The 288,358-nt window shown below is 39.8% G+C and overlaps 7 protein-coding genes across 12 annotated transcripts; 3 read left to right on the forward strand and 4 right to left on the reverse strand.

Annotated features, from left to right (window-relative positions):
• Window positions 1-1,058: 1,058 nt before the first annotated feature.
• ddah1 (dimethylarginine dimethylaminohydrolase 1) lies at window positions 1,059-84,200 on the forward strand. Of its 3 annotated transcripts, none has more exons than XM_036140888.1 (7): window positions 1,059-1,145; window positions 2,908-3,254; window positions 59,591-59,690; window positions 62,556-62,629; window positions 68,606-68,725; window positions 72,768-72,911; window positions 83,258-84,200. In XM_036140888.1, the coding sequence occupies exons 2-7, from the start codon at window positions 2,961-2,963 to the stop codon at window positions 83,372-83,374; spliced, it is 849 nt and encodes a 282-aa protein (XP_035996781.1). In that variant the 5' UTR covers window positions 1,059-1,145; window positions 2,908-2,960; the 3' UTR covers window positions 83,375-84,200. The 3 variants fall into 3 exon arrangements, with proteins under 3 accessions (XP_035996781.1, XP_012733512.1, XP_035996780.1); XM_012878058.3 differs by lacking the exon at window positions 1,059-1,145 and adding an exon at window positions 2,650-2,819; XM_036140887.1 differs by lacking the exon at window positions 1,059-1,145 and having other exon boundaries at window positions 2,650-3,254.
• A 2,482-nt stretch (window positions 84,201-86,682) lies between these two features.
• mpl (MPL proto-oncogene, thrombopoietin receptor) lies at window positions 86,683-102,071 on the reverse strand. Of its 2 annotated transcripts, XM_036140884.1 has the most exons (13): window positions 101,762-102,071; window positions 100,170-100,290; window positions 98,949-99,121; window positions 98,226-98,380; window positions 97,150-97,209; window positions 96,875-97,037; window positions 96,652-96,766; window positions 93,107-93,276; window positions 92,568-92,710; window positions 90,141-90,294; window positions 89,864-89,945; window positions 89,542-89,629; window positions 86,683-88,857 (listed from the first exon to the last, which is right to left on the reverse strand). In XM_036140884.1, the coding sequence occupies exons 1-13, from the start codon at window positions 101,874-101,876 to the stop codon at window positions 88,405-88,407; spliced, it is 1,992 nt and encodes a 663-aa protein (XP_035996777.1). In that variant the 5' UTR covers window positions 101,877-102,071; the 3' UTR covers window positions 86,683-88,404. The 2 variants fall into 2 exon arrangements, with proteins under 2 accessions (XP_035996777.1, XP_035996778.1); XM_036140885.1 differs by lacking the exon at window positions 98,949-99,121 and having other exon boundaries at window positions 101,762-101,847.
• Window positions 102,072-107,096: 5,025 nt separating this feature from the next.
• Window positions 107,097-136,930, reverse strand: tie1 (tyrosine kinase with immunoglobulin-like and EGF-like domains 1). Its single transcript, XM_012878031.3, has 24 exons — window positions 136,639-136,930; window positions 134,463-134,756; window positions 133,026-133,136; window positions 132,711-132,866; window positions 127,976-128,107; window positions 127,133-127,279; window positions 126,913-127,041; window positions 126,627-126,772; window positions 124,481-124,625; window positions 124,228-124,386; window positions 123,122-123,262; window positions 120,807-121,109; window positions 120,086-120,376; window positions 119,113-119,306; window positions 118,835-118,981; window positions 118,664-118,727; window positions 117,963-118,073; window positions 114,905-115,095; window positions 114,031-114,144; window positions 111,643-111,713; window positions 110,746-110,786; window positions 110,364-110,460; window positions 110,143-110,242; window positions 107,097-108,994 (listed from the first exon to the last, which is right to left on the reverse strand). Exons 1-24 carry the CDS (start codon window positions 136,697-136,699, stop codon window positions 108,923-108,925), a joined length of 3,417 nt encoding a protein of 1,138 aa, XP_012733485.2. The 5' UTR covers window positions 136,700-136,930; the 3' UTR covers window positions 107,097-108,922.
• Window positions 136,931-145,565: 8,635 nt separating this feature from the next.
• On the reverse strand, window positions 145,566-151,552 carry LOC118564119. Of its 2 annotated transcripts, XM_036140890.1 has the most exons (3): window positions 151,036-151,552; window positions 149,759-149,830; window positions 145,566-149,209 (listed from the first exon to the last, which is right to left on the reverse strand). In XM_036140890.1, exon 3 carries the CDS (start codon window positions 148,595-148,597, stop codon window positions 146,801-146,803), a length of 1,797 nt encoding a protein of 598 aa, XP_035996783.1. In that variant the 5' UTR covers window positions 148,598-149,209; window positions 149,759-149,830; window positions 151,036-151,552; the 3' UTR covers window positions 145,566-146,800. The 2 variants fall into 2 exon arrangements, with proteins under 2 accessions (XP_035996783.1, XP_035996782.1); XM_036140889.1 differs by lacking the exon at window positions 151,036-151,552 and having other exon boundaries at window positions 149,759-150,098.
• A 16,942-nt stretch (window positions 151,553-168,494) lies between these two features.
• c9h1orf210 (chromosome 9 C1orf210 homolog) lies at window positions 168,495-189,338 on the forward strand. The gene is made up of 4 exons (XM_012878024.3): window positions 168,495-168,641; window positions 181,426-181,898; window positions 183,923-184,117; window positions 187,271-189,338. Exons 2-4 carry the CDS (start codon window positions 181,853-181,855, stop codon window positions 187,468-187,470), a joined length of 441 nt encoding a protein of 146 aa, XP_012733478.2. The 5' UTR covers window positions 168,495-168,641; window positions 181,426-181,852; the 3' UTR covers window positions 187,471-189,338.
• Window positions 189,339-193,939: 4,601 nt separating this feature from the next.
• ap1m3 (adaptor related protein complex 1 subunit mu 3) lies at window positions 193,940-242,722 on the forward strand. Its single transcript, XM_012878023.3, has 12 exons — window positions 193,940-194,154; window positions 206,678-206,834; window positions 207,449-207,516; window positions 208,335-208,465; window positions 225,460-225,607; window positions 226,671-226,797; window positions 231,518-231,660; window positions 234,794-234,865; window positions 236,277-236,435; window positions 237,725-237,850; window positions 238,965-239,040; window positions 241,215-242,722. Exons 1-12 carry the CDS (start codon window positions 194,113-194,115, stop codon window positions 241,235-241,237), a joined length of 1,272 nt encoding a protein of 423 aa, XP_012733477.1. The 5' UTR covers window positions 193,940-194,112; the 3' UTR covers window positions 241,238-242,722.
• A 6,621-nt stretch (window positions 242,723-249,343) lies between these two features.
• On the reverse strand, window positions 249,344-271,703 carry LOC105936926 (transmembrane protein 125). Of its 2 annotated transcripts, XM_036140891.1 has the most exons (4): window positions 271,373-271,703; window positions 256,400-257,681; window positions 251,232-251,451; window positions 249,344-251,144 (listed from the first exon to the last, which is right to left on the reverse strand). In XM_036140891.1, the coding sequence occupies exon 4, from the start codon at window positions 251,039-251,041 to the stop codon at window positions 250,343-250,345; it is 699 nt and encodes a 232-aa protein (XP_035996784.1). In that variant the 5' UTR covers window positions 251,042-251,144; window positions 251,232-251,451; window positions 256,400-257,681; window positions 271,373-271,703; the 3' UTR covers window positions 249,344-250,342. The 2 variants fall into 2 exon arrangements, with proteins under 2 accessions (XP_035996784.1, XP_035996785.1); XM_036140892.1 differs by lacking the exon at window positions 256,400-257,681 and having other exon boundaries at window positions 249,344-251,451.
• Window positions 271,704-288,358: the final 16,655 nt, after the last annotated feature.

Here is a 288,358-nt window from a genome sequence, read left to right on the forward strand (position 1 = left end):
TGTAATGATTTTTTTTTTTTATTTTTGTATTTCAGCCGCTCCTGCTCCTGACAATGAGCCTCTTGGTGGTTTCTCTATGTAATTTTCCCCTTGCCTGTCTACTTATGTGGGCAGGCATGTCCTGGTCGGTTCGCAGTTGTCTCATACCCTTTGTGTTTTCATATAATAGGGAGGGTTGCCAGATTTGAGTGACAGTTTCAAGCCCCGACACAGCGTAAAACCAGCCTACCTCAATGAAAGCTGCCCAAATTTCAGCTTCTCTGGAAAGATTATTTTTAAAAGTGTAAAGCGAACACGTCATAAGAGCACAACGTCACTACGACAAGGAAAAAAGGGGGATTACACAGACAGGCGCCCCATAAAGCGTGCAACCAGGCAACCAAGAAACCAACACACAAAGATCACTTTACCAATCAAAAAGGTAGGGGCGCAAGGTGTAGATCAATCTAACATTTCCTTTTCTCACACAGTCATCAAAAACGTTGATCATCTAAAAAATTAATTGGCAACAACAACTAAGTCATTCACACACATTGCACAGAAACAATATAATTATCTAACCTCAGTTTAGGATATTTGTAATTGCCGTTGACCCATGTTTTTACGCAGCGACCCTTTAACCCATTAGCTGATGACTATCACTGAGCGATGATGTCAAGTTCGACATATTCTATACTTTTCAAAACTTAATGAAATCATTATATGACTGCAAGGATGAAACATTATATTCAAATGTGTAAGTTTGAACTCTTCTGCCACACAATGGCAACTATTTTGAAAGACTTTTCAGGTGGAAACTTTCTTAAAAATCGCCAAATGTTGTGAAAAACAGACCAAGTTTTTTTTTTTTTTTTTACAGCCAAACATCTTTAATTTTGCACCACTGATGATGTATGAATGGTGGACTGTGAGGCTTGGAATACTGTTTTATCACCCAACGCGGCTTAATCTTCTCAACATCTTGCCAATATTGATCACTTCTCAGTGATCAATATTGGCAAGATGATCTGCTGGTGCATTTCATTGTTTCCTTACCTGCTAACCTGCTCTCCATTCAGTACTGGTTCGTTTCCAAAGTCAGCAAACGGGCAAGAAACATCTCTGTAGACCCATCTCACCCCTGCTACAACATCTTCTCCCCTCTGGTAGGTGCTACAGAGCACTGTACACCAGAACAAACCCAGGAACGGTTTCTTCCCACAAGTCATCACTCTAATTGAACAGCCGACTCTGACAAAAAAAAGAGCTGTCCATTTTTACTATTCATATTGTCACTATGTTTATACTGTAAGGCAAGGCATGGCAAGTTTATTTATAAAGCAGTTTCAGTGACAAGATTATTCAAATCCATCTGCCTCATGTTCATAACACCATATATAACACTAATTTATTCCCATTTCCTGCTGTCATTACACAGTGGACATGCATGTTTGTATGTGTATGTGCACCTGTACACCACTTCCACCTCAGACATGTACATAATAATAACAATGACGTAAATAATATTTACTCCTGCATCATTTGCACTCTGCTCATTGCACCATTACATTATATTAACATTAAATTCCCAATTTATCTGCTCGTTTACAATGTGTTCATATTTGTTTGCTACACGGCAGACTGTTTGATTGCATTACTGCATTATTATCTTGTTGTATATGTAAGCTCACCGTGAGCATTGTGCAGTCTAGAGTCAAATTCCTCATATGTGTACACATACCCAGCAAATAACGCTGATCCTAGTTTTATGGTGCTCATTCTAAAGTTGAGGTGGGGATGAAAATAGTTTCTGCTGAGAAATGAGACAGGCATCTCTCAGAAGATAAAACAATCTAAAAGGACCATCGGGTATGAAAATATGCCCGTTGGTCAAATATGTTTATCGATCTTTGGCCCTGTCCACAGATTCTCTACCGGTATCAAACCAGGACTCTGGCTGAGCCACTCCGAAACATTACCATTTCCTCAACTCAGGACAAACATGTTGGTACATTTAAAAGATTAGCTACATTTACCTAAAAAGCTAATGTCGTGAATAAATTTGGACTTACCCAGTCATTGTGTTGGTGTGGGCCCCATTGGGGTTACAGATGGGTTTCATGGGTAAGAGGTGGGCATTGGCTCAAACTGGACAAACAGTGTGGGCCCCATAAAAAAAATGTGTAGTACAGGGCCCATATGGGAAGCCCATGAGGGCTGACCATGTGGGAACCATAGAGCCCATGTTTGTGGTGTGGGCACAGGTTGAAACTGGGCATTACATAGTGCCCAATTAGACTTGGTTATATGGGTCCCACATGGGAAGCCCATAATGCAACCTTTTTGGGTAATTTTCACAAGTCCATTGATTTTTTTTTTTTAAAGGTAGGATCAAGGTTTTATTTATATCCTTATTTAATTATTGCAAATAATGAAAAGGGACAATTAATTTTCCAATCCGTTTCATACACCTGTGTGGATTAGACACTGCTGTGGGTAATACCCTACTTCGACACAGGGGCAGTTTGAACAAAAAAAAAAAACAAAAAAAAAACATGGCTTTTTTTACTGCAGCAGTCCTTTGATTTGAAGGCTCTGCTGTGCTGAACCAGCGTGAAACTGATTAGTCCATCAGCTTGGCGCGTCTCTGTCACTTGTTGGGCTGGTCGCCCCTGAGGGCTGACAGCTTCGCAGCGCCACACGTGATGATCGGAGCGCGTCACCCAATCCTGTCGCTCGCCCCGGAGACTGGAGCTCGGCTGACTGACAGAGTGTTGCAGGCTGTTGTAAATAAAGAATAAAAAAAAAATCCCAACAAACTGACAGAGAGAATAAGCAAGGCAGGCAGCGTTGCGTCAACAGGGTGACATTTTTTTTCTTTCATTCATTCGCTGAATTGTCTTTTTTTCTGTCTTTTTTCCCCCTCAGATTTGTGCGTGCCAAGAAAAAAAAAAAAAGAAAGAGGGGGGGGAAGCGAAAACATGGCTGGTTTGATGGCAGGTTTTGGTCACTACACCCATGCCGTCGTCCGGGGAATCCCCGCGTCCCTGGCCAAAGAGGCGCTCCGGACCAGCCAGGCGGAGGTGGACCTGACAGGGGCGCGGACGGAGCACGACGCGTACGTCGAGGTGCTGCGGACCAAGCTCGGGCTGGAGGTGGTGGAGCTCCCGGCGGACGAGTCGCTCCCGGACTGCGTGTTCGTGGAGGACGCGGCGGTGGTGTGCGGCGAGACGGCGCTCATCACCAGACCCGGGGCGGAGAGCAGGAGGAGAGAGGTAAGGGACGTGTCATTACGAACCAACGTGCCCAAAATAGAATAATAATAAAGAAAAGAAAAAAAAGTTTGATGTGAGCCTGAAAGGTAAGGGCTGCCTCCCCCCTCTCTCCTTGTTGTCACTTGGGATGGTGGCTGGGATGCACAGGCGAAACAATCAGGTGATCAAGAATGAATATCAGCCTATTTCACAAATATAAAGTGTGCCTATTGTGTGATGTCATAGTTGGATATCGGGGAAACTTATTAACGCCCCACAGTGTGCAAAATTGTGCATTAGAATGACAATATTTAAGTAACAATTATAAAACAACGATACCTGTGTGTGCAGTCTGTTAACGAGAGGGCGTGTCGATCACCCTGGAAGGCAACGTCCATATCAAACAGTCATGCAGTATATTATAGATTCACATTTTGCACCGAGTGGCAATGCGTTTCTTTCCTTTATATTTTACTAATACAATAAAAAAAATGCAATTTCTGAGCTTTTTGCTTTTGTTGCCGGTACTTAGTATCGTCTTTTACAGGGATACAAAGCATCCAGAGGGGTGTTGCTTCATAACCTACAAGATTGGGTCTGAGTTGGAATACATTAAGACATGATGTATTGAGCAAAGCACAGTGCCTCCACAGATACGACCAAATGTCACATTATTGGAAAACAGACAAAAAAAAAAAACAACAAAAAATTGATTGTGTGACTGTATATGGTTGCCTAGTGAGGGAAGCTGCGGTGTGGGGTATTCATGTGTGAGCGGCTGACAATGAGGGAAACGGTAGGACAGATTCTGTGAAAGCCCCCTGTCATTCCACATCAGAGTCACCACATTCGGCTCGCTGGTGATAATGGTCCCCCAGTCTCACTGACGGCAGCGATATTGATCGAAAAGCTCAGGGCAGCTGCCCTCATCCCCATCACGTTTCACACGATGTGACGTGCATGTTAGCGGTGATGTTTGCATTGGATGTGAGGGCACGCCGTCAGCACTCTGACAATAATATTCCGTGCATGCTTTTTTAAAAAAAAAATAAAAAACTAAACCTCAATGCACTGGTTTGGTTACTTACTCTTACTGCAGTCCAGGTAGGAAACGTAGCAGAGCCTAGAGCCTAAATAATGACTAAATACATGCTTGTTAAAAGAACTATGGAATTTGTGCATTTGAGCAGATTTATTATTTGCCTTAACTCTGGGAGTTAAAGCAAAGTTTGCTGCTTAATGTGCTAGCAAATGCATTTTTGCATTAAAGTGTGCATGGAGACTTTTTATTCTAAGTTGTTATTATGATGGTCACTGATGAGAGATGACACACTGCTCGAACTATTGTTAATCGGAGGATGATATCAAGTTAGCTAAACCCCTGTTTAACTAACTAACTTCATTTTATGTTTTGGTTTCATAAAATGAACAAAAGGTGAACTAAAAACAGGAATGGTTGTGCAGGTGGAGGCCTTAGACATTTTACTCACCTCATTCTTTGGCCTGGTTTTCATAGTTTTCCATTTGACCAGGGTCTGTGTAACTACTGGTAGCATGAGGTGATACCTGGACCCTACAGAGGTTGCACAAGGCAAGGCAACTTTATTAAAAAGCACTTTTCAATAACAAGGCAATTCAAAGTGCTGGACGAGCAATCCGTCTCCACCAGGGTGGCACATTAGTACACGCCATTAACAGAAGGTTCAACTGGAGGTGTTCAACCCATCAGCAGGATTGGCATCTGCTCGTTTGTGACAGGAGGAACAGGATGAGCCCTGCTAGAGCCCCGCAAGGTGACCTTCAGTGGCCCGCTGGCATGAATTTCTCTGACCAAACCGTTAGAAACAGATTTCCTGAGGGTACCCTGAGGGCCCGACGTCCTCTAGTAGATCCTGTGTGAGAGCAGGTTCACTCTGAGCTCACGAGACAGCTGTGAAAGGGACCGGAGAAGCTGCGGTGAACGTTACGCCGCCTGCAGCGTCATTGAGCATGATTGGTTTGGTAACGGTCCAGTGTTGGTCTACGGATGCATATCCATGGAGGGATGCACAGACTTGTAGGATAAACAACGGCACTCTGCCTGCTATTAGGTATTGGGATGAAATTGTTAGACCCTTCGCTGTTGGAGAGGGTCCTTGAGTTCCTCCTGGTGCTTCATGATCCCAGTCTTCATGTGGCGGAGGATGAGAGAGTTGATAACATTGACTGGTTTCTGCGCTCCCCTGACCTAAATCCAATAGAACGCCACCAGGTTGCATCTCAGACTGCCCATTAGCTCAGGCATGCCCTGGTCAGGACACCATCCGTCATCTCATAAGGAGCATGCCCCAACGTTGTCGGACATTTGTCAGATACAAGTTCGTTGAGGCCATGCCAACTACGGAGTGCTGTGTTGAGCTGCTGCAGGGACATTTAAGCAAACTGCGCTAACCTAAAGTTTGTCTTTCTCTGTGATTTTGGATTAAACCCTCTGTGTGTGTGGATCATTCTTCATTTTTCCGTTAAATGATGCAGTGTGCTTTTGTTCTTAAGAGCCATTCCACATCGTCATGCATATCCAGCATAACTTATTTAGCCATTGAACTCTGATGTGTTTTCAACACGTCATTTAATGTTGAGCGGTGTATTCTTAATATGAAACGTTCGTGAACCTTTTTAAAATACCTGCACGCTTGCTTCATAAAGACGCATCCAAACGGTGGAAATCCCTCGACCAAAAGTCGTGGCTTTCGTCCTTTCGGCCGTTCACTGCAGCTTTTTCAGTTGTCTGCAGTTTGTTGCAGCCAGTTCCCTGGTTAGATATGTAGGGCGATGTTCCGAACTGTCTGTACTTGTTCTTCAACATGACATTAGGACACAGCTATGTTTGAACATGTGCAGACATTAATACTGTGTTTCTTGCACTCAGCAGGTTGCAAGGCTTTATTAGAAACAGACTTTTTATTGATTATTGTCATCATCTAAGAAAGCTTTGTGTGCCTCAAGTGAAATTGTAAACTTTATCCAGATCCCGCAGTCTGTCAGTGAAGAGAGTGAGAAAAACAAAAAAAGATCTTGTTGCTTCTTATAGACAGCAGATGTTGCTTTGTGGGGAGAATCGATGCAGGGATAGAGATGTGTGCTTGTTTAAATTAGGAAAAATAAAAAAAAATGCACATTGGGATGCTGGCTTGTTTGTTTCTTTCATTTATCTTCAGTAAGATTTTTTTTTAGTCTCCAAAATCAGTTTAACTTATTTTCATCTAATTATATTCCAAAGTCACTTCAAGGAAAAATTAATGAGTTAGCTGATGCAATAAGATACTTCCTCCCTCTGTTCTTGGAAGTGCAAGACCATCAATTCCCCAATAGAGCTTATGCATTATAGACTTTTATGATGTACGATTAAATAAAGGTGTAAAGCCAGAGGAAGTTCTCAGGAACTGGCATTACCATCATCCTAAATGTTTGTTTAAGCTAAAATCTGCCTTTACTTGTAGCAGACTTGTAGCTTTTTGTGAACCTCTCGTGGTTAAGATTATTTTCCTGATCTTCACATTCTTTATTCTTTGCAAGAAGGTGTCTGGAAAATAATGGAGGTCTTTGGGTGCACTTTCTATTTAACGAGGCCATATCCACCTTTACAAAAGACTTTGAAGCTGGGTTTGACATGCATGTGAATTATGTCAGGGCCAAGGTGTGATGAGAGATAGAAGTTAACTGAGGCAGATGCAGCTCTCAGCATCCCACTGAGGCGTTCTTAAGGCCTTTAGAAGAACAAAGATCAGGGATGAGGCTTCATAACTGAGCTCTTTTTAAAGCCAACATCGCTGTTTATGAGCAAAACAATAGACCTGATGCGTCCAGTGAAGATGTGTGCTTATAACAATGACGCTTGCATTAAGAAACAAGCAATGGGTTAAACAAGGATGCTGCATGAGCCACTTCCCACCTAGCCTCTCCTGTTTGTATCCTTATGTTTTCCTCAGAAGTCTAACAGTATTAACTTAATTTTGATATGCAAGACGTTCTCTCTGGTTCTTCGTAAAAGTATCTAGTGGTAAAGGCCACTGAGCCAATGTTGGAGAATATGTGTGATGTTGTGGAGATGCTTCAAAACACTCAATCCCACCATGTCAGCTTCATTTATGTATGTCCACATCATCTTATATGCTACTACAGTGGTTGATTTGTCAGTAGTCAGAGGGGCTTGTCTTTGTGGCTAAATGGTAGAAACGTTTTGTGAAAAGCCACAAACTGATAATAGTCACAAAATGCTAACAGCTCAGCTGCTATAGGTTAGTCAGACAGAAATATGTGGTGAAAAGAAAGAATGGTTGCTTTTTAACGAACTCAAGTAAATGTGAAGCTTTGCTTGACCCAATGGCTGCATTCTTTGCTGTGGACTGAATACATCGTAATCAGAAATCATTAAAATCTCAATAATCACTCCTATCAATGTGCCATGGAAGATGCCTGAGTGCCTACTTTTGTTTGTTGCTTAAGCTGGACCACAACAGTCAGATCCAACATGACTCCAAGGACAGGAAGTTTATGGTGCTGATCAGCTTATCAGATGGTTAGGGATGCCGAGAAGAGGGAGAGAAGGACGAGGAAAAGGAAACAGCAGTTGTAGTTGAGTGGCAGCCACTCACCGCTATTTTCCCAGAAAGTAGAAAGCGTCTGACATTGATTGACGTTTGCCGTAGGTCTTTGGCCATGAGAGCGCTAAGTAACGCGATCAGTATTTCTGTCACACCGATAACTTCAGCTTAAGCTTATAACCAGAGAATTTCTCTATTTGAATTTTTTTTTTATGCCGCTGATGATTACACAGTGTGAAGCCGGCATTGGTTACAGCTTCTAAACCAACGTTTGACCTTAACCTTTACATTTAAATGACCCTTCTATTTATGAAAAAAAAAAAAAGAATTCCGTATTCTGAAAATGTTATCATAAATGTCTGTTTTCTAATTTATGTAAAAGAAGGTAATGTGTGCTGGGCAGATATCGCTCTTGTGGAGGATTGCTTTGATATATTCCCCTTCACCTCTATTTTCCATTTACTCTGAATGAAACCTCATCCAGGTTAAGGTGATAAGAACATTTTTCTTACAGTAGTGTGACGGTATGTTAGTCATGTTAATGCTTTAATTTAATGGCATAGCGCCACACATATAAACATCTCGCTGCCCCTGACTTTTGATCAGACAGTTGCTGTGCAATAAAGGAGGTGAAATTAGAAACATAGCAACCTTTTTTATTTAATGCTAGCAATCTATGAAAAATAAAAACCCAGAATACATCATTTTTATGAACTTGTTTTCACCACCTCTCTTTGTTCTTACAGTGATCTTCTCTTTGTAAATTTGCATTCTGACAATTTTTAGCCAATGTGGCTTACGAATGAAGAGGAAAATTCAGACTTCAGGGTTAAATCAAACTCTGCCATATTCATGACACACCAAATCTGTTCTGAGGGCAAAATATGAAAAGAAGATGTAAATTGTAGGGAAGGCATGTCAGGGTGTAAGAGGATTTACCAGTAGGGGTTCCCTTTGGAGGTGATGCAGACTGAAGATGTCGTGTGCTCTTATATAAAGGACTAAGACGGCCCTTTGAGCAATGAAAAACACATTCTTGTGACGAGCTGTACTCGCGCAGGAGCATCAACCCGTACAGTAATTTGCAGACCAACACGGCCAGTCAACTCGATTTTGATTCACGGAGCCATCGATAGCTGGTAAAGTTCAACGAGAAACTGAGTGGCGCGTGCCCTTTCGGCTGATAACACACCAGGTTTTTCTTTGCCTGCGCCATCTCTGCGGGTTTCTGGAAGCTACGGTAGAAAAACAGATGCATGAGATAAAATTATCATTTGGAAGCACGCCGAGTTAAATGCAAAAGAGAGAAAAAATATGGAAATATGGATTGCTTTCTAGTTGCAGTTGCACTTCATAAATTGTAACTGCTTTCTCTCGCCTTGAGTCTAATACAGTGGAAAAGCGAAGGTTAAAAACATCAGAACATTATATATTTTGATCCTGTTTCCAAACTGCGGGTAAAGATTTGACACAGAATCTAAATCTTGAATTAGATTTATTCGTTCATCCATTTTTATCTTCATTAGCTGGCGATCTTAGCCTCGGTGTCGTCTTATCTGTCAGAGAGGTGTTGGTGAAAGACGCACGATAAAGAGCCCACCCACAGGATTCCTGGGGTCCTTCTCTGATACTGAGTGGGCACTCGAGAAATTTCCTGTCAGTCTGCTTCTAACAAGATGTTTCCTTGATCTCAGTGGTTCAGTGACATAAGGTATGATAATGATCAAAGTCTGAAAGGGGCTTTCAAAACTGCAGCCCACTGTTTGCGCTTTTTCTTTGTAATAAAAGGTGGAAGAGCAATTTCATGGCCGACCAGTTTGAATGTTGCAGTTCATCAACCAATCTGCTCGAACACAACTTTACTGTTCCCTCTTCGCCCCCACCGGGATGTGAGCTGTTGTCTACAGCTTTGAGGCTCCCAAACACAGTTTCCCTTCTAACACAAAAGATATTTCTGCAACGTTATATGAACCTGGACGCTGGTCATTCCTGTAGGCTGGAGGGGTTTCAGAACCGCCTTGCTGAGATCTGATTTGACAGTCTCTTTAATCAATGTTGGATTTAGTTGTATTTCATTGTTTTGGAATAAAGCAACAATAAAATATATATATATATATTTTTAATGAGTCAAAAGTTCCAAGCCAAAAAAATAAAAAAATAAAAAATTAACTTTAAAGAAATATATATATATTTTTGCATTAAACAGAAGGTTGCAGAAGTGTAAAGAAATGTGCCCTGTTAGACGAACCATTGTCAGCGTGTTATTTTAGCATGTCAGGAGCAGTTTTTTTTCAGGACCTACGCAGGTTTTTCTTCCCCTGCTCAACAGCAGGGTCAAACCGAGCGGACTCGAGAGGAGTTTTGTCTGAACACACTGCTTTTCAGTGATTGGCTGAGGAGAAATGAGAAGGTTTTTGTCCGAAAGTCCAGAAAGACTGAGGAGTGACGACATTAATACTAAGGACTGCTATGAACGAAGTGAGTTCAACCAAAATAGATCCTTACTATTTACAAAGAACCATGCCTGAAGGAAAAAAAAAGAAAAGAAAAAGGACAATCAAGCTTTCTATATGTGGACGAGCTGTTTTAGATCCATGGATTTATCGAGGCTTTCTCTCATTTGACACTAAAAGCTGTACATTTCTGTATCAGAAGAGTGTCCATCCGTCCATCTGCCACAGCTGGGGAGTTCTCTCTCTCTCTTTCAATGTTTTTAATGTGTATTTTGGGGTATTGCATTAGTAGGGGTTGATGGAAAGGGCAAAATTCAAATTAAAGCTAGGGTTGGCGATATTTTCGGAAGTTTCCCCAAGTCCCTTTTTGAACAACTGCGCATGCGAAAGACCGTCTTACCTGCTCTTCCGCTCTTTAGGGGGATCGTGTGAAAAAAATCTCCCAAATCCACTCTTACTTCTTTCTACTAAGGCCTTCTGGTATGCAGCCCACAGAATGGATGTGAGGTGACAGAAATGTACAATAGCCTAACTTACAACAGCTAAAGCAATTTCGCAAATAAATCTTTTAATTCGATTAAATTTTATTTATATAGCGCCAATTCGTAAAACATGTCATATCAAGGCCTACTTTTTTAAATTAAGTAGGCTAAAAACTGTTAATTTTGGAAATGCTCCATTCTTAGTGAACAGCAGTTTTAGCACATTGGCACATTAACCTTAGTGTTGGCAGACCATCAGTTTGACAACATAGTCAAATTTATGACCCACATATCAAATATTTTCCCTTCTTTTTAAATGCATTTTAATTTATTTATTTTTTCAAGAAAAACAATCTTAATGAAGTAAAGGCTTACTCGTTTGTAATTTGGTTTATATTTGTTTCCATTTCTTCAGAAATTTCAAATACCTAAGTCAGTTGCCTTAACCAACCTACAGGGCCTGGAAAATAATTGTCATTAGAAAATGGCAAAATTCTGTCATAAAATAAGTATAAAAGGATTGAGTGACTCCAGGTTTGAAGTCTGGACGGAACCTTCTGCTCAACAGACACAATATTTAGGTCATGTTTTTGTAGACCTAATATTTAAGTCCAGTCCTTCGTTGTTTGTATTCATATGGGCCCCCTTTCCTGTCATGCCTCACGTATCCACCCCCCCCCCCCCCCCTCCCAAAACCATCACCAGGCAGCACAAGGGGCCTTGTTTTGACTAGACAACCAGCAGATGCTGATTCCTCACTGCCCTCTCGGCTCTTATATGACTTCCCATCCGGAACCAACCTTGTTTCCTACAGGGAGACATGACATCCGAGTGTGATCTGAGGGGAGGAAGGTGAATCGACTGCAACCCACCTGCAGCGAGTGGGGGTCGAGGTGGACGTGCCTTCCCTGACCGTCTGTCACATTCCTTCCACAGTTAACCGGCCCTTCCTCTTGCTGTTTTTCTGTCTCGCTGTTCCTCTGCTGCTTCGTCTGTACGATTTCTCCAGCACATTCATTCTCTTACGGTTCTTCTGTAAATTTTCCAGTTCCTACAGCTGGAACAGGTTATATTTGTTAGGGTACTAGCACTGAATGCCCCACCCTGAAACAATTGTAGGCTTAGAAAAACAAAATGTTCAAATTTAATGAAAATGAAAAGGGTAACTGTTTTCGACAAAAGAAAATATTCAATAATAGGATATTGATATGTTACTGCTCTACTAAAAATTAGAAATTAGATAAAAAAAGGGTTTTAGAATAGCAAAAGTAATTTAAATGTGTTTCAAGATAAGCTATTTGAACATTTAAATACCAAAACTGAGTAGTATAAAAAGTAATGGGTTTAAGAAATTGAATGACTTGGTCCTCTTATTCTTTTCCTATAAAGCTACTCTGGCATACTCAGCTGATCCAAAGATTGGTGGAAGGTTTTGTACATTGTCAGAAGTCTCCCTCTGCCCAGAATTAGGGATGAACTACTGCAATGAATGTTGACTGAATTTTCCCGGACTTAAATCCATGATTTTTTGAAAGCACCCATCCATTTATTCATTGTTTAAACTTGCTGATTCATGCATGTGAGTGGAGACATGCACACATATATTCATGAAAAAGACATGGACACATGGTCAATTTTATGGCCTCTTCCATTTAAAGTAATCCTGTTCAGAACCACTTTTTATAAAAAAGTTATACTTTTTTATGCTGGGTAAAATCATCCTTCCATCCTGAAAGTAGTCAATTCATTATGTATTCACAGAAAGGAGGTTCAAAACTAATTCTCTGTGGGAGCTGCAGGCCTGTAAAAAATATAAGCAATCTCTGCCGTTCAGTCCTAAGAGCATGGATTTGTCAGAGTTTTGTTCCTGCTCTCACCCTTAGACATTATACATTCACCCCCTCAGTTCCTCAAGTTCTGGGGGAATCCCCTAATTTATTGGTTGTCTCACCTGCCAATCATTCTGATGCGCTCACGTAACGCCAGCGTCTGTGCTCTTTCCTTCTGAGTTTCTGCTTGCTGGCTGCACATGCGCACTTCTAGTGTTTATGTATCCGGTTAGCTTAGTGGTTAGCTTTGGTGTTAGCCCTTCGTTGTAGCTCCACTGCTCTGACCGTAGACTTTGAACATGGCTGAGATTCGCAAGAAGCTAACCACGTTCATGTTTATGAGAAGAAGAGGAAGGCCTCAGTAGAAAGAAATAAGACCAGTGTTGCTAACATAGTCACTGAGGGGCAGAGATTGACATGAGTATGTTGGGCTCTAGGAATAAATAGTTACCTGCTGCAAAACAATTAAAGGGTACTTTGAAGGGGGTACAGTCTATCATAAGTTAAAAATAAGTGGGTGGGATACACCCAGCTACCTTGTGTTACACAACAGTGTCTTGCAAAAGGATTTCAAGCCCTTTTAAAATTATGATGAATATTAAAACTGAGATTAAATTATACACCGGAATCGATTTAGTAATTAGGTGACCTCTATAGCAAAATACACCCTACCATGGACTAGATTCTCTTTAGGAGTATCAAAGTAAAACAAGTGGTATACAGATACATGCCACACTGTTCAGATTTTTATTTGTAAAGAAAATAATTAATATAAGTACTGTCTTGTATTGTTCTCATTGAAGTTTGTAGTTGTAATGTTTCAAAATATAGAAAGGTTAAAGTAGTATGAATACTTTCACAATACACTTTATGGGTAATTTGTATTAATGTAAATTTTGGCTCATTGGAACGGTGGGAGGGTCCCTACATTAAAATTATATTAATTTATACAGTCTCATACTAGGCATGAAATGACATGTTATTACCCCCAGTCAGTCACGAGCAACTAAAAATCATGTAATTTGTGTTTTATATGTCTATGAACTGGATCCTTTCCAGGTACTTAACAGAGTATTGATTCCTGAGTTCTGCTACAGTTTCAATAGTGTCACTTGATTTGCAGATGAAAGACGAGCACAAGACAATTGATTTTTTTATTTATTTACCGCTGTTGTTATGCTGCGGGGCTTTAATTTTCATATTTGTTGTGTAAAAAACAAAAATGCGTTGACCTAAGCCTTGACCCTTGACCTCTGCTCCAGTTTGGCACACTGTACCCGCCACCTTGCAGTACAGAGGAGGACTCTGTGAGACAGCTGCAGGCGACTCGCAAACAGGAACTGCTCGCAGCCTCCCAGGATGACCCGGTCACGCTCAGCCGTCACTGTGGGTGTGTGAATTTCTGGCTAGGTGTATTAGTCGGAGCAGGGAATACACAGGAAGTGGGCCAGGCAAGGCGGTGCTGAGAGAAGTCTCGCTGAGGCCAGTGAGAGTTCTTCACAAGTCGAGACAAAAGCCCCTTTACTGCTTGAAGCTTTAGGATAAAAAAAAAAGTGACATTCTTTTTGCTTTGCTTTGTAGGTTTAGTCTGCTGTACTGTTATCAACTTTCTTTGGAGACAGAGTGGGAACACATTTTTTGGAAAATGCAGTTTTAATTAACTGTATGAATAAAACATAGGGGCTTTTGCTTTTTTATGTTTTTTTTTTTTTTTTGTACTGCTTCTATTTTTCTCCAAAATGCTCAATGATTTACCGGATGGCTGTTAATCTTTTACTTGTGAAACTAGTTTTTTACAGTCTTAGGCAAATACTGGAACGAAACACACTAAGCTTTGCTGTTTTATGACGTCTGGAGGCAGAATCTGTCCTTTTAATTCCTGCAGCCCCCATTGGTTTAAATTTCTGAATCCCATCTGTTGAACTGGTATGTGAGATGGTAAATCCATTTGTATATTTAGAAACAAAGATGGCCATAGGTTTATTTGCATTCGAAATCTGAGTTCTCTCCACAAACATGGAGTACGTATTGCCGTTTTTTTTTTTTAACTGCAGGTTGTGCCAAACCATACGAGCAATTCAAATGCAATTACTGATGCACTCGACCGGTCAATTTGAATTGGTTGAATTTCTGCTTGCGACCGGCACGTCAGTAACCAAAAATACCAATGTTTCTACAATCAGAGAACAAACCATACGGAGGCACATTGGGAATGGATGCGTTGTTTTGGGCAATTCTAGCTGCGTTAACTATGCTAATGACTAAACTCAGTAATCATTTCATGTTTGCTTTAAAACACAAAATTCCAGTTTCACAGTAACTGTTTTTTGCTCATGTTTTGAATGCTGTTTTGAATGTTTTTCCTAAAGGGGACATACCCTGTAAAATCCCCTTTTGTAGCCCTTAAAAACATTTTGTTGTGTACTTGGAGTCTCTAAGTGTGCAGACAATTCTGCGTAGATATCCATATTGTGTTGGTCTTATTTTTCAATCTGTTCAGTTTTCTCTGTTGTCCATTATGTTTTTTGAACAATAACATCACAGAATATGTTGCAGACCTGCTAAACAAGGTCATGAATTTCCAGCAAATCCAGCATTCTTATTTTTTTCGCCATGATTTTGTAGTCCGAGCTCAAGGATAGTGGATAAGTGAAAACGTTCGGTTTTTGGGTGTATTAACTCACACAATTATTACACCGTCGCCCAGCATAGTACAACAATGGATGAACGGGGTGGAGTGGAACGCTCTGCGACTTGGAGGGGGGCGGTCCTTTAGATTTAAAGAGACAGCACCAAAACGAGTTGCTCACAGACGCACCTCAGAACAGGGGTAAAAGGGTGGGTGTGGCAACAATGAGGAATTCAGACCAAAGCATTACAGTTCCACTTTAAACACTGCAAAAAGGGAACTAAAAGTAAGTAAAATGTTCTTGAAATTAGTGTATATTCTACCCCAAAAATAAGATAATTAGATATTCTGCACTTGAAATAAGATGATGGAGAAGAGTTGTTCCTATATTAAGTGGAAAAATCTAATTCCATTGGCAGGTAGTGTTATTTTCTTCCCTTTTTGCAGTGTATAGACCACAGTTGAATGATTTAAATGTGAAAAACCACTCTAGGAAAGTCAAAGCTTTTCCAAAAACTGGAGAATCAGCCAAGAAAAAAAAAAATCTGTCAATACTAATTGAAATAAATCACTGCATATTTTCTAGCTTTTAACACACAATTTCTACCTTTTTATTCAGGATTGTCGGTGTCACACATCTCGCTCATCTTCAATATCACAGAGCCACACACTTCCCCTCTGTGTCCCAGAGATATAAGCTGTCAACAACGACTTCATTGATCGCAGGAGATGGAGAGCCAGAGGGAATATTTTATACCTCGCAGGCTATTACCGTTCATCTTGCCAGTCATGCCAGCTGTCGGCTGTAGTTAGACGTCTTGTATACTCTGATGCCACAGTCAGTCTGTTGGGCGTTTCCCTCCAGGAGAGGGATTTAACACCCACACCGTTGACATAAAATCCTGTCGGAGCCTTGCAGAACTTTCAATGAAATTTGAGACAATTGCTTATATGATTTTGCTGTCACACTGTACTTAAAAAAAAAAAAAAAAAAAAAAAAAAAAAAAACTTCCAGAATGTGCCAGCAAAGCACCCTTTATGCTTTGCTGTTCATTCACTGTTTGCTGCACTTTACTTGATGCTACTGAGCAGAAATATTCAGTTGGTCCACTGCTTCCCTACTGTCACATATACGGAAAAAAAAGCCTTGTTTCATCTTTAGGTATATATTTTTTCCATTGGAATCTAATATTAGGTTCTCTTATGTGGCTTTATAAAATATTAATATTAATAGTTAATATTAGACACCATTATGCTTTGGGGATTCTTATCTTTAGCAGGGGCAGGGAAGCTGGGAATGATCATTTTATTATTCAATGAACATATACTGTTTTTCTCGTGTCGTTGACTAAAGGTCATTAGTTGATGAAAGCAGAACTGGTTTATTCATTTTTAGGATGATCAATAGGGTCGATGCCACTCTAATGTTTAAAGGTTTTCTGCCTCCGGACTGCAGTTGTGAGCCTGTAAAAACGCTTCTGATGTCTTGTAATTATCTCCAGCGTGTAGGTGTGATTATACCTACCCGAGCAAGTAGTCAAATTAAAAAAAAATATTTTTTCAAATAGTAAAATAATATTTAAAAAAAGCCCACTCCTCTGTTGGGCACAGCACATTCATTAGGGGATTGAATTGTCTTCCTTTCAATTAGCTCATGCTAGCTGCGATAATGGGATTCTGCTCCTGATCGGGCTTTGAATATTTAGACAGGCTGTGGAGGGAGTGTGCTCAGAGATGTTTGGGCTTTGCCGCATATTTCCTCTGTGAAACAGTATACTGCTCCTAGGAAGTTGGAGCTACATCAAGAGTGAAGTAATTGATACAATAATGAGAGCTGATTATATTCTAATGACATAAACAACATAAATGCTGCTCAAGTCTAACATTACCAGAATCATTTCGGATTAATTTGAAAGGAGTTCTTTTTGCCAAAGGCTTTCTTTGATTATGCAATTATATTTTGCCTTCAGTGACAGTGCCCTGGAAAAGTATTCATCCCCCCTTTTGACTTTTTACCTATTTTGTTACATCCCTCCCAGTAATTGAAGTTTTGAGTGTTTTTTAATCTTATTTTAGGTGATGGATCTGCCAAAATATTCTAAGCTGGTGAAGTCAAATGAGAAAGCAGACATAGTCTCTCCTTCGTGTCCTGGGCCGTCCCCTGGGCCTCCTGGTGGGACACGCCTGGAACAACTCCCAAGGGAGGCATCCAGGGTGGCATTTGGAAGAAATGACCGAGTTACCTCAGCTGACGCCTCTCGATGTGAGCTCCTCACCCTAACTCCTACGGTGCGCTCACACCGAACGCGAACGAGGTGGGCCCAGTGGGGGATTTACATATTAGCCCTGTGCAAAAGGCATGGACAGGGGCGACGTGGTGGCTCGCGGTGCAATCTGTGCCGTTAGAGCCTTTTGCCTCAGCTTTCTCGTCACCATGTTGGATCAGTACGTTGTATGCATTACTGCAGCATCCGCACAGTTCCGTCCGTTGATCTCCCGCTCAATTCTCCTTCCACTTTTAATCAAGAGCCTGAGATACCTAAAATCCTCCACTTGCAGAGTTAACAACGTTTCAAACAACGGTGTCGTTTAAAAGGTCCAAATCAGGGGTCACCAACATGGGGACCGTGGGCACCAGGTAGCCCCCGAGGATCATAGGTGTGGCCCTCAAGCATGTTTAAAAAAAAAAAATAGCACAACCCTCCGGTGCGCTGCATTTTTACAGTTGCACTTCCTTTTTTAATCTTGCTTGTATTTACGTATATTTAAAATTGACAAAAGCACTAAAAACATATTTATATTACATAAAGTTTAGGTGAATTTGGACTCTTGTAGTTCAAAAGTAAGTACAGGTATCCCTTCGTATGACACCGTGCCAATGAAGTAGCTCTAAGTTTCAGAAAGGTTGGTGACCCCTGGCCCAAATCTTAGCGTGTTGTTTTATGATCTAGCCCTGCTTTACGCTACTCTACGACTTCATACCTGACCTCTGTGGTGTGTATTCCTTGGTCTTCATCTTGCTGGTTTTTTTTTTTTGTTTTTTTTTTTTTTGTCAACGTTCTCCAACAAACATCCGAGTCCTTCACAGTACAGTTGCACCGAAGGAAAGCGGGCCTAACATAAAAAACACACACCACACTTTTCAGATTTTGCAGTCCTTAAAAAGTGGCAGAGATTCAATGGACTATATGTATGTCAACTTCAAGTCATGACGTGCATCTCAGAACAGAGTGAGCTTTCATCCACAGTGGCAGCACTGAATGTACTGTAGCAAAGGACATGCACATGCCTTCCTTTGCATTTCATTCATGCACAGTACATTTAACCACAGACAGTTAGTCCCTAATGCTTTCCTATCTTTTGAATAGTATCCTTGACGAACAGGCTAATGCAAAGCTCAGTAATGCTCCCAAAATTGTTTTGGCAATGACTGTCAAGCCTATGGAGCCTCAGGAACACTGCCCCCACATTAACACTGTTTTCACATCTGCTCAACTCCCAGAACATACAGTATGTACCTTCAAAATGATGCTTAGGACAGGAACAATAAGCCTTTCTTTTGCTGCGCACTCCAGTGTATGCTTGATTTCTGTCAAACATTTCCACCTAGCTTCCCCCCCCCCCCCCCCCCCTTTTCCTTAATGCATCCATCGTTTACATTTATTTTATCCACTGGACACCCGGGAACTCTTTTTTACAGCAGTCAGTCGATCTTAATCTTAAGTATGACTTCAGCAGTCAGCCATGTGAAAGCCTTTATCTGAAAAGCTTACTTTGACAGAGAACTGATTTTTATCTCATGGAAAATTCGAGAGTTGATGTAAGAAATGATTGCTCGTGTGTGCGGTTTGGGACATATCTGTGATGAACTTGGTATGAGCTTCATGAAGAATGGAAGCTTTGACCTGTGTTGTTACGTAAGCCTCCCCCCCCCCCCCCCCCCCCAACCCCCCTCCTTTCTGGTCAAATATTCATTTTATTTCAATGTGGACCACACTGCTCAGTTTTGTGTTTTTGGCTTTGTTTTTTAAATATTTTTTACTGTTAATATCTTAAAAGAACTGGATTGAACCACTTCTTTGCGAATCTTTAAAGACTACACATTTTGCTCTTTCTGTTACAGCATAGAGCTGAAAACCCTGACTGTATGTTTGGCATTCATCTCTTCCTCGTCGTTAAGCCCCAGCCATCATTCTTCAGTAAAAATGCTAAATCTCAGCTCTACGTTTTGCTCCAGAGCCCCTCATCTCCTTTCTGTTATTCAGCATGTGCAGCTGTTTTGCAGTTCAGCTTTTTAATTAGAGCAAAGTGAAGCACCAAAGCTAAACTTTATAGTCTCGAATTTGCCAAGGTAATGAAAACTTTATGAAAAAAAAAACAGAACGTTCTATTGCATCTAACCCTACTCTAAATGGGACAATTATATAAATTAGCCTTGCTGGTGAACAAATAAATGTAAGTAGCAAAAACAGGTTTGGTTGCTTTGAGCTGGTTTGAGGAAAATCTTGCCCTGACCAGAAAATAACAAAGGATTAAATCAGTCGTTTTAAATTATGATGCAGATTCATTTGTCAAGTGCAATGCGCCAGATCACTGCTCCTCTCCATAAATGGAAGTCAGATTGAAGCAGATTTCTAGTTTCACTGCAGGAAGTCATACAAATACACAATATGCATGTCTTCATTCTCACAATGTGACTAGGATGTGTGCGTCCTCAGTCCCAGGAGGTAAGACTGAGGTGTTTAGTTTCCACGTAAGGTTGAATCAGAGGGAGGCGGTATCTATCAAACGGATGCTAAAATGTTCTCCTAGTGTCAGGAGGAGGCTGGAGGCCCCCGCGGAGAAAGCTTGTCTCTTGCGCCTGTTTCACCTACTTGTAAGTTGAGGATGTGTACAGCGTTGAGTCATACGTCTTTGTGGGGCTAGCATTAAAGACTGTTGGAAATTCTGATATTTGAAATAAAAAGCGGGAATGCTGACGTTCAAAGCAAGCCGGTAGTGGCGAATTAGTTTGACTTAGATAAGGTCTAGTTGTTGATTTTTCTATTTCCAAGCACTCTACCCAGAGGATTAAAATGATTATCCGTTCTAAATTGCACGCATGATTGTCTGTCCTTTGTGCCTCTATTGCCCCCTGTAATGAACTTGCAACCTGTCAAGATTTACCCCGCCACTCGCACGGTGCTGGAAATAGATGCTACCCCTCACAACTCCGGAAAGATTTAGTAGGCTTGAAAAATTGTGAGATAAAAGACTTTCGCTTCATGAATCACAGATTGATTTCATTAGACTGTCTATAGATTGGATGTCGCTAGATTGGCTCCAGCTGAAGTTTGATTTTATATAACTGGACATGAACTGAACTCATCTGCCTTTTAAAATGCCTTCACATCTCTTTTGACGCTATATAAATAAGATGCATTAATTGAATATGAATGATTATGTTCCTGTATTTAGTACCATTTTGTAATAATACCACATTGCCACACACACAAACTTTGAGGATTATCTTGTGGGCAGATATTTGAAATCGTAGCCAAAACCATGTGTGAGACCATGTATATGAACATGCACATAAAAGTGGAGATGCAAATAGCCGAGTTCCAATCTCCGGTGAATGGAAAGCTTTCTCTGTCGACACTAACATTAGCTTAATTTTATTTCTCCTCAAACAAACAAACAAACAAACAAACAAAAGAAAAAAAACTATAGGAAGGTAAAAGAAAAGCATGCAAAATATTTGGTTTGACTTCCTGCTTTAAATGCTTATTAAAGGAGCAGTAAGCAAATTTTCATTATTTTAGCTAGAAAGAACTAAAAGTCATTTTGTGAAGGAATAAAGGTATTTTTTAGATAGACTACGGTTAAACATCACACACCATCTCTCTGTGTTGTTCTCCAAATCTTGTTTACATAGCCGGGCCGGCCGCGATAGATAGAGCCGTGGCTTGATGCACATCTTGTTTTGGTCTACAGACAGTGTGGTGAAAAATCACTTATTGCTCCTTTAATGATTTATGATAGATGGAGAGGCAACATAAAGGAGAGACGTCCACTTAGCACAGAGTTCAAAGACTGAATTAATAGAATCAACATTTTAAACTGTCCATCATAATTAGCCTGAACATTGTTGCTCCAGTCCAGCTAATTTCTTAGTGCATCTTGGAAGATAACTAAAATATATCCGTTCCAACAGCATTGCGCTTTCAGTGGTCTTGTCATTCAGGCAAATCAGAGCTGTGCTTCAGGTTTTAGCTGTTTTTCATGAACAGGTCATCACTCACATTCATATGTGCTGTCGCATGTAGCAATCATGTGTTGTATGACAGGAATGAAATGGCAGGTTAGGCTCAGATGCAGAGTGAGAGTGGGATAGGTGTGTGTGTGTGTGTGTGTGTGTGTGTGTGTGTGTGTGTGTGTGTGTGTGTGTGTGTGTGTGTGTGTGTGTGTGTTCCTTCCTCTGTCTGCCCTGTGCTGTCACAGTCTGGTGTTATATACACTCTCAGTCTGTTCTCACGCCAAGCTACACACTGGAAACACTCTGTCTTCCCCCAGTCACAGAAACAAAAAGAACTTTGTTAATACCTGAATGATTAAAGTTCACAAATAGTCTTCCTAAAAAAACAGCAACATATTAGCAGAATTTAGAAAAGATCAGCCTCATAAAAATCTTAGGTTCTCAGGAATGAATCAACAAAGTTTTTCTGTTAACAGATACCTTTATAATTATAGAGTTGTCAAAAGGAAGAGAAATCGTGGTCCAAACAGCAGATTTTTAACGGCTGTTGCACGACAAAGTGATTTCAGGTTTCCAGCATTAGGCTTAAAGTAGCTCATAGATTATTGATCTTTGGCTGACAATTATGAAAATTTGGTTGGTCTACCCATGCTTTCTCATTTTTCTAAGGATTATGCGCTAATCTCCGCAGATAAGAAAAGAAAACAATACATGCATAGCAAGTTGGTTTTGCATATACGCTGTGTTTGAACATTTGTGCGTCAGTGGAAGGTTATACATGTCTGGAGCCGTGAAAACTGTTACTTTTGGTCCACTGCATGGCTTCTTACATAAGAGCCTCATTCCATTTTGTAACCGTGTTTATTTAGTTTTCCAGGAAATGGTTTGGTGAAGCGGCGAATGCCGTAGACAAGCTACAGAGGATATGCAGGCCTCAGAGGTGGAGCGGATGCAGGGTTTTGTTGGCACTGTGTTTGGAAAAAAGGTATTAACCTTGCTGAAAAATGCCAGGGAACCGCATGGAGAGGTGGCAAAATAGATTTTTTTTTTCTTTTCTGTAAAAAATGGTAAGGAAGTGTTTTAAGCACAGTGTTTTTACTCTACATGTAGAAAAGGTTTAAACACTTACCCTAGTGTCATGCTAAGGCAAAGTATTTTACCCTAGCATGATATTCAAGCATAGTTCAACCATATGTTACCTCTGTTGACAGGGGCGGTGCTAGCCATTTGGATGCCCTAAGCACAAATGCTTTGTGGTGCACCCCAACCCCCTGGAAATAAACAGTAAAAAAAAAGAATTTGTCAGTGCATTTCTCTTTATTTCTAAAATAACTTCTCTATTAATGTTTTGCAAACAGTTGCCATAAGAGGAGAAATTAAATTTTGATAAATAGGAATTTATCAAAGTCTGCTGTCCTCTCAATGTTATTTTAGATTGACTTTAACACTGCTGTTCACTGAGTTAATCATTTTGAATTAGGACAGATGGAACATGGGATCATTCTCATGCCGTTGTTGCGTTTGCATTTATCATTTTCCATGTTTTTCATTTGTTCAAAGACGTTAAATGTTGCTTCTCTAGTGAATAGTTGCATGAGAAAGATACATTGAGATGATTTTTTTTTGTCTACAACAGCAAAAAACTCAAAGCACATGTGATGTCAGTGCCGTGTGATGCGCCGGACCCTAAGACTCCATCTGGTCATGTACACACCCAGGCTCAAAAACTGAGTTTTTAGAAATCTTCACTTTGGATTTCACAATCAGTCATTTTTAGGGATGTAAAACACCGTTTACGTGCGAAAGAAAAGCCTAAACGCATAAAAATGTATCTTTTTTCGCAGATATCCGGCTACGTGTGGACTACGCCTCAGAGAGCACTTTTGCCCCTGAGCGCAGCTGAGGGCATGCTCAGGGGCAAACTACAGTGCAGACGAGGTCCAAAACGTGCCGGAGCATTAAAAGGGAATGGCGTTAATGCATTTACGTGTTAACTTATATTACCCTAACTAGCTGTTTTCCATTCATCAACTCTTTTTTTTTTTGCAGCGACCCTGCACATATAAGTGGGTATAGATACTGAGTGGAGGGATGTTAGGGCTGCCACTAACTGTGGTATGGGTGATTTTCTGAAAGGCAGTTTCTTAATATGATTTTAGTTTTTACTCTGTAAAATAGAGATGCATGGATCACATTGTTTTACAATTTCTTTAACAGTTTTCTTCAACTCTGTGCTCTCTCTCTGACTTACTTTAAATAGCTCACTAACACTAAAAGTAGCAACCCTCCAGAGGAGTGTTGTAGTCAGCCTAGTATGGGGTATGAATCGGGCATTCATCATGGGTGGGGTGTGGTGGGGGTGGTGTACATGCAATTAACCTAACAGTCATGTTTTTGAACTGTGGGACGAATCTGGAGTACCGAGAGAGAACCCACATGTGAACAGAGAGAGCATGCACACTCCGTGTAGAAGAACCACAGGCCCTGATTTTGACCTAAGATCTTCTTGCGACCAGGCAATAGTGCTACAAACTGCTCCAACGCACCCTAAGGTACATTCACTTTTTGGAAAAAGATTGGATTTGAAAGTCTTTGACCAGTGAGACAGTGGTCTGGGACAATCAAGCTGTAAACTGTCCAGTTCTGGTCAGTAGCCCCTTTTTTGGTACATTTTTACCCTAAATAGATGCAGGTATTGCAAATTAGTATCAATAATAATTATATCCTTACAGTAATAGATAGTAAGCATGTTGTTGTATTGCTCAAACTATTTAACCCCTTTACTGGCAACGGGTCTCCGGTGACCCGCCGGAACATATTTTTGACTTGAGAGCCATGTGGTTTCTACCTTAGACTTCTATTTTAAAAACTCTTGTTTCAAGACGGTTCATCTAAACCCTCCTCCTTTGATTGCCCCCCCTCTGACCGACTGTGTTGATCCACAGTTTCTCCAGAACCAATGTTATTCGCCACAGCTCATTTCGCAAAACCCTCCCTCCTCCTGTTTTGACGTACATTGCTCGGACCGGTCAGTTTAGACGCTCGTTGCCACATGTGGAGATTGTAGCCAGTGAAATTAACGTCACATGGATGTATCGTTTGCGGGGCAGGACATTTGAAACTCTGTAGCAATAGGATGCGTAAAGCTGATCCGGTGGCTGTGCTCTCGATGCATCCCTGTGTGTAAAAGTCAGCTTTCGGTGTTAGACGTACATTTTCACCAGGAAATATGTGTAAAGGTTCTGGGAATACCTGAATAGCAACAGAAGAATCAGTGGAGTTTGTCACAGGAGTGACAATGTTTTTTTTCTGATTACTTAGCGCCTAGACATACCTATAGAAAAACAGGTCTAAAATAGTCATTTTTTTTTAAAATGATATTGCATTCAAATTTGAACCTGTCACACAAAAGACTTGTCTCTTTTGACACCCTTATGTTTCAGCTAGAATCTCCTTGCGACAGCCTGCAGCTGCATGTCGAAGAAAGAAACAAGAAAACAATCAATGGACAATTTGTGTGTGTTCTGAAAAATGTGTCACCAGAACATAATGTTCTTCTTAGTTTACAAGTTTAAAGTGTTACCTTCATAGAGACACCAAGCTTTTGCCTGTACTCCAAAGTGTTCAAGAGCAGCATCTAATTTAATTTGGGTATTTACTTTTTTTTTTAGGTGTTTTTGGAATTTTGGGGTTGCCTGTGAAGAAAATGCATTCAAACAAAGCGGGAGCTGTAGGGTTAAAAAGGAAGTCCACCTGAGAAAGTCAAGCTGTCCTGTATTTGTCCACACTTTGCAGACCAGTGAAGTAGATGCTTGAAGTGAAAGGGGAAATCAGCTCTGACAGACTGACAAGGTTCTCCAACTCGTGAGTGCTTACCATAAACTCATCTAATTGCTCCGAGGCTCCAAAACCCACAATAAAAAGTCATCTGCTGGGGCCCCGGAGCTGTGGGAGCCTCCAGGAGACTTCCGGGAAAATTGGAAAGGGAGGAAAACGCACAAGTATGTGCACACACATGCACTGACACACATGAAATGTGCTTAGTTAAAATGCTACATTTTCCTCCTCCAAGCCGCCGCTCGTACACAAACACACCCTCACTCTTAACACGCTCATTTAGTACATGTTTCACCATTAGAGGACATTTGATAGCGGGGGGAAAAAAGGGAGCGAGAGCTTCTGCAAGTGCCTGTTTGTTCATGTACGGTTGCCTCTGTGTCGTCACGAGATCGGGTTAATGATACAAAAACAGCAGGAGAACGTTAAGCCGTCCTGCTGCTTACTGAGTTCAGTGTGAGAGGAAACGGTCTTGGCATGTGATCACAGGTCAGGGGCTGCAGGGTTATGGAGACAGACCGATGAACTGGAGCCTGCTGCCCGGCAAAGGATGTGGCCTATCACCTTGTTAGAGGACAGGATTAGCACATCATCACCCCAGGAAGCCCGATTGCCTGTATCAACTTTAAAGGTCGCATAGTTCCACGAGCACCCATAATTGAATGCCAGTGTGCTCGCTTTAACGAGCTTGATAGCCTGTATCGTGTACAGCGTGCTTATCGTGACTGGTAAAACAATTATTTCTGACTTCTGAGGAGTCCCTGAACTCTAACTGACCTCTTACTTGTTTGAACCACCCGGACGGATCGATTGCCATCTGGCTCTGTTGCTACTTTTTATCCAGATTTTTGAATCCTGATTCATTTGTGAAGTGCTCCGTTTAGTTTTTTTTACAGGCACACCAGCTTTTGTCCTCGTTTTTAAAATGAACAAATCTAAAATTATTTAGAATTGGCACTTTGCTCTGTGAGCATTACTAAAATAGCAGTCTCTGTGTGTATTCCCTAAATAATGTTTACCTCAACTCAAATTTCAAGAAGGCTGCAATTATTTCCAAATCCTGCATGTTCCATGATAAGGTTTGAAACCTTTTAAAGAATAAAACACAGAAGTTTTACTGCTATTTATTCAGCCATCCCGCTGTACGGTGAAAGTCTTTTTTTGTTGTGCCTCATTGCAACCTGTGTGAACTGCAGACATGTCTCCATACTTTTTTAGAAATATGGTTTCCTTTAAAAATTTTACCTTTTAGCTTCTTACATGTCTGTGCTGCCTCCTGAGCTCCTCTGACTCTTAAAAAAAGCAAACTTTTTAAGTTTTCTTCCATCAGTAACAGACACACTGAAGAGCGTTGGTAACCTGGTATCATTTAGGTATGATGTGTTCCCTGATCGGAAAAGATCATAACCTGTCAGGGTCGATCAGGATGACAATCATTTAAAACCTTTTACTATTGGATTTCTCTGTGCATCTTTTAAAAAGAAAACACACAGAACCACATCAAAAGTGAAGAAATATTAAAACCTCCTTAGGAATTGTGTTTCATTTCACTTTATGCCCGTTTAGGAGTCCAAGTGATTAAGCAAGCCTCTTTAATTATCCACAGCCTCAGGATTGTCTTCCAGAAATGATGTTCAGCTGTTTAATACTTCTCCTAATATTCACAATACCCTGGTTTATCTTTTTCAAGTTAAACACAAGGTGATTTCACCCTTGATGTTCAATAAGACAGTCCCCCTGGTCCTTCCTGCTCATTCTGTCCGCTACTGACACAAACTGCATTTCACTGAACTTCTTAGATACAGATGCAGGATAAACTGCGTTAAGCACGTTGGAAAAAATCAAAGCCCATGACATGCATTGGGCTTTCTGTCGGAGCAAGTATATGATGCCCCAGGACATTAAGGAAAGTACAAAGGATATTAGTAACAGTCTTGATGATTGATTTTGAAGGATTAATGAAGCTGTTGGCTAATCTCTTTGGCACTGTTTACAACACAAATATGAATTAAAATTTGCTGAAACACGCTTTATAATTATCCTGGAATGTACTGTATTAGGTACAGTCTGTCCAAACATCCACACACAAATTGTCAGCCCCATCAGTGGTAGAGAACAATGAAACGTACAGAGTAGTCTTGAGAATATGACTTCTCATGGATTAAAAATGTCACATTTTAGCATAACATAAGAACGCATACATTTTGCATCTCAGTCATAATCATGGAATAATATCATCTTTGCTAACTTTTAGAACCAAAAATGTGATTATTTTTAGGCCTGGAGCCAAGTAAGCTGAGATTATTCAGGCCTGTAGTATTGCATGCATTATGCAGAAGCCTATTGAGACTGAGAAATGGTCAAGCAGCCAAATCAACGTGTCGGGGGTGGCACAATGGCGCATAAATGCCAGGGTCATTGCAATAAATCTATTCGGAGGAATGTACCATCTGTTCTTCTGTTCTAATATGCAAATTTCCTGGTTGCACCTGTTGAAGCAGATGGGAACGACTGTCACATAAGTGATGAATAATGTGGATGCTAAAGCAGAGTCAAACGGACTCTGCCAAGACAAATGTCTCACGCTGACAGACACACGATAATACTTGTGCACCAATGGATATGTCGCGCTTTGTTAAAGACATTTTTGGCGTCTTCTGTAGCACTCTTAAGTGCTGCAAAATTGAATCATTGGGGATGGATGGATACTAAAACATATCTGCAGAAGGTTTTCTGCAGTCCTCCATCACATTATGCAACAAGATGTGCCTAGTAAGAGATCAGCCTGTGATGGAGATGAGAGTGCAGGGTTGTTTTGAGTCTTGTGTGCTATAAATTATATAGAGAACCACAATAAGCAATTCATTCAGCAGACTATTTTATGCAGAGGCTGCAAAATATAGCACCATAATCTAATAATGGAAGAGCAGATGTTTTTTTAACAGTAGTTGGGATATTTGTCCCTGTGTATGGGCTTGGGGGCTAAAGATGATCAATACAATTGTACAGATATGGTCAGATAGCTGACAAACAAGATTAATGGTTAAACCCTTGGGAGTCCTGTTCTGTGGAAGGCATTCTCTTGCTAAAATGTGGGTGTACATGCCTCAAATGAGTGTCCCTACAAAACAAAACAGTTTAACCACATATATTGTAATAAAACATTGCTTTTTTATGCACTAAAGGGGGAAGTGGTGGCCTAGTGGTTAAATGTTTGAATCCCACAGCCATCAGCATTATAGGAGCTTGTTTTCCTGACCTGCAGGCCAATTTCTGAGAGAGAAAAGCAATAAATAATTTTCAAAATTGATTGATATGAACTGATGTTATGTTGCATTATCAGTATTGTTCATGAAAAACTAATGCTCTAGTCCAAACACATAATTCTACACTGCACTCATGTTATTCTTTGCGCTTCATTAGTCACGTGACCAAGTTTACACAGCCTTGGCTGTATAACAGAAACAGTTTTGACTATAGAAGTTTGTGGCGGGTGCAGTTGTATCAGTTAGACTGAGGATAGGCCTCAGTGTCAGACGTGGAAAATCTCGGCCAGACTACACAAACAGTTCTAAGTAGTCGGGAAGGAAGCACCGAAAAGAATGTGCCGAGCTGGAGTCCATGACTTGTTCTCGCCATTAGTAGTCCTAGTTCTCGCACAAACACCCTCGAAAGATTAGACAGACTATATACAAATACACCCTCAGCCAGACGGATACATGCACAAGCTGAGCGAAATAAAAGTCTCCAAAGTAAGTTCAAGAACAACAAACGGTTTCGGAAGCTAAAATAAAACGAGTACACACGGACATCCCTTTCAGACAAACACGCACAGCTCAGTTTACCCAAACGTGCAGAAATGCACTTCCTTATTAATAGTTTTATTGTAGTCATAACAGAATACAGAGTTCCTCCACATCAACGCTACACCGGGATGCTATGGATTCGGTTTTTTTTATTCTCGAACCACGTCCTTTGTGTGTGTGAAACAGTTTGTACCACACACCAGTCTGCCATAAGTCTGAGGAGAAGTTCATATGATGACTGGCATAGACATTACCCTCAGATCTGCCCAGAATCAGCAGGATTGCTCTGCTGCCGAAATCATCTGCCTCATTAACAGCTACATAGCACAAAGCCACAGTGTTAATCTGCGTTATAACTTACTTTAAGGGCACCAGTTCTTGCTGAAGAGCCACGGAAAAAAAAAAATCCTGAAAAACATCACTTCTTGTTAGTGGCCTGTAGCATGACAGAAGAATAAAACATTCCAGACGTGGATTAATGAGTCCCACATTGGTGTTATGGCAAACTTCTGTGGGGTTATGGTTTTGCAGTGTTTTCGGATACAAGACAAAATGTTGGTGCTGCATTGGTTTACTTGCTCTAATTTGACTGAAATCAAGGCTAATGCAAGGTTAAAACATGCACAATATGTATGCATGTCCAGGTGTCTGTTTTTTAAACATGCATTCCTAAAACAGTGTTTAAAGTTTAGGTACACACTGGTGGCCTGTTGCACCTGCTGCATTGTTCAATAAATAATAGAGAACCGCTTATTCAGCTTTAAGATTTGATCAAACTTCCACTTAAAGATCAAGTTTTCCTGGTTTCTGACATTTATATCATATGTTCAGTTCTATTTCATAACATAATGACAATATATAAAAAAAGAGATACTCCAATCAGAACTTTGGGAATTATTTTCCAAATCTGGTTTTACTGAAGCCTATATCCTGCCAATTTTGCCAGCGAGATGAAATCGAAATGTCCTTAATACCTACAGCTGACATATATTGTTTGGGGCTGAGATACCAAGGCTCATGGTGAGTGTTGGGACATTGTGTAATGGTAACAAAACACCATGTAAATTGTTCATTGAATTGTTTCTACTGAATGTCTTCATTGGCATTTTCAGCAATATTATTGCAGTTATATAGTTCCCTGATATAGTGTTGCCCTAACGATAACATTAGAAAAGGACAATAACTGTACCAAAATATTTAAATGTAGAAATGTGCTATTATTCAAAACAAATAATTCTGAAGTTGCCATTTTAAAGCAACTTAAAGCAGTACCGTGTATCTTTTAGCCACTAGAGGCACTAGACTAGTAATTTCCATGTTTAGTGACCCTGAAGGCCATTGGCAACACTGCAAAATGAAAACAATGCAAAAGTCTGTCTCTGTGTTTTGGAATCTGATAGCAGACCCCTTTGGACCTGTAGATTGAGAAGTGATTGAGTTACTTGTAAGGAGAGGCCACATTCACCCCCTCTAGATTAAATTCTGCATCAGAGAACCAAAAATATATGCCTGATCAGTGTTGTATATTGACCTGAAAAATAATTTAATAAATCTCAAATTACCGTATTTTCAGACCATAGGGGGCACCGGTTAATAAGGCGCATTAAATATTCTTCCCGAGTGTGTAATATCACTCTGCCCCTTCCTGTACACAGCTCTCTTCTGAGAGGGAACGCTATCCATCTCTGTCGGGAGGACAGAGTAGTTAGACTACACTGCCCTGTTTCTAACATAAAGCCAAAATAAACATAACTTTTGTATTGAATTACCCTACTTGGTTAATTGTTGCTAGTGTGTGCTCCGGGCGTGAGATAAATGCACTTCTAGTTTAGACATTACAGTCAGGCAGTCTTGTAGACAGCTCAGGGGTCCTATCAGGTAGTGACACAGTGTACCATAATACTATAAATAATTTAAGAGCGCATTGTACCACATAAAATATTTCAGTAAGCACAACAGTAGTCATATAAAAGCTGCACCATAAATCTTTGAGAAGATTTATTGATATTAAGTGTGCCTTATAGTCCGAAAAATACAGAAAGGTACTACTTGGGTCAAAACATAACTGGTGCTGCTTTAAGTATTACATTTACAACACACACATATATATATATATATATATATATATATATATATATATATATATATATATATATATATATATATATATATATATATATATATATATGCAACATATATATGTAGTTTACCCAGCTAGCATTACTTATACAGCAGGGTCCTTGAGTGAAATCTAGAGAACATAGATCCTTATTTTAAGTTTGAGATTTTCCAAAGGGTCCAATTTCTAAGTCAAACATATTCCATGACAGAGGTTGAACACTTAAAAGCATAAAATAGTACTTTTACTGTACTCAATTATCTTCTTCTCTGCTGAGAGTCTTGCTCTATTGCTGTTTTCTAGCCTAGAAGGTATTACAGTCAAGCCAAGGCAGTTATATTTAAAAAGCGCTGAAGAGCCCAACATAGCAACACTTCGTATGATGCGTTTACTGATCAGAAAAAGTTTGTATTTCTGAGTTTCAGACTGGCTAGTCACCAGTTAAGGCCAATCAAGCTGGAAATTGATTAATTCTGGTCACCAGCTCAGTTCTCTGTGCAATTCTTGACTTCTGATGTGACTTTACACATCAAAATTAGTGGAGAATGTGAGTTATGTGTTGCAAGGAGGGTAAAATATATCATCAACAGCTTTGCTATGGCTCAAGACTTGATATGAACACCAGTCCACCAAAAACATTAAAAAGAAGACTTCAGTCGCTTCTGCTTGGAACATTTCATGTAATTAAGCTTTTTTGTTCTTGAATTTTCTTATTCATGTTGATGCTAATTGAGGTAACCTTTACTGATTGCTGTAAATTAGTGAGAAAGAAGACGCCGCTGTCATTCTTATTTATCTCAGCGATTCATATGAACTTTACAGCGTGTTGCACAGCTGTTAGATCTTGTTTCATATTTAACCTGGGTGTGTTGCTGGCAAGGCCAGATTAATACTTCGCTTTACCCTGGGCTACGATATTCAAGGGCGCCACCATCACGACCCCAAGATCACCATAATCTTGCAAATTACAGAATAAATTACCGTAATAAACAGTAAATATGCTCAATGCTTCAAGTTCTGTCATCAAGTGTGTTTTGATCCACAATATAAATGCTCATAGAACTAGAAATGCACCACAGAGCCTCTTGGACACTCGCATATGATGCTATGAGCACAGAACACAAAGCAAATTGCTGGTAGAGATATCAACTGCTTAATTATGTGAGGTGGGTTTCTTTGTGGTCTGGCTGTAAAAACAAGAAAGGTAGCGCCCCATAAAATGCTTATCTGAGGTTGGAACTAAATATAGGGATTACATCAGCTCCTTGAAAACACATGACACACTCAAACAAGCATCAGCATGCTTCTTGGATGCTGTCATCCGCTTTTTAAGAGCAGTTCTCCTGATGTTTTAAAAAAAAAAAGTTGAGGTCATTTACAGTTTCTGCCCCCCTGAACTCCACGAAGACCTAAATGCTGCGTCATGTGCCCTTTTTTTTTTGTCCCGTTGCTCTCTGAGCTCGCCTGATATTGATTGTTTCTCCAGACTGTCTATAAGGAAGATGACATCAGTCGAATATCTGCTAGCAGACACTTCCTTCCCACACAGACGAGACCAAATACCCCCATCCTCCTCTTTTTTTCTACGGCACCCACATATAATTAGAAGTCTGGGAGCTGTGCTGGCCGGAACAAAGCTAACCCCCTAACGTACTCTGCCTCACGCCGTCAAAAAAAAACAAAACTAAAGCTCAGTGAGTTCTTATTTCCTCACTGATAAGTTTGCCAAGGGTTTGGGGGTGGTGGTAGAGACGGGTGTCGCTCTGAGTTTACAGAAATCTCTATTCTTTATTTTTTTCTGCACGAGCCTAAACCGAACTCTTTTGCCTTGTGGGAGCACATTTGGACTTCTCTGATCTTCCTTGTTGATGATAGATTGAATCTACTGATCACACAGAGAAGGAAAGTGGCAGTCAAATCAAATCACACACACCTGGGCCTTGTCACAGAAAATGGGGGGTTTTAAAAAAATAAAATCTCATTGAGCCTTTACCAACAGTTCTCTTCATTTCTTCTCTTCGAAGCATAGCACCTGTTTTCCCCATCATCTCTATGTATCCACCGTGCTCAGTACACAGCGAGCGCCGCGCTGTTGTACGGCCCGCTGACTTCAAACATGAGCCACTTCAGGAATGATAATGACAGAAACATGCCTGGAAAAATCCGAACGGACGACCAAAAATACACTCTGGTCTTTGTGCTGCTAGCCCCCCCTTTTTTTTCCTCGTTGTTTTTATCCTTTTTTTTTTGTTTTTTGAGGTTCTGCATGTGTGCATGTAAGTAGCAGGAGCTTGGCCTCAGCATACAGAGTGATTGATGGCTGATTTCCTCTATCTGTTTACTCGTGTTTTCCATGTGATTGGCTGCATGCTATGTGGAAATAAAATGCTTCCTGGGCATAATGGAGCTGGTTCTTACCCAAAAAAAACACACCTGTCTCATGGCACACCTGCGGAGGGACATACCGGCATCCACACACACACACACACACACACACACACACACACACACACACACACACACACACACACACACACACACACCACAAACTATGAGACATTCCCACTATGCTCCATTTCACATTCCAGTCTGCTGACGGCATGTCTGCTTAGAATGATCATATAAAATTTTAGCAATTTTTAATATATATATATATATATATATATATATATATATATATATATATATATAAATACATTAAATAAAAATGACAGGTTTCAAAAGAATAATTTGTCTCTGATTTCTCTGCCATTTGAAAATAATAACCCACTAATTTCTCAGTTGGATATCGCGTTGGTCATATTTCAAAGAAAACCAGACAAATCAGTCTCTGTTTGACCAGTTTTATAGTGTTTCAAGGTCATTTATTTAGTCTTCTGTGACATAGTCCAGCATTTAATAAGGTCCCCATAAATATCAGATACAGACTAAACGGGCAATTCGCGAAAGGGCAGTAATCTGAAACTGCAATTAAATACCCAATTTCACATTATTTGCTCAAGCTCAATTGCTTCTGACTCTTTTAGTGGATAAAGTCAGTGAGAGTTGAGGAACACAGTGTCTCAGTCAACAAAATGGAAAGAAAATAAAATAAAAAAATCGGCATTGGCGTGTTTTCAAAGGTTGGCTCTAGGAATTTGTTGAAAGCCGAGTTGCTGCACGTTTACATATCAGATGAAGTCTCGCGAATCAGGTAACCTCATCAGCGGTAAGAACATCTTTGTATTGCGTTATCTGTCAGTGTGACATGTTAAATCCACTGTGACATTCTTGCTCTGGTGCACCAGCAAAGGCCCATTTCCTTTCCCAATGATAACAGTTATAATCCTTAATATGTATGGAAAGTCAAAGAAATTCCTGAGATGGACTACTGACAGCCCAGCTGCTGACAGCCCAGGTGCCGAAAGCCCAAACTGTTGTCCCTTGGTCACCAATGATAGACACCACCCTCCTGTGAGGGTAAAGCTCGTTTAGATGATTGATGGACGGATGGATAGATCAACATAGTTAAATAAAACTTGTTCTAGCTCCTAATTCTTCTAACAGGTCGGTCAAGAAGAAAAGCTAATGATGGCAATGGCATGCATCAAAAGGGATTGCTTCTCATGCATCTAGCTTTTAGTTAGTGTGGACAAAGGGTTCAGCTCAATCTTCGCTACAAGCTGAGGCTTATAATTTCTAACCCCTATTTTCAAGGTGGGGTCTTTGGAGATCACAGCTTTAGGGCTGGACAACAGCATACATTCCATCCATAGGGGTTAATTTATCAAGAACACCGCCAGAAATTGGACCCAGTTGATGGTCTGGACTTGTCCACATCTAAGTAAAACTGAACATTAATGGGATTCAGTTCACATGTTTTCTATTTGTTTCTGGTCAACGTTTTGCATGGTTTCCATTAGCTGCAGATTCGCTTTGATAGGGGCAGCACCTAAGTTTTGCCAATTTTTGACCCCTTTAAGGAAAATATAGAACTGTATGTGCTCATGGTTAAACCGTTTCAAAAGGTTGAGACATTTTGTGTTTGTGTGCTTTGGCTGTAGAAGCTTCCTTTACTGTCCAAAGTTTATAGAACATGAAAGGTGTGTCGGCTTATCAGCCGTCTTCTCAGATAGTCACTGACTCTGCTTCACTTTCCTAAGTGACAATTATAGAAAGTGTGTCTCCTTCACACGCCAGGTGTGTCTTTGTTGAATCTTTTATGCTGGAGCTTTTGCTAATACTTGAACCGCTCCTGTTTTTTTTTTTTACCCCATACATGCTGTGATATTGTGCTTTTCAACATGCTGAGCTCATTAGAGGTGCCCACAGATGAAATGTCACACAGGAATGTTCTTGACGTTAAACATGTCATATGTGGAGTGGTATTAAAGCTTCTTCAGGAATGTTGAAGCGCCCCCTTCCTTCAGCTGCTCGCTGCTGGTAAGAATGACTGGTGGGCACACAAACGGATATAGTGACCAAGAAAGGCTCTGGTGCAAAGTGTGCAGGATGACTCTGTGCCATATGTGTGACTTTATCATAGGGACTCATGCTTAAAGAATGGTTAAAGAGGACGGGTGTATGAAGTTGATATAGTCATATTAGTCATTTTAAGGCAGTGAGTCTTAAGCCTTGTTTTCATAAAATCCCTATTCTAGAATATGTAGGTGTTTATTATTATTATTGTTTTTGTTTCTTTATTTTAGATTATTTATCTTATTCAATCGGGTCCCATTTAGTTCACAGATCCCTTTTGTAAGGTAGACTCAGCCAAGAGAGCTGAAACACATTTTAATTACGAAATGACACAGGGGAAGTAAATGACAGAATTGCACCATATCCAGAAACCCTTGCAGACTCTAGTTTTCTCTTAGGCTTTTGGTAGTTCTGTTACCTTGGAGCAAAACAAAAGGTCCTGGGTTTGAATCCTGGCTTGAGGTCTTGCTGCATGGAGTTCTTTCCAGGTCCTCCAACTTTCTCCCACAGTTATGTTGTATGTATATGTCAAGTACGAATGTGTGCATGTATGGTTCTGTGTGTTGGGATTCCTTTGTCCTCAGTTGTAGTTCTAATAGTTCTATTTCAGGATCCATATAAGCAGATTAGTAATGTACTATAAATTGGCATTGACATCGGTATCAGTCAGCATTAGTCAGCTTTTAACATGTCGGTATGGGTCCCACAAGTAAACCTGGGCTGATATAAACAGCCAATGTTTATTTCCATCTTGTTGCTGTTTGTCTCTGTGATTCGGGAAGGAGAGCCGTGTTGTATTTATTCAATCAGTACCATTGATAAGTGTTGTTGCTGGACAAATAATACTGACAAATAATTAGTTAGGAAATGTCACAGTGACACTAATGCAGCGTAGGATTGTTGGGTGTTTAACTAAAGCAGAGAAGCAACGTCAGCCCTGTGGTTCCTTTTTAACAGTTCCGAAAGGGTAGGGGAAATATATATAATGTCAGTAAATAACTATAAATAAATATGAAGATATATATATATATATATATATATATATATATATATATATATATATATATATATATATATATATATATATATATATATATATATATTAAATATATCAGCCCAAATTTTCATGTAGTTTCATCCCTCAAATCAGATCAAATTCATGTTCTTAGTCTGATTAAAAAAGGCCGTTGTTTTTTGTTTGGAGACGCCAGCTTTGCATCTGATGCATGATTTGATGCTTTTTACACCAGCTTAACCGAATCCCCCAAAACTAAATAGTGTGACTAACACACTCACTTGACCCAGCTTATTATTAAACAGAGGAGATAAAAAACAAAACGATTTCAGTCACAATTCCTCCTCCCTGACCTTAAGAGGCTTTTAGTTGGGGGAAACACAAAGCCATTTATGGAACAAATGAAGACACAGCAAAGGATGACTTACTGCAATCTTGACAGCTGTTGTTCTCCAAATAAAAACCACGGAATGTAAATTATGTGAACTTTTTAAGTCGGGAAGGTTTTATTTGTTCCACAAACCGTATTTGCTCACTTAATCATCTGCGGTGCTTTTGTTGTTGGGAAAACGTTTTATCAAGGTTGATAAAGGCAATGGAAGTGTAATCGCAGTCAGGAGGTGGCTGCATTCCTTAATTTATTTTTCCATTCATGGATAGTGACTAACACGACCAAAGCAATCAGGACTTCTGTTCTTATTGTTTCCTTCACATCCTCTCATTGTCTCAGGTTGATTTTATTATTTCCTCACACCTTTATGTCAGAACGCAGCATTGTTTTCTTGAAAATAAAACCTCCGTGGTGAACTTTTACGAGGAATTTTTCTTTTTGTTTCCATCCAAACCTTCTCCCTAAGAAGGAAAGAATAAAAGTGGACTGGCATTCCTTCTCATTCTCCCATAGTTTGTCAGCAGGAGTTCACATTTTCCTTGTGCGAACTCTCTGTTCTCCCACCGTCTGCGGGGGATCTCATTGTGCTGAATGCATGGACCATCGGGAAATAACACGACTATTGATAGCTATAGAAAAGGTTCGATTTGCGAAATGCTAAAAGGATTTGAAAATAAAATCTTTAAGGGAGCAATAAGTGAAATTTCACCACTAGGTTGCGATTGAGCACCTGTCAACTCAATACCCCTCCTTTCCCTCTCCCTGATTGCATCCCTCAGTTCACCTGTGATTTGTTGTTTCTCTCTGTCGCTTCCCCTTTAAATTCAGCTCTCTGTGCCAGACACTTTGTCAGGTCCTCCGTCTTCATCCGTCATGCCAATCTGTCCCGGTCTCAACGCTGCTGTGTTCCTGTTCCCTGTGATCCTGTAAGCCTGTATTATTGTAAACCTGTTCTTTTATTTAATAAATTATCTTCAACTCATCATGCCCAACAGAAATTTTAATTATATGCCAGTTTCAAAGTTGAGTTGCCAGTATTTGTATGCCTCTTTTTCATTTTGTAATCGTTAGTCGTTAGGATAAACCACATTCCAAAGTCACCTTTCCTAACATCTCTGCTATCTCTTCAAATAAATCATTTTTTAAAGATTTGAAGAATATGATCCCAACACAGATTGTGTGTTTTCAAACTATGATGGAAAGCATTTTTTCCATCATAGGGTTAGGGTTGTAATCTGTTCTTTGCTCCAAACTTCTTTCATTGCTTGATAAAGTTGAAAGACTGAAACAACAAAATTGTTAAAGTTTAGACAGCTTTGTCATTTACCGTGTCAGAAACACTTTTTCAGATGACTTGTTTTACATGTTGTAGCTAGCCTTTTCTAAAAAGGTCTAAGAGTTTGAGCGTGCTGCTGCTTAGGATCATAATATGATTGTGGTTGTGTATGATTTTTCCTAAATTTGATTCATTTCACAGTTTTACAAGGCTGTTATAAACAATTCTTTTAGAAATCGAATGTTCTATCGATCATTCTGACGATTAATCGAGTAATCGTATAAAAAATTGACAATCTGCATATTTTTCACATAATTAGTTAAGCTTATTGTATGAGTAATAGAAATAAAGGAAAAATACAAATTAGCAAATAAGGCAATTCTTTTTTCAAAAAATGTTAAAATCTCAGCCCTTTCCGGTTGACTTAACATCAATACAGTGCAGCTTCCTCTGTAGTGAAAATGGTCACAATAAAAAAAAAAATGCATAAAGTTTCAATTGCATATTACATTCTGGATTTTTTTATTTATTTATTTTTTTTTGAGATCACAAAGCATACATATAAAAAAGGTGGAGGTAAACTCTTAGTTTTCTTTTTTTAGTCCACAAATAGATAATAAAAAAATTACACATTCATCAAAAAGATAAACAGCTAATTGAAATCCAGGCGTAATGAATACTATTTACGTTTTACAAACTATTGTTACCTATGTTTAATAGAATAGAAATACCTTTACTGTCCCATGGTGGAGACAGAACCAAACTCTCCTCTAAATGAACATCTCTGATATGTCTCTGCAGTTTTTTAGTGGAACCTTCTTTTAAAGTTATTCTCTTTCTGCAGTGAAGTAATGCTGCCTTTTTGTACCCAACATCTTTAAACGGCAACCAGGTGCCTTGTTTTGCCACTACGTCACACAGCGGAGTCTCTCTGATTGGTTGACATCCATCTGCAGAGGTTCAGATTTTCCAACTCTTGCGTCGGCCGCTCTAGAGGCGCTTAATGATGCGCTGCGAGACGCTGCAAGACGCCTCGAAGCCCCCGGAAGCACGTCCACCGTAGACCTTTTCACCTAAACCCAATGCCCTTGATGCTGAAAAAGCATTTGGTCGGGACGCAGGATAAGTCAGATAAAAATGAGAGGGTTTAAAAAAAAAAATAAAAATTTAGACTACATGTAAAATAATTTAGATCCCCAGTAATGAAAAGCCAAATTGACACTCAATAAACTATCCAGGTGCAACATTACCTCCAATGTGTTGTTTCGCTCGATGTTTTCAACGCTGGTGAGGATGTGACACTCCAAAGGCATATCATGTGTTTCACACCATGCACGCCGGTGTGCCGCGCGCCCCGAGCCGGGGTCCGAACACAGCCCCCACCCTGTCATAAACAAGTTTAATTTAGCTTCTTCAAAGGGATTTGTCTTCATGTACTGTATAGCGATGACCTGTGACTCACTGACAGAGGTATTTGTCTAATCATTGGCACCAAGTCAGCACGCTTGCATGAGTACCTCAGCAGCTGTTGATTGGACAGTTGCACAGCGCATGCATGCTTAACTGATTATGTCAAGGCTCTGTGAGTTTGTACTTTCCCTGTGATTCGCTGCTGGGGTCCCCGCTGCTGAACTCTGTGGCCTTGTCCCTGTAAGGCAGCGGTCTAGGCGTGCTTTTTCTTCGTGTTTGCCATAACGAGGGCACCAAAATGTAGGACGTAAGCATGCAACATCAAAGATCTAGATGACTCAATAAGTATTGCATTTCAGACACGGAGCCTGGGCCTTAACAGCCTTGAATATCCCTGACGTGCCTTTGGTTGACACTACAGATGAAGCATGTGAGTTTTCTGTCAGGCTCCTCTATTGCATTCGCAAAGCAATTTCCTTTTTTAGGCTTTTAAGGAGGGTGAAAGACGTTTATACCATGAGTTATTTTAGTTAGACAAGAAACTAAAAAGATCATAAATGCAAATGTGGCAAAAGTGTTTGCATTCCTAGTTGAGATATGTACAAATATATAAATTAAATACTTTTTGAGTGCAGTGGTGCATTATCACGCTTTAAAATATAGAAGTTATAAAATAGGTACATGTATTTGGTGCTAAAAAAGTCAGATATGAAAGAGTTGTTTTTAAGTAAAGTTTAAATCTAAAGACACAGTTGATGGGAACTAACCCCTTTAAAATAAATCTATAATCAGACTTTTTACTTGATTAGAGCTTCTACAAACATGTAATTAGCAGTCTATAACTTTTAGTTTCCCAAAAACGACACGACACAGTGGCCCATTTCCCTTGGCTTCTCTTCAAAATGGGAAAACCAAGAGATCAGAAAATACCTGAGCCCTAAGCTGGGCGGGGGGGGGGGGGGGGGGGGGGGGGAATCCAAGTTGCCACCGGGTGCTGCTATAAGTATGGTAAGCAAGTTTTAACGTCTCCCCTGCTTACTCTCAGACAACTGCAGCAATGAGCTGCGTCATGGTCATCAAGTGTCAGCAACAACATTTAGTTGTCAGGAAGTTGTGTGCTGGTATGAGCATGTTTGTCTTCCAGAGGACCCGTTAAACATTTTAGAGGATGGTATAATATTATTTGACATTTTTAATGACTAACCTTTTAGACCCCACCAGGAAACGGAACACAACGCATAAAGTTAACTGGTAACTAAAACTTGTGAGAGTGAGCTAAAAAAAAAAGTGCTTGAGAGAGGATAGGTCAAAGATCACCTTCTTTTTGTATCCAAGCGTACTCTAAATGCAGTCCTACTGGCAATGGGGTATGGCAAAAGTGCTTTTCCCACTGAATAAATGTACCTAAAGTATATTGTGAAATAAATGGTTAGGCTGCTGCAATGAGAGATAGAATTTATAATGTTTTCACTCGTCTATAGCAGTGGAAAAAGTCTGTATCTGTATGTTTCCACGTCTCTAAAAGTGACAGATTTGCCAAATTTTCTTATGCAATTGACATTGATTTTATTCATAAACCCAAAACGTATTTGCTTGGATGCTCTTGGATATAAAACCTCAATAGCCCTTCCTTAGAAGCATCATATCCTTCTATGGAAAAGACCACTGAGGTATACTGCTGTCAGTGTGGGCTCAACAACTTTCCAGACGACCGTATATGTTTGCCTAAGTGGTGCAGAAACGTTAAGAATTGCAAAGCCTTTGCATCAGTGGTTGCTTGAATTTCAACAAGGTTTCACCTCAGACCACCAGCAGCAGGTTCTGCGTGTGTGTGTGTTGATAGCAAGGGTTGGGAAAATGGTGCAATGTTGGATCAAGCAGAGTAACGGTGGAATTTCCTTCATCATTCACCTCAGGCTTTCCCAGACCGCACCAGAATCATCATTTCTTCATGATAACAAAGACTCACCAGCTGGCGGAAATATTCGTCCCTAAAACTAAACCCGGCTCGCTCGGCGCACCTAAACAAAGACAAGCATGTCTGCTCATACTCCCAACACACATACTCTAAAGCACTGAGACCCTTATAAGGTAAAATCACACGTAGGTTAAAGTGAATTTGTTCTAAGGTGGCTTTGGTATTTGCGTCTGAAAAAGGCATCAGCTACCCAGAAATGACTGTTTATATTTCTCTGCTTCCCATTATGCATTCTGTGACTCTGAATGTCCGGTTACTGGCACTACGTAAAAGCACGACTACTTTCTTTTAAACGGTTTTCCCCATTTCATTTATGGTAAATGATTCAGCAGAGACTGACAAAAATGGACGTTTTGGGTGCCTGGATGTGAACAACATTTTTGCTTTTGTTTAAGAGGATGTGAGGAAGTTTAATTTTGTCGATCAATATTTGCTTCTTTGTGTTTTATTGCAGCATTTAGATAGTTAGGTGCAATATGCATGCATGGAGCAAAGTTATTCTAGGGTAGGGTTGGAGCAGACTTTAAGATTTGACTCAATAAGCTTTGACTTTTTCTGGAACAGTTCAATCTGTTGCCCTCTGTGCTTGCGTTCATGTCTTTATGTGTATTAATACCTTACACACCATGATTTGTAGTCAATCATGTCTAATCATTTATATTTAGTAAACCCCAATGGAGTAAGACACCTACAGCTGTTCCACAATGCCCCAGTCATCTCTTTTTTTTATCACTATCAAGCAATTATGGACTCCAGCGAGAGCTCTGCAAGTTACTCAGCACAAACAAACACACTTAACCTGATTAGCAAACCAAATGGATCAACTTTATTTATATTCCAGAATATTGCTCAAAGCAGAGAGCCATGTAATTGCTTTATGCTGTCGAAAACTGCCACAAGCACAACCGCAGTGCACCGTGAAGGACTTCTGATTCATTAAATATATGAAAGCTAAAGTCTGAATTGAGATTTCTGTTGGTAGAAAGGTAAATTAGTGAGCTGTCTCTTAAGCACTAGCTGATTCAGCTTTTTTATGTTCAGTGAAAGGTGTATGTCACTGGTTAGTGGTTTGGGTTTTCAGTTTACTGGCATTTAAAGGTAGAGTTCAATTTAAAAATAGAGCTCAAACATAAGCCTTCTCTGCAGCTTGATCACCACGTGAACCAGCCTGCTACCAATTTATCTGTTTTTTTTTGGGAAGTGTCGAGACATTTTGCAGCTCTCACAAGTCGTGTTTTTCCACTCATATGGACCAGTCGTACAGAATCAGTGCAGTTGTGACTTAGATGTTGAAGCTGTGACGCAGTAAAAATGATACTTAGGTTGTTTTCACACCGGAAAATAACAATTCGGATAGATTATGGACCAGAATGCAAATGTTCAGCTGTCGCGGTTTTAGAGCACGCTGCGCTTTGTCAAACGAACCAAACCATTTGACCAAGCTGTTAAAAAAAAATAACCGGTTGCCTTTTTAAGCTATCCTGTCCGTGAATACGGTCTACCTGTGTCTTCAAACTGGTAAAAATCACTGCAATTCACTTCATCTGTGTGAAAGTCTCTTTATTGTAAGCAAATGGTATTACTGTTAATCTTATCTGTTGTTCATTGTGTAGAATGTTCATGGATAGGTCTTCCTTTTAAAGGAGCTCTCTGACCTTAACCCGATTAAACAAACAATAAAAAATTGAAATACAAGGCGATCTCGTTATAAATACATCTGTTTTGTGAATGTTTAGTAGAGAACATTAGTGCACAAACAGCAAATTTATCTCAACCAAATTGGTTGACAAACGGCACTCACGATTTCAGACAAAAACACCATCAGACAAGCAGCTGACATACAGCAGGAGTAACAAAGACGCACACCGCCACCTGCCCAGCTAGAAAGACATGCAGCTTCAAGGGAACAGTGGTTGTAGGACTGGAAACAAATGCACCCCACACTTTTCAGATTTCAATTTCTCAGCCACTTTTGAACAACACATCCTTTTTCCAGCTCTTCACAACTCTCCATTTTGAGTTTTCTTCAGTTGATTGTGGCAGAGGACTTTTACGCAGTGTTACATGGTTCCACTCCGCTGTCGCTGCAAAACACATTTATGTTTCACCACTTGGGCTCAAAAATTGGCTCTATTGATTGAATGAATAACATTTTATGCACAATTGTGACCAATTCGGAAAAAAAAAAAACTGAAAAGAGAAATGCGTCCAATCAAACTGGGTCTGTTCAAATAGAAATCACAGAACCTGGCAGTACCAGTATTTACACTTTTTAGTGTTCCCTGCACACACGTAGAAGACTTACAGAGATGGGAAATATTTGAAGCGCACAGTTTGCACGTACAGCCTGATCATCGACACTGTCTGTAGAATTCCCTCACAGAAGGATTCATGGTGTTTTCTCTTGAATTGGACCACAGCAACAGTCAGGTTTGTACCAAGTCATGCATTTTTTGTTAACTTAAGTTTCCGTGTCGGAGCAAAGGCTCAGCCGGGGGCTATTTTCGTACTACCTCCGTTCGCCCAATGAAATTACACCGTCCAGTATCCAGAGAATGTGAAAAATGGCTAGGTTTTAAGAGCTTGTGAAGAGCACTGCATGTTATCAGATGGAAGAGGCTTATTGAGAGGAGGGGCTGGGATGAAACGTGATCCACTTCTGTTACAGCAAAGTGAAGGACGAGGGCGAGATTGAAATGCTTCCTCGAGTTATTGCTGCTTTTCTAATCTGCTGTTCACCTATAGCAGATGCCAGGAATTCACCTCAGCACCACTTCATTTACACTGTGTTAAATCTGATGTGGAGCTTGTGTCTTAGCTAAAAAAAAGGGAAGATTTCAAACACCAATTTGTACAATCCGAATAAGAATCAGATGTGTGTAAAAGAAGAATATGCTTGTCAAACTAAAACTACAACCTGGATTAAATTGCAGAGGTACAGTATGATATTACATTGGAGTTGGCATGAATGTGGGATTAAACTAAGCAATTACTACCCAATTATGCTCCATCCTTTTTTGTGATTTAATCAATAATTTTGTTAATGGTTAATGTTTGGGCTCACATAACATTGACAAATGCTGCTCAAATCCTTGCATATACAGAGTATATAATTACATATTACTTATACACAGTGACATGCTTGTATAACACAGACGTGACAGGTAGTACTAGTCAAAATGTATGACTAAAAGTGGAAAGCATATTATGGCTTGATTCTACTGTGGAGACCATTTTGATGCGTATCATGAGGCTCCTTGGCAAGAACACTGGGAAAATGTTACCTTGATGCTAAAATGAAAACTTTTTTCTACAGTTTTCTCTCCAAATTGACTTAATGTTTTGGACCAGTGTAATACTCTGTTTTCTAGAGACTTTTGACTGTTGACCCAAAACAGTACAAAAAGGCCAGGGAAAAATTTTTCCACTTTTTTTATGCTCCCAAAACTGGGTACAAGACAAGCAAATATTCAAAAGTATAAAATGAAGGGAACAGGCTGTTTGCACTATCACTCTTAACCATGTGCCTAAATACTGTATATACTGTAGAGACATCTGCGCTAAGTGTGAAGGCAAATTTCCACAGCTGAAAATGGCAGAGCTAAGATCCATACCGGCAATCAGGTGATGGCTTGCCATGCAGACATCGTAGCGGTGTACAAAGCTGACAAGGAGTCAGTGACGATGGACCTGGTGCTCCCAAGCCAAATCAACATTGAGAACGAGAAAGTGAAGAAGCTCCAGAAATACCGAGACCTCAGAGAAGACAAAGATAAGTTGTGGAAAGCTGAGGCCTCAGCAGTAGCAGCAATCAGCAAGGCACTCAGAGTCTTGTCACTCCACTCTGCAAGACTGGCTTGTGCAATTTTCTGACAGAAACATCTGCGATCTCTCTCCAGAAGAGCACATTCTTTAGAAACACCTTCAAGCTCTTAGGCTGCATTTATTTGTGAAATTATTGTTATGCAACACAGTTGCTCCAATGCCAACCTGAGACATATCGCTCTTCAGCAGGAGCTCTGAATTCAAATCAGGATGAAAATACCTGCCACAATTAACATATCTGGTCACTCAAACCCATTTGTGTTGCTTTTGAATTCCTTTACTGTAATCCTTATTACATGCTGTTAATATTTTCATTGAAACCTTAATAGATTTGAAAGTTTTATAATCGACGGTGTAGTTCCAGCCCTTGAAATACTTCTCAGATATTTCCCATCAGTGTCCCTTGGTCCAGACAGGGTAGGGGTCATGGCTGGTGTGGATTATCATTTTTCTTCCTTTTTTTTTCATGGGGCTCAGTCACAGATGACTGCTATCCCCCTAAGTGTCTGGAAAGTGTGCCGTTTCCATTACAGCCTGTCTCCTTTTACTGCAGCAGTGGCGTGTTTGTGCGTGGAGGGCCAAGGTTTAGAGGCAAGCCCTGTGGCCTTCGAAGCTTTTGTGTGTGTTTGTGCACAAGGAGTCAGTAAGTCTCCCCTAGTCACACACATGGGTTACATGTGGGGCTTCAAAGACGTAGCGAGTCACTTTGACAACTGGCAGTCGGTTATCGCTGACAGGAAAGGAGAAGGAGGCTGCCAGGGACTGGGTTCCAGCTAGTTATCTGGGTGACTGTTGTTGCTAAGAAGTGGGATAAAAGGGGAACGCCATGCAAGAGAAATACCAAAGTATATCACCATTTCGAGCTACAACATGCAGTCACCCTCAGACATTGATGCACACCTAGAAATTTGAGTTTCACCACGAAAGATAAATGCTCTGGGTCAGTAGCTACTGTGTTATTATGCACAAAATTTCATGATCGGATTGAAATGCATTCGGATTAAAAACCAAAACATAATCGGATTGTACCGTTTATATGGGCACACAATCAATTAATCCGATCAGAATGCACATTTTTATGCACCTGGCTTTATTTAGAATACAACTACTCTGACATGTGCAGTTATCAAATTTCCCTATTAAAACACAGAAGAACAATTTCCAAATTTGCTGATCAACAGAAAATAGTATTGTACGAGTTTGTTTGTCTCCCAGCTGTCCAGGGTGGACTTGTGCAAGGTTGTAATTACGGTTGAGTCGTTGCTGAATAAATAACAATTTTGAGCTCTTTTAATGATATTGTACCTTTCCTATGGAACGATATTTATTCAAGAAATGGAAAAATATTGCTGAATATGAATGACAATTTAATTATGCATCCCTGCTACTAGCAACTGTTGGTACAAACCCATCCCCAAAATCAAAGGAGAGGTTTTGTGATGCAACAAGGTTAAAAAGGTTCTATGTACACTGATTATTATCAGTAAGTGTTTATATATAGAGCCATTTTCATACACAGGGAAGGCAACACAAAGTGCTTTATTGAGGGAAAATCAGGAGGCAATAACAAACAACAACTAATAGCTCACTTAACCTCTAAATGGATGAGTTATAAGGTGGAAATTTGGCAAATAGGATATTCCTGGTTTATAATTGACCACAGTGGTCATTATCCGTCAAAAAAAATCAAAATAGGATCATGTGGGCTGATTCAGGACCGATTTAAAGCTGATTCTGATAAAAAAGGTCTCAGAATACACAGTGTGTCGCAGGTCGTTGCATTTGGGAATTCATGAGATTTGAAACCTTTCAATTATCCATCTATTATCTGTACCTACTTATTCGGGGAGAGTTGCATGGGGTGGTGCGTATCTCCAGCTATCATTGGGTGAGAGATCCTGGACAGGTCAACAGACCATCACAGAGACACATGGGACAAACAACCATGCGCGCACACACACACTCACAACTAAGGGTAATTCAGAGAGACCAATTAACCTACTAGTCATGTTTGAAGACTTTGGGAGGAAACCGGAGTACCCTGAGAGAACCCACACATGCACAGGGATGCATGTAAACTCTATGGAGAAAGACCCTAGGACGAAGCTAGAACCTAGGGCCTTCTTGCTGCAAAGCAGCATCTATAACTTGCAATTATCAATAACTATTTGTTGATTGAAAGAGTCTCTTATTCTCTCAAAGCTAACAATGAAGCATTAAAAATTGTCAGAAATCTGAATGTTTTTTTTTTTTTAAATTTCAACATTGCACACAATGGTGTGTGAGTGCATACAAGGTTCCTGAGAAGGTTCTTTGACACATAGAAACAAAGTAAAAATAAAAAAGTGCAGGCCCAGATTAATGAAAACTACTACTACTACTTATTTGAAATGGGTACTTAGGTGACTTCTGGTGCAGATATTAACTCTGGCTTTGCAGTTACAAGTTGTGCACAGGCTGCTTTGTCAGAATGAAGCTGTTTTAATTTTTTGCTAACAGACAGTCGAAGACGCAAAGGTAAATTCAAGGGCGCACACAGTCTACAATATGTTAATTCTCAGTATTTACAGTGCAAATGCACTTGAAGTGCTTTAATACACATCCAGGACAACACAGTTTTTCAGCACTTGTCAACTGATGTTTCTATTAGTACAAGATGATTCATGCCGAGCTGATTTGAGTACTTTTATGACTAAGGCATGTTAAGTTTCTCTGACCCATCAGGCATTGTTAGTCACCTCTGTAGTATCCCTGCTGATTTTCTGAGCCAGCCCTGCTGTTTTAACTTTAGCACTTGACCTCCTAATTCGGTCTGTAAGAAGGGAAAAAAAAGTCTTTCTTCTGGGAAAGCCCTTCATTAACATTTATGGGAAACCTTTTGGCTCATCGTTTTTTTTCTTTTCTGCAATAAACACAAGCTTGCTTTTCTCATTTTTTCCATACCAGGCTGTCCGATATGTCTAACTTCACATACTGTGAAGGTTCTCCTGGGAAAGCCCTTTTAATCGGGCGTTAATCAATACCATGCCTGGCAAACTGTTTTTCCTCTTTTGGGATTACTTCCAATTTCATTCTTTGGAAAGTGTGGGTGTAACTGTGGTGTTATGATAGGTTTTTCTCCTCTCTACAGAGTGTACTTTTTCCATTTTTGCCACTTTTATGGAACTCTGGACAGAGCAGAAGCGAACATCTGCTGGAACACCTCAACAATGAGAAGAATGCAGATGTGAAAGTACATCCGCAGATTTTCTTTCAGCCCAGGCAGTTTGCACAGCTTCATATTGACTCAAATGCATAAATATCTATGCCATTTTAGACAAATCATGGGTTGCATTTTTCCTAATGCGGAAAAACAGTTGCTCTGCTTTGCCACATTCTTATGTACACCTGTTTGACTGCTTGGCCTTATAAACAGCAAATCACAATGGCAGCACCTCAGTGCAGTTACCTTTCTAGACGTGGTTAAAAAGACTCACTGAACTTAGGCCTAGGATCAGAATGAGGAAGAAGGGGGATATGGCTTCATGTGACAACAGCTCTGATTTCTCAGATCACAGAGACAATTCCCGTTAAATTGCCCTGCAACATGGAGGACACCCCGTTGGATGCATGCCATAAAGTATAGTAGGTACACTAGCATTGTGTACCTAATAAAGTGGCCGGTGAGTGTACGTAATGTAGAGAGAAATAACAGCGTCAGAACACATGGTGAGAGGGGTTTTAACAGGAACAGTTTGTTTCTCACGTACTCCTCCTACATACTAAGGTTCAAATTCTCCCATCGGACTCTCTTTGTCCTCCCTCTGGCTTCCCTGACCTTTGAGCTTGGGATTCCTCACTTTCACTGGAAGCCACTGCCATACATAAAGAGGACTCCCTTTGTGGGAGGAAAGAGTGAAAGAGGGGAATCCTGAAAGGAAAACTTAAACTTTTGCATGACTCACTCAAGCTTTTTCTCTTAGCTCTCTACTCCCCAAACGCCAAGCATATTTCTCCTCGCCTTGAAAGGCCGCGGTACGTCCGATAAATCCAGGCAAACCTTCGCAGACTCTGGACATTCTGTTCTCTGCCCCGTTTTAGGCCTCACAAGTTTTGAAAAAGCTAAACTGTGTCAGAGCTCGGGGTATTTTTACTTTAGATTTCCAGGGGCCTCCAGAAAATGGAACTAAAACAAACACAGTGGGGATTCCTACTGAAACCGTCTCAATTGAAACGTCTTTTGGTACACGTGAGACACATGTCAAGCTTTGTTCCTGTTAAGGATAATAGGAGTTGTTTGGCCAGAACTCTGGGAAAGCTTCACAGGCTTTAGGAAAATATTTCTTGTGACAGTTGTCAGGAATTCCACTTTCCATTAAACTGTGAGTTGTTTAGCAGCTTACAAAAACTTCGTTTTTTCAGATGTCTCCCGAAGCCTGAATTGTTGTGCTGTCACATATCATTGTACTGCTTTAGATTTTATAACTAGAAATTCATTTAAATTAATTTCAAGTTTATTATATAAAGCAAACAAATTGTTTACATTTAAAAGAAGAAAGCAGGATTAAATCTGTACTTTGAGGTCACCTTGGTTATGCTTTTGCATATCTGCTTTGCCTTAAAATAGTGTAGAAAGATGTGTACCTTTAAGTAAACAATGCTTCAGAATCACATCTCCATGCATAGCATACTGTACTAAACACAATTTTATTTCAAGCAAAGCCAGGCTACACCAAAGTATTTTTCTAAGAGGTTATAACATTCTGCTGCCTGAGTGTCAAAACTCAGGGATTCCTTATGCACAATAGCTTCTTAATACCCTTAGCAATGACCCAGTAACAAATGCAGCAGCATGCATGTGCTCAGTCTACACTGATAAAGATTCATACCCCTCAGGATGATGATTTGTTGGATCAGCTCAAACACACCTTATTAAACTACATTTATCCTTCTTCTCCAGATCATTAAGTGTGGTTAAAAAATAAAAATTCGAGTGCACTTTTTGACGAATGTGAGCGCACACACACAGCTGCCACTGCTGACATTTTATCAATCTGCATTGTTGCAAAAGTAGGCAGCTTTTTTTCCGCACAAACATCAATTTAGCATAAAAATTTGGCCTTGTATTTGGTGCATTTATAAATCTCCCCTCCTGTGGTAGCAATGCTTTTAAAGAGCTATTGTTTTATAGGACGTGTTTTGCCAAGCGGTAATGAAATGTACTTCTCCATGAGACGCAGTAGTTTATTGGTTTTCCCACTTGTTTGGGTACAGAGGTTCAGTATGCAGGGGGTCAGATCCAATAAACATGGATGAGTCCATGCCAGGCAGAGATATGTTTGCAGAAGCCCCCCCAATGTTTTTCTCCACAGCAGAGGCTCAGGTCCATTCATAACCTGCTCTCTCTATAACCCGACTGTCCAGCGGTTCCTAGCCTGCAGCTCTGCTGTGTTTGTGGAGCCATGGCATGGAGGGTTAAGCAGAAGCATATCTCTGCAGCCCCGCTGATCAGTGCAAGTCCTTTATTTGCTCTGGGACACACACTGGACTTGTCAAACATACTCATATTTCTGTTTATTTTTGTAGTTCTCAACTCTGCCTCGCCGTCTACGTGGGCCACACAGTGACCAGCTGGGTGTAATAGAACAAAATGTTCATTGAGGAATATGGTTCTTTTATCTTGTCTTTCAACGTTTTTTTAATGGTTTTAATTCATTTGACCTGTAAGACACATTTAACAAACACCTTTAACCATTTCTTAATTATCCTCAAATATTTGTTCCGCTTAGAAATGAGTTGTCCTGATAACTGCTGACTCATAGGTTTACGGGAGATACAGTGCCTTGCAACTTTGTGTGAGATTTCGCTTTGTGCTTATCGCATGCATTTTCTTGCAGAAGGATATTTTAAAGAGAAAAAACAGGCTTCCAAAATGTATAATGGCATGAAAAAGTGTTTTACTCACTCTTGATTTCATATTTTTTGTAATTTTGTCACACTTAAATGTTTCAGAACATCAAGCAACTTTAAATATTAGTCAAAGACAACACAAGTGAATGGAAAATGCAGTTTTCAAGTGACAGTTTTTATTATTAAGGGAGGAAACCAATCCAAAACTGCATAGCCCTGTGTGAAAAAGTGAATGTCCCTAAACCTAACAAGTGGCTGGGCCACCTTCAGCAACAACAACTACAATCAGGCGTTTCTGATAATTTGCCTTGGGAAAACAGACCTGCTTTTATGCATGGCAATGTTTCATGACCATAGTCTGTGATCATCTACATTGTATCTTTCACTTTGTGCAACAAATTTTGAAAGGGTGACCGCATATAACACAGAAGAACTACAATATCGTAGTTTATCTGTGCACCCTATAGGGGTGCCCTGAAGTTTACAGCATCCCTTATCCGATCTTTAAGTTGCTACCTCCTTTAGACATTGAAAAAAACTGCCCCTGATAAACATTTTGCGAAGCGAGTCGGGGACCGGCCTCTCAACGAACAAATGGAACCATCTCTTTGGCATCAGAGGCGCGGCACCTCAAAGGTTCATATCGCCTAATCCATTTTGCTTTTACATAGCTAAAGAGATCTGTGTATGCATTGTGAATTCCACTTAGTTGATTGCCCTGCACTGGAACCATTATTCCAATTCTGTTCCCTATTACTCTTTGAACTTTGCATTAAGACTTCGATATCACTTGCTTTCATCATCGGTGTCTAAACTCTCCAGCCAAAGTTTCAGTTATGACGCACAAAGTGCATGCGTCAGGCATATGTCTGCGTTATTGGAATGAAAACGGTTTTGTCTTGACCTCAGGTGTTTCATCATGTCGTTTGACGTTTTACCGGCGGTGGGGTTTGTGCTTCAGGGTGCTGTGACGATCGGACTTCTTTGGTGAACGGTGATGTTTTCAAGCTAGTTCTTTTTTGTTCTTAAAACCTTTTCATGTCCGGATTGTCATGTCTTGATTTCTGTTGTAACTGTCTCCAGTAATATGCTTGTGCTTTGCATGATATTTCTCATGGGGATGGGTTTTTTTCAAGGGCATGCCTAAACTAAATGAAAACCGTAAATCATTGTTACGAAACCTGTCTGGTAGTTGTTTTTTTTTATGAATGTCATAATTTGGCAAAACGATGACGCTTAACGGTCGTTAATCCCATTTATGTTTGGGTCTGAGAGGAATGCTGTGTCCCCATTATACTGGAGCGTGGGACTCTGTTGTCTTGTCCAGGGAGGCTGGGATGACCCTCGGGAATGCTATTGTTGTGCTCTCAATTCCCTTTTTCCAAGCGAGCCGTGCTCGACCACACTGATGGTCCTCTTTAGCAGAATGCGATATCCACGGGTACCAGGGGCAAGAGAGGGGAGAATTGCTCCATAAAAAGGCCCAAATAAAAGGCCGTTCTCTCTGCTCCGTCTCTGCTGTCCTGTGCTGGAATGGCAGGAATGTGGCAAGCAGACCGGCTGGCCCTCAGAGCCTCCGGCCTCCAGAGCATTTTAAAAGGCCTTTTTCATTCAAAGCAGGGTGCTGACTAACAGCATGTCGCCTGGCCAAGCACTCATGGGGGAATCGAGGAGAGTTGAAAAGAAAAAAAAAGAAAAGAAAAGGATGGCTGGAGGGAAGAGGAGGACTGGCAAAGTGAGTTGGCACCTAGGCAGACTTGGGTATTGGATGTCCCTAACAGTGAGAGATAATGTCCACTCTCCATGAGAAGTCGCTCTAGAAGCATTCTTTAACTCACCGAGAGGGACCAGCGAGGATAGAGGGAATGCAAGAGGAAAACAAAGAGCTGAAGGAGGTGAGGAAAAGATAAACAGGTTGGACGTTCTCAACGGAAAAAGACATGTTGGAAGGAGGACATTATAAAGTTCAAATGCCTTTGTTGCTTTTGTCCTTAATAAGAAGGCAAATCAACAGTTACTCCAAGAATTAAACACTGCTCAGTAGTGTATGTAACATATGAACTTAACAGATACTTTGTTCAAATGTTTTATTTGCCTAATGGACTTCATAAGTGACCATTTTTTATACTTTCTGACTTTCTGACTCACTACCTTAGATTACTTTTTTGTGACATTTTTTCCCCCCAGATGATTCAACTAGTTTTAAAATCTGACAAAAACAACCCGAGTGAATATCTCCAGTGTAATTTCCTTTTATGGAGAATGAAAAGCTACCCGAGCCGGATATGTCCGATGTGAAGCAGTAAAAACCTCCATTGTTAAGTCATAAATGAACTACGATAAATCTTACGGGATGCTGATGTTAATTTAACTAGCCACACTTTGACCTGATTATTTCCAAACCTGTAGAATCAAGAAGCCATCTAAACAGAATCTGTCCAACAACAATTAGGCTAAATGACCAAGAACAGAGACAAAGCCTATGACTTTGTACTCCAGCAAATAACACTGATGGTCATTATCCAGAAATGGAGAAAAAACAGTAACAGTGGTGAACATTGGCCGACCTGCAGCATTTGCTCCAAGCATGGTGCAACGACTCGTCCAGGAGGTCACAAAATAACCCAGAAAAAAACAACAATAACACAACACTGCAGGCCTCACTTGTCGATTTAAACTCTCCATAAGAGAGTTTAAAGGCACAAACTACCACCGAACAAGAAGGACCCAAAGGTTCATCTCATATTTGTTTAAAAACATTCTTATGATCCCTACGATTTTTGAGAAAATATCCTTTAAACCAATTAAACACAAAAAGTAATTAATATTGTTGAAGGGGTATATTCAAAGTCTGGATTTAAATCACAATTGGAAGTTCTGTGACCTTAAATGGTGTTGAAGCAAAACAATTCCGCAACGTTCTCACGTGAGCTCACATTTTTTGACAAGCATGTGGGGCTAAGGAGGAGAATCTGGGAAAGGCATACATTCTTTCCTTTAAACTGAGAATGTAGTTATATTTGGGGGAAAAAAAGAAGTTGCTTTCAGCTGGAGCACACCTGCTGGTTTCTTCTGACAGGAGCTTAACTTTGATTTTAGCACTGCGTGTAGGACAAAAAGAAAGTTACAAGCTAAGGTTGTACTTGTGTAAGATGTAATATAGTATAACATAAATCACCTCATTCTAAACATGATAATGTATTGGGATATGCACGTTTTGAATGACATGTCAGTGTCCTTTTGCAATGTTGTGTACAAAGATGATCAGTGTGCATTCAAAGTTGCTCATGAAACATTGGGTCGCAGTGCTACTCTCATGCATCTTGCCTGGTTTTAGTTGTTTATTGGGGCTGGCTGGTTGGTTTCTACATTCTGCTCTGCTCTGCTCAGAGATTTCCACTTAGGCTTCTCAGGAAGTGTGGTTGGCCAGTGCACCCAACTTAATCTCTATCTAAAAAAAAAATCTAAATTAAAAACATAACGATGTCTGTTGAGTCTACCTGTATATATTGTCTGTGTGCATCCTGAGCCAGTGTCTTTCACCATTAAAAAAAAAAAAAAAAATCACAACGGTGACAATACAAGATTTTTGATTGCTGTGAGCAGATACACCTTCCATCATCATAATTACCTCCACTGGTTCCACCTGTCACCATGCCTTTGAGTACCTGCCTCCCACAGCCATTCTCTGGCAGATTGTCTTCAAGCCTAGAGCGATTTTCTTTCCAGCGTTAGTGTGCGTTGCCGGTTCTGACCTGGACTCCCGGTTTGGCTTGCCCTCGCTGGGTACCTCACTGACCTCTCATTTCTGGACACAACCTAGGACTGCTTTCTGACCACAATTCCTGCCCAGCCCTTTTTGGACCTGTCTGCCTTCTTCTGCCTGCTCCGTGTATGACCCAAGCCCGTCCAATAATGCTCTGCCCTCCGGTCTGTTCAGCTGTCGTCTCCTGCGCCGCGCAGCCTGCTGTCAGCCCTGCCTGTGTCCAGCTCCTTTCTGGATTTTTGCCCGCCAGCATCCAGAGTTTGTTTTCTGTTTTTGTTTATTAATAGACCTTTTAAGCGCAACACCTTGTCTGGCTCGAATATGTGGTTCTCTGATTTGCTGCTCATTAACCACTACTTTTTATGATGGCATCTTGAAAATAATGGAAAATATTCCCTTTTAATCCCGTCTACCCTTCACAGGTAATTACCAGACTTGTAAAATGAGCTATTCCCTATTTACCACAGTTGCCTCTATATGCTGGATTAAAGACTGATTCGGGTCAGGTTCTCTGGCCGTGTGCATGAGTGTGACACGCTGTGCACTCTAGTTCACCTACGTTGTTGAGTCTCCACCACCATTGGCGCCTTAGCGAGAGAATACAGGCTAACTATAATGTATATAAATTACTTACCTCAGAAGACCTAACGCCTCTAAACAAATGACCTGTGCAGTCGCAGCAACAGACGCTTTTCCTCTTCTCTGTGCACAAAACTGCTGTCATTTCAACTTGTCACCAGAGGGGGGCAGACTTCTGCAAAAACTCTGGAACTTGTGCTATGCTCCTTTAATTTGGAATAATGGTGGAACTGGAATAAATAAGATATGCCCTAATTTACTTCTTAACATGAACATTAATTCCTTATTGCATTTTACAGAAAAAAAATTGTACGTAAACTTTTCAGGCTTTTACAAACTGATTAATATGTGTCCAGATATGTTGCACAATCAAACCAGTGGTCATACATAACTCATGACTGTGTACATTTCCTTGGACTAAATTACTGAATATATGCCACTTTGTTGTTTTTAACCATCAACCCAAAATGTGTTACAACGTTCTGCCACCTTTGTTTTTATGACACATTAGGTCATATATGCCATTGTAACTACGGTAGTAATTAAAGGTTTTTTTCTTCATTAGACAAAACATTAAAAAGCCAGATGTGGATTAGGCACTTTGCCTCTTTCATTCTCACTTTTAATTTAAATTGGAACTTACATTTTATTTGCAAATGTTAAGTCAGCACACCTAAGAGATTAGATCCTGTGCTGCTGTGTGGCGAAGCAACCTGAACACACTTTGGGTCACATTACTTCCAGTGATGTCACAGGAAATGCTTGAGTGCTGAGAGAAGGGAGTCTCATTTAGTTTACAAAATTCCTAAGAAGAAAAATGCTGCAACCGGAGACAATGAGCCGTGCGATGAGGAAAAAGTGTTGAAAAAATCTCAATTCCACTATCTTTTAGTAGATTAATGAAATAGACCCAGCTTTTTCCACCACAGATGTGACCTTATTGAAGGAGAGACTCCCCAATATCACTGATTACACCGGAAAAATGTGCAAGGACTATGGATTACTCCTCTGAAATGACACACAAATACTAACGAGTAGATCAAGAAACACATTTTTTAGATTGCATTCTCATAATCTCATTCAACACATGTTTGATCTTTACTAAATGAAAACAGAAGGTGATTTGACAGTTCAAAAGTAAAAAAAAAAAAAAAACAACAACAAAAGATTGCTCGATTTGCTGCTACATGTACCTATTAATGGTGCACACTGTCACTTTCAGACAGGAGATTAAGAAACCCCTAACAAAGCCATGAACCCGCTTTCTGGAAGGACACAGAGTTCTTTCTGGATAACTGGAGCAAGAATATGAGTCGTTTTTATTTTTCCAAAAAGTAAATAAATCTGTTAAGATGGTATATTTTTCTCTAAGAGACATTTAAACCATCGGATAATCACAGCTTTTAAAGAAATCTGCAAAAATAGGGGAAAAACGAACATTATAAGCATAAATAATATCTTTCTATTACTACTACTAAGAAAATGAAAGTGGATGTGGTTTAATGGAGCTCCATCTTCCTGTCTGACAGTAGCAGGGAAGGCTGAGCATCTTTTCCTGCACAAGAACCTTCAGCACTGAGGCTCCCCAGAGGTGGTTCCCTCGCTGCTCCTTTCCTGTTTTTACACAAATGACCACATCTCAGCGAACCGTGAAAGTGAAAGTGAGATGGCAGATGACATCAGCGTCACTGGTCTGGTTCGGAGCTATCATGAGTCTGCATACAGACAAGTAGTGGATCAACTAGTCCTCACTCACCGCCTCATCGTCCTCAGCAACACTCAGTCTACTGTAGATCTCTTCCAATGGCTGTTCTTCAGACACAGTAACTGTTCGGAAGAAGGCCCAGCAGACCCTGCCCCTCCTCCAACAACTTAAAGAAGTACAACTTGTCAAGTGAGATGCTGGTCACATTCTAGACTGACATTGTTTCGGTTTGCTCTGTGTTTGTCCACAACCGTGTGGTTTGGGTCAGACACAAATGGGCCGAGGGTGAGGGACATGCTGCCGTAGCCTCATAACCGACAGGAAGTCTGTAATCCACGTGCACAAGACGCCAGGGACATTCTGCTGGAGGTGCCTGTCTCTAAGCAGAGCTGGGATTAGGGTGTTGAAGGTAGAACTGAAGTCCACAAAGTTGAGATGCTGGAGGATGAAATTGCATATTTAGAGTGTTGTCCACAGACCTGTTGGCCCTGTAGGCCAACTGTAGGGGATCAAGGGCATTCTGATGGCTTTGAGATGCTGGGAAACGACACTATGCTTGATTTCATTTTTCCATCAAATTTCTTTGATTACTTTTAAATTGTCTGTACACTCAAGTGAAGCTGAACTAAAGTTGCATTTCTTGTTTCTGTGCACAAAAGGGTAAACCTTGGCCAACACGTCTGACAAGAACAGGCAAAGCGTTGTTCAGAAATACCACAATCAGAGGAAATTACATATGTCCATTCAAAAGGGGGTGGGGGGGGGTGCAGTTTACCTGGGTGACCTCATGGTTTGGTGTTTTGCGGCTGAGGAGACGCAGAAGCAATACGTTGCCTAACATCATCCTGAGTAGTGGGCTGAGGTCATGGCGAGATAGGACTCGTGGAAACACTGACGCGCACGCTAACACGGCCAGTACTGGAAAACTACTCCCAGAGGAACCCCAAAAAACAGGACAGTAAAATCTCACTGGGCGGTCCGACGGGAGAGCAGAGCCGGCGGCAGCTTGCTGCGGCGTTTGTGTTTTGTAGAGATGACATGGAGGGCGAAATGTGGATTTCCTGTAACTTTCCGTCAGGTGAGGCGTATCAAAATATATCCTGATGTTGAACAGGTGGCATCGGTGGACTTCCTCCCTGTAAATTTATGAAAGGCAGGTGGTCCGAAACGGGAGGACAGGAAGAGGATTTCCTATGGTCTGTGCTGCTTTTTCGGCGCACCTATTTTCCCCGGTCGCTGCCTTGTAAAAGTTTTAACATGCTTCCTACTAAATGACATCATGACACGGCTCATTTAAATGATGTAATGGCAACCTGCGGGATAGAAAGTATTTACTTTCATTGCACTCGATTTCACCAGCTATCTTTTCTTAAATGTTCTGCTGAAAAGTTGAACCTGTGTATGTTTTTTTAGTGTCTGAGTCTTATTATCATATCATTCTGTAACATTGTGATTACTCCATCTGCAGTAGCTGCCCTAAGTCCCAGTCTGACTGATCGGAGTGGGATTTCATTGAATTTTGACTTGATTTGATTTTAGTAAAAAGCAGTAAAAAAAAGACAATACATCATTATTATTTAGTCTACATCGGCATTGTGACTGTGTCCCACTTAGCTGATTCACCAGTGACGGTCCTGATGAGTAAAATGACAATGACAGTATTAATATAGTTCTCCAACATGGGGTTTGGCGAGTGAAGAAAGCTGCTAAAATGCTCTTACAATGCATGAAGTCCAAATATCCAAAGCAGCATATCCTTCACTGTGAAAGGTGAAAAAGGCATAGCTTCTTTGGAAAACCCCAAATATGTGGTTTCAATTAAAATAATATGAAAGGTCTATTGTGCATTTTTGCAGGCAAACATAGATACAATTTTGACAACAGAAGGGTCACTGGGGTTGTGGCTATCATAAAGAAACTAAAGACCTTTGAAAAAGGCTTGGTTAGGACCCTGTTGTGAAGCTTGAGAGGGGGTTCAAGAAAGTTCTTGCTGGAAGGGCCTGCAAGAATTCAGAGACTGTAGTCTCAGTACTTCAGTTTTGTTTTATTAACAATTCATAATTTTGTTTGCGTCTTTGTGTTGTTTCAGACTGAGGTGATGAAAGAAGCTCTGAAGGATCTAAATTTGAACATAGTGGAAATGACTGATGAGAACGCGACTCTGGATGGAGGAGACGTTCTGTTCACAGGTAGGTTTCACTTATTTTGTGATTACACATACATTTCTAACATGATAATCCAAAATTTAAGTTAAAACGGGGGGTATTCTTATGTTTAACTGTGTCCAATTGTGGTTGACTCTCAAGTCATTAGAGTATTGAAAGAGTATTGATGGTATTGACCTATAATACACAGCTATTTTACAATTTAACCGTGCCAACTAAATATAAAATGCTAACCAGAAAAACCTTTGAGAAACAAATACACATTCTGTTTTAGTTTTTCTCAATTTGGTATTTCAGTCACAGATTATACAGTCATGTGTTTCAGAGGTTAATTTGTCCGAAGAAAATACTTTTTTAAAATAGCAACCTTTAAGTGGGTATTAAACATACTTTCTATTAAGCCCACATTTAAGTATTAAAATTTATTTCTTTTTTGGTCTGATGTAATATTCTAATCTTATGCCATTTTTCTCTGTTTGTAATTATTCTATATAATATGATTCACTTATTAAATTACTGAAATAAATGAGCTTTTCAGTGATAATCCAGACTGATTGATAATTTGGTATTCAGAAACAATAAAACTGTTGTGTCCAGTTTTCATTCATTTCTAGGTAGAAATTACATCATTGAATGCTGGCGTTTCACTGTTTCTAGGGTAAATAAACTGTAAAATACAATAAACTCAAAAGGTGACATTCTTTAAATGGAGACTTAATTTGTGTTTACTTTAGTCCACAGTTTGTCTGATAAGCATTGCTTCTTTTTTTTTTTTTTTTTTTTTTTTTTCCCCAGTGTCCTGTCTAGCAATGTGGCAATAAAAATTGATATCTTAATGCCAAATAGAGCTCGACAGATTTTACTTTCACAAGTGGAGCAAACAGCTTTCGCCATAATGCTCCGCTTGATTTGTGCGTGTAAATAGCTTTATTGTGATTCCTGCAGGGAGAATTTCAAATTATATGGACACTACAATGGGAAAGTAGGAGAGTAAAAGAAAAACAAGAAGAGAAAAAAAAAGAGAAAGAAGAGGTGAAAGAAAGAAGAGATAAAAGGAAGAGAATGATAAAACTTCCTCTGTCTGCTCCATCACCTGGAAAGAGACACAAAAAGAACAGCACAACCAACAGACATAAAGCAACAGATACAATCGTGTAACATCTTGATACCATTGCTAAATCATATGTATTATTATTTAAGCTGACATGTGTAATGTGATACCTAAAAAAAAAAAAGTAAAAGAAAGTAAATAAATTATAGCCTTTCTATATATAAGTGAACATTTAATACCTGGGACCCAGCACCTGTGGGAGATTGTGAGAGTGCACTAGTTTAGGTGAAAATTATCCAGAAGGAAATGGCTTGATAGTGATTGTGGAGAACCGAAGACCCACCTTCCCCGAGCACAGAGGCATGGGTCAGGGAACCCATAACCCCGGACTCCCAAAGGGGCCCCCAAAGCAGTGCGCCCGAGAGGGGCCTTCACAGGAAATCTGCAACCCCCCCCTGAGGAAAGAGGAGAGACGACCCCGAGGAAATCCCCCAGCCACCGCAATGCCGACGCCCTCAAGAGCCGCGGAGACGAGCCCGTGGGCTCCGCCGGCAGCCGGCCGCGCTGAAGTGGTCCTGGCCATGGGCCCTGGGGGCCAGAGGCCCCAGGGGCGCCCCGCCCCCGCGGCAGGGGCCCCGGCCGCCCCCCGGGGGGCCAGGCCCCGCGAAGCCACCGCCGGGAATGGGCCGGCGCCCAATAAGCATTGCTTCTAATGTAGTAAGCAAAAAAAAACTAATTTGACTTTATTAAAGTGTATCCATTTAGGTACATGGCATGACATCTGCTCATTCAAAAAAATTAAAAATAAACAGACCTTATCCACCACATTGATCTCAAGGTAAGAACGTAAACTTATCAGTGGCAGCCAAACAGGAAATTGTAGCGTTGAGTGAAAGAGAAGAGCTCCTACACTGCAAAAAGGGAACTAAAAGTAAGTTAATTTTTATTTAAATTAGTGTTTATGTCCTTGATTTGTCAGTGGAATACAATTTTTGCAATTAAAATAAGAACAATTCATCTCCATCATCTTATTTCAAGTGCAGTATATCCAATTATCTTATTTTAGGGGTCAAAATACTCATTCCATTAGCAGACAATCTTATTTACCTGCTCAAATCAAGGACAAATATACTAATTTCAAGAAAGTTTGACTTACTTTTAGTTCCCTTTTAGCAGTGTAAAGACCATATGTAAGCAGACAAGCCAGTGTATTTCAGCATATCTCCGTGTTTTGCGATTCTCTGGGAAAGCATTCTTGTGTGACCTCCATGAACTGGCGTTGCTGCACACCCACCAGAGTCTCACCTGTTGTAAAACTGCTGTGCACCGTCATGCGGGTCGCCAGAACCCACCACAGCTGTTAAAACGTGTTAGGCGGCAGCAAACACAACCGCCGAACACCGTGAACCGCAAAACGTGGTGGTCTATATTACACACAGAACATTGTGTTGCACATGCATGGAGATTTAAAATGTGGGTCAGTGGCGTCTTCCCTGCATGAGCCAGATGGAAAAAGTACAGTACACCTAATTGAGTTTCTAGACATTGGCTCTGTGGTGTCTTTCTTTTCAGCTGGAATCGGTTTCACATGGCAGGGTAAGGAACATTTCCTTCTGGCAGGGCCCAGACAAAATGCCTCGTATTGTAAAGGCTCTGCAGCTGCTTTCTTGCCAGAGATTTAAGGATTTTATGTTTTTTTAATTTTTTTGTATATACCCCACCGTGACTGCCCAGTGAGAATCACTGTGTTAAAACTGCCTGATTTGTTGCCTTCATTTCTGCTGACCTTACAAATTTAGGTTTAAAGATGTCTTTTTTTTTTTTTTTTTTTTCACCAGGTCGAGAATTCTTTGTGGGCCTTTCTAAACGGACGAATCAGAGAGGAGCTGAGATCCTAGCTGATGCATTTAAGGTGAGTTTATGTGGTCCGTCAACTGATACAAATTTGAACCGGCTTGTTTATGTTTAGGACCACTGGAGCAAAGATGTCACAACCAGGCATACACACTCATCTTGGGTCAAATTAGAGTAATTGTTTATTCTATTCAGAGTGCTGTATCCAAGCATATTTTTGGGAAGTTGAGTGGATGGAAAAAGGTTTGGTGGAAAAAGGTGCCAGGGACAGGAGTATTTTTCTCACTCTGCTGAGTTCTCCTACTGTTCTCCAATTTGCATTGCTGGTTGTTATTTCATCTTTTACCTTTTTGTTCTCTGTCATTTTTTTTCTTCATAGTAGGTACAACTGGTCTGGCGTTCTGTTAGCTGTGAGATCATCCAGGGAAGACAGATCATCCGCTATTAACAAATAACGTAGAAAAGATTCCTGGATCAATGTGTGCTTCTGTGCTTTTTTTTGTCTCTTTTTGTGTCTCTGTCTCTTCTCTAACCCCCAGAAGCAGATGACCGTTCACACTGAGCCTGGTTCTGCTGGAGGTTTTTCCTTCCCGTTAAAGGGGAGTTTTCCTCTCCACTGTCACTTCATGCTTGCTCAGTATGAGGGATTGCTGCAAAACCATCAACAATGCAGACGACTGTCCCTGTGGCTCTACGCTCTTTCAGGAGGAGTGAATGCTGCTTGGAGAGACTTGATGCAACCTGCTGGGTTTCCTTAGAGAGGAAACTTTTTGACCAATCTGTATAATTTGATTGAATTTGACTTTGTAAAGTGCCTTGAGATGACATGTATCATGAATTGGCGCTGTGGAGTCTATATTCTGTATGGCACATGGGTATGCATGCGTTTCATCAGGTTTCTTTTGTATAACCTGATGTAAAATTCAAACCAACATAAATAATGCTTGAAGCGTGCAATGTCTCTATAATAAAATGGTTTCCCTTATATAAAGTGTTGTTATGATGCTCAAACTCATAAAACGCAAAATGCTGTTGAATAAAAATATCCAGTAAATGTCATTTCATCTCCTGAGGAGGTTTGGCTGTAGTGCCATTTTTATTCTGATTAGCTGGTCAAAACCAACCTGGTGTTTTATCTTCATTAAAATGTCGGAAATAAAAACGACTTAAAACTGCAGAAGACAAAAACTGAGAAGAGTAATTTAAGAACAGTCTGTATTTTCGGTAATAGTGACTTTATCCAGGGTTGAACTTGTTTTTTTGTTCCTCAGCACAACTGGGGCTGATGTTATTGATTGATGCAGCTGTCAGAAGTATCTGTGGTAATTAATATTTAGTGCCTTGGAGCAGGCCTTAGCTGGCTTTGCCAGTACTGTCAACGGTTATTAATCAGGAAGTGGATAACAAAGATTTTTTCAAAAAAGTTGATTTGAGGGAGTAAACCATGTATTAATTACTTCATGGACAATTTCCTCCTATGTCATCAGTAATTCTATAAATCATCCTGTTCATTCTTGGCGGCTGTCCTGACAAACTGTTTATGGGTGCTACTGAAGCAGATGTTTCTTACTGCATGCTGATGAGTCATATTCTTAGTTTAAACCGATAAAGCAGATTTAAATGATCCCATCATCGATTGCTGCATCAGTCAAAGCTTTTGATTTTAGGATTTAAAGAGCTGTTTCTAATTTGTTTGTCTAATAATTTTTTAACTACTTCTGGGCATTTATAGACTATGTGTAAAGTATTATCCTGTCATTCTCATTAAAATCCTGAATTTACCACTCTTTATCTCCATGCACTATAGAAGACGTGTGTGGTTCAGAAAAGACACTTCATGGACATGACATTAGGGTTTACAAAACTTGTTTATTTCTTGACATTACACCTGCATAAAACGAGTTTTTACTTTAGACATGTAAAGATGAGTGAGAGAGTTTTACATAACTTCCGACAAACCTTAATGAAAACAACAAAAATGCAAAAAAAAATAAAATAAATAAATCCACAATCCAATGTTATGAGCTGACAAGGTTGTATAAAACATTAAAACTTTGGCCTAAAATTGGTATAACAAGCTACACAATTATTTGGTGCTCAATATAGAATATAATGTCACATATTTGAAGTTGAATTTCTCAAACTTAAAGAACTGACAACGATCTGATAATTTTAGTCATAAGTAAAACTTTTCTAAGTAAGCCAGGATTGCCCTAGATACTTATGGACAGGTCAGGACAGTATCTGTACAGTGCTTGTTGACCATAATCACCTTTTATGTGTTTATGGGTGCAAACCAAGGAATTTGATTTAGGATTACAACAGTTGTCTTATTTTTAAAAAAAATTAAAAATGACATGGCAAAAAGTATCTACAAGGGAGACAAAAGGCAATTGGTTTGAACTCTTTGGTTGGAAAAAGAGGCTGGACAACAACACAACCCATTTCAAGTAAAAAAGGGTTTGCAGCCCTCCAAAACAGGACAGAAAAAGATAAAATATTAAAACTGTTTGTCTCCAATTTACTTGGTCTAAACATCATCGATCATACAGTTAGCCGGATGACTTAACGATGTTGTGGATCAATCTCTTGTTAAATGGGCTGCGTCCATTCGCGCCTGAGTTGGTAAGGTATCTCCCAAACTGGAAAACGTATGATGGCACAGGAAATCGTATGTATGGGGGGGGGAAGTCAGTTCATGGCAAGCCGAGAAACACGCCGCATGGTTTTAGCTGTTTTGCAGAAGCTTCGTCTCCGTCTTCTTCAAACTTTCCTCTTTGTTGTGGTTTAAAGTTCACATCACGCTCACCCAGACCTGCATCCGGAGGTTTTTAAAATTCCCCGAGCATTACGCCGACAGCAAGATTTATTTCAACCAGGATTTAAGGCATGCCGCCTTCAAAAAGAGTCAAGGCCGTGACTCTCAAACGCGGGCTGATTTTATCTGTCTCGTTTGCTGTCTGAAAAAAAAATGAAAAATGAAAAAAAACATTTTGCTTTGCGATCCATTGTTCATCATGTTTGGCCTCGGTCGGCAACAAAGCTGCGAAGCACGCTGACAGGCAGACTCAGAGCTGGGTCATAGAGTCAAGAGTTCAGCGCGTTACGGTAACTTGAACCGCCTTATTCTCCTGCTCCCTTTGTCCCATCTGCATCTGATTTGAGGAGCTCATTACGGATTCCTCCGTGTTTTCTGTTATCTTTGATAAGATGGGACTAAATGATGCGTTCCTGGCAAATTGCAAAAGGAAAAATCACTTACCCATCAATTATTGTTTTTTCCATTTTTTTATCAGATCGCTCCATCCTATCACTGTTGGTTTTTCCTTTAATTATCGAATGATGGATCGTTCCCGTTTCCAGGTTTGTTTAGTGCTACACAACTGCATGCAGATGTGAGGGCTCTTTGCTTTAAGGTTCTTACAGATGTTGGGATAATGGGTGTTACTGGTGGAATCAATTTGTCTGGAAAGTAGTGCAGAGGTTAAAGGATCTTTTTTCCTCTTATGCTGTTGTAAAAGTGTTGATTCGTTATCGGCGGTACCCGAAAAGCAACCGTCTGATTTTCTGCTGTCTCAATAGTCTTTTTAGTTCAAAACATGAAAGTGAGTCTGTCAGCTCAGATCAAAAGGAGCCGTGCCTGCCACTTTAGCCCATTTATCTTGATAAGACAAGAAGAATGGCTTGCATTTCTAATTTCACACAGAGACTTCCTGTTTGTGGATAAGGAATGGAGAAAGAACATCCTGTGATTTCCAATGGTTCCCAGTGGAGCCCATAAGCACACACACACACACCAAAAAAAGGAGTACAGGAAAATATCATAAATGGGCTAATTTTGTTTTTTTTCCCCCGCATGATGTATTATGAATTGCCACACTGCCGTTCATTTTTAGCAACAAAGAGAAACATTGTGCTTAATTTGAACTAACGGTGTGCTACAAGTTACCTGATAAGAATTTACATGACAAACCCGGAGGAAAATTTCACAATGGAGTTTTAACAGGAAAACATAGCAAGATATGTCCCAAGTTTGTTTGTGTCCAGCCTTTTAAAATCCAGTAATGCAAAGAAAGAAATGTGTCCACAAAAGCACATCCACATGGGTGTTAAATAAGGCTTATTTCAAGTTACAGCTCCCTTCATGATTTTAGTCCTACCCCACCCTGGATTCAGCAAATGTGTAAAATAATCCGCAAGTGTACTTTCAATGTTCAAAAGGAAATTCCCAACTAGGTCTGTCAGGAAGTTGCAGCTAAAATCAAGGGAATGTTGGAAATACCATGTTTTCACAGGCTATGCAGTCATTTTTTATAAGCGGATGTGAGGTATTTTATTCTTGCAAAGATGCCAGTTTTTAACTGCTTTGTTACCCCGTCTGTCCAAGATCGACTGCTGAACCTTTATGATAAATTAGCCTAATCTGACTTTGTGAGAGCTTTTATTAATTAAAAAAAGTTTCTTTGTGATGCACAAAGTGCTGCAGGATAGTGTGGTGATCCATGATTCAAATACCAATTCATATTTTCCACATGCATTTAGCACATTCTCCCTTTGCGCATGCATGGTTATATATATATATGTATATATATATATATATATATATATATATATATATATATATATATATATATATATATATATATATATATATTTATTTATTATTATTTTTTTTTATTTTTTTTCTTTGTTTTTCTTTTTCCCACAATCCAAAAACATGCAAGTTGAGTTTATGGGAGATTTGAAATTGACCTTGGAAGTGAATGCTTACGTGCGTGGTTGTTTTTCCTTGTTGGCCATGTGATGAATTCGCTAACTGTCCGATGTAACGCTTAACAGGACCATGTAGGTACAGTTAATGAATAAGTACGTGATTGAAATCTGTGCTAAAACTGCTTTTGGTCAGCTGCGTACCAAAATCAAACCTGCTGGCACGAAATGAACGTACCAGTTATACCGAACTTTTTCACGTTGTTAGTAATGGTTCTTTGGGCGTCAATTACTTCCTGTTTCTTTGGGGTATAGATGTGTTGTGACACTGAGTCCCATTTCTAGTAGTCCCTCTTCAAAATGGGAAAGAAGAGAGAGCATGACGTTTGATTAAGACTGATGATTGCTTATCTTGATCATCACATCTGGAAGTGACAAACCTGAGCAATAATTGTCAAGTTTATAACAACAGTAACAACAGTGGAAAGATAAATTAAACTCCAAAGCTCACGAACTTAGACCTTGCAACAAAGAACAGGATCTTTAAGTTATATTTACCCTAAGGTGTTGCACAGATCTGTACAAAGGGTATTAATAAGGGCACTATACAACTTGGTACCATTACTGACTGTTGTGACGTTTACCTTCACAAAAAAGAAAAAAATACTCCTTTTTTTTCCCTTTTTTTTTACTTGCAGAGCGATCATTTAGTTCTAGCTTCAAATATGCCAGGCAGGTTAAAATAAACTATCAGTTCCAGCTGTAGAAATACAGTTTTGTGTAACTTTTGTTTTTGTAACAGCAGTAATAACAGCATTTGGCAAGCAGACTTCCTGCAGCAACATAAAGTGGCTCGAATCAGGTTCCGGCAAGTTCCTGTGTAATCTTCCCAGGAGCCCAGGGCTCAGTGACATCACCTCTCAGACACTTCTGCGGGTTACACCCCGAAATGGTTTTACTGTACTTTAAATGTGCCCTCTGTATGCTGTCTTCTGTTATTATTATTATTATTATTATTATTATTATTATTATTATTATTATTATTATTAGGGATTAGACATGATCACTATGATTTTCTTCATAGCTTGGATTGTAGATCTAGAAATCCTACCGTTACTCAACCACATTCAGCCAAGGTTGTTTAAATGTATTTATATCTACAGCAGGTGGAAAGGCACCCTTCTGAAAAGTGTTTTCACATTACTGGACAAATGTTACACCCCAGAATTCACACAGATTGCTGAAAACATATTCAACCAGCATGCATCCTGTGCTCGCGAGGCTTGCCTTGTTCAGCTTGTATAATTGGATTGTGTTTTTCCAGGACTATGCTGTGTCCACTGTGCCAGTGCTGGAGGGCCTACACCTGAAGAGCTTCTGCAGCATGGGAGGACCAGGGCTTATCATCATCGGCTCCAGCGAACCAGCACAGAAAGCTCTCAAAGTAGGCAGCCTCTTGGGCAACAACACACACCGTTGCACAAGTTAATTCTGACTGAACTTCTTTAAAACCTCGAACCTTGATGGCACCTCCTTTCTGCAACAAAATGAAAAAAAGCCCGCTCCTCTTAATCCCTCTGCATTAATTCATATTCTCTGCTAATTCGCAGGGAATGCCTCTGGCATTTGCTCTCCAGCTTTAATTACGACGCGTTTTTGTCCTCCTATTACACAGCTTGAGCTCATTACCGCATGAAAGGCTTCTAAATGGAAATTCACAGGATGTTGGGCGTCCAGACAAGAGACAGCTTACAGCCTGACAGAGACAGATTGGTGGTTTACACCGAGAGAGCACTAAATCTCAGCGCATCCCAGCCAATGAACTATCCCAAAAACTCCCAACCATCTGCAAGTCAGTTTTTTTTGTCCATACTACGCTCGTATGAAACTCGCACAAACGCGCATGCGCGCACAGACGCGTGCGTGCACGCACACTAATCGTTTTTTTTTTTTCCAATTCAAAAACGTCCACAAGCATACACACTAGAGCAAACACTTGGCTTTCTCGCGTCCTGCTTGACAGGTCTTCTCTACCCTCGCTTTCAGAGCCAGACCGCCCCCTACAGGCCGAGCACATAATGCGGTGATGTAAATATCCTCATTTTGTGTATCTCTGCCAAAGTGTACACAAGAACAGAAGAATCTGTGTATAAGCACATAAGCTAATTAAATGTACTTTCCAGCTCCCGCTCATTAAGACTCCTGGCTGTTTGATCGCCAACAGTAATTAGCTGCTGGAGTGAGGAGTGGCCTTTAGCGATCCTTAATGGCAGAGGGCTCACCGGCTAATTATGGCTTACGTCACCCTCTCCTGAAGCAATTAACTTCTGTTTTAAAGGATTTTTAACAACCCGGCATCTGCCGTAGGGTGATATTGTCTTCGTGAACCGTCCCTCAACTCCATCCTTGACACGTCTGCTGTGTTCCTCAGTCTACATGGTGCTGTGGGTTCATTTGTAGATGGATTTGTTTGCCTATTTCATGCTTTAATTCCTCCCAAAATGGTTGCGTTGACTTCCGTTTAAACTTTTCCTCTTTTATTCAAGAGGAATTTATACCACTAAATACAGAATTGTATTTAGTGGTATCTGAGTAAGGGGCAGAGAGATACGTATTTTACAATCCAAAGTCATTTTTGCCCGCAACCAGCTAATTAAAACTCATTTAGAGCCTCAGATGTTACCTGATCTTCTGAATAATTACAACTTAGATTTTTTTTTGTCATAAATGTGTCATATTGGATATTTTTTCCATCTTTAAAGAACCTTTTTTTTATTAAAATAAAAAAAAACACACACAAAGCTTTTGCAAAAGGATGATGATACCTTTCTATGGGATGTTATTTGTGGAAACGATGTAAAAAGCCCAAAAAAAAAGCACATATAGCTTCCGATCTCATGACAAACTGCGGCTCTTTGCTTTGCTCTCTCACGCTGACAGGACTGATTTCGTCATCCATCTGCGGCTGTCAATTCCCAGCTTTCCCCAGAAAGTCATCATCCCAAAATACAGCCCCTGTCACGGGCTTCAGCGCCCACTCCCTGTAATCACACAGGCACACTAACCACGCCCTGCAGCCCACCGCTGGGCAGCTTTGACATCATCAGACTCCTCTTCGCATGGCCCAGCTTGATTTGTGAGCTCATCCCTTCCGGCTGGTCAGGGTCTGATCTCCACCTCCAGATTGCTAACGTTGCTTCAGTTTCACAGATGATGAGCTGACCACATACCGGACGTCAGGCGGAGACAAATGGTGTCATTTTTCCATATTTTGTCAAGATGACGCTTTTGTACATTCTGGAGAAAATATTTTTGAAATTTTACATTCATTTATTTTATGTACTTTAGTCTACAGAGATAGAAGTCTTGCTCCTAGGCCACAGGACTAACCACATTAGTGTAGTATTTACCAGAAGGAACAAGCAGTGTTCATCAGCAAGAAAACATTTCAGTCTCACATTTTTTTCTCAGGGTGCTGTTCGAGCCGTGAGCAGAATTTACCTCATATTGTGTTGCTGTTGCTTGGTGAAAAGGCGAATTGTAAAACTTTTAACGGCACCCTGGGCCCTACAAATAATCATACCAGAGGTCAAAAAGCAGATTATTGTGATCGTCACAGTGGAGGGCATCACATCCAGCAAATTGTCGGAGTCCTTGTCATCTGCTTGCCAGTGCTTCGCCCAGAACGTATTTTATTACTTTCCTGTAAGTATTTAGATTTATCGCCTTTGACTGGGCGCATTATGCTGCCCCCCGTAACCACTCTGTGTATTAACTGGACATAAGCAACTGTCCAGGTATGAGTCAGCATTTATTCCCAAGAGATTTACACTCAGATCTGCTGCTAGGATCTTTTATTTAATAAAATGTTTTCCCTGATTTTTACACAAACATGAATAATTAGTTTATTTAAGAGTTGTTTAATGAAGTTACCAAACTGATTTTTCTGCCAAGGTTTAAAGTATTTGAGGTTGAAATTGTGAAGAATCTAATTTTATACAAATACATTTGCAGAGTTGGGCTAATCAGGTGTGACCTTTTGGTGGAATCAAGGCTTAGTCTCTGTTCTGTGACTTGGAATCCAGCTGTTTGAGACCTAGTTTACTAGATTTACACATACCACCCAGTTTGGTCTGTAGCCAAGGACACTTTTTAAAGTAGTGTTTTTGAAATTTAATGTTCATCTTTAGTGACATTACAGGATTTTTAAGTGGCCAGTTTTGAAACATGAGGCAGTTCTGTTACATGTATGAAATTGCTGATTGCCTCATCTTTGCTCTTCTGATGTTTTTTAGCATTTTGGTTCCAAACGTTTCACCTTACGCACGTCATTTGCTAAGTCGGGTCTTTCCCTTCAATACTGAGATTTATTACCTTCTCTAGCCAAACAATTTTATCATTATTATTCTTCCAACTAAGCAATTTTGGTGGAGCTCAGTATAGCGATTATGTCACTTCCTGTGAGCTAACTAAATTCTCCCAGGAAAAATCTCACAAAGTGGTAATCACTTGGTGATGCTGGTTTTCTTTGCTGTATACTGTAGGTCTGGTACAGGCGGTGTGACGAGCTCCGCAGCTTGTCACGTCGGTCACATGTGCTCTGGGTAAACATTATCTGATCTTTGAAAAGCCCAAGAGGCCAGTGGTGGAACTGGCATTTCTGGTATTCCATGGCAAATGTCAGTGGGGTTCGTAGTGCCAGGAATTGAGCACAGGGCCCACTAGGGGGATGGTGGGCCCTCAGGCCGCCCTCATGGAGTCTGTGTCAGATTGTACGGTAGGAGATTCACATCTGTGGCCTGCTGGATGTCGTTGTGCGGGGATCTGGCAGCGTTCAGTATGTTCCACCTAGCACAAATGAGGAGATGCTTGTAGCAGATGCTGATGGGCCATCATGGGCATTGATCTCTCTCTCTCATATTCAAAACTAGTGCAACCAAAACCCCTAAAATTAGAAAAGTGTCCTATCTGTACGGCTATTCTTGTTTTTGGACTTTCAGATCTCTATTTAAAAAAAATGCTTTTGTATTATATGTTTTCCACGTCTTCTTTCCGCTCAGCTCAAATACATTTGTCCACAGAGGAATAAACCTTAAGAAGCACCTGCCCTACTTCTGATCATAACATCCTGAACACCCTGACTTTTACTCAGCCCACCCTTCTTAGCCCCTCATCCAACCCTAAGCTCCTTCTGATTACATAAAAAACATGACATCTGCCGAAAAGGAATGTCTGTCTGCTCCTGTGTTCTCCATTAACCCCCCCCCCAACCTCCCTCTCCCCCTCCCCCGGTCACCCACCGCGGTCTGGCGAGTAAAAGGATGCTGAGCTGCTTTTGGGATTGTGGGTTCGGTTCTGAGACAAGGAATCTGAGTGGAAGTCTGTTTTGTGTCTATGTTTTTGTCCACCGTGTGGACTCTCGCATTCACCTCAACACGTATTTAAGTTTTTTATTTTTTATTTTTTTTTGTTTCCGATTTGATCAGATCATGCAGCAAATGAGTGACCATCGCTACGACAAGCTGACGGTACCGGATGATATTGCTGCCAACTGCATCTACATGAATCTGCCCGACAAAGGACACGTGCTTCTGCACTGCACGGCGGAGGAGTTTCCAGAGAGCGTAAAGGTAACAGTCGTCTCAAATCCCATACTTACTTTCTCTCAAATGCGCAATTACGCTGTCGGCGACGGGGCTGACGGTTACACCTGCGGTAGGAAGGACCACCATCAGGACAGCCAGACTGGTTTGGCGGCTGATAGTTAAAGAGAGGTTGTCTGTGTTACGCTCCGTCCTCTCCAGACCTCTGAGAAAAACAACTGGCAAGATTGGGAACCCCAGCAGGAGCTACGTGATTATCTTCCCTCTGACCAAAGCCGTCTTTTTCTAAAACAGGAAGCTGCAATTTTAAATGAGCTGAAGTACTGAGGACGAGGTTTGGATAAGTTGAAAAATAAGAAACTTTCTCTTATCCGTCAAAACTTGAGTTATTCTTCAAGGTGGTTCAAATGAATGTTTTCACCGACAGTGAATCAAACGTCTTCCTTTACCTAAAAGAGTTTACTTGTAGGAGATTAACTGAGTCTCCAAAGCTTTATCATGTTTGTTATATGCATCCATACATCCACTCATTCTGTACCTACTCTGTCCAGGTCCATTATTATGATTGAACTGGCAGGAGTGGCACTTTTTGTTACGAGAAACATAGCTAGGGGGCCGTAGAGTCTGCTGCAGCCAAGGTTTTGTCAGTAGCTCCCTTAACAAGTTTCTATTACTTTTTTACATGCACAGCTCTAAATTAAAATACTTTTTTGAATGTATTTTTAAGGTATTTACTCTATATTTGAACATTTCCGGTTTGAAATCTGGAATATTTCTAAAACCTGAACTTGTTACTCTAAGCTTAAAAAGAGATTCATTAGAACATTTTGAAATTTCTGAAACTCTTATTATGTTTGTAAAATAATATAAAGGGGAATTTTCTATATATTTAGCCATTAGGTCCGAGCTTACAATGAGACAAGAAAGAACTCTGCAATGGCAGACAGGTCATCCATGCACTGAATTAATCTGCTGTCGTTATGAAACCTTTAATCTAACAATGAAAACAAGAAAATCGAGACAGATTAAATCACACATTATTTGTATTAAACCATCAAGACTTGTTGCAGACTGACACCTCTCAAAAGTCAAACTGGGTACATTTGAAATAAGCGATTTTGATTTACACACACACGTGTGTGTGTGTGTGTGTGTGTGTGTGTGTGTGTGCGCGTGTGTGTGTGTGTGTGGCTCAGTGGGAATCCGAAAGTTGTTGGTTCCATTCCAATACATTTGCTCTTAAGTTTCCTGCTGCTTACTGATCCCATCGAGTCATTGACTTTCAGCATTCACTAACACCATCTCTTGCAAATCGGACAATAGTTTGAGACCCACTATGAACGAAGGTCTTTAAAAAAAATTATTTCATTAAATCATAATGAACATCCTTTGTTGTCCTTTGAAAATTATGTGTGAACAGTGACTTGTCTGGAAAAAAAAAAACACATCTGTGTCTTCCACATAAATCGCACAATTGTATTTAAGTCTGAAACTGTTTAGACTGAACAAAAAAGCCGCCTGTGACCAATGACACGTATACTTTGTGTGGCTGCTTGACATGAATTATGTGTTATTTTCTTCATTTGTCTGCCGGGTCAGGGAAGACTTGAGCGGTAGCTGTATCATTTCAATTCTTTGGGGTGATTCCAAAGCACAAGTCATAATGGTTCTCACAAGATTAAACCTGGCAACGTACAGTCGGTAGAGACAGTGCTCAAACCTCAAAATGTACTCTGTGGTTAAAGGCCCAATCCCTGCCAGCTATTTTTAGAAGGAGGAATTCACAAAATAATGTGTCTTCGGACTTAAATCCACAAAGAAGTCTTAGTTTTTTTTTCCAGGAAGAATGGCTGAGGGAATTTAACTTGAGCATGGTAAAAAATCTATTTGTGTATATTATGCTGCTTACTTTGGGAGTACCTTTTAAGAGTTTTTGGATAGGTCTTTGAAGAATTTACAATGCCTTTCAAATGCATTTATTCCTTTTTAGATTTTTATTTTTGCTTTTTCACATTCAGCCTCCAACTTGAATACATTTCATTGGGATTGTTTTAGGTAAACCAGCACAGATTAGCCTATCACTGAGGTTCAAAGAGATTACATTTGTGAATAAAAGCACCACGAAGAATACAAAGACACACCACACATTTGTATTTGTAATGATTTAAAAAAAAATGTGGCATTTCTTTTCTCCCAATGCTGCGCTGTTTTGTGCTTCCTATCATATAGAATCCCAAAAACATTTAAATTTGTGGTTTTAACATAAAACATTGAAGAAATAGCTAAAGGCAAGGCACCGAATGTTGATTTATGAATCATTTCCACCTATGTGATTTACGGATATCAGAAGCTATTCTGAAACCTAATTTCTGTTCCCGAATTTGCACATATATGAAGTTGTGTAACTCGGAGAAGCATGCTAACAACACCAGACACAGTAAAACAGCAGGGGCTGCTTAATCAGAGCTGACTGCCTTTTCTTGCACAGTGGGTCTGGAGTTGGTACATGTTTCCCAGGGGGAATTTTTGCTTGCGCTTCCTGTGAGATGTAGAGATTTGTCTGCATAATTACCGAGGCGCTCTGCAAGACATCTGCTTCCAAACACTGTCTGTCTTGACCTCTTCTCTATTTTTAGCTGCTCGTGAAGTTACATAAGAGTTCCACACAAACAGAGCCAGGGGGTCATGAGAGAGGATTGGTGGGTCTGACAGGGTGGAGATGGGGCATAATAAAGGGTTAGCAATGTCTTGAAGGTACAGTTTGGAGTTAAATAAAGGTAGCATACAAAAAAGCCCAGGGAATTATGGTTCCAGCTGTGTTGGACCATGTCAACCTGACCCGACACATAAGTCCTGACTGCTGTAATGAGATCTAGGCATGAAAAAGAGTGACTCTGTGGATTAAGAGGTGCTGTAAACAGCAGGAAATTTGCTAATGTGATGTTCTGAGAGTTATGCAAAATCCCGACTTCTCCTGAGGAACACTTAATTAGATGATTTAACGTGCAGACTGTTTGGTAGCGATGAAGCTATCATTACATTTTTCCTACACTGAGAAGTACAAATACTGAACAAAAAAACAACAACAACTTAAAACTCTTACTGAAAAGTTTTTTTTTTTGCTCACAATCAAAACAAAATGACAAGGTAAAATAAGCAAAAAGCCATTTTCAAATAGAGATTTATTTTAACTTGGCTAAGTTTCTTTGTCTGGTGCTCCTGTTGTGTGTGGATCTGGAGAATGCATGCAACTATGCCCCCTGAAGCATTTTGTACAGGGGGTTTTGTAGGAGAATTAGATAGCAAGGATGCTTTTAAAAGGCTATTGGGCCCTTGTGTTGTCGCAATCCTGAGTTGTTTGGGTTTGGATCATTTACTTGTTGGTATTGTCTTATTTTAATACATTTTCTTTATTTTTAGTGAGGTGTTTTATTAGTTTATGCTTTGTTTTCTGTTCCTTAGTTTAGTCCTGTGCTCTTTGTTCATATAGAATTATTTCTCTAGGATCACTGTTGGATTTTTCCCCTTGGTTTCTTTTGATCGCAGCTCAGCCTTCTCTGTAAATTACTCTCCCTCCCTCAGCTGCTTTGCCTTTTCTTCCCGCTTCAGCTGCAACTCATTTCATGTGATTAGCTCTTCTCTTATCTTTTGTCCATGACATACAGAACCAAATCAAGACTTGCCTCGGCATTCTTGGTATAAAGTCAAGCTTGTTCCTAGTGCACTGTGGACAACCTCATGGCTTAACCTTGTCACTGATCCAGTTTTTGGTGCTCATGAACAGGAAGTGTGAAGAAGATGGAGTCTGGTTTGGAACCTCGAGATCTCATCTTTGTTTTTTTGCCGATTAATTGATTATGATGCCGTTTTCAAACCTTCATGCTCAGGACAGCTAGCAAGACTTTGTGGTCAGCTTTTTTTATTCTGAGGTTGGGGTTTTTAACTAACAAATTGTATTGTGCTTTCGTCAATGTTCTTCATGCATATTTAGAAGTGTCACGTTAGAAATGGTTGATGGAAATTGCAACATTTGAATCAATGTACAAAATTTTGCAAAAAAAAAAAAAATGTTTGCTCGCTTGAAGTTTTTTTTTTTTTTTTTTTCAAAAAACGGGAGATGGAAACATTTGTTGCATAAGTTCTCACGTAGCGAACACTTACGTTACATGACTGATCGGCTGTTTCTGCTGCCGATGTCTTCCTGAATGTTTTCATAAGGCTCAAAAACATGGTTGGAAGCAACAAAAGGTATGTGTGTACAGACGAAGATACTCGAGCATGTCTTGGCGTCAACCGTGAAAAAAAGAAAATTGCAAAATATTCATTAAACGCTCGCTCCATTACTGGTCTGTAGTCTGTGCTAGTTCGCCACCGCTGCTTTCTGTTTATTACAGCCATGAGTAACGTCGATGTATGCTGACATTTCGCTTTGGGAAGCCTGATTAATCCGCTACAAACCAGTAGTTGGAAACACGTCTGATTCGCATTCTCTTTTTTTTGCGACATTTTAAAAGCTTGCTCAAAATTTCCATGAGAACTGGATGGAAACAATACTAGTCTGAGGAGCGGAGGAGTTAAAAAAATCTTGATGTCTTGTTAACAAGGGATGGCAGAGTGTAACGGTAGATGAACAGAATGACTGGGGCCTTATCGACAGTGAAAGGCAAACTTTGGATTTAACACTCCACATTATGGACCTACAGCCATGAATTATGCATTATAACTGAAAAGCAAGATCCTGCAATTAAATGCTGACATGAGTTTCCTCCATAGGTTGGGTTGGCCCATCCTTAGAGAGAGGGAGAGGTATCATCTGGGCTAGCTTGAAGTGAAGCCTCCCCCTTCACCCCGACTCACATATCGAACTGACTCAGTTGAAGTAGTTTGGGCATCTGATCAAGAGGCCTCCAGGATGTCTCCTATTTGAGTTTTTCTGGGGCATAACCACAACTTTCTGAGGACCCATGAGCAGGGCACACCTTGGATGTCGGGATCCTCTGAACGGGCTGCATAGTTTGACTAAAGCGAGGATAAACGAAACACAGTAGTTTAAAGGATGGATAAAACCACCAATTACTTTTCGGGGGTATTGAGGATTGTGGATTGAAAATAGTGAAGGAGTACAGCTGGAGGGAAATGTTTGCAAGATGTCAGCAAGTTTCTATGATCAGCTATTACTGTTCACCATGTGAAAAATTACAACTAGGTTTGTCATTACGTTCCTGCTCCCATGTGGACATTTATCTTTAACAGACAGCAGTTAAGGACAAATGCAGACAGGTAGATTTCCACATTAGTATTTAAGTCAATACATGAAAAAAAAAAGAATTACGTAAAAGCTATGTAGGAACATGCATAGTTTTCCCTGTTAGAATACTCCTTGTTAAAGGGGAGTGCCATTGTTTCGGTTGCCTTGACATTTGGCTTATTTTCCTGCATTACACAACATTCCTTAAGCAGTCAGTGTAGTGACGTTAGAGATATCATCTGCATCAACAGAAGCTTTGTTCACCATATTGCATCATTCCATACAAGTGTGTTTAGTTGGTCCCTCTGGTTGTGCTTTAAGGCCTCACTTGGTATCAGAATGGGGTTGAAGTGAGAGTTTAAAGAGAAAAATGTCCTGGTTTGGAAGTGCGGTAGGAAAACAGCGGCTTTCTTTTGGAAAATGGCCACAGTGTGACACATTGCTTTACAAGGGTCCTTGGAGAATACTGTAATAGTTCTCACTCCATTTTCTGTTCTTTTTTTTTTGTTGTTTTGAGATTTTGCTTAGAGACAAGAAAATGTTTAGAGCTGTTCTCTTGCTTAATACTCAGGATTTCTAGCACCAAAAAACTATTTAACGAGCACATTTGTCTGAACTCAAAAAAACGTGCGTATGTTTTGTGAAATCGGGATTCACGCTAGTAACAACTGGTGGGATGAGCATTTAGTTTTATTTTTTATTTTTTATGAAAAATGATTTTTGAAATCCCCAAAAAAGTACCATTTCAGGTCCAGACAGCAACAAACAATTAGATCTGCAGAGAGGATCATCAGGACTGACCTTCCACTCGTTGACAGGTCATCATGGTCAACTCATGACCTGTAGAGGGCCAGGGCCAGTAAAAGGGAGGCTAACATAGCTGTTAACCCAACACATCCCGGTAACAGGTTATTCAGACTTATTCAGTGATTAATGTGTAGAGTAGTTGTCAATGACCTAATTTTAGTTGATATATTTTTTGTTTTGATAATTCAGATTCATTTTGTGGATCTTTGACATTTACTTGTGATAACTACGTGTTCTTGACGCATACGCTGTTAAAGGTATAGGGGACGATCTTCTTGTGGCTACGAGTTGCGGGGGATCGTCTTACCTATCGGTTGCCCCACATGCCAATCATTGTGTTGTGCTCAGCTAACGCCAATGTGCGTGCACTTTCCTTGCTAGTTTCTTCTGCACACTTCCGGTGTTTAGGTACCCAGTGGGCTTCGTTTTCAGACGTACATCGTAGCGCCGCTGCTCTCACCGTACACTTTGAAAATGGCCGAGAGTTGCAAGAAGCGAGCCGTCTTCCAAGTTTATGTCATGATTTGGGTTTGGTTATGTGTTTTGTTTGTTATTTGATTAATTACTTTACTCTCCTGCCTTAAGTTCAGTTTCTAATTTTGGTTCTGTCTTAGTGTTTGATTTTGTTTTAGGTTATAAGTTTATCCGGCCTGCTCAGACCATTTCTGTCACCAGTCTAAACTCAGTTCACCTGCCAGCATTCTTTTGTCTTCCTGTCACTCCCCTTCACCAGTCACCATCCAATCGGCTTCAGTTTTACTCCCAAGCACTTCCCTGTTCCCGATTAGCTCCACCCATGTCACTAATTAGTTTCACTCCATTCACCTGATCACTCCCTTACTTATACCTGCCTCTGCCCCCTGCAATCTGCCACATCATTGTTTGTCTTTCCAATCCCTATCGGTGAGTCTTGTCCAGCATTCCCTGTTCCACGTTTGTTTGCCTGTTTAACTGACCACTGATTGTCTCTGGATTTCTAAGTTAGCCTGTCCCCTGTTTTTGTTAATAGTTTTGTCAGTGACTGCTTTTTGTTATTTTTGGTTATTAGACACATTCTTCCCTTTTTTGGCCTGATGCCCGTTTTTGTTTTTGCATTTTTGTAAATAAATGTTCTTTCACCTAACCTCTGCTTGTCTGGTTGAATACTGGGTCCATCTGTCTCTGGTTCGTGACAGAATGATGTGGCCATAAACCGGACCCATCGCCAGACAAGTACGTTGTTTTTTTTTTTTCCCTCTCCTCTTTTTCTTTTTTTTCCCCACAATGAACCCGACACCGAGTTTGCGATCTGGACTTAAGATTATGATGGACACTTGGGCTTTGTTTGGGACAGAAGAGGATGTCAGGCGCTTACCTGAGGTTGTCTTGGGAGTCTCGTTTGAGGGTTCCAGGCTGGCGTTTTGTCCCCCTGGTGTTGGTCCCAGACGCCACTTCCAAGGGAGGAGCGCTCTGCCGCCCCGCCGCCGCAAACGCCGGCGAGCGGTTGGTCTGGCTGACGCCTCGGCTCCTGTCCCTGAGGGGTCGCCGCCAGCGGGCGACGTGAAGACCCAGGAGGGTCCGCCTCCGCTTGGCGACGAGGAGGGAGATTCGGAGGGTCCGCCTCCGCTCGAGTCCCGTGAGGGGGTCCTGGAGGACCAGCCCTTAATCTCTGCCCCGGTGTCTGCTCCCCGCAGCTCAAAGACTCAGTGTCCGGTGCCTGTTTCCCGCAGCTCAAAGACTCGGTGTCCGGTGCCTGCTCCCCGCAGCTCAAAGACTCGGTGTCCAGTGCCAGCTCCTCGTAGCTTTAGCGCACTGTCTCCAGTGCCAGCTCCTCGTAGCTTTAGCGCACTGTCTCCAGTGCCAGCTCCTCGTAGCTTTAGCGCACTGTCTCCAGTGCCAGCTCCTCGTAGCTTTAGCGCACTGTCTCCAGTGCCAGCTCCTCGTAGCTTTAGCGCACTGTCTCCAGTGCCAGCTCCTCGTAGCTTAAGCGCACTGTCTCCAGTGCCAGCTCCTTGTAGCGTTAGAGCACTGTCTCCAGTGCCAGCTCCTCGTAGCGTTAGAGCACTGTCTCCAGTGCCAGCTCCTCGTAGCTTAAGCGCACTGTCTCCAGTGCCAGCTCCTCGTAGCTTAAGCGCACTGTCTCCAGTGCCAGCTCCTCGTAGCTTAAGCGCACTGTCTCCAGTGCCAGCTCCTCGTAGCGTTAGAGCACTGTCTCCAGTGCCAGCTCCTCATAGCGTTAAAGCACTGTCTCAAGTGCCAGCTCCTCGTAGTTTCAAAGCACTGTCACCCGTACCCTGTAGCCAGGTCCTGCCCGAAGCCTGTAGCCAGGTCCTGCCCGAAGCCTGTAGCCAGGTCCTGCCCGAAGCCTGTAGCCAGGTCCTGCCCGAAGCCTGTAGCCAGGTCCTGCCCGAAGCCTGTAGCCAGGCCCTGCCCGAAGCCTGTAGCCAGGCTCCCGCACCAGTCGCCTGTAGCCAGGCGCCCCCTGTAGCCGGTAGTCCGGCGCCGTCCCCAGCTTTTAGTACAGCGCCGTCCTTAGTGTTTAGTCCGGCGCCAGGGTCTGCTTTCTCCCTCTCCAGGCGAAGGCCTCCGAAAGCCCTGCTCCGCCGGCGTTCTCTGGGAGGTCCGCCGGAGAACCTGACACGCCGGGGCCATGCTCCGGGACGTCCGCCGGAGAACCTGACACGCCGGGGCCGTGCTCCGGGACGTCCGCCGGAGAACCTGACACGCCGGGGCCGTGCTCCTGGACGTCCGCCGGAGAACCTGACACGCCGGGGCCGTGCTCCGGGACGTCCGCCGGAGAACCTGACACGCCGGGGCCGTGCTCCGGGACGTCCGCCGGAGAACCTGACACGCCGGGGCCGTGCTCCGGGACGTCCGCCGGAGAACCTGACACGCCGGGGCCGTGCTCCGGGACGTCCGCCGGAGAACCTGACACGCCGGGGCCGTGCTCCGGGACGTCCGCCAGACTTTTTGTTCCTACAGACTTTTTTTTTTTTTTTTTTTTTTTTAAACATTTTCGGTTTGTTTTTCACCCATGCGCCCTGTTGGGTTTGTTGTTTGTTCTTGGTTTGTGTTTGGACATTTGTTTTATTCTGACCCTCCGTCCTGAAACCCCCTCCACCCGCCCGGTCCAGTCTGTTTTCTTTCTTTTCATTAAGGTCGTCTGGAATCCGCCCTTGAGGGAGGGTCTCTGTCATGATTTGGGTTTGGTTATGTGTTTTGTTTGTTATTTGATTAATTACTTTACTCTCCTGCCTTAAGTTCAGTTTCTAATTTTGGTTCTGTCTTAGTGTTTGATTTTGTTTTAGGTTATAAGTTTATCCGGCCTGCTCAGACCATTTCTGTCACCAGTCTAAACTCAGTTCACCTGCCAGCATTCTTTTGTCTTCCTGTCACTCCCCTTCACCAGTCACCATCCAATCGGCTTCAGTTTTACTCCCAAGCACTTCCCTGTTCCCGATTAGCTCCACCCATGTCACTAATTAGTTTCACTCCATTCACCTGATCACTCCCTTACTTATACCTGCCTCTGCCCCCTGCAATCTGCCACATCATTGTTTGTCTTTCCAATCCCTATCGGTGAGTCTTGTCCAGCATTCCCTGTTCCACGTTTGTTTGCCTGTTTAACTGACCACTGATTGTCTCTGGATTTCTAAGTTAGCCTGTCCCCTGTTTTTGTTAATAGTTTTGTCAGTGACTGCTTTTTGTTATTTTTGGTTATTAGACACATTCTTCCCTTTTTTGGCCTGATGCCCGTTTTTGTTTTTGCATTTTTGTAAATAAATGTTCTTTCACCTAACCTCTGCTTGTCTGGTTGAATACTGGGTCCATCTGTCTCTGGTTCGTGACAGTTTATGAGAGTAATAAGAAGGTCTCAGAAGAAAGAAATAAGAGCAGCATATTGCGTGGAGGTGAAAAGTTAATTTAAGTCTCATTTGACTGGTACACTCTAGTCTAGGTGTTTGCTGTGTCCTCTACATGATTTGTTATGTGCATTAATTTCTTTGCCCACTGTGTCAGTTCACATTATTGTTTACTGTCTCTGTAGGTATTCATTTATGCCATAATCTTCCCCTTATTGGATAATGGATCTTGCAGTATCAGGTCATTTTGATTCATATTTGCTGCAGCTAAGGTACTGACTAAACCCCCTCTTTTAAAATATGGAATATATTGCTTTATTGGCATAAGCTCAAAAAAGTAATAGAGTCAAACTCATAATAAATCACATTTTCCAATGAGGCTAGCCTAAATGTGCCATTCATTTTTAACGCCTCCTTTTTGAACACAGGTTAAAGTTTAACTGCTTTGCCGATACCTTTGTCTGTATGTCTTGCAGGTGTTCGAAAAGCTGAAAGACCACATGCTGATTCCTGTGTCCAATTTGGAGAAGGTCAAAGTGGACGGGGCCCTCACATGCTGCTCCGTGCTCATCAACAAGAAGGCAAACATCTGAGCGTGCTGAATAGAGCTCTTTCACTGCGTGCTAATCCAGCACTGTAGCTGGCATACAGTATAATGTTGAACAACAATACCGAGGCACTTAGACGAGAGATAAGGACGTTAAAGGTTCTTTTTATTGCATACTATCTACAGGGAGGCCAGCAGGTCATCCCTTCACTACACCGAGATTACAATAAGTCTAACTGTGAGGGTAGTTTAGATGATAAACATAAAACGTCAGGTTATCAATGTCTCACAAGAAATCAGGATTGGATATTGAACTCGGCTCCATTTTGCTCCGACCTTTAAATTGGCAGTGTTCAACATGTAAAAAGCCAGCAACAGGACAACGATAGCCGTCTCTTTTACTGTAAGATCTGATTTAAAATCACTAGAGGAATGTATATGCCATGTTGAATCCCTTTCTCGAACCTGCTGAGGATTCACAGCTTATGTGTTGACCAATTTCTGAACGCCATTCAATGTTTATGACCCTTACAGAGAACCCCACTGAAATTAGCAGTGATGCAGCAGATACTTATTTTCACATCGTAGGCCTAAATCTTAACCTCACACTGTTCTGCAGATCTAAAAGGTACACTATTAATGAAAAAGATGTGTATAGAGTTAGTTTTATTGTTTACATGCACCATTTAACTGTGATTTACCTATTGTGTGTTCTCGTGCCTAAATAGTGTGAGTAAAACTTCATTTTTTTTAAAGAAATGTATTCTGGACCAAGGTCATAGAAACGCCCTAGCCTATACCATGGTTGCAAAAATTCGTTTTGCCTTCATGTTATGACACATTCACATTAAAATGCTGACTGTTTCCATACACTTGGTGCTGAACCTTACCCTGAAAACACTTAAATACATGCGTTTAAAACCAACAAAGTAGCAACTGCGATGTTTTGATTTCTCATTCTAGACATATGTAGTTAAAAAAGCTTGAAAAGTCTCTTGGTCCTAACGACTGTAATGTTCTTCTTTGCTGTCCAATCTTATTTTATAGTCACAGTTCTGCTATTCACTGGTACTTTTAATAGCTGTTACAATTATTTGCTTTTTAAAGGCCAGTTTGCTAAGTGATACTAACAGAAGCATAGACCTACAACATTTTTGTGGCAAACAATAGAGACACATGAAAATGTACTGTGCCAACCATGCACTGGTCGTGAATGTATTCATACACATTCAAACTTTTTTCCCATTCTGTCATGTTGCAACCGCAAATATAATTGCATTTTATTGAGATTTCATTTAATAAACCGACAAAAAATTGTGCATTATTGTAAAGTGGACAAAAAAGTATGCATCATTTTAATAAAAAAAATGTTTTTTCATGTATTAGTAACCCCCTTTACGGTACTCCCCCTAAATACAATGCATTGCAACCTGTTGCCTTCATAAGTCACCTAATTAGTTAATAGTGCCATCTTTGCGTCATTAAATTGCAATATAAATACAGGCTTTCCAAAAAGGCTTCATATTATTCACCTTACTTTCAGTTAATGAACAGAAAACAAAGAAACACCATCATTTCAGGTTAGGCACTAAAGTGTATAGAAGCTTAAAGGAGCAATAACTGAAGTTTCACCACTAGAAGGGGCTAGAGTACTGTCTGTAGACAAAAACAAGATGTGTGACAAGCCACGCCTTGCTCTAACACTCCCAGCCCCCCCCCCCCTCACACACACACACACACACACACACACACTTTCTCCTCGCATGCACATATTTTCAAAGGATAGATACACAACAAACCAGCATCACCTTTTGGAGGAACATGTCCAGAGAGATGGCGCGTGACGTCATACCATATTCACTCTGGAAAGATAACTGTGGTTCCTCACATCATCAATTTCGTGTATTGCTCCTTTAATGCAGGTTTCCCACATCCTAAGCTTTAAAAACCTCACAGAGCAGTTCACAATGCATTATTCAATCAGGGTAAAAATTATGGCACAAATGAAAACATGTGAACTGACACAGTGGGCAAGGTAATCAGTATACACAACTAGCCATGTAGGGGACACAGCAAACACCTGGAATAGAGTGCACTGGTCAAATGAGACCTAACTTGAACTTTTCTTTTTTTAAATGCTGTGTGGCAAAATAAAAATGGCATTTGCCCATCACCTTGAAGAAACCATTCCCACTGTGCAACAAGATAGTGGCAGCATCATACTTTGAGGTTGTTTTTCCTGAGCAGGAGCTGGTATGAGGTGATGTGAATATGGATGCAGCCTAATGCAGGAAATTCTGGAATAAAACCTAAATGGCAAAGAGGTTGATGCATTCCAATGAAATACCGTACAATTTGTGGTTGCAACATGAGAAAATGTTAAAAAAAAGGGCACTGTATGTTATAGCATAATTAATACGTTGTTCTTTTTTATTGGAAGCAGCATGGCTCTCATCCCTACTTTTGCCAGTGCCTTTGTGAAAAACCAATGACTCTTCTCACCACTGAATGACTCTGAGGTTGCTGCACCTTCCCCAACATCGTTAGTTCTGCCTGTGTTTTTGATTACGCTGGTTGCTTGTTATTCCTGTTTGGTAGTTTTCCCTTTAGAAACGGATGTGTGGCCTCCTTTCAGCGCTCTCCGCTGAACAAAATCCAACAGGAGCCAATGTGACTGCAGTCCGTTTTCAGAACCCGGTTAACCACGGCCGTGTGATGTGTTTCCAGTATGAGCCTACGTGATGTTGGTGCCGCTTAAGTAGCTTCATTTCCGTTGTTGGCGAATTCGTGTTTGAGGCCTGCAAGCATGACAACACTATAAATACAAACATGTGTTCCATGATAAACCATAACCCCGTATGTCCATCACATCTGAGGCCGCTCTGCTTCTCGGTGTGATTGTCTGCGAAAGGTTGAGGAAATGACATCAGGAGGTGACTCAGCCTCCCCGCATAGACGTTAGCGTATGGGCAAGTGGGCAGTGATGAAACATGGAAAGAATTCATGTCGGGAGGAAAAGCTGCTTGGGGAGTAAACACTGGCCCTTTCAAAGTTTCTCCTTCTCTTGCCTGTCTCGCTTTGAACACATTCTGTCTCCCACCTTTCTCCCAATGTGCTGTGAGTGACGTCGGGCTAATTTATGACTGTGACATCACACAGCCAGGCAGGCGCTGTGGACGCGATGACCTGTTTCTGGGGTGATGGCAAACAGTAGTTGAACAGTAAGTTTTTAGTCTACTGCTTTAGCTGCAATATGATGATCCGCCATACACAAGACTGTTATGCAAACAAATTCAGATGTAGTTATCTTGCTTGATTCTCTTAAGTTTGGGTTCAGATAAACTTTCTTATAGCTGTTGAAACATTAAACCTGTAGGGTTTACGCCATTTCATGCATGTCCTCATCCAGTTCCAGTGTGTTATTGTTTCATCTCAGGTGTTTTGGTTTTATTTCAAACTGTTGGACCCCTCTTTACTTGAGCCTTTTTCTCCAGTTTTATTAATAAATTAACATTAGCATTCGTCTGTGTTGTGGGTCATTTATTCATCTTTTGAGTGAAAATCACTGTAAACCTGATAATGGCATCTTAATCCTTATCCTCATCATCTTCCCGTGGGGACAAAAAAAAGTATGAATCTATCTACATCTTAAACCATTATGGATAAGATCATAAGGCCTGGGAAACTGTGAATTTGTGTTTTTGGTTCAGAGTCAGCTGGAGTTACCTCGAAGTCCCTCATTGTAGAAACATACATCAGCAGGTTGGTGTTTGCTGCCACCTACTGGTTTCAATCAAGTATGACATATCCAAGCTTTTTCCAGACCCGATTTCTGAATTTGTTTTATTATTATTATTATTATTTACAACAAAAAGGAAAAAAAAAAATTCTACAGTGATTAAAATTCTTATTTTAAACATCCAAAAATTGATGGCTTAATGGATTGATGGATGGAACGCTTACATAATAGGATATTTAATAAAGTTTGGAATTTTAAAGAATTTCCTATATATCATTTCTGTTTTAATTTTCTATCTGTCTCCAATTCTGGTTAATACTTCATTCAAATGATATACCTTTTAAGGGTTTTCCGTACTGCAACATAAGAATAGGAATTCCATTACTGTCCCGCAATGGGAATATTCCGTGTGACAGTGGCAAACACACAGACAGTTATACACAACGACAAGCAATGAAAAGAAGAAGAAAAAAAGGTAATCTAAATTATCTCTAAAGAAACGTCCAGAATAGAAAATAAAAAAGACTCCGGTCTATTTACATACATACGATAATACAATATGCTATATTCATGAATCCTGATTTTTTTTATCAGAAATTTCAAATGTATTATACATAAAAACACATGTTTTTTGTGTAGTATACAAGCTTTGTAATACATAAAAGGGAAAAAAACATGAAAAAAAAGAAACATCAGTGATACACATGCTTCAGCTTTTTCATTAACTTTAAAAATACCCATTCATTGTAATATAAGTATATTTCGATTTGGAGAGAAAGAAAAGAGGCAATTAGAGATATTTGACAAAAAAAAAATAAAAAGTTCTTTGATGCTAGGACCCCAGCAGAAGACGTCAAAGCTGCGAATGTCTATGATCTTGGATGTTCATTTTAGGATTAGGATTAGTGAAGTCTTCCCCCCCGGGGTGGTGGAGGCCATAGGGGAGAAGTAGTCAGGTGAAGTTTGAGATTGCGGAGGAGGAGATGGGGTGGAGGAGGGTCTAAGCTCAGTTGAAGAGCAGGAGAATCCATGGGTGGAGCAGCTGTTAAGCAGGGTCCTGTGGGATGAAAGAATAAGGACTCGACACAGATTAGCTGGGGCGCGGACCCTTGAGGAGGCGATCAGTGGATGCAGGTGCTCAGAGGTGAGTCTTCCAGCTTGAACTTTCGTTTTAAACTCGATTACAACACTATCACAAATACTTAAAAAGTATTACAACTCTATTGTTTCTTACAAAGAGCACAAAATGAATTGCTAATAACTGAGCTTAATGTTAACTAAAGCATTTAAAAACTGTCGCTGCATGTTGTATTTTAGCCCTTGTGTTGTTACAGAGGTTACGTGGTTCCCAAAAGGGGAACGTTGGTGTAGGGGTTCCTGACATGCTGTCCAACACTGATATTGTCAGTAAAGCCATCTGTAGACTGGGCCAAAAGTAGGTAAGAACGGTTAAAATAGTTACTGCATGAGCAAGGCTTAAGACAGGAACATGTTTTAAGGAGCTTATTTCCTGTCTCAGGATCTTCTCCATCTTTAAACTCCTCATAAACATAACAGTTTTCTTTAAGACAGACAATGGTCAGATCCTTATTTAGAGTGACATAATCTCTCAGGACTTCGCTCCCAGAACTTTCATCTGCCGGTTCTTTGGAGGAAAAGCTTCCATTGGATGAGAGAAGGTTGACGGATTCTTCGGAAGGTTTGTCCAGTACTGGAATGTCATTGGAAATGACGTCCAACACAGAGGAAGTTGTTTCTTCAAAGCTCTGCTTTGCTGTGACTGGAGGACTCTGTAATGTGGGTACAGTAACTCATTTTAGGTATCTGGTGAGAGCTGTAATCTACTTGGTTGTTCAGCTTTAGATAAATTCTGTTTGCATTTGATATATACAAAAAATGCCAGTATGTTTTAATCAAGTATAGAAATGTTTGTAGCAAATGTTTGTTATCTGTTTTTCTTTTTCTAAATTTCCCAGGTTCTTTCCTGGAATTATTATGGAACTAACTAGCAAATATTTATGAAAATTACCAGATAATGGTTTTAGGAACATAAATGTTACTTTCCAGAACTTACCAAAAACCTTCTGAAACCTATCATCTATGAATGAATTTTAATTAATTTCCCACAACTTACCAGTTATGGGAAATAACTTTTTTTATGTTTTGTTAAATGGCTATTTAAAACTATGTTTCTAATTAATTTACCCATTTCAAAAAAGTTAAAAAACAAAACAACTGGACTTTTCTTCAAAGTTTGAAGACGTTACGCTTCCTATCCAGAAAGCTTTCTCAATTCAAAATGTCTGGAGTAGTGTGGAGTTGCAAGCTTTGAATTGAGAAAGCCTTCTGGATAGGAAGCGAAACGTCTGCAAACTTCGAAAAAAAAAAAAAAAAAAAAGTCCAGTTGTTGTGTTTTTTAACTTCTTTGGAATTACCATGACCTGGATGACTGAGAATCTTCACCAGCAATTTACCCATTTCTGCTGGTTGATGTCCATCAGAAAACCCTGAAGAACTTTTTCAAGGTTGGGGACAGGTGGCCAAAAATACTGCTCAAGCTTCCTAAAAAAAACCACAAAAATAAATATTATCACTGTAGTTAAATTCGTTCATAAGGATAGTGTCTATAATTTTTTTTCAATGACTTTTTCTATGACGTACAATGTTGCAGACATGTCAGAAAAAAATACAACGGCTGAAGATCATTATTTGTAAAAAGAAAAACAGGTTGAATGACTAGTTTGGAATTGCTTTTAGAACAACGAAAAAAAAAGAACCAGTTGAAAACAAACATACCTGTAGTGAAGGAAAAAGGCTGCGACGAAGCTGACAACTATGACTGCCATGGAGACACAGATCCACATAATAACCAACGTGTCTAGAAACAGTAGGAGTAAAGTAAGCATTACACATTTAGAACTATCTTTTCATTTGTGTATTTATTCAGAACTGAACAGATTCAATAAACTCCTGCAGTTACATGTGTGGCGGTACCCCTGTATTTCATGAAACTGTGTTATTTTAAACAGTGTTTTAGTTGGGAACAAATTTTTATGTATAATTTCAGTTGTACCTGTGTCCTTTGGGGTGACACCTGAGAAGACATCCGACCAGTCGCTCCAGTATCCTGAATAAGTCGATCCATCCGGTTTCGCTCTAATCTTAACGCTGAACTCGCAGCCTGATGGAAGTTCTTCACACATGCTAGGGTTTGCCAATTTTGTTTTCTGTGGGCAGAAATAAATCGTTATTCTTCTGGTTTTCACATTTGTTTATGCTTTCTTTTAGGAAAATAGTTTTAAATTGAATTCTTTGCAGTTTCATAGTATGACAGAGATACTGATTCTGAGACTTTAGCGCTATCTCGTGGTAAGATAAAAAAACAACAGGGCTGGATTGAGGCTAACGTTGACTACAGGTAGTTTGTCACAAACAGATAGTATATCTTCCTTATAAATTTAAGGCTTTTAAAATAGAAAACTAGGAAAAACCAGAATGGAGTATAGAGGCAGAACTAAGATATTAGTATCAAGTAAAGCTATTAATGCTCAGTTCTCAATGCTTTACTGGTACTGCACAAATGTATTTATTCTATCGATAATCATGCCTGAAGTTATTGCAATTCATAGATAAACAGATTAAAAAATAATAACATATAGCATTTTTTGTTTTGCTTTTATTGTTTTGGACTCCCAAGACTTGTATTGAGCCATACTTATACAGCTAACATTAAATTAAATCCTAACAACCATCTGGACAAGGTCTGAAATTCTGTAACCTTGCCTGCAAGATAAATTGTTTGTGCGTTCACAAACACACGAGAATCCATCTTGTACTCCTCCGGCTTTAACCCTTTGTGTCTGAGCCAAAAACGGTTTGGGCCAATCAAGTTGCAGTATTGTGGTTTGAGGTGGGACTTACTGGTGCGGTGAAATCAAGAGCTGACGAGCCCACAGCCTAACCAAAATAAACATGGCAGCGCAGGAGGAGGCACTAGCTGCTGCTATCACATTTGTTTTGTAAGAATCCACAATTTCATCTTTGAAAGAAGTCAGCAAGAAAGGCGTTGACAAGCTTAACTTGTTGTGTCATGGTGCCTGCTGCTCACAACGTTTTCATTTGATATCATGATGGGCTAAAATCAATCTTAGGTAGGCGGGCACTAAGTGTCGCTTCAACCATTCAGCTTGGAGAGTTCTGCTGAATGTCCCTCCTTTCCCCAAACAGAATCTATAGGAGCAGTCCCACACTGATATTGTGCAGAATGTTGAGTGCGACACATTATCAATCTGGTCGGCCAGGTAAAAAATTCTGTACTGTTTTTTGTTTCCTTTTGTCTCCGTATATGCAATTTGTTTTGAAAGATTTGCTTCTCACTTAAAGGTATAGTTGGTAATCCTGTTCAGAAACACTTTTTGTTATACTGGCTGAAATGGTCCTTCCATCCTGAGAGTAGTCAATACAATATTTACGTAGGAAAAATGAAAATAAAAAAATTAGACCTCTGTGAGAGCTGCAGGCCTTGTAAAATCTCTGACAATTCCTGTCATTCGATCCGAAAGGCAGGGATTTTTCAGAGGTTTGGTCCTTCATGTTCTGGGGGTATCACCTTATCTATCGGTTGTCCCACATGCCAATCATTCTGACGCGCTCACATAACACCAAAGTGCGTTCTCGTTCCTTGCTAGTTTCAGCTTCTACTGTTTAGCTTAGTGCACAGGTGTCAAACTCAAGGCCCGCGGGCCAAATCCGGCCCGTCAAGGTAAATTATCCGGCCCTTGAGAGCCAAAAAAAAGGCATATATCCTTTTAAAGTGTATAAAGTGGCTAAAACTGTGCCTCCTGTAAGTGTAACTCTCCCCAATATCAACTTTTTTTGCACATAAACTGTATAAACTGGGCCTAAGGGTGCTACTTTTATGTTACTGTGCATTTTTTATACTACTGTGTGAACTTGAATGAAATTATGAAATGAAAAGTATCGTCTCTACACATGCAAGCGGCCCTTTTAATGACTTCATGATGCCAAAGTGGCCCCATATAGAAATTAGTTTGACACCCCTGGCTTAGTGGTTAGCTTAGCGGTTAGCTTCGGTCTCAGCCGTTCATAGTAGCTCCACTGCTCTCACTGTATACTCTGAAAATGGCTGAGTGTTGCAAGAAGCAAACTGTGTTACAGGTTTATGAGAAGAAGAGGAAGGCCTCGGCAGAAAGAAATAAGAGAACATTGTATTTGGGAGATTCTTTCACGTGATCCTCCTGAGGAACGGAAGAGCAGGTAAGGCGGTCTTGGACATACGCGGTTATTCAAAAAGCGTTTTTTACTTAAGTTTCCGGAAAAATCAATGACTCTGCTTTTAAATTACTGTCTAATCGCAATAGTAATTAGTGATACTTCTTATGTAAATAAAAAATATCCACTATTATTAAAACCTTCTCATTGTAATAGTGACGTTTTCTTTTAAGTGTTGAACTTTTCAGGTGTTGTGAATGTAACTTACCGTCCAGTTTTCACCTCCTTTGATCTGAATGTCAACCTCGTATTTCAGATGGCTCGACAGAGACGGTAGAGGAGCTTCCCACTCCAAGCAAACCCTTTTCTTCTCCACTCGTCCTTTCAGATGACTTGGTGGGACACTTTTAACTGTAAACACAAAATCACCCAAGATCATGACAAGTCTTCCTTTTTCTCATGCAGGATGTGCTCTGTATTGCTCTACTTCTTTCAGTGTCATAAAAAAAATTGGACACCAAAAAAAAAAAAAAAAAAAAAATCCAGATCCTGTTAAATTTATTTGTGGACTGTGATCACCTTCATGGCTTTAAACAATCTTTCATATAGGATTGTTCCTCTAAGATTTTCTCTAAAGCTGCACACATTTGATGAATTTATAGAAATAATTTGAATATTTTCTTCTCTAAGGACTGAACTTAAACCCAACCCAACTTCCCGTGAGAACATCAACTGTAATGTTTAAAGTTCTAAACAAAGAAAGTACATCTAAAATGTTGTAGCAAAGAAAAATCCAGTATTACTCACTGGACTTTTCGAGTGTGAACTCGTCACTGAGGAACGAGGGTTTGAGAGCAGCTGCAGTGCTGTTGAGCTTGACCTTTATTTTTCCAAACCTATCTCCACGAAAAGAACATGTATCCTGGACGTGTCCATCTTCCTCACATTTAATCCACCCAGTCCAGGTCTGAGATTGTCTGCAGGAATTGGATTGTCGTCCATTAAAATGGCACAAAAACAACATGAACATCACAACTTTTTTTTTTGTCCAGAAATTCTTGGAAGGCTTTTTTAAATATGCATAAAATATAAATGACGTTTTCTGGATGCCATATCTACACAGTATGAACATACTCCACACAGACATAGAAAATGGGGAGTGTAACTCTTTGAGAGGAACAATTTTACACTTAAGGACATTTTGAAAGTGATGTGGTTTTTGACACTTTCTACAACTATTTCTTCAGATACATAAAATTACACAAGACTTAAACTGCCATCATCTATTAAACAGATGTAAAGCTAAAAAAGAAAAGCTGTAAAAAGCTATTTCCCACCCATGATTCAATACTTTTACGTAGGTTGCTTTGAGGAGGTTTTTCTCTTATATTATGTGTTTGGTTTGGGCTGCAGATTATGGCCGTATGTCTCTACTTTGGTCTCGTCTCTGGAATATATTGTTCAGTCTTTTAGTTCATTCAGAACTGTGCAAATATAACTCGTGCTGCCGTGCGGTTTTTATGGGGAAGCATTCTCCATGCAATTCTTCCCATGCATGCTTACTCTTTTTCTATCACAAATATAAAAAAAATATCAGCATTGTACATGCTGAGGGCAACACAGATGGAGGACTTGGACGTTTATATGATTTTGTGCATCGCACTGTCTGACTATGAGTTAAATGTAGACAAACGTGCACTCTCGAGATATTTGTAAACATATTGTATAGCCAAAGGTATTTGCTCATTTATCTATGGTAACTGGGTGTTTCAATTACTTCTATGGCCACAGGTGTATAAAATCAAACGACTAGGTATGCAGACTGTTTCTACAAACAATTGTGAAAGAATGGGTCGCTTTCAGGAGCTCAATGAGGTACAGTGTGGTTCTGATAGGATGCCACCTTTGTAACAAGTCCATACATTTCCTCACTTAAATATTCCAAAATCAACAGTCCTTGGTATTATAACAAAGTGGAAGTGACTGGAAACAACAATAAGTCTGTGGAACTGGAACAACGGACGCAGAGGCACATAGTGGCCAGAGGTCATCAACTTTCTGCAGAGTCAATTGCTACAGACCTCCAAACTTCATGTGGCTTTCAAAAGTACAAATTATTGTTTTTTCTTCTGAAAAGATCTAAATCACCTCGATGTTTGGTGTCACTTCCCTGTTCATGCAAACCTGCGTACATTTTTACAGGTACTCCGGTAAAAAATCACGGATTCTGTAGGATTGTAGCCAGGTGTGTGATTGATACCAAAAAGGTGCTAATGGTCATCAACGGCACATGTAGGCTGAAACACGGTCCTTAACAGAAACAGAAACACTATTTCTGGAGGCTTAAAACTGGGCAAGGAACAGCTAAACCCTGCTTCCAAGGTCAGGTTATGGAAGACACTTTCAGGTCAGAAGGTCATACACTATGACTGAGCAAAAGCAACGAGACACAAGGTAGTTAAACTGCATCAGTAAGTGCTTTCCCGGACACACTGGAAGCACACTGGTGTTTCAAGATGTGAATTTCAAGTTCTTGTGAAGAAGCACAAAACAGGGAATGTTGAGGAAACTTAGTTTGAAACTGGGTGATGTCCAGCAGTCCTATCAGCTCACAACTGACAGAAATCAGTGGGACCCAGGTACACTAAAGATTGGTCCTAAAGTTATTCTGACAATGACCCCAAGCACGAAGCCAAGGTCATTAAGAACTATCTTCAACGTCAAGAAGAACAGGAAGTCCTGGAAGTGATGACTCGGCCCTGATCTCAAGCTAATCGAGTGTGTCTGGGATTCAAACCAAACATTGAAAAGATTTGGATCTCTCTTCTCTTACTTCCCTACATTTTGTTAATTGATGAAAGTCGAGGCTCTTGGGCCCAATCTTTCTATACTGCGAAGGAATGTTTTAAAACGGCTTAAAAGAGAGGTGCAGCTTAAAAACAAAAATTCACATCCCGGTGGGAAAACGTAAACTTAGGAGTGAATTTGGAAACGTTCAAGCCATCCTTTTGATAATCCACAGCAAACTGTAAAACTGCATGTCCTGTCCTGCTGCTGCCTCAACCAAACTCTGTAAAGTGAACGGAGTCGTGCGGTGCGCGGCCATTACGAGCCCGTGGAACCCTGCCTTATGACACCAGGAAAGGCAGTGGTACTTGGAAAACGTGGTTTTTACTGTGGTGGTGCTTTTAAAAAGCTTGAGAAGAACTTTCTTAAAGCATATTTTGGAGCTGGAAAAACTTGGATCCATTTGCTTTTTTTTCACAAATAACAGAAACATAAGTTTTTTCCTCTCCCTTGTTACATTTCTCTTTATTCTGTTGGTTCATTGTAGTTTAAGACCAAAACAAGAATGTTTCTTTCAATGTTTGACACTTAAAAGGATGATTATGTTTGCTATTTAGCCACCATTTACTGTGAATTGGCTCGCCGAACAATTTAGTCCGGCCCTGTGGCTAAATGCATTATCATTATGAAAAAAAAGTTTTTGTTTTCCCCCCCACCCCCCAGTGTCCTGTCTGGCAATGTGGCAATAAGATGCTACAAAGAGCTCATCAGATTTGACTTTCACAAGTGGAGCAGTACTGCTTTTGCCATAGTGCTCCGCTTGATTTATGAATGTGAATAGTTTTATTATGATTCATGCGGGGAATATCTCAATGATTTGGACATTACAATGGGATAGTAGGAGAGGAAAGGAAGAACATAAAGAAAAAAAAACAAAAGGTGAAAGAAAGAGGAGATAAAAGGAAGAGAATGATAAAACAATTATTGAAAAAACATGTGCTTTGTTTAATTGAAAATATACAGTTCCTATATTGTCCACGAGGGGCGCTGTGTTTTAATTAGCAGATTAAGATTCAGGTGTGAAAAAATTTAAATCATTTCTTAATTTTTATCTGTTTGATGTATTTTGTCATGCAGGACAGTGTTTTTAAGTTCCAAAAAATGTGAATACATGTTTTTCAACATTGTACAATCACTGTGATCAGTTCTTTTGCATAATGCACAAATAAATGTTTAACTGAGTAAAAGTATTGTTGAAATTGCACATACTTTTCTTAAAAACGCTGAGGTTATTCATAATATATTGTGTAAAAGTGAAATTAATTTAATACAAAAATCAACAACAAGTCCACATTTATTAGTTCTATTTAATCTTGCAATGAATTAACTCGTGTGGCACTCTTGAGATCAGATTAAGCTGAATGCGGCCCCTAAACCAAAATGAGTTTGACACCCCTGCTCTAGATGAATTGATTTACACTGAATTGAAAATAAAACTGACAGTTTGGACATGAACACTGTGATGAAATGCAGGGCCTGTAAGGATATGTGCTTTATGCTGGTACCTCGGACTCGCGTTGTAGAAGAGCTTGTATTCATTTTCTGCCCCATATTTGGTGCTGTTCCAACGACAGGTAATGTTTTGCAGGTCCGAGGTGAAGCACGCCAGCGAGATATTATCTGAAAGAGAAAGGTTGTTATTTTTTAAGGATGGCTATCAGTTTGTTTCCAGAATGTCTGTGTGTGTGTCTATAGACAGGCATGCAGTCTGTTTTTCATCAGTCTTACGTGCAAATACGGGAACTATTGCTCTCGCGGGCTTTGACCAGGCACTCCAATATCCAGGATGTGCTCTCGCGGAATTATCACATTTTACAGAAGCCTGGACCACAACCTCCTCGCCTGGTACCAGTAGGTCCGCAGGAAGGTGCTGATCGCGCTTCTTACTTTCCTGAAAATAAGATGTTTACCTTGAAATATTACCTTAGAATTAACTAGAAAAAATGGCTGATGTTGTGTCTCTTCCTCTTTTTTTCTTTGATTAAATTGCCGAGCATATTCACCCCTGAGATCAAGAGGACGTTTTTTCCCAATACCATCGAGAAGTTTCTGCTTTGTCGAACCTGCAAAGGGGGCAGGGCAATGCATTAAGTTCTTACATGCTTTTGGCAAAAATATGATTTATCAATTTATCTAGCACCATGTGTCAGGGAGGGTTAAGGTAGCTCAACAAAAATAAAATTTACAGGTATTCATATTTTGTCATTAAAATGATACTTAACTTGGTTTCATATTTTTGTGCTTCTTAAGTAATATGTAGATGAGTTTTAATGGGTGAAGGTACGTTAGCCTTACTTACAGTGCTGGGAAACATACTTGCCCCCTTAAGCATGTATCCTGTTTTAGTATTTTTCTCTAACTGGAGGGTCTTTTATCAAGATTTTAGCTTTAATATGAGTCCCAGATGAGTCATGGTAATATTTTTTTTTTTTGCTTGCTTTGGTTTGTCTGTCCAATCCTGAGACTGCTTTTTACTGTTCCACGTATCCTTAATTTATGTAAAACACTTGAGAGCTGTTGATTTTCTGGAACTCCATTGCCTTAGACATTGCTTTTTATGCCTTAACACACTTATAGATCACGTCAGGGTGTGAATATGTGTGTGAATGACTGACTGATTGTAGGGTAAAGCGCTTTGGGGTCGTCGGACCGGACGACCCCAAGCCACTGACTATTTACCACTTTATAGATGCTAATAATTTTGCTTGTGATGCAGTGTTGATTGCCTCTCGATGACATGATGTGTAACTTTTTGAAGACATATTTCTAAACCGGTTCAGTTTAAGTGCTTTATTCTTGAGTTTACTGGTCTCGCAGTAACCAGGCTGGTCTGTGATGTCGCAAAAAGGGGATTAATCCCAGTTAAATCACGATTCCACGAACTGTGCTTTATTTTGTACTCATTTGCCTGAAATTTAAATGTTTGTGACGATTTAAAATTATTTTTTTTTTGACAAAAAAAGCAAAAGCTGAAGAAATCTGTATGGGGCAAATACCTTTACACGGCATTGTTTGGGGACTCTTTAAAGTCAGTTTGAACAAGCAAACAGTAAACAAATCTACTAAAGACATACATTACCTCTAATGTTTTTTCACCATGGGTCATGGAAGAGTAGCGAATTCTATATTCCTTTCGTGGTATGTATTTTAACTTTGCTGTTTCTATGGAAACCTTGAGTTCTCCCGCATTATCACCTGGCTGTAGAGAGACATTGAAGGGCGGGTCCAGCAGGCCTGCAGATCAAACGATCACGATGATACAAATTCTCTTTCTCACTACATTTCCTAAGAGATTACATTGGTGACAAAGAATTGTCTGGGAATTCTCACAGCCTTGTTCTTCTGACAAAAATACACCAGAACATTAAATTTGGCTCATTTGTGGCACATCACAGCCTAAACTAAACTAAAGCTGAAGACGGGCAGAAGCACATACAAAGATGGAACATTATTAGCAGCCTGAAGCCTGATCAGAAATTTCCCAAATAATTTAATTTTCCATGTTTATGATTTTAGAATGAGCTCCAACAGAGAAGTTTGGATCAAAGGCTCTCATAAAGACTGAAAAAATATAAATTCAAGGGGGAAAAAATGGAAATGAGAGATATTAAAACACAAGTAACAACCGTATATTCTCTCTTTAATCCTATGATTATGAATCTTCCTAGCACTGAACACATAAACCCTATGAGAATATGGTGTAAATGTTTAGAACCTCATGACATTTCAATTCTTAACAACACATTGTTTTAGTTTATTTGTTTTTGAGAAAAATTTTAGAATGTTGGAACAAGTTTCTTACAGAGGTCCTCCATGTTGACTGTCCGAGCGTACAAATTGGTATTATTGGTGCAATCCACTACTTTGATTTTTGTTTCAGTGTAAAGGGTGACATCCGCAGGGGGAAACGAACAGACATGCAGAAAGGTTCCATTTTCTGTTCCATGGATGGACATCTTACACTCTTTCTCTTTCCTTCAGACATAAAGGAATAAACACAATAGACATTTAATGTGAATTAGAAAAAAAAAAAACATTCTTACAGCAGATATGTTAAAGGTAAAAGCAGTATGAAATCTCTTTATCTAAACCAAGTCACAGCACCGAAACTAAACAAATAGAGCTGTAGGAGCCTATGTCCATACTACATCACCAAAATACTCCACTTTCATTAGTGATTGATTTATGAAATATCAGAGTGTCTGTGTGTATTTGCCAAACATCTCCACTCTCAGTCTAACAAGTATTTTCATAGAAAATAGGAACCTGAACTGTGCTGCACTGTTCCTTTTATAAGCCTTTTTTTTATTAGATCAGAGTGTCAACAACACTAATGAGTAGCATGCTAACAAGCCTCTAGAATCGATCCCAAATATCACATCCGTTTTTTTTTTTCTTTTGCTATTTGTCAGAGAAGTGCACCGGCTAACCCTGGAGTTAGCCTGTAAACCTCCTGCGAATATTTTAAACTATTTCCGCATTTTCCCACAATGAATACTTTTTTCAACCTGCAGCAACCTGCATGGTTGATCTGTGGCACCTATTGCTATTTTAAAATCATTCCTGAATACTTTGTTACTTGGAATTAAATCTATAAACTCCACTATGCCTCAGAACTGCTTACATTGCAACACATGGCTTTCCCTTGATCTAAATTCATATATATGGTAAATGGCTTGTACTTGTATAGCGCTTTAACTAGTCTTGACGACCTCTAAAGCGCTTCACACTACAGTTCAGTCATTCACCCATTCACACACACATTCACACCCTGACGGTGGTGAGCTATGTTAGTAGCTACAGCTGCCCTGGGGCAGACTGACAGAGGCGAGGCTGCCATGCACCGGCGCCACCGGGCCCTCTGACCACCACCAGCAGGCAATGCGGGTGAAGTGTCTTGCCCAAGGACACAACGACAGAGACAGTCAGTGCAGGGGATCGAACCGGCAACCCACCAATTGCAAGATGAACTCCATATATATATATATATATATATATATAAACGTGCTGTCAAAAAACATACCTGTTAATTGTATAGTGAAAGTCACGTGTCCTGTTGTCTGGGGTCTCAAAGAAGCAGGTGAAATCCCGTCTTGTGCGAGTGAAACAGTTTGGCTTTTCATCATCGCTTATGAGCAAAATGTCTAGACGAGAAATAAAAACACAACTTACACAAATAAAAGACATGAGAATAGAACATTGTCATCAAAGGACCAAGAAGATTGTTTGTCTTTAATTTTAGGACAAAATGTTTTGTAGTTATGATAAAAGCCTCAAAAGCACATTGGTACCCTTGGTAAAGTTGTGTCGATCCTTCAGATAAATTCATCATTTAATCTCACAGTAACTAAATGAGAGAAACACATCATTTAAATAAATTCAGTGGGTAATTGAGGTTACATTCAAAATATTTTCTTCCAAATAAATACAAAAACTGGTGTCACACTGATTGGGACAACATCGATAACATTTGACAAGGTGCATTCAAAGAAAGTGATATTTGACCATTCCTTTTTTACACAGTCTGAGTCCTCTTTTATGCTCACTTCTCTTGGGCTCACCCCACACAGTTTCTGATGGATTTACAGGTCTTGGGACTCAGATGGCATGGGACATTAGCTATAGAAGAAGATCGACATTCGTGTGTGCTCAACCACTTCTGGGCTGATTTTTAAAAAAAAATATATTCATCTTTATTTGTCACTGCAAAATTCATGCATGAACTTTGTCCTCTGCATTTTAACCATTCATCAGGGGGCAGCGGGCTGCCACAGTGTGGCGCCTGGGGAGCATTCTGGGTCTATGGTTCTTTTTCAGCCCCCCAGAGTGATAGTCTATACAATATAAATTAGATACTTGCAGCCTTCCCTGGATGAAAGTGCCCTGATCTCACTCCTTCATGATTTAGCCAAACCTTTAGATAATTATACCGTTGATATCCTCAGTCTTACCCCATTTTCCATTCCCTGAAAGAGGTGAGCAGATTTTTGATGTGGTATTTTAAAACATTCATGACACCTTGCCAGGTTTCTAGAGTAAGCGTGAAGGAGTTTTCCACACATTCAATCTACTGACGTGTACGCAAAACTGCTTCAGGTAACAATCAGCGTGGAGCAAGTGATTTTGTTGTTTTCTATTGTTGTAATTTTTTTGTCCCTCCATAAATAAAACTATATTCTTTCACCTATAATTTCCATTGTGAGGTGATGGTACTGAAAACATAATTAATTTTAAGGCTTTCCACATCCTGGGTGCTTATCAGAAGAGCAAATGCTCCCCTAAGCCATACGTGTCGTTTTCTTTGATGTTTCCATGTAATCTTATCTTGTTCAGATGTTTGTTTGTTATTTTTGCACCTTCTGCAAACCTCTATCACCCGCAAGATGTTATCTTATTCTTGCAAACATGACTTTGCCATAAGCAAAAACGTAAAGGATGTATTAAGAATATTAATGCTCACAGCATCTTAAACAAAGTAAACAAAATTCAACTGGAGAAGTTAAAGATTTTGGTATCTTAGTAGTTTAGTATTCAAGGAACATTTCCCACAACAGAAAAAATGGGGCTGAATATTAATTAAGCTTCCCCAGAACATTTAAAGAAGTGTGAACCTACCTTGCTTTGACACAATATTGTTTAGTCCAGCATTGCTGTCTATCGCAGGCATCAATTCAAGTTGAATCCACAGGATAGCATGAAACAGCTTCCAAATGCAAAAAAAAGTCATCATTAATGTAGGTGTTGTGCAGTCAGTCGCTGATTTAAGCTCAGCTCATGTTTGGGTGATTTTTTTTCTTTTTTTTTCTGCTAGGTGTCGTTTTGAGTGGGTGTGTGTAGGTGGGGTTGAACAAGTGCGTAGGGGTCCAACCAAAAAGCTGAGCCTAAACCAGGAAGTGGGCTTTATCTACGGTGGAAGCCTGCACCAAAAAAGGCGATTGGGAGGAGAATCGCACATCGTATTTCCATATTTCTGGGACACAAGAGTATAGCAAATGACAGTTTTAGCTGCAGAGTAGAGCTGTCCTGACTTCCTCCAGCTGAGATTGTTATACAAAAAAACACAACTTTTTTTCTTCAGCCATATTTATCAAAAGATTAGAAACTGATTCAGAACTCAGCATTTGCCAACGCTCAAGATAATGTAAAGTACAGTAATCCTGAAACAGAGTTGTGCCATTCTGAAAAAGCATGAAGAAAGTTACCCAAAGAGAAAATCATGTGTTTGCTGATTAACCACATCCTGACCTACTGCACAGCAGCAGCACAGCAAACTTGGTTTTATTTCTCACATCTACCGACAAGTCTCAATTATTCATAGCAGGTTTAGATATGCTAAATATTTTAATTCATCCTAATGTCTACTCTCCCTCCACATGTTCTCTAGTTTAGACTTGGGACTAAACCTGCCAGGATGTGAATCATTTTGAACGTAACAATGTGTCAATAGTTTTGACAAATATTCTTATTGTCATTTAAAAAGTGTGTGCTGAATCAGTTAAAGAATGCCCAACTAAAACCCAGAGTTTTTTTAAGGCATGCCATGCTATGCAAATACTTTCTGGTTTTATTATCTAAAATTAGAGTGGAACATTACACCCACCTAATGGGACTATATACAATATTGCTTTCACGAGAACCACCTCAGATGAGTTTTTGCTATATTTTTCTGTGAAAACAAACAATCCTCTCCAGCTTTTTTGTTTGCTCAAAGCAATAGAGACACACAGAGAGACAGCAGAAGGAGAAAGGAGAACCGGAGAGGATTAAAAATAAAAATTATCAGCTGTAAAATTATATTTGCTCGTAATAGAGGAAGTAAGACAAACACCAGTGTCATTAAGTCAAAATGCTGGCATAGCCTATCCAGCACAACTGCTTTAAAACATATTTATTCAATGAGGAAATGACCAGATTCTGTGTACCCTTATAAACGGTATAAAGGTATATAGGACAAATTTCCATAAATGTAGCTGAGAAACGGCCAAGTCACTTTTTGAATAAATGTGCACGTGCAAGACCATCCTAGCTGCTTTTCCGCTCCTCAGGGGGATCGGGTGAAAAAATCTCCCAAACACACTGTGGTCTATTTCTGTAAAACTTGTAAGACGGTTTGCTTCTTGTCTCTCAGCAATTTTCAAAGTAGACGGTGAGAGCAGCGGAGCTACAATGAACGGCTGAAACGCCATGCTCACTGGATAGAATGTGCACGCACAATGGCATTAGGCGAGCACGTCCCAACAACTAGCATGTGGGACAACCAATAGATAAGACGATCCTCCTAATGAACTTGAAACCAAAAGAAGTCTGTCAGCTATACCTTTAAACTTTATTTAACAAGTTAAAATGTTCCATTTTTGTCACAGTTTGGGTTTTGTTTTGATTCTGTTTTGCACTGTGCTTTCTCTTGTCCCCAGCCCTAGTCTGTTACGTCCCTAGCCACCACCCTAACTCTGATCAGTCTCACCTGTCACCTGTAATTAGTTTTCACTCCGGTCACCTGTGTACTCCTCTATTTATACCTGCCTCACTCCTCTGTTTGGTGCCTGATTATTACGAGCCTTTCGGTGAGTCTTATCCAGCGTTCTTGTTTCTGTATTTACCTGTTGATCTGACCCAATTTTGCCTCCGGATATTCTGAGCCAGCCTGACACCTGTATTACCTATTTTTCCTGCTTGATTGCACTGTCCGCCTGTTTTGCTTGACCCTTGCTCGTTCTGACTACCTGCCTATTTTTGCCTGATCCCCACCTGTTCTGACTGCCCGATCCGGTTCTGTTTTTGGACTTTCTGAGCTTGCCTGACCCCTGTCTGTTTACTAAGCCTGCCCTTTAACGAACTTGGATCTGTTTCCCGACTCGGCACCCGGATTCTGCTCTGGCTTACCCTGCTCATCATACTGCCTGCCTGTTATCCCGGTTCCTACCCACAGCCTGTTCTTAAATAAACTGTCTTAAATCATAAACTTCATTGTTTGACTGAATACTGGGTCCTTAGTCTCAGTTCATGACAGTTTTAGTAATCACTGCACTACATTTCATCGTATACCTGTGTACATCACTTATTTTTACTAGAAATTTTCACAAATTACATTATGTGTCCATTAGATTTCAATTACATTCAAGTCAAACTTGAATGTAATGTTAAAGCAATGTATCTTTGTAATTTTAAAATTGCATTGGCCTTTTAAAAGAACCCGTTTTATGTACTTCTGGCACTGTTTCAGCTCAGATTAACTCAATGCATAGCTATGGCGCCTGTGTGTCCTGCTGTAGTAACTTGATGTCCTATCAAGTAATCTATAATGTGTGGATCCTCAGCTGCAGCTTGTTGTAGCTACTAAGCAGGAGCATAAAGAGGAGCTGGAGACCAGAAGAAGAAAACAGTTTGATATGCTCTTGTAGCATATATACAAGCCCAAGATTAACTTGAGCAGAATGACTTTAAGCACCTTACTTGACCTAAGTCTTTTTCAGGGACGACCCGGCTTGTGTGTGTGACAATGCAAAGCCACATTCTGCACATGTTACAACAGTGTGGCTTTGTAGTGAGAGTGCTGGTTAAAGACCGGCCTGTCTGCAGTCCAGACATCCCTCCCACTAAAAATGTGTTTTGCATTATGAAGTGCAAACTACAACAACGGAGACCGCAGACTGTTGAGCAACAAAATTGTGCATCAATCAAGACTGGGGAAGAATTTCTCCTAGAAAACATGAATGATTTGTGTCCTCAGTTACCAAACATCTACTGAGTGTTGTTAAAAGGAAAAAATGATGAAACACAGTGGTAAATATGCCCCAGTCAGCTTTTTGGGAACGTGTTGCGGTCAACAAATTCGAAATGTGTGAATATTTGCAAAAAAAAAGTTTATCAGTTTCAACAGGATATATTTTGTGTCTATAGTGTATTCAGTTGAATTGGATTGAAAAAGGTTTGTGAATCATTGTATTCTGTTTTTATTCAGGTTTTACTCAATGCCTGAGCTTCATTGGAATTGGGGTTGCATGTTTATATGGAATTCAGAGGCAGTTTGTCATAATGCTGTTCTCTAACTAGCCCAATATTGATTTTAAAGCAGCAAAATTTGCCCTTGTACCTTTTTAACCACTGATCTGGCTCAATGACTCTAAGAGGATTAATTTAATAAATTCCTCATAAAGCAGTAAAAGTTCTTGGGCCCTAATACATGTCAGACTCACTGTCGGGTATGAATTATCCAGATCCTTTACATCTGCTCCTTTCAATCGCTGTGTTTTCATCTGTGTTAGAAAACGGCTGATAACCTCAATTCATAATCATTGGTCAGTGTTATATGAGTTTATATTCTAAAATAAACTCAAACCAAAGTTATTTTTTATCTGGCTTGATGCCATTTATTACCTGCATTCTCACCTCAATTATTCAGATTAATTTAAAATCATATAGCTAAGCTATTTCTTAAAAAGATATAGGCTACTTTATTTTTAGCACAGTTCTAAAGTGAGGCGGTTGTTGTTTAAATAAACCATTGCTTGTCTGTCTTTCAGAGAATAAGGTTTAGATTGCCTAAATATCCTTAAATTCACCGATGATTCAACAAGATGGTGTGATGTTTTCAGCAATACCTTCAGAAGGTAAATCACACCAAATTTAAATGGTTCATTGAAGCATTCCAGGAAACATTTTCATGCTGTGATTTTGATGCAAAAATAAAGAAAAATGCTATATTTGAATAGTATAGAATGAAATCATTATGAACTGGAAGGTGTGTGTTTGCGTTAAATACTATCAGAGGTCAAAACATAACTTATGAGAGGACTTTCTCACACTATTCACTGATGTTTATAATGAAACCTCTGTATACCAAAACCACAATGGCTGGTGCAAGAAAAAAGAGGTGAGCATTTACCACAAACTGAATCTACTCTCAAAACAATTTTTTTTTTTTTTAAGTTAAGCTTACACCTATAGGGTTAAGCTTACACCTATAGCAAGAAGGTCCTGAGTTTGAGTCCTACCCTTGCCCTGCTTCTTTCTGCATGGTGTTTGCATGTTCTCCCTGTGCATGCGTGGGTTCTCTCCGGGTACTCCGGTTTCCTCCCACAGTCCAAAAAACATAACTGTTGGTTTATTTGGCCTCTCTAAATTCTCCTTAGGTGTGAGTGTGTGCCATGCGATGGGTGTACCCCGCCTCTCGCGCCTTGACAGCTGGAGATAGGCACCAGCACCCCTCGCGACGTGTGAGACAATGGATGGATGGAGACGGAGCTTAATGATAGTTTTATGAAAAAGATTTACAGCTGAATAGTAAGTTTGAAGAGTAATACATCTGATCTGATATCTGTCTTGTCTGAGATGCCATCCAGATTGAAGATGCGATGAAACCCATAATTTCCACTTAGATTATACTCTAACTTGCTGGCAAAAAAACCCCATCTTCATCTAGTTCACATCAGCAAGGTCAGTAGTTCACCCAAAACGACTACAAGCTCCATAGCGTAGATTTTTGAATGACGTGGACTAAAAATACACCTAGGGCCGCTGCTGTTTTCTTCACTTGTTAGAAATTCCTCAGGAAGCTCGCCCGCAGAAACCATGTTTGACAGACAGCTCTGTGAATACGGTTGGTTTGTGGAGGAAACCCAGTGACAGATCAGCCCAGTGCAGCTGGACAGATCAGTAGTACTTCTTTTTTTTTTTTTTTTTTTTTACGTGTTTTTTTTCCTGTTGCATTTCAAGCATACCATATAAAGAAGCTGGTTGTGCCAAACCACTACTTTTGCTCTTCAATAGGGATATCTCATGACAAAGTCTTAATTGTGTGATTGACTTAACCAAGACTGCAGAGCAGAACTCCTGAGCACTCCTTGGGACCCGTGTTCTCGCATTTACCCTGCCCACTTGTAAACAGACAGAAGAAAAAATGCAAAAACAATCCACGTCGACAACATTCTCGCAGAAAACAGTCGAGATCATTTTACATGATTAGGTACTTGTGCTGAGGAGTCCAGACACCACAAGAACCCTTTATTTTATAAAATGAATAAGCACTTCCAATGTACATTCTGCGATGCTCTGCTCATTACCATTGTTGCCTCTAGTGTTAGAGGTAAATTATGATGGTAACGTCCGATAGACTAAATATGCACCACAGGTAATTCTGACCACATTCCATGGCAGAAGGCAGGACACATATATGTATTTTAACAATACAGCATACAAACTGACCACCAAAAACTCCCACAGCACCCTCCACACATAAAACAGTAAAAAGCCTGATGATAAATAAATCTGTTATTGCTTTAGCCAGATCTCGCACTCAAAACCACTCGTTGCAAACTTCCTGGCACCCCTGCAGATAACAAAAGGACATCGGCTGCTCTTCCCCGGTAACGCTCAGCCAGCAGCCTCTGTTCTCCTCAACCCTACAGATTTTCTGCAGCATTTAGATCTGAGGACTGAGAGAGCATGGATGGAGATACAGTATATTTTCTGTCTGATTTACTATTTGGGAGTAAACTTTTGATTCTGCTGAAAGACTCAGTGGTGATCCAATTTTCATTTCCTGATAGAGGCCATAACAAATCTCCTGGTGTTCTAAAGGAAGCATGTTCCCAGGTCCTTTAAGAACATTATTATCCAAAAAGCTAAGTTTTTAGTCATCTTTTAAGTCTTTACCCCAACATTCGTCCCAAACTATTGATTACCATGTAAATATAATCTAATGGTTGCTATAGAGATTTGGTGACTAGACCATCCCCTTCTGTGCTGCAGTCCTCAAACTTTAGGATTTGATTTTTTTTAGTTTTAGTTTTACTTTCCTTATCCTTTCTGCTCCTTGTCTATGGTGGTTAGATTTATTTTCTTGTGTGCCATTAAGTATAATAGCAGCAATAATGTAAAGAAAATAACTATTACTATCTAATATGGGAATTTAGGATATTTCTATTATGCCGCTGCAATAAAAGATCTTTTTATTTTAAGGCTTTTTACATGTTTTACTAGTGATGCTAATAAGTGCGGAAGTTGCTTTATGGTGTGCAGATCATATGATATCAACACATCTTCCACGTTGGCTGAACATCAATTGTTCTACTACTCTGGCTAAATCGAGTACATAGCTTTGATACTTTTTAAACATTCTTACAAATATATCAAAATACAAATAACGGTACTTATTTTCACGCGATAGTGACACGCGGTACAGAGATAATAATTATGACACATGGCCCATACAGTATCAGGCTACTGTAAGTGCTAAAAGGGCAAATATCTGTCATAGTTCACTCCCATAAAAGTTGAGATCCAAACTAAGTCCGTTAAAGTTTTCTCCATCGAAATGATCTCTTCCTTCACATGAGCGAAAACAAAAATCCAGCAAAGACACCCCACAGACCCTTAGGTGTTTCAGCAAATCACATAGCTCCATGTTTGCAGGTCCTTCCTCGGTGATCAGAGAAAAGGCCATTTATAAAAAACAAGATGAACAATGTTGTGTTGGTTGATTTTTACTGGGAATTTTTTTTTACATGTTTTGAAAGAGAGGGTGGTTTCGTCCAGGTTTGCTGCAGTTGCAACTCTCCACTGAAGGTCCAGTCATAATCCGCGTCTCCTTCTGCTCCAGATACCTCAATAAAGTGTCCTGTCACAGTCCTCCATCTATAACTGGGTGGTTGCAGTGAAGCGCCCGGCCCTCCTGTGCTGTGGTTGACTGGCAGGAAGGTGGCAGTAACGTGGCGGCCTGCCGCTCCACTTTCTCTTGGAGCTACGCAGTCTACGAGGGTCTGGGGGGGCTGGTAGTCAGGCCTCCTCTGCGGTGGCATCTATTCCAGCGTAGGTAAAGTTCTCAAAGAGGGCCATGTTAACGTAGGCCTGAAAGACAGGTGAGGATAGAATTTCAAGAAAACAAATAAAAGATAAACCATACAAACTATTTACAGGACTTCTATTGAATTTAACAGGTAAACTTCATACAGGTGCGTTCACAAACACAACGGGAATCCATCTTGTTCCGCTCCGGCTTCAACTGCTTGTGTCTGGCCCAAAAACGTTTCGGGCCAATCAGGTTGCAATATTATCGTTTAAGGCAGGACATACCGGTGCAATGAAAGCAAGAGCAGCTGAGCCCTCAGCCGAACCAAAACAAACATGGCAGCCCAGGAGGACGCACATGCAGCTGCTGCTGTCGCATCTGTTTTGTCCGACTCCACAATTTCATCTTTTTGTGGTTTCTAATGACACCTGCTGCTTATGTTTTAATTTGATACTGTGATTGACTAAAACCAACATTTAATAGGCGGGCACAAGGTGTTGCTTCGCCCAATGGCCCTCCTTTCCTCAAACAGACCCACTGGGAGCAGACCCAGATTGATCATTTGCAGAACGGAGAGTCTTACACACGATCAATCTATCCGGCCTGGTTAGAAGTTTTGATACCTCCTGAATTTTTTCCACATTTTTACATTTTGTCATGTTTTTACAGCCAAATCTAATGTAGGCCTACTACATATGTACCAGAAAAAAAGTAGTGCATATCTGAGAAGTGGAACTAAAGGATACACGGTTTTTAAATAAGTAGAAAATAAACATCTACAGTGTTTTATTTCTTTATTTGTATTCAGCATTATAAACAGCTATATTTTAGTAGTTGCCAATACTGCTGGATTGCTTTTATGTTTCCACTTTGACTAGGTCATTCTGATACATGATTATGCTTAGTTCTAAACCATGTCACTGTAGCTCAGGCTGAATGTTTAGTGTCGTTGTCCTGCTGGGAGAAAAACCTGTACTTCACTTTTAAATCTTTTGCAACCCGTAACAAGTTTACTTCCAGGAATCTCCTGTATTTTTAGCTCCGTATATCTTCTCATCAACCACCTTCTCCCTGAAGCTTTCCCAGAGCATGATACTGCCACCACCACCACATCTCCACGAGGGAATGGTGCATTTATGGAAAAAGTGAAAAGGTTGGAGCAGTATGAAAACTACTGAAGGGCACTGTGTCGGGAATCAAGGATTACCTTCCTGGCTTCCTGCATCCGGCTGAGTTGGACAGAGATTTGTGAGAAGGGGGGTCTCTCGTAGGGCCGATCCCTCCAGCACTGCCTCATTAGTTCATAGCTGGAAGAACAAACATTGATAGCACAAACACATTAACACCCAGTCATCTTAATAAAACTCCTAGCAAGAATCAAAATAGTAAAATAAATATGTTTATTGCTATTTATAATAGGAAACTTACACCTCATCTTCACAGTTTTTGGGTTTCTCCATCCTGTAGCCCTGTGGCAGTTTTTCATAAAGTTCAGCGCATGTCATTCCACAATATGGCGTACCACCTGATTCATAAACAGAGAAAATAAGTGTAATGCTTAGCCATGCGATGCACAGCGACAACGGATGCTGCTACATGGGTAGCTGTGGAACGGCTTGCGCTTCCTGAAGCAAAAACAGAATATTTGATGTAAATTTAGCTAAACCAATAATAATATTTGTTAAATAAAAGCAAAAATAAATCCAGAACTTTACTTTGAAGTCTGTGCATAGGTTTGAAAACAATCGTAAACAGGCATCTTATGGCACAATCTCTTTTGATTGCAAAGTGATGCTGCATGCATTCTTACCCAAGCTTACAATTTCCCAGAGGAGAACTCCAAAGGACCATCTGTGAGGAAAAAAGTTTGTAAAATAGTTCAGATCCAGTGGGTTGAAGAGGCTATAAACGTGTTTTTACATTGTTATAAAACAATTATGTGCTTTGTTGATCATATCTGGTGCCTTGCAAACAGAAGATGCTGTGCTAATCTACTGATTAGAAACCATACAAATCCAAAACAACCTTATCTAGCATTCGTACAAGGTTTAGACTTGAAAAAAAAAATGCATGAAGTAAAAATGCAGAAATGGAAGACATATCAGTGAGATAGCCTTTTTGATTTCGATGCGTTTTGATGCCAACATTTGTTTTTAAGAAATGAACATGTGTACGTGTCATTGAGTTTGAACACAAACCACAAGCTTGTCTGGAATCTGATAAGACAAACTCTTTGACGAAAATAACCACCACTTCTATATGTCACAAGCTGGTGTGGTAGATTACACAAGCAGACAAAGTAGTGTTTGCGCTCAGACTTTTTGTCGAGCGTGTATCTCTGCCTCACTCTGTCCCTACTTGATCCGCCTTCCCCGTCCTCTCTAATGTTTACAACTGTTTGGTCCTCACAGGCAAGGTTTTTTTTTTTTTTTTTTTCTTCCGTTTGCTGTCCTGTGCTCTGCTGACTTGCTCTCTGCTGTATAAATAGGCTCCAGTTGACAGAGAAAAAACATCTCAGTCTGTTTCCTAGGCTTCCTGGTCGGCGCTTATCAGTTACGCTGCACACTGTTATCAGTCTGACAGAGACAGGGGATGATTTGTTGTTTTCTCGGGCAAGATATTTTGTGGTGTACATAAGAAACAACTTTATTTTAGGAGAAAGCGTTCTTGCAATATGCGATTTGTTTTCAAACTATAATTGACTTACACGTCACTCTTGCTAGTGTACACGCTGTAATTCAGGGACTCAATGGCCATCCAGCGCACTGGGAGTCTCCCCTAGAAGCAAACCAAAGCCGGCAGATTTATGTAAAATCTTCTGCTACAGAAACAGTTACACTTTAAAGAACAGAAATGTCAGATCCTGAGTAAAACTGATACATCCTTCAGTCTGTTTAAACACCTTTTTCATAAAAAAAAGAAGCTGTTTAATATAAAATTAAGCTATTACCACACAGTATAATGCGATTCTCTGTGCATGTTTACACAACACTTCGGTCTACAGGGGAACTCATTAATATCTAAAACAAAGTCTTGTCAGGAGGTTCCTGCACCTTTATTATATGGAGTTCCACAAGGCCCTATATTGGTTCCTGTATTTTTTTTTCACTACCTCTTGGACACATTTTTTGTAAGTTTAATATCTCATTCCATTGTTTTGTCGACTATGTACAGATGTACATGCCTATGAAGAATAATAAGAACGTTTACAGTCTTTGTCAGACTGCTTAATTTAAGTCAAAAAATGGATGGATGCAAACTCAGGTGATTTTATTTGAACAGAAGAATTTTCATGCTAGACCCAGCGCAATTCTCAGTACCTAAACTCCATTTGACCACAGTTGTAAAAAACCTTGCCGTTGTCATAAGCAAGTACTGGAAGTCAAGTTGTCAGATCAAGTTGTTTTTTTTTCCATTTACGTCTATTAGCTAAAGTCAAGTCCTGGCTCTGTTTCAAGGATTTTGAGAAAAATGTTCATGCTTTTACTACAACTCGTTTGGATTACTACCGTTCATTGTATAAAAGGTTTAGATCACTATAATTTACATCGCTTTCAGATGGTCCAAAATGCAGCAGTCCGACTTCTAACTGGGACAAGGAGACGAGAGCACATATCACCAATGTTGGCCTCCATACATTGGCTTCTGGTGTCATGTCGAATTGACTTTAACATTTTATTGCTAGTTTTTAAAACTTTAAATGGCTTAGTTCCACCTTATTTGCAAGATATGTTGCATTCACATACGTCAACAAGATCTTTGAGCTCAAATAATCAGAATTTACTAAATGTTCCTCAATCCAGACCCAAGATTAAAGGAGATCGTGCCTTTTCTGTCGTGGCTCCCTGCCTGTGGAATAATTTGCCTTCTCATATTAGGTGTGCTCAAGGCTTAGATCATTTTAAGGGGCTTCTTAAGACCCATTTTTATTCCGTGGCCTTTAAGTCCTTGTGAATAATTGTAATTGTTGAAAGTTGTCATATGATTTCTTTTCTTTTCGTGGATTTGCTGATTATTCTAAAGCACACTGAGTCAGCTGCAACTGTTTTAAAGGTGCTCTGTAAATAAAGTTGACATTGGCATTCTGTACAAGAAAATGGACCCAAAAGAAAATTTGCATGCTGGTTGTTTGGTTTTAGAGTCTGGACCAAAATTTGAAATTCAGTGCAAGTTTGCTTTGCTATACATAGTTGTCTTTTTTACCTTAAGATGCGGTGGCAGTCTAATACAACAGTTTTTATAGGGTTTATGGTGTTTCTGAATATTCTAAGAATGCTTCTTTTATTAGACGGAGGCTGAAAAAAAAACATATTAACAGACATAAAGGCTTTAAAACAGCATCAGCCTGTTTATTGACATAATCTGTTTCATTTAGTTAAGTTACTGAAATAAATGTATTTTCAATATTATTCTAATTTATTGAATATTACTGTGCAAAGTCGACCAGACGGAAGTTACTTAGACTTTTATTTATTTATTTTGATCAGGTTCAGTACCTGTCATATTTGTGTAACCAACTGGTCCAAGTGGAGAATCAGAATCAAGTAAATTCATGTGAAGTGTAAAAAAAAAAGCTCACAGAAAACATTTAAAAAAAAGCTACACCAGGGATTATAGCCCGATTATTTGTAACCATCATTTCATATTTGAAATATGATTAAAAATTGATTACCACACGTATGTTGATACCACGTACAATTTGGATTCCTTTAAATCGTATAAATACATGGCTTGAATTGATATTTAATAAACTTTCCTAAAGGGAATTTTAGCATGTGTTTATTGATGTAATCTGGATTTCAGTGTCCAAATCCAGATCATGGCCAGTGTCCTGTATATTTTAGACCCTGCTCTGACACGCCACAATCAAACAGCTAAATTATGAAATCATATTGTCATACAGTTTTGCTAAGGACTGAAATATGAAATGGATTCTAGTGTATTTAATTAGCAAAAGATAAAACAATCAAACAAAGAACAAACAAACAAGAAAACAACCCCAGTGTTTTGATATTGGAGACCACTTGTGTAAATGAGCAACATAAAAATGCCTTCAGCGCCCTCTCCTGGATGCATTTAAAACTACAATACCTACCATTGTTTTCTTGACATAGACTTCCTCTCCTCTGGACAAACCAAAATCTGCGATCTTCGCCACAAGGTTGTCCCCTACCAGAACGTTCCTTGCTGCCAAGTCTCTGTGTATGAACTAGAACCAACAGCAGAAGGAAAGCAATGATGTTGCTGAGTTACTTCTGATTTAACACACAAACTAACATGTTTTACAAAAAGGGCAAAAAAATAAGATAGGATGTAAACAAAATGTACAGAAAGATTTGAATTTTGATGGTACACCTTCCAAATTAACATTTTTCAAGAATAATTGTTGACTGTCACAGTTATTGTAGCATAATTGGAGCTGTTTGCCTCCTTACTGCAGGTGGTTTTGATCAATCACTCCTGTAAAGATTTCAACAGGAATGATGTCAGGACCTATGGCTACTCAGTTTATCTATGTATGTGACAGTTTCTTTGTGCAGCTTATGGGTGCTCCTACGATTAGACCCACAGCCTCTTTGCACAGAATAAGAAATCCATGCTCAGTATGAGAAATTGCTGCAAAGCCATCATCAATGCAGACGACTGTCCACTGTGGCTCTACGCTTCTTCAGGAGGAGTGAATGCTGCTTGTCAAGACTTAATGCAATCTGCTGGGTTTCCTTATATGGGAAACTTTTTGACCAACCTATCTGCATGATTTGATTGAATTTGACTTTGTAAAGTGCTTTGAGATGACATGTTTCATGAATTGGTGCTATAAAAATATAACCGAACTGAACTGAATGTAACGCAACATTCAAACGTTTTTTTTATTAAAAACATCTAATATTAGGATACAGCTGCTAGTCAAGCACACGCTTAGTTAAAGATACGTCCTTCATTATCAAACAGATATTCTCCCGTCTCACCTGCTTGTCACTGAGGTAATGCATCCCGGTCGCCACATCCACAGCGAACTGCAGCAGCTGCTGGGAGGTGAGGGTGGACGCCGTACCGTGCTCTTTGGCAAACGCGGGATCGGTCTCCAGCACGCGGCTCTTCCTCAGAAAGTCCAGCAGGTTTCCGTAGGGAGCGTATTCTATGGCTATGTACAGGTAGCCTGAAAAAAAAATAAAAAACATACAGTATAGTTCTGGTGAAAAGTTTAATGAGGGTTTTTTAATGATTTATTTGACCATTTGTCAATGGTGTGGTTAGCTTCGAAACAAAGAACTGAGTCGCTAAGTCTAGATTTACTCTGAATTTTTAGGTTAATTAAAGTTGAAGTTCAACTGAAATGGAATACCTCACACAGGGTAGCCTTCTATAAATAAATGTTATGCCCGGACAAAATGAAGCGTGACCTTTTTGGCCACATTGGCTGGAATTATGTTTAGAGTTGTCACAGTGAAGCTTTCGGATCAAAGAACAACTGTTTTGCGTGGTGGTGGCACTAATCCATGGAGCTGCTATTTTGCCAAGGGTGCCGGTGCATTGCACGATTGAAAAAAAAAAAAGGAGTATATCCAAATTTCTGTACTTCATCTTAATCCAACTCAGCAGGGCAGTGGCCCTCACGGATAGGAGGGAGTTCACCACACAGAACCACGCAGGGCCATTATAACACGCCCAATTAATATTCAAAGATCAAGAGCCATTCCAAGTTGTTTACATCATTCTTTTTTTAAATTAAAATTCCTTAGCAGCCATTCCACCACATTATCCTATTTGTTTATCCAAAAACCCTTACCGAGGTATTGGCTGACTTGTTTGCCGTTGCTCAGAGGGCCAGGCGGCTACAGATGGGAAGGGACTTGGCCTTGAACATTTTAAACTTGACAAAGGGGTGGAGCGGACCTTTTTTTTAATTTTTTTTTATGAAATCCTCCCTGAACTCAACCAGATGGCTGAATCCCTGTCAGCACATGACAGCTTTCAGCCCTTCCACAGGCTATTAGGCATTTGTAGCTGTTGGAAAGGTTTCATGCGGATTTCACCAGGACCAGCAAGCATGCCAACACAATTAGCGAGGGCCGTATGGGGAAGGAAGGAAGGAATAACAGTTTGAGGGAGAGGCTGGATAAATATCTCCAACACAGAATGTTCTCTGTTTCCAGCAGTGACTTACTTCTGAAACAGAACTTACAGGAACACAGTGTTGTAGTACTCGAGTCCGAGACTCGAACTCGAGTCCGAGTCATTAGCTAAATTTAGAGACTCGTGACTTGACTTGGACTTGAGAACTGATGACTCGAACTTGGACTCGGACTCCTACATTCAGATCATTCTGACTCGGAAATTGAGAAAAAGACTTGACTTTTTTTATATCATTAGGCTAAAATTTTAATATGTCATTAGAATATTATTTGGTGTATGATTTTAATATCTATTAGTGCAATGTGGTGGAGTGTGGATTTTTTTTTTTAGTTTAAAAACATGTAGGCTATGCTTACTTTAGTGCGGAACTTGGACTCGACTTGATCAATAAGGACTCGACTTGGATCAATAGTGACTCGACTCGGACTTGACTCGGATGAGTAGTGGACTTGACTCGGATTTTTTTTAATGACTTGGACTTGACTCGGACTTGAACACTGGAGACTCGAACCTGGACTCGGACTCGAGGCATAGTGACTTGACTACAACACTGCAGGAACAATTAACCAAACGATGGTAATACTACAATACAGACAAGGTTTTAAATCTCCATACTTATTTGGATTTGCTAGCATTCACAATAAGATAAATGAGTTCAGTTATGTCAGCATAGCTCTCTCTGGTTCTTTAATCTTTACTTCCTTTCATATTATTCAATAGATTGAGGAATGGACACGTTAATTTCTCAGTTTATATCTGAAAGCTGAATTGGGTTAGTTATGCTCCCTCTAAAGTACTTACCGCTAGATATCCTCTATCACGTGTTATCGATCTTTCATCAAAGAAAAGTAATCAAATTATTGAGTTCAGGATGAAGTTAAGGCAAACTGATACATGATGGCAGGAACCGGCACCAGTTGAGCCTCACAAAAACAGACATCAAAGATGTCTGACAGTGGAATGCATATAGAGATCTAACCGAGGGGGCAGAATTTAAAGCTTTTGAAGGGTAACAAGTATTTGTTTAGGATTCAAACTGGTGCCTTGGAGTTGTAGATGACAAAGAGACAGCTGGGAGGAGTGTTTACCTCACAAATGTATCCATTGTGTCACATTAATAGAAAACTTTTATCTATTTGTGCATCATCACGCGTTGTTTTAATGCATGATGCTGCTACTGCTATCTTTCAGTGTGGGGATGATTGAACGGATATTTTTCCTTTACACAGGAACGGGCCAAAAATGAAAAATTATCTCTAAATAAATTACAAACTGGGGTTCTTATGACTTTCCTTTAATAATGAACTTCTTCTCGTTAGGCTTACCTGAATGTCTGACAGGTGGAATTTACCACGCTCCCCCCTAAACACTACTCTATATTTAGTATATTTAAGCCTGCATCATATTTAGGGGCTGCACATTTGCACAGTCATTAACACTCTTTCCTTGCAGCACAAAAGTCCAGGGTTCAAATCCCATCCAGGAATCTTTCTGCATGTTCTCCCCGTGTTCTCTGCCTTTTTCCCATAGTCCAAGAACATGACCAATGAGGTTAATTGGTTACTCTAAATTGCCCTTAGACGTGAGTGTGTGCATGCGTGAGTTTTCATATCTAGATATGAATATAAAATGTGGATACTTTTGCAAGGTGCTGTATGTAATATCAGGGTTGCTGTACTCATTAGAGTTTGCATAAATTGCTAATTTATGTTTCCTTGTAGATGATTTCCAAACCAAAATGTATTGCAATGTTTTTTTGGTTATTTTATGTGGCCACAAAACTACTCTGTGAGCAAGAAAACGATTCCTTGCGTCATGGCAGCATCCCCCCCATCATTGACTTCAAATCGATTCAAGACACATACGCGCCACTAGATGTCGCTCACTCACCTCTGTTCTCGCAGGCTCCGATCAGGTTGATAATGTTGGGATGCTGGCCCAGTTTGCACAACACTTCCAGCTCTCCAGCGAAGTCTCTGTGGTCGTTCTCTGAGGCAAACTCTGCAGGTAGGACATGGCACCTCACATTGTTACACAACATGTAAGCAAAGCAAACTTTCCGGAATAAATTTCACCGCCATTAAATTAGCTCTTTTGTACCAGTGAGCTGCTGCATGATACGTACAACGCAGTCAAGACAAGACCTGATTCCTTCTATAGATTTTGCTTTCAAGCAATTGCCTGGTGTGCTTTTTTTGCTCGATTTTAGCTGCTTTTACCCAGAAGTTCAGGACCCTCTGTGAACATTTTTAGGTGAATGTCTCTTAACTCTGATCTATCAATCATTTATGGATAAAAAAGAATGATAAACCCTAGGGTAACAATCCTGTTCTGCTAACATGTAATAGACAACTACGCAGAGTCTGTTTCACCTAATTTCAAACACTAGATTTGCTTTATACAGTTGTTTTGAGTCTCTCGTGCTCAGATAGGACAGGAAATGTGTTTAAAATCAGAAGAAAAACTGGATTTGTAAAGAAACCTTACGAACTCCTGATAAAGACCACTTTAAACATTTAAAAATGTCTGTTTCATCACAAGAAGAATATAAAGAAAGCTGGGTTTTGTTTAGAATGTTGGACAGTACATACCCTTTAGCATCTTGATGGCTGCACTCATTTTGTTGCCGTCCTTCTTGATCATGGCTTTAATGACCTGTTACGAAACCGTGGTTAACTTAACTGCTTAAAGCCGTGCAGAAAGCTCGGGCACCATGGCAGAATCCCTCAACAATGACATAAAGAGTAAAATTTTGTCCGAACCTGGCCAAAGTTGCCCTCTCCGATGACGTCTTCAAATTTAATACTATCCCATTCGAGGATTGGATAGGTGAGCGGTTCTGGCGTGGGCTTGGGCCTTCTGGTGAGGGTCAGGGTTCCCGAGTTAAACTGCAGAATAGTTTCTTCGCCCTGGTCATAAAAAGTTTGCAAAAGTACAAGTCAATGTGAATTCTTAGTCTTGACTTTCAGTGTTAAAAAATGTCATGTTTTTTTTTTTTTCCACAGTTGTGATTCAAAAGTTCACAGAGGTGCACCCTCACCGATCCAGACTGATAGGTAAATGTGCGCCGACGGTTGAGCAGCATCTTCCTGATATAGAAAAGAGCCAGCAGGGCGAGCAGTATGGTCACGCAGGTCACAGTTACGGAGCCCACCACTGCGACCAGCAGCTGATTACCGTCCCCCGCCGGCTTCCCAGAAACACCTTGGATGGTCGGTGCTAAAATCTGTGTGTCTATTTTTATAGAAGGGAAGAAAACAGAAAGAAAAAAGAAAACAGAGAAGAAAGAAATGCATTATTTCTATTTAGGGAAGCGACAGATGTGGGTTTAGTATAGCCATCTTAAACAGTTCAGTAAATCCCATTTAGTTCCTGTTTCAGTTGCCAGATGTATAGCAAAATAAAAATATTTCCCAGCGTGAGTTATTTTTAGATTAGAAAAAAAACTATCTTGAAGGAAAACAAAAATCTTTTTAGTTTTTTTTTTTTTCATTTCAAATTTGGGTATTTATGCTTTGTTTCTTTTAAAAGCAACCCACCAACTTTTGGATTATTTTTTTTTTTGGCGCCCTGGGATGCAGTATTTTAGTGGTTTTATGCCGCTTACAATGTTTAAATCTCAAAAACCCAAGTAAAGGACTGTCTCAGAAAATTTGAATATTGTGATAAAGTTCTTTATTTTCTGTAATGCGATTAAAAAACATGAAATGTCATACATTCTGGATTCATTACAAACTGAAATATCGCAAGCCTTTTATTTTAATATCGCTGATTATGGCGTACAGCTGAAGAAAACTCAAAAATCCTATCTCAAAATATTAGAATATTTCCTCAGACCAAGTAAAAAAAAAAAATTATAACAGCAAAACAAAATCATACATTTGAAAATGTCCATTAATGCACTCAGTACTTGGTTGGGAAAAGTCTTACAAATACCTTAGAACACATTAAAAATGTGTGCTACATCCAAAAACAACAACAACAACTTTGACAGATAGCAAACTCGATCTCACCATCCCCGTGCGTCTTCTCCTGAACAAACGTGCTCCACTCGCCCGGCACTTTGGAGCACGCTCTTACTCTGAACTGGTAGAGGGTGCTGCTGTTGAGAGCCGTCACGTCTTTCGTGGTCTTGTTAAAGTCATCGATGTCCAGCCAGTGATGAGGGCTCCCTTGGCCAACTGGGTGGTACTCTATAACATATTTGATTATGCCTCCATTTGGATTCTCGGGGGGCTGCCATCTCACCTGGATGGCCGAAGTGGAAAGGGACTGGGCCTGGACGCTGCGGGGGGGTGATGGCCCTGAGACGCACAAACGCACAGACACACAGTTGTTGTTGAAGTCAGAAATGTTTTAAAACGACGGTTGCGAAAACTTTAATTAGCAATCACAAGGAGCAAGGATTACTTTTTTTTCCACATTTCCATTCAGATTTATGAGTTTTGTGGCTTTAGATGACTTCGCTGTTGGGCTTTTTTTTTTAAAGCACAAAAATTGTTGCAAAAACGTGTCATCATAAAAATTATGTATAAGAACCAAAAAGAAACCAATAAAAACTCTCCTATCTGTGTGTCTTGTAAGCTTCTCAAACATCTTTACATGTCCTTTTCAACATTTTTAAATCGTAAAATTTGCCGATCTCATCTGTTTTTCCTCGACCGCCAAAAAAAAAAGAAAAAAAGAAAAAAAAATGAGGGACGGAGATAAAAGAAGCCAGAGGTTTCCATTTACCCTGGCTGTTGATGCGGAAATGGAAGGGTTTGGAGGCCGGCCCCTGGCTGCCGCAGTTGATCAGGCGCACCACCACGCTGTAGTCATGATGATACTTCAGGTCGTGGAACTCGGTGGAGAGCACGTTGAGCAGGGTGGTCTTCTCCAAAACCTTCTCATTGTATGGCGGGGATTCGAAGAGCTGCACTAAAAAGCCAGTCGCCGTGCCAGGGGTGATGTCAGCGTTGGCCGGCAGTCGCCACCACACTTTAGCATTACGGCAATCCACGGTTCTATTTTCGATCTCGGGCTGAACTGTGGGCTCTGCGGCAGATGAGGATAAAAGGGTGAGTCGAACGGATCAGTTCATTTTTTTTTTTTTGTTATTTCCCATGTTGGTAATGAGCTGCATGAAACTGGTGTGGCAAAGGGTAGCGCTCTAAGCCCGAAAACGCAACGTTTTAAATACAGTCTATCATTTTCACTTTTATTTTAAAATATGAGAATATATATATATATAAGAAGAAAAAAAAAACACATTTCAGAAATGCAACTTTCAATATGTCAGTGCAAACAGGTCGTTCCATACCCATAGTCTTCCTGATATTAGAGTTTTAAAAAGGCTCCTAAGTGTCATGATGGTGAGACCCCTTTGGGAGTTTTTGTCTTGGTTTTAGAGTGAGTCGTTTGTATCTGGTCAATTTGTTCATCTTGTGTTTTTGTTCAGTAAGTTCCTGCAGTCATCCTCACTCAATTGTTGCAATTCTGTTAGTCTCACCTGACCCTCAACACTCCTCCCATCCCCAGTACTTGCATCCTTTTCAGAACCTCATGGTGCCTATTTTTTTTTTTTTTTCCTTTTTTTTTCTTTTTTTTTTTCTTTTTTTTCTTTTTTTTCCTCTTTTTTTTCTTTCTTTTTTCCCTTATCTCTCCCTAATCTTGCCTCTCTCCCTCTGCCACCTTTGTTTGGGTTTTTCTTTGCGGCTCGGAGCTGAAATTTATTTCTTTGTTTGTTTCGTTTCGCATCGTTTCTTCCGGCCTGCATTCATCCCTCCTGCTCTTGCTTCCTTTGCTGCTGTGAATCTCGACGACAAACCCCGCGGATAAGGAAATCAAGCTTTTTGCATCGTTGTGACAAGAGAGTGGAGCAGTTCCTGTCACACCCCGCCGCTGTCTGAACACTGCAACGTGTGCTGCTCTGCCTTTCTGCCCCACTCCAGAGAATCCCAGACAGACGGCACCAAAAAAAGGTAACCGTGAAGCCCAGTCAGTCACCAACCGTCAGCCGGATGCTTTGCTGTCGGCCTCAGAGGGTCCGACTTATCGGCAGCCTCCAGCAGCTGCCAAACACAGAGCCCAGACTGTGGTTACAGCGGTCTAAGGACCCCTCATCATCCCCATCACGCCGTCATCACTGAGACGACCTTGCCGCTGTCAGAGACTGTTCTTGTGCTCTTTAAGCCGTTTAAGAACAACCCGGACCTGGCTGTTTCTCTGGGAGCTGGTTCCCATGTTTGCAGGGCCAACAATTTGTCATCCAGAGCTATCTTGGTGGGCTCTGAGGTCCCGAGGCTGTATTCTGAATATACCTCTGTAGCCTTAGAGTTACTCTCCAGGGACTCGTCCACGGCCCCTTGGCCTCCTTTTCTGATCTCCTTTCCCAGATCGTTTTTAGCTTCCAGACCAGCCGCCATGCTCCGTCGTTTGTCCCCATGGCCTCTGAGCTACCGTCTGGAGCTTTAACGCTGGAACGCGTTCTTTGTCAGAACTGTTTTGTGTTTTGGTCTCTTCTTCTGAGCTTTGCTTTTAGATAGTTTTACTTGGACTCTTTTCCAGACGTGCTGTAACACCTCACAGCCTGAATAGTCAGCTACACTGCTCTGAAACCAAATAAGCATACGTGCACTGCCCCAGGTTCCCTCTTTTCTGCTGCTGCTGCTCATATTTACATCAAATGTCTGTATACTGTGCGTGCTGTAACCAAAGTCAAATTCCTTGATTGTGCACACAAGCCTAACCCTAACCCTGGTTCTGATTAAAACCTAAGATTAGCTCAGGTTGACATGTTTACCGACGAGCCAAGCTTGAAATATTTACTGGAAAACTGACACCAAAACACGCTCTTGCACACACGTACTGAGAGTCTTATTGTAATCAGGATGATGCCTCATTTCTCCAGCATTTGAACACCTTTATTCATTCTCACGTAGGTTTCTGGCCCATACAACAGCTGATTTTGCTCTTGCGTGTTTGTTTTTTCCCCCCAGATAACAGGCTTCGACTCAGAATTGGCGTGGCTGTCTGACCAAACAGCTGAGCATGTGTCTCACTCTCACCAGGGCAGTCTGTCTCCATCACCGCCTCCGGTCCAGGAGACCCCTCTCCTCCCTCGCCGGGACGGCTCAGCTGGACGCGTACACGATAGAGTGTCGAAGGCTCTAGGTTCATCAAAGTGATGGGCTCTTTGTCACTATACACTAAAACAAAATGAGGAGATGATCCTAGTATCACCAAACGTTTTAATTGTGGTCGCAACACTTTATTTCAGAGGTGGGTAGCCCTGGTCCTCGAGGGTATTCCGCCTGTTTTAGATGCTTCCCTGCTCCGACACGCCTGATTGTGCCTTATCTCTTCAGCCTGTCACTGATTCTGCAGGAGGTCGCTAATGAGCGGTTCTTACGAATCACACGGAGAAGCACGGAAACATCTAGAATGTGCAGAAAATCGACCTTCAAGGACCAGGGTTGCCCATCCCTGCATTATTTACATTAGGCAAGGCAGGTGGATTTATATAGCACTTTTCAGTTACAAGATGATTCAAAGTGCTGTATATGAACAGAAAAAAACATTAGAAAGGGAAATATTACTATGACAAAGGACTAAGCTAAGCAACTCCTTGACTAGACTTCTTTAGTTTCACTGGAACAGGCTTCATCACTAACATTAAAAGTTCAATTGTTTCTATTCATGCACTATCAAACATACAGAAAGCATAAAATCACTGTACTTAATTGTTTATAATAATAGTAAATAAATAAAAAAACTGGATAAATCCTTGGGGGTTTCTGATCTAAAGTCATGTTGTCCAACCTTTCTAAAGCTACACCTAGAATAACGTCTTTTGTTTCATTGTTTCACCGGAACAAGCTTCATCACTAAAATTTAAAGCTTAACTGTTTCTATTCATCTATTACCAAAGGAAAATAAAAACATTACATTAACCTAAGTAAATGAGCAGATAATGTAGAGCGCTCGCTGTGTGTTTCTCACGGGACACGTTTGTAGCCAATTTAAACAACGCTTTGTAGCGCCTGATAACTATCCGCTTTGGCTAACACTTTGAAACATCTGAAACTCAGCTTGTTGCGGCTGGTATTGTTTTGTTTTTGTCTTGTGCCGTACAGTGGACAAAAAGGAAGAAAATCCGCTACATCCAGCTTACCTATAATCGAGGACCAGGAGTCTCCGTTCTGCACAGGCTTATATAGGAGTCTGGTTGAGACAATGGGGCCATCGCCTTTGTGCGACTCCAGTGGCATCACCAGCAATTGCTTACTCCTCTTTTCAAGTAGTTTTGGAGCGGTAGTTGGAACTGGGGGCACTGTGTAGGGATACGAGATGATTCGTCCTCAGATGTGACTAAATGTACCCTCTCTACATTTATATATTGCTCAAGAGAAACCCCACACTCGGACCTTTAATGGTGACGTTGAACTTGCGGGTGTCCTGGCCTCGAATGGTGGACACCCTGCACTCCCACGGCCCCCCTTGTTGAGCGTTCAGTCGAGGGATCTCAAACCAGGCTGTGCTCTGATTCGACTCCTGGATCGTCCGAGAGGCCTAAAAGATCCAAAATGGCTGAACGATACAGGATGAAAGCCACATGCTAATTTCCTAAGACCTTTTCTGTTCCTGCTTGAGTTTTCCTCAAGAATCCCCCCCCCCCAAGGAAACAAAAAAGTCTTTCTTCCTGTGGGAAATGCTGGCACCGCTGCTCATCAGAGTGTTTCTGTTATGAAGGAAACAGAGCAGCAAGAATAACACAGAGACTGAACAGATCACATCAAGGCAATGCGTGTCGACTGCTGCGACGCAGGGTGATACAGCCTTATCTGGTCAGGCCACTGTTGTGGGGATTTCCTCAAAATGTCTCTCCGTGTTGGGAGCATCAATTCAGATGGGCAGCTGTAAACCAAGTTTCGTTTTTCCCCTTTTAATGTCCCAGAAACCTAATGTCCCATATCTCATGGTTGTTTGGGCTCTTTAGGCCTCTAAAGAAAAATTTCATCTCCTCCATCTTTAACAATTTCTGTTATTCTCAATGTACTTTTGCATCTTCACCGATTTTTCAAAGCTTTAAGGAGTTTTGAAACAGAAATATTTGATACAGGGTGATACTTTGCAGGGAGACCATCTCATAAAGCATTTGGCACTGATGGGAAAAGCATTTGTGATAATGTGAAAGTGTATGTATAGATAGGTAATTAGTAGTTCCTATATATATATATATATATATATATATATATATATATATATATATATATATATATATATATATATATATATATATATGTATATATATATATAATATATAGAGGAATAATGATTTCACTGCATGGTTCTGACAATTTTGAAATTATAAACCCTACCTGAATGCTAACTGAATTTCAGCAGTTTATTGTTAGTCAAGAACAACAATTCACTATTATGCTACGGGCAGACTAAGCTACAGGCAGACTAGGCTCACCCCAGGGTGCTTTTAAATCCCTGGGCAGAGTGCCAGTCTGTTAGGTCTCCAAAGTTTTGGGTCTCGGTTAACATTTCCCTGAATTACTCCTCATAAGAACATTTTTAAACAAATTTATATTGCTATAGACAAAAAAATACCATTGCTATGTCTTGAGACTGAGCACAGTGGTCCAAATGTAACACCATCATGGAGGGTATTAATCAGAGAAGAAGCAAAGCGGCCACACTGAAGGAGCGGCAGAAGTCCACAACTCAGGTGGGAATATCTGCTTTTACAGTTTGGTTGTTTAAAGTTTTCCACAAGCCATGCAGAAGAGATAGTAAACATGAGTGTAGGTTAACTAAGACTGCACAGACTCACGTGAGCACTAACTCTATTGTTCTGGTAAAACATTTTAGTGGCAGCATCATCCTGTGGAGATGCTTTTTATCAGGAGAGGCAGGGAAGGGCGGAAGTTGATGGGACAATGCTAAATACAGAGGGGGGGGCATGTTAGCCAAAAACGCTTGCAGCTGTGAACGCAGCTAAAGGTGGTTCTACTAAGGACTGATTTTAGGAATGACAGAATAAATTTGGCTGACACCCATTTCAGGATTTCTGTTGTAAAACATGTTGACGGCGATCTATTATTGCTATTCCACTAAACTACTTTATGACGATCTATTTAAAACCCCAATAAAATGCATTTAATAAAAGTAAGGAATGAATAATTTTACAGTGCTCTGTATGAGGGATTGCAGCAAAGCCATGTACAATGCAGATGACTCTTCCTGTGGCTCTACGCTTCCCCAGGAGTGAATGCTGCTTGTCGGGACTTTGATGCAATCAACTGGTTTCCTTATATAGGACATTTTTGACCAATCTGTATAATCTGACCCAATCTGTATAATATGATTGAACTTGACTTTGTAAAGTGCCTTGAGATGACATGTTTCATGATTTGGCGCTATATAAATAAAATTGAATTGAATTGAATTGAATTGTATACAGTATATTGGAATTTTAATAATGTATTGGTCAAGTTTATTTTAGCCAGGCATTCAATATATTATCTTATGAAGAATGCTTCCTGCAGCTTCTGCTCTACGTACCTTGAGCACGGTGTTGTCCAACTTCCTCAGCTCAAAGCTGTTGTGGCTGGGTAAGGGGTTGCCTGTAGCGGAGCATTTGACTTTAGGACTGGAATTCAGATTACACTCCAGGTTACAATCCAGGTCCAGAATCTGAGGAGCCCGCTCTGCAAAAGATGCATTATACCAACAATGCAGCTTTTTACCATCCTTAAAGTTGTGTGGTGCCTTTCAGGGCTTCTGCTGAATGATTATATTTTTTTTTTCTTTTTACATAAAAGGAAAATGTGTCTGTTATTATGCTTACCAGACTTTTCACAGTCCTGTCCTCTCCATCCTAGGGGACACTGACATCCACTGAAACGGTTGCACACCCCTCCATTCTGACATTTACAGCTCAACCGGCAGTCTGGTCCATATGTGTCATTAACACAAGCTAAAAATAAAAAAAAACCACAACAAAACAATGTAAAATATGACTGAATTCTGATCTGTTGTGGCTTTAAGTAAAGTTAAGTCAAGTTAACCTTTTTCACAGTGCCTCCCGAACCAACCGCTGGCACAGGAACAACCGTAAGGGTCTGGGAGGCAAAAGCGAATCTCTTGGCAGTTGCTTCTCTGGCCGGTTCTGCAGGACTCCTGGCAGCTTCTCCCAAACATTCCTTCCCTGCAGGCTGTTCTCCATCAGTGGAAGGTAAAATCACAAATGTATTTATTTGTATTCCTCTGAATGTGCTGCATCATCTTTCAAACTGCCTTGCAAAACATCCATGACTGTAACCAATCTATGAGCGTAGCCAGCCAGGAAAGCTGCTGAAACATCTTCTCACTTATTTATTTTTCTGCACACAATAGTCAGTGACGTCATAGTGAAAACAGCGCCCTCACAAACCAAACATTACAGATCATTTACAAGGAACAGCTGTTTAGAGAAAATACTTAAAGGAATTTGGAGAACAAACTTTTAAAAACTGTATCTATCTATATCTAGATATTCAGATATAGATAGATCGATCGATAGATAACCTTTTGAAAATAACAACCATTAAGCAAGTATTAAACATACTTTTCATTAAGCCCATATTTCTGAATAAATAATCTATTTTTTAACTGGTCTGATGTGATATTCTAATCTCAAATGTCATGTCTCCACTTTATACAAGCAAAAAAAAAACATTGTCATTAACATATACACATACACACACACACACATATATATATATATATATATATATATATATATATATATATATATATATATATATATATATATAAAATGATTTCACTGTGTGAGTGTGTGTGCAGGCTGTCACATCTTTTATGGATAGTTTCCTGTTGAATTAGTAAGAGTGTGTCAGCGTGGTACAAACCTGCCTCGCAGCGCGTCCCCATGAATCCTGGAGGGCAGATACAGTCCCCGTCCACATCATTACAAACTCCCCCGTTAAGGCATTCTGGGCATTCTCTGTCGCAGTAAGGACCCCACTTTTTACTGGGACAGTCTGCAGAACATTTTATTAAATTACAAAACATATTTCTTACTCTGTTTTGACTTGACACGTCTAAAACATCATTTCCATATGTTTACACCGCATGTTTTTCTCAAGCATCTCCTTCAAACAGTCCATGACAGTTTTCTGGTAATGTATTTGTGTCATACTTTTTTTTTTTTAATATCATTCCTGTTTTTTTTTTTTTTTTTTTCTTTTTTCACAAACTGCTATTTGTTCCCGTAACACACTGACACTGCTGAGTTGGGGAGATAAATCACAAGGCGTAGAAAAAAATAACACAAAAACAAAGTAGAGTGGACGATTTTTCCCCCTGGAAATGTAGATAAATGTAGAAACGTTCAAGTCCCCTTTTGAATAACTGTGCATGCGCAACACTATCCAACTTGCTATTCTGCTCCTCAGGGTGATTGTGTTAAAAAAAAAAAAAAAACTCCCAAATCCACTGTGGTCTTATTTCTTTCTTCTGAGGCCTTGCTCTTCTTCTCATAAACTTGGAAGACAGTTTGCTTCTTGTGACTCTCAACCATTTTCAAAGTATACGGTGAGAGCAGCGGAGCTACAGAGAACGGCTCAAACTGAAACTCATTGGACACAAAAACACCCAAAGTTTTCATGCGCAGCAAGAGGAAGCAAGCAAGGAACGAGCACGCACAATGGCGTTAGGTGAGCACATTACAACGAATGGCATGTGGGACAACCAGTAGATAAGATGATCTTCCTGGAACTTGAAATGGAGCTTAAGCGAAAAATTCAAACTGAAGAATCTCTATTGCCTACCTCCATCAATCAGAGACTCATCCGCCTCCGACGCAAGCCAATCAGCTTTGAACTGATCCAAATCCTCGTCTCGGCCTTCTCCTCAGCGAGCAAGCGGTGGCTGCGCGTGTCTGGTTTGGACTCTGATGACCGGACTCAACCCTCCTCCATCCCCTTCTCCACCTCCTTCAACCTCATCCCTATCGGAGTGTAATTCCTCCTGGACTCTTATGGAATTCCCAGTCACTTCTTAGAACGGTCCGGCAGAAGACCGCCATGTTGAGCCTGGTTCTGCCAGAGGTTTCTTCCCAAAGGGGAGTTTTTCCTCTCCACAGTCGCTTCATGCTTGCTCATCATGGACAGTTCATGCCAACCTGTGTTTATCCAAGCTGGACATGTAGCTCAAACAGATCATCATATGGACTGAACATACTTTATTTATCTCCACTCCACCACCAGTTTCAGGCCTGGGGGGGGGGGGAATTATCCCTATTCTCATACGCCTTCTTATGCATATTGAAGTATAATTCAGCGTGAATTTTTCCTGCCGAGGTCTGAGCGCCAAACTCTTAAAATATTGTATCAATAAAATTCTTCTAATTGCCTTTTCTTTCTGTGTGAGTTTTTCAGATTGAAATCAAAAGAAGATCATCCACTATACCTTTAAACTTTGATTCCAAAAAGACTTTGAATCTCCACAAATGGCAGAGAAAATTAAGCAAAGACAGACGGAAAATGATCTAATGGTATTCCAATCAATAATAATAATCCTAAAGTTAACAAGTTTCCACTTCTAAGCAAGTTTTATGCAAGTGATAATTTCAAGAACAAATGCAAAAAAAAACGGCACTGGCACAAGCCAAGAGGGAGCTGATAATTGTTGTACGGACAACTTTTTATATTATATATATCAAAAATTCTTGTAATCCTCTTGGTTTTGAGGATAAATGACACAAGTAATTCTGACGGTTTTAAAAAGACAAGTATTGGGTGTGCTTTGGTGGCGCAGTGGTTAGCGCACACGACCCATGTGTGGAGGCCTTAGCCCTCGACGTGGCTGACGCAGGTTTGACTCCGACCTGTGGTCCTTTGCTGTCTCTTCCCCCTCTCTCATACCCCCTTTCCTGTCAGCCTACTGTACAAAAAACGTGCCACTAGTGCCGTAAAAACAAAAAGACGAGTTATTTTGGACCGGTGTGTTTTCTGCAAACCAAAGGGGTGAAAAGCAGACACCACTATCCAAATATCGGTAAAAAAGGAAAAATGCCTTCTGAATAAATTTACATCCATAGCCTCATCGATATTACCAGTATTTTCTCCCACAAGAGACAACACCAAATGGTCTTTTCTCTTCTTCTTGCAAGCTTCTACAAGTTTATGTAAGCTTGGCTGAAACAATTTTAGTTGCAGAACCAACGACAACATCTGCGAATCTGTGAGAAACGCCGGGAAACATGAAGGGAAAACTTCTAACACCACAACGCTATCTCATCTGGGACTGTGGTGGCATTATGGTTTGGGCCCGCTCCAACATCTGGGACAAGAAAGCTTTCCGTTCTTAATATAATGATTGTTGATTAAGACAGTAAACTTTTAAAGAAAACCAGTAACGTGTAATAGGGGAAGACTATAAAAATATAACACAAAAGCGGTTCTAAGAAATTATGTGGATGTTTATTTGCCAAGGGAGAGTCGTTATTCCAACAGCAACATCTTTAAAGACCTAAAGCGAGATGTTTATTTAAGCAAAGCTAAAATCACTGCATAATTAGGCCAAGCTGTTGGAATGATCAACAGTCACTGGACGTGTTGGTTGCAGTCGTTGCTCTACTTGGGCGCCATACAAGACAGTAAAACTGAGGGCTAAAGCAATTCTGCCATCCTTAAATAAATAGCTCCCACATTTAAAGAATCTTTTAAGCCAGATGTTTTACTAAGTGCTTTTAATACAACTTTCTCATTCCCTCATTGCACCACACACACTGCGCTGTTCAGTGTGAAAATATTTAGACCCCTGGAACCTTTTCCCATTTTGTTACATACATTGCAACAACAAACTTCTTTTCATTTTAAATGACCGTTATGATTAAAACCAGAGCATTGAGATTGTGGAGTAGAGAAGAACTGAAATGCTGTTTTCAAGATGGTTTGCAAAAGAACTGGGAAAAGAAATTGCAAGATGCGTTACGGTTACAGCAGACAGTTTTTGGGGGGGTCTGCCTTTATCACCTTCACTTTTCTAGAGTCTGCTGTATTTGTGTCCCAAAAAGCTCAAGCTCAGTCGATTTTCACTCCTTCCTGGCGCCGCTTCCTGGCGGATGGCCCTGAATGCAGTAGCTTTCTCAGTGTTTCCATCAACTCTGTCCCTGCTAAAGAAAAGCGTCATGCTGCCACCATCGTGCCTCACCGTTGAGCTCGTCCTTCGCAGTGTTAGCTTTTCACCACACACAGCATTTTTCAGGTAACTCAAACTTGTTCCTTCCTGGTGGTATCCGACCACAGCGAGGTGTTTGTCCCCTAAATGGTATGTGACAAACTGCAAACACAATGGTTCCTTATGGTTTCCTGTAAACAATGGCTGTTTTCCTTTACACTCTTCCATGAAGGACAGATTTGTAATAATTGCTCCGTTGAGATATCCTCCCAACCGAGCTATGGATCTCTGCAGCTCCTCCAGCGTTACCATAGCTTGTCATTTTAGTTGGATTGCCATGTCTCGGTAGATTTGCAGCGTTGCCATAATCTTACCATTATCTGACGGTGAATTGGGATGCTCAATGAAGGGAACGTTGTTTTATAACCTAACATGCTTTCACCTTTCCCACAACTTTTTTTTCCCTGACCTGGATGCTGTGTTCATTAGTCTTTATGATGCTGTTTATTAACTAACTCTACAAAACTAAAAGTCTTTCACCAAACAGTGGTAATCATGCAAATATTAAAGTATGCACAGGTGGACCCTGGATAGAAATGCACCACTTTGTGTTTGTAACAAAAACAAAGTTCCAATAAAGGTTTGTCTTTTGGGCTGTGATGTGACAAAATCTGGGAAAGTTGAAGGGTCAATAATAAGTATGCAAGGTACAGTATCGACAACATGTATACCAGGGGTCACCAACCTTTTTTAAAATGAGCGCTACTTCATTGTCTCATACTAGGGCTACCAGTACTGACCTTTAAACTAGAAGAGTCAGAATTCATCTAAACTTTTTGTAAAATAAACACATTTTTCATGCTTTGTTATAGATATTGTCGTTTTTTTTAAATCTATATAAACGTAAGTGTGAATAAACAGGAACAGTAAGGGAATAAGATACACTGCAAAAACAGAGCTAAAAATAAGTAAAAAGTTCTTGAAGTTTGTGTATTTATCCTTGATTTGAGCAGGTAAATAAGATTATCTGCCAATGGAGAATAATTTTAGCACTTAAAATAGGAACAACTCATCGCCATCATCTTATGTCAAGTGCGGGATGTCTAATTATCTTATTTTAGGGGTAAAAATACTCACTCCATTGGCAGATAATCTTATTTACCTGCTCAAATCAAGGATAAATGCACTCACTTCAAGACATTTTTACTTATTTTTAGTTCTGTTTTTGCAGTGTAAAGTTTTAGATGCAGCTCACTGGCGGGTTGGGCTTTATTTTTTAGAACAGGTCCATGGGCCCCACATGTGGTCCTCGAGGGCTACTTGGTGCCCGCGGGCATCATGTTGGTGACCCCTGATGTATACACAGCATTGACCGTCTTACCACATATTTATACAAGCACATGCTCCCCCAACCATTGCAACTGGTATTTTTTATTTTCTTTTTTTAACTGTGGAACAAACCTCTAACGATGAGTCTCATCCAGGCTCCGTTGAGGGGGCTGTCCCCAAAAAAGCTGGCACTGTAGATCCCTTGATTGGCCAAAGTTGCATTCTCCACAGTCAGCGTAGCGATGCGGTCAGTCACTTCGTTCCAGTGAGTGATATAGTAGTAGTTTCCTTTGCAAAACACGGACAAAAAAAAAATATGACACACTGTAGACTGCTGTCTCTGTTTTCATTTGCCTCATTACAGCTGTGTGAGTATTTTCTCTGGCTGATCTTTTAATGTGCTTTGAATTTCCCTCCAGCATCTGGAGTTTTTGTGTGCTCCCTTACCGTTATATTTCCAGGTCACGTCCCTCCTTTCGGAGCTCAGCAGCTCCATGCTCAGATGAGCTGTCTCCCCCCTGTTCACGGTCATTGTAAGCTGGTTTGGAATAAAATTCGCTGGAAAGCACAAAGGTGACCAATTATTTTCAAGCAAGGTGAATGCACTGCAAAAACGGATCTAAGAATAAGTAAAATGTTCTTAAAATTTGTGTTTTTGTCCTAGATTTGAGCGGGTAAATGAGATTATCTGCCAATGGAATGAGTATTTTGACCCCTAAAATAAGATAATTAGATATATTGCACTTCAAAAAAGATGATGGAGATGAATTGTTCCTATTTTAAGTGCAAAAATCTTATTCTATTGGCAGAACCTGCTCAAATCAAGGAAAAATACACACATTTTATGAACATTTTTCTTATTTTTAGTTCCGTTTTTGCAGTGTGGACTCCTACTTCAAATCTGGTTTTCTAAAGCTGTCCAGAGCTTTACAGAGCGGTGCCAGCAGAACCACCTCAGATTGAATGCGGGCAAAACAAAGGAGCTGGTGGTGGACTTTCGCAGACGCAGACCCACCTCCCTGACACAGGTGAACATCCATAGAACTGAAGTGGAGATAGTGGACTCTTATAAACAGCTGGGTGTTCAGCTGACCCATAAACTGGACTGTAGTCATAATACTGATGCTCTTTATAAGACAGGACAGACCAGACTCTATCTCCTGAGGAGGCTGAGGTCTTTTGGGACGCAGGTGGCACTCCTGAAGACCTTCTTTAACTCTGCGGTGGCATCAGCCATCTTCTATGGTGTGGTCTGTTAGAGCAGCAGCTTATCTGTAGCTGAGAGGAAGCGGCTAGATAAGCTCATCAGGAGGGCCAGGTCTGTCTTTTAGTGACAGACTGTTGCATCCATCACAGAGGCTCAAAGGAGCGTTTCCATAGGTTGTTTATCCCAGCTGCAGTCAGACTTTATAATCTTAGCTGCTCCCAACAAACATAATATCTGTTTAAATCCTACATATTGTTGCACAGTTCATGATCCAACCATTACTAGCTTACACTGCACCCAGATGCTAAGGTAACTTGCACACGCCTTAGCTGGGATGCTGCTGGGCTATGATACATAGTGCATATTATATAAGCTTTGTACGTTATGGAAATTGTATGTATGGAAATGTTGCACTCTCTACTATCGTGTGTTTCGGCTAGAGTTATTTTTGCACTATCAAATAACTTTGTTTTTCCTTCGGTCAATTTATCTATTTACCTTTATATTCTACTCTTGGTGTGTTTTTTTTTAGAGCTAACTTTAAATTAGATAGTTTACCATAGTTTTTTCCTTATATTCTTTTTTTTTATGTGTGTGTGTGTTTGCCACTGTCACACCCTAATTTCACCATTGAGGGACATTAAAGGAATACTTATCTTAAAAAAAACTGAACATACCTCCAAAAGCGTTGTTTATCATGGTCAGCTTAAGTGGTGGGACCTCCTGAGTTGTCTCACAGTAGAAGATTCCAATAGTGTCGTGGCCATCGAACTCCTTTGCCACGACAAGCTTGTGAGACACCTTGTGCACTTTAAAACTCGGTGGCTTTGGTAATACAAGGATCCCGTTATCTCTCTTGATATTCATCTTGAACTCAGCAGGGCTGCGTTCACCGCTGATGCAGGAGATGCTGAAGTGACTGGGGCTGGGGACCTTGGCTGTTGAGGTCATCGTCAGGTCCTTAACTGCATCTGCATTACAGGAGAGCATTAAGAGATGCATCGCCAATGGTTGAGCATTTGCTTCCAAATCCAGAATGCACATTTTTATATTTAGATCCATGTTTTGACAGGTAACCAAAGTCCAGATAAAAAAGAAAATACTACATCTGTTTGACAATTTCAACATCAAATAGTTGTTTTATTTCAAGGTACTAAAATTATTTAAATTCAAGCGTGTACAAAGAGATGCCACTGATAGCCTGATGTCATTAGTTACTAAACAAAGATTAAGGCAAAATTAGAAAAATTACAATTCAATACTATGAGTTTCTACTATCTTGCAAGACGATTTTGCTAAACAATAACTTCCAATAAATAATATAGAAAACCATATCTATATATAAGCACGTGTATACTAAACTATTTAGCCGCAGATCTCAAACTGTGATACGAGTACCACTGATGGTATCTTGGCAGATTTTAGTGGTGCCCAGAAGAAAATCCGGCACACTGCATTACGGAGTAAACACGTACAAATTTACTGTGATGTAGAGCTGATACAAAACAAAAAGATGAGCTGTTTTCGTGGTTGGTTCCTTCATCTGAAACCTCTCAAAAGAAAAAAATGGTTCCAGCATTTCCAGTTCAAACTAAAACTAATAACAGTAAACTAGGAACATGTGCTGGTGGCTAAAATCAAATCCAACCTTAACTAAGAAAAATATATTCCTCACTTACAATGCTAACCACTATAAGCAACACAAGCTAATAATGCTTTAACTGTGTTCTCAAATACTGAAGCAGAAATCTTTAAAATAGGTTTGCAGCACTGTGTACATTAGAAAAGTAAAAAAAAAAAAAAAAAAACTCCATCAGTGCAAAGACAAGTTTTCTTTTAATGTCAATAGGTTTTATTTGCAAGGCGGCCATATTGGATTTTTGGGGTCAAGGTTGGTGAGAAACCTCCAACTCTACCACTCAGAATTCCAACGTTATGAGACCTTACTGGGGATATTTTATAACTGGAACTGCAATGTTTAACTTTCATTTCCAGTTGTTTTTACGACAACAAGTCCAAGTCCTGTTAAAAATGTTCAGTACAAGTTGATTCAATACAGTTTACTTACAAACCCTGTATGCCATCAGATTTATCCAAATGAATGTATTCCTCCATACGTAGTTATTGTATCATTGTATAAGAACATCGTGGGCATTGTACCATCCAGAGTCAAATTCCTTGAATGTGTACACATACCTGGCAAATGAAGCTGATAAATCAAAGCAATCATTGATGCTTAAGCAAATTATTTATGTACTCAATCTGAATACAGCGTTTGGTTTACAAAACTGCTTTGTGAGTTATTATTGTTATCTATGTGTACTTAGATGTTCATAATTTATTTATAATTTTTTGAATATCCCTTAACCTCAAAAACAGCTGACCAAAGCCATCTGGCCCGAAAATTAAAAAGAAATTAATTGGACCAATAAAACCTCAAAATGTTTTAAAATACTAAAACAAAAAGCCATTCTTTTTAAACTATTTTTTTAAAGTGACACCAGCGAAGGTGCCAGAAACACCGCCCTTTTTTTTCCTCCTGATCAATTGTGCCAAACACGTGAAAGGTCAGTTTGTCCCACATTCCTTCTCCCCGCATCTGAAGCCACAGAACAATGGGAGGAAACGTGGATGAGCTTCGTTTTTTCCCCTGAGGGTTTATTGAACTAAACTTTATAATGAAGAGATTCACAACTATTTACGAATCTTTCAGAAAGTATTCGAATTGTAATTTCGGTTTAATCACAAATCATCTTAGCTCAGTGCAACATTGGGCGATTTTCCTAAAACAAATACCGTTAAACATTCTCTGAGATCATCTGCGGCTAAGATCTTTAATAAATTGCAACTCACCTGATAATTCACATAAACATAATATCACCCACAAGATCCCCATGGTTCTTCTAATCCTCATTGGAAGAAGAAAACTATTTTCCCTCACGAAATCGCTCGGCAACTTTTAGAACTCCACACCTAAAGCGGTGCCGCTTCGCAACCGCGACGCGCGTTTTTACGCATAACGTACTCCAAACCTCACGGCCAGGTGTAGAGAAAAAAACAACAACACCCTCTTCGGGTAATAAAGCAGCTGCCAGAGAAGGTATATCGCCGCTGTCACCCAGAACAACGTCTGAGTAGTGGAGAAGCTCAGCCTCCTATGGGTGGGAGAGGAAGGAAGAGCGTCACCAGACAGCGGAGGACTGCTGGCGCTTCAGACCTTCCCGAAGCGATTAATGGGTTTATTAGGTGTTTACATTTTTATATGCTCAACTGACTGACCTCACAAAAAAAAAAAAAACAGAAAAACACACACACGAAAAAAAAAACCATACACTTTTATCAGAAAAGGTGACAAAACGACAAAAAGATGAAATAACAAAATGACAACGATAAGCAAACGGTAATTTTACAATTTGATAAATTTGCTCCCCTTACTCAAGTATCTTATATTTTTTATAACCTCCTTACTGCGATGCAACATGTTGTTGCATCGCAGGAACGAATACATGCCTGAAAACTGTATTTCTTTTCAGAGTCCATCTGCGTGTAATTTAATCTCAGTATAAATACAGCTGTTGTGTTGGAGGCCTCTGAGGTTTGTTACAGAAGACAACATCATGAAGACCAAGGCACACAACAGACAGGCTAGGTATGAAGCTGAGGAGAGGTTTAAAGCACTGCTGTGTTGTATAACAATAACCCTAAGCTCCAAAGAGCTGAAAGAATGCTGTCCAGTCCATCGTGTGAAAATGGAAAGATTGGCCTACAGCACATCTGTAAAGAAGACATGGCAGCCCACCTAAACACAGGAAATCTGAAAAACAGTGCTCCAGTCATAAATAGAACTAATCCTTCTCTTTTTGACCAACATTCAAAATCGTATGAGTCCACACCACCCTGAAAACACAGTTATCAGCTGTAGGAAGGAAAAACTATCAATCGTTGCAAACGGTTTTGTGGACTTTTGCAAGGACATCGGTGCGCTGTACATGCAGGGGATGAGGAAATGGGTCGTCTTTATTTAGGACGAATAAGATACTGAGACCCTGGCCTTTTCTGAAGAAAAATAAATGCATATGTTTTGCGTTTTTTCTTCCAACAGGGTGGTTCGAGGAATGGTAGAGTTTTAATCTTAATTTTGACTTACTCCTTGCAACTATATATAGTTGCAATTTTTTGTATTAATTTTTATAACAAAAAGACAACAGTCTCCACTTTGAAACATGGTGATGACCGTATCATGGTTGGGAGGCACAAGGAAGCTGGAGCTAAAACTTTTTACAGGCTGCTTGCTGAGATGGCCAAAACTATACAGCTAGAGCAATAATGTAATAGACCAAAGAATAGTCATGTGTTAGATTGGGCCACACATAAATCCAATCAAGAGTGTGTGGCAAGGATTTTATTTAGCCTTTAGTAGACACCTTTCCCTCTATCTGACTGAGCTTGAGCTATTTAGTGAAGAATTTGCAAAATGTTTGGTATCTAATCGTGCAAAGCAAGCAGAGTGGCATGTGTCTGCTAAGGCTGACAGTGTACTTATCTGCTGCTCTTAACGTTAGCTGTATAAATATTACAGAGCAGAGTTTAGCAGCAAGTTGGTGTCAAGTACTGCCAACTGTAACAGCTTTGTTCTCTCACTTCGATGAGCCGCTTACAATCCCTGCTGCTTTTATGGTCAGCCAGACCCCCCCCCCCCCTTTCCTCCTAATCAGTCAGTCTCAGGAAATGATGAACAATATGCTTGTTGTGTCTATTTCTGCAACGATCTTTAAAACACACTGCAGTGTCCCGATCTGAGATGTGTGCTTGGGACAAATGCCCATGCTTCTTTCTTATTTGCTGTGAAAAAAAAAAAAGTACTCGCTTGGTTTAGTGTTTTTCCTATGTTTCCTTGTGGCTTCAGACAATCGCCTTGAAGTTCAAATAACTTCTTATTGTTTGAGATTTCCTGTTTTCAGTTTTGGCCGATCGCATGGGTTTGCCAGCAAACTGCTCTCTGTTCTTCATTAAAAAAAGACGTCTTAGAGTAATGACATGCCCTTTTAAGTGGATTAGTATCACATATTTCCTGGTAATAGTCAATAAATCATTAATTCCAAATGACTATATTAGCGTTTAAATTAGATGGTGTTAAAGAGAAGTGGGGATACCAAGTCATACTATGGAAGATATTTAAAATAGCTTAGTCTCTTGATGACTCTGTTTTTACTTTGCGCTTTTTACAAAAAAAAGGTCTTTACATGTCCTGTTAACTCAGGTCTATGAGCTCCAGTGTGACCTGCTGTGATTTGTTTGCCTCTGAAGAAGACCTTATTTCCTCTGCAGATGCTTTGTGTACATTCATGGATAAAACTGAGCTTAAAAATGAGAGTATCTTCCCTTTTTTGTTTTTTCATGGCCAAACTCCCAGGTCCTGACTGAAAACATGCGGTGCAAAAACATTAATTTGATCAATTTCTGTCTACTTTTTGCATTATTATTATTATTAGATCAGTTTTGAGAAACAAATGAGATGGTGAACAAAATAGGAAGCGCTAAGTGTTGGAGACACGCCTTGGTGGAGCCTGCATAGTTCACCAGAGGAAATGTCTAAAGGCTGGGTGAGAACAGATGCTTCAGCATTAGGCTAAAATCAGATAAGTCAAGTGCTAAAAAAAAAAAAAAAATTTGTATATTCTAGTGACCGTGTATCTGGCCATAAAAACTGCACACGTGTCGGTATACGATGGTCCCTTTGAAGGTGATCGGAGCAACAGACCACACAGATACGACGAGTAGCCGTGTACCTCCAGTGAGTGTGCACATGTGTGAATGCGAAGGAAATGGGTTTCGTTGGTTGGATATTGAGGATGGAGGCGAATAGCACTTTGACAGTGACCATTTTGTTCAATAATCTTTGTTGTTCTGCAGTAATGGAGTGTGTCTGTGATTACAGTTAATTGTTTTCTTAATCAGATAAGCAGGCAAGGCCATTGTTTTGACCGAGTCCAGCAAGAACAATAGGTCTTCATACAGTAAATCATTTTTGGAAAAACAACAAACAAACAATGGACACCATGCATGTTTGTAAAAAGCAAGCATTTAAACAACAGAAGAAATAAAAGCATGGATCAGAAGAATTTTTGAGCCCCACAGAATCATTGACATATTGTCAAGTCTTCAGATTCCTGAAATATTAAGTTGAAATTTTATCAAAGCAGCAGTATGCATCTTCTAATCAAACTGTGCTTCCATACCTAAATGTGTAGCTTAACCACACGCCATATTTTGAGGTTTTCTTGGTTAGCCGTATTTGCCCCCAAACTATTTGAGCAAGTATTTTGTGTGTACCTCAGGGCATGGGGTGGGACTCTATGAGATGGACCAACAGAAGGTAGTGCATACCTATAATAGATGGAAAAGAACACATTATATTTAAATTTTCTCAAAATAAAAATCTGAATAGTGTGGCATGCACTTGAATTTAGCACCTCCCGAGGAAGGCTTTCTAGAACCAACTTTTTCCTGCTATTACAGCTGCAAGTGTATTTTTTGGGATATAGAGACTAACATTTCTGTGCAGTCTGCTTTTCAAACTAGTTTAAGCTCACTCACAATGGATGGACAGTGCGTTGGATTTTCATTTGTTCTAAACGTCTACCGGACGTTTGTCACAAATGAATATGCTTTGACCTAAACATTTTAGAGTGGCTCTCACATTGCATTTAGGCTCCATCTCCTGCTAGATGGTGAGTCTCCATTGCTTTACAGCCTTTCTCCTAGAATGACGCTCCATGCACCTTCCCATAAATGTTAACCCGCTTGCCTGTCTATTCTGATAAAAGGCATCTCTAATGCATGACTTTGTCACCATCATCTGATTGACGAGTGTGTTCAGGCTGATGGCTGATCCTGCTGGCCAGGATATTTTATCTTGCTCTCATCTGATCCGACCACTTTCTTTCACATTTGCTGTGCCCCCTACATGACTTGGTGCAAACTACAAATGGGACTTCTTTTGGCTTTTTTCATGCTGCTCTCCCAAGATGCCAGATTTGTAGGGTGTACAACTCCCGTTGATTCTCCCACTTGAGCTGTGGATTTCTGCAGCTCCTCTGGAGCTACCCTGTGCCTCTCTGCTACGTCTCTGATTAATGTCTTTCTTGCCCAGTCTAAGGTTTAGGTGCACAATTATGTCTTTGTAGGCTTGCAGGTGTGCAGATGGCGGAGTGAACAGTACTCTGTAAGATGTCAAAGGTTTGCACTATTGCCTCATAACCTAACCCTGTTTGAAACGGTTTTATTCCAGACCTTTCTAGTGTGTCCCTTCATCTTTGTTATGCTGTTTACTATCTGTTATAACTATCTTAAGTTATAACTTAAGTTATAACTATCACTGAGGCATTTACACAGCACCTGTAAATATAAAGAGATTAAATTCCAAGTAATATCAGTTTAAAAGTTTGGCTGCTTGTGAAGGCAAATGGTCGCACTGGATCTTGTTCATGTATTTTTTTTAATTATTATCGAAACAGTATTTCTGCTTGTTTCTTTCAAGAGGCAAATTTATCTCCATGCTCATATTCAATAAATATATTATCCAATTGCATGGCACACTTTTTAGATTTTTGTTGGTAAATAATTTTGTGGTGTTGGCTGGTAACGTAACCCCCCTGTAAAACATATTAAAGTATGTGGTTGAATGTAATAACAGTAATAAAAAAAAAAACTCCATTCAGAAAACTTGCTGATTGGTCAAGGAGAGAAGCTGCCCTGTCTGTCTCCAAAAGCTCAGAGCAGCACATCCATTGGCATGTTTAGCTGTTTCTGACGTTTTGTTGTGGTTCAGTGCTGCTGGAGGTGGCGATGGTGAAGACAGGGGTGTGTGCAAGTGAGAACGACGACAGAGGCGGGAGGGCTGAAAGACTTTGTGAGAAAGTTTGTATTAAATTCCCATTTCCCTTCATTGTGTGCTGAGCTGGCCCGGCTCCACACGCACTGATCCTGCTGGGCTCTGGGAGCCTGAGGAAGGTGGTCTTCTTGGGGCCCCAGTTCATCCCATCGGATCCCTCCCTAACTGCAATTACAAACTCCTAACCTTCAACCCCCAGCACGCTCCAGGATTTATGATTAAGAAGCCATGTTCAGTGCTTAGTGTGTGCTTGAAAACAGGATAACACTATTGAAAGAGAAGTAAATTTAAGCACAGCTAAATGAAACGATGAAAGACTAAAGTAGAGATTGTTCGATAAAGCATGCACGTGACAAATAGTAGATTTTAGATGCCTCCGTCACAGCAATTCCCCGGATTTCCCCAACAATAAACAGCTAGAAAAGCCCGATAAGACTATTTCTATTGGAATTTCGATTAAGGTTTTGCTCTGTTATCAACAATTTCCTTCCCCACATGTGGTGACAAATGGCATGTGAGAAACAGTGTAATAATTCTTCATTGGCTCAAGAACGTGTGGAACCAGTAGCATGTCTATAAACATGCAAACAGTCTATGAACTGGGCTGGTGGTTTATTTGATTATCAGCAGGGGACAATTACCCCTTCTTAGGGGGAAAAAAAGCAGTTTTCAGCTCTATTAGTTTTTGATTTAATGTTCCTGAATAATTTTCCTGATTTAATTGGGACAAACAGTGCATTGGCTGGGTGGGTGGGATCTGTGGCAATGCTTTTCTGGACTCTTGCAGCATAAACCGTATCCAGATCTGGTAGGTCTAAATGTTGGTATTTGTGAAGTATAATTTTATAGAGCACATAATTTTCAACCTGTCAAGATGGAAAATAGAAAAATAGATCAAAACTACTTTTGGTGTTATTGTATTGTGAAAATGCTATGCAATTATTGAATTGAAAAACTGCTAAACTGGAATGTATTATCATATTTATATTTTAAAATAAAAGTTGGTGCTTTTTCAATTTCAGCCAAAGCTATAAGGAGCCATTGTGCTCGGTCCAAAGAGCCAAAGGTGGCTCCGGAGCCGCAGCTTTCAAATCCCTGGTCTAGATATACATTAAAACTCAAAAGTTAAAAATGACCAAACGTCATGATTACGTGTCTGTTGCAAAGCAAAAATGAAAACGACAACTTTCTTGGAAATAATTGTAACTGCAAAAACAAAAACAAAACTGAGAAAACTTTTCTGGGTCAGCAAATACTTTCCGTAAAACAAGCTGGTGAAGAAGGCCCAACAACGGGGATGAGGGATGAGGTCCGCCATCTGACACAGTGGTGCTCCAGAAACAATCTGATTGTGAACACCAGTAAGACCAAAGAGGTAATAATGGACTACAGGAGGTCCAGGAGGACTGAACACGCTCCTCTCTACATACAGGGGGGAGGCAGTGGAGCATGTGGAAAGCATTAGATTCCTGGGCATTCACATCTCCTCTGACCTCCCCTGGTCTGCGAACACCTCCATCCTGGTGAAGAAGGCCTAACAACTGCTCTTCTTCCTCAGGAAACTGAAAAGGTCTGGACTTTCCACTAAACTGCTAAAGAACTTCTATAGAGCTACCATAGAGAGTGTTTGATGTGTCATAACTGTATGGTATGAGAGCTGCACAGTCCAGGAGAGGAAGGACCTAGTAAGGGTGGTGAGAACAGCGCAGGGGATTGTGGGATGCCGTCTGCAGGATCTAGACTCAATTTATGCAGAACGAGTCCAAGGAAGAGTCACACTCATCTGTGGCTCTTCCTATCAGGTAAATGCTTCAGAAGCCCCGAAGCTAATGAATAAATACATTTAGAAACAGCTTTTGCCCAAGAGCCCTGAGGATTGTCGCCCCCTGAAGGGAGACTATGGTCCTACATTCACATTTGAATGTTAAAATCCGTCCACTGTTATTGCTGCGGTTCCTCAGCACAGAGCGATAGAGACCCCTGCTAAGAGTCTGTCCATCAAATGTTCATCATAAGGTACAATCCATCTAATGTTAAATATGTTAAAGTCAATCATATGTTACAATCACTTCACTAGTATTGCCTATGTTGCACACTCTTCAGGAATATCTAAATTACATTTCTGTAAATGAAGCCTCAAATCATTGCACAAAATTACCTTATCACCTCATTGTTTGTTATTTGTGATTCATGAAGGACAACTAATCCAACATTTCACTCACGCAGGGACTGCTATCAAAGCCTCCGAACTCTGACACAACCTTTTTTATCTTTTTTTAAATCTTTTGCACGCTATATTGTGAAAGAAAAATGTACAGATTGTTTATTGGCTGTTGTTTGTCATGTGTTTTCTTAGTCGGAGTGTACAAAAAGAAATGTCACCACTGTAGCACGCAGTGACAATAGAGAATCTTTGAATCTTTGCTCATTTCTAAATCAGCTGCGTCGAGCAACGGTCATGTTTCTAATCATAACATGTGTGTGGAGAGCCTATCCACATGAAATCATAACGACCCATTTTTGAACCAGCAGCAGACAGATGTGGACCAAATGCTTTTCAAAGAAAGCCAACCTCAGATTTGTCAGCGCCGTTACACAAATGCCTCTGAATGGTACAGCTGTAAAAATATCTGAAGAGAGATTAAGGCGCGCTCTTGGCTAAAAGACATTGAGACACAAGTGTGTTCAGGTTACAGCTTCTGAGATCCACACCCTTTGTCACATGCCACTTCCTTTGCCATATTTCCTCTCAGTTTCCACTGTATACTTTCTCACAAAGACAAGCTTCCATTTACATAACCTCCAGAGGAAATTTCCTCAAGCAGATGGCTCGGCATGTGAATCAATGACAATGGATTTGATAGAAGACAAAAAACAAGCAAGGGTTGTCAGGGCCACAGCGCAAATAAGATGGGCTGGTTGCAAATGATACACCAGCAATTATTTTTTATGCGCTATCTGAAAACCATTTTAAACATAAAAAACAGTCAAACAACCAGGCTCAGAATCAATGAAAAATCAGTTGGAAGAACAAATCCTTTACCGATCCATTAAACTATCACAATCCCAAATTAAAGGAAAATGGAAAAGGAGATTTTTGTAAATGTCTCAAGATCAGCCGGATTACCACTTCAATTAGAACCAAAACACAACTGGACGTTAATTTAATCAGTTATTAGATTTTTTTATCATCCAAACTAAAACCCCTTCATTAGTTATTTTCTAACACAAAGCAATCAAAGAATTGCTAAAATAGATGCTGATTCAATACCTTGTTGGCTGAATGAGGAATTAGAAGAGTGTGTTCAGAGGAAGAGACCAGCAAAGAAGTGGGACATTGTGAGGACTGAAGATAGTGGCCAAGAGTATAGACCCTTATAGCATAAAGTGAAAGTAGAAGTAGCTAATGCCCAACAAAGAGCATGTCATCATACAGTGACTTGTATGATAAGTTGGACAGTTAGGAGGGAGAAAATGATTATAGAGGTTGTCAAGGCATACAGACATAGATGGGAAGACAGTTCAGCAGGTAAGGAGGATTAACGACTGAAATAGAAATGTACCGACACAACCCAGACTCACTGAAAAACGTGTAATATCCACGTTGGTCCACAGGGGGAAACATAGTATGGTCATAGTTTAGCTCCTCAATACATTCCAAAAAAAGTAAAAAACAAAGCAACTGGACTTGTTATTTTACTTTTTTTGGAATGACCATGACCATGATGACTGAGAATCTTCACCAGCAGCTCCTCAATACGTTTCAGTTGTTAGAGCTACCGCACCCTGGTGGCGGTGAAACACCCCAGTGGTCCCGGTCCGTTTTACCCTTCAGACGACCGCCACTTAACTATACTGGAGACGTAAGACTCTCGAAACAGTAAAGTATATTTCTATTATTTAATTCCCACAAGGTCAGAGAAATGGTTACAAAGTCATCAGCGCTGATGGGCTCTTGATCGGCAAGACGCGCCGACTGCTCATCACATATACATTATATAGAGATCTAGGTACACACCCACGCAAGGGCTGTACGCTTCCTGACTGTGTCATCAGTAGGGAAAATGTGTCACCACCAGGGTGCTATCTGACAGATATGTGCCAATCTTTGTGTTAGTGCTATCTAAGTGTGCCCTGTGGCTCCCAGTCAGGCTGTCTCCACCACTGATCCAAGGATATCCTTACAGACCCCCCCATGATGTGCCTAAATGACACATCATTAAGGAAGATCATCCGGACCCGGATCAGTGGTAGAACCGCCCGCAGGCTGTCCCTCTGCAAGAACAATCACATCCCCTTGTTACCCCGTAAACCTATATGTAATCAGGAGGTTCCATCCGGCTAGCACGTGGATCCCTGCCCTCCCCCCAAGGGTGGGAACGCCATTTCTCCGGTAACCTTCTGCGTAGTGTAGTGTAGTGTAGTGTAGTGAGCTAGCCCAAATCATTCTATATGTGCTTGATTAAGGAAAGAGAGAGAGAATAAACACTGCCCCTAAGCACAGCTTTAAAATCTGACTAAGCATCATGTGAATCAGTTAATGTAGACCCTAACAGTCGTCCTCTTTTCCACCTCTGTATGCTCCTTCTGTCTTCCAACCAGGCGTGGTCCTCCTCTGGAGAAGGAATGGTTATACACAGTATACAATTTGACATTCAAGCATGGCTCTAATATGGGAGGACACAAATCATTCTTTAGCCATGCCTTTCTTGCATAACACATTTAGACCTTGCGGAAATAACTTAAGTGATTTTTCTGTATATATAAATTGTTTAAAAAATCCTTCAAATTAGTGGCGTCCTTATCTCAATGTGATCAGACCAGAACCTCTTGTCTGAATGCGTTTGACCCTCTTTCTGCTCACTAATTACAGCTCTGACTTAAAATCATTAACATTTCTAGGTTTTAAAAATTTTTTGATTTTCTTTATGCTACAGAGGAAGATCCGGTTACTCGCTTCATTTCACCTTGTGTGTCCTCCCCCATAATATTCATAATCATTTACTTCACACTGTATCTGTTCCGATTCTATTCTTAATCATGTTGACCACTGTTTAAAATAAAATAAAAAAAATCGAAGCATAAAGGATATTAGGAGAGAAGGTTTTCTCCCCTCTTAGTTCAGACATCGTTGTCTGTGGGGCTTAAAAGCCGGATCACAGTCTCCCCCTCATCGGCTCCTATGTGCAAAGGAGCCGATGACTGAACCATCGACATCTGGTAGGCAAGAGGAGCGGCCCACCCTCTCGCAGCTTGGGCTCCCAAAGCCTTGTCCACGCACCTGAAAAACAGTGCCCGTAGGCACGGCCCACAACAGCAGGCACAGACAGCAAACATTGCAACAACAATGACTGAAGAAGAGAATATACTCACGACAAAACTTCCCCACTTTCCAAACCATTTTTCCATCACCGCAGTGAATTTGTTTTCTATTCCAGAGTCAGCGTTTAGCTCCTTTGACAAAGACTGCAGGCCTCTTATTGCTTTTGTTAGGGATCCATCAGGAGCTGTGTTATTTGGGATAAAAGAACAACATGCATCGCCGATTATACTACACGCCCCTCCCACCTTTGCCAGGACCATGTCCAAAGCCAATCTATTTTGATAGGCGACTAAGGATGTGGCAGAAAGCTGTCCATGAACTGCCTCAAACCCATCTCGAGTAAGGTTCGAAAGCCTTTGTACATTATAATGTATATAATTAATTCGATCAACATTTTTGTTTGGGGTGATCCATATAAATATAGATTCAAACCCCGCTGCAACCTGATTGGCCAATTTATACTCATCGGGCACCCCACGCGGGATCCCGATTGCATCAATCCACACAGGTGAATCTTTAAACAGATCTACAGATCGTCTCCTGACATGGTTACGGGTAACATCCCCCAAGGATGCTGACCAGTCCGCTTCGGACACGACCTGGATAGGTGACAGCAGGGAAACTAAAGCACATCGGCCCCTCCAATTCACAGGCAGCCAACCCCGCAAGGTGTCACCACCGCAATACCACCACACGTCAGCCCTGTTCACCAGTAACTGTCCAGCAGTTCTAACCCCTGTCAGGTCGTAAGTAATCACACAGTATTTAGGTGACAGGCGACCAACACTAAAGTGCCCGTCTGCAGCGTTCCCATTATTAAAGCAGGTCACCTTCGTTAACATTGTCGGTTGGAAGATGGGAGGCGTAGTGTTTTGCGGGGCCACTGGAAAAATGGCATCCCATCCAGCACATCTCGAGTTCAGATTATCATTGGACATAACCTGAAGTAGGCAGTTGATATCACTTGAATTTGTCGCTGGGCTGGAACCATTGGTTGTGTATTCAAAAGCGGTTTCAGTAAGAATCAGATTTGGTCTGGCCTGTGCACATACAATGCAATTTCCCTTCTGGGCTTTGTGCGCCGCGTCCTGAATCAACAGGAGCCAGGTGTTTTTCTGGGAGTACCCTGTAGCTAATTGCAGCTGTTGTGAGTATGAAATCTTAGTGCTATCAAAAGCCCGCACACGGGCTGTCTGTACTGGGTCCTTAGCTTGATAGTTAGGGTGTTGTGAGCCCAACAGATTAAAACGTATGAGCCCTTTAGTATCTACGCCTGTGGCTTCCACCCCCAAAATAAGGTAAAACCCTTTATCCCCCTGTTTCTGACAGTTATTGAGCTGGTGTTTGCCGCAGTAATACACGTTCTTCCTAAGGTCCGTCACACTCAGTAGCAATGAATTTAACCCCATGTCTTCCCCCCCCATGGAGGTCGTGGTCAGTTGCCCCCTCATCAGCCCAATTTTCTTTTCCTGTAGTTCTTTCAAGTCACCGGATTGTGGTGCTACATACCCCCCTGGGCCAGTGTTCCAGCCCACATAACTCCATCGGGGACACCATGTGCCCCCAACAGGTGCGCCATACAGGAAGTGACACATGTAAACGTCATAACCCCTCCAAGTTGTAGGGTCCCCCCCCACAGTCAATGACGTCACAGAGATCGAATTGGAAAGTTACTGAGCTACCCAGAGTATAGTTTAACTCTAAGCCACCGTAATATTTGATGCAGGGATCCGACGATCTTTTCCAGACCGGCGCATCGCGCTTGGCCCTGTGCACAAACGATCTAGAATCGTTCATGCGGGAGGTTGTGGTATCAAAATGAGTTTGTTCAGCATAGATTAAACTAGAAACAAAGAAAAATAAAATCAAACTAGACTGTCCTCCCCCCGATACTTTGCTGCAACACAGCAACATTCTTACTCCTCAATGTTTTCTCCAATATCCCTCAGGTGCTTTCTGATTTCTCTGAGGTTCCTCTCTGTGGAAGGTGTGCCCTTTCTGCAGTGTGATTTGTGCCAAGATCTGCTTACCTTGGTTTCAGCTTCGTCGAGCCAAACCTTCAGACTGTAAGTGGTTGAGCTTACCACCTTAAAGGGTCCAATCCACCTGGGGTCTTTCCACGTTCTGTGGAACACTTTTCTGTATATCCACTCCCCAGGGGCAATCTGCTCCGGAGTCTCTCCCTTTGGTTCTCCAGTCAGGGCTTCCTGTGTGTTGTGAGACAAAAACTTCACAGCAGACTGCAACTGTTGGACATAATGCGTTAGCTCCTCTTGTTGTAGTTCCAAACTGGGTTCACAGCCCTGTTGGAGAGAGGAAGTGAAAGGACAGGGCATCGTCCTTCCTGTCAAAAGTTCATGGGGAGACAACCCCATGCGATCAGTGGGTGATGATCTAATTGAGAACATCACCAATGGCAGCGCAGTCAGCCATGTCATCCCAGTATCAGCACAAACTTTAGCCAACTGCTCTTTGATTGTGCGATTTGTTCTCTCCACAAGCCCCTGTGAGGCCGGATGATATGCTGACCCAAACTTCTGCTTGATCCCAAAATACTCCTCGACTTGTTTTAAGGAGTCTGAGGTGAAGTGTGTTCCGTTATCCGAACGGATGCTAAGTGGAACACCATAGCGTGGGATCAGGTCATTAATTAGCCAATTAATGACCTCTCGTGCAGATTCTGTTTTGGTGGGCGTGGCTTCAACCCACCTGGTGAAAGTATCAACACAAACAAGCAAATATCTACATCCTTTCACCCTTTTTCATGAAGGACGGTGGGTCCTCCACCCCCCGTAGTTGTATGCCCTGTTGTTGTTGTTGGTCGTATCCTGAAAAGCATGCGCTGAAGTAAAGTTTAGTTAGTTTTATCAAGTCTGACATTTTGATTTCCTCTTTTTGACATTTCTCTCGAGCAAAAACACTAGCACCAGCAGTTTTTTCTTGTGCCTGGACTAACCTATTTTTTAAAACATTTAAATAGTGAGTTCGCGTCGGAGCTTCTGGTGGGGGCCCCTCAAAGTCACCAAAAACCCCGTCGCCCCTCATCTTTTCGCACCACTCCTCAAATTGTTTCAGATGATGTTCAGCATCTTTGTGTGGGAAGCTTGCCACTATGCTCCCTTTTCCTGTCTCCAGCAGTGTTCTCAAAGAACACCCCTGGAGCTCATTTGCTACTGAATCCTCAGCCATTCCAGCAATCACACGTTTTGGCCAACCTGCTGGGACAGCGTCCTGTCCCCGGTCCAATGAGAGCTTATTTTTTTATCCCTCAGACACCAAAACTTATTATGTTCCTATGTGCCTTATTATAGTGTTTTTGCACGGCAATCTCAATGAGCCAGTGTACTCAGGATGAGAAGGTCACCTGAACAGGTGCGCCCCTACCCTTCACTTCCACGGCTCAAAGATAGTAACATGTCTCACACACACACACACACATACACACTCACACTCTCTGGCCAATCTTTAGTTAACTCAGTACGTACCTCCGGTCCTGCTGGTTGTGTGTGCGTCCACTGGCTTTTTCTCTTTCTATATTCGTCTGTAATCGGGGTTTTAACAAAAACGTCAAACCACCGCATTCATTCTATTGTGTATTAGCCAGGTCGTACGCGCTCGTTTTTCGAAAAAGGCTGCTTTTATATTACCGCAAAAACGACTTTTAGGTTCGTCCTCGCGGAAAATAAGGGGGCATCTAAACCCACATTTTCTAGGCTACACGATGTTTTAGAAGCCACGCGTACAGGCGTGTCTGTCAGAATGGCCGCTTTTATGCTACACACAGAGGAACACGTATTTTCCTCTGTGCCTAACAAGGGGACCTTTTAAACCCTAAATTCTCAAGGTGCACAGTATTTTCGGAACCCTGGCCAAGGATTCCCGGACTCTCACCTCTGTGACCGCACGCAAATCCCAAATTCTCATCGACACGTTTGCAAACAATTATCCTCAAACCTTTCTCTGCCCTTAGGAATACAAAAAGTCGGCCCTCCAGGAAGAAAAAGACACTAGGAGATGAATGAAATCTCCTTACCTTTTTTGTGCGGCCGCACGTTGTATTTTTCTTCCGGAATGGCGTCCTGACCGAAAAAACGGAAGTTGGTACGTCGTCCTTTGGGTCCGGGTGGAAACACCAGTTTGTTAGAGCTACCGCACCCTGGTGGCGGTGAAACACCCCAGTGGTCCCGGTCCGTTTTACCCTTCAGACGACCGCCACTTAACTATACTGGAGACGTAAGACTCTCGAAACAGTAAAGTATATTTCTATTATTTAATTCCCACAAGGTCAGAGAAATGGTTACAAAGTCATCAGCGCTGATGGGCTCTTGATCGGCAAGACGCGCCGACTGCTCATCACATATACATTATATAGAGATCTAGGTACACACCCACGCAAGGGCTGTACGCTTCCTGACTGTGTCATCAGTAGGGAAAATGTGTCACCACCAGGGTGCTATCTGACAGATATGTGCCAATCTTTGTGTTAGTGCTATCTAAGTGTGCCCTGTGGCTCCCAGTCAGGCTGTCTCCACCACTGATCCAAGGATATCCTTACACAGTCAAACAACAAAGAGGCTCACCGGACTTTCGTTCAGTTCTTTCTGAAAGCATTTCAACACCTAAAGCTGTGCGCTACTGTTTTTAATGACTCGTCACTGTCCTGGGTTGTTAGAAGCTGTTGCTTGGTGTGAGTGGAGTACTTGGTCACCTGAATCATGACGAGACTATTGAAATAATCTCTTTGGAATGTGTTGGAGGACTGATCAAAATGTATATAAACGCAGTTGTTTTGCTTAAATGTATACTTTTTCACGGGGAACGCCAGGCATGTTCTTTATTTCGCCGGGGGAAATTTGATGGTCATGTGACCTGGCTGCAAACCAATATTAATGAATAGGCCAAATAAAACTTAGGACATTACTACGTTTCCCCCTGTTGACCATGGTGGATATTTCATGTTTTTTCTGAGACTGGGTTGACTGACAGGTGCATTAAGCAGGATAAGAAGTTGGAAGGAGTATTTTGAAGTGCTGATGAATGATAATGAGAGGGAACAAAGTGCAGAAGAAGCAACCATTGTGAATCAGGAAATAGCAGAGATTAGTAAGGATGACGTAAGGAGGGCATTGAAAAGGATGAAGAGTGCCAGTTGATCTGGAGGATATTCTTGTGGAGGTATGGAAGTGTCAAGGAGACACAGTAGTAGAGTTTTTGACTAGGCTGTTCACTGCGATCTGAGAGAGCGAGAAGATGCCTGAGGAAAGGAGGAGTTGCAGCAACTACAGAGGAATAAAGTTGATGAGTCATACAATAAAGTTATGGGAAAGAGTAGTGGAAGATAGACTAAGGTCAGATGTGAGCATCTGTGTATAGCAGTGTGTAGCAGTATGGTTTCATGCCAAGAAATAAGTAGTACAGTTACAGTATTGGTTTTGAGGATGCTGATGGAGAAGTACAGGGAGAGTCAGAGGGAATTGCGTTGTGTTTTTGTAGATCTAGAGAAAGCATACGACAAAATACCAAGAGATGAGTTTGTGGTATTGTATGAGCAAGGTTGGAGTAGCTTGAGTGGTGCAGGACACCAGACATGAGAGACGTGTAATACAGTGGTGAGGTGTGCTGTAGTTGTGACAGACAAGTTCAAGGTGTAAATGGTGGGAATGCATAAAAAATCTGCTCTGAACCCCTTCTTGTTTAATTAAAATGTTTCCATTAAACGTTTCTCGGGATTGGACACCAACTGTTGAGCATGCACTGAACTCTCTTTCTGTTACTTTATTACCAAAAAACAACTCAGTATAACCTCAGGTTTTGTCCAGTCTACCGGGGAGTCGTTTTATTTGTGCATGACCCTTATGCAAGAATTATGCAACCCATCAGAACATTCTTGGTGTCTCAAAGAATGAAATATAAACAGGGGTATATATGAGGGATTCTAAACTGTTTACATTTTAATAAACTATTCTTGATGTCATGAAACACGCTGACAAACATTCCTGATGACATGACTGGCATTAGGCACTGTGTTTTTCTGGCAGTTTTAAAGATATGTTAACGGTTATCTTAACAGTCATCTTCACGATCAAGTCACCTAAAAGGAAGCACAGAATCAACGTTGCAGGACCTCGGTACGACATGTGAGAGTTTCAAATCTCTGTGTGGTGTTTTAACGTAATATTTATTCTTTACAAAAATCTCCTCTTTTATCTTCCAACATTTTGCTGTGGTGATGTACAGGTCGACAGATAGAAATGCAACAGACCAAAATGACCTTGGACAATGATGTTTGCAGATGATATTGTTCTCTGTTGTGGGAGAAGGGAACAGGTGGAAAAGGAAAAGCTAGAGAGATGAAGTTTAGTTGTGCATCAAAGTGGAAAATTATCTCTTTGATGCAGTCGGGTAACCTGGAGGGTCCACGTTACATAACCTTAGCCTCTGCTTAACTAAATTGTTGTGAGAAAAGCTTTCAAAGCTATCACCGGATCTGGACTTTTAAAAAATAGTTTAAAGCAGTGGTCTCAAACTCAAACTATTCCTGGCCAGTGTTCTCCAACATTCAGATGTGTTACTTGCCTTACACACCTGAATTAAATGGGTAAACTGCTGCAGAGCGCTGCTGATGAGCTCATATTTGAGTCAGATGTGTTGAAGCAAAGTCACATCTAAAAGCTGCAGGACACCAGCCCTCATGAACTGGAGGTTGAAACCATTGATTTAAAGGCATGGTAACCTTTGGGCATGTGTACCAGTGATCCACAATTCCAGTGGGCCAGTGTCCTGCAGCTTTTAGATGTGTCTCTGGTGCAACACACCTGAATCAAATAGTTGAATTACCTACCTGACTCAGGAGTGTTGAAGCAGAGTGACAAATAAAAGTTGGACATCGGCCCTCAAGGACTGGAATTGAGGACCACTGATGTCCAAGTCAGGAACCCAGCAAGTTCTGCTAGGAGAGGAACCGTCACAAGTTGCTTATTGACGGATCAACACCACTTTCGAGGTTTCAAACATCTAATCATCTATTTACAGTAAAAAGACAGGTTTACATTTTAAAGTTATAATACTATAATATAATCCTCCATGGAATAAGAGGTATTTATGACTGCAGTTGGTGTGGGTTATTTTCAATGGGCTTGGAAAAGTGGTTAAATGAGGTGCAAGGTCAAATCTGATATCTATGTGTTCAGTACATTCCTTAACCCTTCCACTGAAACATGTAATTCGAGGTTCTCAACATCCCTTACCGTATATACTACACACACCCAGATCTAGCCTCAAATAACCCCATATTAAAGGAGTGTTGGAAACAAAATGAGTTACTGACAAGTTTTTCTGCCTCGTGATTTAGGTCTCAGGTTTCTAATGACAGCAGCACTTCCCCTGCTCTTTCCTCAGGCTCCACCAGCAATTTAATTACAATGATAATGCGGTTATACAAGCAATAACTTCATGGTTATCACCAAGGCATAACGCAGACTGGAAATTATAAAGAAGAGATAATGTTACCATCCATATATATCTGTTTCATAATAGAAACGGTGCAGAGAATGTCATTAACCCATGACAGACAAGTTTCAACTTGTATGCAGGCAGTCAAGAAAAAACGATCAATGAGAAGTACATTCAAATAAAAATCAAGTCAGTTGATTTTTGATGCAGCCAATTTATAATTTAGTGATGATGTATTTTCTCAAACTCAATGTGACAGCTTCCAAAAAATTTTGTTGAAAAAAATCTCCGCTATCAGAGACTCAACCGTTTTCCACCAAAATTACACAAATATGTTTTTGGTGTGGTTGAGCCTCATGCATTAGGGATTATCAGTTCCTCGTTGTCCTCAGGCTGTGTCCTAAGCTTTTTTTTAGCATGCTGCTGTCCTGCCATTGCTTAAAAAGTCAAACCTGGATACTGAAGTCTTGGCTAATTATAGGCCAATTTCAAAATTGTCTTTTTTGTCATAAATATTGGAAAAGATCATTTTTCAAGCAAATTCAAATTCATCTGGAAGCAAATTATATTTTAGAGAAATTTCAATCCGGTTTTAAGCAATGTCAAAGCACTGCAAAAGCACTTTTAAGAATGTATTATGATCTTGTTTTAACTGTTGATTCTGGTTGCACTATTGTTTTAGTGCTCATAGGTTTAACAGTAGCTTTTGACACTGTCAATCATAAAATCATTAAAGGTGCTTCCTTACATTGTTTGAATCATACCTTGGCCCCTGTACATCTGATGTTGCCTCAATCAGTGTTGGAATGCCACAGGGTTCTATCATGGGCCCTTTACATGTTTTCTTTGTATATACTGGGTCAATTTATAGAAAGCATAAAGTTTCCTTTCATTGTTTTGCCGATGATATGCATATTTATCTGCCTTTAAATTCAGCGATTGTTCAAACGCAGTTTGAAAGTCTTACAGAAGAGAAGGACTGGTGGTCACAAAATTGCGTAAAGCTAAATGACTTTAAGACTGAAATTGTGGTATTTGGAAATCCTTGGGCACACTGACCAGCTACTGTCATCAGTCTGCTAGAAAACTTTGTGCTCTCTTGGATAGCTTTTTTAAATTCAACAAGTAAATAAGCTTAGTCGTTAAATCTAGGTTTTTCCAGTTGTGTCTACCTAGAAAAGTGAAGCCCTATCTGACTCATGTTGCTCTAGAACATGCATGTCTTCGTTACGTGTTGCTTGGATTACCGCAATTCTTTATACTCTGAGCTCAATCAGGCCTCAATCCGTCTGATGCAGATGGTCCAGAATGCTGCAGCTTATTTGCTTACAGGCATGAGCACATGACCTCTGCGTTGGCTTCTCTACACTGGCTTCCAGTCAAAAGGATTCATTTTGTTGATGGTTTTTAAATGTTTGAATGGGTTAGCTCCCTTCTATCTTTCTGAGCTTCCGTCGGTCTACATTCCAGTTTGATCAACCAGATCAGCAAGTAGAGTAACTTTGGTTTGCCGAGATCATGGCTGAAAAGTAGATGGACAGCTACAGGTGGTGGTACTCATCGAACTGGCTGCGTCTCAGGAGGAGAAGCGCTGACGCCGTTATTTGGCTTTTCACATTGCATACAGCATAATGACTCACTAGGTCGAGTCAATCTCCCCCGCTCCATGAGTTAAACGGAAGTCTAGAAGATAAAATACACACAGTTAGTCACAGTAATTCATCAGCCAATAGCCATGTCTATCAGCGAGACAGAGTAAACCACTGCAAGACAGGTCCAAATGTATCATCCATGGGAGAACATGAGGTTGCCAGCAGCAGCCTGGCCATTATCCACCTCCAGGATGGCGTCTCAGCTTAACAAACAGCAGGCTATATGTAGCTGCTGTGGAGAGAGAAACAAGCAACAAAGAAAACAAACAAAAAATAACTGTAGAGAGGTCAAAGGTAGAAGAGTGAGAGATGTGGAAGTGTAGAAGGTGATGAGCCAAGGAAAACTGTCAAAGTGGACTGAATTCTACCAAGCCGGACCGGGCCGCACGCGCTGCTCCCCTCGACTTCCTCAAGGTTAACCGTGTAAGAAAAGAGGTGAGGAAAGGGAAAACAGAATTAGTGTGAATAATAACAGAAGATACACTGTAAAGTTTGCAGTATTTAGGTTACAACTAATGGTTTAAAAATTACTTAAACCCTAAATAGTGTTTAAGTAATTTAACAGAAAAAAAATCAAGACATAATTATGCAATCTCCACCTCTTAGGGTGAGATAGAATCCCTCAACAGAAACAACAGCAGGGATTCACATGTTAGTCATGAGTGATAGGCCTATAGCAGCATAACTACAGAGAGAGCTCAAGGTAACCTAAGTCACTCTAACTAGAAGCTCTGTCAAAAAGGAACGTTTTAAGATTAGTCTTAAAAGTAGACGGGGTGTCTGCCTCACGGACCAAAACTGGGAGTTGGTTCCACAGGAGAGGAGCCTGATAGCTAAAGGATCTGCCTCCCATTCTACTTTTAGAGACTCTAGGAACCACCAGCAGACCTGCAGTCTGAGAGCGAAGTGCTCTGTTAGGAACATACGGGGTAATCAGAGCTCTGATATATGATGGAGCTTGATTATTAAGAGCTTTATATATGAGAATGAGAATTTTAAATCATTTTCTGTATTTAACAGAAAGCCAATGAAGGAAAACTAAAATAGGAGAAACATGATCTCTCTTTTTAATTTTCATCAGATCTCTTACTGCAACTTTAATAGAATTTGATGGCCTCCCCAATAGTAAAGCCTTACAATAGTCCAGCCTTGAAGTAACAAATGCATGGACTAATGCATGCATGCAGTCATGATAGTTGAAATAATGTTCCGTTCTTATAGATTTAAATGCAAGGGCATCAGAGTAAGTAAGAGTGAACTTAGGTTCTCACACAGCTAAATAATTTATTGTTGCATCACTGCCTAGGGTGGAAGTGTTTTCGAATAGGGACTAAAATAGAACTAAAAGAGAATCGGTTTCATCTTAAAGTAATTTATAGTTGATCAGAAACACCCATATTTTTTGGAAGCAAAAGAAGACAGTATTAATAATTTGATGTGAAAATGGCTCACAACCCTGATGTTGCTCAATGTTATAAATAAATAAATAAATAAAAATGCTGTAAAGGAGTCTAGTCAAACACTTTATGTACATTTAATTCATAAACTTACTTTAGCCAACGGGTTTATGCTAAATATGACTGGTAGTTTATTTCAGTTTAAAAAATAGCAGCACAAACAAAAATTAACTAGTACAGTCATTAAAAGACACCCACCCAAAGACATCCACACCGTGTCATTATTTATTTAAACAAATGCCACAGTAGAAAAGTTTGTTGTAAAAAATAACATGCAGCCATAATTCAACAGCTTGTACAATCACATTTTGTAGCGATAACTTACACCACTTGTTTTCTTGATGACTTCATCTGTCTTTCACATTACTGTGAAGGAATTTTGGCCCACTGTTGTATGTAAAATCTGACTTGCATCACCCTGTATAAGCTGAAAAACAGATGGTCTCACATTTGACTCTAGAAAACATAAATATACAGATGACTTTATACCTGTTTGAGAAACTGCAGGGAGTTGCAACCAAGGTTGCAAAACAGGCATTGTGCTTTGTAGTAAATATAGTAGCATAGCAACATATATGTGCAAATGACATAATTCATGTGGTTCTGTTTGTCATTCATGTGCAGCTGTGAAAGGCTCATTGCCATTTTCTTTCCAGAAACAAGTCTGAATCCGGTAGGAAAAGGAACTTGAATGCTTTCTCTCACATCTCCTTTAGCATAGGAACCTAGCAATGTCCTTTACTGCGCTAAGGAGCTATAAGGAATCCCACTATCCTTTGCGTGACATGACGTATAAGCACAGTCCACCTCAGGAGAATTAACAAAAATGTCCTTAGAGTAAAGAGCGCACACTTTGTAGTTCATTTTTGGAAGGCTATAGGTCTGGATTTGACTAGAATTATCCATGGCTGTCCGAAATCGACACAAATGTCCGAAGCTCCTTTCTCACTCAGGGTAGTGTTCTTACTGTTCACCCCACGAAAGATCAAAGAACAGGAGCTAGGAGCTATATTGTGAATTTGGGCGTTTACAACAATTAGTTGAGTGTAGTATTTTTAACTTTTGCATTTGGTAAAAATAAATGAATCAACTGACATTGCAGCAAGAGGAAAATTTTGGGGATGGGACTTGTTTCTCCTTAATTGAGTCTGGACATCAATTATAGTACTTGGAATGTTTTGCACATTTTCTGCTCTGAAAAAATAAAAATTCTTTCCACCATGGTCATAAGTTATGATGCTGTGAAATAGTACCTCGAAGTCTGTCCCAACAAAATACAGCAGCCAACAAGTTAACAGTCATGCAGAGGTTTATCTATTAGGAATTAACGATTGACAAAAAGCCAGTAATTAACTTGGATGACAATGTTTTCTCTGAATGAATATATCGGTTATTTTAGCCAGCAACCACAATGTTTTAAAGGTAAAGATCATGGTTTTAAAGCATTTTTTAAACCATCTCCCTAGTCAAGTGTTTGTACATGAATTACACTCTCAGATCTATCTGTTCATGAACAATGTTTGTCTGTCGATTCATTCGTCCCATACTGAAAGAAAACATGGTTCAGACTCAGACTGAATGACCTGCCCCTAACCCCGTTCTCCCAGTCCGCCCTCCTGGGGTGAGGCTGGGCCACTGGGAATGTGAGTGGGGTGATCTGGGTCCATCACCAGACGCAGAGGACAGTGACCCATCAGTGCGACACCACACCCACCCGCCATGTTTTCAGGATGTTGATGTTTCAGCCTCGGCTGACCTCGCACAGGTAGATGTGCCGTAAGCGCAGACGTTCGCCTCGTTAATGCTTTTGCAGAATGCCTCTGAAATAACATAGAGAGAGCACTAATCACAGCAACGTGCAGCGCTGATGTGAGAAATGAGGCTGAGTAAATGATTTCACTGTAGAGCGTAATAACACAATTTCCGGGCACAGCCAGATAAGTAAAAGGATCGCAAGCAACACTTAGGAAAGCAAAATGCTCTTACCATATTGTTGGCGGTAAAGTTGATGGTCACATACACAGTCTTTCATAACCTGAAACGTGAAAGTAGGACACCCTGCAATGAAACATTACAGCTACATACTGTTATGAAATGCAATCCTCTGCCTAGAAACAATAGTTTATTGCCTGACAAAAGTATTACTAAGTCTTCAACTTTATCAAATGCTGTGATATTAAACTCACACGCTTGTATGTACTATGTCTTGGGAATCCAAAATGGAAGGACATAGATACTTTTAAAATGTGTACAAGTAGAAATCTGGAAACTGATGTGCTCATGTATACAGACCTGTAATCTGATAGGGCAAAAATAAAATTCAGTTCAACAACTGCATTCAAAAGGCACCTTGGCAATTTGTAACCCCCCAGGTATGATGTAACTTGGTAAAAATACTACCCTGAGAAGGCTTCAGAGGTTTGTTAGAGAACACACAACACCTACACTGACGCATTTATCTCTAACTCTTGCGATATTTTTTCTTCGTTTTATTAAACTACAGAAACTGCATTACATAATCTTGATGTACTTGTTTTTGTTTTGACTTATTTGTTATTTACAAATATTTTTTTTATTTGATTCATGGAAAGTTAGCTCTCTAAAATTGGCAATTCTGAAAAATGTGGCTACTTATTTTACTGTTTTTTAATTCCTCCTAATCTGCTGTTTGTTGAAGTTATTTTAACGTGAAGAGTCCCAACCCATGGCTGGTTGTGCTTTCCCAGAAGCATTTCTAAACTTGTGTGGCCGCAATGTCATTCTTAGTATTAAAATAAATGTCTGAAAATATCGCAACTCCCTCAAATGCATAAATGCTAAAGGCGTCCTTACTTGTTTCTCAATCAAGTTATGGTGGAGAAAAGTCTCACTGATCCCTATGTCATAATAAAACCTCTTCTAACCTAAACGATGATCCATTAAAGTCTGAACATGTTTAAGCTTGTGCACTAAAAAAAATTTTCTGGTGACAGAGAATCTTTTAAGAATTGTCTTAGAGTTTATTAAGAAATTATTTTGACAAGCTGAAATGAAAATAAATGAACCATTCTGACACAGAGGATATAGGATGATTGTATATGTATAACGAAACAATTTTTCATGAAAACAACCTTAATTAACTGGAAGAACAAAGACATATACAGAATTTTCTTTTCTTTATAACTGAAAAAATGCTATATATTCTGACAAATTTTAAATAAAGTAGATTCAGCAGCAAAATAGCGTATTAGAAACGCTATTTCCTGTTTTTCAGGACATAATAACTCATAGCTCAACTGAAAATTAAATAAAATTTAAAACTGCAAGTAGTGGTCCTGGGAGGAACTACATTTGAAGTGTGAACTCAAAAACCAACTTATTAAAATAAACAAAAGTATTTTAGTTAATTTCTAATGTTTTGTAATCCTAAGCAAAAAGCCCCCTCATGTCATATACTAATGTTTGTGCGTCACCGGCACAAATGAGAAAAAGGACATCCATGAACATGAGTGTTTAGACATATATTCCATCCTCACTCTAATTATTTGCTTAAACAATAAAATATATCTTAAATATGCCCTTTTCCTGACAAGCATGTTTATACCTTTATGTGAAAGGTGCTTCTAAGTCTGTGTTTGGTATTTGTAGATATGTTCTAGCGGCTGGGTCACTCCAGGTTCCCCAAACATGTTTCTCTGATTTAAATCATATGCTTTCTTGGCTTCCAGTCATCATCCTGTTGAAATATAAACCTTCAGCCCAACTGACATTGTTGGCACTGTGTGAAAATGTTTTTCTAAAAAGAAGAAAAAAAGCAGTGTTATTCTCTGTTCTTGCCTTCTTTGCTTTGATCCTTTCAGCTACTTTTTTTTTTTTTTTTTTTTTCAAAAAACACAGCTCTAAGATTTCATTAAAATAAGTATTGGCAATATCACCTTTTCTCAGTTTAAATATTTCAGAGGAACACCACCAAGCCACTGGTTCAGTTATGACAACTCAAGTAATGACGAAAAGGGGGTACCCTGTGCATCAATTTGTGACGTTGAGGGAAGCTGACCAAGTCTCATGATATGACGAATAGGAATTGAGAATGTGTTGGTATTGAACACAGAAATGTAATGACTACTTTAACTCAAACCTTTTCTTGGTAATGCCAACTTTAGGATGCCTCCTGCATGGGGAAACTATTCATAAGGCGCCATTTTGACCCATTCTTTTGCAAACTGTCTCTAAATCTTGAAGCTTCTGAGGGTCCTTTCTGTGTCCAGGGACTTGAGTTCTTTCCACAGTATTTCAATTGGAGACGAGGCAGGTGATTAACACAGTCATGCCAGGAGTTTAACTTTTTTTCTCCAAAACCAATTATGTTTCCTTCGCTGTGTTTTGGCACTGCTGCCCTGCTCAGATGTCAACACTCAACTCATCTTCAGATTCTTGTCAAGAATGTCCTGTTAGATTTTTTTTATGCATTATATCTTTAATTATATGAATTGCACAACCCCCCTCCCCCCCCCCAAAAAAAACTATTTGTGTAATACCATCAAAAGTTTTCAGTTCTAGCCTCATCTGACCACTCTGTGTTCTCCCAATTTAATCTTCCAATTTAGCAGTGGAGTCTTACGTATTGAGTAGGGGTTGCGTGCATTACTTGTTAGCATACCCAAACCTGTTAGTTTGAGGTCTTTCTGAAGCTTTTTGAAGCCCATTTGATCTTTCTTTTGACCCCTGTGCAAAAAACATTGCAAGGGGCGCCTGGTTGTGGCTCATTTATGGTGAAACGATGCCTTTTCTGGATTATGGCTCCAACAGTGCTCACTGGAACCTTCAGGAAGTTTAGATGTACAAAGTCAAATGTGTCAAATGATTTGTGAGATTAAGGGTGTTTCTTGAAAAGTGTTTTGCTTTGACAAATCATACCTCTTCATGCAATACTTTGGAAATCAAAAACGTCTTTTGAAGCCATCAGTTAAAATCACGCCAGTTTATACATGTTTCAGCTAGTTTCTTGGCTTTCTATGCCTTTTTTACCCATAACCTCACTTGTGGACAAATCTGGCTTCCAACCATAATCGTCGAAATTGATAGAACTCCCTTTATGTGATGAATCTATAAAAAATATGAGTTGAAAATTTTGAATTAACATTTTCCAATTATATTAGAAATTATTATTATTGTTATTAGAGGTGTAGCAAAAAGAGTCAAATAACAGCGTGGAAATGTTGCCCTGAAAGGCAAGATTGTGGCCTAATGTGCACAAACACTAGTGTCCGAAAACCTTGAGGCAGAATTTAACACTATGCTGCCTTTGGAAATGATGTAAGAAGACATGTGGGCCATAATATTGTCAAACGGAGAGTGCTGCAGGTGAGAATTTAAGAAAGCAACAAAAAAAGGGAGAGAGAGAGAGAGAATGAGATGGGTGAGCTGTTTTTGCTTTCCACAGTGTCTAAAGGACTTGAGCCAGATTCAGGAAAAGGTACGGCTGCTGGAGGCTGATATGTGTGTGAAGGAAGTGGAGGGAACACAGGGGCAGGAATCACCCTGCAGACCGGAAAGGGCCTTGTGGAGGTGATGGCGGGGGTGGAGGGTGTCCGCTTCAGTCTGATAGCTTGTTTGATGCACACACACACACACACACACACACACACACACACACACACACACACACACACACACACACACACGGTCTGACATACCACATTTCTCTGCAGGGCATGGGTTCTTGTTCCCACCAACTAGTTAGGAGGAGACACAAAGTAAGTCGGAGCCTGATGGCTTGCGGTGCCAAAACATGCATTCGCACTTATTAACCTAGGAAGTTGGTGTAAGTGCATTTAATTATGTGCAAAAGTGCTGCTGTAAATACAATGGTGCAATCAAGAATCTCGCTATGGTAGGAAATCCACCTCTTAATGCAGTTGTAGTTGGTCCTATGAGCCGCAGGAAATTACACTTGGCCTTTTTGTTTTATTTAAAACTGGAACGCTTTTCTGTGTATCTAAACCACAAACACTGGTAGCAATATGTATGTCACCCATACACCTAATAGAGATTTATGCAAATCAGAGTAGGACAGAAGGGCTTACTTGCAGTCTTCCCAGCAATACTAATTGGTTAAAATGTTGACTTATGCAAATGGGAAAATATTTCTTGCTGGACCCCCCGGGAAGAAAAAAAAACAATGATGATAGTAAAAACACTTTCTTTGAACTGCTGAGAAAACAGCATTTGCTGTGCTCAGTGTTCTCTCGGTTTCACAATGTCTTCTTTTTCATCCATTTTCCTTTGTCAGGGTTCGAAACCAACCACTAAGACAAACAAAAACAGGAGGAGAGGCAGCCCCAGATCAGCCTCCCTTCATCGGCTTGAACAAGAGGCAGCCACCGGAGAAACCCCGAAGAGTGAATATCCCATATTCAACCTCAAACTAACTTCACAGCGGTTACTAAAAAGGAAAGCTGATATCTCTGAGGGTGCTCAAAAATGTATGAAGTTTCCACTTACACCCGAAGGTCAAGGGAATCACAGAAGAGTGGCTGAAGCTCATTTATAGGACTTTACTGAAGGCTGCCTCCTGTGGGGGAAATCAAGTCAGGGTTTTTGAACAAACAGATTAAAAAAAAAACAACTTCTGCACCTACACAAAACGTAGCGATCACATCGCTGTCATTACCCTTAAGTTTATGTCGTTTCTAATTGCTGTCAAATGTAAGGAAGGTGTGTTTGTTGCTGAACACTCCGGTTGACTGACTGATGAGCTAAATTGCTGCCAGATGCATGATTTTCCTGTCGCTGCCCAGGAGAGCAAGCTTTCCTCCATAGTTGCTGCTGTGAAGACCTGGATCCTAGCTGCATAAGTGCTGATGCAGTGAGTCTATGTGGCTATTTATTTCGGTCCCACTGTGTTGAATCGCGCCGGCAGTTTGAAGCCTTTGGTTAGCTTGGCCTCGCCTGTCCAACATCATGCAACACAAACACTTAAACTAGCCATAAAACCATAATAATGGATTTGTAATGAAGTTTTGAGCCGAGAAGGAAGGTGTGGATGGAGGGAGAAAGTTTGATCGGTTTTCCAAACGTTGTAGCCAATCAGAGTGAAGTCAACTAGGTAGAGCTGCATATCATTACCCAACCCTTTCACTGAGGAGGGACATCTGGCCTGACAAAACAAGAACTTGACATTATGTATGAAATTCTTTGGATAATTTACATGTGTTGCAATATCAACTGCATGAAATGGTTTATACAGTGATGTCAATGGCACCTTTAAAGAACTGAATTTTGTTTCTTCCTCCCCTATCCAACTATCAGAGAGAAAATGTAGGACTCAAACTAGTCAATTTCTCCTCTTTTCCTCATCCTTACAGTTGCAAGGGGTGGTGGAATATGAATCCAAGAACTATACTGCTTTTATTGTCAGGAAGACATATTATAGCATTGAGCATCCAAAGGCCAACACTCTTTAGTTAAACTAAATGACACTTAAACAACCTATATTATAAAAACTGGCAATCAAGATAGTACAAAATAAGGTATGAAGTAGAGGGACAAACGTTGGATGAAGAAGTGCGAGCCTCTCTGGAAATGTTGGGAGTTTGCTTTTTTTGACGAATGCAGCACAATGTCATGAAGAAATACATCAGCAGTTTCCTTAGAGACACACAGCTGTTGCTGTCCATCAATCTGGGGAAGGTTATGAGGCCATTCTCGACAAATCTGAAGTGAATCATTCTACAGAGACAAAAACAAGAGCATTCCAAGCTGCAAACATTTAAGAAAGTTACCAATCTTCTCAGGAGTGGATATTAAATCACATTATGTTCTCAAGCTGGTTTATAGACAGGACAACGGTATCAAGCGTAGCAGCAGGTTTGCAACAGAATGGCAGAAAAGTCAAAAGTAATAAAACAAGATGTTTCACTGTCCCAAGTAAAGTTCAGACTTCAACTTGACTGAAATGCTATGATAAGATCTTATAAGAGAACTGCATCACTGCCCAGCGTTTGTCTAAATGGTAATACAGGAAACGTCCACCTCAGCATATTTCCCATAAAGATGGTTTTACAAGCTACTGAATTGCTTGTTCTTTGCCTGACCAGAGTACTATTCATGACAGATAAAGCCATAGGTTTAAAGGAGGGTGTACTTTCTTTTTCCCATAAGCAGAAATAAATGGGGCCCTTGATATCAATTTTGGGGTGAAAGTGCAATACAAAAAAAAAAAAAAAAAACAGAATAAAAATGCAGATGTTTTATTCATAGATCTAGAGATTTGAAGCAGATGTGTTGCAATCCTGTCTCATATTATCCTGTTCCTGACATGGGCCGCATATGAGCTTCCAAAAATGTGAAAAATGTGAAACCGTCGCCTTGTAAAATTTACACCTAGATTTGCTTCAGCAGGGAAATTTTGGATGACTACAAAACACACACACAGACACACACACACATAGCTGGCAATTACTCTCTCCAGCAAACCTCTTGAGAGCTTTGGATTGTCTCCTCCGAATGACCAATGGCCAGACACAGGATTGTTTGTCACTTACCTTTTCCTCCTCAAATGCAACTCTCCATTGTTATGTACAGCACAGCACGTGTTGTTATTTCCCCCCTTGTTTAAAGACTTTGCAAGGTTTTCCCATCTTCTTCACAAAAAGAGCCGTGACCTCGGACCCCAGCTCTTTTCTTGCAGAACAAAGATAAACAGTACGATGCAGCAGAAGTTTTGTGTGTGTGTGTGTGTGTGTGTGTGTGTGCGTGTGTGTAATACAGGCTCTGAGAGTCCTTCCACTGATATAATTATCATAACCTTGTAAGGCAACCATGCAGAAAGCAATCTGAAGGAAGTGTCAATAAACATCTTTATCACCAACTTCAGAGAAGTTTTCTTCTGATTCTGGTAAAAAATATCAAATGTTGTGTCTGTCACCACCTGCCTCCCCCTGTGATGTTGTTTTTCCACAATTTCTTAAGAAGGTTTTTTTTTTTTTCACGGTTGGCCCCTTTATACTTAACGTTATAAACAGTACCTTAAGTATAGTGCAGTGTGGTGTCGAGCAATTTTAAACATGCTGTGGTGCAATCGTTGTTGAAGAAATCTGGCCTTAATATTTCTGATTTTTGTCCAAAATTTTGGAAAAAGCTGTTTTGGGGGTGTTCCAGTCTAATTTTACAGCATTTCACAGCAATAAATCTGCTCTTTTACGGTTAATAACATATTGTGACAATGCATTCTGGGAACTGTGTTTTACTTTTGCTTTTAGAATCAACAGCTGTTTTTGACACAGTGGACCATAATATTCTCATCTCCAGACTGCAACAATGGGTGGACAGTGGTTTAGGTCCTTTTTCTCTAACAGGAGCTTCTTTCTCATGATGGAGGATTTTATCTCCGCTTGATGTAATTTACAATAAAAAAAATAGTACCCGACACTGAACCTTGTCAGACCCAACTTTTAATATATTCTATCCCTGAAAGTTCATCTTTAAGCAATGCACATGGTTGCGACTATTTTATGGAAGAAATATAGTCTCATTAGAATCAGACTGTTTTTAGAAAATTAAATTAAAAACACTGAATTTTTATCCTGTGAACTTATGTGATTCTTCTCTTACTCTAAATTCGCCTGCAAAAGATCATCTGCAAAAATCCTTCTGCAAATATTCACCTACAAGTGTGTTGACCTTCTTGTGAATCAAGACAGCATTGGCTAAAAGCCACCTGACTCAGTCAAGTGCTGATTGCTTTGGCTTGAGTCACAAGAAGGTCAACACATTTGCAGGTGAATTTCTGCAGCTGGATTTTTTACAGATTCTATTTAAGGCCAATCTTTGCAAGTGAAATTTGGTACTTGAAGTTTTTTTTAGGTGAAATATTTTCTGGCAAAGTTTTGCAAAATAATTTTTTGCTGCCAAGTAAAAAAGAAAAAAAAAGTAAAAATAAAAGCAAAACAGTAAAATAATAAAAATCACAAACACAATATCAGAGTATAAAAATCCATTGTTATAAATTCAACATCTAAAAAAATCCTGATTGTTATGTCTGACTCAAATGTTTGGTCTGCAAATAAGCAACAGTTCCCCTACAACATTTGCTAAAACTCAGTCAGCCTGTTTTTACAGATGTCCCGCTGTACAGCTACTGTAATAAATATTAATCATAAATAAATGGATGATGCATCATACAGATAAGGAGATAAAAAAATAGCTTATATCAGCTTTTCTAATGTGGGAAACTCCTACAACTTCCAGATGATGCTGAGTTATCATTTTTAATGCTCAACCCAGCTTTGTCGCTGGTATATCCCTCAAGACATGCCTCAGCTGAAGCATCCTGGAACATAAAGCGGGAGGGAGGTAAGAAGTATTAGTATGGGAGTAGAATGTAAAGATACAGGAAGGTCAGGAAGTGGCGCTATTGTTCTCAGGGTCACATCTCTTTTCCTTTCAGAGCCTCGGAGGCCTTTTTCTCTGTTCAATCTGTAGATCTAACATAAACAAAACTTCTTTTCACCTCAAGTATCATGTCACATTTCCCATCCCAACCAAAGGAGGGCGGAGAAGAGGTTTATACTTGAGATTGACAAAGCAAAGTCTGTCACCTGAGGCAAATAACTACAAACAGACACACCTAGGATAGGAGGTACATTATAAATAAAGCAAATATAAAACAAGCTTATTTGGATTACATATGGATCCATAGGGAGAACATTCACAAAACCGGCTTTGAATGGTTAGTTACTGTGTCACTTAAATGTCAAAACAGGTAGTTACAATATGAACAATTACAAACTGCTTTCACGACATGTTTCTCTACTTCCTGGTTTGGCACTGTCACCTCGGACCAGGTCTAATCCGCTATTGGACAGGGAAGGGCAGGAGGAGGAGGGAGTGGGAGCACACCTTAGTTACCAAAGTTACACATTAACATATTGTTCTGGGAATGAGCTGCAGAGCACACCTCGATCAACCTTTGCACAGCACTTCTACAGGTCACAGCAAAAAGCAGAAGAAAATGTTAAAGCTGACTAGAAATGTATGTGAAGACAGAGAGCGGATGTAATCTGAGGCCACCCAGATTCTGACAAACAGGTGACCAGGTAAGACTTTATATACAGTAAATAATGGAGCTTTGAGAAGAGTACTCCTTAGCAGCGTTTATGGCAGACTGGGTAGATGTTCCTCTGCTGAATGCAAATATGCACATTATGTACAAAAATATATTGAACATAAGCTTACTCTTTGTTCCTTAAATGCAAAACTACAACATTTGATGGTATGTAGTTTGATTGATGTGGATTTTTCTCTGCCATCCAATTTATTGCTCTGTGGTGGTGGTTGCTGCCCCCTCACCAACTAATTCAGTGTGCTGTAACACACGTCCGCCCGCTTACTTGTCTTTCACAAGTCATAATGGAAATAAAGTCAAGGAGTTGAAACCTGACTCACAAGAAAGACAGAGCTAAAGCTACTTTTACTTACAGAAATACCCCTGTAAGGATTAGAAAGGATTAAACGTTAATATTTTTTGTCATTATGCGTATCACATATTTAATAGAAAAGAAGCATTGACATCCAAAGTAATATGGATCGTGAGCTGTGATTGTAATTCAAAATTATTTCAAACTAATACTAAACTAAACTTACAGAATAGTCCCATACCTAACAGGGCACAGTTTCATATCTGCATTCAAGAACGTTAACCAATAACAGCCTCATCTCATTGGTTCAGTTATTTTTATTTATTCATTTATTTATTGCCATTTTATGTAAAGGGTTTGCTTAGTTTGTCATCAACACTTAAGGGAACTGTAAATTTAACTTTTTTAGCCCATCGGGCCCGATCTCGGCCCCAACAGAGCAATGCCTATTTTATCATGCTATAGATCCAAAATGGTCAAGTTTTTTTCTTTCCTAAATACCTCTAAGGATGAGGCTTCAATGTTTATAAAACAAGTCCCTATTTTTTCCACAAATACTTTTGCTTTTACATTTTAAACACACACAATGCCATTTAACTGTGCACAGACATGCTCAACTCCACCCAGTGGCGGCATTATTAAAAACTATAAAGTTTTACCTTTTAAGCACCTGTGATGGTTGAATAATCCCAGTGCGTAACAGAGTTTACAAAACTCTCCCTCTCTGCTGCTGTGCACACAGTGACGAATAGACAGTTTTTCACAGGATATAGCTGCAACCAATGTACATTTCTGCAGCACAGTTTTTTTTCCCCTTTCTCAAGGTCAATCGCCATAGCAATGCAGAGGAGTGAACAGGCCATTCTATTCTTATAAAGATATCAGTCATGATTTAGGGTTCTTCTCTTCATTTTTTTTATGTATGCTGTGCAGAATGGTACATATTGATGAAACACAGGATAAATATTATTAACAAAGGCTTTGTCATGTGCAGAAGGAGTCCTACAATTAAAATGAGCACTTTTATGTGACCTACTGCCATTTTATAAGGTGAAAAACACATTTGGCAAAGTTTTGGCATATTTGGATTAAACAAAATCACAGATTTCGCTTCAGTAAACACCAACATGCATACTGTATTCCCAGTGGTATTCCAGTCCGTTCCCTCTTGGAATCTTTTTTTTCTTCTTATGCTGGATCTTGACAACTTTCTTCATTGTTTCCACACTTGGCTGGGAGATGCTAATAGCAGTGTCACACTTCCATTGTTATTATAAATATACATGAATTGCTTTATTTACTAACACATTTATCAAAACGAAAGCGTAAAACACCAAAATAACAACTAATACCCCAGCAGAACGTGATAATCTTTAAGAACAATTTTGTATGCAACCAGCAACCAGAGTGAGCTACTGATGTACAAATAAAAAAAAGTCAAATAGCTGTAAATGTACCTTTAAGGCAAAAATTGCTCCAAAGCTAATAACCAAAACATACATCTAGCCATCAGTTGTTTATATCTGCTTACCCGTGCAACTTCCTGGGAGGGGGATGTTGCCTATTGCCCAATGATTGCTGCCTATCTCCAGCAGTCATTGGGCAAGAGGTGGGGTATACAGTGGACAGGTCACCAGTCTATCACAGGGCAACATACAGACACACAGGACAAACAAGTATGCACATACACGCACGTGTGCGCGCGCACACACACACACACACACACACACACACACACACACACACACACACACACACACACACACACACACACACACACCTAAGAACACTTTTAGAGACAAATTAACCTAACACTCACGTTTTTGACTGTGGGAGGAAGCCGAAGTATTCAAAGAGAAGCTACGCGTGCACAGGGAGAACATGCAAACTCCATGCAGAAAAAGCTCAAGACCTTTTTGCTGCAAGGCAACAGTGCTACCAACTGCTCCACTGTGCAGCCCCAACCAAAACCAAAAGTTAAACATTGAGATGAAATTGGTAAGTTTACTTGAGGTTAGAGTCAGACAATCTTCCCTTGATCGGCACTGATCAGAGTTCCAAATAGTAAAAATATTCATTAAATTAATCAAAATTAAGGGGCTTTAAATATAAAATTTTCCCCATTTAACACAAATAAGAGAATGGTTAGGAACCAATGCTTTGATGCAGAAATCTGGTAATTTATGCTTTTCTATAGGATGCAAACTGATACCTTTTTAGAGGAACCAGCATCTAATTTATTTTCTTCCTCTTTTTCTCTGCATTTTTCAAAACTGGAATTGGCAGGTCAGACCCTCAAAGACAACAGGGTAAGTGCATTGGTTAGGAAAAAATCTGACTAGTGCATCGTTTCACATAATTGTTTTGTGTTCTTTTTTAAGAATGCATTGTACAAAAGGCTCTTCTTTTGGTTACATAAATACTGACCAACATGTGGGACAAGTGTTTATACAACAAATAACTATGCACCTGTAACAGCTGACCTTCATTGGATCACGCCTGCCCATTATTATAGACTGCATAAACAAGTGAAAAAGAATAGTTTTACAGCATCTAGATATACTATTAAGTGGTTTGAAATCCTGCAGTGCGTTAAGAAGTATCTCTTTTATTTGTGTTTACATGCATGCACGTTGCATGCTCTTTGTTGACATTGCCATCACTGGGGTTAAAAGGAAATAACCACATATCTGAAAGCTTGTGAACAGATATGTTACTGTTTTTTTTCCTAAGAGCATCACTGTTGTACTGAGTTAAAGCAGCACTGTGCAGATTTTGACCCTAGTATTATCATAATTGGAAATATATTAAATATTATTTTTCATGTGAGCAACATCACTCAGCATGTATTGATGCTAAGGGCAGACGGCTCTTTTCACAAACTCAAATTTGTAACTTGAGAGCTGCGGATCCGGCTCTGAACGGGTCATGTGACCTAGAGCGCCACTTTACGGCAGTCTGATCCCCCCTTAAACTCCAGAGCTAGTCCTGAAGGCTTCTACTTTTCTTGTCGTTGAGTCAAAGGTTGTCATGGCCATGATTATGATTACAAAATACAAAAAATAAAGTTCATAAACCTGCATGTCAGCTCTTCTCCCACGGGGAAGTTCATGCTGCTTTTCATAATCAGATGACTGGGCCTGTTGTCTGCCTCCTCCTCTTCCACAGCTCCTGGAGATCCCCCTCCCTCTCCCCTGTCTCTGCCTCTTCCTCTCCCTCTCAATTTCAAAGGGAGACTCTGAGGACTCTAGAGGGGTGAATGTGGTCTTGTCTTGACCAGTAAGTCGATGATTTCTCAATCTGCTGGTCCAAAATTATCTGTTATCAGATTCCAAAACATTAATCTTCTGACAGTGCAGTTTTGCCGGTGGCCTTCAGCGGCACTAAACCTGAAAGTTGCAGGTCTAGTGCCCCCCTAGTGGATAAAAGTTACACAGTGCTGCTTTAAGTAGTTAATCACACTTATCAACAAATACTTTGTTAACGTTTGCTCGGGGCTCTAGAGCCGAGTCCACCTGCCCTTTTCTGCTCTTGGCTGATGTGTGCAGCAGGCTTTCTTCTGTTCTCACCACTTCTAACAACCGTGTATCTCCGGGTGAAAACCTCCCTCACATACACCCACTCAACATCAACCCACGTAGTAATAATTCAAGTGGTTGAAGATCATACAAACACAGGTTACGATTACATCAATGTGGTCTAGCTACTTTGATGCTGGGTCCAGTCTTGATTTAATATAGTCAATGACGCAATTAGGATACCGTTCTTATAGAGCAGAGCTGCCAAGTAACATGTAGGCAACCAGCTTCTCCAAATGATTTGCCTTAAACGCTGGAATATGACACACTTTGGTCCTGGCTCAATAAATTCTATGAATGTTAATAATCTTTGACTTACAATGGCACAGCAGGACTCCCTTTGAACATCTCAAAGCAAACATGAGTGCCGAACATGGTGAAGGGATAGATGACAAAGAATAAAGCTTAATTTTGTTTGTTAGAGTTTTTCTATCGACACAGCAAACAAAGAGATGCATGGACTTAATATCAATAAAGTATAAATATTTGCAGTTATTACAGAGAATAAAAAAGCTGCTGTGACTTGGTTATGTACGCTTTGCATTTATTACACAAAGCAAACACCATCTGTGCAAAGTCGTAAGTAACTTGTGTAGCACAAACCCCAGAAAACTGCAAAAATGCTGCAACCCTGAGGTTTTGTTTTTCTAAATCAAGGTCCTTTGACAAATCTATTTAAACTATTACCTGAAACATCATTAATTTCAGTCTGTAGTCCAACTTTGTCCTACATCTCCATTATTATGGCAGTGCAATGTACTTTTTTCTTTGTTTTCTGTTCTAATAACTGTGCACCAGTAACAGCTGACCTTTATTGGATCACGCCTGTACATTATTACAGACTGCATAAACAAGTGAAACAGAATAGTTTTACAGCATCTCTTTGCTAAAGTAAAGACACTATTGAGTGTTGGTTTGAAATCTTGCTGCGGGTTAAGAAGTATCTCTTTTATTTGTGTTCACATGCATACACGTTGCATGCGCAAGCTATTCTCGCATTTTCATCATGTAAAGTGCTTTGAAATGTGTTGTTGCTGATATAAGCTTTGTTGAAATGGTCTGATAAGACTCCATGTGCAGAATACTATGACTGTGTTTGACTCAGCTTTGTAACAAAAATAACATTTCTTACCATCTGTCACCGTTAGTGTCTACAAACTGACTCTTGAACCATGGTTTAGGGCAACAGGACAAAGCTAAACAGCCTCCCTTCTTTGATAATGATACTTTTTCTGCAGATGAGTGCAGAAAAAAATGCCAATCTAGAGTTTTACACACAAATGGATTCACGTAGAATCGCATGAAGAACACCAGAGGTGCACAGGAACACCGCCTACACATGAAGTGCATACTTCTATCTCCCGCAGGTCCACGTCCTGCTCTGTCTGATGTGTATATTTTGTTCTGCTTTGCTTATGTGAAGACAGAACAGGAAGAGATAAAGGCAGCCCTGTTGGCTTGTTTACGGCTAACAGCGCTGCAGAGAATGGCAGGACAAGATGAAGGGGAAGAGGCCTCATGTCTGGAGTTGAGCCACTGGACCCCTCTCGCAATGAAAAATCACCTCAGGGTCAAGAAAGTGAGCGAGGCGTGCCGAATTCTTAAAACATTCCCAAGAAAGCAACAGGCTCACAGTGTCATAAATAAAAGTCATAAATTCAAGTTGGAGAAACGAGGAAAGAAATATACTAAGAACATGATTTATTTTCCTTCCGAGGCAAAATTACCAAATTGTAAAACCATATAATTAAAACTAATTAGAATTAAGTTGACTGACATGAGCAAGAAGCAAAAATGTGAGTTACGAGCCCATAATCTCTTTACTCTATGTCAAAGAATTACTAATATCTTAACTGTTAAATCTCTGAGAAAAGGCAAGAAATCACTATATCGGGAAGAATAATATCTTAATAAGATTAATACCGTATTAATATCTATTCACTTTTGAGAGCAACTGCGCTGCATACAAGTAAAACTGGATGTGGAAATCTCTTTTAGCATTCAGTTGGTGTTCCAATCTCTGAGCCCCACATTGAATGGTAAATGGTTTATACTTGTATAGCGCTTTTAACTAGTCTGACAATCTCCAAAGCGCTTCACACTACAGTTTAGTCATTCTCCCGTTCACACCCTGACGGTGGTGAGCTATGTTAGTAGCTACAGCTGCCCTGGAGCAGACTGACAGTGGCGAGGCTGTCATACAACGGCGCCACCGGACCCTCTGGTCAGCGCCAGCAGGCTAAGCATGTCCATGCCACAAGCCTGGACATGCTTCAAGTGGTAAAAAAGTGGTAAAAAAGGAAACCGTAATTTTATAAAATCTGCCCTCCCCAATTCCTCATTTACCATTTTATCAGCTTTTTTTACTCTTTCATTTATTTTTCTTCTCATGTTTTGTAATGGCATTATTATTATTATTATTATTATAGTTATGATTATTATTATTATTATTATTATTATTATTATTATTATTATTATTATTATTATTATTATTATTATATAGTAGTAGTAGTAGTATTAGTAGTAGTAGTAGTAGTAGTAGTAGCTGTAGTAGTATTAAGGATGCTTTTCTTAATTTGGTTTCTTCCTGTCTAACACATTTTATTTTATGATATTACCAACCCACATACTGAACTGTGAATGGTTAATAGACTACACTGGATTATTTAATTTTATAATTTTTGCACATTTTGTTTGTTTTTTGTCAGTTCACCTATTCTTTACGGCCTTGTAAGCCTTGTTTACCTCACAATGAAAAATAGAGGTGATCAGCCAAATAATGAGTGCTAAGGGAATAAATATCAGTAGTAATCTGGTGGGATCATTTTGCATCATATTAAAGCACAAAAATCTAATTTACATTGACACATAATCACAACACAGAAGGTTGTGGTTGTTCTGTGAGATCAGTCTTTTTCAAAGCTGATCTCTTTTGTGGTTCTAGGCAGTGTTGTAGTACTTGAGTCCGAGACTCGAACTCGAGTCCGAGTCATTAGCTTAATTTAGAGACTCGTGACTTGACTTGCTGGTGAAGATTCTCAGTCATCCAGGTCATGGTCATTCCAAAAAAAGGTAAAAAACAAAGCAACTGGACTTGTTTTCCGTAGTTGAAGACGTTTCGCTTCCTCTCCCGGAAGCTTTCTCAATTCAAAAAGTCTGGAGTAATGATGAGTAACAAGCTTTATACCATACCAAACAAAGGCCTGTAATGGCTTAGATAACATGCAAATTCAACCGAAACAGGACCACCCCTTAGTAATGGGCGGTCGTAAAAACCATTAAGCCAGCGGAATGTTTCCCAGTTTCGGTCCATTCCGCTGGCTTAATGGTTTTTACGACGGAAAACAAGTCCAGTTGCTTTGTTTTTTACCTTTTTTTGGAGTGACTTGACTTGGACTTGAGCACTGATGACTCGAAGTTGGACTCAGACTCCTACATTCAGATCATTCTGACTCGGAAATTGAGAAAAAGACTTGACTTTTTTTTCATATCATTAGGCTATAATTTTAATATGTCATTAGAATATTATTTGGTGTATGATTTTAATATCTAAATTATTAGTGCAATGTGGTGGAGTGTGGATTTTTTTTTTAGTTTAAAAACATGTAGGCTATGCTTACTTTAGTGCACTTAGTGAACTTGGACCCGACTTGATCAATAAGGACTCGACTTGGATCAATAGTGACTTGACTCGGACTCGACTCAGATTTTTTTTTAATGACTTGGACTTGACTCGGACTTGAACACTGGAGACTCGAACCTGGACTCGGACTCGAGGCATAGTGGCTTGACTACAACACTGGTTATAGGTACAGTCAACAAAGCTACCATTAAAAATTAAACTTGGCTATCAATAAATTATTCCAGAGATTACTCAGCATGTTGGCATGACCTTGAGAAAGTGCTGATAAGTTATGAGTTGAGGTTACGTTTGGTTCTAAAAATCCAAACTCTACAGGGACACGAGTTTTTGCAATGATTTATTAGGATGCCTACCTTCTTCTCCTTGAAATAATCAAGTGAAATCAGTTAATTGAAAGAATGAGCAAACAGAAGGAAATTTTTTGTATACTGTTGACTCAATCAAAGCAAAACTGCTTAAAGTTTTACAAAATTCATACAATTGTGCTTTTGTTTTCATTTTAATGGGAGATTTGAGTCTATCTGAATACTTCAGCTTAGATTTATCTGTGTACCTAAGGGCACTTATAAAACATCGGGGATATATGCTTAGATGGTCAGTTGACGTCTAAATAGGGATTAGATGATATTATAGTAACATACCTCATCAAGTTGCATTCACAGTTGGACACTGCCAATTCCACACTATTGATTAAGCCCAAATTATTCATAGCTGATTTAGATCCAAAATTCGATTTCATTGAACTAAGAAGTCAGTTTCTTATGGGAAATAAGGGATTCCCTCCAAATATATGGAAACCACATAGAGTATTAGTTTGGAAAAAATAATTTTCAGTTATAGATACATTTTGCTAAAAATGTGACAAGTATTTATACCCTTCCCAATAATGATTGGAAAACTCTGCATTGTTTTTTTTTTGGCAATTTATCAATGGTAATCAGCTCCAAGTGTTTGAGGTTCCAAAGCCACCATGCCAACATTCATGCCGTGCTTAAGCTACTGGCACATAGAGATCAATGTGCTGTGTACCCAACCGACTGCGGATCTCAGCTGTGAAGAGCCACGCTCACATCTCCAAATTGTACAGAAAAGCCGGTCCCTGAGAATGTCCAGGAGGTAGAATAAGGAAAAACAAAACAGGAAAACCAAACTAATTGCTCAGTCATAGGACTGCAACTTAAAAAAAACAACTTCATGACCATGACCTTTAGTGTGCAGAGTAATCAGTGAAAGGGATTTTGGATATTGTGTAAATGATTCCTGTCAGCTTCACTTGCTAAGCTTAGCAGGACACCGCGTATATACAGAAAACACTCCTCACATGTGTTGTCTCATGCTGAAACTGTGGATGTGCGTAAAAAGGGAAAAAAATGAAAAAAAAAATGAATATTTATCAGGGATCCTTGTAACTTGTCTCATCTAATCTCGCACACAGTGTAGAAATTACACATTTACCTACATACTATACTGACCTGTTTTAGCTCTGTAAGTATTAAAAAATAGATTTCTATTTGCTAAATGACAAAATAACGAGAGGTTTTAGATATTCTTCTCTACTTTCTACAAAGTAAGAGGTTTACATGAGATTGCTATCCCTTTAAACTGATATGATGAGGCCACATCTTTGAAAGTCTCTGTTAAACTAAATCCCAACATTTTAGTTCGACGGAGGCACATTTAAGGAAGTATTTTAATTTACCCCTCAAACACACTGCTTCCTTTTGTGACAACAGAATGGTATGGATAAATGTTGGGCCTCCACAAGTCTGGCTCTCCTTTGGGAAATTTTCCAAATGCCCAAAGGCACCACATATATCTGTTCCAACTATTATACTCAAGTATAAAGGGCCATGGGAATGTTGAGACACCATACTGTTCAGGAAGTAGATGGGTTCAGTGTTCCAGATATCCTCATGTTTTGGTGAAAAATTTGCATTTCAACCCAGAACTAAAGCAAATGACCCTCTGAAAATACAAGCAAAAGCTGCTAAGAGGGTGTCATTGTCCACCGTGAAACAAGTCCTGAATCGACATGAGCTGAAAGGCCATTCAAAGCAAAAATAAGTCATTGCTCCAAAAGCAACAGAAAAAGCCAGATTGCAGTCTGCATACATTCTTGGGGACAAAAAGCTAAATTTTTGGAGAGATGTCCCATAGTCTGATGTGACTGAAAAATAGCCAAAACAATCATTATTACACTTGGAGGCGAAACAGGGGAGATTGCAAGGCAAAGGTCATTGTCCAAGCTGTAAAGTACAGAGATCGCAGAATCATGTTGTGAAAGTCATTTGCTGCAGGACCGACTAAAATGTTTCACAGAATAGATGGCACCATAAGAAAAAAAAAGGCAAATATATTAAAACAACATCTTAAAACATCGGACAGGAAGTCAAAGAAGTTAAAGCTTTGGGGGGAAAAGGTGAACAATGACTGTAAACATAAAGTCAAATTAGTTACAATGTAGCATAAAGAGTAAAATCTTTAACCGAGTAAGATCTGAGGGAAGAAACGTAAGTATGATCATGGTGACCTCATCACAGCAGTCCTACCAGGAGGAAAGAGACAATATTATTCTGAGCAAAATACTATCACGAAAGTATTATGAGCATGTGAAAAAAAATGCCAAAAAACACAACAGTTTACGAAGCAATTCTAACAAATACTAAGAAAATGTATTTAAAATTCTGAATTTGAAGAAAATTACAAATCTCTTAAAAATGACTTCACTCATTATTCTAACATTTAGCAAATGAAAATCACTTTGGTGATGATAACTGACCTGAGGGTTGTTTTCATTTCAGACAATAAAAAAAAAAAACTGTCAATTTTGTATTATTCGTGTTAACATTTGGTTTTATCTGTAGCCAGGAAAATGCATTGTTACCTAAAAAGTGGATCAGACAGCTGCAGCAGATCCAGAACGCTGCTGCCCGCGTCCTCACTAAGACTAAGAAAGTAGAGAACATCACCCCAGTTCTAAAGTCCTTACACTGGCTCCCTGTATCTCAGAGAATAGACTTTAAAATCCTTCTGTTAGTCTATAAATCCCTGAATGGCTTAGCACCTAAATACATCACAGACTTATTATCAGTGTGTCAACCCTCCAGACCACTCAGGTCTTCTGGCTCCAGCCTACTCTGCATACCCAGAACCAGAACCAAACATGGATAACCAGCATTTAGTCCCTACGCTCCACCTATCTGGAACAAACTTCCAGAAAACTGTAAAAGTGCTGAAAGCCTGAGTTCATTTGAATCATGATTAAAACTCTTTTTTTTTTAGGATTGCCTTTGACTGTTCTAGTTAAACTGTTTTACTGAAACATCATTAGTTTAAGTTTGTAGTACAACTAATTTTTAAAGTCATTAATATTTGCTTTAAGTTTCCATTTTCCCATGTTTTATTTTGTTCCAATTTTTCTACATTTTATTCCAACTTGTTTTTATTCTGTTTTTATCTTCCTACGTTTTGATCATGTAAAGCAATCTGCGTTGTCCTTGCACTGAAATGTGCTATACAAATAAATTTGCCTTGCCTTGAAAAAATGCCATTTAGAAAATGTTTTGACTGAAAGAATCATTAAGGTATGTGAAAAAGAAACATAAATGTTTTTAACGGCTCGATCCATGAATTTGACCATCAAATATTCCTGTTGACTGAGCGCATTAAAAGTTGAAGAGTCATTTATAATCTTGTCAGACCGGATCTTTGAACATCTATTTGCACTTTAAATACGGGGAACCTTCCTGCAGAGTCGTGAAGGCAAATGTCAAGGAAACATGCAAATAACTTCACATAAAGCTCTTTTGTAGACAACAGGTTTATATTTGCATCGTAAAAGCCAACAAACATTATAATGTCAGCTTAAAGTCATGTATGTCAGGTATAGGGAGTCAAACAACAAGTGCTGGGGTTAAATACAAACAAATCTAAGTGATAAAAGACTATTTTCTCTAAACCTGAAGCCCCACTTTATCAAACCTACAAAGTTATCTCAGCTGTGACAGAGAGTGAAATGGGTACTGCTCAAAGTGTTTCCATTTCCAGCTTTTGTGCTGAACAACCTGGAGCGTAAGAAAGACCCCCAGATGCCCCAGCGTTTCTTATTCGTGGACATTTCCCATCTGGGCTGCTTCAATAAGAAATACAACTCTAAATAGTGTTGTATTTATTGTTGCAAAACAAATAATGCCTGCAGGCTTCCTTTTTTATTGGCCTTTGTGATTCTCACGGCCTGCAGCTTCTCTGTTGTGGTGAAACGTGTGCTCAGATCCTTCAGTCAATTCACACACGTACACAATCATTGCTGATCTTCTGTGTTTGTTTAAGCAACACCTTGGGACAGGGCCGTCAAACACATTTCTAAATCAGGTCACTTTGGCATCAAGAGGTCATTAAAAGGGCTGGTTGCACCTGTATAGATGACACTTTTGTTTTCATAATTTCAGTTCAGTTCACATAGAAATATTAAACTACTATAGTACCTAAGGGTACTATAAATGTAGCACCCTTAGGCCTAGTTTATATAATGTATCTGCAAAAAAGTTGATATTGGGGTGAGTAACAGTTTAAACTCATCATTCTGCATCACCTTTTGTCTTTTTGGACATTGCTGGGTTGTTTTAATGTTGAGGTTTAATGTTGATGGAAACCTGACATCTAGTGGCAGGAAGCTGTTACTACATAATTTAAAAAACAACAACATCCGCTATAGGAGGGACTGTTTTATTCACTTTATACACTTTAAAATGACATATGCCTGACATGATATGCCTTGTTTGGCTCTTGAAGGCCGCATAAATTGCATTGACGGGACGGCTTCGGCCCACGGGCCTTGAGTTTGACACATGGGCCTTGGGAGAACGATTTCTACGGAATGTGAGACTTCCTGTTTGCGACACACTTTTCCTGCTGCAGATGGACCTTGGAGAGTTTGTCAATAATAACTATTGAATAAAACTTTTTTTTTATTCAATAGACATTTTACTCTTCATGTGCTTGGTGACATATTTGGGTCGTTTGATTGTGATGGCTCTTATGAAATATGCATTCAGTGACACAAATAATTCAGCAGGAATTTTAGCTGTAATGATCATCATTAGGTTTGGGAATCTAACTGGAAAAGATAACACTTCTTATAAAGATGCATTAGAAGCAAAAGTAAAAAAAAAGGAAAACTGCACATAAAAAAAAAAGGTTTCAAGCAAAAAGTTCATATTATACATTCTCCCCTTTTTTCCAGGACCTTGTTTGGCTGCTCCAGGAGGGGTCTGGATAGTCGTTCATCTCCCCCACCTGTCCTTTGGCACCGGCGGATTCCCCTGTCACTCAAACGTGCCACCTAGTGGAGCCCTGAAGGTTTAGCTCTGATCTGCTGAAACGAAACCAGCCAACTACCTCCCTCATCTGGGGAGTTGCAAGCCCTGCACCGTCTTCCAAACATGTTCACCTTTTACCTACTGGGAATGTAACAGCCGAGGAAAAAGAATGAAAAGTGTGAATTCAGGTTTCCTGTGGATGTGGCAGAGCACAAAGTGACTTGCCTGGGATACATTCCCACAGCGGGGAGCTTTAATTCAAATGTTCTGGGTCCACTCAAAGCAAGAAAAATACCTTATTTACCCAGAAGTACATTAAAAGTCTCTTTCAACGACAGACATCATCAGCAAATGGCATCTGTAAATGAAACATCCATACCACCCCTGACAACTAATGGTAAGACAAAGGTTTCTGGCTCAGTCATTCAAAATATATATATTTATGTATTTGCATTTATTTTAGACATCCTGAGGTAAAATACATTTGTTTAACATACAGTATAATACATCTGTCCATATTAAATCTAGCCAATGAATAAAGATTGTTTTTAATAGGCATGCAGTACGCTGGTACAAAAATCTAATATTAAGATAACCTTTAGTAAAAATACTATTATTTAACACAAAAGTGCTTTAATAAAAAAAACAAGAACGCAGCAGATTTTCCTACTGCCACAGATAAATCTTACACATCAATCGTTATAAATAAGGTTAATTCAATTTAGGCAAAAATAAAGAAGAAAACAGTTGCGAAATTATGTAAGAGTATTTTTTTAAGCATTGAGTTATTTATCAGAAGAAAACTATAAAAAAAAAAAAAAAAAAAAAATATATATATATATATATATATATATATATATATATATATATATATATATATATATATATATATATATATATATAATTTTTTTTTTTTTATATATTTAAATACAGGAATATTGTGCTATGGCAACATTATGGCGTACCCAATTCTGGGAAAGAAGGATGCTTGTCCGGCAGACATTCTGGTTGTCTCTTCCCTCACAATGAATTAAATGTCATTGCTAAAGAGACAGTCTGCTGACAAGAGTGCTTTATCCAAGAATATTAGCGGAAAGATGAGTTGAACCATGGAAGACAAAGTCTGGCAGAAAAAGGTGCATAACTAACAAGGATCCTTGAGAGGATTGTGAAGCCATGTGCGCTGGCTGGAGTCAGTGCTCCAAGAGCCACCAGGATGTGGCCTACAACCATTTCCTTCCTTGTTCTAAGCCCCCATGAACTAAAGTTATCAAAAGCCTTTTCCCTGGTGAAGGAAAAAGAGGACTTGACTGTTGCTCAGTGGTCCAAATTAATGTTATTTTAAAAAAAACAGAAGATGTTGGATTTTATGACAAAATAAAGGTTTTAGAGTCTGAATGAAAAGTCGCTTGATGTCCCGTTTGTTTTCTAAGGTCAATGGTGACAGGGGAGCCGTGTCACAAGCAGGTGTTGCTCCAAAGTCACCACAGCTATCTACCAAGAAATTTAAGAGCACCTCATGCGTCCCTTGGCTGACAAGTTATTATGAATGCTGATTTTTTTGTTTATTTTTTTATTTAGCTCCTGCCACAGTGCCAATGCCTGCTTTATTGTTGTATCGCTATCTGTGATTGGCAATCAAACACACTGGCATAAACCCCATAGAGCATCTAAGGAGTATTCTCAAGAGGAAGATGAGAGACATAAAACAATGTAGACACGCTGAAGGACAGTCTCAGAGCAACCGGGGTTTCTATAACACATCGGCAGAGCCACAGGTTGATCAGCTCCATGCAACGCTGCCTTGATGCAGAAAATGATGCTGAGGGTCCCCCAACCAAGTAATGAGTGCATATATTATGTCAACGTGAGCCTGTGCTCATGCTGAAAGTTACTCTTAACCTCATATAAATATTATTCAGTGTCTAATATATATGATTCTCTCCCTTTTTTCACAAAGAAGTGTGACACTGCTCAGCTACTGTTTTTCTTTTGTTTCTCGGTCAAATTATTAGTTCCTATTTTCCAGTTATGTTAAAACTGTACAGAAACTTTGGATCAGCTTCTATTATCACAGATGAGCGCTACTTCTGCTGCTACATTTTCTGTATTTTAGAACTTTATTTACAAAGTTTTAAACCATCTCTGATACAGTTAGAACTTTTTTTGTTTTGAGGAAACACGCTGTGTTGTAACAAACAAAAAAAAAAAAAAAACTTAATATTTTCTGTTGTTTGTTTACTTATGCTGGTTCAACAAGCAGACTCTGACCTGAATAAGGTACATAAAGTAGGTGATGAGCTGACGTAAACTCTGTGTGAGAGTTTTGCCGTGTCCTTTCCTCTGTCGATGTGGATGGTGGGCAGCTGCCTCACACAGAGAACACTGCAGGTTGTGATTTTCTGTCAAACTTTCTTACAGGCACCACGGTCAGCCCAACACGAATTACCCCAAGTCACAACTGGGAGTTTTTGGTTGCTGTTCTGGCCTCAGCCATCTCCGTCTCCATTCTCCTCGCCGTCTTCGCCAAATGTCAGGTGATCCGACGTTACTTGGCCAGCTACAGGCACACACGCCTGAGGGAGCCTGACGGCGTCAGCCATTCTGATTCTTCAGGTTGGTTTTTAAAACACAGATCTGACAAAAAAACGATGATGGTCTTGACATGAGGCATGGTTTTATGTAGTAATTTAATCTGTATGCAGTTTGAAGGCTTGTATTTTAATGTAGAGGCGAACAATGCAATTATTTTTAATTCATGTAAAATGCTTTTATATCCATAAATATAGCTCCTAGGTACAGTATATCACATTTTACCTGAAGTGAAAAGTCAATTAGCATTGAAACTACAGCAATGTTTAGCACAAAGAATACGGCACATTTAAAATATAAAAACTAAATGACTGTTTCAAGCTGTGTGGTAACCAGTTTTGAACGTTTTCAGAACTCACTGATGAGATGTATGTTAAAACTTAACAGCTCTGAACCTAATGACTCCTCTGGGATGCTTCATTGCTGAAAATGTGCAAAAAAGAGGTGACTGCATTAAAACGTGTACATCATTTACATAATTCTTCCAAGCTATCTTTGATCATTTCAAAAAGCACAAGTGACCTTAAAAACATCGCTGACATGTTAGGCTGAAGAAGGTTTCCAGTTACATCATGATAAATTAGGTTATCATTGTAGCAATAATTAATTTCAGTAAATCAAATTTAAACTTTAAAACTCATGTCATTTTAAAAATTTATTACAGAGTGATACATTCCAAGCTTTCATTTCTATTAATTGTGATGATCATGGCTTAAAGCTGGAAAGTCAACGTTTTAAAACAAAGTTAAACCAATAATGAAAACAAAGTCAGAAAACTATGAGAATAAAGTAATATGTTTGTAAAAAACTCACGAAAATGCACATTAAAATGAGGAATGAGAAGCATCTTATAAAGTTATACTTTGATATGGGTTTCAAAATAAAAAGGAAATGTCAAATATTTTCAGCACATCATTATCAAATCATCTAGAGACCGCCTGGGGGGTCCTGACCCCCACTTTGCAAAACCCCTGCCCAAAGGGATGGGTTAAATGCAGAGGGCAAATTTCATTGGAATGCATGTTTCCAGGACAATAAAGACGATGAATATAGTTTATCACAATGCCCCTCAGATGTAGTAGACTAACTGTGTGTCTTTCATACGGAGGATCCAGGTTTCAATCTTGGTTGCATCAAAAAGGGCATCTGGTGCAAAAACTGTCCCGTCTGTGTGCAAGCTGTGGTGACCCCCGCACAGGAAAGCAGCCGAACAGACTCACATTCTAATTTATTGAGATGCACCAAACGGTTACATGTTATTTTATCACACAAGTAGTCTTTACTCAGGCAGATTTTATATTCTACCGTGGCACTGACTGCGTTTATCAATGTTTCTGTTACGAGTAATACAGGAGAAGCCGATATTCAGCCAGACAACGGAGTTACATTGTAAAAAAGTTTATTGCAAAGATAAGCAGTGGTGGACAAAGCAGGCAGGTGAACAGGTGAGCAGAGTGAACTCCAATTAGTGCGGCAGGTGGATCTGTTCAAGAGCAGAGTGGTGACTGGAAGGAGACTGAGATTAATGAGAGAAACAGAAGGGAAGAAATAATAATGATCAGATTAAGAGTGGGTCATACCCATTTAAATGACAATTTATATTTAATAGGGAGGAAAAATAATGATAAATGTAAAGTATGTGGAAAGAAAGGAAATGTGGAACATGTATCGATGAACTGTAAAACATATGAACCTGAAAGGGAGAAATTGAGCAGAATGGTTGGAAGGACAGGTCAAGAATGGAGTCCTAAAGGAATATTGGGAAATGAAGGAAACATAATGGATATTTACAGATCAAGGAAAGCATTATTTATTTATCTTCAGAATGCAAAATTAGAAAATAGAATTTGATAGCTGTAAAGTAATTCTGCTACACACTTGTGTGCAGTAGGTGGCGGTATGCACCTTGAAGTTGCTTGTGATACGCCATAATAGAAAAGAAGAAGAAGAAGAAGAAGGAGACTGAAACGCTTGGATGACGGCTGAGAGGTGACAGGGCTGACACTAGAAAAAGTCTGGAAAATTCCAAAACGAACAAACAAAAACCTAAACCATGACAGTTCCATGCCATACCACTTCCCAATTTGTGATTCTGCTTCCTCAAAATATTCTAAAATGCAGGCAACGATGAGAGCATTGACATGACCACGTTAGCAGTGGCGGCTCTAGACCAAATTTACCAGGGGGGCCAGGCTGGGGCCAGTGTTTTTTTCACGAGGGCAAAGAACAAAATATATAAAACAGGCCAAAATGTAATCATGTAATATAATAAGCGGGCCACTGAGCCAATAATCCACTTGTGGCTCTGGAACTGCAGGTTGCATACCCCTGAAAGCTGAGATCCTGTGTTAATACTGCTGAAGCTGAAAGTGGAAAAATTATTAAAATAAAAATGTCAAGGTCAACCAGTTATTGTTCCTGTTCCAGCACATATAAGAAATTGACTGAGTACTGATTCAGTAATATGTCTTTAGTACAGGGGCCCTGACCAGTTTTGCAGGGGCACTGGCCCCTGTTGGCCCCTGTCTAGAACCGCCCATGCACGTTAGCTTGGAAGACATCTCACTGCAGTGCAAAGGAAGGACACGCAGAAAAGAATCTGTTCTGTTTGTTAAAAACCGAGAGCATGACTCTGGCAATACTTACAGCTTTATCTTTCCACATTCATCCGATTTACTCGTATACCTGTGTGTGTAATTAGTGTATCCGGACGGTAAACCGATATCCTGCCGTTTTTCTTGCCAAAAGCTCACTGCATGCAACGATTTTTCTATTAATTTAAAACCTTCAAACACGCTGTGAGAAACAGCTCCACTTTTATCAGATTCGAAACAAATAAAAAAATTGGATTGGGTTGAACAAAAATACATTCCAATGAAATTATTGATGACGTTGATTTAAATGTGTGTCCAAACTATGGTGCTTACGGGAAGAAGTTCTGTTCTGTCAGTACTGCAAACAGTTCATTGGTTCAAAACTTAAAACTATTTAGAGCTAAAATCCACTTCTTGCACCAAAGAAGAAGAATCTTCAGGATTACCAGGAAGACGAGTCAGTTTAAAGTTTATGTCATGCGTTTTTTTTTTTTACTGAATAGCTGATGATCCTGTCGGCCAGTATGACTTACTGAGCTCTTCTTTTTCAACTAATAGCTGCTTGTTTTATTCCTGTCCGCAGGCCTGGAGGTGGAGTTTGATATGGGCAGGGGGCGAATGGACCCTCGCTGCCTCCCTCACGTGAGCGAGGAGGATGACGACGGCTTTATCGAAGACAACTACATCCCGGCCAGCGAGCGAGCCCGAGCTGAGAGAGCAGCCGAGGAGATGGAGGAAGACACGGAGGAAGAGCTGGAAGAGATTGAATTTAGCATCACTTAAAGTATGTGGGACACATGCGGTCTGTCGGGGGAGCCGGGAACCTCCCAGCATCCATTTCTACTCCATTTCTTTCTATCATTTGTCTTTCTAGGTGGTTAAAATCGATGCTTTTCAACGTAGATCTATACTGTGTTAAACTGCATTACATGAAAATCAATTATCACACCTTCCTTATGGTTTGGAAGTTCTGAATCTGGGCTCTGAGGGCCCATTACATTTTTATAGCTGACAGTTTTAAAGAGCGCTGTTTCATGTAAAAGTCAGAATCAGCACCAACCTCAATGTTAAAACCCATTATGGCTGCTCTACACATAAAAAAAACCATTTGATTTACCAATTGTATGCACTTTTTACTGTTTATTTTCTCACTAAAGCTGCAGCACATGCAGGACTGTGCATTGTACATTTGTGATCTATTTTTGTATCTGAATAAATTGAAAGCATTCAAATACAATGTGTTTAGTTTGTATAGCTAATAGTACAAATCCTGGCCCCTTTAAAACCAATAACTAGATAATTCTTTTTCTGATATTTACATGTGGGATGTACCTGATTCCTAAGTCCAGAGTAGGAGGGAAAACAGCAAAACTGTTGTGAGATTTTACTTTATATATCTCTAAAATCAGGAAAATGAGCCCACATTAGCCTCTTCATGAATAATTCAGTTTACCGTATATATGTTTTACTGAAAATGTCTTAGAGGGTTCATGCTTTGTGTGCTACAGTGGCACTAAAGAAATATTCACACATGAACTTTTTTGACTCAGTCACCGTGTTTCATTTCTGCTACTGTGGAACCGCTATGCCATTACCTCCCCACAACCACAAATTATCCTTTGTGTCTCAGATTGTGCTGTTGATGTTGTTATTAATTGTTTGATAGCCAGTTTTCCATCTACATCTGTAATATCCATTGTCTCTTTGGCGTAGCAACTCATAACTTGTGGTTTCTGTTATGGACACAATCAATTTTGAATTGAAGTATAGTGTATATAAATGTGCTAGAATTATTTATATTTTTTGCTTTTGAAAAAGGTACCTATTGTTGTATTTCTATTGCATACCAAAGCAACTACCTGTTGGAAGGTTTCAGAAATGCCCAAGAAAAGGTAATAGATAATTAAGTCATAAAGTGATTTCTCCTTTTGAAGATTTCTTCCATTTCAGCTTTTTGGTCACATTTACATGTTTAGGATCATCAAACAAATATTCATATATAATAAGGATAACATAAATTGAAGAAAAAGGTTTTAATGATTGTTTCATTAAGGGTAAAAGATGTAGCCAATGTAAGAGTTTATATCAGTAATTATCCCCTTGATGTAAAAACTGCTTGCAGCACCCTCAGAAGCATCAGAATGGATGTCACGTGTATTTTATCAGACAATGAGTCTGACATTGCTGTAAGGGCATTTTGGCCAACTCTTCTTTTATCTAGCCCCATTAGAGGGTTTGTACGGATCAACATCCTGCTTAAGGCCACACCTAAGCATCTCTATTGGATATGAGTCCAGACTTTGACTTGACCATTCCAAACACTGAGAGGTGGGCTAGCTTGTGTGCTTCGCATCATCGTCTTAGTGCGTAAACCAAGTGCCCTTCAGCGTAAGGTCACCAACTGGTGGTTCCCTAAAGATTTTTTGGCAGCAGAATGTATCATTGCATTCATTACAGAGCAGTGTTTAGGTCCTGAAGCAGCAGCGCAGGCAGAATCTTTCATGCTACTGTAACCATCTCTGACTGTCGGTGTGATCTTTTTCCAAAATGCTTTGTTAGGTTTGTGCTAGATGTAACGACACACCTTCCAAGAAGTTCCACTTTTGTCTCGTCGCCACACAGAATGTTCTTTCATAAGTCTTGGGGATCATAAAGATCCATCCATCCACCCATCCATTTTCCAAACCGCTTTATCCCTCATGGGGTCGCGGGGGTTGCTGGTGCCTATCTCCAGCGTTCACTGGGCGAGAGGCGGGGTACACCCTGGACAGGTCGCCAGTCTGTTGCAGGGCAACACAGAGAGACAAACAGGACAAACAACCATTCACACACACACTCACACCTAAGGACAATTTGGAGAAGCCAATTAACCTAACAGTCATGTTTTTGGACTGTGGGAGGAAGCTGGAGTACCCGGAGAGAACCCACGCATGCACAGGGAGAACATGCAAACTCCATGCAGAAAGACCCAGGGGTGTGGATCATAAAGATGCTTTATTTATTTATTTGCCAAAGGAAGGATGTTTCTGTGTGTTCTCCTGTGTTATTGGCCTTAGGACCATGAACGCATTGTTTGCTCAGCCTCTTTCTAATTGTTAAATCATGGATGTGGTAATTTTGGTAAAGCAGGCCCTCCTGGCATGGTTCACCACTGTTTTCTCCAATGGTGGATGATGGCTCTCAAAGTCAGTTTGCTGGAGTGGACTCCTAAGGCATTAGAAGAGACTTTGTAACACTTTGTTCATCTGTTATCAATTTTCTTTAGATAAGGGAATATTGGAGTCATTAATTCTACACTAATCAAGTCCAAGCGTGGCTGGTGAAATCAAACATAAACATTTTCAGCAATAATGTAAAACAGTCACTTAAGGGGTTCTGACATTTATTTTCCTCATAACTGAAATGATCACTGGATCATCACATTTTGCCTCAACACAAGCAAACTGTGTCTGATGTTGATTATGATAATATATCCCAAAGTGCTACAAGAATAAATATATATAAAATAGCAAACTAAAAATTCAGTGATCAGCAGGAAAAGCTTTATAAAGGAACATTTTTGAGCTTTTTTTAAAGCAGCAAGCGTCTGTGGAGCTCCCAGGTGCCCATTGTCCCTAACAAAGCATGAGGAAGTTGGTATTATTTGTGTGGAGTCGGGTGTCAGGGGTCCTTTAAGTATCTGAGAGCATCGAGTACGCTGGAAGGGTAGCCACTGAAGTTTAAGGAGAAGTGGGGTGACCGGATGCAGCCTGCAAACGTTCATAAGGAGCACAGTTCTGGGTTTATTGCAGCCTCTGGATGTTCTCTGCAGGAATCCCTGTAAGCACGGCATTCCAGTAATCAAGCTTGGAAGAGAGAAAGGCACAAACCGCTTTTTCAACATTGTTGGGTTGAGAGACAAGCAGAGTTTGGGGATGTTTCTAAGGTGGAAGAAACAGGTTTTAAACAGATGCTTCTTAAAGGAGAGATGAGAGGCCAGTCACAGTTCTGGAGGGGTAAGACGACCGGATCTGATGAGCGGGGCCAACCAGTGCGGCTTCAGTTCTGGTGCTGTTGAACTGGGGGAAGTTGTGACTCATCCAAGCAGGCGTTGTGGGTGAGAGCGTTAAACTCTGTTTGACGATCTGAGACATTTAAGTGTGATAAAAAGCAAAAACTAGTGGAACTTTTCAAGGGGAAATACTTTGTCACGTCACACTTTCTCCTTCTACCAGCTATGTTGCCATACGGGTCAAAAACGGAAAGGCCTGGGACTTCTTTTATTTGTCAAATTAACATGAGATTTTTAATTCCTACAGACAAATTTCACCCAGTTGCCTTAAACTGTTGATCAATCTGACAACAAAAGATCTCATATTTTAATTTATTTTATGTAAAGAGATTCAGAAATTTGGAACAAAGGTCCATCAAAAGGTTATAGTTTTCTTTAAAGAGCAATTATCAGCATAGGAGCCATACACTAAATTAAGTTAATTTGTTAGATGTGTGTTTGTTCAGGTTTATAAATGTTATAGTTCTATCATTGTTTATTTATCAATATGTGGGTCAACTAAATATGGGTGGAGATTATTTTATTGCTTTGTTTTTTTTTTTTTTTGACCGCCTTGTATGGATATCAGTGTGATTATTTTTTGCTAAGTTTATATTGGATACATCATTCTAAGTTGTTCATTTTCCTTAATAAAGTTATAAAAAGGCACCTTTTTTTATCTCAGTGAATCTTTTTAACCAGCGCATCATAAAAGGAACGACCCAACCATAGCCTCTCAGCCCCCTTTTGGTTTGTCTGCTGAAGTCGCTGCAGCAACAAGGTATGCAACTCTTATTTCTCACACTGTTTAGAGCACTGCAACACCCAAACATACTAGTAATTTTATAGAACGCAGCAGTTTAACAATATACAGCTTGCCATGGAAGTCAATGTGTTTTTGGTTGCATTCGGGGAGGTGACACCACTGACCATGGTGTCTAGTCTAATTAAAATTTCAAGGGGCATCTCATTGTATTGAAGATGCATCTAGTGTCTCTCGTCTTTCTGTTGACAAAAAAATAAAAAAAATAAAACCCCACAGTGTCTCTGCTACAGCATTTTTGGCAAGTTTGCTGGCCTATCAAGCACATTAACAGCATGGTCACTAAACCAGGTACAGGTACTTTAAACAGTCCATGTGAGCAGGTGCTGAGTCGCAGGAATTTTAGGCCCCTGGCAAATAAACCACAATCATATAAAGCTTAGAATATAACTAAAATGTCATTGTTTGGAATGATCCTAACCCCCCCCCCCCCCCCCCAATAGTCTATCTGCACGAGCCTGTTCTAAAAGGACGCCAAATCCACCAGTGAACTGCATCTAAAACCTTTTTTTTTTATTCCAATAGTATTCTCATTTAATCACACTTGCATTTATGTAGATTTAAAAACAACAATATCTATAACAAAGCATGAACATTTATTTATTTTACATAAAGTTAAGGTGAACCCTGACTCTTCTAGTTAAAACGTCAACTACTGGTAGCCCTTCGTATAAGACAACACAAATAAAGTAGCTCTCAGTTTCAAAAAGGTTGGTGACAGCTGGTCTATCCAATAGTATAGACTACCTGTGCTAGTCTATTCGACCTCTCCAAACGTTTGAATGGGTGCAGGGCTGTAGTCATCCAGTGGGCCGTGCATCATTATTCACCACCATTTTTCCTTCCACTCAATTTTCCAATGTGACCCTTTGCTGAAACAGCGAACAATCTCCTGTGCCAAAATGTGGCCATAACCTAACATGTCTGTATTAAAAACACCTTTCATTTTTTTTTTCCAAAAAATTTTACTTTTAGTTTTTGTTAGCCGTGAAATATAATACTAAAAGTTAAAGGATAAAAAAGGTTTAAACAGATGAATCCATCTAGTATATTTCTCACTTTTTTAAATTTATACCGGAAATACATTTTCGGTCATATTCAATTTTTTTTTAAATCCGTCTGTAAATTTGATTAAGATTTTATCATTGATCGTGTACAAACAGATGCTTTTAAATTTTGAACACAAGTTTCGGTTTAACAGGTGAAATTAGTATAAATTCACTGACCTTAACCTGTGGACATAATCACAAAGTGAAATCTTAACACAAATCAAAATGTAACTGCGGCACTTTAGCGTACAGATCCAGACAGTAGCTTTATTTTATCAGAGGAGGGAGTATTTGGATTGTTCGCCTCAGCAACTCGAGCCACAACACTCACCTTCTCCTTTCAACTTGGCGACACTGGCATAAACAACCGTAATTAAGCTTGGCACTGCGCGCTGGGTCGAGCCCTGCAGCGCCTCCGATCCTGTGAGGCCACGCAACTGATGAGAGCAGCCTGACAGGTCTGCGTGGAACTGCGTGGAGCTGTCAGACGAGGCTGCGTCCGGAAACACTGCGCGTCAAGTTCACGCCAAAACCGGAACCACAGCGTCCCTGTCGTCTAAATAAAAGCGTGAAAGGCTACGCACACTGACACGTCAGCCTTTACATCAGTGGAAAAAAGATTGAAAGATTTGTGGGGGAACTATTATTATTATTATTATTATTATTATTATTATTATTATTATTATTATTATGATTATTATCATAATAATCATAATCATAATAATTTATATATATATATATATATATATATATATATATATATATATATATATATATATATTGTGATTGGTGTGGAAATTATTCCCTATCTTTATTTCCAGAGAAACAATGAATTGTGAATTTTAATATGTTTCAGCTGTCATAAAATCAATTATCTTATGAAAGTGAAGCTTCAAAACAAGTAAGATATTTTTTTGGTCTCGCCTTCCTCGTTGTAATGTTCCTCTTTCATTCCTTAAGATATTATTATGCGCAGCTTTCAACGTTATTCTGGAATTGTGTTCAAGCAACTGACACGCAGTTATTCCAAGAACTGCTTTGAGACGTACGTTTTTTTTATTTTATTTTTCAATCTTTGCATCTCTGCCACTCAGCCTGAGCTGCTCAATGAGGTTATATTACGTGTCTGGTAAAATAAAATACAAATAACATTTTCATTGGCATTTCCGCAAAACTTTGCACTTTAAACGCAAAGTCAGACAAACAAAACCGTCTTAAAATATCCCGCAACACTGTGCTGGGCTCAAAATGAATTCACTGTGATCATGACAGGAGATACATGGAGCGTATTTGACAACCGGAAATCTTTTCTTGCGTAAACGCGGTGAGTTTGACGCTCCGGAAAAGCAGCGCTGCAGCGAAACGCTTCTAAGTGAGCAGAGCGCAGCCGAGAGGAGGGAGGAGGCGAACGATGGGAGCGACTTTTTCTCTCGTTTAAATGACCCATATCCTACTGTAGACCCAGAAACCATCCCGCCTGGTTCTTGTTCTCTGGGTTGTTTTTTTTCTTCCTGCACAGCAAGATGTCTGCCTCGGCGATATTCATCCTGGACCTGAAGGGAAAGGTAAGTTTGCGGCGACTTGTTGGTGGGGAAGTTCACATTACCAGCGCGGCACCTTAATCCAGAGAACCAGCCTCTGCTGAAGTGCGTATATATAAATATATATTTATTTTATGTAGCCACGTGTTTGTTTCCACTGCATGTAGAAAATACCGGCGTAGTTGTATTTCAAGCAAGTGAATGAAAGCTGTGACAAAGACACGCAGCAGACAGGAAGAGAACGCCAACTCGCCAAACTCGTTCCTCGGTGCTGTGCGCACACAGAGGGCTTGTTCTAGTGCAGCGATGCAGCCCTTATTGTGTGTGATGTGTCCTTTTTCAAAGTTTACAACCTTTCTCTTGTGAGCTATTGTTGTTGTTTTTTTTTATTATATATAATGAGTCATTTTTTTGAGCGTTTTAACGTGCACAAAAAATATATAAAACATTATTTAGTCATTTAAATATTAAAAGCAGAGTTCACACTTCATTGGAGCAGTTAATTCCTGTTCTCTTTTGTGTGTTGGGTGCTGCCAAATGTTTGTCTGCAAAAATAAATCCTATTTAATGGTTGTCTGGATGTTTATGGATCGTTTTTGCGTATGTTTTCTTGTTAACAGCTGAAGCCATACACATTTTTTTTTAAAGTGTGTATTTTTTATTTATTTTTTCTGACTTGTTGGAGGTGTGGATAGAATGCGCTTTGGTGAACTCCACCCTGTTTTGGTCTGACCTGCAGTATGTTTGTAGATTTCCCACACCCATGTCTCCAGTGATCCTTGTACACCTGCTCCAGGTTGTTTATAATAACTTGCCTTAATGCTGGCGTACCGTTTGACTGGGATGAAGATGCAGATGATGTTGAAACATTCTGGGTCCAAATCTAGTCCTTCACGACCACTGCCCTGAAACTATTAGATGCACACCTTAGAACCTGGACAAATTTAAGGACATGCTGAGAAGACAGGGATTGTTGTAACGGATCTCCTGATATTATAACATCACAATGTTTCTCATTGATCTTGTGAGCATTATCCAGTTGCGTTCAGCATGATGAGGTTGTAATAGAAGATGCTCCAGTAGAAGTAGCTGAAGATGATCCAACTTGTCTTTAATCATTCTGGGTTACCTGTCGGAACGATAAATGGTGACAGAAGAGGCAAAGACAATGTGTAATTAGTGCAAAAAAAATAAATAAATTACTGTACACTGCAGCTAACGCTGGCACAGTTCAAAGACACCTTCAGAGACACCTTTGATATTTTGATATTATCTTATTTTTTTCCCCATCCATTGTATATATCTGGATGTATTGTATATACCTCATGCACCTTTTCCTCCTTTGTGCACCTTCTGTTGCTTATAAGAGCCGATGTCACAAGTAAATCTTTCCATTGTGAGATCAATAAAGTTCTATCTCATATTAGAACCGCCACAGCAACATGCCCTGGTACCTTTTCACCGCTGGTCCCGCTTTCTTGTGCTAGAGCTGCAGCAATAACAAGAGACACGTGTTTATTGCAACTGATATGAGGCCATTTTCCTACGAGGAGTGCGTGGTTACAGTTGTTCAGACGCTGAAGGAGCGTCGCTGCAATGACTAATGGCTGGACATCTAGTGGTACGTTGAGCTACGTCACAATCACAGCGCAGGCTATCAACTGGGATCTGTCTATTAAAATCTTTTCTCGTTGTTATGAACTCTATCGTGTCCCGTCTTGTGAGTTTTATGTGTCATTGCACCCCTGTGAGAAGGAAATGAACCCAATCGATTCAGGTGTGTTGGACTAGGGATCCATCTAAAAGTTGCAGAGCAGTAGCTCTAGAAGACTGAACTTTTATTCCCCTGCCCTGGAGCGTAGAGTTATACAGTGCTTCCCTTCCCTAGCCTGTTATTTCAAACTGCCTGTCATTTGACTGAAAGAAAATGACATTTTTATGTCACAAAATGTAAATCGTTACTAGTAGAGGGACTTTTCTGAGGACTGGAGTCGGAGACCCTGGTCTGAGTTAAAGGAGGAATAAGTAAGATATTTACAGTAAAATCAACCTAAATCATCCTTATTTTTCACTTGGGATGGGAGTAACGTTCCCCATAAACAATCGGTCCTCTCCATCAACAATGTCTTAGTCTAGTTTTTCTCCTTTCAAACCTAGAGGTACGGTCCGTAACTACTTCGGTTTCTCAGCCAATCGTATCGGAGCTCCCAGGGTTCCCAAAAACAGAGCGCAGCATTTGGTATTTTATCTTGGCAGAAGAGCAGCAGCCTGCTAACGTGGAAGCCAGTTAGGGAAGCGAACCAGAAATGGAAGAGAATACAACATCGTATACCTGTCCGTTGTAAGTACAAATTCAGTGGAATTTCACAACAACAAGAGAACCGTCGACTTGATGGCTGGTCTCCGTGAAAGGCACTTTGTGGTTCCTATTTTAACAATTAGGTGTCATTATTACTTATTGTTCCTTTACGTTTGTGTAATAAAGCTGAACATTGAGCATTTAGCGCCTGCTCTACGCTAGATTTCTAGATTTCTACTTGCACTCAGTCCATAAGTACGGCAAAAAGGGCCAACAGGAATGTAACTTGTTCTTTCTTTTTGTTACTCATAGAATGCAGGGTTATTATGGGTAATTCATATCTGTGAGCTGATGGGGAGAAAATGGGGAAAAAAAAAAAAAAAAAGAAAAAAAAGCAGCTTGTTTTTAAAAACCTCAGTGAGGACAGATCTCCTGTTCCCTTTTTGAATGATTTCTTCCAGCAACAACAAGGATACAAAAAGTGCTTTGATATCCTATTCTTTTTGGTTATTTTCTTCTTCTCTTCTTAAACTTCATAAACTAGAACACACTGTATATCGCTGGGTAGAAGGCGGTTGTACAACCTCTGAAAATAGTAGGATTAGGGGTGTGTGCTTATCCGTGAGGTCCACCATGCACAGATAGGTATGTCAAGTGCTTAGGTGTTTCATTGATTTGTGTCTGTTGCTTTTATCATATTAGCTAAAACACATCCTATTTGATTCATAATGTAGTTTTTAATAATTTCTTTTTGTTTTCCTATTCAATTTGAATTATAGTACCACGTTTGGTGTTCACATAATGAAATCTCCTTAGACTTTCTTTTCATGTAATCCCGCAAGAAAAGTGTTCACTTTAGATCTATACTTGAAGTTAATAGATGGATCATGTAATCAATGTTACTTTATTATGTAGTTTTAACTTTAATACATAACTTAGACCTGCATTTCATACTTTTAATACTAACATTTACTTTTCTGGAATTTATTTCCACACAAAAAAAAAAAGTCTAAGAATTGGTGAAGGCATTCATCCCGAATAAAGCCTGCAGCCTGCTGGGTTTGTTTGGTCAGAACTGCAAATACTAGCAGTGTTTGTCTTAAATACACAGTGCCCAAAGAAAGCCTGGTAAACTTTACTCTCAGCGTGCTGTAAAATCCTTTGTATTTGTGACCCTTATTTCTTTTATTTTATGTGGAATCATTTATGTAATATTCAATAACCCAAAACTGACCACAGTCATTTAAATAAAATGAATTAATTAACAACTAGGTATGGGCTGGTTACTGATATTAAGGTATACCCTATTTATAAAAAGTTACTGTCCGGAAACCACTGCAGTTTTAACTTTGCGTTGCTTAAGTTTAGCTTAGAGCTGTCATGCTGACTATAACTGGTGATAAATGAACAACTGCTATATTCAGTATTAATGTCTTTCATTTGCAAACATAGATGCAAGATTTTAAAGCAGACGGACACTGGAAAATAAATACATGACTTCCCTTCCAACATAACTTTACAGATGCTCAAGAGCAGAGGTGCCACACTCTAGTCCTGTTCGAACGATGTCCTGCAAGTTTTAGATGTGCCTGCTTCAACAATGGGTCCGTACTAGGGACGCATCTAAAAGTTGCAGGATAGTAGCTCTTCACGACTGAAGTTTTACACCCTGCTGCCCCTCCCCTACCTGTTGCTGCAAGCTTCTCGTCTTTAAGAAAAATGCATATTTTCCTCACTTAACTGTATTCCTCACAAACTGTGAAGCATAGAATTTTCCTGGCACAAACATAAAAGGGGTAACACTTTTTGTTTTAAGCAAGAGCCAATGCTCACACAGCCCAACTGAGTAGCACAACATTAATAATCAATATTAAATAATTAAATAATTGTGCAATACTAACTTTTTATTGCCTTTCTGATAAGTTCACTTTCTGCTGCTTTAGAACTTAACTACAAGTTAGCCTGTCATTCACTGATTTAGTGTGTAACATTGACACTGTTCCACCCAAATTCCCCCATTGTGGGACAGTAAACTTATTTCTTATCTCATTTTAGCCGCAGTAGGAATAATTGCTATTTTGTTTTGTTTCAAAACAGTTAGATCTTATAACATGCTTTTGATTTTTGTGAAAATACTATGATAGTGGGTTATTTTTCACTGAAGATTTTTGTGGTGTATTTTGAGTTTTGGCTTTATTATTAAACAAATGTGTACCTGGTTAAATCTGCAATGGTTTGCCTTATTTGTACGCCTAACGCTACCTTTGTACAACAGGGGTTAGGTCTGACTAATCCATGGCCGTTAAAAGGAAGCTTGAAGATATAGTTTTAAAAATGTACAACAATGCTACCTGTCAAGACTCTCATAACTACCACATCTCCATGTAAACACCATGTGATTTATAGAGTTGTTTAAAAGTGGTCCAGTTTCTCTATAACCTGTGAAATGGTCCACATGCCGGCCAATTGGATCCTATAAATCAAACGCGAATGTCCGTGTTAATAGAACCTTGCTCTGTATCCAGAGAGTGAGTGAGAGAAGGTTTTCGCTTTGTGTTCCAGTACAACATGTATATTTTCTTTACACCTGGCACGGCTGCTGTAATGGCTTGACATATGGCTCATGGAGGGGATATTACAAGCAGAATACAGCCTAAGTTTCTGACATACACAGAAACTAATCAGAAATAAAATGGCAAACATGAATATATAAACAGGTCCAATTTTTTCAAAAGTTATTTACAACACCCTTTACTTAATCTTCCTCACCCACTGCACCATTTATCATTGCTTGGCGGATCTTCATGTTCAAACTCTGGCCCGGTGATTGTCTAGAAAATAACTTTTTTTTTTTCCTTAAGAATTACTGATTTTACCAATAATCCAGCAAATCCTTACTGTCTGTGAATGATAATAAACATAAATGGGTTTTCTCTCCTTCTTTATTTAGCCCACTTGTTTTTTCTACCATGATTTTACAATTACTGTCCCAACTTGCAAAAGATCATAAAAAGCGATTTGAGAGAGGGTGTACGATTGATCCAAATCCTACGTGTCGATTTGTTTCTTTATAATTAAAGATGCATGTGCAAATTCGCAGTTATCCGAATCATTGCAACAGCAATCGGGCTTAAATCGGAGGCAACCGGACTTTCATTCAGTTCTTTCTGAAAACGTTTCGACACCTATCCGAGGGTCTGGTGGCTCGCACTTGAGCGATGATTAAACGATTCTGGAGTCACTAGGAGGGCAAGACAAGGAATTGCTGAATAGCCTTTTTTGCTTGACAACAATACCCATCAGGGAGAAGGATCCATCCTTCATAGCCTGGGTGCCTGATTGTACAGATTAAAGGTTTTCTCTTTCTCCCTCTTGCCATCTACTTATCTCTGCCCTCAGGCTGCTTAGCAGCGCTTCACCTTCCATCCTTTCTGTGCCTCTGGCAATGTCCTGATCAGACAAGTTCCTCCATAACTGCTAGTAGAAGAAATATGCGTTGTAGTTGTAATTGAAAGCATGATTAATTAGAATGCAGAGTTAAATTAAAATATTTGAAGGGATGCCATTCATTAAAAAATATTTAAAAAAATCAGCATTTACTTAGTCTTTAAAGCTATACCAAAGACCAGACGTTCAGAAACGGTCCATTTCAGCTTTCAAAGACATTCTTTAAAACACACAAGAATGCAGAAGCCAATCTCCACATCTGCCCTTTATCCCTCCAGTGTGAGGCCGGCCCCCTTTCCAGCATACCTCCTGGGCACCAGCCTGCACATGGATGACTTCTGGGACCCACCGATGTACCAAAAATGTCAAGCTATTAAAATCAGCATGGCATCATTTGTTCCCAGGGCGTCCCAATTGAATTTTTGATAGTGGAGTTTGCTTGGGCTGCAGGTTTAGGCCCATTGTGCGCAAAGACATCTTTAGCAGAAGAATGTGGTCACAGAACAAGTTTAACATAAAGGATTCAGTAAATGCTCAGATTTGGAAATTATTTCGGCTTAGTTTAATTAAAGGTTATAGCATCTCTGACTCTGCATTTACCCTGACTGAAATGACTAGTTTTATTAGATTGCTTTTGTTTTTAGTTCCAGTGTCTTTTTGTATGGAAATGCCAAGCTGCTGGTCAGTTCCCGTTTAAAACACCAGAACGGGTTCTGGATGATTTTGAAATAAGGGACTAAGTTTCAAAGCAAAACGGCAGAGATGCCCTGACATTTATACATCCTTTTATTTGTTCTGTCAAATGCCAAATTAATCCCCAGTCTGCAGTCCCATAAAATATTTAACAGGTTAATTTGTCATTTCACAGGGGTTTTATTAAAGATTAGGGCTATTAGAAAATATAGATATAGAAAAAAAAAACATATCGATAAAATATAAGTCATATTGATTGATATCAATAATTATCAAGAAATTCAAAACATGTCTTTTAAATCCGGCCCTGGCCATTTTATGCTGTTGCTTCAAAAAATGAAAAGAAAAAAGAGAGCATGCTCTCTGGACTCTTTGAAGGGGACGGGACTTAGTGACGGAGGTTCCTGGGTCTGCGTTGTGATTGGTTGGGAGGATGTAATGACTGTAATATTAATCTACATGACAGGCTTGAATGCAAAAGGAGGGAAAACTGTTATTCTATTAAACATTTTATTGACACTTATTTCTATCATCGATATACGTCTATCGATTGTTATATATCGTTATTGAATTATCGTCCAGCCCTATTAAAGATATACTGACTAAAAACATCATGTCAGTGGGCTTCCTCGGAAAACCCCTGTAACCAATGGTTCACTTCAGGACTTTGCTCATCCATTCCCCACAGATGGAGAAACAAACTGCAAAAGTTCACTTCAAGGTGATTAAAGCGAAGTGACTTTTGATTCAGTGACCTTCCTTCCAGCCTCTATTTAATGTTTCTGATTACATTTACGATATGCCAGCATGGTAATATGGGGAATGTGGCCAACTGTACGTGATAATTAGTTTGACAGTTCTGATCGTACCACTTGAAGAGTAAGACTTAAAAGTGTAAACATTTATATCCCGACAACAATGATGGTAGTTTGCATGTTAACATACTCCCAAGTGCTAAACAATGGAGCTGTTGGTGAGTGCACTTTCAGCTGGAACCCCAGATTAGGATGAAAAGGAGGCATTGTGACTGTCCCTGATGTTAAATAGTTTCATTAACCAAGGAACTCTGTGGCATCGTTTTTTTTTTTTTGCATGTCTCAGTGTTCCAGTACACCATTCACAAGCAAGCTACATTTACTGTCAACAGCTCCATTGCTTCTCTCGCTATAATTACAATGATATTGGAATGGCTTGGAGAGAGAATTACTGTGATTTATGCTCCAAAGTGTTGATGGATGATACAAACTGACATTAGCTTTGCTGAGACTTTTTTTTTTTTTGGTCCAGTTTGCCTTTGGGCCAAATGCTCCATTGAGGATATTCTGGTCTCTATTTGCGTTTGAGGTCAGTAGTTAGTGGATTGTATTGATTTCACATACTGGACACAGTCACCCATTGTTGTGTGTATCCCAGAACCAAATTCCCACTAAATGCTGTTTTCTTTTTCTATGGCTCTTTTTAGTGGGTATCAATACATTTTGGTTGAACAGCAAACATGATTTAATAAAAAGCAGTTTAGAATGTTTTTTTTTGTTTTGGTGGGGGGAAATGTAGCCCATGTAAAAACTGCACTATATGAATAATAACTGCTCACAATGGACACATTGCTCAAAAGAATTAAAAGAACTGTTTTTAATCAGATTATAATATCAAGTCTGTTAAACTGCTGGATTATTGATCTGGCCCGTTAAGCATAGAGGGGGTTGTTGGTCAGCATTGGCTGTTTTGGTGTTAAAGAAATTAACAACTGGTGCTCTACAAAGTTACCTCTGGCGGGCCACTGGCACCAATTTCTCTGACCAAACTATTAGAAACAGAGTTCATTAGTGGCCTGGGGCCTGCTGTCCTCCTAAGGGCCTGTGTTCACGTCCTGGCACTGTGGAGCTTGATATTTGCCAGAAAACACCATAATTGCCAGGTACAGACCCTGTTCTTTTCAAAGATGGGATCAGCTTCACTCTGAGCTCATGAGACAGACATGAAAAGGTCTGGGGAAGAAATTCTGATTAGGTATCAGGATGAAATCCTTAGACCCATTGTTAGGCCCTTTGCCAGTGCAGTGGGTCCTGGGTTCCTCCTGGTGTGTGATAATGTGGCAGAAGTGTGCAGTATAGCACCCAATGGCCTTCATGCTGTCCAGGCCTAAATCTAGCAGATCATCTCTAGGACATCTGACACCATCAGGTTGCACCTCAGACTGTCCAGGAAGTCTCTGATGTCCTAGTCAAGATCTGGGAGGAGATACCCCTGACACCATCTGTCATCTCATAAGGAGGATATCCCAATGTTGTCATGCATGCATACAGATTACACACACATGGGGGCCACACAAACTAACGAGTGCCAGTTTAAGGTACTGCAATGGGGTTTAAGCAAACTGGACAAGCCTGCTGCATCAGTATTTCACTTTAATTTTTTCTGTGATTTTGGATTAAGCCTTATGTGGGTTGATACATGAAATTTTCATCAAATGATGTGGCATCCTTTTGCTCCTAACACATTCCACATATAGGTCTGGATATCCAGCATATTTATTTTCCAATTAAGATCAGATGTCTTTTCCAATTGTTCTTTTAATTTATTTTTGAAGAGTGCAGTTTTGTAATATTTAATTGTTTTATATTCCCTTTTTCATTGGGTCTCACAATACGATTTCTGGTTAAAATAACCAGAAATGATTTGTTAAATCAATGAACAACTCTTATAAAAAGAGGCCTGCGTTAGATGCAACAATATTAGTCTTATAACGTTAGCATATGAACACTCTACCAGTTTCTTTTTAGTCAGTGTAGCGGCTCGGTTTAGGAGGAAAAAAGGCCACTCCGGATTTTAATGAGACCTGGATTATTAAGTAGTTTGGCTCTGGGGCATGCATTATGCTCACTGTTTGTGCAAAGTGTTCTGTTTGATGTGCTCTACCTTTGCTGAATCCTCAACGCTGCAGGATGTTTTCCTTTTTGATATGATGCACACGACCCAACGTGAGACGACGGCGTCGTCTTGCTCCTCGTAAAGTTGAATTTACCGGTGTTTCAGAGTTATGTTTTTAGAACGCAGCAGGTCACATTGTTGTTGGCACAGTTGACAACAAGGAAGCCTGTCACTTTCGTATTCAGTCAACTGTAGAATCAGATGACTAATACATCTCAAGAGCGTGCAGTTGTGTGGTAACTGACAGTTGGGTACTCTTCAATGCACAGTGGGGAAATGGGTTATAAGGGAAACCCGTCAGATATCATTATGAGCCCTGACAGACTTATTTATATATTATTAATCAATCTTCCAGATTTGAAAAACATGGATTAACTTGACTATGTAACTTGGGACCTATAATTCCATTATGTAGTGTTATGATATAAATTTTTAACCCATTGCAATGCTTGTCAACCTCTCACAAAGGACATTTAATGCGTCGATAGACTCCTTTTCTTTTTAAATCTTTCTTTTTACAGATTTGGTCTTAAGTCTCTGATGATAAACTCTTTGTTGCCCTACTTATGAAGTTGGTGTTGTTTTTAATTGCCAAAAAAGTAGTTTACTGTTTCAAGATAGGAGAAAGCTTACAATTTTCAGTGCAAGTAGTCCTAATACTGATAAAATGTAATTATTAATAGATGCCGTTCAGTTTAGTTAGACCCACCTGTCTTTTTTTTTTTTTTTACTTTGTGTAAACTAACAAACTCTTTGTGGTAGAATTACCAGTAGCAGCATTGACTGCTGGGGATTGAACCTGACGCTCAAATCCTTAAAAAATAATGTGCTTTGAAGGTTGTGTTTTTTCCATTAGTTTGGTTCCAGAACTACAAAGTGAATCTTCCACACACGTTTGTTTGTGAAACCATTCAGTGTTGCAACTTTCTTTTTTTTTTGGATACAGCAATCTGATTCTCTTTGTCCACTGACCTTTGAACTGCTCACTCTGTGGTTTCCATCTTTCTTCACAGTACCTGAGCATCCGCCTGTCCACATCCTTGGATTACTTTGGTGGAGTTTCCCTTTTATATCTTGTTTCCTCCTTCCTTTGTGTCTGACCATGTGTGACCCCGCCACAACAGAGGCCTCTATTAAAGACAGAGGGGTGTGTGTATTTGTGTGTGTGTTAGAGATCTAGACCCCCAGATGACAGGAACTTCTGTCTCTTAATATCAACATTTACACAGAAGATATGATTAAATTATTTATAAGTTGTATTAGTGCTATCCATAACATTTAATTAAAGATATTTTGAGGTGATGCATCAAGAATCAAGAATCTTTTATTGTCACTGCTTGTTACCGTGATGAACTGTTTTTCTGGGACATACTCCAGCTTAGGGAACACACAATAAACAACAAGCAATAAATGCATACTAAAGCATAAATTTGTAGCAACAGCTACATTTAGTAGCCGTTTTTAAGTGCCTATTCCTCATATGATTGTAAAATGTTACTGTTTTGCTCTTTAAAGAGCACCGAACGACTGGAGAAGCTGATGTTAGCTGGTTAGTCAGGAGTTCTGCTCTTGTATTCTGCTGCTTTACAGATATGCCACCTGTGGCTTGTCGACTATTGTTTTAAAACAATGTTACTTAGGAAAGCAATGTGTCCTTTATAAGAATGATGGGTGGCTTACAACGCAGCACTATGCAGAAATCGTCTTTAAACTGTTAAAGCCAGGAGGCTACCTTTCAAGATTTAGTCATCCGGATGTGTCCTTTTTTCTTTTTTTTTTTTTTTTTTGAGAGAGACTTTTGTTTCAGCATGCATCTGAAACTTCAGATGCATGCTGTGTTATTTGCATGCCAAGATTTGTCCTTTAATCCCCTCTGTTGGATGAAAACTCAATAAAAGGGTGCCTGTGGCTCAATGGGAAGACTAGTCATTTTGCTAATTTAAAAAGATTTGAGGCTGAATTTTAGCTTCCTCTGTGGCGACATGCTGATGTGCCCTTGGGTCAATAATTTTAAGTGGCCTACCAGTTTGTTTATCAGTGTACGGAGGTGTGAACTTTTTTGGAGCAGAGTGAAGATCTATTGTGTATATAAGAGCCTTGAGCGGTCAGTAAATTAACCAAGCACAACAGAAGTTCAGTAAAAGTAGTAGTCTTCTTTCAGGCAGCTGATTTGAAGTGTGCAGCAATAGGTGGGGGAGGGGAACCACAATGTTACTCTATGCTTCCTACTACCTCTCTGGTGTCATGAAGGACATCCTCATTTAAAAAACAGAGAAAAATAAACACCAAAACTAGAAAGTAAAATGATTGAGAATTGACATTTCACTGTGTAGCTTTCAGTCTGCTGCTCTGCTTTGTTCAGAGCTGTTTTCAACTTTTTTAGCAGCTCTCCACGTTTTTTATTCCTAAAATGCAGACAATCAGTTGGAAAGCAAGTGCAAACGTTTTTGTAGCTTTTGCAGGATATAATAATGGAAAAGGTGTGGTCTTTTTAATGTAAAAGCTGATTTTAAAAAAACAAACGCTTCCACTTATATGCTTGAACAATCACTCAGAGTAAACTGACTGATGCTGTTTCTTTGTTAGTATTACTGATGTAGGTTGGAACAAACCTTTGCTTTGATTATATAAAGCTAGTAACCTACAGGTATGTGAATGTTGTTGATTTTTGTTCTTTTAATTGTTGATCTAGAGGGGAAAGGTCCATTATCCCTGCTGAGAATTGAAAAGAGGACATTGATATTACACAACACACCTTGAGCATGCCGAGCTGCTGCATGCCTGAACTTTTACCCTCTATTTTCCCTTAGAAATTGCATCCGCGTGGTCACTTAGAACTTTGACCCAGATCATCCTGTGAACTTTTCCTGCGTCTGCTCCGATTCTTTTAAGGAAGGCATTCATCATTCATGCGGAGATATCCATCAGTCCATTAAAACTACAGGGAAAATGTTCAGGCATGAAACACAGTTTGCACATTTTCTTTAAGAGAGACACTGGTGTAGGATGTTTTATTCTTCTTTTTTTTTCCTCTCAAATGTCAGCTATGCTCCCGAAGCATCTCTTAGACGAGAGTGCAGGTTTAGTATCTCAGGCAAAGCTATGAATCTTTAATGATTGAACAGTTGCTCCATAATATTCCCTCCCCTTCCTCTCCTTTTTGTGTTATCTGACCAGGTTCTGATTTGCCGTAACTACATGGGCAACATGGACATGAATGAAATCGACCACTTTATGCCCATCCTGATGAAGAGGGAGGAGGATGCGGAGATGACTCCCCTGGTCTGCCATGGCTCAACACACTTCCTCTGGATCAAACACTGCAACCTTTACTGTATCCAATGCAAGTTTATATCCGAGTGATGGTGTGTGTCCCACACCCCACCCACACACGTCGTTATTAAACCCCCCCGTCAGTCATTTTTATTTTTGATGTGGATATAATTTTATCTTCCCAGAGAAGAACTGCAGGAGGTCCTGTGCTCCAGGTTTTTTTTTTTTTTTTTTTTTTTTCACCAGCACATTCTAAGCATCCCAGTGTCTGTTTTTGCACGTCGTGAATCAGAGGGAGCCATGTGCGGTTTACTGTACAGAATACCCTTCCCTTTTCTACTGTCAGATTATACAGTCAGTCTTCTTGGCACATTATTAATTCAGCATCATATTGCAGTTGGGAGTATCTGCTAGTCCCAGTGCGATGAATTACATCGTAGCTGTTCTTCATCGCCGGTTTATGTTCTTAATTGCTTTTGAAACTGATGCATTCTGGTAACTTTAGATAACATTGCATGTGCTGCTTCTTTTTTTTTTCTTTTTTTTTTTATTCATTCTAATTCACAGGAAACGAGCCCTCGGATGTTTTTGTGATTTTTACCTCCAGATCGTTTCTGTAGATGCAACTTGTAGCTCTAAAGTGTTTTTTTTTTCCCTTAATCGTTCCTTCTTTAGTGGTAGCAATGACAAAGAAGAATGCCAACGCAGCTCTTGTGTACTCCTTTCTTTATAGAATAGTTCAGGTGAGTCATTTTTTTTTAACTTTTGCTTTAATTTTAGCTTCTGGGCTTGGTTGCCTGGCAACCACCTCCACTGATTAACTTGAGACAAACTTATACCTCCATATATGTGCATCCTACCATAAAGGAATATGGACATGTGCTTATACACAGCCAGATGTTTTTTTCTTGTCATCTATGTCTATACCTTTCTCCTTTCTAATTCTCCTCGTCATCTTCTCTTTCTCTGTGAAGGTTCTGTATGTGAAAGGCACAGATAAACTTTACTTACATGCACTGCTGGTCAAAAGTTTGCACTGTTGGATTTATCTTTTTTTTTTTTTTTTTTTATTACCTCTGGGAACTCCTTCAAGACAGTTGGGAAAACATTTCAGGTGACTAATCTCATGAAGCTCAACAAGAAAAGACCAAGATTGACCAAAGCAGTAATCAAAATAAAGGGGGGTGTTTAGAAAAAAGCTAAACTATACGCAATATTCTGAGTTATTTCACAATTTTATGTTTAATGCATAATTATATATAACAATTAGGAAAAGTCATTGAATGACGAGGATAAGTCCAAACTTTTGAGTAGTAGAGTACTTATTTAGTTATAGCTGTCACCGCCTTTTCTCCTTGCTGTCTGAACCACCTATGGTTCATCTGGCTTTTAAATGAATAAATTCAATTATGAAAAAGGGTTAAAATCCCCATTTCTCCCCTTGTTGTGGAGCAAATTTGACATGCCAGTAAACTCAGTAAATCTGACCCAAACTGTTTAGCTTAAGCTGTCAGGACAAGATGCATTAAAAAAATCCAAATGATCTCTTTTCTTTTTGCAGGTATTTAAGGAATATTTTAAGGAGCTTGAGGAGGAAAGCATTCGTGACAACTTTGTGACAGTCTACGAACTGATGGATGAAGTGATGGACTTTGGATTCCCCCAAACAACTGAGAGCAAGATCCTACAAGAGTAAGAAAAATGACACATAATCTGGCACCACCAAAGTACCAATGAATAACTTGTCTGTCTTAATTAAACGTAGGCGACATTTTAAACACAGCAGCAAGCTCAAGGCATTTCAGATGTCAATTATGTCAATTCTTAAGGCCAAAGATTGCTTTGAATGGCCATAAGCTATGCAATTTAGTTCTTTTGTTGTTATGTTTTTTTTTTTTTATTGGAATATATTTTATTGATGTTGTGTGTGGGCCACAGAGTAAAAAAAATAGACAGAAGTGATAAAAATATATCTATATTAACATAGCAGAATTTGCCACAGAGGAGGAACAAGTTAATTTCCTAGAAGGGGTCGACCAACTGTAAAAGAGAAGAGGTGAGCACCATCATGGGGACACATCTGGATAAATGGACTGTAGTTTCTTCTTAAAATAGTGAAGCTTGTGAATAATTTTGTACTGGATGAGATTGTGTTTTTATTGTGTCTGAACAGTCATGGATAGCCTCAGGTATTTTGTTTTAGTTTTTAAAAGATGTATTGTCATAGGGTTACTGTAAAGAGCTCAAATTAATTGTTTCAGTAACTGACAGGCCTGCTTCAGTTCCTCATTCAAGAATTCTTGAACGAGGAACTCATTTTGTGTTAACTCCACTTTTCAAGTTGTTTAGATGTAAAAGTAATGGAGACACACCGTGGATGGTATTTGTTCCATTTATCATCCAGGAGTGAACAAAGGGATTAAAAATAGTGCAGTTAACACTTACATTCCAGGCGTGTCTGCTCAGTCATTGGCACCGTATGTGTGTTTATTCTAGCTGTCTGAAAGTTTTTTTTAAATCTACCAGGTGAAAAATGAGGTGAATGTTTGAAGCGATGTTAAACTTTCCACCAACGTGCATCTGCACAAAATCAGTGCACTGTGCCTCTACCGACTCCTTTCATGGTTGTGTTACAAGTTCACTAGCTTGGCAATGTATCTACTGAGCATAAAGTAGGTGTCAAAAATTTACACACCCTTGTTCAAGAGCCAGGTTTTTAATACATACAAATGGTTCTTCCTTTTTTACCGTCTAAATGATCGATTCATAGATTTATAGATGTCATATTTATCCCAGAAATGGTAATTCACGTAATTACCGTTAACGACGCACAGAATCAGCAGACATAAATGGTAAAATGGTATTTAAAATCCCAATAAGCAAAGAACATGCAGAAAACAACACACTACAAACGTGGTGTCAGCGTTTTAAAGTCTAATTACCCTGGGAACAAAAGATCTTCTCAACCGCTCAGTTGTGGAGTACAGTCAGCGTCAGGCCCGCTGTGGCTGCAGCCGCTCGTCTGGCCAGCCAGGAAGCTGCAGAGTGGGTGTATGCTGTTGTCCTTTGTTGCTTTCATTTTATTCAGTGTGGCCCTCTCCACACCCGTTTGTAATGACTCTAGTCCATTGCCCAGCAGTGACCTAGCTTTTTCCACTAGCTTATGCAGTCATTTGCTGTATTTGGCCCTGAGACTGCCTCCTCCACTTTCTGCAACGAAGAGGAGGGGACTGGCCACCACAGGGTGATAAAACATGAGTGGCATTTCTAAGCAGGCTCCAGAGGAACTAGAGGCAGTTTTGGCCCTTACTGTAGAGGGTCAAGTTTTCATCAATCAGGACCCCCAGGTATTTGTAGGTTTGCATTACTTAAATGTCCTGGCCCAGTATCGAGACAGGAATTTCCAAAGTCGACCAATACTTCATTCGCAATTGTTGAGATAAAGGCTGTTCCTGTCACACCAATCGTTGAAGGCCTCCACACGGTCCCTAAATTCCCTTCCTGATTTATGCTATAACGGCTGTCATCAGGATAGTTCTGAGAGAAGTCCATCTTCACCAGGGTGTCCCTCAGGAGGTTTGGCAGGATTGTGTTAAATGCACTCGAGAAGTCAAAGGACAAGATGTGAACATGGCTACCTGGCTCGCCCAGGTAGACGCAGACCCAATGCAGCATTTGTTGGACACCACTCAGCTTTTCCTTTTCCCTGCTCCTTAAATGCCTGCTTTTTCTAATTCAGGAGCTCCTTACCGTTATAGGTGATCTAGGGCTCATTGTTTGGAAAGCAGTGCAGAGCCCTAGCTTGTACCACAACATACCTGCAGAGGTTGATGTAGCTCGTAATAATGTCAGCATCACATCTCCTCTATAATTCAACTGAAGAACAAACAGAAGTGTTATGTCAAAACACATTCAATACAATTACCGCATTCAGTGTTCTCCAGTCCACTGCTGCCATTGATTTAACAATTTAGCTGTTCTTAGTAGCATTTTCCCAGCGTTTGCACGTTTGCCTCCTTTAGCTAAAGCCAAAGTTTGCAAAAAGTTTACAGAGGTCACATTATGCTCATTTTAATCCAAAGCCTTCAGATCTCTAATTGGAACGTGGGACAAAACGACGGTGTCCCCTGCTGCCTGTAAGCCAGTTATGTGCTTACAATTGGACAGATTTGGTAAAGTCAGCCAAGGAAGAGATCTAAGATGTGTCAAGATGATAGACCCTTATCTTCAGTATTCAGAAGACTGAATACTGAAATTTAGGTAGGAAATGCTTCACAGAAATGTTCATTGTACAGTGCGCACCTATCATCCAAATCATTGTGCTTTTTCTGTTTTTCCTATTCTCCCCAAATTGTTGTTTATTTTGTCAAATTTTGGATTATATTGTAAATGCCACAAAAGAGGTAAAAAGTTTCAATTCAATTCAATTCAATTTTATTTATATAGCGCCAAATCATGAAACATGTCATCTCAAGGCACTTTACAAAGTCAAGTTCAATCATATTATACAGATTGGGTCAGATTATACAGATTGGTCAAAAATGTCCTATATAAGGAAACCAGTTGATTGCATCAAAGTCCCGACAAGAAGCAGTCACTCCTGGGGAACCGTAGAGCCACAGGGAGAGTCGTCTGCATTGTACATGGCTTTGCTGCAATCCCTCATACTGAGCAAGCATGAAGCGACAGTGGGAAGAAAAACCACCCATTAACGGGAAGGAAAAACCTCCGGCAGAACCGGGCTCAGTATGAACGGTCATCTGCCTCGACCGACTGGGGTTACAGAAGACAGAACAGAGACACAACAAGACAGACAAACAAGCACAGAAGCACACATTGATCTAGTAATCTGTTCTACATTAGATGGTAGTAGCGGGTGAGCCGTCTTCTCTGGATGATGTCACAGTTAACAGAACGCCAGACCAGGTGTACCTACTATGAAGAAAAAGAGAGAGAGCAAAAAGTTAAAAGCTGAAATGACGACAGTCATTTCAATGTAATACAATGCAAAACTGGAGAACAGTAGACTGAAGAACAGTAGAAATCAGTAGAGTGAGAAAATTAGACCCTGATGTCCTCCAGCAGCCTAGGCCTATCACAGCACAACTATAGAGATAGCTCAGGGTATGAGCCACTCTAACTATAAGCTTTGTCAAAAAGGAAAGTTTTAACATTAGTCTTAAAAATAGATAGGGTGTCTGCCTCACGGACCAAAACTGGGAGTTGGTTCCACAGGAGAGGAGCCTGATAGCTAAAGGATCTGCCTCCCATTCTACTTTTTGAGACTCTAGGAACCAGCAGCAGACCTGCAGTCTGAGAGCGAAGTGCTCTGTTAGGAACATATGGGGTAATCAGAGCTCTGATATATGGTGGAGCTTGATTATTAAGGGCTTTATACGTTAGAAGGAGAATTTTAAATTCTATTCTTGATTTAACAGGAAGCCAATGAAGGGAAGCTAAAATTGGAGAAATATGATCCCTCTTGTTGATTTTGATCAGAACTCTTGCCGCAGCATTTTGAATCAGCTGAAGACTTCGAACTGCATTTTGTGGACTTCCTGATAGTAAAGAATTACAATAGTCCAGCCTTGAAGTAACAAATGCATGGACTAGTTTTTCAGCATCACTCCTGGACAGAATGTTTCTAATTTTGGCGATATTCCGGAGGTGAAAAAAGGAAACTCTGGAAACCTGTTTAATATGGGATTTAAATGACATGTCTTGGTCGAAAACAACACCAAGATTTTTAACTTTATTACCAGAGGCCAAGTTAATGCCATCCAGATTAAGGGATTGATTAAGAACTTTATTTTTTGAAGACTCTGGCCCAAAGATTACAACTTCTGTCTTGTCAGAATTTAAATGCAGGAAATTTAAAGTCATCCAGCTTTTGATGTCATCAAGACATGACTGCAGTCGAAGTAACTGATTGGATTCATCAGGATTTATGGATAAATATAGCTGAGTGTCATCAGCATAACAGTGGAAATTAATCCCATGCTGTCTGATAATTTTGCCAATCGGAAGCATATATATAGTAAATAGAATTGGTCCAAGGACTGAACCCTGTGGTACTCCACAAGTGACCCTAGAGTTTGAGGAAGATTTATTATTAACATGAACAAACTGGAATCTGTCCGACAGATAAGATTTAAACCAGCCTAATGCTTTTCCCTTAATCCCTACAGTATGCTCAAGTCTTTGTAGGAGAATATTGTGATCAACTGTATCAAATGCAGCACTGAGATCTAACAGGACAAGTATAGACACAAGTCCATTATCTGAGGCCATGAGAATATCATTAGTGACCTTCACCAGAGCTGTTTCAGTGCTATGATGAGCTCTGAAGCCTGACTGAAACTCCTCAAGTAGGTCATTACTTTGTAAATGTTCACAAAGTTGATTAGCAACTACTTTCTCAAGAATTTTAGATAAGAAAAGAAGATTAGATATAGGTCTGTAATTTACTAACTCATCTTGATCAAGAGATGGTTTCTTAAGTAAAGGTTTAATAACAGCTACTTTAAAAGCCTGTGGTACATATCCATTTACCAAGGATACATTAATCATGTCTAAAATAGGACCACTGATCAAAGGGAATATGTCCTTAAACAACTTGGTTGGGATTGGGTCTAACATACAGGTAGAAGGTTTAGATGAAGCTAAAATTTTAGATAGCTCAGAAAGCTCTACTGCTTTTAAACAGTTCAGACACTGCGCAGGTTCTAAGGATTCCTCCAATGCTGCCTCACTTACTGAGGATGAGGTAATCATGTTTGGGAGGATGCCAATTATTTTATTTTTAATGGAATCAATTTTATTTATGAAGAATCCCATAAAATCATTACTGCTAAGAGCTAAGGGAATGGATGGATCAACAGAGCTGTGGCTCTGAGTAAGTTTGGCAACTGTACTGAAGAGAAATCTAGGATTATTCTTATTCTCCTCAATTAATGATGAAAAATATGCTGCTCTAGCTCTGCGAAGGGTCTTGTTATACAACAATAGACTGTTCTTCCAGATTAGGTAGGATTCCTCTTGGTGTGTAGAGCGCCATTTTCTCTCCAATTTCCTAACATTGTGCTTCAAGGAACGCAGCTCTGAATTAAACCAAGGAGCCAGCTTCCTGTGAATAATCACCTTCTTTTTCAAGGGAGCTACATTGTCTAATGCAGAACGCAATGACGAAGTCATACCGTTTACAAAGACATCTATTTGTGAATTGGAAGAAACAACATTGCTGCTATCTGCAGGGCATTTCTGCAATACGGAGGATATTAAAAAGGGGACAGACTCTTTAAGTTTTGATACAGCATTATCCGATAAAGATCTACTATAATGGAACCCTCTTTTGGGGGTGGAGAACTCAGTTAGATTAAACTCAAATGTTATTAAAAAATGATCAGATAGGACAGGGTTGTGAGGAAATACTGTTAATTCTTCACAATCAATGAACCACATCAAGTTTGGTGTGGTTTATCATCATCTCAATGTTGCGTCATAAAAGTTTGCCATTATAACGTGTTTTACAGGTTTGAGTTTCAATGTAGATTCTAGAGATGCATCAATTGGCCGTAGATCAGAATGGTCCAATTTTCCCTTCATGAGCTCTTATCAGTGATTGGCAACTTAAATGCTGAAAAATTTATGTTTTTTTTCCACATTTTTCTTTTATATTCTAGTCCTTTTTATAATAAAAAGTAATTTTTAATAATTTGAAATGGAAATCAGCAGTTCAGACCCTCCTCTCTAGTTCATTTTGACTAGCTTGGATTTGGTTCTGTGAACCTCCAACATCTGTAGTACAGCATTAACATTTTCTTCAGATGGATTAATAAATTAATAATACATTTTCTTTATAATGCATTTTACATTTAAAATAAAACTTCAAAGTGCTTCAATGGCAGGGGATTAAAAACAGTTCCCAAAGTATGAATAAAAAAACACAATAAAACACCATAAAAGTAAGGTTCTTCCTCCTAGTTTAAATTGGTAAAGTGGTTCTGTGATTAAAATACCCTGAACTAATTCAGTATTTTGCTGAAGTTGTAGTTTGCATATCTGTTATCAGAAAAACAGGAAGATTGCATAATCATAGGAATTGCTATGGTGTTGCTGTATCCTGTTTGTGCTTAAAATAATGCACCATTACTTCCTGGAGCTGAATTTTTACATTTGTACAAATGAGATTCACAGCAGGAAGCACAAAGTGTGCTTCCTAACTGACTAAGTAATTGTCAAACTCTATAACACGTTTTTGGAAATCATATCTAACAAATGTTTCCAGGCAAATTATTGGCTTTACTTTGAACAGCAGGCTAATTGGTGAACAAGGTTACATTTTTAAGGCCCCTACAAGCAATAACTGCAACAACACTTGGTACAAATTTCCAGTCTAATTGCATGTGTTCAAGTGATGCCCGTGTTTTTCATCGGGGGCAAACAGAGACAAGCAGATGACCTCTTGCCTTGTTATGATGTCAGTAAGCAGCAGAGAGAGAATTGGAGCACACTATGAGTAGGTTTCAAGAGCTATTGGCCCTTATTTTTCATTTAACACAAAAAAAAAACGGTAGTTGTAACAAAATGCGGACCTTAACCAGTGAGTAAGGCGGGGCGAGCATCATGTGTTTAGTGCTTTAAATGCACTGGGTTGCTTTGTCTTTAGCTATTCTACCTCATCATCAGAGGACTTTGCCTCTAGGATAAGACCCAACTTATGCTCTGTAACATGACTCTCTGACATGTCCTCAGTGTGGATATTTCCTCCTTTGATTGTCATTAAGGTACCCATTTGTTCAATTTAGCTGTTTAGGTTTAATTGGTTATTTATTTGGCTTTATTTTTAGTCTCTTACCCCGTAGACCTGGCTTTGTATAGATGTGTGAATATCTGTACAGCCTGCGTGGTGTCTGAATGGTGGTAATAATCACCAGGCTCCGATTGGCACTTAAACACAATGACGCTGTCAGCTGAACACACTTGAGATGCTCAGAAAGCAAAGCTCTGCTCTCCTATCCTCCAAGGAGACACTAAGACCCTCTCATCGCTACAGACTGTCGACGCAGACAGGCACGCCGACTGTGTCTGTCTCTGGGAGTTACTCCAGTTCTTTAAACTTTTCATGACCTAGCGACGCTTACAAAATTACGCTGCGTACCTGGTGAGAGTGCAAACGCCTTGTGGTGTGTCTGTGTGCATTGTTGGTGTATGCACAAAATGAACCCATGAACTCTACAATGGTTTGCAAAATTATTCATACAAAATGTTCACAGTTTGTTCTGTTCCAATGATATGATTTAATGTATTTGACTGCAGTTATGAGATGGACCAAAACAAAGTTGTGCACAACAGTGAAATGGAGTAAATTGATGAATAGATTTCAGATTTTGAAGAAATAAAATCTGACTAGTATAACATGCATTCACATTTAGCCCTACTGAGTCCATATTTTAAAGAACCACCTTTCTCTAGAAGCTGTAGCTATATGGGGAATGCCTCTTCGAACCTTCCATCATTTAGATTGGACAAATGGCACACGAACATCCTTTTTTTTTAAGTCTCCCTACAGATGCTCAATTTGATTCAGGTCTAGACTTTAACCAACAAACTGGTCTACAACATAAATATGTTTTGATTTAAACCACTATGTTCTAACTCTAGCTCTATGTTTGTGGTAAAGCTCTGCCCTAGTCTCAGGTCTTTTTTGCAACCTTTTAAAGGGGCGCGGTCACATATTTTCATCACGAAAAGCAAGCAATGAAACCACGTATTCGTCTTTAAATAAAACTATATACGGCAAGCGTTCGTCCAGATAGTATTTAATTTGTCCTTTTCAAGCCTGAAAAGAAGTTTGCAGCGGGTGCGATCAGCAGCCAGAAACGTGTTCGGTGTCAACGCGCCTTTACTGTTTTTTTTTTTGTGAACAATTGTTTTCTTTTTGCCATGGATATTAGTTTATAACCGAAACATGCTTTAACCTTCACAAATGTATCTCTAATCTGTCTACTTTGTTCCTTGGTCTTAATGAGGTTTTTTTTTTTTTTTTTTTGTTCTCTGAAATGTTAAGACCTTCATATTTCAGCTGTATTTATATTTTCATTAAACAATCACATTTATAATCACTTTTTTATATATTACTTAAACTGGTGTGTAAACCTGGTGTATCCTGTTATGTGTTTTTTGCCTCTGTCACGGCTGAATTCCCCACAACAGTAAGATTATTTCTGTTCTAAATTATATGGTGAACTCTATTTACTAATTAGGTGACTTATGAAGGCCTTTGGTTGCACTAGATTTTATTTGGGAGTATCAGAGTAAATGGGGCATGAATAAATATGCATGCAACGCTTGTCATTTATGGTCTATAAAATTTCAAGCAACATACATTTAGGTCTGTTGCTGGGAATGTGACAAGCAGTAGGATTGCTTTCACAATAAACTGTGTAAGAAATTGAGTTTCATTTCTGTAACAATAAATAAGTAATCTAAGGCCCCTCTTACCTTGTAAGGTCGAATATCTAATTGTTTCCAGTAAAATACTGACATTGTTTGCATTTTTCTCCTATTGTGATGCTAATTGTCGGTTTAGTGCCAGACGCGCCTCTGTAATACTTCATTAGCATTTGTGAGGAGAATCGGGGCAAGCCAGTAAAACAGCGCCACATCGACCCCGAAGCTGTCTGCAGCTCTCATCTCCAGCAGGCTTTCCTGTGTATCAGCACGCATTTTAAGACCCTGTAGATGCGAGGAATTTAGGCCAGAAAACAGAAGATCTCCTTAATCTGTCAGTCATTCCTAAGCTTGTTTGTTTTGTCATTTTTACTGTTGACATTTAAAAGAAAATTGCAAGTTAGGAGTGAAATCAAGACCTTTCAGTCAGCATTTGTATTTCCTCTTTCATCTGCAGGATTTGTTTCCTTTCATAGTTCATGACACTAATAGCACGCTAAACCAGTTTGTTCGTTCAGAACGAAGGATTTTATTACGGCTCTTGTTCAAAAGACAGCAAACGATAATCACAAAAATTTGCTTTTCAATTTAGCGTCTTATGTCTGCAGCTCATTGTTCACCCTGTCCGGCTGCAGCTTTATTGTTTTTGTATTGTTTTGCTCTCACTCTTCAGAGCTGGATTGTGTAGACAAAAGGCAAAGCCAAACAGATGTTTCCTTAAGATGTTAGTGGAAATCATAACATAGCTACAAATGAACATTGAAATTGAAGCTCAAATGTGTTACATAAATAGAGATGAAACTCACGGAGAACCTTTCTGCAGCCCTGTACGGCTCGTTGCAGGATATTTATGGGATGAATACTAACAATGTTAAAGTTTAAATTCAGCAATGATTCTTCCTATTTAATCTAATCACGCTCAAACTTAAGAAATCCTTTAATATTGATTGATTCATAATGAAAGCAAAATGTTTCCTTAACATTTAATTAAAATCGGCTAAAGAACAAAGACAATTCGTGCAGAATATTTCAGGTAGCTGAGAAAGATTTGTAAGGTTAAAAAAAAAAAAAGAATCAGGATGTGGCTTTGTGTCTATGTGCAAAAACATCAATAAGGCTTTATTAGGTTTAAACCTATAAAAGGTATCAAGGACAAGCTTGTTCCCTAGTATTTGCCACAATTTATCTTAATGTTCTACATTATCTCATTATTTACCGATTTAATTTTTATTTAAAAATTAAACATCTAAAATTAGGGGTTTTGCATTTATTATATCATTTATCGTTATCTAGAAAAAAATCTTTTCACAAGAATTTTGTTTTCTTTGCAACAACAAATTCCAGTTAGAGGTTTGAAAACCTCAATAAACTGCCAATGTTGCCAGGATTGTTATTTTCAGCATTTTCCCCTCTGTCGGGTTCTTGAGAGCGTCGATAAATTCAAAAACGCGATTAAATGGTGTCACTGTGTGTTGCTTAGTGATAACAGTTACACTTATTTATGTCTTATGTCCTTTCGAAGGTACATGTGGTTTTTTTATGAGCAGTATTTGCGTTTATGGAGCAATAATTGTTGTGACATGGAGTCACAGCCATATAGCTACCAAAAAAAAAAAAAAAAAAGACAGGAAAAATATCTTTAGTAGCCTTTTATTAACATTTTTATAGTTATCACTAGTGTTTATATGTGTGTGTTTATATATATATATATATATATATATATATATATATATATATATATATATATATATATATATATATATATATATATATATATATATATATATATATATATATATATATATATATATATATTCCGCATTCTGCGGAAGACCTGCTTTTGCAGGGTTTCTTTTGATTTTATTTTTTTAAACCTGACCTGCTCCCGAAGCAGGTTCAGTTTCGAGCAAAGGTTACCATGGAGATTCACTTCAGATATAAACGAGCCAGTTTTGGGACACTAAAAAGCCGGCGTTGAACTTGAAGACACCCCGCTAAGCCACTAATCTTGCTTTGTAGTGCAGGTCTTAGGTTTATCACAGAGAGGAGAGGAGACTGCTGCCATTTTGGATCATTTCTTGTCTTCTTGGTGCGCACGTCGGTGTAATGGTTTATTTTAAAGGAGATCAAAAGCGTGAGGCGGCACAACATCCCAATCAAATCCGTTTGTGAATATTAACCGAGTCCTGTCTGTCAGTTCAAGAGCAGGTCAGCAGCGTCGGTTCAGATTGGTTCTAATGAACAACTCAAGTACAAATTGTTTTATGGAAAAGTCTCCCACGCTTGAGTGATGACCTGCTGTTTGCATGAAGGGCCATTAAGTGTAAATACAATGATTTATCACTCAGTCCCCTCTCTTGAGTGTCAGTGTATAATACAGTGCAGTGAAAAAGGATTCACTTTTCTCTCTTTTAAACATATTTCATTGAGCCGTTTTTTTTTTTTTTAAATAAAGTAATATGTGACAATATCATGTCTGAAATGTAACTAATTTACCTGAGACCACAAAACACCAATGACAACAGATAAATCTGAAGAGTTGTTTCAACATTTTTATGAATAAAGAAATAGAGAAAACATGCTTTCCATGTCCAATATAGTGTTGGATTAAAAAAACACAAAAAAAACACTGTATGCCCAGATATTGCAAAACAGTCCATGTGGTGCAGTTATGGCATGACATTCTTTGCACTTCCTGTTTTCCTCCAGTCTTTACATTTTTATTTGCTTATCGCATATTGAGTTCTGGTATGTTGTTGACCATACTTGGAGTGAAATTATCTTCAAAACTTAAATAAAATGTGTTGGGTCCTAAATTGCTTCAATAAGTATTCCAAAAGGGGGCTCAAAGCAAGTAAAATTTTCTTGAAATGAGTATATTTTTACTTCATTTGAGCAGCTAAATAAGAGTATTTGCCAATGGAATTAGTATTTTTACCCTTAAATAAGACAATTAGATATCCTGTACTTGAAATAAGATGATGGAGATGAATTGTTCTTAATTTAAGTGCAAAAATCTTATTCCATTTGCAAATAGTCTTATTTAGCTGCTCAATTCAAGCAAAATACTGAAATTTCAAGAAAATTTTACTTACTTTGAGTTCCCTTTCTGCAGTGAAGTGGGGGACTCGTCTTTGCCTACAAACTGCCTTTTCCTGGTCATAGACTTCCTGAAAATTTTCTCCCAACATATTTTCAAGACTATCTTAGTCTTGTTTATGTTCAACAGCCTACTAATCACTGAGAAACGTTAATCTCCTCATTCAAGATCCTGCACACACATTCTGGAGTGGTGCTAAAATTAAGTATACATTTGTTTCTTTGTTCTTGCTTATTCTGTAATCTCCTCAATTCAAACAACAGGGTGTAATTCAAAGCCTACAGGAAGTAGTTTAAGCCCAAAGAACTTTATTGCTGTGCCATATTTCTCTTTAATGAGGCAGTGATAGGTAATCCAATGAAAACCGTTAAATCAATATTTTTAGATATTTTTTCCTATTCTGTCAGTAAAGACACTTTGTTTATCTGGTTCACCATGATAACTTTCAGTTGAATGCACTAATATTAAAATTACTGTGGGAATGTCCAAATATCACTCATGTCAAAATAATTCCCCTCAGCAATTTTATATATAAATGGTCCTAACCTCAGTATTTTATGTTGCAAATGGCATGTAACTAAAGTAATGTCAAAGAGTAATTTCAGGAAAAGGCAGAAAATAAGCAGTGACACAAGAATAAGGGTTTTGAATGGCCTACTCAAAGCCCGGACTTATGCGTTAAACAATTTATGTGTTTATTACATTTGCAGGGTATTTGCTTTTGTCACATTGAGTCTGTCTGGTTTGGATAGCTACTTCCCCATTGCTTTCCATTTAGCCCAGTTATGTTTGTCTAATTTTTTTTTAATATCTTTAATTATCTGAACCAATTTTGTGTGGCAAAAACGGGGAAATACTCACTGCACTATAAGGGATAATCTCAGGTTTCCCACGTGTAAAAGTATTTTTTTAAATTTTTTTTACAGTTTAAAACCCTTTTAAATGGGTCTGACCCTCACGTAGCGTTACATCATATTCAAGTAATAGAAAATGACGTAAACCCTAGACTGCTCTGCCGAGGAAATGAGGCCGGTAAGAAGTTTAGAGAGGTGGGCAGGTGCTTCTGTCGCAACAGAAGCACCTGCGAAAAAAGCAGCTCCGGTTGCATAAACAACATGTGACCATTCACATGTTGTTTATGCAACCGGAGCTGCTTTTTTTAACTCTCATGACATGTCATTATTTCTCTCCTGAGTAAACGACGATCTCTAAAACAAATTACCTCACTTAGAGATCAGGTAACCCTTCATGCAGTTGTTTTAAAAGATGGATTACCGGTTCCTCGTACAGCAGGTGTTCTGTTAATTGGGTTTGAATGCATAGAAGAGATATAACCGTTCTTGCAGTGGTATCATTAGCTATAACTAAAACTAATACGTTTGTGGTTATTTAATGAACTTATCTTTAATCAATAAGAAAATAAAAACATAAATTGTCGTCTGAATCACTGTGTATGGGGGCTGACATTACTGCCCATATTTGGGCAGTAAGGGGCGTTTGACATCACATCCTGGGGCGTGGAAAAGCGGAAGCGGCGACAGCATTTCTCTCCGCTTTCCATGCAAAGTCAATAGGAGCCGTTCTACACAGCTGCGATCATCAACAATTTTTTCGGATTTCCAGAAGACTTCACCACTGACATTCCCAAGAGCTTTTGCTGAAGCAGCAATGCCCACGTACATGTCCATCGGATGTTCCAACACAACTGGTAAAAGTAGAAAAAACATTGCTTATTTCAACTTTCTGATTCATGAGCCACCGGGCTTGTTGCTGGATTGCCAACTTGAACAGAGCGGATTTGCCATCTAACTTCTGGCCAGAGAGAAAACACGTCATATGCAGCAACCATTTTGAAGAAGAATGTTTTGAACATGACATGAGAGCGAGGATTTTCGGTAAGTTATTTTTTATTTTAGAATTTTTATTTAGAATTTGCGGGGATGGTCACCGAGCAGAGGGGCGGAGGGATACCACATGTGATGTGGAATCCCTCCGCCCCAGCATGTGCTGGAACGCTCTTATATTTTAATATTTATACAATAATGACCACCTGCCCTATTTACTAGAGGGCAAATGTATAACTTAAGTCACTTCAGCGATCTCTCCTCCGCTGTGTGTGTGTGTGCGCGCTCCGCTGCAGCGCCGGCAAAGCCGTCCTGCGGCGGAGCGCGCGCACACACACACACACACACACACACACACACACACACACACACACGCGTGTATACATATATATTGTAGGACCCGACTGAGTTTGCACTGGAAATAAGTACGCTGGATTCCGTCAAAAGTCCGGTTTCTGTCAAGAAACTCTTCTAAAAAAATCCATATCGCTATCAGATGATGATAGCTCCACAGAACTCTCATCACTGTCACTAAGTACTTCATCACTCTCTGCTTCGTACAGAGCACCAGTCGTCGCCATGTTGGAAAATAGTGCGCCGTGACAAACAAAGCGTTGACAAACAAAGCGCTGAAACTTGCTCAACTGCGGGTCCGCCGAGTGACGTCAAAAAATGGGAGGTGACAGTACTATTCTTGACCAAGATGGATTCCTCCACATAAACATGATTAAATGAAAATTATTCATAATTAAAAAAACGTATATTTTTTTGCACAGTATGTAGTAGTTTTATATTTAAAGTACTTTCAGCAGTTTGAATTCTGATTTTGACCGGACTTCTCCTTTAAGAATTGATGGTATTCAGTTAGTTAGTTCAATTAGTTTTCTGCCCCAAATTTAAAAATAAAAGATGTTCTGTGCTGTCTATTGTTTGTTTTTTTTTTTTTTTTTTTTTTTTTTTTTTTTGGGGGGGGGGGGGGGGGGGGGTTGCATCCTAAATGTGGTACAGAGACAAACAGGATTTTGAGGGACTTCCTTGTCTGTGTTTTTTTAAACTGAAGCAGAAGTTAAATAACACCTTTTTGTCATCGCATCAGTACGCCAATCAGTTTAATAAAACAGAACTGCAGTGGAGAATATTTCAAGAACACCAAGTTTCAGCGGGTGGAAAAGACAATCAGGGAACCAAGGCTAAGCATCGGTGGCCACGCACAGTATTTATATGTGGATCAGTTAATGACGTCAAACCCAACTAAACCATATTTTTGCTTACACATATCGAAACGGGATGTGCTGATTGCTGTGACGAGTTGACTGAGGACCGCCAGTGTTATAATGTTGTGTTTTCAGACGGAGTAAAAGCTGATTTTTACTGAAACGGGTTGTATGGCACCGTGTGTTTGAAAACATGGGGGGCTCATTGGTGCCCATCATCAGTGATGGTGAGAAATGGGGTACAACATGGTCAGATCGGCAGTTTTTCACAGGGTGGCAACCAGGACATCCAGCCAGGCTCTTAAACTGTCCCTAATATGGCCAATTCAGAGAGACCAATTAACAGTCTTGTTTTGCACTGTGCAACAGGATGATACGATTATGCGCATTGTGTGTGAAAGCACACGTTGCCTAATCTTGATCAGACTCAGCTGGATTGACCAAGATCGTGTGAACATAGGAGTTCAACCTGAAATTTGACCTAAAAGTTTAAAGTCTTCCTATTATTTGTACCGGACGTGTGAGGTCTACAGAGATGTTGGCTGCCTTTTTCACCAGTACAAGTCCTGGATGGAGGGAAGCTCAGCCCTGGTGATCCTCTCTGTAGACCTTATTGGTCGTGGTAGTTTGGACCTCTCCTGCTTCGTTGATTAGCTGATGGTGAGTTGATGGGGAGTGGTGGTTAGAGCATTGCGCTTGTGTTCTGGAGGTTCTGGGTTCAACTCCCACAGACTGCCACTCTAGGTCCCTGAGCAAGACCCATAACCCCAGATTGTGCTGCACAGTGGCACTGCTCCCCAAGGGGATGAGTTAAATGCAGAGAACACATTTCATTGGAGTTTATGTAAGATGACAATAAAGATTATTATTATTATTATTATTATTATTATTATTATTATTATTATTATAGTTCTGGAGGTGTTCTCCAGAAGTGCACCCTCGTCTCCACAGTCTTGAGCGGGTTACGCCCCAGGTGGTTCTGCCTGCCTGCAGAAGTGAACACGCCTAGCCACTTCCTCTCTGTATGCAGACTCATCATTGTCCCGGGTCAAACCAATGACTGAGTCGTCGTCTGCAAACTTCAGAAGTTTCACGGACGGGTCCACTGAGGCGCAGTCATTTGTGTCCATGGAGAAGTGGAAAGAGAACACATCCTGAGGGAGGCCGGTGCTGAAGGTTCTGCTGTAGGAGAAAACCCTACCACTCGCTAGCAGGTGGAAGCCGGTACATTGACAAATACAAAATAAATAAGTAAAATAAAAAAAGGCTTACTGGTTAGAAAAAAAATGACTCCAGGTCAGGTCTACGTGACTTCTGATCACAGAAAATATTTGTTTGAGCCCCTGGTTGAAATGCTGACCGTTATTAGGATACAACCTGTATGACAACTATGTCCTCAGTTCTGCTTTTTGCTCTCTCAAAATGTTCTAAGTGAGTTTTCTTTGTTTGTTATATGCAAGGATTTAATCTCTAAAGGTCTTCCTATCCAAACTGTTTAAGCATGTCTTTGTGGCTTAGTGGTCTTGAGATGTCTTCAGTTCAGCTCGCTCACTTTGCCATTACTTTATAGTCAAAACAAATGCATGCATCCCATTAATATGGATTTATGTAAATCTCTGTTTTCCAATTACGAGCGTGAATAGGGTTCCTACTAAATAAATACAAAGCTCTTTTAATTTGTTTGCTGCAAAGTAACTCGTTTGTTATTACAAACTAAAAACCTTCCCCAGGGGACTGAATTCCCGCCATTTAAGCTCTCACCATTTCTTTGTTCTTATACCCGCTCTTATTTTGGACCCTTTTCCCCTGCTGCGGATTGGATTTTAGAAATAAATAATTCATCGCTGCATCACTGGTGTTTGTCTAAATTCTCCAAAAAAAGTATAATAGTCCTTCTCCATAAACCACTTAATAAGGATTTTGATCATGATTTTTTTATTTATGTATTTTTTTGCTCTGTGATGAATTTCCTTTCACGTGTTTTTAGGTGTCCGGCTGTGCAGGATTGCAGAGTGACATTGGCAGCAGCGGGAGCTCTATTTGATATATTTTCATTTTTTTCTTTGTCTCCATCAGGTACATCACCCAGCAGGGACATAAGCTGGAGGTCGGGGCACCTCGACCACCTGCCACCGTCACCAATGCTGTTTCCTGGCGGTCAGAGGGCATCAAGTACAGGAAGAACGAAGTTTTCATGGATGTGATCGAGTCTGTAAATCTTCTGGTGAGGCCATTGCTTATTCTGATGAAGTTCCTTAACCTGAAAATATCTCTGCTTTGAATATAAATATTTATATTCATTTGCCATGCTTTCCAAAAGTGCAGAACATAGAACATGTCCAAATAGATGGCATTAAAAGGCAGCAGGAGCTACTTATTTGATAACATTTTGTTTTATCCATTTCCTGAGTGCTTCTATAAAAAGAAAAAAAACATTATGATAAATCTGTGCGTCATCACACAGCTAGGAGGACATTAGAGTCCACATCTGTCGAACTCCTGGGTTAATATGACTCCTGCATAGAGTTCTTCTTCCTTTCAAATATTTCCTAATGACATGTCAATAATCACCCATTCATTCATTGTTTCATTGTAATCTTGTTATTGTGATTCTGTGACCATATTTCAAAGGTCAGTAAGTGAAAAGGACAATCAGAGTTCTCCCCATAACGTATTGCTCCTGCAAATCAGAATACTGAATGGTGTGAAAAATGTGAGATTGTGTTTCATTTTCTTTTTATTTCTAATTTAACTGCTAAAAAGTGTTTTTACGTGATAAACTTTGTGGAATCCATGAAGTGTTTTTCTGATTAAAAACCTGAAGCCTAACATTAAACATTATGAGGTTTATCTTCTGAAGCTGAGATGGACTAAACTCTGGAGTCACTGGCCTCGCAGCAGAGTCAATAGAAGGCTAGTTTGTTTTATTCCTGGTTTCAAACGTCCTTGAGAGAAATGGATTGGGTTGAATATAGAAACGCTGCGTCTTAAAATGTCGGATAAATTCAGAGGTGCTTTCAAATGCCGGGATCTTTAAGGATTTCAGGGACAGCTGCTGGTTTGTCCTGGTAGAGATGAAATGTTAGAGAAAAATTATACATTTCTACAATATGGAAATGATTTAAGTTCTGATGAGCCGACATATCAATATGTTTCCTTTTCTGTTCTTAACCTTTTGTTCACAGCTTGAAAAAGGTTTGCTTAATTCTGAGCACCATTTTGGTTTATATTAAATCAAATGTGCGTACTATATGGGTAATATATGGCTATTTTTTAACTCTTTGTAGGTGAATGCCAACGGCGGTGTCCTGCGCAGTGAAATAGTGGGCAGCATCAAGCTCAAAGTGGTCCTGTCGGGAATGCCAGAACTTCGACTGGGTCTCAATGACAAAGTATTGTTTGAGCTCACCGGCAGTAAGTAGCATCTGGATTCAGTGCCCAGAGACGTCTGTGTGTTTCTACAAAAATTTAGGACAGTTTTACAGCCAGTGGCCACGATAGCCACATTGTTAACGCTCAATCTAAATCGGAGTAGGAAGTTCATGTGTTGAGACTGTGTAAATAGTTTTGTGCTTTAAAATAGTGTGGAAGTCACGGTCACAGGTTTTGAGACTGCTTCTTTTGTAATCGTTGAGGAAGAGGCAGCTGATGTCACACAGTCATTCTGGTTTAATTAGGAAAGCATGGTTGCTTTATAAGGTAGGGCTGGATGATATAGGGGAAAAAAAGCATATCCATAGGATATAAATTAGATTGATCGGTGTCGATAATTATCAACAAACTCAAAACATATATTTTAAGTGCAGCCATGGGCATTTTACGCTGTTGCTTAGCAACCTATTATTAGATAAAGACACACAAACACTGAATGCAAACTCAACCCTTTATTCAACCAACTTTTTAGCAATACTGTTTTAAAAAAAGAAAAAACAACACTTGCTCGCTGAACTCTTTGAAGGGGGCGGAGCTTGGTGACAGAGCGTTCCTGGGTCTGCGTTGTGATTGGTTGGGAGGATTTAAGACTGTAATATTAACCTAGACGATTGGCTAGAATGCATAAGGAAGGAAAGCTGTTGTTCTATCGAACTTTTTATTGACCCTTTATTTTTTCTATCATCGATATACGTCGAGATACGTCTCTCTCTATTATATATATATATATATATATATATATATATATATATATATATATATATATATATATATATATATATATATATATATATATATATATATATATATATATATATATATATATATATATAGTTATTAAATTATCGTCCCGCCCTATTACAATGTAGCAGATATTAAAATCCATCTTATGTTAACTGTGGTTAGCTGCCTAGAAAAGCTGTGCTATCATCCCTTTGTAGTGTGAGGGCCTTAGAGCCAAGGGCATTGCTGCCATTATGGTTGCACCCAAATGAACAATTCATGAAACCATGAAGAACGTAAAGAGGAGATGTTCAACTGCTGTGAAGAAAGCTAAGACTTTTGACTGGGTGGATTGCAGAAGCCTCAAAACACAAACAAGCTGATCCGCCAGGCTTGAATCATCACTGTAGCTTATGTTTTTACAGTATCTAGATTTATTTCTTTAATCATATATAAAAACTGAAAGTAGTTCAGTTTGTTTTTCTTAATATTTTAACAAGCTCAAACTATAGCTGGTTTATTTGTATCTCCCACTTGGTTTCAAAGCTTTTAGGTAGTTAAATGTTGTAGATTTGGTTATTTTCTAATCTAAATGCAGCTGTATATGCGAGAAGTTGCAGATTATAGTTTTATTATACTGTTTCTGCATTGACATATTATTAAATAACAAACGGTTTGATGCAACGTATTAACACAGCCAGACTGTTGTGTTGGTGACATTAGAAATTTTCCCTTTATCAATATTTGCTATAAATTAGAATATATAATTTGTCTGCTGTAGTACTTTCGAACTTTGGAATACAGAATAGTTAATTTCCGAACCCTGTTTGCACTCACCTTGAACCCACCTTCGCTCCTAACCTCCTTTATCCGTCTTAATCCCTCGCGTCGCTTTTCTACTCCGTCTATCCCCCTCGTCTCTGCCAAGAAATCTTCTACCTTCATTGTTTCCCACAGCTACGTCTCTCCTTCCCAATTCCCTTAACGTCCTCCTCTTCCTCTCCTCCTTAGCCTACATTTCTTCAGCACACCCTTCTGTTCCGCACGGAGGAGGAAAGGCTCCGTCTCTGTCTAGCCTCTTATCCTCACTTATTCCTCACCTCAGGCAGCAGCCCTGAGATGAAAGGTGAGGGGTTTGTGGCTATCTAGTGTCTGCAGCCCACAGCACCCCAGCTGCGTGTTGCAATGTGGGAAAAAAAAAACATACCGCCTCAGAAAATGCTGATCAGGAATAATGATCAAACACGCTGGCAGATATTCGTGCAGGCTCTCAGTGAATACTTATAAAAAAACATCACAGTTTCCCCTATCTTTAGTAGTCATACTCTGTTGGTTGTTTTTGAGTTATGTTCTATTTTTTTATTTGTAAATATTTTCCTTAAACCAGATGTACTCTTTTTTTTTTTTTTTTTTTTTTTCTGTTCTAGCTGGTTACACATAAGGATGGGGGTGTATACATCATTTACTGCTGCCCTCTACTGGCCAAGGTGTAGAACTGCTACAACACAGAACTGGAATACAGAAATATTTAGGGAAATATGTAAGCTTTAAACTTGTTTTTAATCAAATAATGAATTCCTTAGTTTATTTAAACAGGGAAGACCGAATGTAAATTAAAATCTTAGTCACACGAGAGTCCTGGTTAAGATAAACTGAAAATGGCACTAAAATACAACACTCACATAAAGTATTTTATGCTTTTTTTTTAAAAAACATTTAAGGACACAAAAATATAGAGAACCACAATAATTCCAGTGACACCTGCAGCAGTCCAATCAAACGACATAATCAGTCAGAATATTTAAATTTTGATGTCTGGGCATTTACAGTGGTTAAAACTCAGCAAGGAAAAAGTGAGAGGCAGAATGCTTGTCTACTTTTTAATATGAATTATTACAGTCCTGTGGCACAGTTGAGAGCAACAGGTTTTGCTAATGAACATGCTTGACCTGAAGATGCTCAGGCACGTTGTTGAGGACGTAGAGTTTTAAATATCAAGGACGAAGGTTTTATAAATGTGGAATGCAGTAGTTTGACCCTTTTTACAGACAAATCAGACCATCTGACACAACATGCAATAAGGGGTCAGTTTTAAATTTTCTCTCTAAGCTCAGTAGTCGACTGTGTCGAGAGCTTTTAAGCGCTGTGAAGAGGCATTTCACTACGCCACATCTCATTCGCTCCCCAAAGACATACAGCAATGAAATAAGTACGGACAACATCACCAGACCAGTTGTAAAGCCTCCGTTTAGGGAGCTGGAGGGACTATATGTCCCGACTGACCTAGGAACGCCTTGGGATCCCCCAGAACGAGCTGGAGGATGGTGCTGGATAGAGGGATTTCTGGGTTTCCCTCCCGGTCCTGCAGCCCCCAGGACCCCATCTCGATTTAAACAAAAGGTGATGGATGAATGGATAGTTCGGATCAATGACTACTGGTTCAGGTCCAACTTATGTTCTTTAAAAAGAAACATTCATGATGGCAAAACCAATGAACTCTTTCAAGTCTGTCCCAACGTCAGTGTTGAAAAACACACTGAGGGTTACGGAAGAATCTCTAAACTACAGAGTGTTCCAGTCATGTGACGAGATGATTATTATTATTTTTTTTACATTATTTGGTCAATGACATTTTTAAATGATATTTGCAAATGGGTTGTCCAAAAAAGTCCAAGACCTGCAAAAATAAAATTCATATTTTAGTTATGTATATAAACAGTCCAAGCACCTGCAAGATGAACTGAAGATCCACCAAATGTGAGTGCGAACAAGTTTTTGTGCACTAAGAGCATCAAGGCAGGTGTGAGTGGACTTAAGGCGGGCCACAAGGGACCTGGCTGCATTTTCGACCCCCCCCCCCCCCCCAACCCCCCCGCTGACACGAAAACACACGTTTGTCTTGTCCTCTGGCCCATGAGGTTCGAGCAACGAAAAGTGCTCCATATGACCTTTCCTTCCTCGCTTGTGCTGATGACGCCGCGTTGCAAGGCATAGTGTGTGTGTGTGTGTGTGTGTGTGTGTGTGTGTGTGTGTGTGTGTGTTGCTTACTTCACAACAACCAGAAGGCAGAAGCATTTTCAACAAGCTTCCCTGCATCGCCTAATCAAAGGAGCTGTGTTCAGTTTAGACCCGACGCCCGTCCAGTCCCGACCGCGGGGAACGTCGCACGCATGCCAGGAAGCAAACCTCCACAGGAACCAAAATCAATATAGAAACCGGCAAGTTTCTCACATCTGCAGAGAGGGGCGATGCATAAAGCGTTGCACGTACACCTGCTCAAGAGGACGATGGAGAAGGCGGCTGCATACGTAATTAGGGACACGCCTTTGCATGCTTTCTCTCAGACAGCCCTAAGCGCCTGTCCAGGGCTGCATTCAGAGCAGGAAAGGCAGGTATCGGCTGACTGTGGCGCTGGGAGGATTTAGCCAAGGGCCCACAGGCCCACAGCCATTACAGCCGTTTTCCAGCACTCAGCACCTTCTATTAACCACCGAGGAGCTTACATCAGACTACAGATACAGACTTTTTCCATTTCGCAAAGGAATACCCTCCTTTAAGGGGAGGAAATATATATTTTTTCGCCCTTTTATACCGCTATGTAATATTGTTAAACGTATAAAATAGGCTAATTAGATGTTTTAATATTTCAAATGTTTTTGGTATAACGAGGCCAGCAGTGGAAGCGGAAATGTTCCACTAGCTACAGTATTTTAATTTCATGCTGTGGGTGTCAGTTTAGGTGTTGCTGTATTTTTCAGCGAGAAGGTGATTGCCGGAGGTATTGAGGTCAAACCGTCTGCATGTTTTGTGTGGCGCGGGGGACAAAGGGGGGGGGGGGGGGGGGGCAAACGGATCTGGATGCACAATACTCATACGGTGCATGTGGGATGGAGGGCTCATTTGTCGGCCATTGCCTTGACCTTGATTTCCCCCAGGAGGGCTTTAAATCTTTAAATGTGTGTGTGTGTGTGATTCCCAGGAGAGAAGAGCAAGACGGTGGAGCTGGAAGACGTTAAGTTCCATCAGTGCGTCCGTCTGTCGCGCTTCGAGAACGACCGGACCATCTCCTTCATCCCCCCCGACGGGGAGAGCGAGCTCATGTCGTACCGCCTCAACACCACGGTGAGTCCCACCCACAAGACGGGTGTGTCCCGCCGACGAGCACACGCGTACCCAGAACCACCTGCAGGGCCAAGAGCGCATTAAGTATTCGCCTCATACGGTACCGAGCCTCGGGACGCCTGCTGCGCAGCATCTTTTGTGTTTACCAAAAAATATTTTCGTCTTGTTCTACCTCATACGCACCCGTTATGTTCAGTTTGCATGTAGTTCTAGGCAAGGCAAGGCAAGGCAAATTTATTTATATAGCACAATTCAGTACAAAGACAATGCAAAGTGCTTCTAATTGACAACAGAGAAAGTGTGCTAATCCTACACACTTTTTAATTTTTTTTAATTATAGATGAGCTTTAGCTTTATTGGACCTCACTTGTTTTGCTGGGCAAGCGCTTATTTCGGCTGTCAATTTCCTTCTGTTTGTGTTCTAATTTCTGAACGCAATATGTCACACCATATGTAAGGTTGCAGGATAACAGCCAAAAAGCCCTAATCACACAGTACTATGACCTAAATCAGACGGCGGGTGTTGGTTCCTGAAGTGTCCGCGGCGCGTCCCGGATGCTGTGTGCTCCCCCTTAAGTTTCGCTGAATAGGAGAGTTCAAGCATTCACTAAACATCCGCGTTGAGATCATTGTTGCTCTTCATAACGGTGGCAGATTATCAGGTTCCTGGGCGCTGCGTGGAGGAGCACGGAGTAGAGTCTCTGACCAGATCGGCACCCACATCTCTGAGTTACAGATAGACTAGATGCTGTGAGATTAAAGGAGATTTTTAGCTCGCAGTCTGACTGAAAATTTAAAGACGTTGTTGGCGAGCAGCTCTGAAAATATCCCTGGCGAGGAAGTGACGAAAGCTCGATCAGCGTTTTTTAGGATTTATGATATAGTCATGTATTATGATAGAGTAGTTGAACGCAGACTCACAGAAAGACTGCAGGTTTTAGTGGGTCTGAGAACCAAATTTAGGATTTTGTGTCAATAATTCCCAACTGGCTGTTTAAATCACAGACGTACTAATTCAGTAAAAGTTAATTCAGTAAGGCTCTTTTTATTTATTTCTTCAGTTCTTTTTCCCCACTGTCTTCCGATTGGTCTTGTAAGGCATGTAACCCTTACAAATTGCACAATAGGTACATTCATTATGTGAGCATCACTAAATCTATGATCAACCGCTTGTGTTGTGGCAAAATTCAAAGGCTAAGTTCTTTTTTTTTTTAACATTGCACTGCATATTATTTTTGTAACCTGTGGCTGGGCTGTAGTTTTGAAGAATAAATAAATAAATAAATTCAATGCATTTCCTAAGAAGAAATGCATGGTTCAAGGTAAACTTTATTATCCCCGAGGGGCAATTTGTTGCGCAGACAGTAGTCAAATAAAGGCAAGAACACAATAATGACATTAAAAAAAAACCAAAAGGTCTGAGTTTGTCGTCACATTGAGGTCAACAAGCTGACGGCAGCAGGGAAAAAACAGATTTTTTCAGTATGTTTGTTTGTACGTGGCATTCTGTACCTCCTGTCCCCATAAAGGATGACCGTGGTCGCACCAGTAGATTTTAGCCTTCTGTAGGGTTCTGGTGTCGTAGAGGTCACAAAGTTTATTCAGGGGAATGCTAGCAATTTTACTGCATACGTTTACAGTACCCCTGCAGATGATTCTTGTTTTTAATTTAGACTGACCTGTGCCAGCAGATAAAAGAAAAGATAAGAACAGATTCAATAAAACATCCCTATCAAAACAGAGCTGATAATAAAAGTGCAAAGCTTTCGACAAAAGTGCAAACGCTTTTTTGCCACTGGCTCCATTTGTGGCTCAAAGCTCAATTGGTTATCAATAATCACACAAAGGTATTTATACTGTGGCACCAGCTCAACGTTTTGATTGCATTTTAGGCCTTTTTCCAAAGTCTATGCACATTTATTTTGTTTTTTCCACATTGATGGTTGATAAGGGAGCGCCAAGTTAAAAAGTCAGTCACCACCAAGGCCGTGTTCAGAGTTCTCACTGCTGAGGAGTGACATAATGACAGAGCTGTCGGCCAAGTTGATGTTTTGTTGTCTGGTGTGACAGCTCTGGTGGTCTGTTTTAAATAAAACAAATAAAAGAGGGAAAAGGACACGTTCATGGGGCGTACCAGTGGAACAAAGGAGTTAAAACATCAGTTACTCTGACTCCAAAGTTAAAAACATCAATCTGCCAGGAATTAAAACTGATACCAATGTTGGGGGAATTCTTACGTTTGTGTGCAAAGATGTGGAGTTAAATGCAGTTAGAAATCTGACCAGGAAGTTCTTCAGCGTGTTTAAAAACCATGTTCTGAAGTGTCCCTGTTGCATTCTCTACGCCTCTGTTCGACCTATAAATGAACAGAGGAGGGTCAGGTTCATCCTATACCAGGTCCTGCATTAACTCAATTAATAGTTTCTGTAAAACTTTCATGACCAGGGGTGTTAAAGCCACTGGCCTAAAATCTTTAAGTGCTTTTGGTGTTTTTGGACAGTTATTGAGTCCTTCCGCGAACGAGAAAACTTGTGCAATTAAGGGACATCTGGAAGATAAAACCGAAGTTATCTGCAAGCAGAGTTGCACGATTTTTAGGAACATGCCCTGCACTTCCATCGGGTCCAGGACTTTTCTTTTCTTTGATTCCACAAAAGAGTTTTAACACTCTATTGTCATCGGTAGTAAATTAATTTTAAAGTCGATACAATCAGGATCTGTAAAAAACAATCCTCTTGACTAAAATCCTACATGTTAAACTGCTTCTAAAAGACATTAATTTCATTAGGGAGGTCCAGGTCAGTTTTCCAGTTTGGTTAAAGGTGTTTTTGTGGAGATTTTTTCATAAATTGGTACCTTTCCAGCTGCAGAGTAAACATTTTCCACTGGTCTTTTGGAGAAACATTTTACTTGGACTTCTTTTTTGAGTCTGCACTCCACTAGTTAAACCTTATTGAGCTGCCATGGCCAATTAGAAACACAATAATAAAAGCTAGTGTGTATTGAGTTATTTTTGTACAAGCACAACATGTTTTCTCTCTTGTCCGCTTTATTACTAAAGTGATGGTTTCAGCGTAAGGCACTCTCGCGCCTCTGACCTTGTTGACGGTGTCTTTTGATCTGTCCCTGACAGATGAAGCCTCTTATATGGATCGAGAGTGTTATCGAAAAGTTCTCTCACAGCCGCGTGGAGATCAAAGTGAAGGTAAGGACGAGTGACAAACAAATATACAGTGCCTCACACGTGTGTTCATAGGCCTTCAGCTTGTTAGAGCCTCACACCTCAACGCACGTCTTTAGGATTTTAGGTGATGGAGCAACACAGAAAAGTGAGTCAACATCAAGTTAAAAGAAAATGATAGAAATGGTTTACCTATTTTGCTTTATTATTTAAACAGTGTAATGTGTATATATATATATATATATATATATATATATATATATATATATATATATATATATATATATATATATATATATATAATCAGCCCTCTTTACTCTGATATCCATCAATTGCCATCAAAAAATCGCTTTGGGGCTAAATGGATTCCTATTGCTGACAACTTAATCTCAGTATAGATCAAGCTGGTCTGGGACAGCATCAGATTTTTATTTATTTTATTTTATTTTTTAAAAGAGCATCAGTAAACAAACGGCAGCTACCAATAAATCCACTAGACATGTTAGCGCTAACATCTTCTAAGCAGTTATGGTTGGGCTATAGAACAACATTCTGAGCTTTGAACATTTTTGCTGTTCAGTCATCAACAAATGATGTAAAGAGTACCCAAAGATGGCCTCCCGCCTAAATGGAGAGGGAAGAGAAGCATTAATCATAGAGGCAGCAAGGCGGCCCATAGTGACTCTATTGGAGCTGAAGAGGCAGCAGAGTCTGTTGAGTGGAGGTCTAGTAGTTGTGCACGCCACAAAGCTGGACGCTGCCAAAATAAAGACGTTGTTAAAATGAAATTCAGAGGAAGTCTTTCTTAATTGGTTTTGCACATCACCCTGAAAACACCATCCTCACCACGCTGAACTGTGTTGGTGTTCATGCTGTGGGAATGCTTTTCTTCAGCAGGGACAGGGAAGCTAATTAGTTGATGGGAAGATGGAACTAAATACAGAAAACAATCCTGGAAGTAAACTAGCTGCAAAAGACTTTAGCGTGAGGCAAAGGTTCGCCTTTCTGTAGGACGACAACGCCTAAACACACAGCACACCGCTGGGGGAACGGCCTAGTCAAAGTCCAGACCTAAATCCAGCTTAAGAGCTAAGGCAAGACTTCAATTGCTCTGCAATAGCTCTACATCAGTCTGACTGAGTTGGAACTATTTTGCAAAAAAGAGTTCACAAAGACTACTTTTTAAAGATTAAAAGACTTGTAGCTGTAATTTTAGTGAAAGCTGCTTCTAAAAGGTTTAAACACAGGGGGACTGACTGCATATGCATGACTTTTCTGATTTTGAACTAGAACCAAAAGTGTTTAATCGTGTGGATTGCCGTTTGCCATCTGTGTGACTTTTGAAGGCCAGTTTAAATCTGCACAATTTTAGGACCTAATGCTTTGAAACGCTCTTGAATGACCTTTAAACGCCGCCCTCTGTCGCCCTCTGTAGGCTCGAAGTCAATTTAAGAGCCGCTCCACTGCCAACAATGTGTCCATTACGGTGCCGGTGCCCAGCGACGCCGACTCGCCCAAGTTCAAGACCAGCACCGGCAGCGCCAAGTGGGTGCCCGAGAAGAGTGCTGTGCAGTGGAACATCAAATCCTTCCCTGTTAGTGTGACCTTGTTACGATCCTGAACCGTGTAAAAATCCATAGAAGCCTAAATCTATTTCCACAGCTCCCACTGCAGGTGGTGCAAATTCTTACTTTTATTGCCGGTGTTTTTGTTTTTCTATATTTTAGGTGTAATTTCTTTTCTTATTTCTAACACTACTTAAGTATTATCATGTTTATGCACATTTATATACATTTAGACATCAACACCAGTGACAAAATGGCCTCTTCACATGCATTTTATATTTTTCCCTCTGTATTGTTGTTTTAAAACTGTTATTCTATAGTTTGAGTCTGTTTTAGAGAACTTCTCACAGACGCCCCCTAAAAAAAAAAAAAAACTTGAAGCACATTAATTCAGCCAAGGCTCCTTTAATCTGTCAAGCCCTGATATCTCCTCTGTAATTCATTACACCTTCGGCCTGTCAGGGAAGATTAGGAATTACTGATGTCATTTTGTTATCCAGCTCATGTGTGACTTGAAGATTTTTTCCATGCCATCCTTCACCTTTGAACGCTGTAAAATTGCATATTCTCCCAAGCAACCAGAGTTGAGACAAGAAGTTAATGAAAGAGGTTGAGAAAACAAACAAAGCAGCGGCTGGTTCGAAATCACAAGCCAGTGGCTCTACGAGCGCCATCAATCTGTAAAATGTTACAACCTCATAAAACCCTGCCTTTTAAAAATGCCATTTTAACTTTAAAAAAATGGTAGTAGTGAATATACGCTTGTATAGTTGGAATATCATTTCCGTCAATCAGTTATGGCATTGGAAAATATATATATTTTTAAACTGTCTTTCTTTGGCTTTTGTGTAAAAGCACGAGCTTCTAAAAATCTGCAAACGTATTATCTTACTATCTATCAGCCTGCTGTGACAGCTGGGGGACTGCATGGCTGCACAATTTTCCCGCCAGATTTGAAGTCATTATTTCTGCTGTACATGGCATGAATATTAAAACATCCAAAGAGAGGTACTTAATCTGAAAGGCTTTAAAGTCAGAACTGACAATAACTGATGTCCAGGCAATAAAGCCAAAGTACAAAGTACGTGATAAAGCCGGTGTTCGGATAATGTCCTGAAGAATGATTAAAAAGTCTCTTCTAGAGCTTTATTTGCCAGACTCTTAAGCTCTATAAAATGATTCCCCTTGTTGCGACTGAGGGAGTTGTTTTGTGTTGCCGTAAATACAGTTTGTTTTTTGTTTCCCTGTGTAAAATGTCTGCAGTTACATACGATTCTAGTTGTGTCATCTGTGGCCTTCTCTTTGTTTCTGTGCGTAGGGGGGGAAGGAGTATATGATGCGGGCCCACTTTGGGCTGCCCAGTGTGGAAGGTGACGAGTTGGAAGCAAAAAGACCAATCACAGTGGATTTTGAGATCCCTTATTTCACCGTCTCTGGGATTCAGGTAGGGCTCTCCAATAACAGTTTTCATGTTTTTTCTTTATAGCCGAGGTCAAATACATTTCTGCCTCTGATCGCTCTTTTTATGGTTAGTCTAAATCAGGGGTGTCCAAACTTTTTGTGACGTGGGCCAAAATAGTAAAGTCAAAAGTACACGAGGGTCGCAAAATATATATACTGTATATTAAAAAAACTATAATCACCAAAAAAAATTCTATTGGGATTTTTTTAACCTTCTCCACAAAATATGTGCATGACGTATTTTAGTTAAATTAGTCAGATTTTCAGTTGGAAAGAGAATATGTGAATAGATCAAAAACTTAATGGCACATTTGCCATGGTAAAAATTGGTCATCCAGGTTTTATACTCTCTTAGAAATGGTTAGATTTTTATTTATTTATTTATTTATTTGTCTATTCTTAGTAATGCACACAGGAATTGGGTCAGTCTTTCTCTGAAAACGCTTGCTGTATTCAGCCAATTTTAATAAACAAATTAAAGCACAAAAAGTCTGCATTTAAGTCATTGGATAGTTGTGGTCCCGTTTCCTATTAAATTTAAATGAATATAAAAAGTGTAGTTATTGAAAGACAAGTACTTTGTGGTGTTCTTTTCACCACAAAGTACTTTTATTTTTATATTTATATATTTTATATTTTCAATTGAAAGAAGGTTTTGATTTGTCTGTAATAATGTTTCCCTAATTAAAAACCGGTACTGGTGGAACCACATCGTTTGACAAAATGCAGTTGTGGGGGCCGCAGAAAATCAGTCCAGGGGCCGCAAATGGCCCCCGGTCCGCATTTTGGACACCCCTGGTCTAAGCGTCGTGTCTGAGAAAAAAAGGAGGTTATGTAGAAGGCTTAATAGTTGCTCAATGAATGTGCGCTGTTTTGTCTCCTAGGAAAGCCAGAAACTGATGTTAATGAAGCGCTGTTGTTGTTCAATAACAAAAATAATAATTATCAGAATGTGATAGTTATCAGATTGAAAGTTGCTTCACGTCAGCTAGAAATGTACTTCTGCAGACACATTAAGTAAAGGATTCAATAGTCGTTAAAATGAATGTCTTACAAATTGTGTTTGTAAATAATTCCAACATGTTTATGTTCCCCAGGTGCGCTACCTGAAGATTATAGAGAAGAGCGGTTACCAGGCTTTGCCGTGGGTGCGCTACATCACACAAAGTGGAGGTGAGGGAATAAATGCAGTTAAACACGGCAATGAAAGCACACCCACACCTGAGGAAAAAAAATTATAAATACTATGAAACCTGGGTTAGCTTTTCCTTAGCAGGATTGTTTTCACTATAGAGAAGATGAAAAAAGTAAATAAAAAAATTTGAATGTTAAAACCCAGTGAGCAGTGATTAAAATCGCTGGCACTGCTTGTTATTGAAGGCTGCAAGGTTTTTCAACCAACAGGGTTCCTACTCCACTCTGGATAGGTATGGCCAAAATAAATAAATGAAATAAAAAAAAAATGTTTTGGTATTTCCAGACCTTGTTTACCGTTCCACTGTCTTAATGGGCCATTTCTCCATCATCCATTTTTTTGACCATCCATTTAATTGGTCCAGTCATACATTTACTTTTGTATGTTTATTCATTCATCCACTGTTCCATTTCTCCGTCCATCCATCCAAATCGGTAAATTCTGTCATATATTTGCAAAAACAAGTTGGTTTTCAGTTCTTATACCTCTGTAAAGTATAAGCTGAATGACGAGTGCTCTATAAGTCATGATTGATTGTTTAATTGATTGATCGATCGACTGACTGAGAGAACAGGGGACATAGGTGGTCAGAGAAATCTGCTAGTTTTGATCGTGGAAATGCTTGGAATGGAAAACGCGTAGGACTCCTGGTCCCACACCTTGAGTGAAGAAGCGGTTTGCCAGATATTGAACACGAGGATCAGAATACGTTTCTACGTCAATATTCACAGCGATGGCCCGGGTGACTTCCATAAATCTATTACCTGGCTCTGGTGCCGGCCATCAGGCGCTGAGAAGAGCTCAGAACTACAAGGACAAGCAAGGAACTTTACAAACTGTCCTCTTTGTTGGAGGCAAAACTATACCACAGGGGATCTTGATACGCCTTTTTCAGAATAAACCAATTTCCAGGAAGATCTAAAGTGTGTCCGCTCAGCTTTTAGCCACATCTGCCCATAAAAAGTCACACCACATTCAACATGTGGAGAATTCTTTCTCCTGAACATGATTGATTTTTCACAATGGCACAAAGCTGTTCATAGGATAGGATTAGGGCCACCTTAATGTAATACTACCCAGTATAATCCGCTGTAGCACCCCACTGGGTTCATGAAGGGCACAAACAGAACTGATATGGGGATGGTGACTAAATCCCTAAGCTGGACCACTGCCAGAGATCCTCGAGTTTCCAACCCACCATTCACAGGGAATAAAAGTCATCTCTGCTGCATCAGTTATCATTTCCTGGCGTCGTCAGGTTCGTGTCTGGAACGGACGAAGCTGAATGATGCCAAACCGTGCCAAAGGGCTCCCAAGGTGGCACCCGGCAAATGCCAACGCCCCTCTCTCCGCTTGGTGCAACATCAGCAAGAGGGGCAAAGGAGACAGAGGAGTGATGGGAAATATAGTGACTGAAGAGAAGGCTATCACCTATCTCACCGTTGCTTCGGCAGCACAGGGAGAGAGAAGGACGAGATCTAATTTCACTCGCCACTACTTTCGTGCTGATTAAATAATGCCCTGATACTGTAGACTGAAGGTACTGACTTATTGATGACTGAACAGACATTTAGTTGTTGTACTTTACAGCAATCCGCTAGCATGAAGCAAATTTTTCTAAGGTATGTAACTTGATTATCATGTTCAAAGTATGTGTGTTATAATGGTGTGACTTTATTCATTTACGTTTAACTCTTGTTTACCCGGGGTTCCCAAAATGTGGAAGGTGTTGTATATTTTTGAAAAGTGAGTAAGTAAATAATGTAAATAATTAAACATCGACTTAGGTTGTTGCCTCCTCAAGTAAAAGTTCTGCTTATTCATCTTTCTTCTCGTTGGAAATGCAATAAGTGGATTTGCTGTGATGCTGATGTTGGGAAAAAGAACGTTTTCTGGAGGCATAGGTGATCTGATCTTTCATAATTAATGTGACTTTATGTAATCTAAAGATTTTATTTAGGAAACAACCTTCTCAACGCTTTACATTTAAACTCTATCAGATATTTAGCACACGGGTTATTGGAATGCGCCTGCTCCTTAAAGTGGTGCAAATCTTGTTTGGGGATTTAATAGCACTCCTGATGGCACTGATGTGACTTTCAGGGGCGATGAGGCAACAGAGTTAATGCTCCGCTGTTACATTTCTTGGCAGATTACCAGCTCCGGACGAACTAAAGGGCACAGCTGCTGCTGCTGCTAGACGAATGGGTAGTTTCTCCTTCTGCCTGTCTCCGTCTCCTCTGTCTCCATTTCTCCAGCTCGGAGTCAGCAGACGACAGCTGAGGACAAGAGCAGGAGGACATCTGAGGTTTTTTTTTTTTTTCTTCCCTTCCCCACTGTAAACGGTAGCTGGAAGTCATGTCTTCTGCATTTACAAAACTCAATGATGGAAGTATTGCATCACCTCTGACCTGTATTTCATCTGAGGGTTTATTCAGGACTTCAGAAAATCATTTTTAATACGCGAATAATAAATGAACAACTCTGGCTTCTGCTGCTCCACATTTAATATTGACTCGATATAGGGCACAGTTTTGGTTTAGAAAAAAAAAAAAGACATTTTAAGACTTACTCAAGATAACATCTAAATCATGTAATGCAACTACAATGTGGCGTTTCTCCTGTATAGCTCCTAAATTAACTGATTTACACGGTGCAGGAGTAGCTTTGAGTTAGAGCTGGTGTTTATATCTAAAAGGGACGTAGATAGTGGAGATTTGTGATGTGATAAATTAAAAATGTGCCATGTGCTTCCTATTTTTCGTCAGCGGAGAACATTATGTGTTGTTTTATGCAGGATCTTAACCACAGCTTTAAATCCGTCGGCTTATTAAACTGTCAAGGTCCCCGTTCCCTGTAATTTTGTCATTAATATTTCCATAACGATAAAAGATCACTGTGATGCATTTTTTTTTTTTTTTTGTTTTGTTTTTTGTTTTTTATCTCAGATATATGTTCTGCCTGAACTGCAATACAAGTTCAGGGCCCTGGAAATGTCTGCCATCACCACAGGCACTGTGAACATAATCCGCAGTGCTCTGAAAGCAACACCAGCAACCAGGTCAATCATTAATAAGGCACAATATTGTCAGAGGCATCGACTGTAAGATAAAACCCAAGACTCGCTGGGGTTATAACCTTGTCCCTGTTGTTGAAATCAGCTTTACGGCTTTGGGACTCTCCAGGAAGAAGCATAGGGAACAAAAATTCTCAATCTGTCGTCTCTTGTTTATACTGCACTGCTTTGTCCGCTTTGGATTCAAGGATCAGAGAACAAACGGGGTTAAGGAAGTCTTACCGGTGGGATGGGAAGGGCTAAAGTAGAAGACTTTTTAAAAACTTTTCTTGGCAAACTTTTGACGGTATAAACATCCACCTGACCATTTTCTTGTGTTGAGCTTTGACCCGTCACTCTTTTATATATTTGTCATCACGTTATTTTTAAGCTGCATTCCTGAAAACTTTTGTTTCTGGCAAAATGTGTGTATGTGTGTTTTTTAAAGGCCTCCATTACACTCGTTTCTGTGACTTGGATCTGTACAAACATAAGTGGGGCTTTTTTTTTTTTTTTTAAGATTGTGTGATTGTGATTTATTTATCAATGGCTTGTCCAAAGGAAACAAAGGGATATATTTGGAAATAAACAATTTTTGTAACCTGTTTTTGGAAGTTTGTTGTCTTGCTTTTTACTGAACCAACTCCTACTTTTTAAGCCATGTCAACAAATTACAAGTATTCTAATAATTTTTTGAAATTGATAAATTGATTTTATACATTTTTTTAAAAAAGAGAAAATCTTCTCTTGGTGATAAATTCTCTATAAATATTAAAACGAGGTGACAGTTGCAGCTGTGTTGTTGCAACGCTTGTTGAGAATTGGTTTGAGATTTTGGGAAATATTCTTGTTCACGTTCTCACTTCATGGCTTTGTTAAATGAAACTGATTGGTCTCTTAAGTCTGTTTGCTTTGAGTTTACAATAAAAAGGAAATGAAATGAGCCGGCCTGCCTTATCATTGGGGCACAAGAATCTGCCTAACAGATTTATTCCAGTTCATTAACTGGAATAAAATCAATTAAAAAGTTAGGAGGGATTGCTTTAAATCATGCATTTATTTTTATTTTTGTAATCTTTTGACCCATTTTCACATTTTGTTCACATTGCGGACAAAATTTCAGTGCTCTTGTGATTTTATGTGATGGACTGAGACAAAGTAGGGAATAGTTGTGAAGTGAAAATAAACAATTCAGGGTTTTTCAGAGATTTTAACAAATCAGGAAAGAGCGGCATGCATTCATATTCAAGTCCCGATATTCTGTAGAACCACCACTTGTTCCAAATTACGGATGAATATCTTTTGGGGTATGGGTATTAGATTTAAACATCTCGAAAGTTCAACTATTACTCTTTCTTCTTTGCAAACATGGTGGTGTGGAAAAGTATTTAATTTTTATTTAAACATTTATCTTTTTGTGACTCTTGTTTGCTTCATATTGTTAAACTTTAATCTCAAAGATAACCTGAATGAATACCAAAATAATTTTCTGATCATTTCTTTATATAAAGGAAGCATCCCTCCTAAACCTATTAACTGGAAATGTTGAGCAAAAGCTGTAAATGAGTCTTACTTTTTGGCCCACTCTTCTGTGATGGTTCAGTGGTAACATAAACGGCATAATTAAATATTTTTTTTGACCGAATCACTTGTGGACTAGCTGGTATGCCTCAGGCCATTGACCTACATGCTTGAGAAAAAAAAATTAGCAAACTGATTGTTAAGCATTTTCCTTCAGGATTTCTTGTATGGAGAGAGCAGCGCTCTTGGTTCCATGCATTAAAGCAAACCTGTGACCTTAAAGAAGGCAGTCTAACTCATTTCAGACAAATATACTGGATGTAAATGATAAATGATATATCTTTAATTTGTAGTTAAATTATTTTAGATCCAGGCATGTTGAATTTTTGAGGTACTTTAGCCTACAAAAAAAAATAACATTTACACAACTTGTTGCTGCCACCATCATAGTTCCATCATAGTCAGGTGGTGTTTTCATTGCAATGTGTAGAGTTATCTGTTACACACATTTTTTTTTAATTTGCATATAAACTGAAAGGTTATTGGCTTTGTCCTCTGTCTCTTACCTCAGCTTTTATATTCTCACACTTCTTAAAGACCGGATTTGCTGATTGCATGACTTATTGTTGTCCTGTCCAAAAAAAAGTTACCATTGCCTACATTGGGATGGTGCAAATGCACTTATTGGATTTTTATTTGTAAGCATATTTTAAACCACGCATTAATTCCCTCCAGCTTCAAAGTTATAAACTATGTTTGCTTTGCGTGTCTCATAAATTGTTCCTAAAAAGGCCAGGTTGGTTGCTGCAAAATGATCCAATGTGAAAAAGTGCAAGAGGTGTGCAGACCTCTGCAAGGCACAACACTCGACATCTATATTTTGCAACTTTTTTTCAATGAATAAAATATTTTTTTTCTTTTTAGAATAAACGTATCTGTTCAATTCAGGAAGCGGTCTTACATTTCCTAGAAGACTTTACGCCGCTCTCTTACTCATTCGTCACTTTGTTGAAGGCTGTCTGGCATCAGCGGCAGCTCTGTGTCGACCATGCTGAGCAGATTTGCACACCTGGATTTGGCAGTTTATTTCTCTCTGTCTGACAGAGCCTTTTGAGCTCTGTCAGAGTGAATAGATGGGCCTCTCAAAAACAGCCAGATGATTATTTTCTTTAAGTACCTCTCAGTTTATGTGTGCATTCATCCCTCTGTCAGCTCTGAAAAATATGAGTTTGTCCTAGACGCGCTCTACCACCGCCGTCCTGCACTCCAGGGATGGTTTGGCTAAGGGCCTGGCATTTATCAGTCCAACACCAATGGGCAAAAGTCTTCAACCAGCCCTCATTTCCACGTGTTTTGCTTCAAATGAAATTCAATAAATTTTGGCGCAGTAGCACTCCATGCTTTCAGAAACCACCTGCCGAAAGAGGCAGTCGCAGGTATTAATTGGTTTGTAAGTGTGATGGAGGTTGTGCAGACAATACACACACACACACACCTCTTCCTAATAATGAACATTGCTGCATGGCTGAAAGCCTCTGGTCTGAGTGAATTAGCTACTGCAGTGCCAGTTTAATAACTACATTGTTTCATCACAACTGGTTTGGGAAAGGCATTGAGTTTATCTTTGTATTTTATTTTTTTTACCCACTATCAGTTTGCTTTCTTTTGTCCATATATGTTAAAGGTGGTTTTATTGGTTCAGTTTCTGAGCTGATTTATAAAATCATTCCAGTCTGGCTTACTTGAAGGAAAATATAAATAAATGGGAATTTTTTTTTTTAATAATATTGCAGTCTTTGGAGCCCTGTTTTTTTTTTTTTTTTTTGGTTGTGACGGATCAGAACAGTGAGACTTTTTCTTCGTGCTTCAAAGGGAACATATGCTTTTAAATCCTCTCATGTCACATTTAAATCATTTCATTTATAGAGCAACTAATTTTGGTGCGGTCTCTTTAAATGCAAAGCAGGCACTTCAAATACCCCTAATAATAGCTCCTAGCTCCTTCTCCTTGACCTTTCTTGGGGTCAACAGTAAGAACTCTATCATGGGAAGGAAAGGAGCTTCGGGCTGCTGTGCCGATTTCGGACAGCCTTTAACTACGACGTCATCACGTGACGGAAACGCTCATGGACGACCAATCCAGGCCTGCAGCCTTCCAAAAATGAACTACAAAGTGCGTGATTTCTTCTCTCCGGACATTTTCGCTGATTTCTGTGAGGGGTCTGCGCTGATATGGCATGTCACACAAAGGATTGTGGGATACCCTGAGGTTTCTTAGCACTGGTAAGGGACGCTGCAGGGTTCCTAGGCAGAACTAGCCGCGGGAGGAAGCATACAGGCTTGTTTTCCTACCTCCTTCCGTACTGACTGCTCTATCTGGCAGCACTTAACAGACTGAGTATTTGCACAATAAGGGCATTCGGATTGAACCACTTATTCACTTGCAACATTTGCATCCTTGGGCTTGGACTACAAAGCTGTTGCAAGAAATTAAAAAGGCGGATTCGCGAAACTGATCAGCCAGAAGTCCACCAACTTGCTTAGCAGTTCCAAAGCAAATACTGTGACATAATAGAGAATAGAGAAAACTGAACGGAGTGAGAAGTATGACCCAACAGAGTATAAACATATCTACGCAGCACCTGGACAGATTTATTTCAACTTTCCTGCACTTCTACAAACTCCAAGTACACAACTAAATGCATTTAAGTACTTTTCTGGTTGGTTGCTTAATCAAACCATACACTTAAATCTGCAATAAATCTGTGTGATTCTGCACTTTTTTTTAACAATTATTGAGGCCACTGAGATCCAGAGATTGCCAGGTTTCTAAATTAGTTTTTTGTTCTTGTCAAGGTCTGTACCTCACCCTCAAAGTTCCTTAGGGTTTATAGCTTCTGTTATATCCTGAAATGAAATGAGTTATTGAGTCTTACAAACACAAGCGTGCTGCCTTAACCCCCATCTAAGTTATTAACTGAAGCACCGCTGGACCCTTTTCAAGTTCACATGAGTAGGGTTTAAAGCACAAAGGATGCAACTGACCAATACTTTTTTAGGCTAATAAGGTCATGATTGGTGTTGTTTTTAAACTTTTTTTTTTACTCAGTCTGATAATTAAACTTCATTCAAATATACAGGTTTTACACAACTGAACATCACAGCACCCTTTATGTAAAGATGCAAGATCATTTCTTTGTGTGTGTCCAGAGGAAGAAAGTGGTACTAGCCCACACCAGCCCCTAAAGATCATTGCCTTGTCCATTGTGCTTTCAGCCCGCTGTCCGTTATCTCTGCAACAATGCTTAACTGTTTAGTGCTTTTTGTATCAAGGCAGCAAGATGTGAGTCTGTGTTGAGACAACAACGCGGCATGAAACAGACGCGCTCTTGGATGAGACACAATGGACTTTTTTTTGTATCAGTGAGCTGATGTGCGAAATTAAGATCTATCTATCTATCTATCTATCTATCTATCTATCTATCTATCTATCTATCTATCTCTGTGATTTTCTAACTTTGATTTTACTATCCAAACAACTTCCGTGACTTTCAGTAATTTTTCATTTACTTTTTGTTGTTTTCAACAGTCAACAAGCTTCTGGCATTATTGTCTTTTTGGCAAAACGTGGTATAGCAATTTAAATTGGTTGGTTTACAGGCACATTTGGGCAAGTCTTAAATAGGGTTGATACTCGAGAGGACCTGATTCCCCCCCCCCCGGGACTGCCAGCCGGGACGGGTCAACACGTAAACGCCCCATGAGTCCATACTGGCCGCAGGTGGGCACAGTGACGAGCAGCGAGGAGAGGCAAGGAGTCTGGGAGTAATGACTCAGTGAGCTAAGAGTCTGAGACTAGGTCAAAAATGTACTAAAGTGGGGAAAAAAATTATTTAAAGAAAATTCTGAGATTAGCTGGCATCTATTACAGGGAAGCGATATCCAAAGTGATGTTGGCTCTCCTTTTCGCACCAGTTAAAAATCTTCAACTTGCATTTTGCATCATCTTAACATTAATAATATCACATCATATCATCAACACATGACAGATGGTAAACAGACAATCACAATAATCCACCTGAGTTGGAAAAAAAAAGGGCACTGATGATCTTTGCAGCCTCTTTCTATCCATCCATCCACTGTATCTGTTTATCTTTGCAGGGTTGCAGGGGAGAGATGCAGGTTACACCCTATACAGGTTGCCTGTGTTTAAAATTATCCTATTCCATCTCTACTAAGTTGTTTAGAGGGATATAGCATTGAGCTATCAAAAACAACACAGGGATTCCTAAGACTCCTCTTAACAGAGGATATTGAAGCTGGGCAAGTGATCATGGATTCTGTTTTGTCTGTGTTTGCCCGGGGGGAAAAAAAATACCCTTTAACCTTTGACTGATTTATGTCAGTAAGTCAAATTTTGAACAATGGACAAGGCAAATTTTATGAAGCCCAGACAGCATGAAAGAACATGCAGCTATATGTCCAAAAGGACAAATATATGTTTATAGGCCTAACAATCTGTCCCAGTGAAAGAACACAAACGTCTCCGGAAAGGGCATTTTGGAAATGACCTGATAGGAAGAGGGGTCAAATAGCCAGAATTCTGCCACCATGTTCATAGTAACACAAATGTGTTTTTCTGCAGTTTAGTGACGGATATTTATCTTAATACTAATTGTGACGCATCCCTACATTTTTGGGGTGAGAGAAAATTTACAATAAACAACTTGCATACTGTATCAATATTTCCCACTGAAAGAAATGCTCAAATACTATAAAAACGAAATTAACTTCACGTTTATGCCATTGGTTGGTGTGTGTAAACTTCTGACCCGTAAGTTGTCGTCCAAACGAATACAGGACCGTCATAGATACATCAAATGCAGTAAAAACAGCGTTGTTGTTTTTCTTTAGACAGAAATAAAGTTCACATTTAATGAGAATCCTTTTGACAGACAGGAATAAGGCCACACCATAAAGAGAAAAAAAATAACTTTTTTGCTGATCTCTTTGCTTTCTTTCCACACTAACAGTGATCATCTTAGGTTACACATCAGTAAACAATACAATGGAGGATATCAGGAACATGAAATAAAAGTATTTAAAGAAAATAAAATAATCTCAAAGTTCAGGTAATAGTAAGGTGCGCTCGCACGCACACACACACACACACACACACACACACACACACACACACACACACACACACACACACACATAAACCACATTAAAATAAATATCCATACATTCTGCATCGCCTTTTTAGTGGCTAATTCTCCAGTAATTGTGTTCTCTTCTGTGGTATGGAAAGGAAAGTTCATGATAGACTGAGGCTTTGAGATTATCCGACAACAAAGTTTTAATGAACGTTAATTATTATGAAACCAAGGGGGAAAAAAAAACAGACTTGGCAACACTGAATTCTCACCTGGCAACTAAGCCCTTCACTCCATAACACGGATGCATTTATAATCTCAAACATGGACAAGTAGAGTTTGGAAACCAATTCTCTAAACGTTATTTCGAATGGCAAACCTTTCCGAACTTTATTTCTCATTTGTATTTCTCATTGTGCTTTTTATGCTGAACACCTTAGCAATGATGAAGCTGATAGTAGTCAGAGGTCTTGTCCAGTGTTGAAGCGAAGGTTTTTGATGCTAATTACCCTACTGAATGTATCACCTGAAAAATAACAAGCAGGTGTGTAATTTTAGGATGTTTATTAAAACGCATTTAACCAGTGTTCAACATAGCAACAGAGTGCCGACCTGTATAATTTACCCATATTGTCGCTGAACATTCAGAATGAATTGAAATGACATTCATACTTTCATAAAAAAATGCCCTCCTTATACTTTGATGCCCTTCACAGCAAAAGCTTCCTTGAGAGAGTACTTTTTTATCACTTTCTTCAAATTCAGAGGTTTACATGCATTCACTGGTAAGCTTTCTAACCTCTAGTGACTTTTTGACCTGTTTTGTGCTTCGACTCTGCCTCAGCCCAGTGTTTTTGGATACCTCTGCCCCCTTGACTGATTCCCTGTGTACTGACCTTTGAACTGTCATTAAACCACTGAATCTTTGGAAACTGTCTAAGTTGTCATTTGAGTCCTGCCTGCTCAGTCTCTTGTCACACGTCCACGTTTCTCTTCTCGATATTTTGAGAGCTTTATTTTGATTTTCCCAAGATGTCACACAAGGCGTTGCATTAAAATACATGCATGTGTCTCACTTTAACTCAAATATGGAAAAGCGATGGCATCATTGGCGGGGCTTGAGATTGTTTTAAGGCATATTGTTCTATGTAAACCTCTGATTTTGAAGAAAGTAATAAGCAGAACATAATGTTGGCAATCTTAGGTGACACATAACAGGATTTTAGAGCAATAAAAATGGTTATGTGTCATGTATACAATGTAGAAAACAACTAATTGTTGCTGTATTATTCTTATTCTTGTCATTATTGTGCTAACTTCAGTACTTGTTTTTTCCCCCGGCTGTGTCAGATCATATAACATGGCCCTCATGTAAACCTTCCAAATTCATGAAGTTTGTCATGCACATTTAATTTATGTGAGGTATAAATCTTTTTTTTTTCTTTTTTTTTCTTCAGGTAAGTCTTTCAAGCTTGAATTTTGCCCCAATCAAATATTAAACAGAATAGAAACAGGAGCCACGCCGCGCAGCTTCACTGCGGTCGGCGCTCATATGAGGTTGGCCAAGCTGGAGGCGGTCTCTCGGCGACCGTGGCGGTCCATGTGTCCTGACACGGTAAACACGTTCAGAACTCGGTCCACGAGTCTCCGTCCGTGCCTCGTCCTCTCGAGCAGGACGGCCACCACGGCGTATATCCCCACACCCACGACGGCCACCCCTCCTCCCGCCAGCAGAACCACTCCAGAGATGTACATGTCATTGAGAGCCTGGCCTGGCTTCGGCATGTGGTGGACCAGGGCCAAATGCAGGAGAACCCCTCCGCAGATCAACAGTGCCAGCCCCGTGATTAACACCACCAAGATGTCCGACAAGCCCCCGCTCTTCAGCATGTCTATCTGGTGGCGGCTCCGGACGCAGTTCATGTCCTGCACGGCCGAGCTGAGCAGCTGCTTTAGCAGGACCCCCAGGGCCAGCAGGCACAGGGCCGTGCCGGCGCCCAGCCTCCATTCGCTCGACACGCTGGTGGTGGTGGAGAGCAGGCCCACGCCGCCGAGTCCACAGCCCAGGATTAGAAGCACGGCGACGCAGTAGCAGAGCACAGACTTCCCGGGATCTCTGAACCACCACAGCTCCACCTGCTCCTCCAGGATGCTGTGCTGAATCTGGACCGGGTCTGCTGGACCGTTCAGGTCCAGATCCGAGCCTCTGTTTCCATTCAGAGGGGGAAAGTTGTCCAGCTCAGGCATCCTGCTGCCAGTCCCAGCCTGCTGAATATGGATGACAGCGCCACGAAGAAAAGCAGAATCCACCGATAACCTTTGTCCTTATTGGATTTCTCGAAGACAAGACCTAAAGAAGATTCCAGACTATTTAAGTAAAACGCTCATTATTCTAATGGTGGAAATCTAAAATGTGACAGGAGCTGGTGAGACTCACCTAAGCCCAGAGTAAATGGATTTTATCTGCGCCGGTGTGTACAGAAAGGTCCCAGAAAGTCAGCTAAGGTCTGTTGCCTCTGTGTGAATGAAAATCTTTACAGCTCACTGCCACTGGATACAAATTGTCCTTTACTGCATCAATATTCAAAGCAAAGAATCCGAGCGACGGCGGCGGCAGCAGCAGAATTTTTAGCTTGTCCCTCCACGGCGGCAGTCACCTGGAAGATAAGACAGACATATATTCAGTAGTGTGTGGGGTGCATTTTCTCATGGGTGCCCTATCTGCCACCGCTTCTGAGATCTGTGGCAAGCACACTGCAATGACTGACTTGGTACATTTATTCTGTTCCTAACCAGACAATAAATCACTACACAGAAATAGATCCAGCGCTCCTCCATCTTTCTTCCCCACCAAGCCCATCCAGAGGCACTAAAATGTCTCAGATGTGCAAAAAAAAGTTAAATTCTGATAGATTTGAAGGGTTAAAACTCCGCTGAATAAACAACACTTAGTGAAGGTCTCTGGTGAGGACATGATAAAGAATCTAGTGTTTTTATGCTGAGTAAAGGGACAACCTTGAGCCTGATTTCTTTGGATACTGTAAAATACCCAAAGAATTTAAAAAGTCTAGTTAAATATTCCTTAGCCTAACTATTTAACATTTAGATACATATACCGAAAAAAATTTAAAACTAAATTGAAAACATTTCAGCTACACAAGCTTAAATATGTCCTATAACATTTAAAACTTAACAGTTTACTGTTAACATGATCAAACAGTATAGAGCTGTTAATTTTTAAATTATATAAATATTTAAATTTTAACAATTGTTTATCATTAAAATGATTAAAGTTCGATTTTTATGATAGTTTTGCAAAACAAAAAGTTCTTCAGGTTCCAGATCACTGACCTTGTACCATACTTCAAAGTGGCCAGCAGGCTCATTTCCTTATATTTATCATTTGTTTTATGACATGCGGTTGGTTGGTGAGAGTGAGGCAGAAAGGCATTTTCCTGGTATACCTTAGCATATTGTTTGCATCTAAAGATCCCAGAATACCACTCATGGCTTTGGTTCTTTATTAATAAGGTCTGGAGATCATCCTGCTCCCCGTGGACGGTGGCAGGATGAACATAGGTCCTCGTCCAGCATTGCTTGTCAGAGTTTATGTTCTTTTACGCTTTTTAACTGACGCTCATGCAGTTTTTTTCTGAATGCTTCAACTTTACACAGTTGTTCAGACTGTGTAAAAAAAAAAAAAAAAAAAAAAAAACTTGTGCTGACTCCAGCAACCTTTTCCATTTTTCATTATCACTATGGTAATGAGCTGCCACAGCGGCGGTGGCTTGCTAAAAAGAAGGATCAGCTTCCTATGGAATAAGCAATTTGCGTTTAAAGACACAACACTCTGGAGCAAACACACAAACAAATTATTTTTTTTTTTCAATTTCTTCCAAACAAAAGCCCATAAAAGAATATCAGCCCTGTTGTAACATCTTGTGTGCATCGCCAATGCCCTATGTTTTATCATGCATCACGTAGATTATTATCATTATAAAGGGCACGATGCATTCTTTAGTCATTTCCCTGACTCTCAGCAAAATCTGCCTCAGCAATGTTGTTTGTAACCTCATCCCAGCCCCTTAACAAATTCATGTTAACATGTACAGTACGCGTCAATAGACCAAACCCTCCACAAGGTTATGGCAGTTAACAGCTTGCCTTTAAAAACCTGTCAGCAGCTCTGAAGTGCTTCCATGAAAGTCAGCGGCGCGCGCAGCATGGGCCTGTGCGCGCCAACGTAAGCTGACAGGAGCTACAGCTTGTCCTCGCAAGTCGTTGATCTTGCAAACACAAATACCGCTCGGGTAAACAGAGAACTGTGACAGTCGGAGTAAACAAAACATGGTCCCGCATTCGCTTTAGAGATTGCAGATCTTTTATTTATTTACTTTTTTAACCTATTCTGTCTTTGGAAGCCATGTTGGAGCCACACGCGTTTCTTTCCTGTTTTGGGGGAAATTATTTTCAGGGAAAAAAAGAAAAGAAAAAAAAACCCCGGCAACAGACAGGTGTTACATCGCCCTGACGCGGAGCAGTAGCGACCTGACACGACGAGATATAGGGCGCATAACAAAGGTGTGAAGTGAAGAGTGAGGTAATTACAGCAGCGCAGGGGGGGTGGGAGGTGTTTATTGGCAACAAGCTGTCCTGGAAGCACTTCACATCCTGCGTCTGATGAATAATTAGGCTCAAAACGCTCACGTGCTGCATGTGTGTTTTTAGCTGCCAGTGGGGTGTAAATGGATAGTAGAGGGTGGCGATATGAATGTAACGTTTGTTTTTGTTACTTATATGGCGGGACTGCGCTGTGTTTGTCTAAGAAAGACATAGATGAAGATGCGTTTGGCGTGCAAATCGTGTGTGTGCGCGCGCGTCTGTGTGTACATGTTTGTGAGTCGCTAATTAATCCCGGCTGGTTTCAGCTCAGTGTCGGTGACAGGTAAGGCCACAGAAATAGCACCGTAATTGAGTTGTATGTGTGTGTGTGTGTGTGTGTGTGTGTGTGTGTGTTTTATAGCGTCTGAAAGGTTGTGCCACCCAAGGTGTAACGCTGAGAAGAACAATCTTTTATCCCGAAGCACCATCCCCAGCTAACTTTTACCGAGGCCTCCTTGATTCATGCTGCAGCGTTTCATGAAATATTGTCTTTATTTCCTTCCAACAGCCCAGAGAAACATAAAGCAGGAAAAAACAGCGGATGATTGAACCGCGAGCAACGGCACGCGACAAAGATCATAGCGGAGATAAAATCGAAGCCTTAATGACACAACTATATCTTACTTGTGTTGGCCACACGGGCCACGCAGAGAGGCGCAACCACTGGGCCGTGTCTGCCTTTTTCGCTTTTATCCGATGTGTGACCTCTAAACTCTGTCACATCAGCTGTGTCAGACAAGTGTCATAAATGTCAGTAAAAAAAGCAATGGCTCACTGCTTTACTGTCACTGGCCTCCTTTTATGAAACAGAGACAATACCTAAACTAATTCTTTTTTTTTTCAGAAGTTCAGCTTTTTTATTTACTTTTTTCTAGGCTTCAGAGCCTAGTTAAGGCCAGTAATCACAGTAAAAGACTGGGCACACCTATGTGAAACATCAGATAGGCCAGGGGTCGCCAACATGGGGCCTGCGGGCACCAAGTGGCCCCCGAGGACCACAAGTGGCACCCAGGGGCACAATCCACCAGTGAGATGCATCTAAAACGTTATTTTATCCTCCGTTACTCTTCCTATTTATTCACACTTGCATTTATAGAGATTTAAAAATGACTATATCTACAACAAAGTATGAAAATATATGTTTATTTTACATGAAGTTAAGGTGAACTATGATTCTTCTCGTTCAAAGGTCAGTACCGGTAGCCCTTCGTATAAGAAGTAGTTCTCCGTTTCAAAAAGGTTGGTGACCCCCCCCAGTGAATCAAGCTATGTCATATTCTATGATAAGTGTATTATTAGAATTTGCCAAACCAGCTCTTACATATTAGCTTGACCTCAGTGTGGTTATTTGATTGTTTTAATACCACCAGACATAATAAAAAGGATGTGGCCACACATTAGGAGATGCACAGGCCATTTCCTGAAGCAGCTTTTTTACATTCCATGAATTTATTCTAATATGATAATATATTTAAATGTTCTCCCTGAATGCATTTCTCAAAGTTTACCTTGCATGTTTATTGCTGAAAGATATTTAAAAAAGTTAGATCTTTGCAGTGATGGTTTTCTGTTACAATTCACAGTATTTCAGTTCTTTGATTGTTCTGTTGATAGCAAAAAGCTAACCAGCAGTCTAACAATATTGTTAAACATAGTCATTGCATTTTGGTTTTAACATTTAAATAGCAATTGAACGTTTTTTCAAAGCAAATAAAAAACACTTTTTTTGGAGAGAAACAAAAGCGTATTGAAGCAACACCTCCATAAAACAGAAACACTACCATATGTGGAATATGATCATATGAACCAACAGAGCACAACGGCCAATAGTTTAAAAAAGAAAACCAATTGTTTTACCTACAAAAAAAGGAGCTTCCTAAAGTAAACATGTTAAATGGATGTGTGGTTACTTATTGGCAAAACAAAAAGGAGGAATGAGCCCATCAACGTTCCCTAACCTTCGGGCTATATGGGAAATGTGAGTGAGGTTTGTGAAAGTAAATAGAGGATGAGCGCAGATTCTTTCTTCTTAAAGCACCTTTTTGGCCTTGATTATGAAACAGTTGTTTCAGGACAACACTTATACAGTCTTATAAAGAATTTGCAGAATTTTGGCTTGAATAAGCCAAGGCTTAGGGCACAAGAACGCAACACAGATCAAGCCACAGCAAAGACTAGTCGCAGGGACCATAAACGTTGTTTGTCCGCATAAAGTAACTACGCTGGTCAGAATGGTAGAGGAAATTACAACATCTACCTGATAGGTGCCTGTCAGGTCCCGAAGCTTATGCTCTCAGACAACATTTGTCCTCAAGTCCTTCTCCTCTCGAGATCAGAGTTTTGTACCTGATGTTGTGACTTTTTGACAGGTTTTGATATTTAATTTTTTTTTCTTCAGATATTACTCCACTTGTGACATGGAATAGAACATAACTATTGTGTGCAACAAGCTCAAACACAGAAGAAAAGTTGTAAATATAATCAAACATGCCTTTAAATGGACTCCTTCATCCTTCGGCATCACTTCCTACCCCAAATTGCTGACCATATCAATTACTTTTACCCTCCGGAGTATCTTTCACAACCAATAGAAAGCCGTACAAGTGACAATTATGACAGCTAATTTCATCTCACAACACTGGATGACGTGTTTAAACGTACACCTCCAAGCTGACATGAATAATAAATATGTTCCAGATGCTCAGCCCTGCAGAATACACTGAAATAATAATGTTTAAAAAGTCAGGTGGACATTCATAGCACCACGAGTCTCTGTTATGCTAATCAAAGAGTTAAGATTAAGACACAGTAACTGTAAACTCTGGTCACAGAGAATCATTCTGTCTCCCTTTCACTGCATCTGCTGGCTCTATGTTCTCAGCCTGCAAGGTCATCAAAGGAGTGTGCCTCAAAGTAAAACTCTGTATACTGCACTCCAATTACCTGGGAAGCTTTGGGATCCTGGTATTCCCTCCTCTGTTACGTTGGCCAGCTGGATTCATTTCGCCGCCTATCAGTACCTCATTTTATTGTTGATGCGTGGTTCTTTTAAAATCGGCTGTCTGGCGTCACGTGCCAATCGGGGTCCTGATTATCAGCGGAGAACGTTGAAGAAGAACAGCAACCAGCATTGAGGGGGGAAAAACAGGCAAAGTTTGGCATCGGGGGAAAAAAATGAAGCTGATTACGCTGCTGTACAAAGTTAATTTCCAGGCAAGTGAGTTGCAGGATGTCACAGGTTACAGGAGACAAAGGTGCACCCAAGGCGGCGTGAGGTCCCACAAGATTTCCTCCTCCTGGTCTTCTCAGGCGTAACGAGCTCGTGGAACAGTTATGTCTTGCCTCTTGACACCACCCTTTTAATCCATTTGAAATCCTGGTGCTAACTTCGATCCAAAGTTAGCGTTCAGAATCTGTATGTGAAGGAATTGGGGTTTTCCTTCAGTGTCCTTGGACTCCTTGTCAGGTATTTTGATGACACCTCGCCCGGAAAAAAAGCTGGAACAAGATTTTTCTGTCAAACGCCCAAAGTGGAAACACGCCGAGGGGAAAACATGAGGCCCTTCTCCTCTAGCTGCTGAATTTCCCGCTGGGTGACGAGTCTTCTGAGATTGAGTGATGTGTTGCCGTGGTGACAGTGCGATACTCTCCCTGCTGCTCTTCCTGTTACTTTTCTTTTGCGCTCGCACCGACTCCAGCCCCCGCCCCTCTCCTCCAGTCAGGCGCTGAATCTCTTAGTGTCCCCATGGGCGAGGAGAGGGGTCAGGGTTGGCTCCATCTGTCTATGTGATCGGCACTGGTGCCAAGTGCCACGGGGGCTGGAGGGAGAGGAGAGCAGGCGCGAGTGGAGTGGGAGGCTAACGGATGTTTCTGAGCTGTCATGTGGGACTTCAAATGGGGGATAAGGCTGGGAACTGGAAAGAGGCTGAGGGGGAGGTACAGGTGTAAAAGCGGTTTGAGAAGAAGGGGCTGAGGATGAAGGGAATTGCTTGGAGCTAAGGATACTGCTGTTCTTAGTGGGCTCTGTTGTTGCCGGCCAAGAGAAAGGATGCTGAATAGGTCTTTATGCAGACAAGCTGGATTTTTCTTTTTTTTTTTTCTCCCCTTCCGACACAATGGACAGGCGAGGAGCTCGGGGAGCCTCACTCTGTGCGGAAAAAAGAGCCGAGACAATGGCCGAGTCAGTGTCACTGCCCTCGCTCTGTCAGGGATCACAAAGGAAAACCTAAGCGAGACAAAAACAAAAAGACAGAAATGCATTTACAGAAACTGCACAGGGTGTTCTGTAACTTTCTTTCAGAGGATCTCTCTAACACCTTATCAACCGTAGGTATACAAAAAGTTTACACTCCATAAATAAAAGGCAAGGAAACAAACCTAAAGAGTCAAAATAAAAACCTGGTGGCATAATCTTGTAAACCCTTAGACAAATACTTTGACGAACAACCTTAAGGCTAAATTCCATCATCAATTATAGAGAATTTGATTAACTGTAAATAAAGTTTATCTGTCTTAGTAAAATGTTGTTAATATTAGCATTCTTTAGCTTGGTAACATTTAAATAAGGTATCAGTCAGGAGAGAAACAAAACAAAACATTAAATATGATGTGTGCTCACAAGTCGCATACTCAATATGATTCATATTTCAGCCTTTTTCCTTCAGTCATGGTGAGTAGTCGGTGAGCCTATTTATTAAGAAGCAATTCAAAAAAGTAAAAAACTTTTTTTTTTACTTTTTTGGAATGACAGTGACCTGGATGACTGAGAATCTTCACCAGCATTAAGAAGCAAACGAGTGCGCTCCTCTTAGATACTAATGACAAAACTATTTAAATTAACTTGATCAAGAGTTTAATGTAGGACTGTATACTGCAGTCTTTAGCATTAGTGATATATATTGAAGGGTTTTGTTGTAGTTGTAGATGACACTTTATTTTCTCAGATTGTAAAGCGGCCCATTCCTCTCGTCAAAAAAGGCTGCAGTTCCGGTAAATTCCTGTGCGCCTGAGATGTCTCCAAAGTGACTTAATCATACTCCCGTCAGGAGACTGAGGTGACCACTCGAGAACCTTCACTTCTTTCCTTGCTGTAGCCAATAAAAGGTCGGAACGTCCAGGTACATCTCATGCGTAGCTTCTAGGCTGATGAGGGGAAAAAGTCCCAACAGTATTGTCTTCCTATCCGCTTAAATAACCTTCCCTGTGCCTTTGCAGCATCCCGAAACATCACTGATCCATCTCTGTTTTCACTCATGTACTTTACATCATTGGACTTGTTGAGTCCTCTCCAAAATGTTGTGCTTACATCTGATCACTCCAAGTAACTTGGTTCTAACCATTTTCTGGTATGTCTCTGAGCTTTTTGCTGTTTCTAGTGCTGACTTGACCGTCCAGCCCATTTCTTTTTTTACAGTGCCTCCTTATTGTGCATCTTGAAACAGCCACATCATTTATTTATTTATTTCGGAATTTGTGGGTTTATCTTGGCATCCCATACAATTATCCCAGCAGATGTCACGTAAATATTGGATGGTTTCAACAGAATCCCTAATCTTACCACTTCATGATTATTTTGCACACTGCTGACTGGCATTCTAAGCTCCTTTTTTTCTTTTTCTTTTAATTTCCTGTTGTATAAGATTCACCTGCCTTCTCCTTTGGATCCTGTGGTTTTCCAGTGGCTCAGAATCTACCGACATTGGTGCAGCTCTAGATGAAACAAGAAGGGGCCAACTAACTTACTGACTTTTTATATACACAGTAATAATAAGCATAATAAGCAAACTTGTATGTTTTCAGGCCAAAACATCCAGTTTATATAAATTGACCTCGATCATTTGCATATATTCTGTTGCCTTTAGGATTTAAAAAACATAATTGTTTTTATATTAAATGTCTTCATTTATCCCCCAACCATGAGTGACAGCTTTGTTGCATAATGATTCAAATTATTACAAAAAATCCCCAAGTACCTGTTCAGATGGAACCAAAATAGAAATGGCACAATTCCAAAAGGTAAACTTGTCTCAAAACCAACGTACAAGGTCAAAATAAATACCCACAGTGATTAATGGTGGTGGCAGCATTATGCTTGGGGGTTTCTTTTCTTTGGAAAGTGCTGAGGGGTTTGCTGAGTTGTATGAAACCATGACCAGTTCCAAATGCCAAGAAGTTTCAACACAAAACCTTCAGGTGTGAGCTAGCAGTTTAACCATGATTGGTTTCATTTTCAGCATCACAGTCCAGCCATACGTCATAACCAGGAATGGCTTCACAACAAAATATCAGTTTTCGAACGGCCAAGAAAGTTTAAACTGCAGCTTTTACGGTGTTGCCTGGAGAGGGATTTGGTACGTAGTTACCAAAATATAATTAGAATGTGGTTCAGCAAAGTCTTACTTTAAGGGTGCGGACATCTATTCAACCAGGGTACTGACACTTTTTTACATTTCTGCTCTTAAGGGTGTTTACTTCTCAGGTAAACTTTAGGATACATTCATGTTGAAAGTTGGTGATCATTTGAATTTTAAGATGTTACAAGAAAATTGAAAAAAAAAAGATACCCTGCTCAGTAAAATGATAGAAAACCTTGAAAACGCATCACATCTCAGTCGGAAAAAAGAAATTATGCTGGATATCCCTACTGGCATGGAATTGGTAATGTGTTAGGAACACAAGGTGTCACATCGTTTGATGAAAATGAAAATGATCCAGCCCCAGAGGGCTTAATCCAAAGTCACAGAGAAAGTGAAGCCTATAAAAATGATGCAGCAGGCTAGTTCAATTTGCTGAAATGTCATTGCAGCAACTCAAAATGGTGCTCAGTTGTTAGTATGGCCCCCCACATGCCTGTATGTATGCCTGATATCATTGGGGCATGCTCCTTTTGAGATGATGGATGGTGTCCTGGGGTATCTCTTCCGAGATCGTGACCAGGGCATCCCTGAGCTCCTGGACAGTCTCAGGTGCAACCCGGTGGCGTTGGGTGGACATAAACATGATGCCCCAGAGATGTTCTGCTGGATTCAGGTCAGGGAAGTGTGAAGGCCAATCAATGGTATCAATTCCTTCTCTTTTCGGGATTTGCCTGCATACTCTTGCCACATGAAGTCTGTCATTATCCTGAACCAGGAAGAACCCAGAATTACTGTTCCCTCGAACCTGCGCGCATGCACAGTCGTGATCTGCATCTGGATTCAGTGCATGCAGCAAAGCTATGCAGCGCAGAAAATAAAATCCAAGCTGAACTGTCTGTAAACAAAATAATTATAAACCAAGTTATTTTGTTTGTGGTGAGATGATGTTCCACGGTCCCACTCCAGGTGCTGATCGGAGCGCACCACTGATTGTCTGGTGGGGCAGACGCCTTTGTAGTTGGGCAGGTGGCGGAGGGCATCTTTGTTACACCTGCTGCATGTCAGCTGTTTGTCTGGCTGTGTTTTTGGGATCTGCTTGTCTGAGATCGTAAGTGCTGTTTTACAACCAATTTGGTTGTTTTTGTTTTAGCGCTAGACCTGCTGTTTGTTTCTGGAGCGCTTTTGCTCCGCTGGTGTTACCAGCTGCAGTTGGAATTCCTTTGCAGAGCAAAGTGCTGCTGGTTTCTGACCTGCCTTCTTGTTCTACCTTTGTTTTTGGACACCAGCTGTGTCATGGTTTAAGTTGTCTGGCCTCTTTCTTGTTTTGTAGTTCACCCAGCTCTCCCTCCCACAGCCATTAGTCACACCTGTTGGTAATCAGTCAGATGCATTTCACCTCCTAGTCTCCCTATTTAAGCCTCCCTCTGTCTCACTCTTGTGCCGGTCCGTCTTCTGTATCATCCACTCCATGCCAGTCCTCGTCCTTGCCTTGGAAGGTCTATTTCTGTTTTCTGAGTTAAGGTTAGTTTTGCCACGTTGAAAGACTTTGTGCCTCACCGTTGTTCTTGGGAAGTTCTGCTCTGTGTTCTGGTGTCCCCAGTGATTTGCTAACCTGACTAGCCGCTCTGAGAAGGCTCTGCTCTGTGCCACCCCACTCAGCGTTGTTGGACTCTCTCTCTCCTGGCCGTCAGTCCCTGCCTTCACCTGCACCCCTGAGCCGTTGTATTCCTGCACCTCTGGTTACATCTTCCATCAGTCATCTACCCTTCAATAAACCTCTCAAACTTTTGTCCTGTGTGTGTTCTGAGTTCATCAATAAACAAATCCTGACAAGCTGTGTTTAGATGTTTCTTATTTTATGACTGCATGCCTAAGAACTACAGCAATATGTATGGCTTGTACTTGTATAGTACTTAAATCATTGGTGTAATTTGAATAGTTTAGTAAGCGAGGTAACTTGTTATCTCAGGTTTTGGACAGGCATAATACTGGTGTAGCCTCAGTGTGCACGTGTGACGTTCCTCACAGAGGTCCAGTGAATGCTCAGACACATGAAAAATTAGGGGGAACATTGCCCAGGATGCACTGCTTCTCCTAACCCTTTCAGGTATGTCGCATGAACTCAAGAGTAAACCTCATTTTTGAAAACGGGGCGAATAGTGCCCGACTTGCCAATTCCAATGTTCTCTAGCAAATGCTGGTCGAGCTCCACAGTGCACTCAGGCCACTCTCATAAAGTCTGTTTCTAATGGTTTGGTCACAGACATTCACACCAGTGGCCCGCTGGAGGTTTTTAGGGTTCTGGCAGTACTCATCCTGTTCTTCCTTGCACAAAGGAGCAGATATCAGTCCTGTTGATGGGTTAGGGGCATCCAATGGCCCTGTCCTGTTCTCCTAGAGTAACTGTGTGCCTCTTGGAATCTCCACAATGCCCTTGAGTCTCTGCTGGGAGACACAGCAAACATTGTGGCAATGAAACATATTGATGTGTCATCCTGGTGGAGATGGAACCTGTGCGACCTCTGTAGGGTGAAACTACAGAAGAGCAGTCAAAGAATTGAGGAGGGAACAATTTGTATGGCCTCCACCTGCAAAACTCCTTCTGTTTTTGGAGTGGTCTCATTCTTGCAGACACTGATTAAAAACCTCCCTCTGCTACTGAACTGACCAGATCAATATTTTAGAAGTTTAACTGACTTGATACTAAACTCTGATTAAGGTCGTCCTTTAACTGTTTTGAGCAGTATATAATACAACAATGATATAATATGCACAAAATACATAATACACCGAAATACTGGGGATGTGTCAAGTTTTTTCTGTCATGAGATCTGCAGATAATGAAATGCCATAGCACGCTGAACAAAGTCACATTTGTCTAACGAAGCACCTTCCGGGTTCCAGTTTAAGATACAGTATTACTATAGATAGAACCATAAAAAACACTATAAAACCCATGGAAATGCTTTAACTGTGACATCCTGAGGTCGCCATGGTAGGACTTCTATTTTAAAGTAGGAAGCGACATTGTTTTTTCAGTTTTACTGCTGTTTTGATTCTGACTTATCGAATTCTTGGCACGCTGGCCAGCAATGCAACCTCTTTAGCTAGGTTTTATAACTCTACATCTGAATAGAATTTGTCCAATCTGTCTGTATGATTTGTCTTCGTAAAGTGCCTTGAGATGACATGTTGTGAATTGGCGCAATATAAAACAAGTAAAATTTAGTTGAATAGTTTGCTATTTAAAAAAAAATAAAAAAAATCTGCAATCAGGTTTTAAACATTACTCAAAATTCACTCCTCTCTCTGCATCACATCTATAAACACTGGATTCAAAAAGGAAAGCTTAAAAGAGGCACAAACCAATGAGTATTCTGGCCCACCTCTCCAACAGACGCTACGGAGAAAAAAATACCTTAACATTTGGGATTAATGCTGTGAAATGTGTGATCCTGTACAAGTGCAGCTTCCAAGAGGCGAGTGATCATTTAAACCATCAGTTTAAATGTTCTTTTTGGTTTGAATACCTGATTAGTGCATGTGCATCAACCTCACCTGCAATAAAAGGTCAAGTATCTGAATTCTGTGAAATCATCGCCGTCTCATGCTTCATTAAACAATCTGACAGGGTTACTTCTGTGATTAAAGGCTTTTTGGGCGATTTAAGTAGATTTTAAACTTCCCATTTCACATTATCTTACCGGCCAGTTTAATTGGTAATTTTCTGATATGGGCAATTTCTCCGTTTATGGTGAAACACAGCCAATGAGCAGCCCAGAAAACAAGCAACTTTTTCTCCTGACACGCAATGCAAATGCAAGCACACGCACACAAACGCATCTACATCTTTTTTTTTTTTTCATCTCAGCTTCATTCACCTTTCTGCCACCTTGCTCATCTGTCTGTGCCTTGTGCATTCTGTCTCACCACCAGTCCTATCTGTGTCCACTGCCTCCCGCTTGTGTTTTGGCGCTGTAGACGGGATGAGTAGATGGGTGAATAGATGCTCAACACTGCCACACACCCTCATCTGGATCCAGGTAAGAGATTGTCTGACTCAAATGCCCTTGTGAACTAATATATGCTAATATATACACCTGTTTTCCTGTGTCACATTATGTATTCTGGCTCACTAATCTCTTACAGAAATGGATGTTACTAGTGAAAGCTTAGATGTTAGAAAAAAAACAAACAGGTCTGCAAACTGCTAATATCAGTTTTCATCAATTCAACTTAAGAAGACCTTTAATGCCGAAGCTTGGACTCAGTTCAAACTTCTGTTGATGAAGATAAAGCCGAACGCTATCTGGTTCAATGCAGTGCTGGTTGGCCGTCATGTCATACCGTCTGTGTACATTAATTATTTTTTTTCAAGGGCAAAGAGGCTGTCAACAGGCATACGGTATAGTACATCCAGGTTGCAACCTCCAGTCAGTCAGAAAGTCAATCACAGAGGCAGACCCACATTCGCCCTCGCTTGACAACCTTAAACTGACCAAACACGTTTTGGGCCAGTGGGGATAAATCGGGTTAGACATCAGGTTACTGCCTCCGTTTTACTTTCAACAATGAAAGGAGGCTGTTAAGCAAAGAAAGTGCATTTTATATGCCCTGCTAACACAACAGAAACAGTGCTTTGCATGTTCAGCCACGTTCGCCCTTTCATAACAGCACATTGTGCCGATCAAGACTTAAGAGCAACAAAATGCTTTTTTTCCTTTGTTTTTTTTTTTTTTTCATACACCCATTTTGGATCCAGCCATTAACATTTTGTTGTATCCTACTTCCATTTTGCACCCGTAGATAAGTCATTGCATTCATATGTACATAACCATTGCATAATGCTTTTATTATTGTCAGAATATTTCATATTACACCTCTCGTCTATTCACTGTTTTTTAATACCTTTTTGGATCAGTTGACTCTTATCAAATATGAGAGATTATGAGCTCTGATCAACCCAAAAATAAGTTTGGGTGACTTCCTGCTGATAAAGATTTTTTTCATCCGGTCACATAATTCTATTTTCTTAGCAATAGCCGGCAAACAGATGAATAAAAAGTACTTTATTTCAGAGATAGTAGTATCTTTAGATCTGGTACAAATTGTAGCATAGTACAAAAAGTCCTTTTGGTTTCCAAAATAATATTAGGTACAAAAAGGTCAAAATGGTAAAAGTACAAAATAGCAAATTTAGTAAATTAACAGCGTTCTTTAGCCCAACCATAAACACACTTAAATTACTGACAAGCATGAAGTTGTATTCAGTGTTTTTCTTTTGAACTGAAGAAGCTGCAGGATGAAAGATTCTTGATGTGATATATAATTACGCCATCACCTTTAATGCAGACTCTTTTTAAGCTGAGTGTAAGGAAACTGAATGGGGCTTATGGATGTTTGAAATTTTAAATTCAACAAGCACACTGATTAACTAGTCAAATCGAGTTTGCACTACCTTCATCTTTTAGCAAAAGTTAAGCTTTTCGTAATTGCTCTGATCTTGAGAAGGGTGAACACGCTTTTATTTATTACAGTAATGCTCTTTCTGTTGGTGTCTCTCAGTCGTCCCTCAACGGGCTTCAATTGGTCCAATATGTGCGTCTTTTAATTGATAAAAGACGCCCCAGATACAAGTACATTAACCCCCTTATGTCCTCCTTCTACTGGCTGCCTGTCTGCTTTAGAATAACTGTTAAAGGTTTATTTTTAAAGCTTTTAATGCTCTTTCTCCACCCTACATTTCCTATTTGTTGAGTTTTTGCGTGCGTGATCGATCCCTGAGGTCATTCTCTCAATTCTTCTTGAATGGCATTCTGGCATCTGGCCTTTTATTCCAGATTTCTAACTTTTATTTATTATTTCATGTGTTTTTTTTTTTGTTTGTTTGTTCAATTTGTTTTTTGAAGGATTTTTATGATTTTATTGTAAAGCACTTTAGCTGTCTAGTTAGCTGTTGTAAAGGAATATGTAAATTGATACATTAAATGAATTAATTCATTAAATATAGAAGTGAACCTTGATTTAAACGAAGACATCTAAAGGATAAAAAACTCTGGCCAGCCAGTTGCTCCCTGTGGTCGTGTACAGCTGTGCATGTTAGAACACCAATCAAATCACCAATTAACATGCAGGTCTCCTTCTGCCGCTTTGCTTCTGATTATGAGGGGGGGAAAAGCTACTTTTTTCCTGATATCATTTGGCATTGCGTTTTAAGATCCATCTCTTTACGTTTAAAGATTTCCAGATGATATGCAGCAAATTGGGGTTTGACGTAGGCTGCCGGGTTAGGAAACTAAATCACTTACCCTGATCTGTACGCAGGAGCTTGTGTATAGCATGGGGAACCTTTCAAAAGGACTCCATTAATAAACACACTAAAATGTGCCGTTCTGTTCAAATGATAACAATATAGTTAAAGGTTCAACAACGTCTTCCTTAATATTTTCATGTTAACATTTAAGCACAACGTGTGCCTCAGAGCCAGCAGTGTGGGTAGCCACAAAAAAAAAGGAGGAGGGTGGGGAATTGCCCAACTTATCACTATCATAAATACAGTGATTGGCCAACTTCTCTTCTAGTGCTACCATTAACACTGCCACGGTGGATTGATATAAAACAATCTGACGGTTTTACACTCTTAATCTTATGCTTCCTTTGGTGATATTGATTGCATTTCAGTGTAGTTCATTAAAAGCACTCTAGTCTAATATGCATAAAATTGTAGAGGGGTGTCATTTTAAGGCTAGCCACAATGTTTTCTCAACCTTAACCACCATCTGAAAACACTAAACCCCCTCGTGTGGTTCTTAATGCCCAACCCTGAAACAGCAATTAAAAAGTTATGAAGTGTACGATGAAGTAAAGTTTAAATGTATAGATCTGTATTAGAGTTTAACATTTGATGGCTCCAGTAGAGGACAGTAATAATATTCATTCACTGTTTATTTGTAATAATTAGTTTGTTAATATAAAATAGGTAACTAGTTTTTGCTTACAAAAGTTTAACTGGTTGTTATTGACCCAAATGCATAATCTGTCGCAATCTATCATTTCATTACTATATACTAATTTTGTTCAGATGAACTATATCATGCAAAATAAAAAAGGACATATTTTGGCTCACTGACCAGGGGGCCATTCTGCTGGGGAGTGTTATGAGCAAAGTGATCACAGAAAAACAGTTACGCGAGTTGTGACTTGAACCAAATTTTTATAGCTTTGTTGCATTTTTGCAATAGTCACTTGGTGTCCCCCGACATTGTGCGCAGTGTCATTGTTGTATGTAAATATGGCTGTACACCGCAGCAGACTGAGAATGCCCAGGTTGGTATTTGATTCCAGATTCCTATTAGGAATTAAACAAAAGAATGATTTCATGGATTTTAATGAACGAATGGTGATGATATTTCAATAAATAAGAAGCACGTTTTACGTTTATAATTTAAATCACTTGAGTTGTGCTTGTGTTTATAAACCCTTCAAAACAAGACTGATGTACTTTAAACTGATGATTGATTCTTTAACATGAAGTTCTGATTTGTGAAAAAGAGAAAATTAGATTTCCTGATGCAAAAATTGTCTTCTGTTTCATTATCACCGTCCCAACAGTGTTCAGTGCATTCCAATAGTGCCTTATTGTCTTCTAGAGTCTGTTGCCTTCGTGTAGCTCATTTGTCGTCAAATTGCCTTTAATGGTCTTGACCAAGGATATATATATATATATATATATATATATATATATATATATATATATATATATATATATATATATATATATATATTAGGGCTGGGCAAGTTAACGCGTTAATTTCGCGTTAACTCATTAGACTATTAACGGCGATATTTTCTTTAACGCGCGTTAACGCATGTTGGTCACATGCTTTTATTTTGTGAAGGTCTGTTGCTGCGGTGTAGGGGTTTGAATCAGAACAGTAGGTGGCGATAATGCGCCAATAACCTCGCTGTCAGCCCAGCCTCAGATTCAAAGAGGAAGAAAGGTGCTGGCCGGAAAAAAACAAAGCCGACATGCGGAAGGCGGTGTTTCCCGCAGGTACCGCGAGCGAGCTTAGGCGAGGCGAGGCGGTGAGTTGGCGGCCGGTGTAGGTACCAGATTGACTCGGGCTGCCAGATTGGCTCGGGTGCTACCCGATGACGTCTACATATGGCAACTCAACTCAAACAAACTACATTATGCGCCCGCGGTCTCCATTTGTTACGAATAAATTTTATGTTGTTAATTTACGGTTATTTTCCTGTAAATTAGTCGAGGCATGAAAACTTTTAACATAATTTTGGAATACTTGTGTGGTAGTCTGACAATTTAATCGGTAATTTTGCAGGATCAAAGAAGTTACAACCTTAGAGAAATTTAATTCCTCCAATTTTTTTTAAGTTGTGAAGGGAAACTAAACCATAAACTCATTTCATTTTTAATAAAAGTCAGCAGCCAAATTTAATTTTATCACGGCATTCATCACTGTAAAATCAATAACGTTCATTCCTCCTTTTTGTACTGATGTTGTTCTTTCTGATCACATGTTTTTTTATTATTCCAGATGAAATTGTGATGAATTTGATTATTTTTTTATTGTGGTATTTGGTACATTTAAGATATATGCTGGATAAATTAGTCTGGCTAGCCCTTCCATTTTTGTTAACAATATTCTTCCAAACATTGAGCCAATTGTCAAATATTTGTTTTTTTTTTTATTTATTTGTAAAATGGCTTGAATATTTGTTCAAGCTTTTGAGAAAAAAGAAACCGCTAAATTAACTTAATAAAATAGATTCGTTACAAATGCAGACCGCGGGCGCTATGTAGTTTGTTTGAGTGGTGTTGCCATAAGGTGACGTCATCGGGAGGCGCAAGGCCCACGGAGAATCTGGTGACGTCATCGGGAGGCGCAGGGACCATGGCGATTTTCTTCGTAAAATTGTCCGTTTACAAGCCGCAATCCCGCTCTCGAATAAAACCTACACCCCACTATAATTACTTTAGTAAGTTGTCCAGACCAATTACAATATTTTGCGCAATTGAGCAAACGTTAAACCAACAATGTATAGTGACGTCATCAGAAGACGCAGGACCCGAGTCAATCTGGCAGCCCGAGTCAATCTGGTACCTACACCGGAACAAGTTTTGTGCGGAGCGGAGCGGGGGTGGGTCTGCATCGACGCCGTCGGTGAAGTCGCTTCTCGTTTCAAAGTATCCATGTATTTTTGCCTGTTTTCCCCCTGCCATTCACTATATGCGCGCGAGAAAGCAACAACAAAAAACCGCGTGTCAACGTCAAATAAACGCAAGCATATCGAGTTAGCAAGCATTTCAGTTTAAAGTTCTTCCAGCATGGAATATGACAGAAACAAGTTAGTTGTAACCACTGCCAAGTTAAACTTTGGTATTGAACATAAAATGGTAATGCTGCTCCCTGCTGTTACCTCAGAAATTGCCTGTTTTTGGTAGATTTTTTCCCCATAAAGAGAATTCCCTGTCAGTGGCAATAAGCTTTAATTTATTATTATTGCTATTTTTTGTTTTACATGTTTAAGTTGAGCTTTACACTAAATATGTGTTACTGATAAGTGCTACAAATGTTACAACACTTTTGTTCATATGGCAGCAGAACATTAAAATAAAAGTGCTCTTTACACTACTTTTGAATTCATTCTTGGAGTTTGTAAATACAATGCGATTAATCGCGATTAATCGCGATTAATCAGTGCGATTAATCGCGATTAAATATTTTAATCGTTGCCCAGCCCTAATATATATATATATATATATATATATATATATATATATATATATATATATATATATATATATATATATATATATATATAGATAGATAGATAGATAGATAGATAGATAGATAGATAGATATTATAGTTTTACAAATTGCAGATAAACTGTCTTGCTTATGTTTTGTTACTGTGGCTATACTTGCAAAATAATTTACAAGGGCTAAAATGAAGCTGCCACTTTATTTATCCAAACGAATAATCTTGTGCTATAACAGTTTCCTGGGTTGTTCAAAGGTAACAAATTGTTAACAATGCATCATTGAAGCAATGTTGAAGCAAATTTAGAAGGAAATCTCTTTAGAAATAAATCCTTGTAATCTTTTGCAGGATTGCGTAGAACTGATTATGCTTATTAGAGGGCTTGTAATGTGCCCAGGGACAGAAATGAGCACAATCAATACCAACCGCTATTGCCAACACTCTACATGCCTGACTGTGTGCACGTGCACAAACTTTCAGGTTATTTCATATTGATATCTCCCCTTAATTCCACCGAATGTGTGATGTCCATCTCTAACACACACACACACACACACACACACACTCTTGTCTCATAACTCCACCAAAGACTAATTTGCCTCGCTTTGTTGTTTCTCCTCTTCTTTCATCCTGCTCCCGTTATTGACTTCAGGCTCTCTCTTAACGAGGCCTATCACATGTTGTTTTCGGCCTGACTTGTGATTTAAGTGTTAGACATCATCTTAAAAGATCCTGAGAAGTGTTCAGGAAAACTGAGAGCAACAGCACGTAAACCAACGTCATATGCCCTCTCGTGATTAATCTGATGTCAACACCATGACCGATCTATATGAGCAGCCCATCGGGGGTCATGCCCGTGCACCCGGGTATCGACCTGTTCCAATTGCAATATTGAATACAGCTTCAACAACACTTCCTTTATGTAAGTTTTATGGATTTTCCACAATGCAGCAAAACTGATATGACAGCCTTGGGAACTGATGACATACAGAGTATTCCATCGTTACAGTAAACACTTTGAGACTGCTGGCCTTCCTGCCAGTGCAAAGGTTAGGGTGTGTTACAGTAATAAGGGATTTTACTTCCTTGTTTTTGATGGAACAGACCTGGCCTGGAAACAGATGTATAATATTGGAGCAAGAAAAGGGGCACCATCCGAGTACCTAACAGATTACTATGATTTTTGTTTAAAATCCTTGAAGTTTTTAGTGTGTTATTATATTCTGGCTTCTTTAAATATAAATTATATAAAGGGCTCACAAAGTAAAACATAAATAAAATAAACTATCTATCAATGGCAAATAAGCATTTTAATAGCTGATGCATGATTCTGGGGGGCCCATGTTATAATGGGTTACCTCTCAAGCATGTTAGAGCACTCTGAAGATCAAATAAGAAGCTCTATTTGAAAACGGAGCAATTTGCTTTCCAATTTAAGATAAAAACATAACAAATAAAAGCAAAACAAAGAGTTAAATGGTACCAAACAATATATATATATATATATATATATATATATATATATATATATATATATATATATATATAAATAAAAGCAAGAAACAACGGCTGTCAAGTTTATTGTGCAAATAAGTTGGTAACTAATCAAGCCTCCAGACAAAATGTAAACAAGTCAAATAAATTATTCATGTGATGAAAAACAACTTGAATTAAAGTTTAACATGTCGAATTAAACTGGTTTGATTTAGAAAATGAACGAGGTTACACACATGGGCAGCTCTCTCGGGATGCTGGCTCAATAAGCGTGTCTTACCTGTGCGCTTGGTTCGTCAGTCTGGCGTCTTCTCTTCTGCACCGTGCAGGTCCGTTTTTTTTTTTTTTTTTCTTTTCTCTTCTTTTTTAATTTTCAGCCATCTGTGGGCTGCGTAAAGTCCCACGGCTGAACACAATGTCACAGGACAGCTTCAGTGCCTTTTTCTTTTTTATGGATCAGGAGGTTCCGATCCTCGCCACAGCAGCGTCTGGAGCTGCGGGTCTCGCTGCCTCCGTCGGCTCTCGTCTCGCTAGTCGCCTGCCTGCCTTCACCCGCCGCACCGACGGACTTCCCCCGTTTAATGCAGGTGTGGCCGCGCGCGGCGGCAGGGGACGCTGCGGGGTGGAGACGGAGACCGGAAGACGGCCAATCAACGGCCGCACAGCCGCCGGTCTCGGTGGGGGAGCCCGGCACGTGACGGGAGGCGTTAATAAATAAAAGCCCGAGGGGTTTTTGGCAAATTTACTGAGAACTTATTTAACCCGCTCAGACCATATATTATGGATATGTCGGCCAATCAGCAAGCGGAATCAATAACATCATTTACTCGGAGACATGCATGACCTCCAGTTATTTGCCCCAGTTTTACTTTTTCAAAAAAGAAAAAAAAATGATATAACACGGGGTAAACATATGACAATGTGCAAAAAAATTCAATACAGCCGATCCAGTCATAGCCAGGGTTATTTCGGGTTGGTTAGGGACATTTTGTAACTTGGGAAAGCCCTTGAGAATAACAAAATTTAGGGTATCAATACGTTTTCTTAGAAGCCTACCACAAAGATTGCATGACATAATCTAATTAGTCTCATCAGATTTTACAGTTTGTGTTATTGTCCAGAGAATCAAAAAGTCTATATTTAAATTAGCAGAGTGAAGAAATGATTTGGCAGTCCTCTTCTTCCATGCAGTTTCTAATTCGTCCAATATGCAGCAAAATCACCCTTATTAACCATCAAAGGACATTTATAATGATCAAACCTATATTATGTGATATTACAGAAACTTTTGGAAAGTAGAAGAAAATAGGAAAGTAATCATAGTGGCACAGAAAGCATACATGATCTGTGTACATGTGGTGTTATCTTGTGCCTTTCCATCTGTATAACAGTCTGAATCACGTTCAGCATTTCAGCAGGTTTTTTTTTTGTCTTTTTCTCAGCAATACTGCTCTTCAAGTTTGATATTTTCACCCTCATCAGGGCTGCGATCCAAAATTAGATCAAGTAGCTCATTCACGGTTCGTCACTTACGTATTGTGGTGCTACCACAGAATTGTCATGTGCGGGCAGGAAAAGTGTTATTTATAGAGCAGGAGCTGATTAGTGCACTTGGTTTGTCGACGTTATTGTGAACGTGAAAGGGAAATCAGAGAGTGTGAAAGTGGGGCCGTATCTGGATGCAGAAGCACTTTTGCCATCTTGCTTGTTCGTCACACATATCACACCGATTTTAGTGGCAGCATCTCCTCAGCATTTAATCTTTTAGAAAGAAAAACCTTCAAAGTCAGTTGGCCGTGCTAATAAATAACCTTGGTGTGATGTAATACATTGATCAAGGCATCTCTGACTCAAAGACTGATTGATTGATTCTCTTTGGCTAGGCCAAGACGACCTCACATCCATTTTAGCTGCTGTGTTGCCCCGTGATGTGCCACGTACGGAATCATATAAAAACACTATTCTTCACCAACAACAATTACAGCAGATTTTAAAATGGTGCGTTTTAAAAAGGTAAACAAGAAAAGATAAAAGTACAAACATAGTGAACCAAGATGGTTAACACCGACTGTTTTCTGCTGAACTCAATCTTTGAAACTAAACTAATACTGTTAATTCCCACTTTGCTTTTTACAGGAATTGACTATTGTTATATTTTCCAGACTACCTATGCTGATATTTCTCAGAGTCCCCTGAGAGTGTGCTCTATGGTGTTTGAACGGATCCTATGGCAGAATTTTGAACAGAGGAACAGTGTGGCTTCCGTCCTTGCTGTGGAAAATGTAGCCATATTTTTACCCATCTGGAACTTTGTTTGTCCACTTTGTACGCGTTTTGTATAAGAAGAGTTACGACCATTCATCTCAAGGTGTTTTTTTTAGGGAGGTGGATATTATTTATATCCAAATCAAGAGATGTGTTCCCGTTTTTTTGTTGAGCTTCTACCTAGTGCATGTTGGACTCCACCCGGGTTGCATCTTGTCTCTGATGCAGCCCAGATGCATCCCGGATCTTTGTTGGGCAGAACTACAAAGCTTGAAACTCCACATTACTCCAGACATTTTGAATTGAGAAAGCTTTCTGGATAGGAAGCGAAACGTCTTCAAACTTCGGAAAACAAGTCAAGTTGTTTTGTTTATTAACTTTTGTGGAACCTGTCTCTGATCTTATTTCTGTTGTATATGGACAGGATCTTAAGACATATTTGTGGAGAGGAGTGTGTCTAGTTCAGGGACATCAGGATCCCACGCCTCTAAGTCGGAGGCTTCTCAACCAGAAAAAAGTTTAAAGGCTCCCTCAGGACCAAGCTCTGGCTGGAGTTGAGGAGGTCAGATGTTTTGATATTTTGTTAATGTGATATAAGATGAAGCAGGAGAAATATAGATGAGTCTTTTTTCTGACCCTAGATGCAAGCGACTGAAAACAGCTCCCACTATGGGGTTTCTGGAGAGTGTTGCTGGGGATACAGACGTCTCACTTTCCGTACTAGACCTTTGGATGGGTCCCTCAGGGTGAGGGCATCCCTCCCCTTTATTTCTAGAGTCAGGCTAAACGCTAATTTCAGCTATTTGTATCTAGGATCTCATTATTTTGGGTCATGAGCCACAGAATGTGCCATAGGTGAAGGTCTGAGCATAGATCAGATTTGATTTCAATCAAAACATTTCCACATTTGGCCCACCTTGTTGTTTATCACAGAGACAGAGAGCTGTAACAGCATTTCTTTCTATGATATCACAGTCTATCTATTTATCTCCAGCTCCATGTTCTTTTGTGTGGTGACGAAGACATCCAAACACTTAAACTTCTCTGCTTCGGGTAAAGATTGACCCTGGAGCCGGAGCAAACAGTCCGCCTTTTTTCCAGTCATGAACCACGGCCTCAGACTTAAGACGTGTTTGCTAAAGGGCACGATGGTCTTGGAATCACATCCTCTGTAGAAAGAAAAGCTGAAACCCTGAGGTCCGCCAACCTGACATCTTAGTCTCCACGACTAGACTTGGAAATCCTCTCTTTGAAAACATAAACAGGCTCAGTGACAGTGGGGAGCCCTGACTGACTCTAACCCACACTAGGAACTAATCGACTTTGGACCAAGATAACCCAACAATTCTTACTTTGGGTTTGCAAGGGCCAGATAGTCTTCATTAGCAATCCAGGGAACCCATGGTCTTCCAGCAGCACCTCAAAAAACACGTTGGTAGACATGGCAAAAAGTCATGACCAGACCCAATTAACACAGAGATTTTTGACATTTGATATATTTTACTCGAATTGACTTTAACGACCATGTGGTCAGTACTTTTTATGAGATAGTCATTCACAGTTCACTTTTTCTGTAGGAAATGGTGAGCTAATTTGAAAGCATAAACTTGCAAAGACAAAACACGTTTGACAATTGGACAACCAGCATGGTCTTTTTCTCTGAAGTCTGCACTCTGCTTAGAGGGTGACAGCCGCCGAGTCTCCATGAGGAGCTTTCCCTCAGCTGCCCTACATGGCAGGAATACTCCATCTGTGTCTATCATGTCTAGAGCTCTACCTGGAAGACTTCTTATGAACAGAACTGTGACAGTTTGTCAGCACTGTTGACAACGGCATAAGAAAACAATAAATTTCCTCCTAGAGGAGGACTGAATATGTAATCAAGCAGCAACTTTCTAACAAAATGACTTGGCCGTATTTTAAGAGCGTGTAAATCCCAGGGCCACCTAATAATTTAAAACTGGGGTTCCCAAAGAAGGGGTCGCGAGATGATTTGATCCTGATGTGATAAAAAGATTTAGCATTTCCTTATTTGTGAAACCGATATCAAAGTATCACTTTACAAGATGGTTTACATTCCATCATTTTAATGCTGGGGCATGGCTTCAGTTCTTACAAAAATATTATTTTAGTCTCGTAATTTTATGACTTTATTGCCATAATTTCCAAAAATAACTAAATAAACAAATCCCACTCGACAAAATAGAGTTGCCATTCTCTGGCACTGCTGTTCTGGGGGATGCAGGCCGAAGTGCTTGGGAACCCCAGATTTAGAACATTGAGACCATTGAAAAACAACACTGAATTCAAAAATACTGTAAAAAAAAAAAAAAAAAAAAAAAAATCTATATATATATATATATATATATATATATATATATATATATATATATGAGGAAAATTTTGAAGGAGCAAGAGAAGAAAGTAGGACATTACCTGAGACACTGTCACTAATAAATAAATGCAACTAAGACATTTTTTACAGTCCCTCAGAAACATACAAGAGATTCCCATAACAACATCTGCACAATCTGAAATTTCTTGCCAATTTAATGAATCTGTGATACCAAAAATATATTGAAATAAAACATGGTTTGTTGATTGACATTGGTTCTGACGCGACCAGATTCTTCAAAAATAGTTTTGGTTTGACACTTTGGTTTGATAACCATTAACAAGTGCCAAGGGCAATTATTAACAAAGTCAGAAATTTTGATCAAATTACCACCTGATTATCAGGAAATAATAGTCAAAAGTTTTCAGTCTATATCAGTTAGGAGGGTAGGGTATGAATACAATAGATGGATTAAATTTGCACACTGGTGTTCTCAAACAGCAAGTAGTGAACACATTTATAGAATAAACACAAACAACCTCTCTCCAGATACAAGAATTTGTTAACAAAAATGCTTCAGCTTCATCTTAAAATCAGTCAGTATAAATCAGTCACTAAACTCTTTAACTAAACTAGTATAATCCAACTAAACCTCTGAGTAAAAATGAAAAGTAATGAAACCAATGAAAATGAAAAGAAAACCGCACAATAAACCAGAAACAGTTGAATAAAAGTTATACCAATGACCAATACATTTAGGGAGGAATGTTTAAGAACAATAAAAAAGAAAATAAGTTGGTACGTGTGTTCACCCAACCGGTTTACAATAGAAAGCAGAGGGGGAAATAAACTAAGATCATCAATAAGAAATGAAATTAATATGCAGAATTAAAGATTATTAACCTTTTTGATAATTGTTTCAAACAACCCAGCCATATGCCTAAGATATCGTTAATTAAAGAGAACTTCTAAACTCTAACTACTGAAAAGGCAGCCACACAACATCCACACACATGCATACATCTTGCATTAGATTAGTGAGAAAACCGGATTTAAAGAACCAATATCTCATTTCCATTTAAATTAAGGCCATCTCAGTTGGCAGGTTGATACAGCAACAGCCATCAATGATGGTGGGAAAAGAAACTTTGCTTAATTAATGAAAGTACCAGTGTAATCTCCTAATCAGTACCAAATACAGACTTTAAGTCCAAAGACAAAAGATAAAAAGTCTTAATGATTCCATCTCGCATGTTTGACTGTATAGAGAAAATTGATGTGAAATAAATACATTTTTGATCAAACATTGATTAGTTAGACTGTTTGGGTTGTCCACACAGGCATCGTCAGGCACATTTTAGCCAGACATATGTCTAAGGATTAGGATATATCCTCTGTGCCCCAGTAAAATTCCTGATCCACCTTCAGGAAAAAAAAAAAAAAAAAAACTCAAAGCAATTAAACAACAGTGGCTAAGCATAGACTTCAAAAGATAAGGATAAAGTCTCGCAGATGCAGATGAGATAACTTTCTATTTTACTTATGCCCATTGTAGAACACTTTGGAAATGCAGTGTATATATATATATATGTATATATATATATATATATATATTATTCCTAAACATTCCTCACTATATATTGTTATTATTATTCTTTTTTTATTTTTATTCTTTGCAGCTTCTAGTGGCTTGCTTTTTATTGACAGTAGACTGACAGGAAAGGGGCGGAAGAATGGGAGAGACATGCGACAAAGGACCGTGGGTCGGATTTGAACCTGGGTCGTCCGCGTCGAGGACTAAAGGCCTCCAAACATGGGCTGCGCTACCCGCTACACCACAAGCACGCCCAGCAGTGCATATATTTAGAAAAACAACAACTTGAAACTATAATGTTAAAATGTCTATAACTCTACATGTGAAAATTTTACAAAAATGTTATACTGAAGATGTGAAGCCAGTGGTTTAGATCACTTCTGTCTTCATTTACAATCTAGTTTTTTAAACAAAATTATATTAAAGCCAGATAAAAAGGCTGAATGTTTGCATTTAAAAGAGTGTTCAAATATATATAGCAACTAATTTAAAATGGATATTGGATCTTGTGACCCTCTGTGGCTGTATGTCCAGCTACCAAAAAGGTGTTTACCGCTATGCCATTGTAGTTACTTCTGAGAACAGAACGATGAATATTTACACGTCACAGTTTGAGTCTGTTTTCTCTGATAAATGCACAACTTCTGCAGATCCATGATTCCCTTATTTCCCTGCACCTGTTCCACTCTGCTTGAATATCCTTCTGTTTCTCCTGCGCTCTGCCAGCTCGTTCAAAGCCATTCTTGTCTCAGGCGGTCCAGCAACCTGTTACCATGGTTGAGTTATTATTTTAAACCTGTTTTCCTCTCCATGGTTTCTGCCTGTCTTGCTCCTCTGGATCTGTGATTTACTTCTACTCTTTCTGGAACTCAGTATATCTGATTTGGATTTGTTACTGTTTATGACCTTGGATTGGTTGGATTTTGGATCTTTGCTTTACAGTTTGTGATTCCTTCCCTCTGCTGTTTATTTCCTCAGATAAATAATCACTTCCTTAGTATTGCAGCCATCTCATCTTCCCTATAATAAAACGTTATTAGCTAACCTGCTTCTTTTTCTGGGTTCTTGTTGCATCCACTAAGGAAAGGCAAACAATCTGGCTATTAATATTTATTCTTAAATAAATAAATATTTATTCTGCTCATCCAGGACATGTAGTGAGTTTTTTTTTTAGATGTTATCTTTTAGAATAAAGCCTAAACCTTCATATACATTTTTCAGCCAATAAAATTATGACTTCAGTTTCAGGATTTTATGGGATCACATTTCTAGAGTAATTGCAAGGATGCACCAATAATTCACGTCTGGCAGTGTCTTTGAACTGTCACAAAGATCGCAAATCACACTCTGAAGCTCCTCTTCCAAATCTAACTTGTGAGGTGTCTTAAAATGCAATATGTGGCCCACTCAATACTTATTATTAATCCTTGTAAAGACGTGTAAAAACTTGTATGGCCCATTCATTGAAGAAGCATAATCTCACATTGAAAACTAAAATAAACAAAATTGTCCAGGTGAGTCAGGCATGATTTAAAGGATAACTATTTAGAAAAGCGCTTTTTATCTACTGTTAAACATGGTGGATAGTATGCGATGCTGTGGGCCTATTTGTTTTCCAAAGGCCCTGGAAACGTTAATCGACTGCAGGGCAAAGTTAACTGTTAAAATACTCAGATATTTTACTTAGAAATCTGGCGGAATCTATCAAAAAAATAAAAATAAACTGGAAATGGAAATGGAACGCCTTAGGCTCTGTGAGCAGAATATTAACTATAATCAGAAGGCCAAATCAACGCCGGAGACAAAATCCTCTATTTTGTGTCGTTATCACAAGCCACTGACCTATATATTTTATAGGATACTGGTGGAATTAGCTGAAGAGATAAAAACATTAGAGATGAGCCAGGTCTCTGGGTGACCCAGGTTGACAGTCCAAAGAGGAAGGATGAAAGATTCCTCTCTCTTTATGGTTCAACCTTGTGAAAAGGACAGGGGACACAATTCGGTCCAAATGGTAAAAGACAGTTTTACAAAGTATTACCAGGGGGGTTGTCAATATCTGTGGTAGACATGATTCTGTCTAATACAAATATGGATGTCTTAATGTGTTTTTTTCCCCTCTCACAACACAAACATGCTCCAATAAAAGGCTGTATTTTAAAGATCGGGATTTTTACTCATGTTTACCAGGGCTGCCAATGGGCCAAGAGGGTGCTGCCCTTAATATTTTGAAGAAACGCATTTTAAAAAGCAAATCAAGTGAGAAGATGAGAAGGGAAACAACAAATTCAGACGCACCATTGAGTCATTAATATTTAGCAATTTTTCCCTTGCTGGGGGGGTAGTGGTGGCCTAGTGGTTAGAGCAGCACACTTGCGTCCTGAGTAGGCGGCCAGAACAGGGTTCGAACCCTGCAGACTGCCACTATGTCTCCCTGATTGCTCCCCGGGCGCTGCAAAAGCTGCCCACTGCTCCCGAAGGGATGTGTTAAATGTTGAGGACAACTTGTTGTTGAAATGTAAAACTGCAATAACAAAATGAAAGATTTCTTCTTTTCTTTTCTATTTTTTTTTTTTTTTTTGTAAATGCTAAGCAACAGAAAGTGACCTACCTGTAAGTGAGTTTGAAAGAGAGTTTCTTGTTAGGAAACAGAGGGCAGGATTTGTAGTCACCAACAGTTGAGCTGTCTGCCTCAATACTACAGGGACTACAGTGACATCTGCAGTTAGAGCTGAGAGAGTCATCAGTAAACAGAGCTTGGGACAGTGGCTGGAGTTGAAGACTTGATTCTGCAGCTTTTGCATGGCAGCAAAAATTCCAGATGCTTTAAGTCTGTTGAGCGACTGTTATTCAAATGACCAGACTTATCAAAAAAGTTAAGTCAGACGGCAGTTACACAGAGACGACTATTCAATCAGCACTCAAGTTCAAAGAAGCCATTATCTGAGAAGTGCTGATGCGTCCCCAGCCTGAAAACTACAAATAAGGTGGTGTGAAAACCAGACTCCAGAGATGAGTCTACCCTTGTCATATGTTTGCATTTGATTGATGTGGCTGGCACGCCAGTGGAACAAGGCAAATAAGAAATCTTTACCTCCATTTGAGAAAGACCGATGATGTGATGTGTGTTCGCCGGCCATGGTTTTGGGTTCACTTTTCATTTTGTGAAAAAGGGCTCGCTGAAATTCTTTTGTCTCCATGCGAAAAAATATTTTTATTCTTAGAATGAAAATAGGTGTCATCTTTTTTCCAAGATGACACCTTCTTCATTTGGGCAGCTGTGGGTCACAGAATTGTTTGACGAGGGCGAATGCCTGAGTCATATTGTGTCTCCTTCCTGGTCACCAGATTGGGACACATAGAGACATAAAAAGTACTCTCCTCCTCAACCACAAACTACACATAAAATTGAACAGGAAGTTTTTGCAGAAATTGCATTTAATCCATCTAGCATTAGCTAAATGCATGGATGGATACATGCATGCTCAGTATGAAGGATTGCTCCAAAGTCAGCAACCCAATGCAAGCGACTGTCCACTGTGCTCATCCTGAAGGAGTGAAGGCTGAAAGTCAATGACCCGATGCAATCAGCTGGCTTTCCTTGGAAAACTTTTAAACCAATTTGTCTGTATGGCTTGATAGAATTGACTTTGTAAAGAGCCTTGAGATAATGCGTTTTAAATTGGCGCCATGTAAAATAAACTGAATTAAACTGAAATGAATAACTCTGAATAAATACCAAACAGTCTGGACTTATAAGCACTTTTCTAGTCGTACTAACCACTCAACGTGCTTTTACATCTGAGTGTTATTCACCCTGTGTTGCTCACAATATACACAGATTGATAGGAAATGTGCTACCAGGGGCCTTGCCAATTGGCAGATAGACATGTGGTGCTGGAAGACGGGAGTTTAACTCGCAACAAGTTGCCAGAGGACTATTTATCACCCTGATCCACAGCGGATAGATGTAATTTAAGACTAATAGTGTAATCGATTATTGGTTTGGACAGTGTTAGAAAGCTCACAGAAGTTGAAAATAAGTTAAATATTGTATTCAGATCTATGGCATTTAGGTGCATTATTACACAATGTAGTTATTATTGATATGCTACAATATTGTATCTTTTAACAAAGATTTTCTGGGCTGAACCACAACAAACGACTGCATCCAAAAGACGAAAACATTCTGAGTTTTAGTTCTTTATAATTGCTAAAAGCAGCTGAAACATTGAGACTCCCTGTTAGCCCTTCCGCACTCTAGAGATTTATTCCCTTTTTTATAAACTCAGTGCAATTTATCTGTCCACTTCAGGTATGGGAACTCTTACTTTTAATACCATCAGAAAATAAAACAACTTCTCAGTGTGACCAGATTGTCCAACCTGGTTGTGGTCATCCCGCTCAGCGGTGGCTGAGGCTGGAAGCCATAAGCGAGTTGTGCTGAGTAATTTATTCGGTTCTCATCACAGTTGAGGATGACTCAGAGTACAGACGGTGGACAAAAGACTGGTGTCAGCAGAGCCACCTCCTGACCATGGCACTGGTGGTGGATTTCTGCAGGCGCTGACCCATCACATAAACACCGGTTAGCATCCAGGGAATTGAACTTAAGAAAGTGGACAATAAACTGATCTGGAGTCACTACACGGATGCTCCTTACAGGAAGGGTCAGAGCAGACTCTACCTGCTGAGGCTGAGGTCGTTTGGACTGCAGGCGGTCGGTCCTGAAGACCTTTTTTTGACCTTGTGGAGGCATCAGCCATCTTCTGCAGCAACAGCTTATCTACTGAGATGAAATGGTTAGAAAATCTCGTCAGGAAGGCCAGCTCTGTCCCCTCAACTCTCACTACACACCCACACAGAGCGCTAGCAGTTAGTGCCACATTGTTAATAGCTGTGCTGCTAGTCGCTTTAGCATTAGCTTCAACTTTTGCAATAGATGCACGAAGATCTGTTCTTCCCGGCAAGAATTTCCCCCCTCAGCTCGTTATAAACTCATTCAATGTGGGTGTCCAGGCTTTTGCAGATCTTATCTTCGTTCTTGGCAACTGTACTTTCGAGCAGTACAGCCCTGATTGATGGTTCAGCCTCGTCGCCAGCGGTCGCATCTGCTTCTTCCCCTTCGGGCGAGTTAATTCAGGTGAACTCGGTGCTTGGTCGAGGCCTACTTCGATGTTTTAATTTTTCTTGGATTTGCCTCAGGTCATGATGAGATAACGGCTCCAAAGCAGCAAAAAATATTGAAAGATTCTAACTTGAACAAAGAGACCATTCTTTTTGGAGATATCAACATAAACTGGGAGGACACATTATGTAGAAAAAAGCTTAAAAATAACTGACAAATTTGATCTGGTCCAAATGATCAAAGGGCCCATAAGAATCATCACATCAAGCAGCTTAATTTAGCATTTACCAACTGACCTGAGAATAATTAAATAATACAATATGTTAGGTGGTCTTACTGATCACAATTTGATCCTAGTCGCCAGAAAGCTCTCTAAAAAGAGATTTAGTTATTCCGTTGAATAAAAATATTTCCGCATGGAGACAAAAGAGTTTCAGCGAGCCCTTTTTCCCAAAATTAAATGTGGACCCAAAACCATGGCCGGCGAACACACATCACATCATCGTTTTTTCTCAAATGGAGGTAATTTGTTGGAATCCCCCCCAAAAAAAAAAAAAAAAACACCAGGAAGGATTTAATAGTGTGGTTCAGCAGGTTGATTGGGATCACATGTTGTTGGCAATAAACTGTGGACTGTGAATCGTTTGTAGCGACAATTAAAGATTTTAGCTGTAAAGTTAAACACAAGCACAATAAAAACATACTACCCTAGATGGATCTTGCGTTAAAAATGCAAAATAAACTAAGTCAGCTAGTGCTAAAGAAACTGTTTACATGATTGAGGAATAAAACTGTTAGAGTTTAAAGCAAGGCCACAGGTGATTTGTTCATGACTATAATAAAAAACACAAAAGGGGATTCTAAAACAATTTGGAACCAACTGAAAAAAACTTTTTGGACAAGACACAAAAAGGAAACACGTTTTAGAAATTAAGATAAATGTACAAATTACAAATAACACAAACAAAGTTGCAGATGACTGGAATATTTTTTTATTCAATCTGTATCCACTATTGCCCAAAGCTTCCCATCTAACAATTTAAATATTTGTCCGGTAAATGATTCAGAGCCAATCTTCAACCTAGGTACAGTCACAGAACCTGAAGTCTTACAGACAATAAGAACACTAAAAGCTTCCAAAACTGGAGACATATTAGGCATGGATATGTGCATGCTGAAATAAATCAGTTCCACATTATTAACACCAGTAACCAAAATTGTCAATCTCTCCCTTATTGAGGCAGTATTTCCAAGTGTGTGGAAGTTAGCTGCTGTTGTCCCAATTTTTAAAAATGGAGATCCATTGTCAGTGGACAATTGCAGACCCATCAGCATCATACCTACAGTGTCAAAAGATGCAGAGAAACTAATTTCCCAACAAATAACAACACATTTGAATACCACTACATTTTCCCTTCATTCAATGCAATTTGGTTTCAGAACTCAACACCCCACGGAAACTGCTAATTGTTTTTTTCATACAAAATATCAAAACATTTACTGGATAAAGGTGGCGTGGTTGGAGCTGTGTTTCTCTATCTAAAAAAAGCTTTTGACACTGTAAACCATTAAATATTATTTACCAAACTAAGCAAATTTAACTTCTCCTTAGATGTAATGAAATGGAGAGTATCATATTTATCGAAACTCTCACCGTCAGTCAGGATCATTGATCACCTCTCACCGCCCCTCACCGTGCCCACAGGGGTACCTCAAGGTTCTGTTTTGGGGCCTCTGCAATTTTCACTTTATATGAACAACCTCCCTTCAGTTTGTTCAGTAGTCTGTATTCAGTTTTACGCTGACAACACAGTATGCTTTGCATGATTAGAACATAGGAAAATAAAAACTGAATAAAAGCAAGTTGGAATAAAATGTAGAAAATTTTAAACAAAATAAAACATGGGAAAATGGAAACTAAAAGCAAATATTAAAAGCAGTTGGACTACAAACTTTAACAGATGATGTTTTAGTTAACAGTTTAACTAGAACAGTCAATGGCTATCCTCAACAAATGTGTTTTAAATCTTCATTTAGAAAAATGTGCCCACTTTGGGACAATAAAGGATTTTTCTATTCCATTGTTTTCTGTTCTACTTGGTATTGTTTGACAGGCAGGCTAGCTGATCTCTTGTTATTCTTTCTTGGCGAGGTAGGACAGCCAGGTGAGTTGTTGTACGTAAAGAAAGGCATTAATGGCAGTACTGGACTCTCTGGGACTGAGGTGCGTTACCAGAAAGGGCTTGCTTACAGAATTCTGAACCAGGAAGTGACTGAGGGATCTGAGGGATATCCTGATGGAAACTCAAGGTAAGTTCCAGGTAGGTGGTTAAAGGACACAGAAAGTAGAGGAAATCTCTAGGACCATAGAAACTGCAAGAGCTGGATAACACGCATTATAGTTTGCTGAATAATCTAGATTCCTAAATACCGGTACACATAGTAAATAATCTAGACTGAATTTCAAAAACAAGATAAATGTATACTCTAATTGTGGATTTAACCCATTTAACTTATCAACAAGTTAAAATGATAACAGACCTACTCTAATGGTAACTGTATAGTTACAGTTTGTAAAAAGTCTTGATTTGGAGTTTTTTTTATGTGCATCAGACCAAATCATGTTTTATCCTCAAACTTATCTCTTTCTATTAGCTCGCGAGGACACGTGAATGAACCTTCCTGGGTTCACGTCAACTAATTAGCAGATTATTTTGCTGAAAAATATCTTTATTTGTTTTCTCAAGCGTAATTAAACTGTCAGATTGAAATACAGATTGACTAGTTTGTCAAAGTTCTGCTTTCAGCCTCAGCAACAAGATTAATTAAGTTTTTTTGTGCATAAGGCCAGTAAGTAATTAATCAGAAATGACCTTGTTAGCTTGTTTTACTGTTTTTGTAAGTTTTGCAAGAGAGTGCATTAACTTTCAGTGAAATAAATTAGATGGCCCTGAACAAAAGATGAACATTATGAAAAGGCTTTTTTATATATATATAATTACCTAGTTTGATCTTTTTTAATGTGATTCTCTGGTGGTTTTAGAATATTTCGGTTCAGGTTTTTCATCTTTTTGTTCTCTCACTAAACCTTGAATCCTCAAGCACATTTTTTTTATCTCTCAAACAGAAAGTTCTCCTAACAATGAGAAAAAGAAACATGAACTGCCATTTCAAACTTGATCTTCGGTCAAAATGGATATGCATATTGATTTGCAAGATGTCTTTCAAAAGCTCTAAATCCAATGCTATTTTTTAATGTATAGGCATTCAAAATGTAAGCAGCTGTGTTTAGACGGACTATAATTAGCTGGAGCTGCGAACCAGTCTGACAGCAGACCACGTGAAAAGCAGCTGCTGCACTCCGAGCAAATCTTTATTCATGAGTCGGCTGAGAATCTCGAACACGCACATATGAATACACGCACACGCAGAAGCTGAAACCCTTCCTCTCTTCACATTCAAACCAAAGTCATACTTATTTGCTCATCCAATTAGTTTTCCCATTCTGACACTTTTCGAAGTAAACATCAGTCCAGTCTGTTCCTCCTTCGCAGGGCTCAGAAGGCAATTACAAAAGGATTACAAGCAGCGCGTGAACTTGTGTCTTACTAACCAGGGTGGTTATAAATGTAACCTTTTGTTGTTTAGTGAAAAACCACCTTCAATTGCCCCAGCCCAAATTGGGTCCTGTTGTAGATAATCTAACTCCTGCGAGGCCTGAGGTGAAAGAGTAAACTTTCATGACAGTATTCATTTTATTTTTAAATAAGGAGGTTTTCTGCATGTACAGTTTATCCATAAGAAAAAAGCCACTCTAACTAGAAACTTTGTCAAAAAGGAAAGTTTTAAGCCTAGTCTTAAAAGTAGACAGGGTGTCTGCCTCATGGAACCAGAACTGGGAGTTGGTTCCACAGGAGAGGAGCCTGATAGCTAAAGGATCTGCCTCCCATTCTACTTCTAGAGACTCTAGGAACCACCAGCAGACCTGCAGTCTGAGAGCGAAGTGCTCTGTTAGGAACATACGGGGTAATCAGAGCTCTGATATATGATGGAGCTTGATTATTAAGGGCTTTATATGTGAGAATGAGAATTTTAAATTCCATTCTTGATTTAAACTAAAATTGGAGATATATGATACTTGAATTTTCATCAGAACTCTTGAGCTAGAGGCTTAAAACTGCATTTTGTGAACTTCCTGATAGTTAAAAAATGACAATAGTCAAGCCTTGAAATAACAAATGCATGGACTAGTTTTTCGGCATCACTCCTGGACAAAATATCTTAAATTTTGGCAATATTCCAGAGGTAAAAAAAAATGAAATCCTGGAAACCTGTTTAATATGGGATTTAAATTACATACCAGTAAAGTGGATATAAAACAAATGTATGCCAAATTCTTTTGTAAAATATTTTAAAACCATTTATCCTTTTCCTTACACTTCCCATCTTTACTCCATGTTGTGTTGGTTAATCACAGGAAAGTGTTTGTAATGTGACAAAAAAGTGCTTCTCAAAGTTGCACTTATCACTGTTAAAATGTCAGATTTTTAAAAAAAATAAAAATAAAAAAATTGCTTGAATAAATCATTCCAAAATATTTTCTACTGATACTGTGATTTGTATGTTGACAACATTCAAATGAATAACAAACATCTGTCTGGGGCTTGGGTGTAAAAGATAAAGTTACAATAAGTGGTTGCATGAGCAAACCGACACTTCGCTGAACACGATTGCCATCAATTGTTCATCTGAATACCCTGAAATAGAGCTCTGCCATCCAGATGTATTTCCTGACTTTTAAAAAATGTGTATCCTACAGCTAGCTATGGTTTGCAGAAAGGTTACAGTAAATCTGACAGATCAGTTGCACAAAGGCATCGGGAAAAAGGAGAGCAAGTTCTCGCAGCAACAGTTATTTTATCACATCCACAAGACTGTGTACATGTGTGTGTGTGTGTGTGTGTGTGTGTGTGTGTGTGTGTGTGTATTCTTGTACTTGCCGCTGAGCGAGATCACTGTTCATTTTACTAGTAAAGTGAGGACTTTGATGTAAAGCGAGGACCTTTTGTCGGTCCTCACTTTTATTCTGGGCTAGGGGGTTGGTTTAGCACTATGTGTGATGAATAGCTATGGTTGAATCCAATGTTAGCCAGACACGGAGCTGGTGCTGAAATAGTTTTTATTAGCAGGATCCAAGAGGAAAAAGCGGTCTTCAGGCAGGCCAACAGAACCAGACAGCAACTAAACAAACTCAGAAAACAGGAGGGCAGAAAATGGCTCGAACACGGACTGGCAGACAGACAAGATGAACAAAAAATAACTGAGGCTGCAAGGCTCTTACCGAGTGGTTGCGAGTAGGGACAAGAAGAGATATTCCGGCAACAAACAGAAAATAAAGGCGGGCTTAAATAGGCGACAGAACAGGAGAGCAGGGCGGGACTAATTAACAAAAACAGGTGGAGGTGATAAAAGGAGCATAAAGACTGATAGACAAAAAACCTAAGATAGAAAACAAGACTAAACAGACACGAGCTGAAATAAAAACTAATAACAAAGGCCAGATAACTAAAGCAGGCTAAGCATAAATTCAATACAAAACAAGAAACAGAAATAAATCCTAAGACAGAAAAGTTAGCTAAACTGAAAAAATAACCTGAACCACAACAGAACGTTACACTATGGTGTCAGTTAGGTTTAGGTTAGGGCTAGGTATAAACCTGTAAAGGTTATGATTAGGGCTAGGGTCAGGGTTAGGCCATAGAAAGGCTTGAAGACAAGGCACGGCCTTCACTGCAAACAGGTAACTAAAAGTAAGTAACATTTTATTGAAATTTGTGTATTTTTCCTTGATTTGAGCAGCTAAATAAGACTATTTGCCAATGGAATTAGTATTTTTACACCTAAAATAAAATAATTAGATATCCTGCACTTGAAATAAGATGAT

Source organism: Fundulus heteroclitus, chromosome 9 (assembly GCF_011125445.2).
Source record: "Fundulus heteroclitus isolate FHET01 chromosome 9, MU-UCD_Fhet_4.1, whole genome shotgun sequence".
Lineage (NCBI taxonomy): Eukaryota > Metazoa > Chordata > Actinopteri > Cyprinodontiformes > Fundulidae > Fundulus > Fundulus heteroclitus.

What these genes read in the sequence shown, in the direction of transcription:
- ddah1 (XM_036140888.1), top strand. Translation starts at nt 2,961, where the DNA reads ATGGCTGGTTTGATGGCAGGTTTTGGTCACTACACCCATGCCGTCGTC. An exon ending in CGGAGAGCAGGAGGAGAGAG is followed by an intron (nt 3,255 to 59,590) that starts GTAAGGGACGTG and finishes GTGTTGTTTCAG; the next exon opens with ACTGAGGTGATGAAAGAAGC. An exon ending in TCCTAGCTGATGCATTTAAG is followed by an intron (nt 62,630 to 68,605) that starts GTGAGTTTATGT and finishes GTGTTTTTCCAG; the next exon opens with GACTATGCTGTGTCCACTGT.
- mpl (XM_036140884.1), bottom strand. Translation starts at nt 101,876, where the DNA reads ATGATGACTTTTTTTTGCATTTGGAAGCTGTTTCATGCTATCCTGTGG. An exon ending in AGTCAACATGGAGGACCTCT is followed by an intron (nt 98,381 to 98,948) that starts GTAAGAAACTTG and finishes TTTGATCTGCAG; the next exon opens with GCCTGCTGGACCCGCCCTTC. An exon ending in ATGGTGAAAAAACATTAGAG is followed by an intron (nt 97,210 to 98,225) that starts GTAATGTATGTC and finishes CCCCCTTTGCAG; the next exon opens with GTTCGACAAAGCAGAAACTT.
- tie1 (XM_012878031.3), bottom strand. Translation starts at nt 136,699, where the DNA reads ATGAGGATTAGAAGAACCATGGGGATCTTGTGGGTGATATTATGTTTA. An exon ending in GTTCAACGTCACCATTAAAG is followed by an intron (nt 124,387 to 124,480) that starts GTCCGAGTGTGG and finishes ATCCCTACACAG; the next exon opens with TGCCCCCAGTTCCAACTACC. An exon ending in GGATGCAGGAAGCCAGGAAG is followed by an intron (nt 108,995 to 110,142) that starts GTAATCCTTGAT and finishes CCTGTCTTTCAG; the next exon opens with GCCTACGTTAACATGGCCCT.
- LOC118564119 (XM_036140890.1), bottom strand. Translation starts at nt 148,597, where the DNA reads ATGTGTCACTTCCTGTATGGCGCACCTGTTGGGGGCACATGGTGTCCC.
- c9h1orf210 (XM_012878024.3), top strand. Translation starts at nt 181,853, where the DNA reads ATGGCATCTGTAAATGAAACATCCATACCACCCCTGACAACTAATG. An exon ending in ACCACCCCTGACAACTAATG is followed by an intron (nt 181,899 to 183,922) that starts GTAAGACAAAGG and finishes ACTTTCTTACAG; the next exon opens with GCACCACGGTCAGCCCAACA. An exon ending in CAGCCATTCTGATTCTTCAG is followed by an intron (nt 184,118 to 187,270) that starts GTTGGTTTTTAA and finishes TCCTGTCCGCAG; the next exon opens with GCCTGGAGGTGGAGTTTGAT.
- ap1m3 (XM_012878023.3), top strand. Translation starts at nt 194,113, where the DNA reads ATGTCTGCCTCGGCGATATTCATCCTGGACCTGAAGGGAAAG. An exon ending in ATTGTTTGAGCTCACCGGCA is followed by an intron (nt 226,798 to 231,517) that starts GTAAGTAGCATC and finishes TGTGATTCCCAG; the next exon opens with GAGAGAAGAGCAAGACGGTG. An exon ending in GCGTGGAGATCAAAGTGAAG is followed by an intron (nt 234,866 to 236,276) that starts GTAAGGACGAGT and finishes CGCCCTCTGTAG; the next exon opens with GCTCGAAGTCAATTTAAGAG.
- LOC105936926 (XM_036140892.1), bottom strand. Translation starts at nt 251,041, where the DNA reads ATGCCTGAGCTGGACAACTTTCCCCCTCTGAATGGAAACAGAGGCTCG.